The 287672-nt window shown below is 46.7% G+C and overlaps 2 protein-coding genes across 6 annotated transcripts; one reads left to right on the top strand and one right to left on the bottom strand.

Moving 5' to 3' along the window:
- Positions 1-55275: 55275 nt before the first annotated feature.
- Positions 55276-55566, bottom strand: LOC123940916 (protein S100-A10-like). The gene has a single exon (XM_046003906.1). The coding sequence runs from the start codon at positions 55564-55566 to the stop codon at positions 55276-55278; it is 291 nt and encodes a 96-aa protein (XP_045859862.1).
- Positions 55567-86846: 31280 nt separating this feature from the next.
- MYLK (myosin light chain kinase) lies at positions 86847-267157 on the top strand. Of its 5 annotated transcripts, none has more exons than XM_046003900.1 (32): positions 86847-87052; positions 91223-91390; positions 132953-133160; positions 146999-147047; positions 147953-148118; positions 149084-149249; positions 150958-150976; positions 152042-152577; positions 153106-153312; positions 157568-157702; positions 161177-161329; positions 173432-173569; positions 175631-175828; positions 176607-176856; positions 182914-182985; positions 183428-184737; positions 191862-191978; positions 201289-201372; positions 216185-216235; positions 217223-217350; positions 219243-219396; positions 224580-224882; positions 233315-233347; positions 233449-233542; positions 234798-235001; positions 240909-241126; positions 243307-243430; positions 252268-252420; positions 254946-255069; positions 260801-260930; positions 262576-262707; positions 265141-267157. In XM_046003900.1, exons 1-32 carry the CDS (start codon positions 87023-87025, stop codon positions 265383-265385), a joined length of 6099 nt encoding a protein of 2032 aa, XP_045859856.1. In that variant the 5' UTR covers positions 86847-87022; the 3' UTR covers positions 265386-267157. The 5 variants fall into 5 exon arrangements, with proteins under 5 accessions (XP_045859856.1, XP_045859857.1, XP_045859858.1 ...); XM_046003901.1 differs by having other exon boundaries at positions 86848-87052; positions 262579-262707; XM_046003902.1 differs by lacking the exon at positions 173432-173569 and having other exon boundaries at positions 86848-87052.
- The last annotated feature ends 20515 nt before the right edge of the window (positions 267158-287672 follow it).

Here is a 287672-nt window from a genome sequence, read left to right as displayed (position 1 = left end):
AAGAGCTTTACCTGCTGTATTTGTATTGAAGTCTCACATTCCTATGAGGCACTTACATTAACCCCATTTTAGAAGTAAGAAAACCAAGTAACAGATCACTTGCTTGAAGTGGTTGGGCAGCTAGAAAGTGTAGGGTTCACAGCTCCAGAATCTGCATTTTTAAAAAATCGTTTATCCTAGACAATGCAACTTTTTATTTTTTTTTCTTTCCTTCCTTCCTTCTCTTTCTTTTATTCCTTTCCTTTCCTTTTTCTGTTCTCTGTTTTTCTTTCTCTATTTTATCTATTTATTTGACAGAGAGAGAGAGACCAAGCACAAGCAGGGGGAGCCACAGAGGGAGAGGGAGAAGCAGGCTCCCCACTGAGCAGGGAGAACCATGCTGGGCCCAATCCCAGGACCCTGGGATCATGAACCAAGCCCAAGGCAGACACTTAACCACCTGAGCCACCTAGCCGCCCCTACAATTTTGTATTTCTTCAACTATTGAACAAAACTGCACATAACTTGTTCAATTAAAAAAGTGAACTAGTTGAGTTTTTCACGATACTTTATCCTAAAAACAAAACCGTATCCTTTTGAGGGATCTACTTGATTCATTGTTCTAGATAGCAACATCAGAGAGAAAGGGAATTAATTTTTAAGTCTACGCTGCGTTTTTCCAGTGAGTGGTCGTCTTTTGTCCTGTATCGGGTGGTCTTTCAGGCGAAAACACAAAACAAATCGAGACAACGCGTTAACCCGCAGCCCAGAAAGCTGGGGCGGCGCGGCGTCTGGAGCTGCATTGGCTCCGCGTTCTGGACTCCGGGCTCCGAGGAGCAGCGACGGTGGGCGTGGCGGGAAGGACCTCAGGTCCATTCCCGGAGCGCTATGCAAACGACATGCAAATCAGCGCGTGTGAGCCGCAGCCGGCAGTCCGAGTCCGACCCCAAGTGCCGCGCTCCCAGTGTCGGCACACTCGCGCTTTCGCTCCTCGGTGTCGCACTTGCTCTGTCGCCGGCCGCTCACCCCTGTCCCCTCCGGCCCGCCCGGGACGCGCCTCACCGGCTCCCCGAGCCGCTAGCTCTGCAGCCCGTGGCGGAGCGAGCCTGGGGCCCGCGCAGCGCGCCTGCGGCTGGGGCGCCCCGGCCGACCGCGGTGCCTTGGCTACCCGGCCGCCTTCGCCGCGCGGGTGAGTGAGCCCGCCCAGCGCTTTTGTCCCGGCGCGGCCCCTGGGAGTCACTCTCCGAGGGTGGGGGTCGGGGGTAGGGACCCTTGCTCGGAAGCCTGCCCCGGGCTCCCCAGTTAGAGAGGGGCTCCTACGTGCGGCAAGAAGGATTTTTTTTTCGGGGGGGGGGGGTAAGGGAAAGACCCCAGCGACTCCGGACAGTCAGTTTTCTTTTGGGGAGGTGAGGTGCTGGGAAATGGTGATGCAGTTGTTTCGATAGGAGTTATTCGAAAGGGGGTGCGTTCGATTTGAGGGGTGCTTATCGCGGAAGCCCTCAAGGAAGAAAGGTGGGCTCATCTCCCAGTTCCCTAGCTCTTTGCAGGAGGATTCAGGGTGCCACGTGAAGGTCCTCCCAGCCCAAAAGTGAGTCTGGGAGAGTAAGGCAGTGGAGGCGGCTGTGGGGTCCCAGGCAAAACCAGGGCGTCGGGCGTTGCAGTCTTGCTCTCACTTCCAGCTCCTTACTCAAGCCCCTCCCCTCCCTCTGCCTCCTTAGCTTCTACTGGGGTTCCGTGGCTGAGGGACCCTTGTTCACAGATCACTGTGGTTGGAGAATTTTGGATAATGAGTTAGCTGTCAGGGGTTGAGGCAGAACCCTTTCTTGGAACTTGTGGCTACTAACACTCTTAGAGACCCCAAAGGACTGAATGTTTAGCGGTGGTACTGCAGAGCGGAAGGTGGACTGATGGGGAGAGGTTTTCCAGGACTTTTTTGGTTAGGGGAAGCACCCTATATTTCATAACCTGAAGGAAAAAGACCCAGGTCTTTGGGGCCTAGAGAGGGTAAAAGTAGCCACTTGCAATTCAGGGAGCTGGGGTAGGGTGGGGTGGGATGGGGTGAGGGATATGCCCCCTCCACCAGCTTTTAGGTGCCTGCCCTAGAGCTTAATCCCACTTCTAAGTGGGGCTATGTGTTCTTCCCTGACTTAGTTGAATCCTTTATGTCAAAGTAAATAACTTGTCAATAAGTTGTCTCCAAATGGGGGGCTTGAGAGGACCCTCTGGGGAACCCCTGACACTTCAAAGCATCAGGTATCCACAATGCGAGAGTCCGGGGGAACTGTAGGTGCTTCTGGTAAACGTACTGGCTTCCTAAAGGGCATTTTGAGTTCTAGTAAAATAAAATATTTTGTTTTTATCCTTTTCTTTACATCTCTTTTCTTTTCCCTTACATTCTTGACCTTCTTCCCTTCTCTCTTCTGCCAGCCTGTCTTTGTCTCTTCCTCACACTGCAGGGACTATGGTGGGTGATGGTACAGTGCCCTAGACCAGCATGGATTGTTCCCTCCTGGTGTCCAGAGTGAGGTTCCCTCTTTGTCTCCCACCCTCAGTGGGCCAAGGGCCTTGAAGCAGAGCCACTGGGGGCCTGGGGAGTTGGTTCTAGGTGGGGAGTGACTGGACACTGGATGCTGGATTGGGTAGTGAAGACTCAGGGGACTCGCCCAAGAGCCTTTTCACTAAGGTGTGCATGTCTTTTCCTTCATTTATTGATGATACAAAGCAATGCTGGTCCTCACACACCACTGAGGCATGAGCCCGGAGAGCTACCCCACGGTGGTGGAGGGTTTGTGCTGGTCCATCCTTTCTCATTTTTTTTTTTTTTTTTGGTGGGTCTTTGTGTGTGTGTGTTTGTGCAAAAACAGCTAACTGAGGAGGGGGCTGGGGCCTTGTGGCAGTTTTTCTTTGTGTGAGGTTTGCAGACCCCTGCAGCAAGAGACGATTTTTCCAGGGGCCAGATCTCAGGGAGTATGTGCCAAGCAGCCTAGACCCTTGGGAAGTTTCTGGTCTAACTGGTAAGGTCAGGGTCAGGTGGGTGCACCTCCTGCCGGGAGCTTAGCAGACACACAGGTCCATTCACTGCAAGGCAGGGACCCCAAGCTGGCAGTTGTACGGGAGTCTGCTGGAAAGGCTTGTCAGAAAATGAGGCTGATGGCAGTGCTGAGAAGAGAGGGGCTCTTGCAGTGCCGGGAGATAAGGGAGGAGTCGAGATCCTTCCCCAGGGCTCTTTACCAGCCTCAGAGGACTAGAAAGTGAACACTCTGGAGTCTTCGTGTACTCAGGGTCTACAAGAATGACCCCTTGCTGTTTCCGCCCAAAATATGAGTCTGGAGTAAAACTAGTTGGTTTTTTTGGCTCTTTGCCTTTTAAGAGGCTCAGAATGCAGGTAAGGGTCCAGAGTACCCATGAACATGTGGAGTTTTATTTAGTATCTTTCTGGGAACAACACTTCTTGCACTTCTTGGTATTCTGGAAATACACACGAAGTCCACTTGGAAGCCTAGCTGCCCCTACCCCAGTTCAAACCAACACATGCAGGTTGGAAAGTTGTTCATTCCTAAAAGTTTCCTGTCTACCCTTTCTGTAAATGTAGTACAATTTAGAGAACAAGCCTTAGAAAGTAACTTCTCCCCGACCCCTGGAAGACATTGTCTTTGCCTATCGACTGCCGTGTCATTTTCCTCTGACTGGCAGAGGGTGCACCCAGAGAACCTTAGAAAGGACCATTGGCATGAGAAATGTACAAGAGGCCACTTGGGTGGCATGTGGGCTTGGAATCAAGGAACCATCCAGCACTAATAGCACTAATCCAGAATGAGGACATTGCACATGTCACTGGATGGTTTACCTGCCATGTGACTTCTGCCACTTTCCCTTCACTCCCCATTCTGTGTCCCACAGGCACAAGAAGGTGAATGTGCTGGGCTGGGGTCTGCTGGGCCAGCCACTCACCTCTCCCACTTGTGCCATTCTGCAGATGAGCTTTGGCTTCCTATTTTTTTTTTTTTAATTGAGTTTTGACTTCCTATTTTTCTGTTCATTTTAAGCCAGAATGTTGAGCAAATGTAATTCTCCCAGTCTCAACGTGGGCAGACCTTGGCATTTGTCACTACGCACCAGCAGGTGCGTCCTTCCTGCTGCATGTACCTGGTGTGCCAGGGTTTTGGCTCATGTGAAATGGACAGTGCCAGCCAGCCCAGTGGGGCTGGGGCAGCAAGAGGGCCAGTGAGCCTTGCTCCCTCTTTGCAGCTCATGGGAATAAGGCTGGATTTCCAGATGCTCACACCACCGTATTTTCATTGTCCTCGTTCTCACTGTCCCTTGATGTCTGAGGGTGAAGGCTTAGTGGGTACCCCACTAAGGAGCTGTGGGGATTTTTGTATAGATCCAGCTTCTCGGTTTTTCGCATCATTGTCCCCATCCCCCCAGTTTTGGTACTTCTGTCCCCTTCCTCTCCTCCCATCTTCTTCTCTTGGGTCCTTAGCCCTCTGGAGACAAAAGGAATGAGAAGAGATTTCCCTTTCTTTTTAGATCTGCCTCTTTACCCCTGCCTCTACTCTGGGACAACAGATCTGATGCTAATTTGTCAATCTAGGATCTTCTGAGTTATTGCTCATAATCTTTGGGGAACCAAAGTTTACGGGTTTTCATAGTTGAGGATGCTTTTTGTAATTTTTGCCATTTGTTTTTGGAGACAGATTTCTTTCTTTCTTTTTTTTTTTCCTTAAAGATTTATTTATTTGACAGACAGAGATCACAAGTAGGCAGAGAGGCAGGCAGGGAGAGAGAGGAGGAAGCAGGCTCCCTGCTGAGGACCCTGGGATCATGACCCCAGCTGAAGGCAGAGGCTTTAACCCACTGAGCCACCCAGGCGCCCTGAGAGACTGAGATTTCTATTCAGAGTAGCTCTCCTTCAGATTTCCTGCAGGAAGAAGCAGCATGAGGGTATTGTGTGATCTTTGGTGTCAAACGTGGGTTCAGAGCCATTCACTCACTGGCTCTGGTTCTTGGGCATGGTACTTAACCTGTGAGTGACTTTGGTTTTCTCATCTGACGACGGAGGTGGTTATGAAAATTAAATGAATATATGAACATAAGAGACATAGAAGAAGAAATAACTATTACCATGCATACCGAGTAGTGTTCTCTTTGTCTCTGGAATGGCCTGTACCTCAGCCAACAAACATTAATTACAGACCTGTCCTCCCTCTGGCCCTGTGGAGGTTTATGAAACAAAGGTGGTATGTCCAAGAGACTTTGGGTCCATGTGGGGGGAAAGCTAACATTTATGAAGAAGAAAACAGAGACAAGTTCCATGTACAGACTGAGGGGGATTTAAGGGTAGCCAAACTTTCAGGGCCCGGTGGTCAGGGAAGGCCTCAAAGATGAGGGGGCTGGAGGGTGGGCGTGAGCAGGACCCTGAAGGGAGGCTGGGTACTGAGCGGCAGAGAGGAGGGTGGGAACACTTGGCTCGAGTGTCCAAAAGCTCCAGCTCCTCTTCTGTTGGAACCTGGAACGATACCTTTGACCCTGTGGTGAGCTCTCAACCATGCAGGCCTGCTTGTTCTGAGATTTATTGGGGGAATGGTTTTCATACCAGGCTTGTTTTTCCCTCTGCTGCCCAGAATATTCTTGAAAAAAAAATTTGTTTTAATTTTATAATGGATCAAAAATAATGAGAAGCAAATCTACAGCCAACGTGAAAGCCCAGACCCATGGAAGACTTTTGGGTTCCCAGAGCTTTGTGTCCTTTTCTGGTGCTTCATTTATGGTAGCTTATTTCCCGGTTCTGGAATGGCAGGCTTTAGGGTGGAGGAGACCAGTCCAGCTGACACCTGCATCCCACTGAGGGGGAAACCCTGGTCTCAGAGGCCAAGCCATTGGGTGGCAGAACTGGAAGAAGCCAGAGTTTCAGTCACCCCACTCTGATGGAAGGGGGTGATGGGATGGGAGGGTCTGACCTAGGCAAGAGGTCAGACGCAATTTGGTTCCATCATCTGCACCTGGTTCTCCAGAGTCTGGAAGGCTGCCTTCTTTAGGACTTGCTAATGGGGTGAATTGAAATGCTCCATAAAAGATTTTAAAGGATTTCCAATCTGCCGCTCTGTAAGAAGGCACTTTCTACTCATCCACCATCTTTGCAGGGGTTATAACCATTCTAATTTCTCTCCTGAACTTTATGCATTTTTCTAGCTGAGTGCTAAGCCTAGCCCTAGAACGTGCCCACGGTGGACCTCTTCCTACCCTTCCCCTTTTTCCACCTTAAGTTCCCATTCCATGCTTTCATATTAGTGTCAGTGGACTGACCCTTTGCTTAGCCACTTGGTTGCTGAGCTTGTGGAAATGAATGTGTAAATGAGGAGGCAGCACGTGGTTTCAGAGTGCCTGGGGGGACACAGCCCTTACTCTGTGACTTGCCCTGGGCTGCTCCCAGAAGCTTGTCTTCACAGTGGGGCCCCCTGGTGGGCACCATGCAGTGAATGCACTTGTTATTGACTACCCCATGGCCTTTCAACCAACACTGTTTTAGGGAGTTCTTAGGCCTTTGCTTGTGAATGGTCAACCATCTAGGGCTCCTGCTGGTCATAGATGACCACAGCCCCTCAGCCCCTCCTTCTGGGGACCCTCTGGTTATCCCCCACAGAGAATTCCTTGGTTTTACTGTGGTATTGCTATTTTTTCTAACCAGACCTTGGAGTATTAACCAGAGCCTCTCTGTGGCATAGCTTTGTTAATCGTTTTTTCTTTTAAATATTTTATTTATTTATTTGAGAGAGAGAGAGAGAGCACAAGAACGAGCTGGGGACCTCGATCCCAGGACCCCAGGATCATAACCAGAGGCTTAACCGATTGAGCCACCCAGCTTTGTTTATCTTAAAACCCAGGCTGACTGCCTCACATCGCCTTCAGAAACCTTCAGTGGCTCCCTGCTTCTTATAGGCCAATCTTAACCCGAAGCTCAAGAGCCTCCATAATCTGACCTCCAAACCAAAGAGATTAGTTCATTTACTGTCCTTGAAACCAAAGTACACACTTTCCTCTCTGTATTTGACTATGAGTATATCCTCTCCTGGAATTTCTTCACTTGCCTCTTTCACTAACAAGCCCTTCTATCCTTAAATATTTGTTCAGGGAATTCATTAAATTCCCAATACCTGGTAGGCGCTGCCCCAGCACGGAGTCTGCCTCTAACCACTTCAGCTTCAATTTTTTATTCTTGTTTAGACTTCCGTAGCCATTAGTCCCTGCAAAACTCTTTCCGTGGTGATAAATCATTTATTATTATGGAATGTTTTTATCTTTTGTTTCATTTTTTTTTAATGGCAAAATTTTAAATCTACAACTACACTAAAAAAAACTTCAAAGAAAGGATGCGTCTCATGCCTCTATTTTCTCAGGCTGCAGGTTCCAGAACCAGCTGATAACAAAGTCCCTTTGGGAGCCTTGTTTGCAAAATAATGCATGCCTCCCCAGTGGCCAGCCCAGATTACCTGGGTGGAGTCAGGGAATCTCTGTTTTGCCAGAGCTCCCCAGGTGTTTCTTGTGTCAACCAGATTTGGGAATCAATTTTGGTGGCTTTTTCATTATGCAGTTGTTTCTGTGATTTGTATGTTAGGAAGGATTGTTAAAATTAATGAAACCAACTCAGGCTAGCTAATGAGGGAAAGGTAATTGTTGTGTGGTGAAAGGAGATGACTGCTATTTTCTTGATTCCAAGTCACCTTAGGCTGTAAGATTCGTATCACTGTATAGTTTCTCAGGAATAAAACACTTCTTTTAATATACTCAATTTTAGAACATTTTCTAAATGACAGTGTGCCTTTATCCATAAAATTGTATGCCATTTTCCTCATCATTATTACAGTCAAAATACAGAGATCCTTCTGAATTGTGTTTGTCTATTACAGTTAACACGTGATTTCAAGGTGAAAGGCTGTTTTTTTTTAAATATTTTATTTATTTGACAGAGAGAAATCACAACTAGGCAGAGAGGCAGGCAGAGAGAGAGGAGGAAGCAGGCTCCCCGAGGAGCAGAGAGCCCGATGTGGGGCTCGATCCCAGGACCCTGGGATCATGATCAGAGCCGAAGGCAGAGGCTTTAACCCACTGAGCTTTAACCCACCCTGGCGCCCCTGAAAGGCTGTTTTTCATAATCTGTGTTCATGAGTTTTCATTGATCGCTCCTCCTTGAGTTCCTGGGATAAGTTCTTGTGTAAATGCTTGGTCATGACGTATATGTATAGTTTTGTTTTTTTTAAATACCCTGTTGGCTTTGATTTTCTAATATTTTATTAGTTTTATTGCATTTATGGTCATAAGTAAGACCCATAACTATTGTCTTTGCTGTCCTTAGCCAGTTTTGTATGTGACCATGATTTTGACATCTTTAGCCTTTTGAGGGTTAACAGAATAATTCTCAGGAAAGTTAAATTATACCAGAGCTTTATCTACATTTCCTTTAGGTCAGACTTACAGTTCAGGTTTTTCTAGAAATAAATCATGTTGCTAAAAGTCAAATATCTTCCGAAAGTTAACTGGGAGCTTTGAAAAAAATTATTATTCAGTACCCAGCTGATCATAGGTGGCACATGAGTCAGCAATACCAAATTTTCTTAGCTTTGAAAAGTCTGTATCCTGGTAAATTGGGCAGTCCTTGGTGCTGTTTGATTGATTCCCTTGCTTGACAAGAGGCAGGTGTTGTTTTAGATGCGCAGTAACTTTTCAGTGCCGCCACATGATGGAATCTTTTTAGAGACATTTTTTTTCCTCAAGATTTTATTTATTTGAAAGAGAGAGAGAGCTCCGAGGGAGAGGGAGAAGCAGACTCCCTGCTGAGCAGGGAGTCGGATGTGGTACTGGATCCCAGGACCCAGGGATCATGACCTGAGCTGAAGGCAGATGCGTAACCGACTGAGCCATCCAGGTGCCCCTTTCTTTCTCATTTTTAAAAACTTGTGGTATAATTTACATGCAATAAAATCCACCCGTTTTAGGGTACTGTTCTGAGTTCTGCCAGCATATATAGTCTAATAAGCACCATCACAATGGAGATGCAGGATTGGTTTCCCGGAAGATTGCCTCCTGTGCTTTTGTAGTCAGCCCTTACCTCCTGGAAGAGGAGGGCCACTGACCTAGTTTCTGTCCCTTTGGTTCTGCCTTTTCTGGAATGCCATATAATTGGATTCCTATGGTATACAGCCTTCTTAGTCTGCCTTCTTCTACTTAGCACCCCGTGTTTGAGATTCATCCATTTTGTTGGGTGTTCGTTAGGTTGGCCCCTTTTTGCTGAGTTTTATTTCGTTGTGTGGAAGTACAACAAGGTTATTTATTCACAACTGAAGGACATTTGGGTTGTTTCCAGTTTGGGGTGATAATGAGTAATTCACTCATGTTGGCATACAGGTTTTTACGTGAACATAGATTTTCTTTTCCCTGGGGTGAATACCTAGGAGGGGGATACTGGTAGTAAAGTAAGTGTATTACAATAACATGTCAAACTGATTAAGTTTATTCCAAGTGACTGTCCCTTTATGCATTCCCATTAGCAACGCGTAAGGGTATAGTTTCCACATCCTTGTCAGCACTTAGTATTTGACAGATTTAAAAAATTTTAGATATTCTAATACAGATAGCTTTATCCTTGGGGTTTTAATTTGGATTTCCTTAATGACACATGATAATGATGTTGAGCATCTTTGTTATTTGGCTTGTTTGCTATCTCTGTATCTTTGGTGAAGTATCTGTTTAAATCTCTTGCCTGGGTTTTAGTGGATTATTTCCTTATGGTTGGGGTTGGAGATATATATAATTCTTTTATATTCTGAACTTGAGTCCTCTATCGGGTACCTGTTTGGCAAATATTTTCTGACTGTCTATGGCTCGTCTTTTCATTCTCTCAACCATGTTTATTATTGCAGAGCAGAAGATTTTAATTTTAATGAAGTGTGCTTTATCAATTTTTAAAAAATGTATTTTTTTGGTGTCGTATCTGAGAACTATTTGCCTAATACAAGGTCTCATTAAGATTTTCTCCGATATGTTTTTTGATTTTAAGTTTTTATTTTAACTCCAGTTAGTTAACATGCAGTGTTATATTAGTTTCAAGTGTACATTGTAGTGATTCGACAATTCTCTGCATCACTGGGTATTCGTGAGTACCCAGAAGGAGGTGCCCTCCTTCATCCCAGTCACCTGTTTCACCCATCCCCCCACCCACCTCCCCTCTGCTAACCATCAGTTTGTTCTCTTTAGTTACAAGCCTGTTTCTTAGTTTGTCTGTTTCTCCTTTCTCCTTTGCTTGTTTGTTTTGTTTTTTAAATTGACGTATGAGTGAAATCATATGGTACTTGTCTTTCTCTGACTGACGTACTTCCGTTAGTATTATATTCTCTAGCTCCATCTATGTTGTTGCAAATGGCAAGATTTCATTCTTTTTTATGGCTAATAATATTCCATTATATTTATGTACCACATCTTCTTTATCCATTCATCAATCGATTGGCATTTAGGCTGCTTCCATATCTTGGCTATTGTAAACAATACTGCTGTAAGCTTAGGGGTACATGTATCCCTTTAACTTAGTGTTTTTGTATTCTTTGGGTGAATACCTAATAGTACAGTTGCTGGATTGTGAGGTAGTTCTATTTTTTGAGGAACCTCCGTACTGTTTTCCATAGGATTGCACCAGTTTGCAGTCCCACCAGCTGTGCACAGGGGTTCCTTTTTCCTCACATCCTCACCACTCACTACCTGTTGTTTCTTGTGTTGGTTTTAGCCATTCTGACAGGTGTGAAGTATACCTCATTGTAGTTTTGGTTTGCATTTTCCTGAGGCCGAGTGATGTTGAGCATCTTTCCGTGTGTTGGCCATCTGTATGTCTTCTTTGGAGAAATGTCTGTTCATGTCTTCTGTCCATTTTTAATCAAATTATTTGTTTTCTGGATGTTGAGTTTGATAAATTCTTCACATATTTTGCATAATAACCCTTAGTAGATATGTCATTTGGAAATATCTTGTCCCATTCGGTAGGTTGCCTTTTTGTTTTGTTGATTGTTTCCTTTGCTGCGCGGAAGCTTTTTATTTTGATGTAGTTCCAATAGTTTATTTTTGCCTTTGTTTCCCTTGCCTCAGGAGACATGTCTAGTAAGAAGTTGCTATGATTGATATCAAAGAGGTTACTGCCTGTATTCTGTTCTAGGATTTTTATGGTTCAGGTCTAACATTTTGGTCTTTAATACATTTTGAACTTATTTTTGTGTATGGTGAGAGGAAATGGTTGTTTCTCTCTTTTGCTTGCTGCTGTCCAGTTGCCCTAATACCATTTGTTGTAGAGACTGTTGCTTTCCCTTTTGCTATTCTTTCCTGCTTTGTTGAAGATTGACCATATAATTGTGGCCTTATTTCTGGGTTTTCTGTTCTGTTCCATTGATATATGTGTCTGTTTTGGTGCCAGTAACATACTATTTTGATTACTACAGCTTTGTAATGTAACTTGAAGTTCAGAATTGTGATGCTTCCAGCTCTGTTTTTCTTTTTCAAGATTGCTTTGGCGATTCATGTGGTTCCATACAAATTTTAGGTTTGTTTTTCTAGTGTAATGCTGTTGTTTAACAGCATTTTTTAGCAAACTAGAAAAAAACAATCCTAAAATTTGTATTTTGTATAGGGATTGCATTCAATGTATAGATTGCTTTGGGTAGTATAGACATTTTTTTTTTGTAAGATTTTATTTATTTATTTGACAGAGAGAGAGATCACAAGTAGGCAGAGAGGCAGAGAGAGAGAGAGAGAGAGGGAAGCAGGCTCGCTGCTGAGCAGAGAGCCCGATGCAGGACTCGATCCCAGGACCCTGAGATCATGACCTGAGCCGAAGGCAGCGGCTTAACCCACTGAGCCACCCAGGTGCCCCGGGTAGTATAGACATTTTAACAATATTTGTTTTTCCAATTAATGAGCATGGAATGTGTTTCCATTACTTTGTGTCGTCTAAAATTTCTTTATCAGTTTTATAGTTTTCAGAGGACAAGTCATTCATCTCTTTGATTAGGTTTATTTCTAGATATTTTATTGCTTTTAGTGCAATTGTAAATAGGGTTGTTTTCTTAATTTCTTTCTGCTGCTTTAATATTGGTATATAGAAATGCAACAGATTTCTGTACATTGATTTTTGTATCCTGCGACTTTATTGAATTTATTAGTTCTAGAAATTTTTTGTTGGAGTCTTCAGGGTTTCCTTTTTATAGTATCCTGTCATCTGTGAATAGTGAAAGCATTACTTCTTCCTTATTGATTTGGCTGTCTTTTATTTTTTTGTGTTGTCTGATTGCTGTGGCCAGGTCTTCCAGTACTATGTTGAGTAAAAGTGGTGAGTGGACATCCTTGTCTTGTTCTTGACCTTAGGGGAAAAGCTCTGTTTTTCCCCATTAAGAATGATGTTGGCTGTGGATTTTTCATATATGGCCTTTATTATGTTGAGGTATGTTCCCTCTAAGTCTACTTATTGAGGGTTTTTACTGTGAATGGATGTTGTACTTTGTCAAAAACTTTTTCTGTGTCTATTGAAACGATTGTATGTTTCTTATCTTTCTTTTATTGATGTGATGTATCACATTGATTGATTTGTGAATATTGAACCACCCTTGCATCCCAGGAATAAATCCCACTTAATTGTGGTGAATGATTTTTTTAATGTATTGTTGAATTCAATTTGCTAGTATTTTGTTGAAAATTTTTGTGTCTATGTTCACAAGAGATATTGGCTTTTAGTTCCCTTTTTTGTGGTGTCTTTACCTGGTTTTGATATCAGACTAATGCAGGCCTCATAGAATGAATTTGAAAGTTTTCCTTCCTTTTCTATTTTTTGGAATAGTTTGAGAAGAATAGATATTATTTCTTCTTTAAATGTCTGGTAGAATTCCTCCGTGAAACCATCTGGTCCTAGACTTTTGTTTGTTGGGAATTTTTTGATAACTGATTCAGTTTCTTTGCTGGTTATCAGTCTGTTCAAATTTTCTATTTCTTCCTACTTCAGTTTTGGTAGTTTCTATGTTACTAGGGATTTTTCCATTTCTTATAGCTTGTCCAATTTGTTGACATATAGTTTTTCAAATATTCTCTTATAATTATTTGTATTTCTGTGGTGTTAGCTGTTATTTTTCTTCTCTCATGTGTTAGTTTATTTATTTGAGTCCTGTCTCTTTTTTTCTTGTTAAGTCTGGTTAGAGGTTTATCAATTTTATTGTTTTTTTTTCCCAAAGAACCATCTCCTGGTTTCACCGATCTGTTCTCTTGTTTTTGTGTCATTGATTTCTGCACTAATCTTTATTATTTCCTTCCTTCTGCTGATTTTAGGTTTTGTTTGTTGTTCTTTTTCTAGGTCCTTTAGGTGTTAGATTACATTGTTTATTTGAGATTTTTCTTGCTTTTTGAGGAAGGCCTGTATTGCTATATACTTTTCTTAGAACCATTTTTGCTATATCCTAAAAGTTTTGGACCATTGTTTTGGATCACTTCGTTTTCATGGTTTCTACATACTTTTGAATTTCTTCTTTTATTTCCTGGTTGTCTCATTCATTGTTTACTAGCTTGTTACTTAACTTCCATGTATTTGTGGTATTTCCAAATTTTCTCTTGTGATTGACTTCAAGTCTCACAGCATTGTGGCTGAAAAAGATTCATGGTATGACTTCAATCTTCTTGAATTTTTGAGGCTTGTTTTGTGCGCTACTATGGGAGCTCTTCTAGGTAATTTTCTGTGTGCCCTTGAATAGAATGTGTGTTCTGCTGTTTTAGGATGGAATGCTCTGAATATATCTGTTAAATCCTTGTGTTTCAATGTGTCATTAAATGCCATTGTTTCCTTGTTAATTTTCCCTTTATGTGATGTCCTTTGATGTAAATAGGTTGTTAAAGTTCCCGACTATTGCTGTGTTATTATTATCAATGAGTTATTTTTGTTTTTGTTTTGTATATTTGGGTGCTTCCAAATTGGGGGCATAAATATTTACAATTATTATATCTTCTTGTTGGATTGTTCCCTTTATGATTATACATTGTCCTTCTTTGTCTCTTATTACAGTCTTTGTTTTAAACTCTGTTTTGTCCCATGTAAGTATCTCTATTCAGCTTTCTTTTGACATCCATTTGCATGATAGATGTTTCTCCGCCCCCACTTTCAATCTGCAAGGGTCTTTAGGTCTGAAATCCATCTCTTGTAGGCAGCATATAAATGGGTCTTATTTTTTTTTTCTTGATTTATTTATTTGTTTTTTCAGCGTAACAGTATTCATTGTTTTTGCACAACACCCAGTGCTCCATGCAGTACGTGCCCTCCCTATTACCCACCACCTGGTTCCCCCAACCTCCCACCTCCGCCCCTTCAAAACCCTCAGGTTGTTTTTCAGAGTAAATGGGTCTTATTTTTAATCCATTCTGCCACCCTGTGTCTTTTGATTGAAGCATTTAGTTCATTTACATTCAAAGTAATTACTGTTTTATGTATATAGATTTATATATAAAATATATATACATATTCATGTTATTTTGTGATTGTTTCTGAAGATTTTCTTTGATCCTTTCTTGTCTTTCTGTCTTTCATGTCTTACTGATTTTCTTTACTGATATATTTGGATATCTTTCTCTTTAGTCTTTGTATATTTGTTAGTAGTTCTTGGTATAAAATTACCATTAGGTTTATATATAACATTTTCTGCATATACCAGTCTATATAAGTTGATGGTTGTTTAAGTTTGAACCCATCCTTAACCTCTTTCCTTCCTGTATTTTAGGTATATGTTGTTATATTTTATGTCCTTTTTATTTTGTGAGTCCCTTGACTGACTTTTTAAAGAAATAACCGTTTTTTTTTACTGGTTTTGTGTTTCCTACATTTACACTGTCAATTTTGGTTTCTCCTTTCTACTCAATGAGTGCCCTTTAATATTTCTTGCAGGCTGGTTTAATAGTTATAAACTCCTTTAGTTTTTGTTTGTTTGGAAAACCCTTTATCTCTCCTTCTATCCTGAATGATAGTCTTTCCGGGTGGAATATTTTTGGCTGCAGATTTTTCTTATTCATCACACCGAATATATCTTGCCACTCCCCTCTGGCTTGCAAAGTTTCTGCTGAAAAATCTCCTACTAGCCTCATGGGTTTTCCCTTGTAAGTTAATGTCTTTTGTGTTATTGCTTAATTTTTTTTTCTTTATTACTATATTTTGTCAATTTAATTACAATATGTCATGGTGTGGATCTGGTTTTGTTTATTTAGTGGGAGTTCTCTCTGCCCCCTGGATCTGAATATCTGTTTCCTTCCTGAAATTAGGGAAAATTCCAGCTTATTATTTTTTCAAATGAATTTACTGCCTCCTTTCCCCTCTCTTCTTCTGAGACTTCTATGATACGAATGTTACTATATTTGGTGGAGTAACTGAGTTCCCCAAGTCTACTCTTATTTTGCACAGTTTTTCTCTCTCTCTCTCTCTTTTTTTTTTTTTGACCTGATTACCTTCCAGTACTCTTTTAGGTCAGTAATTTGTTCCTCTGCTTTTTCCATCCCACTGTTCATTCCATCTAGTGTGTTTCTTATTTTATTTGTCAAGCCCTTTATCTCTGCTATGTTATTCTTTATCCCTGTGTTAAGTGTCTCATTCCTGTCTTGTACTCTTTTCTCAAGCACAGTGAGTATCTTTATGACCATTACTTTAAATTATCTATCAGACATATTATTTATATCTGTTTTCTTAGGTCTTGCCTATGGCCTTGTCCTAGAGATCAATTTCTCTGTCTTTTCATTTTGTCTAAGTCTCTGTGCCTGATTCTATAAATTGGGAAAATCAACTATGTCTCATGTTCCTGAGGGTAAGGCCTTATGAAGAAAAGGTCCTGCATATGGCATCCCCTGTTCCCCAGGGCCTGGCACTTTTGGGAATGTCTCTAATGTGTGTGGCATAGGCTGTGCTCTGTTGTCCTTGCTGCTTCATCCTTCAGGCCGGTCATCTACAGAGGCTCTCCTTGCCTGTTATGGACAGTATTTTAGTCCCTGGCTTGAATGTGTCACACTGAAGGTATGCTCTGGTCTGTTTGAAATGAGACATGTCTCCACTGCTGCTGGAACCAAGGTTCTATAAAATTCCTGCATCACAAGACAGGTGTGGCAGGTGTTTGGGCAGGTCTTTTGGGGGGAAGAGGCCCACTCTGCTGGTACTGAGGCAAGAGTGACTGGAGAGGGTGGTTCTGGAGTGTGGGGGGGGGGGGCGAGATAGGGTTTGGTGTAAGCAAGTTAGGTAGCGGGTGTCAGTGCTGTGCTGATTCCTGCAGGTGGCTCTGTGTTTTTGCTGAGGAGCAGGGCAGGGAGATGTTGCCAGCCAGTTGCTTTGTTCCCAGAAGGGTCCCTCTGTGAATGCTGCCTCTCTGGGACTGTGCTCTGAGATGACCAAATAACTACCCCATTTTGTGCCCAAGGCTTCTTCAGATCCCAGTTTCCATGTTGTGTGTCCTTGGGTTGTTTGCCTACCTTTTCTCCAAATGCAGAATGCGTTTGCCCTCTGGCTCTGTACTAGCCACACCTGATGACTTCTAAATTCCCAGATTTAAGCCCTGCTGGTTGCAAGAACTCACAGAATTTGGCCCCTCCCACTTTCCAAGCCAACTGCTATGGGGATTCATTTTCCTGTGTACCCCCCCTGTGCAGGTCTATCTCTCACCCTTTTCTGCGATCACAGCTTCCTCCTCACTGCAGTGGATAATCCATTTCTCTTTCACACCATGTCTCTGCAGGTCCCACCTTTTTCACTGTGGCCTCTTCTCTACCTTTGGTTGTGGATTTTGTTCTGCCAGTCTTCAAGTCAATTTTTGGAGTATTTAGGATGATCTGATAGCTGTCTAGTTGTATTTGTGGGATGAGGTGAGCCTAGGGTGCTCCTCCTCAGTGACCATCTTCCAACCTCTCCCTCCAATACTCTATTTGCAATGTTTTATAGTTTTAGGTTTTATGTTTAAGTCTGATCCATTTTGAGTTATTTTTTGTGCATGGTGTATAGGTATAGATAGAGTTTGTTTTTTGCATATAAATGTCCAATTATTCTAGCACTGTAGTGAAAAGACTATCTGTCCCCTATTCGGTTGCCTTTGTATTGTTGTTGAAAATCAGTTGAGCATGTAAGTATAGGTCTATTTCTGACAATTTGGTTGTATTGGTTTATGTGTTTATCCTTTCAGTAATACCACACTGCCTTGATTGCTATTGCTTTATTGTAAATTTTGAAATCAGGTAGTATAGGTCCTTTGATTTACTTCTTATTCAAAGTTGTTTTGGCTATTCTAGATCTTTGTCTTTCAAATATATTTTGGAATCATCTTACTGGCATCTATATAAAATCCAGTTGGCAGTTTGATTAGTATTGTATTGAATCTACAAATCAGTTTGGGGAGAATTGACATCTTAACAATATTAGGTCTTCCGATACATAAATAAACTATATCTCTCCCTTTATTTAGGTCTCTTCATCAATGTTTTATAGTTTCTCAGATATAAATATTGAACATATTTTGCTAGCCTTATAGCTGTATATATTTCATATTTTTGGTGTTCCCTCCTCTTCTGTTTTCTGGAAGAGTTTGTATAAGGTTGTTATTACCTATTCCTTAAACTTTTGGTATAATTTGCCAGTGAAGGTAGTTGAATTTGGAATTTCTTTGTGGGAGAGGTTTTTTTTTTTTTTTTAATTTTTAAAAAGTGGGGTGCCTGGGTGACTCAGTGGGTTAAAGCCTCTGCCTTCAGTTCAGGTCATGATCTCAGGGTCCTGGGATCGAACCCTGCATCAGGCTCTCTGCTCAGCAGGGAACCTGCTTCCACCTCCCTCTCTGCTTGCCTTTCTGCCTGCTTGTGATCTCTGCCTGTCAAATAAATAAATTAAAAAAAATCTTTTTAAAAAGGTATTTATTTATTTGAGAGACACAGGTAGAGAGAGAGGGAGCACAAGCAGGAAGGAGGGACAGAGGGAGAGGGAGAAGCAGGGAGAAGCAGACCCCCCCAGCTGAGCAGGGAGCCCGATGCAGGGTTTGATCCCAGGACACTGGGATCATGACTTGGGCTGAGGGCAGACCAACTGAGCCACCCAGGTGCCCCTGTGGGAGAGTTTTTAAACTACAAATTAAGTTCTTTAACAAATATAGGGCTATCCAAGTTATCTGTTTCTTCTTGAGTGATTTTTGATAGATTGTGATTTTGGGGTAATTTGTCTGTTTTATCTAAAATATAGAATTTATGTGCAGTTATTGTTCATAGTATTTAATTATTATCCTTTTAATGTCTTTACAGATTATAGTGTTGTCTCCTTTTTCATTCCAGATATTTAGTTTGTATCTTTTTGCTCTCTTTCTAGAGGTCTGTTCAACTTTATTGATTTTTTTTTTTTCAAAGAACTGGGTTTTGGTTTCACTGATTTTTTCCCCTATTTTTTCTGTTTTCAATTTCATTGACTCCTTACCTTATCTTTATTATTTCTTTTCTCCTTGCTTTGGTTTAGTTGCTCTTCATTACTAGTTTGCTAAGGTGGATGCTTAGATCATTGATTTGAGACCTTTCTTTCTTTCTCATAAGCCTCCAGCATTCTTCTTTTCTGGGGTGATTGGGTTGGGAAGGTGAACGTGGAGGTGTAGAACAAGTTTTTCCACCTCCAAGCATTTACTATGAGATCTTTAGTAAAAGTATGTGCCAGATTCTTGCCGAGTACCCTGAGGCTTCAGCTTGTGGGTGGGACCAGTGGGAAGGAGGAGCTGAAGTCAGGCCTTGGACTACTTCCCTCATGAAGGCAGTGGTCTGCTCTTCCGGCTCTGATAGTCTGGGATCCTAATGCTTACCTGCCTCTGGATCTGATGTGTAGAGCGAGGAGCAGAGGCAGTTGGAGTTGCTGCAGTTTTATGGGTGAGAGGGCTTTCTCCCAAGGACTTAGTCAAGGTTGGCAAACTTTCTCTGTAAAGAGCTGGTGATAACTATTTTGAACTCTGTAGGCCATCCCTCCTCCATCGCTAGTATTCAGTCATGCAGTTGCAGCAGGAAAGCAGCCATAGATAATATGTAAATGACTGGGCATGGCCGTGTTTCAATAAAACTGTTTACAAAAATAGACAACAAGCTGGATTTGGCCATAGTTTGCCTACCCCTGCCTCCTTTAGCTAATGGTGAATTACGTGGACTGCTTTTCAGATGTTGAACCAGCCTTGCAGCCTCTAGGTAAAGCCGCTTAGTGTAGTGCACCTGGTCTGTACCTGGTCCAGTCTTTGTTTCTTAGCTTGTGTTGTCACCGAGCTGGGAGCTTCCCAGGAAGAGGGCCTCAATAGTACCACCTCCCATGTCCCGTCAGGCACATACTGGAGGGCTCTAAACATTTAGGGCTGGATGGAAACAGCCATGCCTGTTCATGGTGCCTCTTCCAAATGCCCTTTATAGTGTCATCAGGGGCCCAGAGGAGATGGAGGTGTGGTGTGGAGGAGTTGCGCCCAAGCGCTGTCACTGCAGGCGACCCTCATCTCACCTTTTGGAGGCCACTTTGGAAACATGACTTCAGTTTGGCCTGTGGGGCGCTGCTTCCTAATTACTCTCCTTTTCCTGAGGGTTGTGGTTGGTAGAGTGGCTGCCAGGTCCAGGATGCAGACATCCGGATGCTGGCTCAGTGCTCGTGTTCCAAAAGGGCTTGACTGACCCCTTTCCCGGGCCATGGTCTCATACAGAGGGGTGTCTCTGTGTGTGTGAGAGGTGGAGCAGGAGGGCCTGGCTCATCTGGCTCCTGAAGGTGAACCCTTGGGACCTTAATGTGTGTCACGGGTCAGCTCTGTGTTGACCGCCTCATGCTGTGGTGGTGGGGTGCGGCAGACAGATTTCGGGCCAGCGTATTGCAGAGTCCATCTCGGCTGCATTTACTCCTTGATTAGGAGAGCTAGATGTACGCTGGATGGGAAGGGACTGGGATCTACAACTGACAGACACAGTTTTGAATCCCAGCTCAACAACTCATTAGATGGGTGACCCTGGGAAATTATTTAGCTACTCGGAACTTTCATTTCCTCATTTCTAACATGGAGATGCTCACAGTCTCCCAACAGTGTGAGGTTTACATGAAGCCTTTCACTCTCTCTCCTGGGCGGGGTAGGTGAGGAGGTCCTTTGAAGGATCCAAAGCTGGGAATGTGGGCAAGTCTATGGAGAAATGCCCAACAAATTGCAAACACACTGAGAAAGTCCACTAGAAGTCTAGTGTGTGGAGAGCGAGTGTCCATCACTTTCTCCCTCCTCAGTTGTTTCTGAACTGGAGGATGAGTAGGGCTGACTCTTGATTTTGCTCTGGAACAAAGAGGAGCTAACTGCCAGCTCTGGGTGATGCTTTGGATTGCTTGGTCCTCCTGTCTTTATTCAGGCTGACTCACTGGGATGGCAGCGGGGTTGTGGGCCTGTGTCAGACCCCTGTCAGTGGAACCGATGGCATGATTGCGTGGGATCTGATGGTGTCAGGCCCCTGAGACCTGGCGACAAAAACAACCTTCCTCTATACACATACAGGCTCTTACTTCTGGCAGAACATGTTCCCACCATCCTTCCAACCACCTAGTGAGCGAAGGGCCAGGAAAGTCCTCTCCAAAGGCCATCAGAACATTTTCCCTGCCCCCGCCTCTTTGGGTGCTCTGGGATCTTTGCCTTCTTCCTTTCTTGCAGAAAGACAGTGAGTTGAGGAGAATGCTGCTTCCAGGTCAAGTCTGCACACCCTCAGGAGAAACCAGACCAGGGCTGTTACTAGAGAGAACTCGTGAAACTTGTTTAGGGTCAGAATTCGATAAGGTTCCAGTTTTGTCACTCTGTGGTAACTTCATACCATCATACCTTAAAACGGCATTAAATCATAGCTCTGCTTATAACTCCTCTGGCTTAAAGCACAATGTTGATTCTCTTCTCTGTAAAAGATAAAACTTCATACTGTTCAGCTTGGCATGCAAAATAGGCTACAGTTTAGACTCCTGCCATGTAAGGTATTTGGAGTTATAATCGAGTGGCTCTAAGTCCCTTTCATTTGGATAAGGCTTTCAAGTTTATTTAGTGTTTTTGCCCATTTCACACTCAGTCTTTGTCAGTCATTTGGTGTTATTCCTATTCCCATTTTATAGCTGGTGGCCTGAAATTTAGGAAAATTAAAAAGAACTTGTCCAATTTCACATCACCAGCCATAGTCATGACTCTAAGAAGAGGACATAAGATAGCAGTCCCTTGCCACTTTCTAGCTGTGTGACCCTTGAACATGTTTCTTTATCTCTAAATTGGGGATAATACAGATATGTCATAGTGTTTTTGTGAGGGTTATACCAGATGATCCAAGGGAAGTGCTTGGCACAATGCCTGCCATATATTCAGGGTTTGGGAAATGTTAGGTATTATTATAGGTACTCTCTTTTAACTGTTCTGCAATAAACGTTTCCAGTTTTTATCCCACTATTGTGAGTAACATAGCTATAATTATCTTTGTGCAAATGGTTTATTTTTTTCCGTTGTGTCATTTCCTTGGACTGTATTCCGAGAAGAGTATTACTAGGTCGAAAGGTGTGATCCTCTTTTTTTTGTCTTTGGTCCATGTTGCCCAATAGCCTTTTAGTGGGATGATTCCCATTTAACAGGCCACAATGGGACCCATGAGAGTGACCCATCTCCCATGGGTGGTACTTCCCTGAGACCTTTCAGAGGGCCCATCAGTCAGTCTTTTTTTTTTTTTTTAAAGATTTTATTTATTTATTTGTCAGAGAGATAGAGAGAGTACAAGCAGGCAGAAGCAGAGGGAGAAGCAGGCTCCTTGTGGAGCAAGAAGCGCAATGTGGGACTTGATCCCAGGACGCTGGGATCATGACCTGAGCCGAAGGCAGCCGCTTAACTGACTGAGTCACCCAGGCGCCCCCATCAGTCAGTCTTCATGAGGGTTACAAACAGATTCTAGACTGGTTAGAGCCAAACCTTATAAACTAGATTGCACCTACAGCAAGACTGGTCGGTAAATTGTACCGAAAACACTGGGGATGGTGGGGCCCCTCACTGGCTTTCTCTTGGGCTCTGTGGGAGATCTTTGCATATGCACTGCAGGTGGGTCTAAAGGAGTGGGGGAGGCAGGAGCTGCTCCCTAGCTGTGGACCTGGACATGCAGGGAGAAAGACCGTGAGTCTGTGGCTCATGGGTGGCTCCAGACTTTTTATATAAGAAGGTGTACTAGTTTATTAGTGCTGCCAAAACAAAAGCACCCCAAACTGGGAGGCTTAAAACAACAGAAAATTATTCTGTCATAGCTATGGAGTCCAGAAGTCTGGAGCATGTTCCCTCTTAAAACTCTAGGGAAGAGCACTTCCTTGACTTTTTAGCTTCTGACGGTGGGCTAGCAATCCTTGGCATTTCCAGGTATGCTTTGGCTTCTACCTGCATCATCTAATCTCCACCACCATCTTCATGTGGCCTTCTCTCTGTGTCTATGTCCAAATTTCACCCTTCTTGGAAGATACCAGGCATTGGACTAGGACCCACCCTAATCCAGTATGACCTCATCTCAACTTGATTATATCTGCAAAGACCCTAATTCCAAATAAGATCTTTCACAGGTGGGTGGTAGAGTTGAGAGCTCAGTATGACTTTTTGGAGGCTACAGTTCAACCCATAACAGAGGAGTTAAGAAGAGAATACAAGATATTCATTTCCCACATCATAGACTGCACTGGGGAGGGGATGCTGCTGGAGACATTAAGGGCAATGGTAGTGCCACTAGTGGGAATGCTGGCAATTGTCCTGGAGCAGTGCTGCTTCTGATCTCGGATCCCCCCAGCCCCACCCACCCTGAGCACTGGTTCCAGACTCTGTCTAGAACTGCTGTGGAGAATCAGGTGTGTCTGGCAGAGTTGATGCAGCCAACAGACCAAGAACTTAGTTACCAAGGGAAAGTGGTTTTCCAGGAGCCAGTAGAGAGAAGGATGAAGAGCATGGAAATGGGCAGATATGCAGATCTCACATTAAGTCATAGACCAGCTGGAACACCATGGCTTCAGCGTCCCCACTGAAGGATGAAGTGGCTCTGAGGGACCTTCTCCCTTGGCATCACATCATTCTTATTTGAGAGTTGACGTTTTAGAGAAGCCCCACCTCCTTGACCCTAAAGATGATCGTGAGGTCTATCTAGGCACATGGTGTAAGCAGCTGATACAGGGAGGGGACAACAGAAGGGGCCTGGTAATTCCCAGCCCAGGCCTCCAACACGACTTCAGTCAAGTCACCTCCATGAGGTCTTTCCTGGACACTCTTTGTAAAATGTCACCCCCACCCCCAATATTTCATGTTCCCTCTCCTGGTTTTCATTTTTCTCCTTGTATTTAATCCCTGTCCAGCATGATTTCTAATTTACCTAATTGTCCCACTTATTGTCTCTTTTCTCTACCAGACGGTAAGCTCCTAGAGGGCAGGGATTTTTATGCAGTGCTAGTACAGTGACTGTCACATTCCAGGCATTGAGTACATACTTGTTGAATGTTGACTAAGTGGAGATATCGTCAAATTGATAAGTGGGATGACATTTTAAAAAGGATGTAATCTTGGAGGGGTGTCACTCTTTGTCACCCCCAAGCCCCCAGCCTAAACTGCCCAGGGCCCTGCCATGAGTAGCTCCTGCTTTGGAAAGTGTTGTTCCAGTCATCCAAAGCCAGTTACAGAACACCCCCAATCTTACAGCATAGAAGAGCATTTGTTTTATTATGCTCAGGAGCTCTGTGGGTCAGGAATTTGAACAGAATGTGGTGGGATGGCTTGGGAAGATGTGAATGGGTCAGGTGCCTCAAATGGGTGGGAGCTGGAATCCTCTGGAGGCATCTTCCCTTAAACCTGGATCCTGGCCTCAGTGGGGAGGCATGTAGCTAGAGCGCCCACATGTGGCCTCTCCTTGTGACTTGGACTTCCCGGCCCCCCAGTGACTGGGATCACGGACGGACTGTCCCCAGAAGGAGATTTGGAGAATGAGCATTCCACGAGAGCCAGGTGGAAGCTGTCTGGTCTTTTATGACCTGACCTCAGAAGTTAGAGTGTGTCCCTCTCACCATACTCTCTTGGTGAAAGCAGTCACAAGCCTGCCCACATTCACGGGGGAGGGAACATCGGCTCTCCCTGACTGAATGAGGGGAGTGTCAGAGATTCTGAGGCCAGGTTTTAGAACTGCTACAGAGACTAAACCACAGTCTCACCAGTCTCAGCCTGGAGAGAACCTGGGGTGAGATTTCTGGTGCTGCCACCTTCAGGCCAGGACCTACCCTGAGTTAGGACTCTTCCGTCTCACTCTTGGACTCCCTGGTTTTTTCAGGGTGGGAAGCTGTCATTTTACCTCTTTCACAGCCCACAGGAGATTATCTGGCATATCATAAGTACTTAGCAAGTGATTTAGAGAGTGAATGGATGAAGGGAACAAGGGAATAGGTGCTTTCTGTGCGACGTAGTCCCGTTGAGTGTCTACAGGAGCCTGGGATCTTGGATCTTCCAAGGCTGAAAACTTTTTGTTGTTGTTTTTTTTAAGTTTTTAGTTAAATTCCAGTTAGTGAACCTACAGTGTATTATTAGTTTCAGGTGTACAATTTAGTGATTCAACAACTCACATACAACACCTAGTGCTCACTATGACAAGTGCCTCCTTAATCCCCACCACCCATCTAGCCCACCCCTGACCTCTCCTCTGGTAATCCTCAGTTTGTTCTCTATAGTTAAGAGCCTGTTTCTTGGTTTGCCTCTCTTTTCTTTCCCCTGTGATCATTTGTTTTGTTTCTTAAATTCCACATATGAGTGAAATCATATGGTATTTGTCTTTCTCTGGCTGACTTCTTTCACTTAGCATACTACCTTCTAGTTCCATCTACCTCATTGCAAATGGCAAGATTTCATTTTTTTGATGGCTGAGTAATATTCCGTTGTATATGTGTATACCACTTCTCCTTTTCCATTCATCAGTCAATGGACATTTGGGCTCTTTCCATAATTGGCTATTGTAAATAATACTGCTACAAACATCAGGATGCATGTATCTCTTCAAATTAGTATTTATATATTCTTTGAGTAAATACCCAGTAATGCAATTGCTGGGTCATAGGGTAGCTATATTTTTAACTTTTAGAGGAATCTCCATACTGTTTTCCAGAGTGGCTGCCCCAGTTTGCAGTCCCACCAGTGGTGTAAGAGGGTTGCCCTTTCTTCAAAGCCTCAGCAGCCCCTGGTGTTTCTTGTATTGTTGATTTTAGCTATTCTGACAGGCATGAGGTGATAGCTCCTTGTGGTTTTGATTTTTATGTTCCTGATGATGAGTGACGTTGAACATCTTTTCATGTGTCTGTTGAGGCCAAAAGTTTTCTGACCAGCTTCTGGTCATATGCAGAATGGCTCAGACCTGTGGCTTGAGCTCTAGCCACCCAGGAGTCGACTCCTGGAGAGGAGAAGAGGGTGTGGAGATGAGAGGTCTCTGTTGTGTCATGGGTTAAGCAATACTCTGGTTTGATGGTAGCAAAGCATTTCCGTAGGGCCATAATAGAAGAAGGCTAGAAAGCCAGGGCCTTATGCAGGCTGAGGGTTTAGAAGTTACAGGTTTTTATTTCTCTTGGGTAAATACTTAGGAAAATATCCCTGGGCCATACAGTAGGTCTAGGTTTAGTCTTATAAGAAACTGATGAAATGGTAATACCATTTTTACACTTCCAAAAACAATGTATGAGAAGCTCGTTACCCCATATCCTTACCAATATTTGGTGTTGTCTTTCTAATTTTTCTGTTTGTTGGAATTCAGTGTCCCAAAATTACTGTAATTTACATTTCCCTAATGAGTAGTCATATTAATCACTTTTTCTTGTGTTCATTGACAGCCTGTAGATCTTTCTTTCTGAAGTATTATTCAAATATTTTGCCCACTTAAAAATCGTGTTGTCTTTTTATTATTGAATTGTAGGAATCTTTCTTTATTGTGAATACCAGCTCTTTGTCAGATACAAGATAAACAAATCTTTTTCCTACTTGTGGCTTCCTAGTTCCTATATCCTGTTCATTTTCTTAATGGTGCCTTTGATGAACAGAAGGCATACATTTTGGTGAAGTCTAATTTATCATTATTTTTGGTAAGGCTGTTTTTTACTGTGTCCTCAGAAAATTGGAAACCCCCTCTTTTTTTTTTTTTAAAGATTTTATTTACTTATTTGACAGATGGAGATCACGAGTAGGCAGAGAGGCAGGCAGAGAGAGAGAAGGAAGCAGGCTCCCTGCTGAGCAGAGAGCCCGATGCGGGGCTCCATCCCAGGACCCTAGGATCATGACCTGAGCTGAAGGCAGAGGCTTAACCCACTGAGCCACCCAGGTGCCCGGAAACCCCCTCATTTTAAAGGTCATCTTCTACAGGGTTTATAGCTTCAGTTTTTAATGCTTTAGACATTAATGCTTAATGTCTATCATCAATCTCCAGTTAGTCTTTGTGTGAGATGTGAGGTGGTGGCAGGGGGGTCAAGATTCTTTTCGTCTTAAGGATATTCAGTTGTTTCTGCCCCATATGTTGGAAAAATACTTTCCTTTTTGGTGGGTATTGTTTTTTCCTTCCTTTCTTTATTTTTTTTTAAGATTGATTTTATTTATTTGTCAGAGAGAGAGTATGTGTCACACAAGCAAAGCAGGGGGAGCAGCAGGCAGAGGGAGAAGCAGACTCCCCACTGAGCAGGGAACCTGATGTGGGACTCGATCCCAGAACCCTGGGATTATGAGCTGAACCGAAGGCAGACACTTAGTTGGCTGAGCCACCAAGGCACCCCTATTAGGTATTGTTTTTTATCCTCATTTTGCACATAAAGAAACCGAGGTAGAGGTAGATTAACTAACGTGTTCATAGATCCTACAGCGGATAGAGACAGACTCAGGATTCGAACCCAGAATTTTTCATCACTGTACTCTATGACCTTCCCTCTCCAAAAACTCTGAGGCTTTTGATCTGAGGCAGCCCACTGTAAAGCAAGACAGAGAACCGAGGAGAGGAGGTTCAGTTTGGGGCTGAGCTGGGGAGCCTGGGGGATACCTGACCAGGCACATGAGGGAGAAGGTAGAAGAAGAAGGGAGGCAGCAGCCAATCCAGAAAGGAGAGAGGCAGGTTGTGCTGAAAGGGGACATGATTAAGCCCAGCCTGAACTTCACTGTTCTTGTTAGACATCAGGGGTTGGTATCCTGTCACATCTACACTGGTCCAGAAGACTCTTTGAAACGGGCCAGATCCAGTTAGTCTAGATCTTTTGAATCTAGGTGGTAAGTGTGACATGAGCAAGAGCCATAAAGCTGGAGAAGAGACAGTAAGTGAGGCTAGGGGAGTCAGCAAGCATCTTGATTACAGTGTCTGCGCTGTGCCAGGCAAGGCTGGTCATAGGCCTGATCCCAGCCCTGCAGCTCCCTCACTGTGCGAGCTCAAGGCAGCCGCTGCATATCTGTGCCTCCTTCTTGGTACCAGCAGTACAGCAGGCCCTCAGGGAAGCCTGTTGACTGAACAGATGACCTCCAGAGGCACAGAATTCTCTCCAGCTTAAATTGCACAATTTGGTAGTTTTAGAACACATGGCCCTAAAGCCATAGTTAGAAGGAAAGTTTATGACCTGGAGCTGATCTCTCAGTCCTCCTGGTGGCACCAGAGGGAGTCCACATAATGGGCACTGAGCCAACATGGCCTCAAGACTGCACTGGGAAGGACACCAACAGAGGGCCCAGATTCTGCATGGGGTCCCTGGGCCTGGAGCTCTGGAGCAGGCAAAGGGATTGCCGCGGCTCAGGGCAAGCAGAGAGCTCCCCAGCAGTGAGTAAAGGAGCACCCCTGCCTGCAGGAGGGATGGCCCCTTCATGGTGGTGTTGCCCAGTGAATCACAGAAACCTGTATCTGTCTCTGTTTTTTTTTTTTTTAATTTTATTCATTTATTTGACAGACAGAGGTCACAAGTATGCAGAGAGGCAGACAGAGGCAGGCGGTGGGGGGGGGGAGCAGGCTCCCTGCTGAGCAGAAAGCCCGATGTGGGGCTCGATTCCAGGACCCTGAGATCATGACCTGAGCCGAAGGCAGAGGCTTAACCCGCTGAGCCACCCAGGCGCCCCTGTCTCTGGTTTTGATGAACATGCCCTGCAAGATCTAGATGCGCTTCTAGAAAATTCTGCCTGATCAATATTTGGAGTCCAGTCTGCTTTGCCTATGAACGGGAAGCAGGGTCCACCAAGTGTTCATGGAGTAGGTTGGAACACTGCCCCTGTCTCCAGGAAGGAGCTCATGATCTGCTTCAGGAGAAGACACGCTCACAGAGAGTTGCGGTGAACACCAGCTTTATAAATGGCCAAACACGTGGAATGGCCAGAAGACAGCTTGAGCAGAACAGATGAATGAATAAATGCCTCCTTGTGGGGCTGTCAAACAGCGACAGACACGCGGGCCCTTGTGCATTTCCAACTCCACCACCTCCTTCCTTCCGGTAGTGCTAACTAAAATTTGAGTGCCTGCTGGGAGGGCAGCATGTTAAATGGATGAGCTCATTTGTCCCTGACGATGACCCCATGGGGTGAGCTCTATCGGTAACTCTATTTCAGACGAGGAAACCGAGGGATGGACACAGCAGGAGACTTATACATGTTCTCATAGCTGGAAGCGATGGTGCCAGGCTATGGACCCGGCAGTCTTGCTCCAGAGCCTACCATGTGAGGCCTGCAGCCCAGCTGGCTAGTAGTTTTTAGCTTTCCTCTTGCAAATACGGAGCAAGAAGGAGGACACATCTTTCATGATCTTACCGTGTAATCACATCACATCCAGCCAGCTTTTAACTAAATATGGCCTCCTGTACATTTTGCCCTGGCCCTTGTTTAGCTAAAATATTCTTCATTTCAGAGGCGGAGGCAGCAAGACCGATCCACTGTGTTTACTGACCGCTTTAGACCGTGTCAGGGCACAGCTTTGAGGATCAGAGCATGCTGTGAGTGAATATTTTAACAATCTGTGGCAAGATTACAGCATCTTGGGCTCCGACACAAGAATTATTCTCAGACAGGGCTTTTTTCAGTGCCATAAATTTAACCAGCTGGAGTTCTTTTCCATCCTATTCAACCTCCTGAAGTCAAGAATTTTGCCTTTTATTGTGAAATCTGCATTTCATTGTATAGATAGAACATTATGTCCTTGGCTCAGTGGGTCTCCAAGAGAAGCTGTCTCTGTTTTATTGTAGGCACTGGGTGTCCTAAAGGCGCAAATACCAGTGAGTCCATTTCAAGCATGAGAAGTCAGAGACATAGCAGCGCTCTGGTCAAGGAATGTGAGAGGCCCACCATCTATCCCGGTGCAGACCAAGCCTTGCGCACGAGGGTGTGGGGAAAGGCCACAAGTTGAGGAGAGAGTGGGGCTGTTGCTCAGGGTAATGGCTTCCATCAAGCCTCTCTCTGGTCAGAAGCCCTGTGCTGGGCGTCCCAGGGGAAGAGTGCCCACCGAGAAGGTACTGTAGAGTTGGACGAGAGTATTTTGTCCCATATGCGGGAAGTCAGAGTCCAAATCACTCGTGTCCTTCAAAATCATCCTCTTTGAAGAGCATGTATCGTCACCTCTCACTCCAGTGACGTTGCCATTGCTCAAATGTCTTTGGAAATTTAGCTTTAGAATTGCATTTAAGGCCCAGTGTCCTTCCTTCTGAGGGGGAGTTTTGGTTTTTATTGAACTGCATCTGAAAATATTGGAAATCCCATCACTTAACTTATGTATGGCTATGAACTTATTGCTTCTCCTACCTACAGGAAGTGACTAGTAACAGTTTGATGCCTATACTTGTCCAAAGCCCGATGACACCCCCTCATTTAAACTTCTGTCAATCAAATGAGTAAGAAATGCTGTCTCATTGTTAATTTAACTTTTACTTACCTCTAGTGAAATTGGGCCTGTTTCTGTGATTTTTGGCTACTTGTGAATCGTCTGTTCTTGTCCTTAGCTCATTTTTCTCTCAAGCTATTTTTCTTCTAAGTTATGGAAGCTCTTTATATGATTAGTGATATTTGAATAGTCCTTTTTTTAAAATTATTTTTTTAAGATTTACTTATTTATTTGACAGAGAGAGAGAGAGAGAGAGCACAAGCAGGGGGAGCAGTACGCAGAGGGAGAAGGAGAAGCAGACTCCCTGCTGTGCAAGGAGCTCGATGTGGGGCTTGATCCTAGGACCCTGGGATCATGACCTGAGCTGAAGGCAGACGCTTAACTGACTAAGCCACCCAGGCTCCCCTGGACCATCCTTTTAATGTCTTGCATTATGGCACAGCTTTATCTTTTGAACGTGGGTTAGATTTTTGGAAATGGCTGACATGTGACGTGATTGATTCAGGCTGAATTGACTTCAGCGATGTTATTTTAGTAACCATATGTTTGGAAGAATTTAAGCCTGTCATGGATTTGGAGTCTGCAAAATAATCAGGAATAGACTGTGTTGGAGGCATGTTGAGGATAAGTAATTGATGGACTGTTTGAAACAGCTGACGAAAACTTGAAGCATACATGCTTTAAACATTTTAACTTCAAACATGGTATTAAACATGCAGTTGCCAAACTTTCACTGTGGGGCCAGTACCTTTTCTTTGCCAGTGAATCCCCTCAGTGGGAGTCTGTGTTATCTTTCTTGGATGCACCATGTCTATAACACATTTTCTATACTTTCCAGTCGTAATTTTTTTAATGTGGAATGGAACTTAGACCCCCCCTTTTTATTTTTTTTGGAACTTAGATACTTTTGAAGCAATTGGAATGCAGAACCTTCTAGATTTTTATAATATTTCTCTCAAATTTTTACAGTTGTTTCATCCAATTCAATAGTTTTGTTCTGTTTTGCTTTGTTTTAGAGAGAGAGTGAGTACATTTGTGCACACCCGTGTGAATGGGGGAGGGGAAGAGGGAGAGAGAGAATCTTAAGCAGGCATCACACCCAGTGCAGAGCCCAATATGAGGCTCATCTCATGACCCTGAGATCATGATCGGAGCTGAAATCAAGAATCGGACATTTAACTGACTGAACCACCCAGGTATCCCTCAACAGTAGTTTTTTAAGTGGTTCATCTCTATCATTTAATTTTCACAGAAACTTATATTTTATATTTGTATTTTAATTACTTTATATAATACTTAAATTATATATAAATTTGGTTATAACATTTTTGTAATAAGTACAATCAGCACGTAGGGTTTTGGGAACAAGCCAGCTCAATCTTGCAAACAGCTTATCTAGAGAGGGCAGAAATGTGCAGGTAGACTAGAGAATTAGGGAATAGTCTACCAGCCCTGAGCATTCAGCATCATGTGGCCTTGGTCGGTATCTTTCTTTTTTTTTTTTAAGATTATTTATTTATTTGATAGACAGAGATCACAAGTAGGTAGAGAGAGGAAGGGAAGCAGGCTCCCCGTTGAGTAGAGAGCCAGATGCAGGTGCTCGATCCCAGGACCTTGAGATCATGACCTGAGCTGAAGGCAGAGGTTTTAACCCACTGAGCCACCCAGGCGCCCCGGCCTTGGTCAGTATATTATAGAGAGGAATGAAGAGTGTTGGGGCGCCTGGGTGGCTCAGTGGATTAAGCCACTGCCTTCGGCTCAGGTCATGATCTCAGGGTCCTGGGAACGAGCCCCGCATTGGGCTCTCTGCTCCGCAGGGAGCCTGCTTCCTCCTCTCTCTCTGCCTGCCTCTATGCCTACTTGTGATCTCTCTGTCAAATAAATAAATAACATCTTAAAAAAAAAAAAAGAGTGTTGGCGATACAGGTGATTCTGGTAAGGGCAAGTTATTTAGAAGGGCTTCTACTCTCGCAACCATTTAGTGAGTGACTGCAATACCCAGTTTGCTAAGTGCTCTGAACGCGTTATTTCATTTAATCCTTACAGCTTCCTAGAGGGTGCAAATACTATTATCTCCATTTTATAGATGAAAAAAAACAACAACAAGGAAGCGAGGAGTTTTATAAGGTACACATAGTTACACAGCTAGCAAATGGAAGGGCTAGGATTTGAAACCAAGCAGAGGGTGTCCTCTAAACTACTATAGACATAGCCTCAGAGTAAAGACCGGGAAAGACAGATATAGAATCTCTGTGGACACACAAATAATTAGTTAGAGGGATTTCAGGGGATTGTTTTTTTTTTTTTAAAGATTTTATTTATTTATTTGACAGAGAGAGATCACAAGTAGATAGAGAGGCAGACAGAGAGAGAGAGAGAGGGAAGCAGGCTCCCTGATGAGCAGAGAGCCCGATGCGGGACTCGATCCCAGGACCCTGAGATCATGACCTGAGCCGAAGGCAGCAGCTTAACCCACTGAGCCACCCAGGCGCCCCCAGGGGATTGTTTTGACTGCTAAAAGGGCTGTGGTCTTTGACCTTCCCACACATTGTCTTCTAAGAGATGCCCGTTAAACTGGAGGGGACAGTAGGGTTCATGGCACACAGTGGGTGATCATCACATACTGATTTAATCTGGTTCTGGACTCTCCAGCCAGAGTTTCCAGTAAATAGGTTGGCAAACCTCTCAGAAAGAGCTGGATCAGAGGTTGTGTTGGCTTCATCTGAAGACCTGCATCAAACACCTAAAGGTTTGGGGGAACGCAAATCCAAAGCTTCATATTAAGGAAGGACACACAAAGGCCGAGGAGCCTAGGCCTCAGCTAGATGTCATTTATTAACCCACTACTGTGTAGTCCAGAGTTTCGTTTGCATTCTGGGGACCCAGATAAGGACAATATACAACCTTCAGGGAACTCTTAGAAGTGGATGAGATATGTAAGAAAGGTTCTATGAGCATTTCCTAAACAAGACAGGTGGAGGGCACTCTGGGAGAACTTACCGTAAGACAGATTCCACAGACAACAGGTAGGGATGTTTCTGGAGGTCAAGTGGGAAGAATCCAGTCCAAATTGATGGAGCAGCAGGTACAGAGGGGAGGGAATGTGTGAGGTTGTGTGGGTGGTGACTAGTGAAACCAAGTTGGGCTAAGGTCACATTACACCATTCTAGGGAATTTGGACTTCATCCTGCAAAACTGTAGAGAACCACAGAAAGTTCTTACCTGGGGAAGTTCTGTGACCAGATTTGCCTTTCACAAAGATCTCTTGGTTGAAGTGGAAAACGATGGATGGATCATGAAGATGGATGCTGGTGTGCTAGGATTAAGGTAGAGGCCCTAAGTAGGTATTTGGGGTAATCCAAGTGAAAAATGAGGCTCCAATTCAAGGCACTTGTAGAGGTAGGTGTTATGGAGGCTAAGATCAGATCAGAGGAAGGGCAATAAATAATGTCGCAGTTTGAGCAACAAAAAGCACTGGATTTAGGTCAAGAGAACAGAGTTTTTGTTCTGATTCTGCTGCTAATGAGCCAATATGTCAGCCTTTCTGAGTCTTATTATTTGGATGGGACTGATATCCCCTGTCCAGCCCACCTCCTAGGATCCAATGAGGTCATTGAGAGAAGATTTAAAGGTTGCTTTTGGAAGCCAGCTTGGCTGGACAAGAGATTTTGGTATGGGCTGAGGAGAGGCATTTTGGTGATTTGAGGGTTAGGGCTATCTCAGGCTGCCTGGGGAATTACATAAGAGGCTGAAGGAGTGAGGGACGCCTGGGTGGCTCAGTTGTTAAGCATCTGCCTTCAGCTCGGGTCATGATCCCATGGTCCTGCTCAGGGCTCCCTGCTCAGCAAGAAGCCTGCTTCTCCCTCTCCCACCCTCCCGGCTTGTGTTCCCTCTCTCGCTGTGTCTCTCTGTCAAATAAATAAAATCTTAAAAAAAAAAAAAAAAAAAGAGGCTGAAGGAGTGAGTGAAAAGTCAAAGCCCATCCACATTTCTGGGGAACCAGCTCCAGTTTTCTTTTCCTTAGTACTCTGAGGCCTCTCCTACTCTGGAGACCTCTTAGTTCTTCCAAGTTCCACTCTGCATTTTGCTATTATGCCATCTTCAGGGCCAAGGCCAATACCACAGGATCTGGGCACCATTGCAAGTGATAAAAATAAGCTTCACGAGCAGACAGAAGTCCAGAGCTCCAGCTGCAGCAATAAAACTACCAAGCATCAGGGCACTGACTGAGAAGGGCCCAGAATCCAATACTAGTAGGGACCCAGAAGTTCTCGGTGCCTCTGTCTGCATTCTGCCTATAGCTTAGAGTTGTCAGGCTAAGGTTCTCCCCACCCCCCGCCCCACCAAGGGGCACATGACAGACTTGATGTGGGAGGGGGAAACGAATATATACAGGCCAAGGTGGTGGTCCCAGCACAGGCTGTTTTAGCCTGGCCTTGCCTCAGTGTTGAGAACTTGGGGCCATAGCCCACAGCACACAGTTTCTATATACCGAAGAGTAGGTATCAGAGGGCAATAACAAAAACAGTATGGGTTTTGGAGTCCTATCCAAATTCAAGCTCCAGCCTGTGTGATCTTGAGAAATTATTGACCTTCTCTAAGCCTGTTTCTGTTACTGAAAAATGAGAATAACATGACCTACTTTGCATGATAAACTGCTGGGAAGATTAAATGGGTATTTAAAATGTATTGTCATGCATATAGAAGGTCCCCATTAAAGAGGACCTGTTATTACCACTTTGAACAGGTGCTATTTGAATGGGTAGTGTAGCTAAATGTAGCCAGGAAAACTGGCTGTGTTAGGGCAGACTAACAAAAGCAAAAGCAGAAACTTCTCACTCAGACAAAGTAAGCTTCTGGTGGTGGTTAGTACTGAGATTGAGTGCGTCTTCTCCTCCTACCTGGTGTTCTGGTGGGACTAGGACTGGGAAGATCCTAGTGGATACACAGGTGAGAGGGTCAAAGTGGTAGGTGACAGAGGAAAATGTTCCAAATAGAAGCTCAGTTTCTCCTTACGTTCTCACAGGCAAAGAAGAGTTCCTTTTTAGGTCAAAGGGAAGGAAAGCTACTTCAGTGCTGTGGGTTCTTCATTTATGAGTTCCAGACTAAGTTTCTTTATTTGTCTAATAACTGTATAAGAACAACATCACAGTTGCTGGAAACTCAGGTGTGCATGCCCCAAAGTACCGAGTTCTGTCCTGAAAAGATGGACTTGTAGTTTGGAGATAGGATACATCACAATAATTACTGTTTCCCCTTCCCATCTGATTTTTCTACCTGAAATTTTTTTACCCTGGAATGAATGGGAAAGATTATATTGGTCTTTTGAGTTCTTGCAAAAGTCCTCCGTTTTAGTTGATTTGATCTGTGAAAAGCTTGATGTCAAAGGAGGAGTTTCCAAATCTCCAGGGTGGGTGGTGGCAGAGAGCAGGGTTGGGTCTGTTTGCCTTCATCACCATGCTTACCTTTCGGACAGAGAGCCTTTAGTGAGGTGATGATGCTTCTGTAGGTCCAGAGAGAAACGATTGGCATTCATAAATGATCCCCTTCTCCCTTTTGAAAATTTCATTTTGGCGGGATGTGCAACTTTGGGAAGGAGGACCAGATTGGGAATTTACATTTGTTTACATTTTGAAAACATTTCTACTCTAAATTCCTATCTCCTATGGACAAAAGGAAAGCAAAAAAGAAAAGTGGATATACCCAGCCTCAGATAAGAAGTAATCATCTCTGTGGATCATAAAAATGAGAATTGCAGAAAAGGTGATCAGGGACTGATGCTTGCTATGCTCTGAGTTGGAGAGAGGCAGTAGCTTAGAGTTCGGCAACTATGAAATGGAGGGACCAAAAGTGCTCTGGACTTGACTGGAGTCAAGCTTGAAGCCACAGGCTGAAGGAAAGCTCACCACCTAATGAAAGAAGCCTGGGGATGGGAAGGAAGGATTGTCAGCCTGCTGGTTGAGACTACAACAGTCAGACGTTGGCACCTAGAAAAAAAAAGATGTTTTGGGCTGAGGAAAGCAAGGAACAAGTAAATGGCATTGCTACCAGGAACTGACCCAGCTGCTTGTTGGTTCTATGACCGTGGCTGCCATATTCCTGTGTAACCCCCAACCTGCTTCTACACTGGAGCCCTGCAGGGTCAAGAAGAAGTGGGTGAGGAGTGAGGGGGACAAAATAGCAAAAGGGGAAGAACAAACTCAAAAGAAGCTTGCAACTCCAAAGTTGCAAAGGACAAATCAAGCAATACAGGTAAGAGAATCAACTGTAAGAATAGGAAATTGTCCCAAATGAAATTCATTTTATGGAAGTCTGAAAACAACTTTGTGGTGAGTAGGTAGAGGATGTACCCCTTCAAGAAAAAGGGCATTGTTTTCTTTTTAAAAAATAAAGAATTATGAAAAAAGCATAAACAACACAAGACTGGGCATATTTAAAGAAAAATTAAAATGTAGAAATGAAAAATGTAGCTATTGAAATAAAGATGTAATAGGCAGTACTGATGCCTAGATACCACTGAAGCATGAGTTAACAAACTGGAAAACAGTACAGAGATATTTACCCTGGCCACTGAACAGAAATACAATTACGTAAAAAAAATTATGGGGGCACCTGTGTGGCTCCGTCTGTTGGGTGTCTGCCTTTGGCTGGGGTCATGATCCAAGGGTGCTGGGTCAAGACCTGCATTGCGGGGGAGGTCTCTACTCAGCAGGGAGTCTGCCTACCCCTTCCCTTCTGCCCCTGCCCCCGCTCATGCTCTCTCTCGCACTCTCTCTCAAATAAAATCTTTAAAAAATATATATAAAAGAACAGTTTGGAGATATGGAAGGTGAACTGATAGGCTTTAATATTCTTTAATAAAGTTTACACAGAGAACAGAGGGAATGAAAGAGAAACAACATTAAATGAATGGCTAATAATTTTCTGGAGTTGAGTGACAGTATGAGTTCTTAGATCAAAGAGGCCTCCTTAATCTCTGAATGTTAAATCCAAGTGAATCCACAACTAGACATATTATAGTGAGATTGTAGCATCAAGGAGGGAAAAGACCAGTGTGTAAGTGTGCTCAGGCTGCCATAACACAGCACCATAGACCGGGAGGCCCCAACGACAACACTTTATTTCGCATCCTTCTGGAGGCTGGAACACCCTAGCTCAAAATCGATTTGGTTTCTGGTGAGAGCTCTCCTGCAGGCGGTCTTCTTACTGTGTCGGCACACTAGAATGAACTCTCTCTGGTCTCTTCTTTTTTTTTTAATGATTTTTTTTTTTAAAGATTTTTTATTTATTTGTTTGACAGAGAGAGAGAGAGCAAGGTAGATAGGCAGGCAGAGGGGAGGGAGAAGCAGGCTCTCCATCGAGCAGGGAGCCGGATGTGGGACTTGATCCCAGGACCCTGGGATCACGACCCGAGCTGAAGGCAGCCGCTTAACCGACTGAGCTACCCAGGCGCCCCTGGTCTCTTTCTTTAAGGACACTAATCCTATCTGGCCAGGGCCGGACTCTCATGACCTCATTTATCTTAATTACCTCCACAAGATCCCTGTCTCCAAATATAGTCACTTTGAGGGTTTGGGCTTCAACATATATAAGTTTCAGAGGTATGTAAACATGCTATCCATAACAACCAATAATAAATCAGAGTTAAAGATGTAAGTTATCTGTAAATAGATGACACACTGCTACATGTTTCAGCAGCAGCAAGAAAGGTAAGAGTGAGAAAAAACAACTTTTATGTGTTGAACCTAGAATACTATATCTAGATAAACTATCCTAGGAGAATGAGAGCAAATCAAAGACCATGAGTAGAAACAAAAAGACTTTCACTAAAAGAATTATTAAGATATATTTTATTATTTAAAAAAATTTTCAATTCAAGTTTTTATTTTAATTCCAGTTAATATATACTGTTATATTAGTTTCAAGTATACAATATAGTGATTCCACAATTCCATACAACACCTGGTGCTCATCACACGTGCACTCCTTAATCCCCATCACCTATTTCATCTATCCCCCACCTCACTCCCCTCTGGTAGCCATCAGTTTGTTCTCTATATTAAAAATCCGTTTCTAGCTCTCTCTCTTTCTATTTTTTTCCTTTTGCTGGTTTGCTTTTTCTTAAATGCCACATATAAGTGAAATCATATGGTATTTGTCTTCCCTGGCTGACTTATTTACCCTTAGCATTATACTCTCTAGCTCCATTCATCTCATTGTAAATGCAAGATTTCATTCTTTTTTTCTGGCTGAATAATATTCCATTATCTTCTTTATCTGTTCATCTATCAATGGACACTTGGCCTGCTTCCATATCTTGGCTATTGTAAATAATGCTGCCACAAACATGGGGGTGAACTTATTCCAAATTAGTGTTTTTGTATTCTTTGGGTAAATACCCAGTAGTGTGATTGCTGGACCACAAGGTAGTTTTATTTTTAACTTTTTGAGGAACCACCATACTCTATCCACAGTGACTACACCAGTTTGCATTCCCACCAGTGGATGAGTGTTCCTTTCTCTCCACATCCTCACCAACACCTCTTGTTTCCTGTGTTGGTAATTTTAGCCATTCTGACAGGTGTGAGGTGATAATCTCATTGTAGTTTTGACTTGAATTTCCCTGTTGACAAGGAATGATGAACATCTTTTCATGTGTCTGTTGGCATATGTATGTATTTTTTTTTAAAGATTTTATTTATTTATTTGACCAGAGAGAAATCACAAGAGAGGCAGGCAGAGAGAGAGGAAGGGAAGCAGGCTCTCCGCTGAGCAGAGAGCCCAACGTGGGGCTCGATCCCAGGACCCTGAGATCATGACCCGAGCCGAAGGCAGCGGCTCAACCCACTGAGCCACCCAGGCGTTTTTTTGAGAAATGTCTGTTCATGTCTTCTGCCCATTTTTAAATGGACCATTTACTTTTTGGGTATTGAGTTTTAGAAATTCTTATATATTTTGGATGCTAACCCTTTATCAGGTATGTCATTAGCAAATATCTTCTCCCATTCAGTTGGTTGCCTTTTAGTTTCATTGATTGTTTCCTTTGCTGCGCAAAAGCTTTTTATTTTGATGTAGTTCCAATAGTTTATAAAAGATGTACTTTAGGGGCGCCTGGGTGGCTCAGTGGGTTAAAGCTTCTGCCTTCGGCTCAGGTCATGATTCCAGCGTCGTGGGATCAAGCCCCGCATCGGGCTATCTGCTCGGTGGGGAGCCTGCTTCCTCCTTCCTCTCTGCCTACTTGTGATCTCTCTCTCTGTCAAATAAGTAAATAAAATCTTTTTAAAAAATGTACTTTAGAAAGAAAAAAATCAACAATGGAAAAGATATACAATATAAGAAACAATGGTGAACACAGAAATTGATAAAATATATTTATATTTATTTAACAGTTAATGATGAAAAAATTTTCTAAGTGTGTGCATGGTTTAAAAATGACAATTAAAATGAAAACTAGACAATAGTAGCAATACAGGGTTGGCTATTCAGTGGGCAGAAAGAGGGGAAGGGAATATCAAAACCATATTCAGAGTTGGAAAGATGATAATTTGTAGATTTTATAAGAAAAAAATATGGTTGTATCGGTTGACTTTTGCTACAATAAGAAAACACTATAAAACTTAAAAGAAACACCATCGTATTTAGTTCCTGATTATTTGGGTTAGCTTGACAGTTTTTCAAATCTGCACCAGCTCAGCTGGATGCAATGGTACATCTGTGATCTGCAGGTAACTGGCTAGATTATCTAGGATAGTTTCACTCCAATTTCTGAAAGTTGACTGTCTCTTGGATGCCTTAGTTCTCTTTCAAATTGCCTTTCATCTGCTGTATTGTCTTCTGGGGCTATTCACACAGTAGTCTAGGTTTCCAAATGCAGCCAGAAAGCAAGACTCACTGTGCAAACACTTTTCAAGCTTCTGCTTGTGATGAATTTGCTAATGTCCTGTTAACCAAAGGGAGTCACCTGGCCAAGCCCAGATTCAAGGGGTGGAGAAATAGACTCCACCCCTCTGTAAGAGAAAAAGATTTGTGGCAGCTTTTCGAATCTGCTAGAGCCTGCTTTTTGGCCAGAAATTATTCACATTTCTCCCACATGCAAAATTTGCTAATCTTCATTCCAGGCTTTCTGTCTCATCGTACTTATAGCATCAGCCTGGAAGCTTTGACCTCAAGATTTTATCACATTAGGATGTGAATGAGGCTCCTCACCTGTAGTTCTTAGGGTAAGGGTAAGGGTCCTTTTTTTTTTTTTTTAAGATTTTATTTATGTATTTTACACAGAGAGATCACAAGTAGGCAGAGAAACAGGCAGAGAGAGAGGAGGAAGCAGGCTCCCTGCAGAGCAGAGAGCCGGATATGGGACTCCATCCCAGGACCCTGAGATCCTGACCTGAGCGGAAGACAGAGGCTTTAACAACTGAGACACCCAGGTGCCCCAGGGTAAGGCTCTTCTTGATCCAGAGATCTTTGAATTTAATATGATAAGTCACCTGCTTGCTCCCTACACACCCAACATGCAGTGGTGGAACAGGGACTGGTTAACTTAATAGATAATTCCCTTCAAAAAATGGAGTAACAGGAGATACCTAGCAATCACTGATCTAGAATTCCCCCGGGGCTAACTCTTCCTTAGGGCTCCATTCTGCTTCCTGGGAGAATCCTCCCAGGCCACTGTTCTCCAAAACTCTTTAAAAAAAAAAAAATATATATATATATATATATATTTTATATATATAAATATATATATATTTTATATATATAAATATATATATTTTATATATATATATATTTTTTAAAGATTCTATTTATTTATTTGACAGAGAGAGAGAGAGAGAAAGAGAGAGCGTGAGCATAGGTAGGCAAAGGGAGAGGGAGAAGCAGGCTCTCCATGGAGCTGGGAGCCCGATGTGGGATTTGATCCCAGGACCCTGGGATCATGACCTGAGCCGAAGGCAGTTGCTTAACCGACTGAGCCACCCAGGCGCCCCTGTTCTCCCAAATTCTTGACTCCATTCTCCCTCCCCTTTGTTTCTCCACCACTCCAGAAGTCTTTCCTTAATTTCTGTAAGAAACAGCCTTGTTAACTGTTCAGTTCAGTAGCTTTCTCACTTGACTTCTTGCCCATAGACAGCTGAGAGCCCAAGATCTCTTTGAAGTTCAGTCAACCTGAGTCCCTGTAGCCCAAGCTGATGGTACTTTCGCTAGTATAGTTTTTTAAAACATTTGGGCTTTCTATATAACAGTTTGTAGTCAGCTTCATTCAACAAAAGCCACACCACAGTTGTTTTTCTCTCTTGGTTTATTCACTGCAATTTGACATTAGGCTTTTGTCATGCTCTTTAGATTCCTTTTTTGCTAAGAAAGTATACTAGACATTTCCTTAAATCCGTCAGAGATCTTAACAAATGACCATGTCCTCAATTTGCTTTTTGTCCTAAGGTCACCTGTTACTTTGAGAACCTTTTACTTGAAGGCTATTTAAATATGAGGAGACTGGAGATAGGAGAGAATTTTATTTTCCAACACTGCAGGTCTTGGGCCTTCTGTATCCATCTAAATTCTGGCTGCAAACTGAACATTTCCTTCTTTAGCTCATCTCTGTCTTGCTATAATTTATCATACGCCGTTAAGAACACCTAACACTTTCCAAATTCTATCTGGAGATACAGTTAGCTGTAACTGAAAGTCCAGTGGATTCATTTTTTCCCCCTCTCAAGTTACTGTAGGCTTCAGTTTTACCAATTGTTCTGTCCCTATGTAACATGAGTCATCATTTCCAACCCTGCTCTCTTTTCTTTCCATTTTTTTTTTTCAGCCTTTGCACATGATTTCCTTACTGCTTTTCTAGCTACTGTCCTAGACACATCTTTTAGGTTTTGTTATGGCAGCTCCCCACTCTTCATTTCTGTATTAGTTAGCTTTTGCTGCATAACAAACCACTCCAAAACTTAGAGACTTAAACCATGACCATTTTTATTTATATCACTATTCTCTAGGTTGGCTAGATGGTCTTTCCGGCCTGGGTCAGCGCAGTTGAGCTCTTAGTTTAGTCCATAAAGCTATTCTTTAATGAAAACTTATGACCTTAAATGAATTTATTCAAAATTTGAAATATGAAAAATAAATCAAGTACTGTATAATTTAAAGCTGTATTGGGCTGTGTATCAAAGAGAACAAGAAGTAACAAGAAGTTTGGTGTTGGACTGTCCAAGGCAGATGTGGGGGTTCCATGATGCTTCAGGGCCTCCGGGATCTTCTAACTTCCCATTTTACAGATGAGGTAAGGCTTAGAAAGGGTATAGGCTTAAAACAGTTAAATGACTCTCCCAAGGTGACCAAACTAGTAAGAGGTAGGCCCATTGTGATACTATGTTGTAATAAATTTGTCCATGGTTCCTGGAAGTAACTTCTAAAAACTTTGTAATTTCTTAACTGATAAGAGCTATAAGGGCATCTTTTGTTCTCAGCTCCTGAAATAGCTCTAGGCCATAAAGATGAAATGGGTGTTGTTCTTGTTATTCACAATAAGCCCCTTTTAATCACACCTGAGACTGTTAATGAAGTGATTTTTGGAAAGCCCCTAGATAACCAGAGGAAGGGGGCTAGTTGCCAAAGGAACCAGCCAGGTGGTTAAGGGGTTAGAAATTGCAGTTCAACCTCCTGATCTCTGGGAACAAGAAGGACTGGAGATAGGCTTAAATCACCAATAGCCTATGATGTAAATCCCCAATCACCGATCATACTTATGTAATGAAAACCCATAAGAGCTTTTATGAAAATTCAAGAACCCCAAAAGGATGGGATTTGGGGAGCTTCCAGGATGGTGAACATCCACATGCCAGGAGGTTGATGCATTCCAAACTTCATGGGTACAGAAGCTTCTGGGCTTGGAACCCTTCCAGACTTCACTACTTATCTCTTCATCTGGCTATTCAATCCTGTCTTTTAGTATCCCTTGTAATAAACCATCAATCCAGTAAGTAAACTGTTTTCTTGAGTTCTATGAGCTTTCCTAGGAGATGTTCAAACCCAAGGAGGGAGTTGTGGGGACTTCTGATTTATAGCCAGTCAGCCAGAAGTATGCGTAACAACAACCAGAACTTGCACTTGGCATCTGAAATGGTGGCAGTCTCTGCAACCTGATGCTATCTCCAGGTAGATAGTGTCAGAATTGAGTTAAATTGTAGGACACCCAGCTAGTACCTGAGAATTGCTTGGTGAGGGAAAAACCTACACACATTTGGTGACCAGCAGTGAAATAGTGTTGTCATAGAGTAGAGGAAAACAAAAGAGAATTCTCTCTTTACACTTCCAGGAAGTCACGAATGGCTCCAAGAACTCAAAATTAAGGAAGACCCCTCTGAAGTCAGGATAAATTCCCCAGAGCTGACTGCCGCTCTTGGAACAGCTGGGGCTAGGAATGATGTAGAACATGAGCCAAGGCATTACAGCAGCCCGGAACAGACTGAGAAGAGCTTGGGGGGTGGTTGGTGAGAAAAGGAGGTGAGCATCAGGCCTGCTGGGGCTGCAAGCCACTGTGAACTCTTCCCTCTGGAAAAGAAGAAGTCACAAGGGTCGGCTCACTCCTCCCACCCCTAATTCCTCCATCCCATCCCAGCTGTGGGGTCCATGTCTGCTGACCTGCCTGGGGAGGCCTCTCTAAAACCAAGGGCCTCATTCTGTCTCTGTTTGGTTGCTGTAAAGAGGCTTGAGTGACTGAAGAGGACGCCTCAGGGCTTGATTGAGATGATGTGAGTGACAGTAAACTATAAATCACTACATGAATGTGGTTGTAGGCTGAACAGAGTGTAAACCTGGGAGGTTTGTGGAGGCAAGGGAGGAAAAGTGCCTCTTGAGAGAGGTCTCTCAGAAGAATATGAGATTAGTTGAGGTTCAGTGAATTCCTTTGTTGCTAACTCAAGAAGCATATTTGAAGGGATAAGCTCCCTCACTTAGAGCAGAGCATCCCAGACTTGTCGCCATAGTGACAGTGCTCAAACAGAGGTAACAAATCCCAGAAAACACCAGGTCATAAGGATTCCTTTGGAGCCATGATTCTCCAGGAGAGGACTGAGCTATTGTGTACTATGGAGGCAAGGGGCAGAGAGTTTGAATAGCTTCCCTTCCTTCCTGTTTCTTGCTGTGGGGCCTTTGTTTTGGTCATTCTCTCTGGATTGATGTGGCCTTTGGAAAGGGGGGTATCCCTGCAGATGGAACTGGTCTTCATTAAAACCTATGTCAGAAGCTAGAGGCACTAACAATGAACTATGCAAAAAAGAAATTAAAATCCCATCTACAATAGCATCAAAAAAGAATAAAATACTTAGGAATACATTTAACCAAAGAGGTAAGACTTGTACAATTCTAAGATATTGATGAAAGAAATGGAAGAGGACACAAATAAATGGAAAGATAGCCCGTGTTCATGGATTGGAAGAATTAGTTGTTAAAATGTCAGTACTACCCAAAGCAATCTATAGATTCAGTGCACTCCCTGTCAAAATTCCAATGGCATTTTTTTTCACAGAAACAGAAAAAAGAAAACAATTCTAAAATTTGTATGAAACCACAAAAGACCTCAACTAGCCAAAGCAATCTTGAGAAAGAAAACCAGAGCTGGAAGCATCCCATTTCCTGATCTCAAACTGTGTTACAAAGGTATAGTGATCATAACGGTGTTGTTCTGACATAGAAACAGACACATAGACCAATAGAATAGGGGGTCCAGAAATATACCACGCATATATGGACAAGGTGTCCAGCAATAGTCTTTGACAAGGTGTGCAGGAATATACAATGAGAAGAGAGTCTTTTCAATAAATGGTGTTGGGAAAACTGGATATCTACATGCAAAAGAATGAAATTGGACCTTATCTTACATTATACACAAAAATCAAATCAAAACTCAAATCAAAAATCAAAAATAAAAAAAAATGGATTAAACACTTAAACTTAAGACCTTAAATGATAAAATTCCTAGAAGAAAACAGGAAAAAATCTCCTTGACTTTGGTCTTGGCAATGATTTTTGGATATGACACCCAAAACTCAGGGGAAAAAGTAAAAATAAACAAGTGGAACTATATCAAACTAAAAAATTTTGTGCTGTAAAGCAAGCCATCAACAAAATGTAAAGGCAACCTACAGAATGGGAGAAAATATTTGCAAACCATATATCTAATTCAGGATTAATAATCCAAAATGTATTAAGGAACTCATACAACTCAATAGCAATACCCCTCTAAATAATCCAGTTAAAAAATGAGCAAAGAACCTGAGTAGATATTTTTCCCAAGAAGACATCCAAATGGCCAACAGGTATATGAAGTGGTGCTCAGCATCACTTTAATCATCAGAGAAGTGCAAATCAAAATGGCAGTAAGATAACGCCTCATACATGTCAGGATAGCGATTATTAAAAAGACAAATAACAGATGCTGGTGAGAACATGGAGGAAAAGGGACCCATGTGCACTGTTGGAAGGAATGTAATTTGGTACAGCCATTATGGAAAACAGTATGGCGGTGCCTCAAAAGGTTAAACATAGAACGACCAGGGGATCCAGCAATCCCACTTCTGGATATAGATCCAAAGAAAATGGAATCAGCATCTGTAAGGGATACCCTTACAGATGTAATAAACAGAATGCTGTTTATTACAACAGCATTCACAGCAGCTAAGATATGGGAACCACCGAAGTGTTGGCTGATGGATGAATGGTTAGAGCAAGTGGGACGCACATACACATACATACACCCTGAATATTACTCCGCCATTAAAAATAAGGAAATCCTGCTATTTGACAACATGGGTGAAACTGGAGGTTATTATTCTAGGTGAAATAAGCCAGACAGAAAAAGACACGTGCTGTATGATCTCACTTTAATGTGGAATCTTAAAAAATGAAACTTGTAGAGTCAGAGAGTAGAATGGTGGGTGCCAGTGGCTAGAGGTAGGGCCTAGGTAGGAAATTGGTCAAAGGGTACAAACTTTCAGTTTTGAGAGGAATAAGTTCTGGAGACCTAAAATACCACCTAATAGATACCGTATTGTATACTTGATATTTGTTAAGAGGGTACATCTAAAGTGTTCTCACCATATATGCACACACACACACACAGACGCACACACGTTAAGTAATAGATGTGTTGATTATGTCAATCCTTTCACAATGTATACATATAGCAAACCATCACATTATACACTCTAAGAAGGAGGAGGAGGAGGAAGTGAAGTTGGAGGAAGAGAAGGATGAGGAAGAAAAGAAGCAGCAGTAGCTAGAGGTGTCTCTCTTTTTCAGGCCCTTTTCCTTCTTGGGAGTACTGTGAACTTACCATTCTGGAATGGAACAGAGTTCTCTATAGAGCCAGTCTTCTTCCCCTTTGCCTCTTAGAACATGGATCTATTTGCAGTAAGCCATACATACTCTCCTTTTTGTCCTGCTAGCTCATCAAGTCCAGCTGTCCTACCTCACAGGAGAAGGATAACAGAGCCTTACAACCAGACTAACCTGTAGGGTATGGTCATGTGCCACTAGTCAGTGGACTTGTCTGGCCTCTTTAAGCTACACCCCAATTTGCAAGGATTTATTAAGAGATATGATGTTATTTTTTTCTAATCTGTCTGGTTTCATCTGTCTGGCTGATCGTCCCTTCTAAACTTCATGGCTTCCCCCAACTTTGACATTCATCTGGCCTTCTGCAGCTCTGCTTTGATGATCTGGTTCCTAGACTTGGGTCTGCTTTGACCATGGAACACTGAGACTTAAGTTATTAGCAATGCCAATATTGGGGTGGTGAAGGGTGTCCAGATTCTGCCACTCATCCTGATCCCAGCTCTCTCCCCGATAAGCCATGTTCCACTCCCACTGCAGTAGCCCAAGACCATACAGTAAGCCCCCCAAGCTCTTTGTCTTCAATTGTCAGAGTCTGTACATCCTACCCTGACAGGATCAGCATAGTGTCTGGCCCGACAGCACCCTGGAGCCAGCCAAATCTATACTAGACATGGTCCTACCTCAGGGCACCTGTGGTCTGGTGACTGAGTGACTCTAGACTAAGCTCCTCAAAGGGGGTGGGGGATATTTGGCTGTTTTGCTTTTGTCCATTAGTGTATTCCCTATGCTAAGAACTATGAAGGGTATTTAAGTGTTTAATAAAGATGTGTCATATAACTGAATGAGTAGATAAAACTTCCACATACGATGTCAAAGGACTTTGTACAACAATGAATGGGGGAGTTTCAGAGGGATGAGATATTGATAGTGAAAGCCGATAGACAAGTTGATCTTTTCTGTAAATATTGACTTTATGATCCTTAGTGAGACATGTCTTATGGTCTCTTGCAGGTTAATTTATGAAAATATTTCCCATATGTTTGCAGAGAATAGGCATACCTCCAAGCTATTTCAGGTTTGGTTCCAGACCACTGCAATAAAGCAAGTCAAATGAATTTTTTGTTTTCCCAGTGCATAAAAACATTGTTTACACTATATTGTAGCCCATTAAGTGTGCAATAGCATTATGTCTAAAAAAAGCAACATACATACCTTAACTAAAAAACACTCTATTGCTAAAAAATGCTAAACATTATCTGAGCTTTCAGTGAGTTGTTTTTCTTTTGCTAGTAGAGGATCTTGCCCCAAAGATGGGTGCTAAGCAGTCAGGGTGGTGGTTGCTGAAGATTGGGGTGGCTGTGGCCATTTCTTAATATAAGACAACAGTGAAGTTTGCTGCTTTGACTCTTCCTCTCACAAATGATTTCCCTGTGGCATGTGATGCTGTTTGACAGCATTTTACCCACTATAGAACTTCTTTCGAAATTGGGGTCAGTCTTCTCAAACCCTGCTGCTGCTTTTCAACTGAATATTCTTTTTTGTTTTTTAAAGATTTTATTTATTTATTTGACAGACAGAGATTACAAGTAGGCAGAGAGGCAGGCAGAGAGAGAGGAAGGGAAGCAGGCTCCCTGCTGAGCAGAGAGCCTGATGTGGGGCTCAATCCAGGACCCTGGTAATCATGACCCAAGCCAAAGGCAGAGGCTTTAACCCACTGAGCCACCCAGGCGCCCCTTCAACTAAATATTCTAATTCCTTTGTTGTCATTTCAACAAGAGTAGATTTCATCTCAAGAAACCACTTTCTTTGCTCAACCATAAGAAGCAATTCCTCATCTGTTAAAGTCTTACCACAAGATCGCAGCCATTCAGCCTCATCTTCAGGCTCCACTTGTAATTCTAGTTCTCTTGCTGTTTCCCCCACATCTGTACTTACTTCCTCCACTGAAGTCTTGAGCCTCTCAAAGTCATCCATGAGGGTTGGAGTCAGTCTCCTGTTAATGTTGCTATTTTGACTTCTTCTTATGACTCACAAGTGTTCTTAATGGCACTTAGAATGATGAAGGCTTTCCAGAAAGTTTTTAATTTACTTTGTCCAGATCCATCAGAGGAATCATTGTTTATGGCACCAATAGCCTTATGAAATGTATTTCTTAAATAATAAGACTTGAAAGTTGAAATTACTTCTTTTTTTTAAAAAAATTTGAAGATTGTCAACCAGTCTTTTATTTTTAAGTTTTAAAATTTTTTCCATATGCTTTTTACTCACACCATGATAGCTCATAATAGGGCTTGATCTAAAGTTTGGGGTGGGTTTTTTTTTTCCATCATGGTAAGTGTACTCTTTAATTCCCATCACCTATTTCACCCACCCTCCCCTCACCTCCCTCTGGTAACCATCAGTTTGTTCTCTATAGTTAAGAGTCTGTTTCTTGGTTTGTCTCTCTTTTTTTTTTTTGTCTTTGCTCCTTTGTTTTGTTTCTTAAATTCCACATATGAGTGAGATCATATGGTATTTATATTTCTATGACTGATTTATTTCACTTAGCATTGTACTCTCTAGCTCTATTTATATCATTGCAAATGGCAAGATTTTAATAATTTTTTGACTGAATTATATTCCATCATGTGTGATACATTATATATATATATAGAAAGAGAGAGTATATATACACCACATCTTCTTTACTCACTTATCAGTGGACACTTGGGTTGCATCCATTGTTTGACTATTATGAATAATGCTACAATAAACATAGGGGTACATTTATCCATTTAGTTTAGTGTTTTTTGTATTTTTTTTGGCAAATACCCAGTAGTGTCATTACTGGATTGTAGGGTAGTTCTATTTTTAATTTTTTGAGGAAACTCCGTACTGTTTTCCACAGTGGCTACATCAGTTTGCATTCTTACTGACAGTGCAAAAATTTTCCTTGTTCTCTACATCTTTGCCAACACCTATTTCTTATATTTTTTATTTTAGCCATTCTGACAGGTGTGAGGTGATATCTCATTCTAGTTTTGATTTACCTTTTCTTGGTAATGAGTGATGATGATGAGCATCTTTTCATGTGTCTGTTGGCCATCTAGATGTCTTCTCTGGCAAAATGTCTGTTCATGTCTTCTGCCCATTTTTTAATTGTATTATTATTTTTGGGTGCTGAGATTTATAAGTTCTTTATGTATTTTGGATGCTAAGCCTTTATTAGATATGTCATTTGCAAATATCTTCTTCCATTCCATAGGTTGCCTTTTAGTTTTGTTTGTTTTCTTCATTGTGGAGAAACTTTTTATTTTGATATAGTTCCAAAAGTTTGTTTTTGCTTTTATGTCCCTGTCTCAGGAGACATATCTAGAAAAATGTTGTTATAGCTGATGTCAGAGAAATTACTGCCTGTGCTCTCTTCAAGGATTTTTATGGTTTCAGTCTCACATTTAGGTCTTTAATCCACTTTGAGTTTATTTTTGTGTATGGTGAAAGAAAGATGTCTGGTTTCACTCTTTTGCATGTAGCTGTCCAGTTGTCCCAACACCATTTGTTGAACTATCTTTTTCCCATTGTGTATTCATTTTTCCTTTGTCAAAGATTAATTGACCATATAATTATGAGTTTATTTTTGGGTTTTCTATTCTATTCCATTGATCTCTGTGTATTTTTATGCCAGTACCATACTGTTTTAATTATAGTCACTTCTTAATATAACTTTAAGTCTGGAATTGTGACTAATTAAATTCCACATATGAGTCACAATTCCAGACTTAAAGTTGTATTAAAAAGTGACTTTATTAAATGGTTTTCCTGCATCTTTTGAAGTAATCATATGGTTTTTATTCTTTTTCTTATTGATGGGACATATGACATTGATTGATTTGTGAATATTGAGCCACCCTTGCATCCCAGGAATAAATCCCTCCTGATTGTGGGGTGTGGTTTTTTTTTTAATATATTGTTGAATTGCTAGTATTTTGTTGAGCATGTATATGTTCATGAGAGATATTGGCCTATACCTCTCTTTTTTTGTGGTGTCCTTATTTGGTTTTGGTATCAGGGTGACTGACTTCACAGAATGAATTTGAAAGCTTTCCTTTCTCTTCTGTTTTTTGGAATAGTTTGAGAAGAATACATATTAATTCTTCTTTAAATGTTGGGTAGAATTTGCCCCATCTGGTCCTGGACTTTGTTCGGAGTTTTTTTTGTTTGTTTGTTTGTTTTAAAGTTTTTTTTAAATTTTATTTATTTATTTGACAGACAGAGATCACAGATAGGCAGAGAGGCAGCCAGAGAGAGGGGAAGGGAAGCAGACTCCCTGCTGAGCAGAGAGCCCGCTCGATCCCAGGACCCTGAGATCATGACCTGAGCTGAAGCCAGAGGCTTTAACCCACTGAGCCACCCAGGTGCCCCTGTTTGTTTGTTTTTTTAAAGATTTTTATTTATTTATTTGGCAGACAGAGATCACAAATAGGCAGAGAGGCAGGCAGAGAGAGAAGAAAGGAAGCAGGCTTCCGAGAGCCCGATGTGGGGCTCGATCCCAGGACTCTGGGATCATGACCTGAGCTGAAGGCAGAAGCTTTAACCCACTGAGCCACCCAGGTGCCGCTGTTGGGAGTTTTTTAACTACTGATTCAATTTCATTGCCTGTAATTGGTCTATTCAAATTTTCCATTTCTTCCTGCTTTAGTTTTGGTAGGATATACGTTTCTAGAAATTTATCCATTTCTTCTAAGTTGTGCAGTTTGTTGGCATATAGGTTTCATAACATTCTGTTATAATTGTATTTCTGTGGAATTTGTTGTTTGAAAATAACTTCTCGCACCATGGACTACAGAGTGGATGTTGTGTTGGCAGCCATGAAAACAACTTCAACCTCATTGTACCTCTTCCATCAGATCTTTTTTTCTGAGCAGTAGGTCTGAACAGTGTGCTTAAAATATTCAACAAACCATGTAGTAAACAGATGTGCTGTCATACAGGCTTTGTTGTTCCATTTTTTGAGCACAGGCAGAGTAGATTTAGCATAATTTTTGAAGGCCCTAGAATTTTCAGAATGGTAAATGAACATTGGCTTCAACTTCAAGTCACTCACTGCATTAGTCCCTAACAACAGAGCAATTCCTTTGAGGTTTTGAAGCTGGCATTGACTTTTCCTTTCTAGCTATGACAGTCACAGATGGCATCTTCTTCCGCTAGAAGGTTGTTTTGTTTATTTGAAAATCTATTGTTTAGTGTGGCCACTGTCATGGATTATGTGAGTTAGATATTCTGGAGAACTCGCTGCAGCTTCTCCAGCAGCGCCTGCTGCATCCCCTTGCACTTTCATGTTACGGAGATGGCTTCCTTTCTTAACCCTCATGAACCCACCTCTGCTAGCTTCCAACATTTCTTCTGCAGGTTCCTCACCTCTCTCAGCCTTCCTAGAAGTGAAGAGAGTTAGGGCACTCCTCTGGATTAGGCTTTGGCTTAAGGAAATACTATGGTTGTTTTCATTTTTCCATACCAATGATACTTTCTTCTCATTGGCAATAAGGTTGTTTTACTTTCTTATCATTTGAGTATTCACTGGAATGGCACTTTAAATTTTCCTCAAGAAGTTTTCCTTCACATTCATAATTTGGCTAACTGCTTGATGTAAGAGGCCTAGCTTTTGGCCTGTCTCAGCTTTTGACATGCCTTCCTCATGAAGCTTAATCATTTCTACCTTTTGATTTAAAGTGAGAGACATTGTGACTCTTCCTTTCACTTGGACACTTAGAGGCCATAGTAGGATTATCTGCTGACCTCATTTCAAGGTTGTGACTCAGGGAATAGGGAGACCTGAAGAGAAGGAAAAAAACAAGTGAATCGCTGGTCAATGGAGCAGTCAGAATATGCACAACATTTATCAATTAAGTTTGCTATCTTACATGGGTGTGGTTTGTGGCAGTTTTAAACAATTACAATAGTGACATCAAAGATCACTGGCCACAGATCACTGTAACAAATATAGTAAGTTTGAAATATTGTGAGTTACCAAATATGACAGAGATGAGCAAATGCTGTTGAGAAGACAGTGTCCTCATATTTGCTCAATGCAGAGTGGCTACAAACCTTCAGTTTGTAAAAAAAGGCAATATGTGTGAAAGGGCAGTAAAATGAGGTATGCTTGCAATGCATATTTTATAACTATTGGGTATAAAGTTCTACATATGTCTGTTAGATCAAGATTGTTGCTCATGGTAACAAATTTGAGAGCTTTTATGCAAATAATTGGGCAATTGAATTAAATTTTATAGAATTCTGATTCTGAGCTGTTGTATTTACTGGACCCTTTTCCTAAAGCCAATGGTGGGAATATCTTCTATATTTTTATCTCATTCTTCTTATCATTTTATAGTGATTCTCTTGTCTAATTACATGAAAGTCAATTTTGTCTGACATTAATTTTACTATTCCAGTTCTCTTACGGTTAGTTTTTGCCTGACGTATTTTCTTATTTTTTCCATTCATTTCTTTCAACTTCTTTGTGTGTTAGATTCATCTTGTAAAAGCATATAACTGTTACATCAGTGAGTGTATGTATCTTTTAACTAGTGAATTTGTTCCAGTTACATTTATTGTTATTTCTGATACAGTTGGAGTTGGAGTGAAATGAGTGCGCAGGAAAAGAGAAATTATTGATGGCCATTATGGGACACAATCTGACACCACAGTGTACTGAAGATACCTAATAAATGTCAGCTCTCTTTTCCAACTCCTTCCTCTAATCTCTGCCTAATGGATATTTGGAGCATTATTTTGATTTTTTCTGGGTAGCTATTTGAGTGCAAATGCTTTGTCTTTCTGATGATACTTTTAGTCCCCCCCTCAGCCCCAGCATTTTGACCATGCATGTGGTGCATTTAAGAACTGGGGGATTGCAGAGGGTTAAAGATAGAGTGGGTGGAAAGGAAATTGTGGCAGGAGGTGTTGATGACTCACTGAAAACATTTAAATGGAAAGGAAGTCTAGAAATAGGGTGGTAGCTGGAAAGAGCAGTAGGTCTAATTGTGGGTCTTTTTCAAGAAAGGATGTCTGGAGGCAGAGAGAAGGGAACTGACAGAATGTCAGTGGTTGAAGATATTCATGGGCTCAAGACTAATCTATCACTTATCCTTTTTAGAGCAAGTACCGGGGAGAGAGAAATGTATGAAAAGAAATGTTTTTATGTGGTGTACTATAGAAATATATATCTCTACTAAATTACTAATGTATAAGCAGAATGATTTTTAAAATGTAGATTAATCTCATACTACTTTACCTGACTCTTAATGAACAGTAGTTAAGACAACTGGATTTTTCCCCCTACTCTGTCTTAGCACTAGAAAGAAGTTTCTGTGTCACTGAGTCCATTTTACCATCTAAGGTAGACTTTACAGCATTCCTGACAGAAAGCTGTCTAGGACATTTGGAACACTTGTGGTTTTAGAATCTCACCACCTCAAATGGGAAGCATCTGCCATTGCCTAGAGGTCTGATGATAATGAAGCTCTTCCTTTATTCAGTAGGTATTTGCCTAAATGTAACCAGCTCTCTCTGGAAAAATTATAAGCTAAATGTGATTCCATTACATGTTAAAGACTCTACATATATCTGTCCCTTCACACTCACCTTTTTTTTTTTTTTAAAGATTTTATTTTATTTATTTGACAGAGAGAGAGATCACAAGTAGGCAGAGAGGCAGGCAGAGAGAGAGGAGGAAGCAGGCTCCCTGCGGAGCAGAGGGCCCGATGCGGGGCTCGATCCCAGGACCCTGAGATCATGACCTGAGCCGAAGGCAGTGGCTTAATCCACTGAGCCACCCAGGCGCCCCACCTTTTTTTTTTTTTTTTAAGATTTTATTTATTTATTTGACAGAGAGATCACAAGTAGGCAGAGAGGCAGGCAAAGGGAGAGGGGGAAGCAGGCCACCCAGGTGCCCCTCACACTCACTGAACAGCTCCTGAGACCTTTCCCATGAGAGCTCTTCTGGATCCCTCAAGTAGCTTGTACCTTTTTAAGCAGGGCATCCCAGTTTTTACATTCTTAGTAAAACATATGCTCAGGGCACCTGGGTGGCTCAGTTGGTTAAGCGTCTGCCTTTGGCTCTGGTCATGATCCCAGGATCCTGGGATGGAGCCCTGCATGCAGCTCTCTGTTCTTCAAGGAGTCTGCTTCTCCCTCTGCTCCTCCTCCCACTCATTCTCTCAATCTCTCTCTCTCTCTCAGATAATTAAATAAAATCTTTAAAAAAAAGCAGAAAACACACACACACACACGAAAAAAAATAAAGGAGTTGCTCAGAACTGTTAGTGGAAACTGAATTTTGTCAGGTGCTTTTGTTTTTATCATTTAATGACTGTATGGTTTTTCCTCTTCAATCAGTTGATATGATGAATTACCTTTATTGGTCTACACTCAACCAGCTGTACATTTGCAGGATAAACCCCACATTATAATGATGTATTATTTCATACTACTGGGTTTGATTTGCTAGTATTTTGTTGAGGATTCTTGTGTTTATGTTCATGAGGAATATTGGCCTGTAGTTTTCTTTTCTTGTAATGTCTTTGTTTAATTTTCATATCAAGTGATGTTGGCTTTATAAAATTTCTTTAATTCAGGTTATTTATTTCTTCTTGGTTGAGTTTTAGTATCTGTGCCTTTCAAGGAATTTGTCTTTTTAATCTCCCATCCAAGTACTAACCAGGCCCGACCCTGCTTAGCTTCCGAGATCAGACGAGATCGGGCGCGTTCAGGGTGGTATGGCCGTAGACTGTCTTTTTAATCTAAGTTGTTGAATTTATGGACATAGAATCATGCATAATTTTTACTTTTTTTTTTTTTTAGTAACTAAAAAGGGAATTTGTTTATTGAGGGCAAGACGATGCAAGCAAATAAAAATCAAAAGCTTATCTGACTTTTCTTTCTCTGCTTCTCATATGGGGTTTGGATTTTATTTGTATATTTTCTGAGGGTCCAATCTTCTCCTGGAATCCTTTATACGGGGGAAGCTGTGGGACAGATTCCTTAAGAGACCCTTCAGGAGAACTCTCATTGGGTGGGAGTGTTGCTTAATGTTGCCTACTTCTTTCCCTTATGCTTCATGTGTATTATAAAATCGTCATTGCATGTGATGGTGAGCCCCACCATTAGCAAGAAACAACTCTGGAAGCCCACTTTGCCATCTTGGCACTGGTCAAGGTCATTCATTACTTTGTCCACAGCCAGAGGGTCTTGATTTTCCAAAAATCCAGGGAACTCCTTTTCCATGAGTACTCTCAGGTCCCCCTTTGTTAAGTAGCCTTTATCCCCAGCAAACTTGTGAAAGATGAACATTATAGTTTCCATGGCAAGTTCCATTTGAGACAGCATTTTGATGAGGGCTGTTGAAACCTTGACCAGAGGCCTGGTAGTGACAATTGGCTGGTTGGGACCAATGGCCAGTAGGTGGAGCATGGCCAATATTTACTAATTTTTTTTTTTTAATGTCTGTAGGATCTGTAGTAATATCACCTCTTTCATTTCTATTATAATTTGTTCTTTCTTTCTTTCTTTTTCTTTCTTTCCTTCTCCCTCTCTTTCTTTCCCCCTTCCTCCCTCCCTCCCTCTCTCTCTCTCCCTTTCTTTCTCTCTCTCTTCTTTCTTTCTTTTTCTTTTCTCTCTTTCTTTCTCAGCCTGGCTAAAGGCTCATAAATTTTATTGGTATTTTTGGAAACAACTTCTGGGTTTATTACTCTTTTCTCTTTTTAATTTCAATGATTTGTACTTTTATATTTATTTTTTTCTTCCTTCTGATGCATCTGAATTTAATTTGCTCTTCTTTTACTAGTTTTCTAAAGGGAAAGCTTAGATAATTGATTTGAGATTTTTCCCTTTTTTCTGGTATAAGTGTTTAATGCTGGAGCACCTGAGTGGCTCAATTGGTTGAGTGTCCAGCTCTTGATTTCAGTTCAGGTCATGGTCTTAGGGTTGTGAGATTGACCCCCACATCAGGCTCCATGCTGAGCATGGAGACTGCTTAAGATTCTCTTTTTCCTCTCCCTCTGCCCCTCCCCCCACTCATTCTTTCTCTTTCTCTCTCTCTCTCTCAAAAAAAAAAATTGCTTAATGCTGTCAGTTTCCTTCTATACTTTAGCTGCTTTTGCTGCAGCCCCCCCCCCCCCCATTTTGGGGCATTGTGTTTTCATATTTCAATGTGAAATATTTTCTTTCTTTTTTAAGATTTGTTTGGGGTGAGGGGCAGGCAGAAGGAGAAGCAGGCTCCCCACTGAGCAGGGAGCCTGATGTGGGAACATGATCCCAGGACCCTGAGATCATGTCTTGAGCCAAAGGAAGACATTTAACTGACTGAGCCACCCAGAGGCCCCAAATGTGAAATATTTTCTAATATCCTATGACTTCCTCTTTGATCTATGGGCTGTTTCAAAGTGTGTTGTTTGGTCTCCAAGTGTTTAAGGAATTTATTGTTATTATTTTTTTAGATTTTATTTATTTATTAGAGAGAGTACAGGCAGGAGAGAGGCAGAGGGAGAAGCAGACTCCCTGCTGAGCCGGGAGCCAGATGTGGGGCTGGAAGCCAGGACTGTGGGATCATGACTGAGCTGAAGGTAGATGCTGGACTAACTGAGCCACACAGGCACCCCTTATTTAAGGAATTTTTCAGATGTCTTTCTGTTATTAACTTCTAATTTAGTTTCATTATGATTGTAGAACATCTCTCTATGATTTCACTTTTTAAAGATTGATACAGGTTTGTTTGGTGGCCCAAAATATGGTCTGTCTTGGTGAATGTTTCATGTGTGCTTGAAAAGAATGCATGTTTTGCCTTTTTGGGTGTACTTCAATTTGGTCAAGTTAGTTGATAGTGGTGTTTAGCTCCTCTACATCCTTACTTATTACTATATACTTGTTTTATTAATTACTGAGAGAGGAATGTTGAAGTCTCCAGCTACAATTATGGATTTTTACCTAGTAGTTCATCTTTCAGGCCTAAGAGTTTTGAAAAAGTATTTTGGAGTCCTGTTGTTAGGTGCATACATATTTGGGAACGTTATATTTAGTGAATTGATTTTTTTCATTGTTATGAAATTACTCTCTCTGTCCCTGATAGTATTCCCTGTTCTGAAACCTACTTTGTCTGATAGTAATATAACCATTTTAGTTTTCTTTTCATCACTACTTGCATTTATGCCTTTTTGAAAACCCTTTTATTTTAAACCAATCTTTATATTTATTAATTTTTTTTTAAGTAGGCTCCATGCCCAACATGGAGTTCAGTGCAGGGTTGAAATTACCATCCTGAGATTGAGATCTGAGCTGAGATCAAGAGCCGGACACTTGACTGACTGAGCCATCCCGGCAGCCCCCCCCCCCCCCAATTTCTATATTTAAAGTGGACTTTTCTGTAGACAGCATATAATTGGGTTTTGCTTTTTTATCCAATTTCACAATCTTTAATTGGTATGTTTAATTTATTTACATTTAATGTCATATCAATGTGGATGGACTAAAATCTATGATCTATATGTTTTGTTTCATCTCCTTTTTTCCTTTTATCTTTTTCTGTCTGCTTCTGTATTAATTGAGAGTTTTTGTTATTTCTTTTTATTGCCACCGTTGGCTTACTTATTCCTAATACTTATTTTTAAAAATTTAATGTTGTCTCTAGTGTTTACAACATACATCCTTTAATCACAGCTTACCTTCAAATAATATGATACCATTTCATGTCTGTTATAAAAACTTTAGAACATTATATTCCAAGTTCATCCCTCCCAACTTTTGTATTGTTGTACATTTTCCTTTTATGTATCCTATAAACCCATGGGATGTTACCACTATTTTTTTTTTTAAGATTTTATTTATTTATTTGACAGAGAGAGATCACAAGTAGGCAGAGAGGCAGGCAGAGAGGGGGTGGGGGAGGCATGCTCCCTGCTGAGCAGAGAGCCCAATGTGGGGCTTGATCCCAGGACCCTGAGACCATGACGTGAGCCAAAGGCAGAGGCTTAACCCACTGAGCCACCCAGGCGCCCCTGTTACCACTCTTTTTAAACAATTATCTTTTTTGAGCAATTTAGAAACATTTTAAATGTCTTTTATTTTTACCCTTATTTTGTTTTTTAAAAATAAAATTTTATTTTGCTTATGCTTACTAAAAGTCAAATAAGTTCATGATATTTGTGTTCCAAAATTTGTTAGGAAAAAGAAGGAGAATAATGGTTGACTTTGTCTGATACCTCATGAAGTTTTGGGGGGTAGCCTAAGCATAATGGTTAAGAACAAGTAAATTGAATAGATGTAAATAATATAGGGTTGTAGGTAAACTTTTTTAAAAGTTTTTATTTAAATTTCAGTTAGTTAACATACAGTGTAATTTTAGTGTAGGTGTACAATATAGTGATTCAACACTTCCATACAACACCCAGGGCTTATCACAACAAGTGCACTCCTTAACACCTACCACCTATTTCACTTATTCCCCCACCTGCCTCCCCTCTGGTAACCATTAGTTTGTTCTCTATAGTTAAGAGTCTGTTTTTTGAAATATCTTTTATATTTACCTTTTTAAAAATCATTTCTAGAGATCTTAGTTTATCTAGATCCTAGTTCTGTTCAATGTATTCATTCTGCTTTAAGAGCTTCTTTTAATAGTTTTTTGTTGTTGTTGTTTTGTAGTGCAAGTCTGCTAGTAATGAATTCTCTCAAGTTCATGTATTTTTAAACATTGCAATTTCTCCTTCATCTTTGAGAGATAGTTTCATGGATGTAACATTCTGGGTTGACAGTTTTCTTCTTTCAGTACTTTTCTTTTTAAGAATTTATTTATTTATTTGACTGAGAGACACAGAGAGAGCATAAGCAGGGGGAGGGGCAGAGGGCAACGGAGAAGCAGACCCCATGCTGAGCAGGGAGTCTGATGTGGGGCTCCATCCCAGGACCCTGGGATCATGACCTGAGCCGAAGGCAGATGCTTAACCAACTGAGCCATCCAGGCGTCCCTCTTTCAGTACCTTTAAGATGCTATTTTATTATTTTCTGGTTGCATCATTTCAGATGAGAAATGATGCTTTAATACTAGTCTTTCTTACCCTGCATGTAGTGTTTCCCCTCTCCATCTGACTACATTTGAGATTTTCTTTTTGTCTTTGATTTTCAATAATTTGAATATGATATGTCTAGGTGTATTTGATTGTTTTTGTTTGTTTTGTATTTATACTGCTTGGAATCTCTGAGCTTATTGGATCTGTGATATGATATATTTTATTATTTGGGGGTAATTATTGACCATTGTCTATTTCTTGTCTTTCTGGGATACCAATTACACATATGTTAGACCATTTCATAGTATCCTATGGCTTTTAGATGGTTTGTCTCTCCTCCCCCACCCCAACCCCAACACACACTCTTTTCTTTGTGTACCATTTTGGATCATTTCTGTTGACCTATCTTCAGGACCACTGGTTTTGTTTCTTCAGTTGTGTTAAGTCTGCCAATGAGCCTATTGAGTTGTTCTTCATCCACAGGAACAGAAAGGAGATTGGTCACTGCCTAGGGCTTAGGGGATTATGGTTTGATGAAAATGTTCTAAAGTGCACTGAGGTGTGGCTGCACAACTCTGTGACCATACTAAGAAGCCATTGAATCATACACTTTATTTAAAGATCTTATTATTTATTTGATGGAGAGAGAGTGAGAGAACATAAACACGGGGAGAGCAGAGGGAGAGGGAGAAGCAGGCTCCCCACTGAGCAGGGAGGCTGATGTGGGGCTCGATCCCAGGTCCCTGGGATCATGACCTGAGCCGAAGGCAGACGCTTAACAGCGGAGCCACCCAGGCACCCCAGTATGTGGATTTTTAATAAAAATACACCTAGTATGGGGCACCTGGGTGGCTCAGTGGGTTAAAGCCTCTGCTTTCAGCTCAGGTCATGGTCTCAGGGTCCTGGGATCGAGCCCCACATCGGGCTCTCTGTTCAGCAGGAAGCCTGCTATCCCCTCTCTGCCTGCCTCTCTGCCTACTTGTGATCTCTGTCTGTCAAATAAATAAATAAATCTTTAAAAAAAATACACCTAGCATATTTGGAAAAGAATTTGAACATTATGCATCCTCTCAGGTAAGAGAAGAATTAGGTCCCTATTTGTTTGCTAAACAGTTTAAGTTAGATCTAACCCAGATGCCCCTGAATCTTAGACTTTAAATGGACAAATTATATGGTATGTGAATTATATCTCAGTAAAGCTGTTCTTAAAAAGAAACCTTCATGTTTAGGTTTAAAGGCTACATTGATAAAAATCAGAAGGGAATCAGGAGGAACAAGACATCTTACTGATGGTGAAAGAACAAAAAGTAATTCTGAAGGAAATGTTACCGTAACTCAAACTGGTAGAAGGATAGAGATTGTATTATTTTATTCTGTGTTCTAGATCTGATCCTAAGTGTTAAGAACTGACTCTATTGAATGTTCTTGCCTAGTTCCTATCTTTATCCTTTTACGCATTTTGTTGACTCCCATAGATACAATGTGATTTATGGTTATTAGTCTTATAGATAAAAATGTTCCAAGTCCTCTCATTACTTTGAGTTCTCTCCAGGGCTCAATTTCCCCTCCGCTGTGTACTCCAGGATGCCTAATCCACTAGGTGTTGCTGTTATCTGGCAGTGTCACTCTTGGACTTTAGTGACCTAAGAGTTTGCACATCACCTCCTTCTGTTATAAAACTTGGGGCAAGTTCTCCAAGCTGAGAATTTCAGGGGGGCTCACCAAGAAATCCACAAGAATCCCATGATGTCCTAGCAGATGGTCCTTCTCTGCAGTGAACACATGTGTGCCCAGGGGCATTGTATGTTTCCAGGAGCTCAGAAGTCTTCTCAGTGGTTCTTATTTATCCAAAAAATATTAAATAAAAAAAGCGAAGTCTAGAATAGTGTGATAATATGCTGTTACTTGTATTTAAGAAAAAGTGGAGATAAAAATGTGTGTGTATTGGGGCACCTGGTGGCTCAGGTAGTTGAGCATCTGACTCTTGGTTTGGGCTCAGGTCATGATGTCAAGGCTGTGAGATCCAGCCCAGGATTGTCAGAGCCTACTTAAGAGTCTCTCTTTCCTCCTCCCTCTGCCCCTTCCCCTGACTCTTTCTCTCTCTCTCTCTTCCTCCCTCCCTCCCTCTCAAAAAAAAAAAATGAGTTTTCATAACATACCCCTAGAAGATATTGATGGCATGGCTGACTCTGAGCTTGGTACCTAGGAGAAGGGGCAGGTATAAGATTGTTCACTCCGTACCTTTTTGTATCTTTTGAGTTTTGAACCATATAATTACATTGGCTCTTCAAGGAGGAATACAAGTTAGAGTAAAAACAGAATCCTCCTGGGGTGGTTAATCAAACTGGATACTTGGATTGGCCCTGCATAATTCATTTCTCCTCACTTAGATCTTCCCTCTTCGTGCCTTCCATGTCTGGTCATTTGCCGGTAACAGACATGTTCCAACATGCCCCTCCTTCTCAGAGTGTCATAGAAATGCTACACAGGGATGAAGTAGCATTTCTAACCTGTCTCTCATGACTGATTGGCATTTTTAGTCCCGAACTTTCTAGACCAGAGGTTCTCAGACTTGAACCTGCATCAGATTCATCTGGAGGGCTTACTAAAACATGGGTTCTGGGTCCCACCCTCAGAGTTTTGGACTCACAAGTCTGGGGTGTTTCTAACAAGTTCCCAGGTGAGGTGAGTTGGGGACACATTTCGAGAACCAGTGCTCTGGACTAAAATAGTTTCTCCTGTGCCGTGTAGTCCAGTTTTGGTGTCTCTGCTGTGTCCTCATTTAGACATAGGAAAAAATAAAAAAACAGGAGAGGTTTGGTCTTTTCCACAAGCGTGCCTCTTGCTCACCAGTGTCCAGCTGTCTGTCTAGCCAATAGTGCCTGTCAGGCTCTAGCCCCTTTGTAGGATGATATGCGTGTCACCCCCAGGAGGGCTGATGTATCATAAGCCTGCACCCCCTTCGTCTGGACTCACCAGAGCAGACATCCCTGCTGCCATTGCTGTCAGCCCCCTGTGAAGCCTTAATCCGTGTTTAAGAGCGGGTTTTACAAGAGTCATGCTAATTTCTGATTCACCTCCCAGGGCTTCTCAACAGAGACATTATTAGCATTTTAGATGAGACCGTTCTTTATAATGAGAACTGTTTCATGTGGGATACTCGGCATCCTTTCCCCCTTTCCCTGTCCTTGGTCATTGTGGCAATCAGTAATCCCACCACACATCCCAGTGCCCCCCTCCTGCAGCCTTCCCCTTTCCAGTTTCCCTGCAGAATGGGATGAGAGCAGCTTTCCCCTGAAAAACACCATGTCATGTGTTGTTATCAGACCCCTTACCAAGCCACATTGCTTAAGCAACCTGCGAAAATCCTCAGTCATGTTTTTTTTTTTAAGAACTTATTTATTTATTTGTCAGAGAGAGAGAGAGAGAGAGCACACAAGCAGGCAGAGAGGCAGGCAGAGGCGGAGAGGGAAGCAGGCTCCCTGCCAAGCAAGGAGCACGATGCGGGACTCGATCCCAGGACCCTGGGATCATGACCTGAGCCGAAGGCAGCAGCTTAACCCACTGAGCCACCCAGGCGTCCCTTTTTTATTTTTTATTTTTAAAGAATTTATTTATTTATTTATACCTCAGTCATGTTTTAATATTTTCCTTGCTTATATTAAATGTTGATATTAAAAAGTGATTGAATCATGAATATTTCTTTCTGAAAACCGTATGCCCATCATGATGTTCAGTCCCTTCTCTGTAGAGAAACACACCAGAGGGCCCCTGTTTCCTGATGAAGTGGCTTTGCCTCCTTGTCTGCCAAGGAGAATTCCGTGACCCATTCTGTTTCCTTCTTCTTCTCCTTTTTTTTTTGGTCATGAGGGTCAGGGATAGATATGATGCTTGATAGGATTGAAAAATTAGCACAGAAAACCATTTTACATATATTATCAGCTTTTATACAGTTTTAACTTTTAAATAATCAGCAGCTTAATTTTGCATTTTCTGGTGAGTGACTTCAGTTCCCTTTAGAAGCCGTGCTTGGTACAGGTTGAGCAGTGAAGGATCATAGGCATGAGTGGCCCAGTCAGCCCAGTGAGCGTCGTATGGTGGAGCAGCTGGACTCATGGGGACATGGGGTGGGTCGTGGGCCAGAGTCACAGGAGGAGCAGCAGGCGAGGGGGGCTCTCATGCTGGCAGCAACTGAGAAGATCACTGGGGAGAATGAGGTGCCTGGTGTGCTCAAGCTGGAAGGGGAGTAAGGGTCAGGGAACAAAGAGCCACAGGTATCCCTGAGTGCTCACCCAGGTGGAAGAGTCATTGCAGCAGAGGGACAGAGCTTGCTGGGTCTAGAAAAGATCTGCCTGGACTGACTGGCTTAGCCCACAAGAGGAGCAGAAACCATTACTTACAGGAACTGTCCTGATTTGGCACCCCCTTGGTTCTGTGGCCAAAGAGAGCAACTGGGTGCAGACAGGGCTCTACCCCTTCCCACCACTCCTCTGAGGGCCCAGTTACTCCCATTTCCTCTTCGGAGTATGCGTCCACGTGTCTGGGGACCACCATGCTGGACTGACGGTGCCTGCCCTCTAGATCTCCTGTGTAAGGAAGGGATGTGTCGGGATTTTTCAGTCTAGAAGTCTCTCTATTGACATTCCATGGTGAGAGGTTGATTCCCTTTGGGTTTACAAAGTATCCTTTACAAATCAGTACACCTTCTGGGAAGGTAGCAAATAATTGGAGAGAATGGATTTACCAGTTGAGGTATTTGAGGGGTGCTGGAGGGAAATGGAAGCTTCTGAAGGGAGGAGATGGGGTGAAGTTTAGGAACCTTTGCAGCTTGAGGGGTGGGCCCTGTGGGCTGCCTGAGTGTGGGTTCTGGGGGAGCAGGGTGAGCCCTGGGCGGTATGGGGGAGTCATTTCTGAGAACAGTCCTTTCCCAGCTTTGGGTACTTTCTCCCTGTTCTGTTAGCTCCTCCTTACCCTGGCTCTGTCCCCAGAGCCCAGCCCTTGATTGCCCAGGTGCCAGCTCCCTCCAGAGGGCCCAACAGCCACTACCTGCTCTGTGGCCTTGGCCTTCCTCCTTCACCCCTGCCAGGGCCTCTCCCTTGACCCTGTGACCTCACCACAGTCCCACTCTCAGATGTTCAGCATCTGCCCTGTGTGGAGGAAGGAAGCAGCTAGTTCTTGTTCTCCTGGTAACTATTATTCCTGAACCCTAAACCCACAACCCCCCACACGTAGTAATAAAATCACCTGTGGTCCTTGGGACGTTTCCATCTTCCCACACAGCCTCTCTGAGTGATGTGCTCCCGCCAGCTGCTCCTGCTCCCTTGTGCATGTCTGCCCCTGACTTGGCTTTCCTTTTCTCCTTCCCACCAGTCACTGGCCAAGAGGCTCCCAGGCGGCCACCCCTGCTGCAGTCCCGAGCAACCTCAGGAGCTTCCTGCTCAGGGGCTCCCCAAGCCCACAGGGAGGCGCACCTCCAGGACATCCTGCCTTGTGCTCCCAGCCCAGTTGCCACAACAAATAGCAGAGGAGACTTTGGTGAGTAAGCAGGATTAAAACTGTGCTGTTGACCGTTCCTCCTCAGCCCACCTTGAGGAGATGGCGGGAGGGGAACTGGGTGACCAGGAGAGACCAGTGCCCACAAGGTGAGACGACATCTGGCCAGGTGCCCAAACAGGTGGGAGTGAGATCAGCATGCTTTAGCATTATCTGTTGACCTTGGCTTCGCTGGTCAGAATTCTAGAACTGGCGAAGGTGGTGGGAACTGTCATTGAGCCAGCCAGGAAACAAGATAAAGTGTCTTGCTGGGTGCCTGGCCTCTGCCAGAAACTTTTTGCCAAACCGGTCCTCCATCCTTCCAGACTGTCCCAGAACTTCTTTCTCCTGCTGCCCTAGGAGGCTGCTCTGGTTAACTACATTTGGTTTTGGTTTTCCTTTTGAGTCTGCGGTTCCATGCAAGCAGCCATCGCTGGGGTGGGAACACAGGTCAAATTCTGTGTTAACTGCGAGACCGAGTTATGCCAGGTCCTGGTCAAGAGCCCCCACTGGCCTTCCACATATGTGATCATCAGCACTCTGTTGAGTGAGAAATCTCACTGAGAGTAGGCATAGAGTGAGTCTGCGTCACAATGCCTTCTGTGTGTGGCTATACAGAGGTCAATATTCTCAATAATATTTCAAAAGTCTGGCCGGTCCTTTGGGATTTCCTGAGTGAAATTTGGGGCTGGGGGTCCATTGTTTTCTGTACCTTTCGCTAGTGAGCACCATGGGTTTCCTTCTGCCGCTCTTCACCCTCCCCTTAGGGCCTCGTGATTACAGCACTGTGGGGTCCTTGGCCCCCATCAGCCTAGGAGCAGTCTGTCTACTCTCACTGTGAAGGAGGTTGATGGGGCCCCAACCAATTCAGTGAAGCTGAGAAAGTGAGAAGGAGGAAGGCGAACGAAGAGGTCGTGCAAAGAAGCATAGCTTATGATCTTACAACACTGATTGTTTCCCCCATGGTTTTAGGCTGCTTTGAAGCATGGCGCCATCACTAAAGTAGGAGAATACCTTCTTAGCTACTTAGGCAACAAAACTAAGTATGTGGGTTCTGTCCTTCTGTGAAAAAAAAAATCCTGTAATTTTAAAGGAATTTGTAAAAAGTGACTATCAGTTTGGACTCTAAAGTGGCAGATAAAGGGGAAGGCAGTGTCCCACTACCACTGCCTGAAAGAAGATACAGAACGTGTGGCTGGGGTGGGGGGTATTATGTTAGGATTCAGGGGAGGCTGGATCAAAGTGAACCCTGTGTATGCATGAGCCTGGCTCCCTCGAGAGGCAAAGCCTTAAGGCACTCTGACATGGCGCAGCGGCAGAAGTGGGAGATCAAAGGATGTAAAAATTAATTCAAGTCCCTTTATTTTCAAGGCAGTGTTGCCTTGGCTAAAATCAGGATGAAGGCCAAGCGGCTGGTGCTGAGGAGTGGGCTATGCAAGGAGCCCTTTCAGTGGAGTTTCCAATTTTATGCACATGAGAGAGAAATTTGCAAGGAGAGAAAGAAGACAGTTCAAGTTGCATTGTAAAACCTAGAGCAAACAGGACTGCAGAAATCAGCCAGCACGTCCTTCCCTGTGCTGATGTGGAAAGGGGGCCTCGAGAGCAGAGCTGCGGAGACACACCTGGTCAGTGCAGTCAGGCTGGGGTTCTGCTGTCCCCGAAAGTCTAGGCTCATGGGCAGCTCATTCTGGCCTCTTTAGCAAGATACAAACGTTACTTGATAGGTTCTCAAAAGGTCAAGTAATCATTAGTTATGTCCATACATTTTTTTCAGAGATGCCAGTGGAAATATCTCTGTTCTGAATTCCATGCCCTTAATGAAGGTGCTCTTTCTGCTTTTGGCAAAATTACTTTGAACCCTGATGCTGTATCACATCATATTACATGTATAGAGGCTGCATTGTGACTCTTCTAACGAAAGCACATGTATTTTAGCAAGCTTTATGGTGCTTGATATATAACTTGTAATTAAGTATTGGATTTGATCATATTTCTTTAAAAGTTGGGCATCATGGAATTGATTCATATTGTAACCATCCCTTATACCATTGTTTCTATGAGAAATTCAGTCCCCTTCCCAAGAAAAGTACATAATCCATGTCAGTGTGGTGAACACTGATGTGATTAATGTACCAGACATGACATTTGTTCATTTATCAGATAGTCCTTGAGTGATAAGGGAGGCAAAGTCCTTGCTCTGGGGTAGTTTTCCTTCTAGTGAGAAAGGGAAGACAATAATGTCTGGCATTGATTTTTATTTTTCTTATTTTTTTAAAAGATTTTATTTATTTATTTGAGAGAGAGAGCGGCGGGCGGGGGAGCGGTTGTGCAGAAGGCGAGGGAGAAGTAGGCTCATTGTGGAGCAGGGAGCCCCATGCGGGACTCCATCTCAGGACTCTGGGATCATGACCTGAGCTGAAGGCAGACACCGAACCAGCTGAGCCACCCAGGCGCCCCTGTCTGGAATTGATTTTGAAGTGCAATGAAGAAAAGTAATGCAGGTTAAGGGGATGGAGGGATTAGGGCAGAGGTTATTTTACATAGGATCACCAAGTAGTCAGGAGGGCCTCTTTGTGGAGGTGAGATAGGAGCAGAGGACAGAATGAAGTAAGAGACTGGATTTCCAGATTTGGAGGAAGAACTCTATTCAAGGCAGAGAAACTGGCCATTGCTAAGGCTTCACTGCAGGTGTGTACTTGATGTGGTTGGAGGAACAGCAGGCAGTCCAGCCAGATCTGGAGAGGAGGGTGAGACACAGCATGACAGCAGTTTGGAGCAATAGGCAGGCCTGGGTCAGGTAGGGCCTTATAGGCTGTGGTAGGGAGTTTGGATTTTAGTCCATGGGTAATGGGTGGTCACTGGAGAGCACTGTGTGGGGGAGTGTCATGATCTAGCTGCTGAATGGAGAACTGACTGTAGGGAAGCAGTGTGGCAATGGGCACGTAGATGGTCTGCTGCAGGGGTCGAAGGACGTGGTGCTGGTGGCTTAGATGGCTGGTGGCACAGGGGTGATGAGCCATGATTAGAATGAAGGTAGAACTGGTGGGAGTTGCTGAAGGATTGGATGGAGGGAGAGGGAGGGTGTGAGATGGCTCTTGGGCCTGGGGATTCAGGTGGCTGATGAAGCCTTTGGTCTGGGGTTGGGGGGCATGCTGCAGGAGGAGCACATTTGGCTAGAGAACGTTGAGAGATCTTGTTACATCTTCTAAACCAGTGAGATGTGGAGTAGGCATTTGGATATAAAATTCTGAAGGTTGGCAGGGAGGTTAGGACAGGAGATATGTTTGGGAATCTCTGGCCTCTCAAGGCATATAAAACCATGGAACTTGAGTTGAACCCTGAGGAATGAGCAGGCCCATCATTTAGAGACCAGGAAGAGGGGGTAGGAGGAAAGAGAAGAGAGCACACCCCCCCTCCCCATCCGGAGAGAAGAGAGTCTCTCCAGATGGAGAGGTGACTGACTGTGCTGGTACAGCTGACAGCATTAAATGCATTATCAAGCTGGGAGTAGTGTCCTCTGGATGACTGCCTGGGTTCTTATGTGCCTGTGAGCCTTGTCTTCCCCCCGTTAGACTGGGAACTCACCAAAGCCAGGGGTTAGTTCAATGTTCTCCTGCTTGCACTTGGAGCCACTTAAAGCTGTGGCTGAACCGTCTAGTGAGGGACACTTCCTTGTAGAAGCTGCTTGTGAAGTTGTCCATCCCTGGGGCAGGCACATGAGCTTTCTGGCTATCGGGAGTCTGAGATATAGCAAAACCAGAGGACCCATAGGATCATAAGATAGCATAGGAATAGTTTGTGGTTTGGGGCACAGAGCTTTGAAGAGATGGGAGGCCATCTTGAGGAGATGGGCCAGAAGTTGAGAGCCCTCAACAACATAAAGGAGACCCTGCTTGTGAGTTGAGGGGAGATCCTTGGGCCTGCAGAATTTAAACTGGTAATAAGCCTGGGAGTCAAGGGTCTATCCCCTGGAACTATCCTGGAAACCTAATTACTCAGTTTTTCCAGGCGATCCTGATCATGGGGCCTGATAAAGTTCAAGTGGGCTGCTAAAATTATGTTAAGATAAAAGCTCTTTTTATTCATTCAATAGTCATTAAAACCATCACAGATTAATTATTTTTCAAAAGAAAGAAAACTATGCCACAGTTCTGCAACTAACATATGACCAGATGTGGACATCTTGGGACACCCTGTCATGCTTAAAAATACTGTAAGGAATCTTTAGACAGTAATTTAAAAAGAAGAATAAGGGAAAAGCATTATAGTTTGAGATTTTTTGGTTTATTTTAGAAAAGAATACTCAGTTATAACTTAATATCAGATTCTGAGACCTATGTATACCCAGTTTTGTAGTGGAGAGGGATGATAATTACGAAATGCAAGAAAGTACCCAAGGGAGAAACCCATAAAAATCACCAGCAGCTTATGGGGCACCTAGGTGACGCAGTCCGTTAAGAACCTGACTCCTGGTTTTGGCTCAAGTCATGATCTCAGGGTTGTGAGATCGACCCCACCTTGGGCTCCACACTCAGTACGGAGTCTGCTTGAGATTCTCTCTCCCTCTCCCCCTCCCCCTACTCTCAAGTAAATAAATCTTAAAAAAAAAAAAAAATCACTGGTTGCTTAGCTGAATAGCCAAAAGCTGTCTACAAGCTAGAAAGCACATGAATCTTTGATGTGAACAAGTGGTGTGGGGAGCAGGGTATAGAGATCACATCCCATGGTGTGTGAGGAAGCTTTGGAACCACTGACAGCTTCCATATCTACCAGCCTCCCACTAAGTCGCCTGGGGTGAGTTGAAATGGTATTTCATAATGTTATCCCCAACTGTGTTCTTTTTTGAGTGCCTGAGGTGAGTCCGGAACACACTGACGGTAGTATCTCCACTTCCTTGCCCCATTCATCCAGCTGCCTGCCTAGACCTCAGCTTGCTCTCCTGGCAGCTGCAGCAGCTCTAGGCCAGATTTCCCAGGATGACGTCAGTGGTGTTCTCAGCTCTTCTTCTGAACTACGCCAGCTGGCATCCCGCTGACCTTCAGCCATGCCATGGCCCTCGGGCCAAGCATCCCCATCTTTTGTGGGGTGAGGTGGTTACTATGAGAGGCCCACCGAGTGTTCTCAGTGGAGGGTGAGGCAAGAGTGTCAAGCATCCAGGATGCTTTCTTCAGTCCTTGGGGTCACGCTGGGGGAGTCCTGGTGAAACTAGCATGAGGATATTAGAAGGGTTTGGAAACCATGCCTGGTTGGAAGGGTGGAAGGACCATGTGTGTCCTTCTGTGGAAGGATAAAGGATAAATGGTGACTGTCTTCAAATATTTGTAGACATGTCTTATAGTAGACTCCAGGTTACTCTATGTGACCCTCAGGGGCAGAATAGGGTCCAGTTGGGGGAAGCATATCACAGCTCAACCCACGATGGAATGGGCTGCTTGTGAGTGTGGGAAATTCTTCTTGCAGGATTTTCTGAAAGATTGCCTTTTGGGATGCCCTGGCTAGGATCTGTCAGTGGCCCCTGGTAGACACCTCCGTTTCTATTCTCGACAGGAGCCAGGTGGTAGAGGAGGTTAATGAGGTGCTCCAGACCTTTCCTAAGAGAGCAGACCCTCCTGAACACAGTGACCCAAACTCCTTCCCTTGCCATCCCTTCCTGTCCCCTTTCTGAGAATTCTCCACTGTCAGACATGCCCAGAGGGGATTTGTGCATGGAAATAGCGTGTCCTAACTGGGGAATCTGGTCCACCCTCAGGGACTGGAGGAGTCTGGCTTGGCTGCAAGCCTGCTCTGTCTCATGGAGGGACCCGCCAGGATCTTGGCTCAGTCCTGCCTCTAACTCTGCTGGGTTTGATTCCATCCATCTCCCAGCCTGTAATCGTCAGCCTCCTGGTGTGGCTAGGCCCTAGCAAGTGTCCACACCAGGCCCGCTGTTGCCCAATTTGGGACAGAACAGGATTCCTATACTGGGTAGGAGGTTGAGTTAGAAGATCTCTGTGGTCTCTTAACTGCATCTGTGGCCCTGTGATTCACTGTTCCCTTGTCAATAGCCCGTGCTTTAAAAAGCAAGTGGGAACAAGTGTTTGGATCCAGTGCTGCTCCGTAAGGAGCTGGGCTGTGACCCCATGGTCACTCCCTCGTCTTGGGCAGCTCCAATCCTAAGTGGAACAGGTCTGGTCCAGATGGAGGTCTGGGGAGGAATTTGGGAAGATGGGGAGGAGTGAGTGGTGGCAAGTGGTTTAATGGCATCTGTTCCACTCAGCCAGAACGTCTTCATTTGGAAGATGAAGACTTCCTCAGTATGGTCTCAATTAGCCTGTGTATGTCTTTGAAATAATTACACTTTCATCAAAGTGTTTTAGAGAGTGATGTTTAGCCCCGTGTAAAGGGCACGATCCGGTCCGGTCCTGAAATAATGCCTCTGCTACCCCAGATGTCAGGAGGAACTAAAAATATACTCATAAATTGGAGGAATTCTTGGTTTATTGGACCCATCTCCTGTCTCTCTTATCCTCCCTCCAGAAAGTGAGAGGGCGAAGGAGTGAGCCAGAAATCTTTAATTATCCAGTCTGCTGACATTATTTTATCTGCAGCACTGATATTAAATCTCTACAGCATTCCATCTCAGTCCCAGAGTGAAGAGTAACCTCGGCAAACACGGGCCTTTGACTTTCTGCTAGTTGTGGCCAACGCTCTGTTTTCTCCCCTACTCCGCCCTCCCTCAGACTTCTTAAATTCCAGAGCTTTCTGTGGCACCGGAAATGATCTGTCTGTGGAATGTCCATACTTTAGGAAAGTCCCTGAACTGTGTATCCGAGCTCTACTTCCCCCAACTCATCTCGGCCACTCGTGGTTAGGTTTTGGCGTGCGTCCACCATTGGCGAGACTTGGGTTTGGCAGGAGCCTTTTCTCATGTTTCTATTATTGACATAAATGAAATTTTATCAGTTCCTATCATTCCTCCATGGGGGAGGAAGAGCAAGTCTGGCTAGTTCTCCCCCCACCCTCCATTCTTCGTATATAAATTTAATTTCTTTGTTATATCCTTAACTTTTCTGCCAGTGAGGTGCATCTTGGATTTCCGTTTGTTTCTTTGGGCTGTGGCCCTTTCACCTGACTTAACGTCCAGACGATCAGGTGGTTGACTTAGTCCCCAAAGGAGGCCACTGTTTCTGCCACAAGTAGGTCGTGTTTCTGCAGGGCTTCTGGTGTGCCCAGTGCTGGCTGGGGCCTTGAGTCCTCATAGCCTCTTGAGGCAAGTACCATCACCATCCTCTCCATTTCACAAGTGAGGACCCAAAGATGAAAGAATTTGCTGAAGGTCCAGCAGCAGAGCCGGGGTTAGAAGGCAGGCAGCTGGCTGGCTTCACACCTGCTCTGTCCTGCCTGTGGGCCCCCTGCTCTGCATTTGGCCAGGATCCCCACTCACCCTCCAGAAAGTGTTCCTATCTTTCTAAAGCCCTGTCCTCCACAATTTTTTTGCAAGAACTTACTGTGCAGGAAGGACACTCTATCACGGAGATATAGAGATACAAATGGGGTCACTCACCTGGGCCCATACTGCTTGTAGTGAGCCCCCACAGAGTTTCCCTGATTAGAGCCAATGTTATAGCCGGACCAGCCCTCAGCAACAACCATCCAAGAACTTAAAAGAGACAAGGTTTGTTACTTATATCTTAGAGGGTACATGGCATGCCTGGGGCCACATAGCAAGGTCATGGGGGGAGAGAGAGAGAGAGAGCTGGCTTGTGGCTTCTGCTTTTCTTGGGGCCAAAGGTGAGGGCTTAAGGCGTTACAGGTTCACTCTTTATTGGTGACTTTAAAACATAAGAGCAGGAATTCAAGTGTAGGAAGGGAGAAGCAAGCAGTCAAAGGGCCAGTTGTGTAAGTCAACCACAGCTCTCTAAAAAGGGAACCTCGTGGGTGGGGCTACTTGGCTCTTCATCTCATCCTGTAGCTGGCCATGCAACTGTCCAAGATGGATGTCTTTGAGGTGGATGCCTGGGCAATCAGAAGCTTAATGTCAGGCACTTACATTAGAGTCAGAAAAGCTGACTGTCCAAGTGTTTTCGAAAAGGGTGCCTTCGTTGCATTCACTGCCCTCTCCAGGGTTAGGACGCACACCAGGCAGGTAGTGAGCCCTCAGTAAAGTATATGGTGAATGAACGGAACTGCCGACAAAACAAAGCCATGGACATTTTTACAAAGAAGTGAGGGAATATGTTTGTGACCACAAAGTATGAAGGGCATGACCTGAGGATTGAAGGACCGTCTCTTAAACTACACACACTGAGTATGTGAGAAACCACACGCCCTCTTTGGTTTTGTATTTTGTCACAGATTTGTGGGGATGTGGTCCTGGGTGGGTGCTCGTGAGCCAGTGTCCTAGGCCCTGCTGGCAAGGCCCCTGAGCAGTGGCCTAATCTAATCTAACTCTGAGATTAGAGCAGGATGCAGCTGCCTGGAAAAGACTCCCCATGGCGTTCCACGGCTGCCCCACTGGCAACATCATATAGGGGAGGGCAGAAGGCCTGGATGGTTTGCTCGATCACAACAGTTTTGAACTTCATGACTCCTTGGACTTGGATCCTCTCCTGCCTTGCTCAACACTTGCCTTACTTCCCAAGCCTTGCCTAACTTGGTTGGGTGTCTAAGTGCTCATCCCTCCAAACTGTGGAGGAATCCCTGGGCCCAGCTCCTGCCCGAGCTCTGGCACCAGATCAAGGAGCTCAAGCTCAAACTGGAGCTGAGGAAGAAGAGAAGAATATTTGGGGGGCCATGAGTCAGCCCAGGGAGCAGGCTGACATGAATCAGGAGGATCCAGATTCAAGAGCCATAAAAATCTCATGAACTTTGACTCAGTAATTGAAATTCTTGAAGTCTATCTTGGGGAAATAATCTCAAATGAAGGAAAAGTTAGGTTCATGAAACTGTGACTTGTGATGTCATCTGTTTTAGTGAAATTGGAAGCAACCTAAATGGTAAACAACAGGGGCGTGATTGGGTAAATTATGGTTCATCCACTTGGCAGAGTACTGCACAGTCATTAAAAATGAGACTTATAAAGAGTGTTCCATAACCAGGAAAAAGTGTGTGGCTTGGCCTGAAGAGAAGCACTAAAATGAAGGCAGTAATAATGCATAAATACGATTGTGTTTTGAAAGGCACCTACATAGGGAGCCCCTGGGTGGCTCAGTTGGTTAAGCATCTGCCTTCAGCTCAGGTCGTGATACCAGGATCCTGGGATTGAGCCCCGTGTCGGGCTCTCTGCTTCTCCCTCTGCTCCTCCCCACTGCTCATGCTCTCTCTCATTCTCTTGCTCATGCGTCTGTGTTCTCTCTCAAATAAATAAATAAAATCTTTTTTAAAAAGGTACCTACATAGAAATAGATTGGAAAGATGTTATTTGTGTCAGGAAAAAAGTCATCTGTAACCCTTTGCACAACCAGATTTTCAGCAGATGCTGCTTATGAACAAAGAAGAACCTGGAATACGGGGCCCAGAGTGAGTTCAAAGTTCATGCAGAGAGTCAGCAGTCAAGACCCTGTCTGGGAAGGAGGAAGGAGACCTATGAGAACATGTCCAAACATGACCCAGCGTGTGACTAATGTAACAATTTCCTGGACTGAGGCTGGTGAAGCAAGGATAGGGTGAACATGGTCAGGGAAGACATCTGTGAAGTCTTGTCTCACGTGTAGACTGGGAGGTCGTGGAAATACAAGACCCATCCATCCATCCTGGTTCTTCTGGACCATCCCAGCGTATTAATAACATCCCTTGTCATCATCAAAAGAGTCCTGATTTGGCTAATGTGTCACGTGATCACCTTAGGTGTTGAAAAGGAAGGAGAAGTCTGTTCTAGGTTGATGATAATTGCTCAGCTAGTCCCCTCGAGCACTGAAGAGGGAATTAAGATCCCCTGAGGCCTAGATAGGCCCAGCCTGATGGACATCATGGGATGGGGACAGAAGCTTCTTTAGGCAGCATCTCACCTCATCAAAGAGGGGCTCAGCCCAGAGGCATTCCTGACAGCGGAGGAGCCAGATGGATGTAGCTCATTTTGTACATGAACAAACAGATAAATGCCTTAGGAATTGCCTCAGTGAGGAGGTGTCTAGACCTTGGTCCTGCTGTTTGGTGGAGGGATACAAGTGGTGAGTGTGGGGACAAGCTCTTTAACTTTTCTTGGACTTCAGCAAGAAGTTACGGTTTAGCACCTGGATACTTTTAACTTTTCAGGTAAGACATAGGGGAAATGAAAAGAGTGGCCTCCCTTAAGAGAGACTGGCTGTCCGTGCTTGACAGGAACTTTCAGAGGTCTGCCGAGAGAGGATGCCTGAGCAAGCCGGTGCTCATCTCAAAGCCCAACTTCCCAGAGTGGTCTGGTAGCCTTCTCATGGGGGAGAAAGTATAGTACCACTGTGAAGGCTTAAATAGAAACCAGTATAAACAGGACAGTTCTGGTCTTTACCATGCCATTGTGTTTTACTTGTGCCCCAGGGAGCAGGCGCCATCAATAGAGAAGTTCTGCTTTTCACTTGAGCCCAAAAGCCAAGAGGGACAAGGCCACTAGACACCCAGCCTGGACTCATAGGCATGAGGCGGAGCAGAGTTGATGGCAAGCATTCTTCAGCGTCAGGTCCCGTATCTCTCCGCATCAGACCTGGGGCTCAGGGAAGTCCTAGGATCTGCTTTCTCCAAGAAAAGTATCATCTTGGGTAATGTTAAAACCCCAAACTAAGAGCCAAAACTGATTCTCTGCATTAAGCATTAGTGGTAAAAGCTCCAGATGACAGCATTTCGTTAAATGTTATAAAACTGTTAGGAATGCAGCTTAGTAATCAGAAGTACATTGTTAACTTAATAGCTGTACTTGGTATGGATAAGCACATGGGGAGCTCTGCTTTGGGCCTAACCAGCCCTATCTAGCTGGTTGGCTGCTGTGCCCACTGGATAGAAGCTTACCTAAATTGCTCAGAAGAAAATGTTGCCACAACTACAATGGCCATTTGCAGTGATGGCAGACAGCTATTTCTCATCAGAGTCCTGTGCTGATCTTATTCCTGGGGAGGAGAGAATGTTTAACACCCAGTAGATACTGGGTCTGTGTTCCCCTCTACCCTGATGCTGGGAACAAAGTGGTGCTTCTGTGTTGGCTGAGTGTCCCATACGGGGTGGAGAATTGTTGGGTTCGGGAGTCAAAACCATGGAGGGATTTAGGGCCTGTGAACAGGCCAGTGTCCACTAGCTGTTTTGTTTCCAACCCCCTGTTCCTGGCCCCTGTGGTTCTAGCGTTTTTTGCTAATCTGGCCTCTCCAAGAGGACCCCGAGGTCCTGGTCCTCAAGCTCTGTGCTCCCGCAGCTAGTCCTTGGCGGTGGCCCACTGATCTTCCTGTTACTTGCACTTCCTCCTCTGGCAGCTGATGGGGCCTCCTGTGGGGAAGGGCTTTTCCCTCTGCATGTGAGTGTCTCCATTTCTGAGACAGGTTTGGGAGGGGCACATGCTCTCTCCCCCCTACAGAGAGCCTGTTGAATTGACACCTCTGAGCAGAGGTTCCTCTCTCCAGAAGGGCAGTCACAGCACTGCCAGTCCAAACCTGGGACTGAGGTTCAGAGAGGCCAAGGCTCAGCCAACACCAGCTCCAGACCCACAGGACGCCCTATCCACCTGCAGTGCTCAGGGACTGCAGACTGAGCCCTTCACCCAGAGAGTGGCCGCTTCAGTGGGAAAGGAGAGGCAGGGCAGGGGTGGGGAGGGCACTCAGGGGTGAGGGAGGGAGATTGTGGGAGCAAATGGAGGCCCCTAGCAGAGTGAGGGCAGAAGGAAGGGTGTCTCCTCACTCTTCCTGCAGCATTTCTGTCATCATACGGGGAGGACATAATGTCTAGCACGCTCTGTTTAACCTCTCACCTTATTTATGCTTGTAGTGGCCATCATAGAAACGCATAGTGGTGGGTATGGACAGACTGTGCATTTTGATCCTGTGCCGGGGTTCTTCTCTGCTGGGAGCGCAAACTTGATGAACCTGGCTTGATTGGCCCAGATGATCAGCATGCGGCCCATTAATGTCAAGGTTCTAAGGAGTCAAGAGGGCATTGCATCATGTCCACGTGCTCTCATCCAGCTGTGGAATAGATTCTGCAGGCAAACTTCCGGGGCCCGAGAAGTTGGGATCTGGATTCTTATAGATGTGAACCACAGGAATGAATGAACTTCTGGAATTTCCTTACTTGAGAGAGGTGTGCATGCTTGTGGCTGTGGCTTTTGGCTACTGGGTATACGTTCTGCTGCCTTGTGTACAAGACTTACCTAATGACTAGCAGACTAGCTCATTGCTTCAGAACCCGAAATGACTGGTGATTGCCACACAAGTTCCTTTCACACATGCATCCAGGTCCCTGAGAAGAGAGGTTAAGGGTAGCTGGCCTGAGCTGCTCTCTGCAGACCAAAGTGGGGGAGGGCCCCGCAGATGCGTGGGCTCACAGAGGGAGATGGGATGTACACATCAGATTAGAAATTATGGACATCTGTATAGACAGATAACATACAGCCAGGAGGGATGCTAGAGGTCTTCTAACTCCTGAGAGGTTAGGCTACTTTCCCAGGGGCCACTGTTAGCAGATCCTGTCCCTGAAATCTGGTGGCTCTAGTCTGAAGCCAACCCTTCTCTCAGGGCCTTGGTTTTCTTATCTATAGACTGCAAACGTCAGCAAACGTCCCCTCGTCCCCTCGTGTCTGTAGCTGTGAGTAATCTAGTGGCAGAGCCAGGACAAGACACCAGGACCTTCGACTCCAACCTCCTCCCAGATCCTCCCTGTGGCATCTCTAACATCCTGACACTGTTACCAAGGGTCTGAACCTTAGAGCCAGAGACCTGGGTTTAAAGCCAGCTGATAAGAAGTAGCTGTTATTGTTAGTTCTGTGACCTTGAATGTACTGTTTAACTTCTGAGTCTTCTCTTCAAAATGAAAAGAATGCCTATCTTTAGAGTTGCCTTGGAAATGGAAGTAGGTAAACTCCTCACTACAGTAGCTGGCCCCCGGCAAGCAGTCAATGGATGAGTGATTTCCGTTTGGAACAATAGGTATTGTACATCACAGTCACCTCATGTGTCTGGACCTGAGGCTCCGTTTCGGTGAAACAGGAGGGTCAGTTTGGACCCGTGCTTCTCCCACCTTTGCCCTCTGTAAGGGAAGCGGAGACAGAACATGTGCTCAGGGGTAGGGGCTTGGGGGCGTAGCCTGAAGCAGCTTGTGGAAAGCATCACATTTCTTTGAAGCCCTACATTTATTTGTAAGTGTCCTTTCATACCATAATGTGAATACATTTTTTTAAAGATTTTATTTATTTGACAGAGAGAGATACAGTGAGAGAAGGAACATAAGCAGGGGGAGTGGGAAAGGGAGAAGGAGGCTTCCAGCCGAACAGGACCCTGGGATCATGACCTGAGCCAAAGGCAGATGCCTAACGACTGAGCCCCATTTATTTATTTATTATATATTTGAGAGAGAGAGGGCGCATATCACGTGAGGAAGAGCATGACAGCAGGGAGAGGAGGGCAGACAGGGAGGGAGAGGGAGAGAATCCCAAGCAAACTCCCCAGTGAATAAGGACCCCCAGCTGTGGGGCTCGATCCTACGATGCTGAGATCATGACCTGAGTCGAAACCTAGAGTCGGACGTTTTACTAATTGAGCTACCCAGGTGCTCCAGAATGCATTGGTTTTAATATAAACCCCCTCACCCCAAATCTTTGAGTATAGTTGATGCTCTGGGGTAAGATGGCCTCAAGTGTCCCCAAAGGGCACACAGAGGCGCTCCTATGAGGATGGAGGTGGGATTGCATCGTTTCTAAGATCCCTCCCAACTCCACCTGGTGTAAGTGGTACCCAAGAACTGTGAAGGACCCTTGGAGGGCAGTCTCCCCTGGGCCCCAGCCCCTAGTTGGAAGGGGGTATGTTAGGTAGAGGTGGAAGCAGCAGAAGGGAGGGAGAAGATGTAGCCCCTGCAAATGAGGACAAAGAAGGCTGGAGGAGCAGGGCTGTGTCTGAGCCTGACTTTTGGCCTGTGGGCTGATAGACCTGGCTGGTTTGGGTTGGCAGCCCTCCATCACCCCAGGTAAGTTCCAGGAAACACTAAGCCATTGTTTCTCCTCTGCACCTGGAAGCTGCAGGAGGGGATGGGCCCTCCTATCACAGGAGGGTGGGTGAGGGCAAGGGGTGAATTGCATGTGGAGACATGGGACTTGTCACACTGCCAAGGCATCCTCCTAGCAGTTCTGAGGCAGCACCCAAGGCCCAGATCTGGGGTTGAGCCCAGCCAATGGGAGGAAAGAGGTGGAGATCCTGGAAAAGAGCAGCAGGTTTTGGGGGGAGAACACAGATTTCTGGCCTGTGAATGGGAAGAGAGAGCATCTGTGTGTGGAAGGGGTGGTGGGGGGCGGAGGGGGGAGGCAGGTCTGCGGGTGCTGGTCCAGGCCCTGCATAGATTTGCTAGAGATTAGCCAGTATGCCTGGACCCTCTCTCAGGCATGAGGGATTGAAATGAAGTCACCCATTTGTTTAGGACAAATATAAAGGGCTTTCCCTGGCCAAGGGATTGACTACATTAGTCATATTTGTACCCATCTGATAGCATTCCAATAAATCTCAGAGAACATCACCAAAGTTGTTACACTGGCAATTTCCTGCTGGGCGTGGTATTCATTATGATAATAAGATTTAACCTATCTTGACAATTCCTCCCAAGCATGTTCCCACATAGAGCTAGGATTTGGAGTTAAGAAGGATTGGATTCTACTCCTTTTTTATTAGCTATTTGACCTCAGACACATCACTTGGTCTTAGTCCCAGCAATAAATGGGGTTAGAACATACCTCAGCGTGTGGCAAAGTAGAGGTGGGTCAGGATTGGAAAAGCATTTTGTAAGTCGTCAGTAGCTTAATGTTAATTCTCAACAAAAACCCTTTTGGCAGCATCAGCGAAAAGCATTGCTATCCTCTACACGCCCTCGCAACCGAGTCTCCATCAGTTTAAAGACTGTAACTCTCTAAACTTCTCTTAACTCAAACCATCCTTTGTAACTCAAAAACCGCCCTTTTTCAGATGCATTTTATTGCTTTCAGGCATGCATGATTATCTCCCTACTTCTGGCACATCTCTCTACTGCGGGGCACACCTGCCCGGAAGGCCCTGGGCCTGGCCATGCAAACCTCGGAGATCCCCACACCCGTCTGTGCGGATACCTGTGTGGGTTCCCTCTGGGCCCCAGTTTCATCATCTGTAAAATAAGAGGAAAGGGTGTTGGACTAGATGATTTAGGTCCCTTTCCAGCCCTTGCGTTCGGCGATCCAGAATTTGGGAGGGTGAGAGCAATGCAATTGTCTACAAGTAACTGAAACACACAACTCAACACTCAGAATCGTGAATTAGTAATCCGCTGTTTGCAGCAGGGCAGTACTTACAGCAATATCTAACATTGAAGTGAAATGTGATATCTCTTATTCTTCATAATAATTGACTTTGACTATCCATTGATAAAGAATGGTCAACTATTTAATAATCATTACCGAGGGAGGTATTGTGTGCCCAGCATCGTTAGAAGTTTCTTTGTGTGTTACAGTTACCATGTATTGGGTATTACAAGTATTTACTCTGGGTTAGATAGTAGAAGTGGCTTGTAATCCCCACGATCCCCACAAAATAGATTTACGGACAGAGAAATTGAGGTTTAGAGAGTTTAAGTAAATCACCCAAGGTCATTCAGCTGCTAAGTACCAGAGGCAGGTTCAAGTGCAGCCATTTTGGTCTGACTACAGAGCCTGCGATGGGCCCCCTCGCCGATGTCCATTGGCTGGCTGTCACCCCCTAGCTTGCTCTTAAATTGCCAATTTGTTGTTACTCTCGTCCTGGGACTGGCAGTTACCCCTGCTGTGTTTTTGATACAGTACTGGGCCTGACCCCAGAGAAGGAATTGGTCCTTTCTCTCTAGCTGCATTGGCCAGCCTGAAATCTTCAGGGGGAAAACCCAGCAGGCTTTAGTACCCTCCCGCATCTGGCGTGTTGGAGACACCCAGCCTTGGCTCCCTCCTCGTTCTGCCTCTCTCGCACCTGCTCTCTCGTCTCGGTGCTAGTCAAGGGTGGAAGGAGCCCTAGAAATCCGTAACAGTTTGCCAGGCCTTTGGCTTCAGCCAGAGGAGACAGATTGTGTTGGTGGGAGTAATTAGAAACCAGCTGCAAACTTGGATTTCACATCGGGGCCCATGGGAACTGACACATCAGGTTGGCCGGTGCCTCATTTTCCTGTGCTGTGTCACAAGGGAGAGGATTTGCAAGAGGAGCGTCCCCAGGCCTCTCAGTCAGGGAAGCCTGAGCCAAGCATGCACATGCCAGAGGCAGATGGGTGATGGCCTTGCCCCGGGCCCCAGGAGGTCCTGCAGGGGCTGTGGACAGCTCAAGGCTGGAGACAGTCTTCAGACTCTGCCTTGGTTCTCATCAGCGCTCAGCATCTCCACAGCCCCTCCTGTCGGCCGGCCTTCCTGCTGCCCCGCTCCTTGGAAGACACTGTTCCAGCCCGGTGCCTGAGGCTCGAGCGTGGAAAGGCAGGACTCCCACAAAGGGGTCCTCATTCTGTCTCCTCACATCAGTCTCTCCTCCGCTCAGCCTGAAGTTGATACAACCACAGAGCTATTTTCCCAGGGGGAATGGGCCAGGGGATGCTGGCATCTCCCGGAAACTGTGTGCAGAGTATAGGGGCCACGTTCAGCAGCCAGGCCTGGGTGAGCTCTGTTCATCCTTTGTGTGCATCCGTGTTCTTAGAACCTAAGTCCTTAGGTCTGTCCCTTCAGCTCATTGCCACACTCCAGCTCCCTGCAGAAAGCAGAGTGGGTAGCATGTGCTTTAGGCAGACGCAGAAAGAAGGGACGGGACATGCCAGTCTGGGGCTAGAGAAACTGTTCAGAGCCCTCTCTGGGGCTGGGAGTGGTCAGCAGTGTCATGAGACTCACTTCCTTCCTGGGCCTTCTTTTCCAGAGCTTTCCTAGGCTTCTCTGAAGAGCAGAAGAGGAGGGGCAGGCAGACTCACGGTACAGAGTGGTGACCTTTCCTTTACTCCTTGCCCTCTCCTTTCTAGATCTTCCCTCTTCCCTATGTCATGAAGTTACTAAATGTCAGCTGGACTGAGGTGGGGGCGGGGGAAGAATAAAGTAGTAGAAAGAAAAGGAATATGTTCCATTTACTTTATGAATGATACTCCCCCACACTCTGCCCATTAATTTTGCTGTTAATATTTGCTCTTCTAAGGCGTTCAGTGAGCTAAGTCACCTTAAGTACGCCAGGAATACTGCTGACGCCTAGTGCATGCTCACTAAAGAGTAGCTATTATTGGTTTCTTCTTTGTCCTCCTTTTTCCCCCTCTCAGTGTTTTCAGCCCCAGTTTCTCTCTAGACGGACTTCATGGAATCAGAGGCTCAGCTTGGGAGTCGGCCAGAGGCTGCAAACCTGGAATAATCACTTAGTGCCCATGGTTAGCATTGGCTCCGTCTCTGTCCTCATGGCAGGTGCTGGCGGCTTGCAGGTGTGCCTTGGAGGCAGGTGTGCCTGTCTGATTCGGCCGCCCAGCCTATGAAGCCCTGCATGGTGGGCTGGGAACAGAAGTTTCTTTCCTCCTCCCCTGGTGTCCTGCATCGTGTTCCTGCTTGGATCCCTCTGCTGAACCTTTCCTACCTGCCCAGGTGTCCTATGGAGGCTAGAGACACAGGTGTCCCTGGGCAGGAAGTGTCCAGAGAGACCCATCAGGCCACACAGAAAGAGGACCGTAGAGAGAGAAGGGCAGTGACTTTCTTAAGATAGCATGGCTGGCCAGGACGCAGCCACAGTGAGTACCAGGGTTGCTGACTGTCTCTCTGATGCCATTTTACCCTCCGGTGGCCCCCACTGGGGCCAAGGCTGCCTCTATTCTCTAAACTTCTGAGAGAGATCTTAAAACAACGGTGATGTTAACCACAGCAGCTGCTGCGGATTGAGCACTTACTCTTGCCAGAGAATGGGCTGGGCTGCCTTTCATACACATTGCCGACCCCCGTGGCAGCCTGGTAGGTAGTGGGGTATTAGCAGGAGCCCCGTTTTACACCTACGTAAACTAAGACTTTCAGAGGTTTTTACGTGGCTCAGGCCACACAGTTTAGTGGGGGAGAATGTAACATCTGACTGTCGAGCGCTCTGTTCCTCTCTGCGAAGCATCCTGGGGATGGGAACCCTGAGCATGGTTTCTGTTCCCTGAGGTGATTTTCGGCGCCCCCACAGACTGAAGGTGGTGGGGGCCACCCCTACAGGAGTATCCCAGTGATCACTCCTGGGGTTTAAAAAACTCAGCTCAGTTGGTGTGACTTAACAGAATGGAGAGAGGAGCCATGGTGTTTGAGATGGGGATGGTTGGATTAACAGACTGGGGATCCCAGATTTACTTCTGTAGCAATAATTCCTAGTAACAAAATGAATGAACATTAGGATTATTGCTAATTGTGATGGAAATGTGCTTTTTGCTAATTTAATTATAATCAGGGTTTCGAGTTCTGGCTTGGATTTTTTTTTTTGCATGTGACTTTTATTGCAAAAAGCTTCTCTCAGCCTGTACTCATTAAATCCCAAATTAAGCAAGAATCCCAACAGGAAGAGAGCAGCTCCAGGAGACCAGGCCTCTCTCATTCACACTGTGTGTGCGGTTGGGTGTGTTGATTTGATTTGATCTGTGTGTGTGTGTGTGTGTATATATGTCAGTGTCCTCTTTTAAGAAAATTTAAAAATAACTTTCTGCCAAAGCTGTGGGCACTTGGAGTAGGATTGCTGAGCCAGCATCCTCCTCCTGCCCATGGTCTGCTGTTCTGCTGATGTGGCTGGGCTGATGTGGGCAGCTCATCTGCCTGCAGAAAACCCAGCCCCTCCTTTAATGTGCTTTTCTAAAGGAAAGGCCCAGGAAGCCCAGGGAACAGCCACCTGCCTTGGGAATCAGGGCAGAAATCAGCTGGAGGGGACAGAGGGGGCTGTCTTCAAGTGCTTTCACTTGGGAAGTCAGGGACCTGGACCCGAGTCACCTGGAAATGCCAGCAGGAAACTCAGTCCATCCAGGGCACCAAGACTGAAACATCATCGCGCCTATTTCATACACTGGAAGACTGAGAAGCAGCGTTCAAAGGATGCATGAATCACATGCTTGGTTTATTTTTACTTTTATTTTTATTTTTTTAAAGTGACATTTTATTCTTTTTTTTTTTTTTAAGATTTTATTTATTATTTGACAGAGAGAGACACAGCGAGAGAGGGAACACAAGCAGGGGGAGTGGGAGAGGGAGAAGCAGGGTTCCCGCTGAGCAGGGAACCCAATGTGGGGCTCCATCCCAGGACTCTGGGATCATGACCTGAGCCGAAGGCAGACACTTAATGACTGAGCCACCCAGGTGCCTCTATTTTTATTCTGGTTTAAAGCCAGACTGGCACCATGTGTCTGGAGCCAAATTCCTATAGGCTTCAGGGGGTGGATTTTTTTTTTTTTTTTTGGGGGGGCGGGACCTGTTCACCTGCTTCTTGCCTTACATCCTCTCTCTAATGTTCTCAGGATTCCTGATATGATAAAGTTAAGTGGTGTCCTCATTCGGAAGAGATTTTTTTTTCAACACCTTTTTAGCCCAACTTTCTATTCATTCATGTATCCCCACAAGTATTTGTTGAGAATTTATCATGTGTTCATTAGTATTGTCGGCACTGGGGATACAGCAGTTAGTGAAACACGCGGGAGTTTGTGTTCCAGTGGGGGAGACGGATGTTAATTATAGAACCACACAACTCCATGACTTTTCAACTGTGAGCTGTGGGATAAAGAGGGATAGGGGATTTGGTGTGCGCTGCTAACATGGGACTAGCCTTATCTCTGTGGGACCAGAGATCTGTGTGCAGCATTTGCAATCAGCCGTTTTGGACTTGGGTAGTTGTGTTGTTTTGTTTTGTTTTAGATTTATTTATTTATTTGAGAGAGAGAGAGGGCGGGGAGGGAGGGACAGAGGGAGAGTGTCTCAAGCTGGCTCAGAGCGGAGCGCAGAGCCTGATGCAAGGCTCCATCTCACAACCCTGAGATCCTGACCTGAGCTGGAACCAAGAGCCCAATGCTTAACTGACTGAGCCACCCAGGCACCCCTGTTTTTGCTCCTGAGCCCAAGTATTCAGTTTAAAAATTGTTCTTTTAAGTTTCCTCTCAAGCTCTGGTCCATTTTGCTGATCTTTCAGGACTGTATTTTAACACGCTAGCTGTGTTTAGCATGTTAGCTGTTCCTACTTGCTTGGTGTAACCCACAGGTTTGATGGACATGCCTCCCATGTTTTTGACCATATGGTTGTCCTTAGTTCTATCCAATTCAGAAGGACTCTCCAGTCCTGTTCCACCACCAGAGACCTCCATCCAAGAAGACTTAGATCCGAATTTAACTCCATTCCTCAGTGGTGAACAGAGTTGTTTTTTGGATTTATTTCTTCCTTTCTTAGCCATAAGATTTTCAAGTATCTACCATGTCTTCCAGAGGTCTGGGTTTATATTCTGTCTTGGCCAAGGACTTAATTGACTTAAAGTCGTTCTCTTCATCAGTATCTGTTTCAGCTTCGTATCTCTCAGGTACACGTTTGTTTAACCATTCTCTTTGGAAGAAAAGGTAGAACCAAATTAGATACCGATTCACCCTCCTTCTCACCCGTTCCTCAAAGCCACACTCCATTACTCTTATAAAACCGCTTTTCGCTTTCTAGTTGTGGATTGTTAGGAGGACAGACATGAGAGCAGATGGTGAAGGGATGAGAGGGGATGGGTTAAAGCAACAGTTCTCAAAGTGTGTCCCCAGGGGATCCCTGGGGTCCCTGAGATTTTTTTAAGAGCCCAGAGGTCCAAATCATCTTTGTATAAGATGGCATTCACCTTTTTCAATCTCTCAGCACAGTAGATTGAATGTGGAAGCAGATATGAAGATCTAGCTGTCTTCTATTAGCCAGACATTAAAGAAATTTATAAAAGTGTACAATTCTTACTAAGCTTTCTTTTTTGTTTTGGAAAATACATTTTTTTCTTTTAAAAGTGTTATTTATGTTAACATACAATGGCTTATTATTGATGTTTTTGAATGAATTATTGGGTTTAATTTTGAATACAGTTAATATTGTTAGTAATAACTCAAAACCAAAAACTTTTTGATATCCTCACTAATTTAGAGGAGCATAAAGGGGCTCTGTGACCAAAAATTTGAGAACTCCTAAGCTAGAGACTAAAGGGTTCCCCAGGTCTTAGAAGAATGAATACCAGTTTCTTAAGGATCAGACAGAGCCCCGTGGAAAACCTTAAAGCCAAGTCATTCCTGATTCAGACATGTACAGTTTGTCCTGTGGTGTTAGTTGCCACAACAAGAGAGATCCCTTTGGAACTACAGAAATCCTTTTCTCCCCCAGAGGAGAAGGACTGGGCTGGGCATCACCGTGCTACCATACTTTAGAGGTATGCACCAAGGACCCTTCCTGAAGCTTCCCAGGCATCAGAAGGAGCCCTGCTGGGTCCTGTGCACAACAAGAATGCTTGGAGCCTGGTTCAAATTGTAGCCCAGATTCCTTAAGACAATTGCAGCACGGGAGTTCCCCATCCATCTGTTCTCTGGGCTTCCCTCCCACTGCAGGGATCATAAGTTGGGCTTCTTTAGCTGAAGGAGAAAAGGGCTGGGTCTCAGGAGGCACATATCCCATGAGCCCTGTGTGGTAATCCCATGCCAGATGTGCCAAGGGGTGAGTGACGTTCCAGGCCAGTTGTGGAGCTGGGGCTGTGCCTAGCCCCTCCAGGGGTTCAGCTCTCTGCTTGACAGCGTCCTCCCTTTGCTCCGCACTGAGATTGGCCTCGGCAGCCCTGAACGAAGAAAAACCTGTGAGCTTCCACTCCTGGTCTCGGCGGGACTCCATGGAGAGCCTCTACAGCTGGCAGCCAGGGGTTTCAAAGGTCGCCCCAGCTGGGCGGATTAGAACAACAGAGCTCCTGACTGAGTGAAATTGGCTGCCCGGCAGAAGGCAAGTTGCAACATCTGCGAGCAGAGTCAGGCAGACGCCCCTTAACTTTGCAGTCTAGCCCTGGGCTCCGCCACCTCCCTGGCTCTCCTTCATGGTCTTCCTCCTCTGACGGACGGACGTTGGACAGGATTCTCTGCAGTCCAGTGGTAAAGCGTGGCTGCCCGTGTGTCCCGACTCATGAGAGAGCTGCCCGGGGAAGAGGCCACGGTAAGGCACATCGGTTCTCAGGCGTATGGCTCTGCCCCACGGCTTGCCCCTGTGGGTCACAGCAAGGCCACCTGGCACAGCCCACAGCCAAGGAGCTGCTCACTCGGGCAGTAGGCACTATCAGGGAATGGGTCAAGATCTGAGCGCACCGCAGAGAGAAGATGAAGGTGGGAGAGCAGAGCTGTCATTGCCTGGGGCCCTTGCGCCTGGGTGGTTTGCTGCGCCGGCTGCCTGCAGGGAGGTGGGAGGTGGGTTCATGGCTGGCTGCCAGTGCAGAGCCTGCTGGGAGCCCAGCCCTAGAGGGAAGGCGTGCGATTTCCAGGATGCCTTGCTTGCAGGGTCAGGTGCTTAAAGACTACGATCATTTTAAATGTGTGCACTTTGGGTAGGGAAGAGGACAGCTGGTTTCTCTAAACTTGTTCTGCCATATAACTTCATCCCTAATTTTTAACGTTTCTTTTGAGTCTTTTTGCCTCAGAGTTCACTGTCTTTTGGCCACAGTTGAAAGTGTTCTTTTCTGGGTTCAAGAAACAATTTAAAATGCTTTTGATCAAATTAAGGTCAAGTTAACTTAGGGCTGCTTTGGATGATTAACAAATTATGTTACTTGCGAAAACCTTATTTGGAGGTGAGCTTTGGCCCGAACATTGTGTGTAGGGGGCTGCCTCCAGTTCTCCTGGACCTCTGTCTTCCATTTTTCTCTCCTTTTAATTCTCTGTCATTTGATCTGCATTTAACTGGTATTGATTGAATGAACCGCCAAGCTGGGTGTGTTTCCAGTCACTGAGCCCGGCTCTGCCAGTAGAGAAATTATAGCGAAAGATACCCAGCCCCTCTAGTGTTCTTGACTGGAATGTGGTCATCAGGCTGGACAAGAGATTAGAAGGGAATAAGAATGGTTTGGTTTCATTTATTGTTACTATTATTATTTTACAGATTTTATTTTTTAGTAATCTCTACATCCAATATGGGGGTTTGAACTTGTAACCCCAAGATCAAGAGTCACATGCTCCACTTACTGGCACCCCTAATTTATTATTATTTTTTGACAAACATCTCAGTTATGTCAGTAACCATTACTTGCCAATGTGGATGGATTCTGTTTCTGCGCTGATGGCAGTGGGCGGGGCGATGGGCTGAGCGAAGCTGTTTGCTGTCTCTGGCCAGCCTGGGCCTGGGCTCTGGTCCTGTTCGCCTGATAGTTAACTTACTACCCCCAAAACTACCTTATGGGGGACTGGATGTCTCCTGGCTGTACTGACTTCCCTGTTCCTTTTCTACCGGTGAAGCCAGACCTTCCCTGAGGGTAGATGACTTCTGTCTTTTGTGTTCTTGAAGCCAAGTACTTTCCCTTTGATGCTAGCATCCAGGACCTTTGGGAGATTTAGACAGACCTCAGATGATCTTGGATCAGGGTGGTATGCAGAGAAGGTCCTGAGGCTGATGTCACTACTTCTAGTATTTGGTTCCCCAGAAAGCAGAGGGGGAAGAGTCTTGTTTCTTTCAAACCCAAGTCTAAGAGCAGAAGCGGAGGCCCATTGCCTGTCCCCCATCCTCTGTGAAACTCCCAAGCCTCCGTCCGTTTTATCTCCCTTGACTGGGGACGGTAGGAAATGCCTCGTCTGGGTCATGGGGGTGCTCTAGGAGGCCTACAGGGTAGGACAGAGGTCAGACTTGGTTTTGGTTTCTACTTCTTAGCTCTGTGACCTTGGGCAGGTGTTATCTCTGAGCTTCGGTGTTGTCATTTGTGAGAGGAGTGTAGTCAGAAATGCCTTGCAGGACTGTGGGGACTGCCCTCAGTCAGTGGTGCTGCTGGAACAGACACGACAGTGCTGAGGGAGGCTGCTGTGGGCCTCAGGCCTGTCTTCCCTGCCTCCTCGTGGAGTTTGGCCATCTGCTTCCCACTGCTGGTCACAGTAATCCCACTCAGATCCCCTTGCTCTGAAGGTGATGGGGCTGAGGTTATCACCCCCATTTTACAGAAAAGGAAACTGAGGCCAAGAGACTGGAAGTACCTTGCGGCTCATGGCTGGATCTGTGGCAGGGTCTGAGCCTCATGTTTCCTGCCCTCACTCTGAGCCCACCCCGTGCTGAGTGTCTCTGGCACTGGAGGAGGCCAAAGGGAGCAGAGTTCCCTCGAGGGTATGGTCCTAGGGGTTCTGCAGGATTTGAGAACCCCATTCCTTCCCTACTACCAGGCTACCACACTTGCCACACACACACACACACACACATGATTATTCACTACTGTATCTCAAACACCTAGCTTGGCATATGATCAGTGTTCAAGAAATCTATTTTAATTGAGTGAATGAGTGTATCCTGATTTTTTCCGTTAAAATATCATAACTTTAAAATGATTGTGCAAATATACACAAGCACAGTGATCGAAATATGGCAAGATGGTAATTGTTGGAGTTGGGCAATGGATACTTAAGGAGCTCGTTTTATCATTCTTTCTGTTTTTCTGTATGTTTGAAATTTTCCATAATAAAATTTATTTTGAATTTAGAATTTCTATATCAATTCCTATCATTATTCTCCTTGTGAACATACACTTGGATAGCTCCACTGTGTTCCACCAGTTCTCACTGTTAGACACTTGGCTGGGCCTTTCTTTCTACTTCCCAGGATTATTTTTCTATGTCTTCTGCTATAAATAATGTGATTAGCCTCCTTAGATATAAATTTTGTGCTGCATCTCTGATTTCTTCCCTAATAATACATTGCTAGGGGCGCCTGGGTGGCTCAGTCAGTTGAGTGTCTGCCTTTGGCTCAGGTCATGATCCCAGGGTCCTGGAATGGAGTCCTGCATCAGGCTCCTTGCTCAGCAGGGAGCCTACTTCTCCCTCTCCCTCCACTGCTCCCTCTGCTCATTCTCTTTCTCTTCCCCAAATTAAAAAAAAAAAAAAAAATTGCTAAATGTAGGATTTCTGGGAGGAGAGATGGATTTTTTTCCCAGAATCTCTTTGCCAAATTGCTTTCCAGAGAGATCACACCAACTGATATGCACCCACCCCCCAGGCAAGCGTGCAGCTTTTATGTTATCTTTTTAAATGTCGGTGTGGTCAGTTTTTTAGAAAAGATAATGGCTTGTTCTGACTTTGTGCTCTTGGATTCTCACCAAGGCCAGGCCATGTCCCTTTGTTTAGAGGCCATTTGTCAGTCTTCGGTGAACTGCTCTAGTCATAGCCTCTGCCCATCTATCTGCGGGGCTGTTTCCTTCTTAGCTGTGAAGTATTCCCGTCCTTTGTTTTTGCTGCAAACACTTTATCCCATCCATCTTTCAGTGCTGTTGATGGTATGTTTTGACCTGCGGAAAACCTCGGTTTTACATGTAAATGTGCAGGCTCCCTCGCTGGCTCCTCTGCCCTCAGAGCCCCTTGCCACCAGCCAGCTCTGACTGTTCACAGGGGGCAGGAGGGCCCCTGGTTAGGAATAGGAGCTCTGGCACCGGACGCCTGGGTTCAAGTGCCAGTTCTGGCCCCTGCTAAATGCCGTGACCTTGAGCAAATTTCTTAATCTTGCCATGCCTCTGTTTCTGATCCATAAAATGGGGATGATGAGATTAACTGTCTCCTAGTGTTTATATGAGGAGCAAATAAGCTGTTGTTTACACGTGCTTAGAATAGTTCCTTGGGAATAGGAAGTGCTACAGAAGTTTTGCTTATATTGTTATCTACTGCTGTGAACCTGTGAGTCTTACCATTTGGAAAAGATTTTGCTTGCATGGCTAATACCTTACCAGCCAAAGAGAAATCTGGGTTTGTCGGACAGGGGTGTGCCCTGTTACAAAACAAACTAATTGCATGCCCCTGACACCACTGTTCCACTGTGAGTAAGACGTGGTCCCCGGTCTTGAGCTGGTCCAGCTTGGTGAGGCTCTCTCCTAGACCTGCAACTTGGGGCAGAGAGACTTAGGATGCACTCCAAGTGGTGACTGTGGGTGTCCACTGACTGCCTGGGATCTGACCACCCAGCTTCTCTCATCTCTGCCTCTGTTCCCAGCCTTGACCTCCCTATGAGACTCTGGCTCTCATTAGCAGAGAAGGGATTTGTTGGAAAGATGGGGAAGGAGGAGCTTCCCAAATGCACCAGGAATGCTGGCCATGCACAGGGATGAGGGCAGCACTTTGTCTCATCTGACCTGGTCTTCCTTCCTGTTCGCAGACCATGGGGGATGTGAAGCTGGCTGCCTCAACACAGGTTTCTAAAGCCTCCATCAGTGTGGATCACTCGAGAGCCGGTTCCATGCCCCTGACCGAGGCCCCTGCTTTCATTGTGCCCCCTCGGAACCTCTGCATCAGAGAAGGAGCCACCGCCAAGTTCGAAGGGAGGGTAAGAAGCCTGGCCGGAGGGGAGGCTGGAGAGGAGATGGGGCAGGGTCATCCCTACTTTGGCACCCCTTTCCCTGGCAGGCTGGATCTTGTGGAAGCCTGGTTTTCTTCGGACCTACACATAGAGGGACTATCAGTTTCCCTGACTTGCTTGGTTTATGGTGACTTTGGTCAGTGTTGGAGAATTTGGGGGTGGAACGGGGCTGTTAACATAGGTCATGTTCTGGGTAAGTGCTGTCTAATTGTAGAAGATGACACGGTTTGGTGGCAGCTTGGGTCGGCGTATGTGCCCTCCAATCTGGACAGCTGAGAACACACTGTCATTTTTCTTTCACTTCCTCCCTCCAAGGAGCGTTTCATTAACTAGCCCTCTCGTGTATCCCCCTTGGCGTATCCAGAGTAGTGCAGTGGGAGGTGGGACCCCTTGTCCATTTGGTCACTTTCGTTAACTAATACTGGTCTCTTGCTCTTACCGGGCCTCCATTTCTTCTTCTGCAAATTGGGCCTGATAATCCCTTGTCTACCTCGTGCTAGAAAGGAGGAGAGGAAGACGGGGACATGGAAGGACAGCTGTAAGAATACTGAGGTTAGGCCCACGTGGAGAGGCTTGTGGCGAGCTGCTGTTCAGGCTACCGGGAAGTCACGTCATCAGCTTGACATGGAGAGGCACTTGGACGTCAAGGACATTTGCGAGTATTATTTGTCCGGGGGTATACATGGGGGACCTACCCCAAGAAACACTGTAGAGGCTAGGTGGTGTTATGAATCTACAGTTGAAGAGCAGGCCCCTGCACGTGTACAGAAGCAAGGGCTCAGGCACACCTCTCATCCAAGATGGCGCTGGGCCTTGCCTTTGTTGAAGCACCCGGTTTGGCCTTGTGTGAGATGGCCCTCGCCATAGGGAGAGTGCAGGGCCACACTGTGGTGCATGCTCCATGTGGTCCTGTAGTGAGGGCTGTTGGCCAGCGGAGCTGACGTAACAGTCCTTGTCACACCTTCGGGAAGAAGATGGTGGGGAATGTTGGTGATGCTGCTGAGGGGTCTCTGTCCTCTTTCCGGGCCCTGCCAGAATGAGGGCTCCTTTCTTTTGCCCTATGGTCCCACATTCCTGCAGCTGGCAGGAAAGAAGCAGCAGAAGAATCCCTGAGGACTTAGAAATGGCTTACACCATGGGAAGCAGGGCCTAGTGATACAGGCTGTGGTTTGGATGAACACTGAGAAGACTGCTGAGGGAGAGAAGCCAGCCCATAAGGTCACACACTGAATGCCTCCGTGGGTATGAGATGTCCAGAGCAGGCAAAGCTATCGTAGATTTGTGGTTGCGGGGCCAGGGAGGAGGCATGGGGCCTGACCGCTAATGGCTGGAAGCTTCCCCCTGGGGATGATGGAGATGTTCTGGAATGAGATGGCGACAGTGGCTGAACCACTCTGTGAAGGTGAACACCGACTTTATACTTAAAAGATAAAATATAAAAAAATGAACTTGAAAAAAATGGCTTAGCAAAACTGATCTCATCTCCAGTACCTTCCCTCCTGCCCTACTGTCTTGGGGAGATGAATTCCATCTCGAATTCTGGCAGACACGGGGAGGAAGAGAGGACTTAGCTTCCTCTGTAGCATGGTGCTGCTTCTGTTTCCTTTGCTGCCTTTGGAGATCACGAAGGGACCATGCCCTCGAGTTATTTGCTCTGGAATCTTGGAGAATGAGCATTGGCCCAGGCATCAGCACACTGAGCTCTCTGTAGCTCGGCCACCCTCCCAGTGGCTTCACACCTTCCATGGACCTGGGTTTCCTTCTCTGAGAAGACACAACTCATGGTTTCTGTATTTCTGGCCTCCGGGAATGTGAAAAGAAAGTGAGGTGAGGAAGAAAATGGTAAAACCACTTCCCAAAGTTAAAAAGTATAGTAACATTGTAATTTTTGAGTGAGGTAAAATTCACATAACATAAATTAAACCATCATAAACAACCCAGTGGACTGAATGCATTCACAATGTTGACTGCAGTGTTCTGAAAGTACGGCATTCTGTGGGAATTTTATTTTGCTTATATTGATGAAAGTTGACTTCCTCTGTTGTGTGTGGATTATATGTTGAAATGAATGCCTTCCTTGAAAGTCAGCCTGCAGAGCTCCCTTACCCTTTCCAGCCTGCCCGAATTCATGCAGAACAACACCTAGGCAGCATGCTGGCAGAAGACAGTTCCAGAGAGATCTTAGATGGCAGGTCTGGCTCCATCCAAGAGCTTGCAAATGGAAACACAGAGGGAGAGGCTGTCCTCGAAAGTGCTTTTAAATGAGCATGCCGCAAGTATGTGTGATCACCATAGCAAAGGGCACAGAGGGATGTTTTGCATTAGGGAAGAGCCATCTCAGAAGATTCCAGAATGAGGATGCTGGTTGTTTGGCTACCAGAGATGCAGTTGAAGAGGGAGTGTTCCTGACCTGATGCCCTCAGAGGAGAGAGAAGTAAGGTGGTGTTCACCTGGAGGGCTTTGAGTGGGAGTTGCTAGTTATAAAAGACTGAGCTCCATGGGGCACCTGGGTGGCTCAGTGGGTTAAAGCCTCTGCCTTCGGCTCAAGTCATGGTCCCAGGGTCCTGGGATCGAGCCCCGCATCGGGCTCTCTGCTTGGCGGGGAGCCTGCTTCCCCCTCTCTCTCTGCCTGCCTCTCTGCCTACTTGTGATCTCTTCTGTCAAATAAATAAATAAATCTTAAAAAAAAAAAGACTGAGCTCCGAACAGGGTTACCCACTGACCGTAGCCAGCCGTTCTCTGCCTCCGGTGCCTGGTACCCTTCACTGCTGCAGCACTTTACCCTGCCTGCAGGAGACCCGTCCCTCCAGGTGCTGTCCTGTTCAGATGCTCGTTCTGCACCAAACCAGCCCTGGTTTTCTGTCACAGCCACCTCATGCCCTCAGCTCTTCTTTAACTGGGCTCATGTAGAATCTTTTTTGAATGAGTAACTTTTTAAAATGAAGCCTTCAAACTACTGCTTAGGCCCAGGCCACTGCAGCAGGTATAGCCCTCTCTTCTTTGTGGTGGCCACAGGGGCTCGCTCCGTCTACTCCTCTCTATAAAGTTACCACCACCAGCCCAAGTGCTAACGCCTGGTATAGAGGGTCCTGGAGTGTCCCAGCGTCTTCTGAACAGGGCACAAGGACCTGCCCATCACTGCAGAGAAACACAGTGGCTACCAGGATGTGAGAAAGTTAGAAAAGTTTGCTCCCTCCTGCCTTCTGAAGCTGGTAATCAGAAGTTGGTTCAAATTTATGCTTTTTGTTTTTATTCCTAAAAGACATAAAATGGTTGTGCCCTGCTCTCATTTCCTTATTTTACCTATATTTATAGGGTAAGGACTTACTGAACCCTTTCCTCCAATAAAGACCCTCTTTCTATCAGGAAGACTTGGGGGACATTAAGGTGGGACCACAGGTCACCCTTGTGGCTCATGTCTTGTTCTGAGAAGCTCCAAACTGTGAGATGTTCAGTCTCAGTACCTCACATCCATCAGGGCTTTTCCACTTTATGGCAGACCTTTTGGACAGCCAACACATAACCCGTTACCACTTTCCTTTGCCCTTGATCTGTTCTTCTCTAGAAGCCATTGTAGAGGCTTCCCTTCCAGCTAGAGGTGGCTCAGTAACACATTCTGGCTGATTTTCAGGAAAGCTCTTGCTTTTCTGATTAAAAAAAAAAAAAAAAAATCACTGGTGCTCTCAGGTTCCACCCCTCCTCTGCTTCTCGCTTTGAATGCAGGCATGATGTCTGGTGCTCAGCCGCCGTATTAAAACCATGAGGCAACAAACCAAAACATTGAGGATTGGCTGGGGTGGGCATGGGTTGTGTGTACAGCAGTAGAGGGAACATAATCACTAGCAACTAAGAGACAAAAAACCCTAGGACTTAAATACTTTTCTAGATAGGATCTTTGGCTGTGGTTATTCATACAGGATATTTTACAAAAACTATTCCTAATTGATAAACTCCCAATGAGATGCCTGTGGAGTTATTGTCTCTTTAATTGATGGAAATAAATAGGGAAGAAAACATAGCACAGAAAAGAATGAAAAAACTTTCAGATCAGACAGAGAAAGATAAATGCTGTATGATCTCTCTTATATGTGGAATCTAAAAGAAAGAAAAAGAAAAAGAAACAGCCAAACTCATAGATGTAGGGGATCAGATTGGTTGTTGCCAGAGGTAGGGGTGGGTGTGGGCAAAATGGAGAAAGGCAGAAAGGTACAAACTTCCAGTTATAAAATAAATAAGTCATGGAGATGTCATGTACAACACGGGTACTATAGTTAACAATACACTGTTGTATATTTAAAAGTTGCTAAAAGAGGGGCACCTGGGTGGCTCAGTGGGTTAAGGCCTCTGCCTTCAGCTCAGGTCATGATCCCAGGGTCCTGGGATCGAGCCCGCATCGGGCTCTCTGCTCAGCGGGGAGCCTGCTTCCTCCTCTCTCTGCCTGCCTCTCTGCCTGCCTCTCTGCCTACTTGTGATCTCTGTCTGTCAAATAAATAAATAAAATCTTTTAAAAAAAAAGTTGCTAAAAGAGTAGATCTTAAAAGTTCTTATTACAAGAAAAAAAATTTATCACTGTGTTTTGATGGATGTTAGATTCAATGTGGTGATCATCTCACAATATATACATAAATAGAATCATTTTATTATATACCCAAACCTAACATAATGTCATAGGTCAGTTATATTGCAATAAAAAAAGAAAAAGAAAAAAAAAACTTCTTTCAGACCCTTACCAAATCCACCAATAGTGATGAGAGTATCTTACTCTGAGTTGAAGGTGGCCCAGCCCTTAAAGCATTCTAGAAGAATTCATTCCTCCCTGGCTCTGGCCATCTGGCCTGAACTGACTGAGTCTAGGATCTATGAGAGGAAGTCAACCATATGGGGTTAGGAGGTGAGTTAATATCATGTAACTGTCAGTGACATTTTCTATAATGTCATTATAGAAAACCACTATTCAATCAGGGTCTATTGATGTAGCCAAAGCTGCCTACCTTTTAAAATTTTTTCTTGGGTCTGTCAACTGGAGATTATATTTTTAAGAACTCATAAAACTTTGGATCTGTTTCTCATCAGTACCACCTCTAGACCCAGGCAACCTGAGCCCACATTCTAGAAACCCCTGTTCCTTCATCTGGCTGTATCTTCACCTCACAGCAGGGGATTTATCTGCCTAAAGGTTGTGCCCGCTGGAGGCACACTATCCCCGACATTCTGAGCACTTGGGATCCCAGAGTTGTCTACCAAATGGCCCTGAACCCACTCCAATGCCTGTGTGGGCCTCTTTGCATGAGAAGGCCTGCTAGGCCTGAGTAGGGTGGTCTGGGGACAGCCGTTTTCTTGGGGGAGCAAGACAGTAGATGTAACTCAGATATGGGGCCCTGTTGTCTGCCCACATGCATAAGGGGACCCCCACAGTGCAGGACGCCATGAGGATGAGGAGAATAGTACGCCGGACTGTGCCACCACAAGTCAGCATTGCTGGGCCCCGGTTCTGGGGCCTCCTTGCGTGATAGCTGGGGCCACACCAATGCCAGGGGCTGACGGAAACTGTTTCACCTCTTTTGCCTGTAGGGGCGGCTAAAGCATCCATAGGCCGCTTCTCCCGACACCGAGTCAAATAGGGAAGGAGCAAGATGGTGGGGAAATAAATTGACATGACTGGAGATTTCTTCCCCTCCGCACTATCACATTCATTAATGAATTCAATAAGAATTCATTCTTATCAGAAAAAGCAAACATAGTGATAGGCCCTGGCTGTGCTGTAAGTCAAATGAGCTGATACTTCAGAGTCTCTTGAGAAGTCCGGCCCAAATGGGGCTTCCCCTCCAGACCGAGGGGCTTGGTGCTTACTAAAGTGAGCTTCACGACGAAGGGCCAGCCCCACCTCCTCAGAGGGTCCCTGTTGAAGCCGTAGAGGGTGGAGAAGGGAACGGAGAAGACCTGACCCACAAGAGCATGAGCACTTCCTCAGTTTCCACTTAGTCAACAGTAGTATCCCTCCCACACTGACTTCTTCCCAACTCGCTTCTAACCCGGAAGTGCTCAGCCACTGTGAGAAATTCGAGGGCCGTATCTGCTAACTTCAGTGCTTGCTTTCTGTCCTCAGGAGTCTTGGTGTAGTTCTGGAGGAAAATGCGTGTATGTAAAACAGTAGGATATGACAGTGTATAATTAGAAGCTTGAAATAGTTGAACAAATTGCTTGTACTATAGGAATTTAGAGGAGATAAAGACAGGGTTTGTGGTGGCTTGGAAACCTGTTCCCTGCTCCCTGACTTCTGTCCTTGCAGTTTGTCCTTCCTGTGTGCAGGTCTGACTGGGCCGCCCCCTGCTTCATGTCCCCGAGCCTTGCACGGGAGTTCTTCAGCGCTGCCTACGAGGTCTTTGCAGTCAGCTCCTAGCTGTCCAGCCCTGTCCTGCTCTCCTGTCTTCCTCCCCCTAACACAGCCAGCTCTAACCCTGCTCACCCATCCCGCAGTCCACAACATGGGGACTTTGTTCTGCTTTCACTTTTGAGGAGAAAGGGAAATAAGAAAAGTATTTTATCTTTCCTCTCCAGCTGGGGTTAGGAATGGGGGCAGAGTGTGATAGGAAGTAGCATTTATTGGTATCCTGTGGGGTCAGACATGTAATTGTAGTCATTGGATCCTCATGGTAAGGTGGCCTTCTCTCCATTTTTGTTTTTAATAGAGGAAGAACTGAGGGGCTCAAAATGATTACAGAACATGTTAAGGTTATGTCAGTAAGTGATAAAGGCAGTACTTTGGGGTCCAGATCTTGTATTTCTTACACTATATGATGCCATCCCTGTCTCATGTCTCATCTGGTTTCTGGAACTCTGTTTCTTACTCATCATCATGCCTTGGGAGTAGCCTGATGCCAGCCGCCTGATGTGTGCTCAGTACATGTTGGTGCCCCCCAAGAACCAGGTTGGTAGGGTCTAAAGCTCCAGACCTCTTGCCAGTCAAGTTCTAGGGACTTGGCCTTATGCTTCTTATAGGGTCTTAGCTCCCCTTATGCCATCCAGTCTCTGTCTGGCCCTTCCAGAGCCCTCATTGCTTACCCACACGCCTGCATCCCTGCCCCCTTCCCTTCCTCAGGCTGTGCCTTTATCAAGAATGCCCTTTCTCCTCCTCTCCACCTCATCCAGCGTAGGCGTCCAAATTCAATTCTGCCTCCTTCAGGCTACTCATCCTTAAGGATGCTTTCTTTTTAAAGCACCTTATTAGAGTACGGAAGAGCCATGGTCATAGGATGTGGAATATTCCCAATAATCATATAAGATCACTTGTGAGTAATAGCTACAGGAAAGAGTTGTCTACTTTGGCCTTTTAAAAATATATTATTTGTTAATTATCTAAAATAATTTTGTTATAGAGGAAAAATGATTTAAATGTTAAACTATTTGTAAAACAAAAATTCAAACAACGTAAACAAGTTCCTTGCTTTGACCCATACTTCGCTCTCCAGAGGTAACCATTGTCTACACTTGGGGTATCCTTCCAGAAATGTTCAATGCACACAGAAGCATGTATCTGCATTTGCTTATATATATACACACACACACACAAACGGGCCCATGTACGTATACTGGTCTGCAACTTGTCCTTTTTGCTTTACATCTTTTGGCATTTATTTTTCATATTGGCACATACATCTATGTCATAGATCTAAACACGAACTTTGTAACACTCTGTGCTTCCCTTCTCTGGATTCCTTTAATACTTACATGTATGACTCATTTTTACTTTGGTCAGATTACAGTTGTATCAGTTGTTGTTGATTGTCGTTTGCTTCTCCGTGAGAATGAGTTACCCAAGGTCAGGAGCTGTGTTCTCCAGTAGGAAGGCTGGTAGCCACCCATGCTATTTCAATTTAGGTTAAGATTAATTACAATTAAATAAAATTTAAGATTCAGTTCTTCAGCCATGCCGTCCCATTTTAAGTGTTCCTTATCCACATGGAGCTAATAACTACCAGGTTGAGCCACACAGATTATTGAACATTTCTGTCATCGCAGAAAGTGCTGTTGGACAGGGATGATCAGGACTGCTCTTCCATTTAACTCAGTTTCCATAAATCAGAGACCCACAGCCAGAAGATATATTGAAAGTAGCATTCCATTTGCAATAGAAATAAGACATTAAATTCTTTTTTTAATATAAAAATACTTTTAATTCAAATGAAGTTTTATAAATTTATTTAATCCATCTTATAAACAAACACATAACACTTACAAATAAACATGTAATCTTTCAGAGATATTTTTGTTGCATTAGTTACAAAGACATATTCAATGTCTCTTTTTCTTTTTTTACAGCTGACTGATTTTCTTTTGCTTTTTTTAATTGCAATCCAATTAATTAATATAAAGTGTATTATCAGTTTCAGAGGTAGAGATCAGTGATTCATCAGTCTTTTTTTTTTTAACTTTGATTCATCAGTCTTATATATGATGTGTGCTCATCACATCAAGTGCCCTCCTTAATGCCCATAACCCAGTTACCCCATCCCCCCACCCGCCTCCCCTCCAGCAACCCTCAGTTTGTTTCCTATGATTAAGAGTCTCTTATGGTTTGTCTCCCTCTCTGATTTCATCTTGTTTTATTTTTCCCTTCCTTCCCCTATGATCCTCTGTTATGTTTCTTAAATTCCACATATGAGTGAAATCATATGGTATTTGTGTTTTCCTGGCTGACTTATTTTGCTTAGTATAATACACTCTATTGTAATGACACATCCATGTCACTGCAAATGACAAGATTTCATTTTTTTTAAAGATTTTATTTATTTATTTGACAGAGAGAGATCACAAGTAGGCAGAGAGGCGAGCAGCGAGAGTGAGAGGGAAGCAGGCTCCCCGCCGAGCAGAGAGCCCGACGCGGGACTCGATCCCAGGACCCTGAGACCATGACCCGAGCCGAAGGCAGCGGCCCAAACCACTGAGCCACCCAGGCGCCCCAAGATTTCATTTTTTTTAAAGATTTTATTTATTTATTTGACAGACAGAGATCACAAGTAGGCAGAGAGGCAGGCAGAGAGAGAGGAGGAAGCAGGCTCCCTGCTGAGCAGAGAGCCTGATGCGGGACTCGATCTCAGGACCCTGGGATCGTGACCTGAGCCGAAGGCAGAGGCTTTAACCCACTGAGCCACCCAGGTGCCCCAAGATTTCATTTTTGGATGGCTGAGTATTATTCCAGTGTGTGTGTGTGTGTGTGTGTGTGTGTGTGTGTGTGTGTGTACATATACCATATCTTCTTTATCCATTCATCAAAACATTAAATTCTTGAGCATTTACTTAGGGCATAAGATCCAATTCAAAGAAAAATGTAATCTCTTGATCAAAGTATCTTTGTCTTCCATTTTTGTTGAAGAATGGTGATCTTGGTATCTGGGCCAAATTGAAGGGCTCCCAAATTTTCCCTAGCTGTCCATTCCAGGTAGTTCAGAAATTTGGATGGCAAAGAGCCTGGTGGTGGGCTGTGGGGTGTTACAGAGTTCTGCAGTACTCACCAGGAAAGCAGCAGAATGGAGAATGACAGGATAAGCCTACTACAATTGTTAGCAGGTGGCCACTTCTGGCTCAGGACGTCAGACTCAATAGACTTGCTGACTTCTCCTCCTTCCAAGTATGCCACTGATATGCACATATAAGGTTACAAAGAGAATTGATTTAGAGCTGTACTGAGAACAGGGGAGGGGATGGGAATGGGTGAGTGATTTTCTCCTGGCCCTGCCTGCCATTGCATCTGAGGGGTGAGGCTTCAGCAGAAGCGAGAGCCCCATTTGTGAGGTGAAAGCTTGTGGAGACAAAGAGTGGCCTGTAGGACAGAGGTCAGGGTGGTTAAAGGATATATACTTACTATCCATATGGAGAAAACTAAAGCTCCTGGTATTTCAGAAGAACGTCTTTTTACTTGGCCATCAGGTGAAATGGTTGGCTGTGCTATCTGCCCAGACATTTTGAGTGAAGCCTGCCAATAGGCGTGTCCCACTCAGGTCCCCTGAGCTTGCATTCAGGTCCCTCATTTGGGGAGACAGGGCTATAACCATGGAATGGCAAACTCTCACCAGCTTCCTACATTTGGAAATGAGTTCTTCAGTTACAGATTGTGAACAGTGCACTCATGGCCACCAAAGTTTGAAGAAAATATTTATACAATGTAATATGGCTATCTAGAAAATTGTCCTGTTTTTAAAATCATAGACAAAGCTCAAAAGTGTTAGTCATGGTTACAGAACAGGAAGCTAACTCTGTAAGCTCTGGAAAACCCAAAGTAAAAGAATGGTGACTGGTAAGGTAGAGGTGGGAAGAGAGAGGAAGAGAAAACTCTAAGGACGCTAATGTCCTCATCTTACAGGGTATGAGGTGAGGAGAAGGCATCTAAAAGAGATGGATCCAGTAATAAGTCTGAGTCCATGACTTAAAACCATAATGACAGAGGCCAAAAATGGTCAGCCAGATGGCCATATTCAGCACAGAGATCTTTTGTTGTTTGGCCAGCCGTGTTCTCCAAAAATTTGAGCGAAGATGTACAAATGAAAAGCCTACACACAAACACTTCGTTTCTGAATGGCTTTGCTCACAAAGAAAGACTTGGTAGTGCTTCCATGTTGGGGACCACCGCCTGCGTCTAAGGGAGTCTCTGCCCGCTTGCTATGATCCTCCCCATTCCTAGTCCTCTCCCAACACACCGCCAAGACTCTGTTGCCAGTTGTGACTTTGTCTTTTCCCTAGCTATGTTGGTATTAATAGTGGGAGAGTGAAAGGTGGGCAGAGAGGACCTTGTGACACTTCTTGTCCCCACCCATTTCCTGTACTTGTGTGTCCTGCCCAGACTCCATAGGCATGTGAAGTTGTGATCTGGCCATCAACGTCCATTGGAAGATTTAACAATCAACATTGGACTGGCAGAGGGGTAGGGGGAGGCAGTGTAAGCAAAATTCCTCATCCTTCATAGTGGGAATCTGCTAAATGCTATCTCAAATCCTAAATCAAGAAATAGACACAGTGTTCTATCTAGAATTACAGATAAGAATGATAAGAATAGAAAGATGACTTCAGCAGTTCTATCTGGAGAGTGATACTGTTGCAGGGAGGGGAAAGAGCAAGGGGAAAGAAACTTTTTGCCCTCAACTTTCACCTTCTACTTTAGACACATTTTTTGCTTGAATTTTTAAACAATAGATGGAAATTACTTCTGCAGTTTGTAAAAAGCACAATAAAATTGGCTTGTTATATATTTTTTGAAAGGTTTTATTTGTCAGAGAGGGGGAGAGAGAGAGAGAGGGCACGAGCAGGGGAGGGGTAAGGGTGTGGGAGAGGGAGAAGCAGGCTCCCCACGGAACAGGGATCCCAACTCAGGACCTGATCCCAGGACCCGAGGATCATGACCTGAGCTGAAAGCAGACATTTAACCGAATGAACCACCCAGGTGTCCCTGGCTTGGTGTATCTGTCTGAGCTCATGTCCAGATTCCATCTGATAAGTGGTCAAAGGTGAATACACAGTTTACATGAAAAGAAACATAGGCAAAGTCTGGGTGTCAAAGAGTATATAGCTCTGCATCAAAATACATTGCATGGCAGTGCGAGCAATTAAACAAATGGAAGTTAAAGTATGTGTGTGCCTGAAAACCAGCAATGTAAACGACACGGAGAGCTGACTATTGGCCTATGAGGAAACAAGTGAAGGTTTCCTTTGTTGGGAGCACCGTTTGGCTCAGGCTGTCTGGGGCTCAGACTGGCAGAATGTTATAGGGACAACCAAACCATTGATGTTTTGCCAAGAATTCTGCTTTTGACACCATATTCTACCCGTAAAGGAGAAGGAAAATTAATTGGTGCAAAGATGTTCAGAGCACTGTTTAAACAAAAAACGGGTTTTTGCTCAAAAGGAGATGATTAAATAAACATGTCAATATGGCAGATATTGCATAATCATATACTTGTCATTTTGGGGAGCGATATCCATCAGTGGGAATGTGTATGAATGATGCAAAGTGGAAAGAGAAGTGGAGCAAAGACACTGCACGGTCTGATCCTACCACATAAAAGCATCGATGTGATCACTGCCTAAAGCTGGGAGAGTGTTGGGAACCATGTAAATAGGCATCTTTTTGTCCTAAGTTCTTTCAGTGTCTGTAGTTTTTATTTAAAAAATTTTTTTATTGACTTATTTTTGAAGATTTATTTATTTGAGGGAGAGAGAGCATGCGTGTGAGCAAGCATGAGCAAGAGAAGCAGAAGGAGAGGGAGAGAGAATCTCAAGTCAATTATGCACGGAACATGGAGCCCCATGGGGGACTCAATCTCATGACCCTGAGATCACCATTCTGAGCTGAAACCAACAGTTGGACACTCGCTGGACTGTGCCACCTAGGCTCCCCTACGTGTCTATATTTTTTAAATTTTACAGTGATAGTTTACCTGTCAGGGAGCAAGAGAAATGGCTGGTGGATGAGAAAAGGCTAATGGATGCATATGTCTCCTTCCTAAGAGGCTTTTAGGCACCTATCATTTTAACATGTTTCCGATTATCTCGACTGTCTGCTTGAAATGGAAACAAAGATCTGTGGCAAAATGAGCAATGAGAGATGGAGGGACCAGATCAGGCTCTTCTTACCCTGTGTGCCTATGGTGGCCCGATGGAGGAGGTGTGAAGTGCCAGGCTTGGCATTCATCAGACCCAAGTCATGGGAAACATCAGTATGGCCAGGCAGAGACAGTTTCTGCAGGACCTGAGATGTTCACATTCCTTATAATACGCAACCTCCTTCTGACTTTAATAATGAAGATGCTGCCTTCTTAAAAATTGGCTCACATGACTTGAGTTCTCTCCGTGTAGCCCAGACACTGGGACAACACAGAAGAATAAAATGGGATCCTCACCAGCAGCAATCTTGCAGCAAATGGATTATCGATTTTGGTTACAGAAAATTGGGCTTTTTCTCTTCTCTGAAGCTTCTTCCAACTCCCTGTGTTCTTTTCCATTGCCACGTTCTAGAAGGGTTGTATTCTGCACTCTACAATTTAGTATTTAATTAGATGATTAACATAACATGTTTGGAAAGAACACTGGACTTGGGTTCTCATTTCTCTGAAGTTGCCTTAAAACTTTCAGCAAACCACTCAGCCTCCCCAAGTCTCAGATTCCTTTGTATCAGATCACAAGTTAGATGTCCATGAAGGCCCTTTGCAGTCTGAAATTCTGACTCATATACTGTTGGGTGTGTTCCTTACTTTATATGTCAGTGTGTTAAAAACACACTGAAGTCCCAGCTTCTGGTGGGTGCCTAGGAAAGGAAGATTATTTGCTCAGCTTATGAATTTTCTCAATTATAATCTCTTACCTCATTAATGTTCTGCTTTTATTTATGGTAGACTTCAAGTGTTTGAATTTGATTCATTTAACTCATTTCTCCCCTTTAACTCATGTTTATGGAGCACTTTACTCTGAGCCGGACACTGTATCAGTTTAGAACAGGAAGTGTTCAAGGAGGCTGGACTCTCATTTGTGAGGTCTGTAGTATTTGCGATCTACAAATCAGGTTAGGAGTTGGACCAAATCATCTTGACAGTTGTTCCCATCTTTTGTTATTTTTATAAAGATTTTATTTATTTATTTGACAGATCACAAGTAGGCAGAGAGGCAGGCAGAGAGAGAGAGAGAGGGAAGCAGGCTCCCTGCTGAGCAGAGAGCCCAGATGTGGGGCTCGATCCCAGGACCCTGAGATCACGACCGACCCGAGCTGAAGGCAGAGGCTTAATCCACTGAGCCACCCAGGCGCCCCACGTTTTGTTATTTTATCCAGTTCCAACATCTTGGTGTTGAAGTTTTCTTTGTAATTTGGTTGATCATGTCTTATTTTTTTAAAGATTTATTTTTTTTAGAGAGTGGGGTGGGGGCAGAAAGAGAGGGAGAGAGAGTCTTAAGTGGACTCCGTGCTGAGCACCGAACGCAACATGGAGCTCAGTCTCATGACCCTGAGATCAAGACCTGAGCCGAAACTAAGAGTCAGACTCTTAACCTATTGAGCCACCCAGGCGGCCCATAATGATGTTTTACTTTTTAAGTTGCTATAGAAAAACATACCACGTTATAGTAGTTACACATAATGATTCAACATTTAGATATACTGTAAAATGATCACTACAATAAGATTAGTTAACATCCATGACCATATGTAGTTACAAGATTATTTTTCTTGTGATGAGAACTTTTAAGACCTCCTCTCTTAACTTTCAAATAAACGGTGGTATTATTATTATTATTATTACTATTATATCTTAAGTAGGCTCCTTGCCCAGTGTGGAGCCCAGTGCGGGGCTTGAACTCATGACCCTGAGATCAAGACCTGAGCTGTGATTTGTAACTGGAAGTTTGCACGTTTTGAATGCCTTTACCCACTTCACCCATCTACCACCCCCCGCCTCCGACAACCACCAGTCTGTTTTCTGTACCTATGAGCTTGTTTTTAGATTCTACATATAAATGAGATCCTATGGTATGTGTCTTTCTCTGTCTGACTTACTTCACTTAGCATAATGCCCTCACGGTCCACCTGTGTTTTCACAAATGACTGGATTTCCTTCTTTTTTGTAGGTGAATAATATTTTCTGATATATTTGTGCCACATTTTCCATATCCACTCAACCCATCAGTGGAACTTCTTAGCTTTCATAATATGTTATACATTTCTATAGCATGTTAGAGTGCACACAGCCCTTCTGGGTTTCTTAGAGGGTAGAAAGTGCTAGTTACTTCAGCTCTCATTTCTAAGCAACTGGGCAAAGGTAGGCAGAATTAAATGGAATAAAAAGTATGAATGGAGGCCCAGTGAATCCTAGAGCAGAACGCTCTCAGGGAGACCTAAACGGAAGATTTGGCCAAGTTTCTAACCACCTCACCTGGGTTAAATCAGCGCGTGCACTAGTGGGCAGTAGAACTGAAGAACGCTCCTGCCCTCGGGGCTGGGGTCACCTGCCAGGGTTCCCAGGCCCTCCCCACCCAGCTCCTGCTAGGCTTCATCGGCTGGGAGGTTCTTCTCTGAGCACTTCTCAGCCCAGAAGCCTCCCATGGTTTTGAGTCTGGACTCCCTTCCTGACATTCATTGTTCTCCACAGTGCGGGGTCGGTCCAGTGCTCTTCCTGACTTCCCTAGGACCTGGGCCCCACCATCCCTGAGCAGGTCCTGGGCGTTCGTTGCCTCTCTGACTTGTCATCTTTCTACTGTAGTCTGGACCCCGAATCTATAAGAGAGCTCTCCAGACTCTACTCCACTTCTTTTAAAAAAATTATTTTAAAGATATTATTTATTTATTTGAGAGAGAATGAGAAAGAGGAGAGTGGGAAAGGGAGGGGCACACTCCCCACTGAGCAGAGTCCAACTTGGGGCTTGATCCCGGGATTCAGAGATCATGACCTGAGCTGAAGGCAGATGCTTAACTGATTGAGCCGCCCAGGTGCCCCGACTCTGCTTCTTCCAGGGAACCCCCCTGCTTCTCCTTGCCACTTATGGTCTTCCTTCTGAGTCACCTGAGCCTTTCTTATACTGTATATCTCTGGCTTTATGTGCTGGTTATTTCTGTGCTTGTCACTAGAAAGAGAGAGCCCCTTGAGAGTGATTGCTTACTCATGTTTGCCTTCTTCCCAGCATCTGGGATGGTGCCCTGCCCATGGTAGGTTTTCAGGAACGCTTAGTTAGAGTATAGCTAATAAGGGTGGATTTAAATACACCGGGCCACTGCAGTCAGCCTGGTGATGCTCAGATTTCATCCTTTGCAAATGTCTTCTCTTGGCAATTTGCTGGTTGTCACAGGGAACTGGCTTCTCTTAGGACCAGTGTGACAGTAGGAGGGCTGGGCTGGCAGGCAAGTGCCTGGGTCTTTGCTTTTAAATCTCTCTGGCCCTGGGCTTTCATTTTCTCATCTATGAACAAGGAGGTTAGACCAGAAGATTCTGAAGCCTCTTTCTGCTGTAAAAATAAAATTTAAATGAGGTTTTAGGATATGATTCATGGTTTCATGAGTGTGCGCCGTGCTCCGCGAAGCTGTGACACTTAGGAAGTCCCACTCCACTGGCTGGTTAATTCAGTTGAGGAAACATGAGTTACAGGTAGGCTGTCTGGTACACCTGGGATGAAAATATGACAGAGAGGACCAAGAGACTGTTCCTACATTCAAGGGATTCACATTCTCAAACAACCAAGGCTGCGCACGCACCCCTTCAAACCCTGCCCCCACGCGCCCTTGAACACTGGCGTACTGTCTGGGAAGGTAGGAAGTGAGTTCTCCCGTTGCTCATCACACCTGAGGGCTCCTTCACATTGGATCTCCGTCTCCTGCCGCTGCTAGAGCACTATGAATGGAAAAAGAAGCAGGGGCACAATGACAGGGAATGGACACCTGTGTCCCGACAGAGCTGTCTGAGTGATGGTAAGGAGGAAACTGGCCCCTTGTGTTCTCTCATCTGCTGGTGCTGAGTCCCTGAGCAACTCCAGAGAGATGTGGGTCCCCCTCTCAGAAGACTCCAGCAGGGTGTAGGGCAGGCCAGAGGCAGCGGGAGCAGGGTGGGGCAGAGGGGCAGTGCGGGGAGGGGGTGACTATTGAGGTCTGGTGTTTGAGATGGCAGGCACAGGCTTGGGAGGCAGGGTTGCCTGCGTAGTGTGACGGACTTGGCTCACCCAGCCCCAAACCCTGGCACGCCTGACAGGGGAGTCAAAAAATGAGGCTGGAAGGGTTGGAGCCAGGAAGGCAAGGAAAAGCAAATCAAATCTGGATCCTGATTTAAAAGGCATTAGGCTGAGAGGAGCCAAGCACCTGAACATACTTTCCACAGCCTGTCATGCAGGGCTTGTGTCATCTGTGAGCAGCGAGGGGAAGTTGAGGCCATGAGGACCGTATCCCTTGGTTGCGGCCCCCACAGCCCAGCTACTCGGGGACAGATGACGCCGCACAGAATGCCAGAGGGTGGGGTGACCTGCCAAGGTTATGTCCAGGAAGGAGAGTGGGGACATCGGTTTCTGGGAGGAGTGAGCTTAATGACCTCGTGCCGGTCAGCCCCACACACGTCTGAGGAGCTCTGGCACTGGACTGGTGACTCACCTGGGGCAAAGCTCTTTTATAATAAAATCAAACGAGCTGCTGCCCCACTTTGACCTCTTCAGTTTCAGCAGTTAGGGTGTGGCTTTTTCAAGTTCGGGATGAAATCTGAACACCCAGGTGCCGGGGTCAGTGGAGACGCCGTGTAGAATTGTTTCTTACAAGGAGTCCTTCTGAACCCACTGGGCTAAGACCAAGAAGTCTGCATCTGACTGCACCCACGTCCTCTACAGGTTATTCTTTAAGCCACCAAGGGAGACCACTGCAATCAAAGGTTATGGCTGCAGGCTTCGTGGCACGTTGGGGACCATGTGGGAATGTCCAGAGCCGTGGACAAGGAGGTAGAATCTTCTGGGAAGATGTATCTGATTGATGATCAGGAAGGTGTTCTCTTCACTGATGGGCTGCTCGAGCACATGGTTGACTCATATAGGTTAGTGGATCTCAGAGATCTGCTCTGTGTTTGCCAAGGTGCCTATGTGTACATTTAGTGCATAAGCAGATACAGAGCATATAAGCATAGGGTTGGTACATAAAAAGATTTTTGCCTCACTTCCCCCCTCAACCCCAAATTCACCCGCCTGGAGTGATATTACCCCACACTAGATTAAGTTTTATGATCGTTAAAATCCTCTACTGGGACGGGGGTGAGGGATCAGAAAAGAGCAAAGGGGAAATACGGGCTAAGAATTACACACAGAAATGAGTGTCGTACTTTCTGTATAGTTGCTAAATATGGGCTGTCAGTTTGACTATAACCTTCCCAAAAATCGTGATCAGGTGCAAGGACCATTATGTCCTTAAAAAGGAAAGCAGTTGCTCAGGAGATGGCATGACAGGACATAAATAGTAGGAACTCTCCAGGTGGTGTGGACCAATGGATATGTACACATTCATCTGTGTGTGAAACGGGGAGCGATCTAGATTTTAAAGGTGGTGAAAGATGCTATTGGGACAGAAGAGCAGAAGGTCCTGCCTCTGTCATGGTCCTCTGCCCTGTGATCCTCTCCACCCTAGAACTCAAACTGGCTTTTCCCAAACTGGCTCAGGCCCTCACCTGTTTTTCTTCACCTCTTCTCCTCTGTGGCCCTGAGATCTCTAGTTGATACTCGCTGATGGTCCCTGGACCTCTCAGAGCTCCCAGCCAGGTGAGAGGCATGACCTGTCTCAGGTTTTAAGGGTAGAAGTCGGATAAGTAGACAGGACTCCAGCTGTGGCCAAAGATGCCTTGGTGCCTCTGGGAGGCCCAGTTCACCTTGACTTCTTCAGGGAGTGATGGATAGCCCTGTGCTTATAAACATGAGCTTGCTAGGGCTCCAATGGTCATAAGACGTCAAGGCCTGTTACCAAAAACCTGTGTACAGACCTCTGTGCAGTGGGGCTGTGGAAGGAGTAGAAAGAACACAGGTTTTGCAGCCAGGAGAGCTGGCTTTGAATTGCTTCTACTAACTTCTCGAAGCTTCATAGATGAGCTGGGAATAGTAAGTCCTAAATCACAGCATGATTGGGAGGGAGGCCTAGCCCCATAGCAGAAGTGTGCCAGCACATAGAAGCTGCCTGATAAAATGATAGGAATTATACTAGTCATATGATCGGTGTCACTGGTCTGCCATAACACTAAAAGGCTTGCTCGAAGAGTGTTTTCAAGAAAAAAAAATACAATATGCTATTTAAGAAAACTTAGAAAAACAAAAGTAGAAAAAAGGTTCAGACTGCATATGGTTCTCCCTTGCTCCACAGTCACTATGGTGATTTTGTCTGAGAGTTCTTGTGGGTTTTTTGATAAGCTGGGGATTTCTTTTGTTGTCAATGTAGGAATAACTGTAGGATTTATAGGGGCAGAGGTCAGACCTGAATCCAGGCCCCTCCTGTACTAGCTGTGACCTTGGGTAATTTACCTAGTTACTTCCAAAGTCCCTGTCCTATCTATAAGATAGGGATACTACTACCCATATTGTGGCATTGTTTAAAGAAAGCATATTTGGGGCACCTGGGTGGCTCAGTGGGTTAAAGCCTCTGCCTTCGGCTCAGGTCATGATCCCAGGGTCCTGGGATCGAGTCCCGCATCGGGCTCTCTGCTTGGCAGGGAGCCTACTTCCCTTCCTCTCTCTCTGCCTGCCTCTCTGCCTACTTGTGATCTCTGTCTGTCAAATAAATAAATAAAATCTTTAAAAAAAAATAAAGAAAGCGTATTTGCTTCATTGTCATATAAATAAGTGCTTAATAACTTGTAGTCATAATTAAAATCTTTCATACTGTTTTGTATCCTGCCTTTTTCACCCAACATACCATTTTTCAAATCACTGTTAACATAATTTTAATGGTTAATATTCCATTAAATTTGATATACTACCGTGTACTGAGTCATTCCAGCACTGGTGGTCATTTAGATGATTTGTAATATTTCCTTTTATAAAGTAAATAAATTTTAAATATGAAGCCTTCAGTCCCCTATTTAATATTATTTTCTTGGGTTTGCTTAGTTTATAGTAGGGGGATTACTAGAATAAATAAAGGCTTTGGGTGTTTTTAAGTTCAAGTACTTTCCAAAAGGCTAGTCTTCGGCTCACCCTGCCGATGAAGGATGAGACAGAGGCCCCCAGTTTCATGGTCTACGTACTTCTGGGTCTGTGACACGCGTACCCAGTCTGTCCACACAGCATGCCCTCCCACAGCATCTTCCCACCTCAGCTCACTGTCTGGTTCTCCTGAGATCAGCCCAACTGCTCTCGGAGCCAGACTCCATCCCTGGGCTCCGGTATGCCGCAGTCCTCTGGGGTAACCTCCTGGTGCTGGCCTCCTGGTCCTGGGGTCAGACTCTGACTAGAGAGGGATGGCTTAGCTGCTGTAGTTTCAGCTCAGGGATTCCTCTAGCCACCCAGGGTCAAGTCTTGAATTACAATTTGTTCTTCTTTTTCTCTTTTCTTCTTCGCACATCAAATCCCGACCTATGTATTCATTAATTTTAATCTTTTCATTTGAATCACCTCCTTATTCAGAGTATCTGTCACTGTGTCTTCACTGGATCTCAGACAAGGAGCCCTTAGCCGTGGACACTGCCCCCCGCCCATGAGACAGAGCACTTCCTAAGGGAGGGGCTGCGTCTACTGACACGGTGTGCGGCAGGCATGGGCTAGGGCCTGTAGGGCAGGAAACACTGAAGACTGGACTCCTGGCCTTCGCTTTGAGGCAGCCGGACTGAGGTGATGCTGTGTGCGCACATGTAACTTTCATGTAATTTTCATTTCTGTGTAAGACTTGCTATGTTGACTCTGTCTTCTCTATTCCTCCCATAAATGTAGGCACTCTCTGAGTGGTGACTAGTCCTTATTGTCTCTCTGTCTCCTACAAGTGTGGCACAGTACCTGGGAAGGCTGCTCCATAAGCCTTTGTCAAGTGAGTGAATGAGCAAATATCAGTTAGTGAGCAAAACCCTAAGCTCTCTGGTCAGAATATAAAATCCTAGAGGCAAGAAGTATTCCCCAGACCTCACAGAGAAGGTGGGCTCCATCTTAGGCTGTTCTGGAGGTTATTAATTTATTCAATCACAAAATAAGATGTGGTGTTTAATTATGCTCTCAAGAGTATTCTCTGGGAGTGAGGGGGCAAAGGTGAAAAATCTCGTCAAAAGACTAGGTGGTATTGGAGTAGCTTTTTGATATCAGGAACTTTCTTGCCTGTGATCCTATTACTCTAGTGGGAAAAGGCATGGGTTTGGAGGACCCTGTACTAATGAATTGTTAACGTGGCTTTGACTGATTTTTCTTACTTGTAAACTTAGCATAGTGATGCTGACTTTCCAGGGCTACTGGGGAGATCGAACATAGTGATGTGCACAAATGAGGCTGAGTGTCCATCTCCTTTGTCCCGTGTAGCCAGAACAGGAGTGGTTCACTGCCTCTGAAGGCCCCTCCTGTGGTCTCCAGCAACCCCGCAGAAGTATTATAACCCCAGGGTGACGTGCTCTTAGGTTGCTTAGGAGAGGAGCTGAGAAGTGACAGGAAAAAGGTTTTGTGTACAGTTCATGAGTTAAGAGAATATCACTTCATTGTGGGCTTGATGGAAAACATTATGTGAGGTTGGTTCAGATCTTTCCAGAGGTCTGCCAGCAACCTCAGAAGTGGAGCCTTATTGAAAACAGCTGGGAGGAGGCTGGCGCCTAGCCTCCCATTGCTTTTCCATGCCCCAGAGCTGTCTCGCTCTGTGGACAGAGCTCAGCCCCAGGACTCTGCCAAGGGCCCTGGCAGCCTCAGCAGGGGACGGGAGGTGGCTCTGCCCAGCTGCAGACTCCAGCTCCAAGGTTGAAACCAGTTAAACCGGGAGGGTTTGGCCGGGACTGCCTGTCAGTATTTCTTCCAGGGCTTGGAGGTAGCCGCAGACTCGAGTCCTCGCAGGATGAGTTAACTGTTATGAGGTTCTCTGGGCAGAGGCGCGGGCTGCCGGCCAACCAAGTGGCAGATGGACTCCGTTGTCCTTTGAAGTCCTCTCAGCCATCTCACTGGGCTCCATCTAGGGCTCGAGGACATGGTTCGAAGCACCCACATGGAAGGCTCTCCTGCTCTCTGGGAAGGGCCTTCCGTTTAGCCTGCTGCCTGCTGTCCTACAGCCACAGCCCATTTGGTCTCACTCCAGCTGGTCAGCAGCCATGCGAACTTCAGCCGAATTTTCTTCAAGGATGGTGTGCCATTCCCTTAGCCTTCTTTTCTGAGGGGACTTCGAGGCACAGCGAGTTTTTTTTTACTTGTTTTCATGAAAATGTGTGCCTAGCAAATTTGCATAATTCAAACCTCACTAAGTTTTTCGACTGTTTTGGTGCTTTTCAAGAAAGTAAAATATATTTGTTGTAAAAATAAAAATTGGAAATACAGAAAACATGGAAATGCAAACAATCCCACCACTAGAGATAACAGCTTTTACATTTTTGTAGATTTCCTTCTGATTTTTTCTTTTTTTAAAACAACTTTTTTTTTTAAGATTTTATTTATTTATTTGAGAGAGAGTTTGAACAGGGGGAGGGACAGAGGGAGAAGGAGAGGTAGAAACAGACTCCCCACTGAGCAGGGAGCTGGACTCGGGGCTCGATCCCAGGATTTGAGACCATGCCCTGAGCTGAAGGCAGCCACTTAACCAACTGAGCCCCCCAGACTTTCCTCTAGAAAGTATATATCTATTAAATATCATATAATACATACTAAAACACTATGGTTTATAAGCTCCCTTTTTACTTATTATTTAATCAACATTTTCTTAACCTGTCTCAAGATTATAATTTTTAATAATGTTTAGTATTTTATCTTACTATTGTAGTGTATTTTAAATAGACTGTATTTGGCTTTTGATTTCTAATTTTTAGTCTTTTAAATAACTTAAACTTATATCCATGATCATGGACATCTTTGATAATTCCTAAGACAGATATTTGACTTTGAGAATCTTTTTAAGTCTTTTGATAGCTATTTCCAAATTGTTAAGATAGCCATATAAGATCACCATTACTATGCTAATTTTTATAGGTAAGAAAAATGAAGCTCAGATTGTTACCCTCAAGTCAGCAACATTTAAGAATTTAATTTTCTGGGGCTGCCCAGTGACTCAGTTGGTTAAGTGTCCACCTTCAGCTCAGGTCATGATCCCAGGGTCCTGATACTAAACCCGAGAGTCAGTCTCTCTGCTCAGCAGGGGTTTGCTTCTTCCTCCCTGTGCCCTTCCTCCCTGCTTGTGTTTTCTTTCTCTCTCTCTCAAATAAATAAATAAAATCTAAAAAAAAAAATTATTTTCCCCTACACTCATAAGTGCCAGTAATCACTTTAACTATTAACATACTTTAATGAAAGATATCACATCTTATTTTGCATTTGCTTGTCACTTTTAAACATTTTTAATATATGTGTCTGCCTCATGACTTCTTGTTTATATCCTTTGCTTATTCATTTATGTGTTCTTTTTATTTAGTCATATAAACATTTTACATATTAAGAATCTCCATCTTTATATTCTGTATATAATTTAGATATTTTTAGTGTGATTACCTTTTAATTTTGATCATAATTTTACTTTTGCACAAAGTTCTACATTTATGAGTTTACATATCTTTATGGCTTCTGCCATTGGTGTCGAGCTTGGAATCTCTAAGATTATATCTGTTTTTCTTTTAGCTTTTTTTTTAACTTTTAATATTTAATCAAAATGGATGTTTCTGTGTATAGTGTGAAGTAGGGATCCTAAATATGATTTTTTCCCACATGATTCGTACTTAATAATACGTTTTCCCCCATTCATCTGAAGTCACTTTTATCACATACTGAAGTCTCATGTATATAATTTATTTTAGGATATTCTGGACTGTTTTATTAACATATATATATATATACATACATGTATATATATATACTTGTAGCAGACCCAAAATGGTTTTAATTATTGTAGCTTTTTAACATATCTATATCTAATAGTATAATACCACTGATCACTTTTAATCCAGGGGCAGAGTACTTCTCATTATTTTTTCAAAACTTCTCATATGTGGTTTAGAAAGTTTTTAAACTTTCATTACATGGGAACTTTGCACTTTTAAGTTTATTCCTGGATGAAGTGTGTATACTTTTTCTACCTGGTAATAGCTACTGGATATGAAAACAGTCTTACCTTTTGAGTGGTTAGTTTATAACAGGCTAAAGCCAATATTAGGGATACATGTGTAGCCTTTAATGCTTTTATTATTGAACAAAAAATACTAGAAATTAATGAACCAACTTTTCGATTCACAAAATCAAAGGATAAAACAAACCAAAGGAAAGCTGAAGCAAGATATTTATGTAAGAGGGCGCCTGGGTGGCTCAGTGGGTTAAGCTGCTGCCTTAGGCTCAGGTCATGATCTCAGGGTCCTGGGATCGAGTCCCACATCCGGCTCTCTGCTCGGCAGGGAGCCTGCTTCCCTCTCACTCTCTCAGCCTGCCTCTCTGCCTTCTTATGATCTCTCTCTGTCAAATGAATAAATAAAATCTTTAAAAAAAAAGGATATTTATGTAAGAGCAGAAATAAGTTCATTACAAAGTAGAAAAATGATCTTAATTAATACATTTAAGGAATAGTTTTGGAAATAGGCAAACCCAACCTGGCCAGGCAAAGAAAAACATAAAATTTAGAAGTGAGACTCTAACCACTGATATGGAGTTGACAAAAAATGAGATTTTCATGTTCAACTTTGAGAATACATTTGAAAATCTGGAAAGAAAAAGATTTTTTTCTAAGAAAATAGGCGCTGCCAAAATTGAAAAACACAAAAAGACTAAAGAAGAAATTGGGAATGTGAAAAATTTAGTAGAAGAAACTAGAAAGGTTGAGGAAGTATCTCCTGAAAACACGGTAGATCCAGACAGTTTTGTGAGTAAATTTATAAAACCCTCCAAGAAACACATCATTCCAAGCTCAGTATTTGTAGCATGAAGGTTATTTATAGTGTAAATTGAATATTTCTTTCATGTTCTCTCTCACCTTAATGTGTTCAGTTCTGTTAAATTCTTAGAAAACTGGGATTGGGATTAGAAGGTACCCCTTGATGAACACCCCAGCCAGATGATTCTTTAGCCTCCTTATGGACATTTCCATGGATGGGGATTTGCGCTTGGTCCCTTTCCTGATTATTCAGGCACTGTGATCCTTCCTTGTATGAGCCTAAATCTGCCTCCTTAGATGTTGGAACCATACATCCCTGTTCTGACTTCTGAAGCTACACAACACAGAGTCTTCTATACAAGAACTCTCCTTGTGCTAAAGACAGATAAGCCGTTTCTCTGGTGTGTTTTACGTCAGGCTAAGCATACCTACTTCCATCCACTAATCTTTATGTTCCTTCAGTAACTATCTGCTGAGTACCCGTAAGGTGTCAGCTGGGCAGTGATCACCTCACAGATCCGTGAGCCCCTTCCTCAGTGTCCTGTTCACGCGTGGCACATGTACCTGGAAGCATTCTATCAGTGGTGGTGAGGCCGAACGGGATGGCCTTCTCCTCATCTGGACACTGTACTGTGATAATATGGCTTGGGAGTGAATAATGTTTCTGTAGGAGATTCTTGCCCAGCTCCCTTTATATGTGAGCTGCCCGCACCTCAGACTTTGTCCCATTGAGAATTTAGAACCTTCACATGACTTATCCTCTTTCCGTGTCTTTTTAGTTGGGCTTTTGTTCCTTCAGAATGTTGATTTTGTGAGCTAACGCCTCATGCCCCGCGGCATTGATGCCAACTCCAGTTCTCTTGAGCAGACTTGCCATCTTCATTCAAGTCATAAGTAAGAATGTCGAAGCGAAGGAGAACCATGGGGTCCTCGGCCCTCCCAGAGAGACTGTGTCATTAATTTAAAAATACCTGTTGCACATCTACTGTGTACCATGCAGGGTGCCAAGCTGGTGATTCACTGGTGAGCCAACCCATTATAGTTCTTTCCATAGGCAGACGCCGGCTGGTGCTGAGACAGACAAGAGCAACCACGCATAGAATGAATTCCAAACTGTGAGGAGACTGTGAAGGAAGAAGACAGAGTGCCAGGAGAGCGTAACTCCATGACCTTGTTTGGGAAACCAAGGAAGGTGTCTCTGAATGACCCTTGGGCCAGCCGTCCACTCCATAGTGGACTTAGTGGCCATGCTGGGCATGGAGGCGTGATGTCTAGTTCCCCCTCTTGAGTAACTCCAGGTCTCACAGGGAGTTGTGCCAAACGTGCCTGGAATGGCCAGAAGTGTAACCCGTGCTAGCGGTGTAGGTGCTGTCATCCCAGATTGTTGTGAGCCGTTCTGACTGAAAATAGTCTCATTTTTTCCAGTAGAGTCATCCAAATATCCTTGGAGTTCTAATATTTTGATGTTGAAACTTTCAGAACACCAACTCCTTCTTGCACCTGGAGGCTGCCCATAAGTCTCCTGTCAGATAATGTGTCCTGGTTTTATGGAAAATATTGTCCCTGTGCTTGCTATAGGGCTGAAGGAAATCTGAAAGGTGAGGTAATGGTGATGAGTTGCCCCAGATTTTCTGAGGCAGGCCTGATTTTAAACAGTCTGTATTGTGATCGGTTAAGTGCCTGCTGGTTTTAAAAATGTAGTCACTTTGGATAATGGTGTAAGTACAGGATATTGGGAGGTGGGGGAGATGAGAGGGGGCTGGGTCGTTGGAGAGGCTCTCTCCAGAGGGACTGAGCAGTCCTGGGGAGTGGCAGAGAGGGGGAAAGGATGGAGCGTCTTGGATTTGCTTCTCATTTGGTTCCCCTAGCCAGCTCATTTCTAGGGCGTATATCCTGTTCACCTAACTGTGTCTGGTGAGCGTTTTTGAAAGGACAAAACTAGGACAATAAGGCAGTTGTATGACAAATAGAAATAGACAAATACAGGTCTGTCTATTTGTCTCTAGGCAAATAGAGATAAAACTACAATCATCTCCTTTGGCAAGAGGAAGATGACTGAGAATTGGTAGTATTGATACTTTCTGGGCTCCTGCTTAGACCTGGAGCTCTGTCCCCAGTATCCAATCTGCAACTATGTTTAGAGAACTAGGCCCTCTGGTGGCCAGGGGTCAGGAGCGGCAGTGCCTGAGCCCTGAGCCCTGAGGGCTATCAGGGGTCTTCACCTAAGGACAGGCCTTGGTGAGTCATGCCAGGGCAGGGTTCCCTTTGTTCCATGGGTCTTTGCCTCAGATGACCTGAGAATTCTCTCTGCCACAGGCTGTGTTTGTGGCTTGCACCCCAGTGGCAAACCCTGCCAGGGGCAGCAAAATCAGTTAGAAAGGAGCTGAGGGCCAAAGAATATGGGTTTTTTCCACTTCTCCTTGTCCAGCAAGAGGAAGGAAAAAATACCAACCTTGGAAATGGGACCCTGGCCCTGGACCCAGCTGTGAGGCTCTTGAAACAGAAAGCAGCTTTGGAATAAACACTGTTCTTGCGCTTGCATCCTGCCGCTTGCCGGGGGCCAGGAGCACTTGGGCCCCAGGCATGCCCGTTCCCTCTGGGCTGCAGCCTGACTTGGCTCCCCTCCTCCGCCTTTGAGGCAAGAAGCCCGGACTCATTCAGGCTGTGGTGGGCACCAGCGTCGGCAGAGGGGTCAGGCGTGTTACAGGAATTCCCAGGGTCGGGGACCTCCCTGAGAAGGTGAGTGGTGGCAGCAGAAAGAGCTAAGCTTTTCTAGGCTAAAGTGGACTTTCTAGGGACATGACAAGTTTATGGATCCTTCCCAGGCCCAACCTGAAGATGACCTTTTAAGGCAAACAACGGAAAGTATGAACCAGACCATTGCTCAGGAGCCCCCAGGACCGCCCCGCAAGAGTCTGCTTCCCCCAAAAGGATCCCATGGGCACATCCTTCCCTAGAAATTGCTTCTCTTGCCACTTCCCGCCACTCTCCATGGGACCGACACCACCCATTCTTCCCTCTTCCCCTTAGGCCCGGAGGTGCCTAGAGCTGACGTGCTTCATTCGGTCAAGGCCTTATGTAGGGCAGCGCTGGTGCCTGCCAGCACACCCACCCATTTTTAACAGCTGCTGGAGCTGCACCTGGGTTCTCTGAGCTGGGCAGCCTCAGCAGTTACCCACACTGAGGTGGGGGCAAGCGCTGCTTGGGGTCAAGACGCCTTGACTCAGATTAGTAACAAGAACTTTTATCTAATGGCGGCCCCTTCTTCATTCCTTCCAGCTCTCTATGACAAGAAAAGAAGAGCAGATGCCCAGGCTTTCTGTGGATGGTCTGTTCACCATCCTCCTTCAATTAGGGACATTCCAAGGTTGGGGCGGGGAGAAGGCCTATTTGGGCTGTAGAGCTACCAGCACAGGAAACCCTTGAGCTTCTCTTATAATAGTTTGGGAGATGGACTGGCTTTGAAACCCCCTGCACCTGCCAAGGGATGGTCAAGCCAAAGCAGGCTCCCCTGACTTGTTCACAGGCGCAGGGGGAGTCGGAGACATGCTAGCCTTCCAGTGGGTGACTGTAGCTGCCATTTGTGGGGTGGGCCTCCCCTGGGGATGAACATGCTCGGCACCAGCTCAGCTGGGCCCCAGTTCCCAATGGGTCCCTGAGGATCACATAGTTGAAAGGGACATTGGCTGGCGGGGTAAGAGGGGGTGGGGAGGAAAGTTTGAGTTTTGTTTTTACTAAATAATTGGGCAGCTTTTCCCTCCATTTTTTCCAGATGCTTCTTCAGAAAAGAAATTTCAATGGCTTGCACTGAGAAGTCTAAATGTGCTTTAAATGTGTATTTTAAACCAGGACTCAAACCCCTTTGGTATTCCCCTGCCCCCCCACAAGCCACCAGCAAACACCCAGAGAAGCACCACATGCATGGGCTTGCTCACAAGAGAACCTCATTTGAGGGCCTTGGCAATTCTTTCTCCTCTCTTTCCTGTGTCCCTTCGAGCCCTGCCGTAAAATCCCTGAACAATGGCTAAGGCAAGAACATCACTGCAGAATAGATCAAGCAGAAGTGGCTAAGGAGGGGTGCCCTGGTTACACTGGCATTGTCTGTGGGGAGAGATTCAGAGAATAGAGTGGGTCCAGGGCTCTGGCAGCCTGCACTTGCACTGCCCTGCCTGCGTCCTCCTGGGCTTGGGAGTCACCTCTCCTGGCCCATCCCAGCGTGGGGTCCCTGCAGGGCTACCAAAAGGTGGCAGCCATCTTCTTTCTAAGCCTGAATGGCTGCTTCTCAGGAACCCAGCCCTCTTAGTCCCTGGGCCTAGATCCTTTGGGTCCCAGTGCTGTCCTGGGAGGTGGCCCAGGATTCCCACTCAGCTGGCAGCAACACAGCCACAGAGCTCCTCCCTCCCCACCACCTTCCCACAGTCCTCCACGCAAACCTCATTTGTGGTGCTGATCATGTGCTCTGGCAGATTGTGTACCCCTGTCATCCAGACGGCCGGGAGCCACTCCTGGGTGGAGAGCCTGCTATGTTCATCTTACTTTCTGGCCAAGAGAGAAAGCCGATGTGGCAGGAGCGCTGTGTGCAGACATAGGCAGGGATCAGGTCTCGCATGGCCTTGTGAGCCATGGTCATTGGATTGTATTCTTAGTGCAATGAAAAGCCACTGGAAATTTTTTAAATAGAGAAGTGACTTTGTCTGAATTATAGTTTTTCAAACTTTTATTTCTTGATTTTAATACTTAACATAAAGCCATCATGTGATAAGCAATGTAGTGTTTGGCAAAGAGAAAAGTGTACAGGTATTTGAAACAAAATAGAATTCAGAGATTAATCAGGAAAAAATGCATTGATTTCTTTTTAATGTGTAAAATAAACATAGCATAAATTTGACCACTCTTCAGTGTCCAGTTCAAGGGCATCAAGTGCCTTCACACCACTGTGCAACCACAACCACCACCCGTTTTCCCAGACTTTTTTCACCTTGTGAAACCGAAACTCTTTACCACTGATAGTGATTCCGCACTTTCCCCCACCAAAAGACGACCATTCTATTTTCTGTCTCCATGAATTTGACTAATCTGGGTACCTCCTAAAAAGTGAAATCAAACTGTATTTGTTCTTTTGTGCCTGACTTCCTCCATCCAGCGTCATGTCTCCAGGGCTCATTCACTGTGTCATAGGTCGGGATTTCCTTCCCTTTTAAGGCTGACTCCTATTCCATTCGACATACGTACCACACCTCGTTTTCTGCGTTCATCTGCATGGACACTTGACTCGCTTCCCGCCTTTCTCCTGTTCTGAATAATGCTGCTGTGAATGTGGGTGTCCAAATACCTGTTCCAGGCCTTGTTTTCAGTTCTTTGGGTTTAGAGCTAGATGTGGAATTGCTGGATTATAGGCGAGTTCTATTTTTCATTTTTTGAGGACCCTCCATACTGTTTTCTACAATAGCTGCACCAGTTTGCATTCCCGCCAGCAGCGCACGGGGATTCCAGTTTCTCTTTGCCAAGACTTGTTATTTTCTATTTTTTTTTTCTTTCTAAATAATGACCATCCTTAAAATGTCTTTTTATAAAAAGAAGATGAAAATTATGAAATTATGACAACAAAAATAGCAGTAAATGAGAGATGTCAGGTGAGTGGCCACTGGAAAGTGAAATAGATGACTGGCGGGCTTGGGTTTCAGCATCTTATGTTGTGCTGGGTCTGTGGTTTGGGGAGTGGACAGCAAGAAAAAAAGAAGTCAGCTTGTGCCAGAGAGTTCCTAAATGGCTGACCAAGAGGAGGCATCAAATACTTTCAAAGGCCTGGGTTGCAGAGTGGAGCTGAAAGCTGGAGAGTTGATTAAAAGTCTAATAAGGAGCTGTTAGGCCCTGGGCCCCCTTCTTTGCCCCATAGTGCCAGGCCGCTGCTCCTCCCCAACACCCTGAAAGACTGTATGTTTCTGTGGAGAAACTGAACCTGACCAGCTCTCAACTCCTGGACACAACGTACAATGAAGGCAGAGGTGAGTATTTGTAATCAAGAGGGAGGGCTAAGGGCAAGTCGGCATAAGAGCCTCATGGCCTCCCCTCACTCTGAATCCTAAATGCTCGTTGACAGATGTAATTACGGTGTCCCCATCACCACCACGAAAAGCAGCAAGAGTCTTCTTTGTGGAAATGGATCATCTCAAGAGAAAACATCCACGGATACTGGTCGCTGAGGGTTTTTACCCAGTCCCTTCGCTGGGAGATCCCACAAGTTGACAAGGCCCCACCTGTGTGCATCGAGCTTTTTTGGTTCTTCACATATGAAGAATCAGTGAAGGGTCATCACATGCTCACGGGACGCCTCTGTTGTGAGAGAGACAAAAAGAATCAGAAAAGGAACCAAGTAGAAATAGAGACCACAGAAAACAGAAAACTTTGAAGAAATTTGATCTCACTTTAGAGATAAAATGTTACTTCCATTAAACAAGAAGAGGATGTTATTCAAAACAGCTTTGAAAAGCCAAAAAAGAAAGAGGTTTTTGAGTTAACGAGAGCCAAAATAATAGCTTTGGTAAACTGGAAGATAAGATGAGAGAAACTCCTGGAAAGAACAAAAATAAGGGAGGGAAGAATAAGTGAGAAAACAAATGCAGAAGCTCATCTACTTGGGCTAATAGCCAATTCACAGGAGTTCTGTAAAAAGAACACTAAACAACAACAACACCCAGTGGAGAGAAAATTGTCAAAACACACAAATTCCAAGACTTGAAAGACTTGTTACCAATAATGAGAAGACCTATAACCAGAGAGCAATAAGATAAGGGAACAAAGAGGACACTTACATGAATGCAAATCATCATAACATTTTAGACTGTCAGAGAAAAAAGGAAGAGTCTGGAAGTTTAAAACACACACACATACACACACACACACACACACTCAGCATGTGAGATGTGAGGGATCAGTCTGACATTATATCTCTCAGTAGCAACATGGACCAGCAGGATTGCCTTCAAATGCCATGAAACAATGCCCTCGAAATGCCAAAGGAAAACAGGATTTGTTTAGAATTCCATTCCTAGAAGAACTGTATGTTGAGTATAAAGTTAGAATATTGACACTCAGAAATGCCAGATTTAAAAATTATAATCTTCTATGCGTTCATTCTTGAGAAACCACTAGAAGAGGCTGTGTTTATCCAAAATGGTGATAGACACTAGGAAATGCCCCAGAGATGGTGAAGGACCACTGTGCATCTAGCTGGGAAAGCGTCCAGTGTAGACTGGAGGAGGAGGACAGAGTATCCCAGGAAGGATATCTCCAAAGGAGGAAAAAATAAAAGCAAGTGGTGAATTAGTTATGGAATGTGTTTGACCATTGCTGAGAAGGAGTTTATAGTTCTCCTAAGAAGTTGGGGTTCTTAAAGAACAAAGAAAAACCAAAGTGTGGTAGTTATTAACTCCAGAAAAAAGGAAAAGTTCAAGAAATTGAATTGTAACATATTCTGCAGCTTGGCAGTGAGCAAAGTTAAAATGAAAAAACACTATACATTGACATAAAAATTGTAATGTAATGATTATGGCTTGGGAAGGGCTTATGGAGGGAGAGGGATTGGAGAGCTAAAAGCTCAGGTTCCACACAGAGAAGTTAGGAAATGATGTCTAAAATTAAAAAGAATAAAGTGTCATCGTGTAAGGGCTATTGTTTAGAAACACGGAAGAAAAGAAACACTTTCAGAAATGGCGACAAGAGTTGAAGATGACATTCTCAAGGACGTGGAATTTGGGGTGGGAGGAGTAGAGCAGAGGCTTTTTGTTGTTGTTGTTGTTGTTATGACTTATGGTACCAGTGGACGTTTGACCATGTGCATGTATTGTCTTGGTGAGAATAAAAACGGTTTTTAAAAAGCATGTTAGATTGTGTTTCTTGGCCTGGCGGGCAGTCAGATGCTGACATTGCGCGAGAAGCAGCTGTTGACTCTGCATCTGGCATGATTCTCTCTGCAGATCAGGATGCTTTGGGACAGCTGGAGCCTGGAGACGACATCGTGCATAAAGCAGCACACTCATATGGCTGCTCTCTGCCTCTTGCGCTAGGCATCGTCTGACAGCATCCCAGAGACACTCTCCTGGCCCTATTGATGCAGGCGGCAAGAAAGATCCCCACTTTCCAAACCCCACGTGCTGCGCCCCACCCCCTCGCAGCTGGCCAGCTGGGAGAATCCAGGCGGAATGCACACCTTGTGTGGTAGTGTGTGTGGGGAGCAGGTGTTGGGTCAGAGGATCAGCCTCGAGAGACCAAAACTCAGAAATCAAGCCAAAGGGACCAAGTCAAGAGGCTTTTGGGGTTCAAGACCCTGGGTTCATTGTTGCCCACCTCTGCTCTTAAACAGAACTACCTCCCTTTCTCAGAAAGTCCTTATCATAGAGGACCTTTCCAGTGTGATCTGTGGCCAGTTTCAGAGTCTCACGGGATCCAGGGTCTGCTGTTTAAGGGGTAAGGAGGCACTGCCAAATAGCATGTGTGTTCCTTGGGGAGCCGTCCTCTGCTGTTCTCGTTCTGCCTGTGAAGTATGTCTGTCTGTCTCTCTCCAGGTCCAACCATGACCGGCGAGAGACTCCATATGTGTTACCCCAGATTTATTTCCTTTCTGATACTCACCATGCCCTTGAAATTCCAGGGCTGCATTATTCAGTGAGGCAGAAAGCAGGGGATCGTCTCGGCCTCAAAGGTGCACGTGGTATTACAGGAGGGGATGAATGGGGCAGTCAAAACCACATGCTGCATATTTGTTTCAAAATGTGCTTTGTGATGTTACATGATTCAGGGGTGCCTAGGTGGCTCAGTCATTAGTCGTCTGCCTTCGGCTCAGGTCATGATCCCGGGGTCGTGGGATGGAGCCCTGCATTGGGCTGCCTGCTCAGCGGGAAGCCTGCTTCTCCCTCTCCCACTGCCCCTGCTTGTGTTCCCTCTCTCGTTGTGTCTCTCTCTGTCAAATGAATAAATAAAATCTTATAAAAAAACAAACAAACAGTGATCTCTTTTCAAGCAGGGTTCACCTCTCCAGTAAACATAATGAGCCAATTCGGTTAAAGCAGAGGTGTTCTCAGTTAAAGCGTCAGGTTTTTATCCAGTGGAGAGTGTAATACCTTGAGGTTGTCTCTAAGGATGTGAATCCTATAGGATGGGGACGGGCAAGGCCAGAAGTTTAAAGGCTAATAGTTCTTAGGTCATTTTGGCACTGTTAATAAAGCTGGGAGCTGAGTGGGTTCTGGGGTACCTTATTATGAAGAATTACTTTGAGGAGGAGAGAGAAGCTCTGACCTTTAGTCATTATTAATGGCTGTCATACCTGCGCTTATTTTATTTGGTCATAAACTTTCCGTGCAAGTGGTGACTGGTATCATCCCTTCCTTCAGCTGTGTAAACTGAGGGCCGAAGAAGTTAAATCACTCGCGCACAGTCAGGCAGCTGGTAACTGGGGCAGACACTATCCATACATAGGTATGTCTGATTCCAGAGGCCAGATTCATCAAGACTCTGGTCTGCAAGTTACCTCCAGCTGGGGTAAGCAAAAGAAATGTGCTCTCTTGTAAAAGTGATCCTGGGTCCAGCACGGTTCTGGCAGGCAAAGTCTCCATCTCTTTTCTTCACTGTGTCTGTGACGTCTGATTCATCACATGGCCTCCTCCTCTTGGGAGGGGGCAAGAAGATGGGGGGCAGGGATGGAAGAGAATGGCTCTAGACAGCTTCAGGCTTTCATCTGCCCAGCGTGGGATCTCTGTGAAAAGAGACAGCTTTGGTCTCCCTTTATTCTAACTGAAAACTGCAGGAAAGAGCTCTGATCGGCTGGCTCAGATTACACGTCCATTTTGGGGGCCCACGCATGTCATCCAGGAAGCAGCTGACGGCATTCCCACCTGACTCACGTGTGGTGGGTAGAGGGGGATGGGTGTGTGGCAGGAGACCTTGAGCAAGTCAAAACCAAACCAGAGCACTCACTTGGTAAGCCTCTATGATGCCGCAGGACTCCTATTAATATTTGAATATACCTGAGAGCAGGTCTCAACTCAGTAGCAAAAAGGGTGAGCTCCCGGGCCAGCCTCACCACTGGTGAGGCCATGTCCTTGAAAGCCATCATGAGAGCTAGTAAAGCCAGAACCCCAGGGCTTTGTGTAGAGAGGCTTCTGGTAAGGCTCAAATAATCCCCAGCCGCCCCAGAGCAACTGCGAGTGCAAATAGGAGGACGCTTGTGTTATATGGAAACTATGAATTTGGAGGAACTAGGAAATCATCAGTGTGACAGGTGTCTGATGACACTTGGGATTCTGTTTCTTTGCTGGACAGCTTTTGAGGTTTTTAGGTGTTTGTATCATTAGAAGGGAATCAAATCAAAAAGGTGTGTGCATTGATAAGCTTGATCTTGATAAAAGGAAATAGAATTTGGGGGGCAAAGATACAGGAGAGCATGGTGTAATCCAAGACTGCCAAGACATCACCTGCCTTGTGCTCTCAATGGAAGAAACATGGCGCTCTCAAACTTGCAGATATAGGAGGTGCCTGTGTCTTGGGCCACAGAAAAGAAAGCTTGCTGTAGAAAGTGATCAGAGAGGGAGACTTTCAGCCTCAGCCCCTGAGGACATGTGTGGTGTTACTGAGCCAGTTTGAGGAATGGTTTTTGACATTCTGATTTCATTTCTCATGGCACCTCTTTTGTCCTCCTCATTTCACCACTTGGACTAGGGGCAGGCTGCATCCAGCAGCCTCAGCCTCTCGCTAATTGCTGGTTTTGGCCAGGCTGATCTCTTCCTGATGGATTCTGTGTGTTCAGTTAAGGCCTTTGACTTTTGGCAACAGGATAATTCAAAGTGCCTGCCTGTCTGCAGGGCCATGTGCCAGTTGCTGACACAGACTCAGGACCCTAAGTGTGGTCATGCCATGCCCACGGCTCACCCTTCAGTCTTCACCCTCATAATATACCCATGACGTCAGTTTTATAGACATTTTTTGCGGTCTGATTTGTTTGGGGTATTGGTGTTTTCATTCTCCTTTCTGGGCACCATATCCATTTATTATCTGAGTGATCTTGGACTTACAGATGGGGCAGAGACTTCTTCTTCAGCTACCTCCACAGCACCATTGGTCTGTTGCCTATTCTTTTTTCAGTTTTCAAATCACCAGCCCTGATCTAGTCATCATTGATCATAAGGGAATTTATTTATTTTATAGGAAGCTGCCACAAAATGGGGTAAGGAGTTCAGAGTCATGTGCTATAGGCAGTCAGAGAATTATTAGCAGGTAGACAGTCCGTGTGGCAGCATCGGTGTTTCCAGCTCAGGGGAGACATCCACCTAACAGGTTTCTGTAATGTCCATCTGCTGGGCTCAGCCTTTCCCGCCATCAATTCAGTGACTTAACAAGATTCAAACAGATATCCTTTGGCAATACCTCAAGTCTGCTGTTTTCCCCCCTTGAGGTTTTTTTTTGTTCATGGCTCACAGCTTCTCTGTGAGAAGCTCTCCAGCATCCTGCCGGGTTGCCTGTTTTCACCCTGGTCCCAGTGCTGTCCTGGTTTCTCTCCTCCTGGTCTCCCTCCATCTCCTAGGGGCACAGAGCCTTAGGACCATCTTGTGCCCCATCTGGCTGATACATTGGCATTGAGGGATGCATACTGGGACACTCCTATCCGGGAACAAAGGACTTGTAGGAGATCATCAAAAACAGCAACATCCGGGCGCCTGGGTGGCTCAGTGGGTTAAGCCTCTGCCTTCGGCTCAGGTCATGATCTCAGGGTCCTGGGATCGAGCCCTGCATCGGGCTCTCTGCTCAGCAGGGAGCCTGCTTCCCCCTGTCTCTCTGCCTACTTATGATCTCTCTCTCTCTCTCTGTAGCAAATGAATAAAATCTTAAAAAAAAAAAGAAGTCTCACTTTCAGTCAGTTAGTAAATCTCAAAACCGCGCCAGCTTCTGAAGAAAATGTCTCTCAAATATGACAGGTGGGTGTCATTGCAGCTGAGTCGGCTGCCCACTTTCTCCTCATTATTCAGCACGTGCACAATGAGCCCTCGTTCCCTTTAAAGGCCTTTTGAGGACGTAAAGGTTTTTGAGGACATTTTATGGAGCCGGAGCACAGTTTTACTATTTTAAATTATTATAGGGGTTATGGTTACTGTATCTTTATTTTTATGACAAGTTATTGGTTATGCTCTTGATTTATTCGATCCAGGCTTTTATTCAAGGACACAACCTCCAATTAAGTGTGGTTACTGTGGCAAAAATATGATTCTCCTTAGAATGACCCTCTGTGGAGCTGCTTCCAAAAACTCATTATGGTGAGAAGTCAGGGCTGCCTGTTCGTGTCCATGAGCATGTCTCCTTGTGGTCACTTGGTTTTCCTGTATGGAGGATTAGAGGGTACGAAGGCTGTGGGCTGGACCCAGAGGAGACTGGAGGGAAAAAGGGGAAGCTAAGTGGGTCACCATTCAGAGGCATGTTACCTCAGTATACTACCCAAGGCCTCCTTAGCTATCGGGAAGCTGTTTTCTCTTCAGTGAAACAAGGAACTACAACCTAAAGGGGCTAGGAAGCCAAGCCAGTCCTAGGACTCAGGCCCAGCCCTCAAGCTTCCCTCCCTTATCACACTGAACATCCCAGGAGTGTCTTGGGCACACGTATGGCACTAATCGTCTCATCTTAGACTGTTCAGGTTGCCATAACGGAAATACCGTGAACTGGGGACTTAAACAACAGAAATTTATTTCTCATAGTTCTAGTGGCTAGGAGTCCAAGATCAAGGCACCGCTAGATTGAGTATCTGGTGAAGGCTTGCTTTTGGGTTCATAGACGGCTGTCTCCTGCTGTGTCCTCACATGGCGGAAGAGGTGAGGGAGCTCTTTAGCATAGCTCTTGTAAGACCACTAATCCCATTCATGCAGGCCCCAATTTCACAACCTAATCACCTCCCAAAGGCCCTATCCTAATACCTCCCAATACCATCACATGGGGAGTTAAGTTGCAATTTAGGAATTTTGGAAGGACCCAAATATTTAGTCTATAGCACTGCCCTATTGTTAATCTGGGGGAACAACCCAAGCCTTGAGTATGGCATGGCTGTATCTTCTATGAACCATTTGGCCTTTTCTCAAAGTGGGGAACAGATATCGCTTTAACCTAGAAGAGATTTAGTGTCACTTAGGGAATAAGAGTTATCACTGCTTTAGGTTCTCCAGTATTTGCCTCACCAAAAACATGAATTTACAATGAGGAGCAGACAATCATGTCACCTTAGAAACCAAAACTGTGGTCCCAGATCTCCACTTAATCTGCCATTTACTGGCTAATCATCGACTTCTTTGGGCCTCTTTCCTCAGCTCTCTGGGTTCAATACTATGATTGACTTCATGTGCCATCACTGACACTGTTAGAGCCCCACCTAGACCCCCTTCATCAGGCCAGTAAACCATTCCCAGCAACTATGTTGGCTGAGGATTTGCAGATGGGGTTCTCCGAACCCCTGTTTCAGGTCCTGCATCAGAATACCCCAACCCAAGACATTTCCCTCATAGAGTTGTAAGAATCAAATAAGATTCTATATGTGAAGGTCCTCTAAAAACTAAATATCAGTGGGATTTTCCATGTGGCCTTGGACTAGACTGTAAAAATGCTCGCTATGACTTCTTGGCTGAAGGCCTGTGATGAAGGCAGATAATGCTCCCAGGAAACGCAGGGCTGTTGTCTTGCAAGCCAGGGGTGTGAGCCCAGGCTTCTTTCTCTTCCCCACCCAGGAGCCCAGGATGGTGGGCAGACAGTAAAAATGGGTTTCTGTGAAGCTGATTGTCTTTAGGTAATATTATGTAGTGGTTGAACAAGTTTTTCTCCTATTGGGAAGAGAAGAACTGGAGTTGTAGATCATTTCAGACCTGGGAACCCAAGCAAGGTCACAGAAATCCTTGCCTGTGCTTCAGCTACAAGGTGGTACAAAAGTCCCGCTAGGAACTGCAACTTTCTAAGAAGTGCCAGTTTCAGGATCTTTAAAAATCTAAAATTTATTTTAATAGGGCATCTCAGAGGTAAATTGGTGGGAGCAAGGGGTGGTGTAGAAAGCAAGAGGAAAATTCAAAGGAAGGAGGGAGTCCAGTTCCTGAGGACAGAAACACTTGCCCTGTCCCCAGTTAATCATTTATGCCCCTGGCCTGTGGGCCACCAGAGTCCACCCTGCTGCAGGGGGCCAGAGTACTTGCTAATGGAATGCTAACCATGCCTTTGGTGAAGTTAATGATTTCTCTCCTCCCATTACAATGCTCTACACTCCCTTTCTCCAAAGCTCACAGAAGGCTGTGTAATCATCTTCTGGAGGTTAGGCTGGTTATTCCTAACGTGGTGGAGGAGATCACTGTGATTTGCAAACTCAGGATAGCACCAGACTTCCCAGGGCTTCCTTTTGTAGGAAAGTGTATCTTTCCTTAGTTGTTTTCTAAAAACATGCTTTAATGAAGTAGTTGTTGTCTGATGTTCCTCTATATGAACATTTGCCAAGATAGCATCACAGGATGACATGATTTTATATGGGTACACAACGTTTGTCAACATCAAAGATGCTCAGTGTTTATTTGTAGAGTGCTTCTATTTCCATTGTATGGAATGGAAGCCCTTGGGGACCTCAACAAATTAATGAATGTGCTGTACATTCATTATACATGCTAATATAAAAGAAATGTGATGCCTGGGTGGCTCAGCTGGTCGGGTGTCTGACTCGGTTTAGGCTCAGGTCATGATCTCATGGGTTGTGGGGTGGAGCCCCATCTCCAGCTCCACGCTCAGGTGGAGTCTGCCTGAGAGTCTCTCTCCCTCTTCCCCTCCCCCACCTCTTTCTCTCTCTCTCAAATAAATAAATCTTAAAAAAAAAAAAAAGGAAACATATTTTCATTTACTTTTTTTTAATTTCACAAAGGCCAGGTATGTTATTTGCAGAAATGCCAGAAAATAATTGCTCAGTAAAGAAAAAGAGTAGAGACCCAGAGACAACCACCAGTAACCCTTTGTTTCATATTATAACAGATGTCAGACCTTATCTGTCCAAGTGACGGGGGATGCCTCACCACCACCCACCTCAGAGAGGGTGTGAGTGCTTTGGTCACAAACACCGTTGACTGCTTCCAGGGGATAGATTTCAGAATCTCAGCATTCCCTCATAGATACTCAATCTCTGTCATGAATATGGCTTAGATTTTAATAGGAAAGGGATTTTTTTGTTTCCAGAATTTATAAACAAGATGGGCAATATTGATTTGAAGTTTTGAATTTTGTTTTTTGGGGTTTTTTGTTGTTGTTGTTCTTTTTTTTAAATTGAAGCCAGACTACTAACTAGTGAGGATGGGGAGGCAGGCCTTGTGAGATTTATAATGTTGTGCTGACGGGTGACTATGGAATAACCAAAGAGGGGATTGTTCACTTTGGGGATTTTCCCTGTGTTTCCGGGCTTCCTTCCCAAGGAAGACATCTGCATCCTGGCTACTGAGAAATGGGTTTGAGGATGAACTGGAGGCGGGATGCCTGGGAAGGGAGGTGAGCACAGTTCAACAATGACCCCTGAAATTGTTAGCGCAGTTGTTTCTGCACGGGCGTGCTCAGGGAGCTCACTGTGTTTGGATGCCAAGTTTGGATGCTCTCCCCTGTGCTAATATAGCATCTTTGCTGACCTTACTGGGGTGTGAGGGGGTCATTGAAGGCTTTCTTTGTGAATTCCGCTTGGGGTCATCCAGCAAATTTTGGTTTTGTTCCATCCATATTTGCCGGCTCTTGTATTGCAGTGGATACACAGGTAAAAGCTATTGCTACCGTCATTTTATAACGCAAACAGCTTCTTTCTCAGGAGACTTCTGTGTTGTCTACTGTGCATTGTCCAGTGCTAAAATCTCTTCATTCTGGGTCCCAGGCCGCACGTTGATGGGCCAGTCTGAAACCCACTCCTCTGAAGACCTGCCCATTCTCATGGGCCTATTGCATTTCAGGGCTTAAAGGAAACTTCTTTGTCTGAAACTCAAGGTGATGTCTTTTCTTGGAATTTATCTCTCTTAATTTTTCCTCGTTGGGGAAATATCTTCTCTCCAAACAAGTCACTGTAAGGCTCCCACGTGTCAGGTACTTACAAGAGTGCTTAATACTTAGCACTCAACAGATGTTAGCTGCTGACTAGTATTGGAGACAGAGTGGTCTAAAGCCGCATTGCTCCCCAAAAACATTAAGCAAACACACGGTGTTGTTGTAACTTTTCTAGTACCCCATTGAAAAAGTAAAAAAAACAGGTGAAATTAATTTTAACAACATATTCCACTTAACCCAGCATATCAAAAATACGATCTTTCAACAGGTAGTCCATATTTTCAAATTATCAAGAGAATTTTACATTCTTTTTTTCATCAAGTCTTCAAACCCCAGTGTGTCATTTATACTTACCATACAGCTCAGTTATGACCAGCCACATTAGGAGGGCTCCACAGCCATGTGTGGCTAGTGTGGCTTCCATCCTGGGCAACTCAAGGGTGCGTTCTGGAGACCAGAAGCATTGGCATCGCCTGAGACCTTGTCTGAACTGAAGAATCTCGGGCCCCACGCCAGACCTAGAGAAGCAGAATCTGCATTTTAATAAGTGATTTATTGGCATGTCCGAATGGGAAGCACTGGTCTGGTGAATGCTCACTGAATGCTCACGCTCAGTCCTCACCTTCTGGGATTCTGATTTAATTGGTCCAAGGTAGGAGCTAGGCAATGGCATTTTTTTTTAAGCTTCCTCTGGGAATTCCAATATGCAACCAGGCTTGAATCCCCTGTGTAGTGGGCTCCAGGATGCCTGGCTCTGCCACTCTCTACCTTGGAGACCTCGGGAATTTACCACAGACGCTCTGTGCCTCTGTTTCTTTATGTGGTGGAAGTCCTATCTGCTTCAAGGAATGTTATGAGTTAATGAGGAGTTAAGACGTGTAAAGCACTCAGAACCACACCTGGCACTCAGGAACCACTCCTGAAGTGTAAGCTCTTCTTACCCTTTCTTCTTCTCCTTGAAGGTCCGGGGTTACCCAGAGCCCCACGTGACGTGGCACCGAAATGGGCAACCCATCACCAGTGGGGGTCGCTTCCTGCTGGACTGCGGTATCCGGGGAGCTTTCAGCCTTGTGATTCGTGCTGTCCGGGAGGAGGACAAAGGAAAGTATACCTGTGAAGCCACCAATGATAGTGGTGCCCGCCAGGTGACTGTGGAATTGACGGTGGAAGGTAAGTTTTAAGAAGCGAGAGCCGTGGGGCACCTGGGTGGCTCAGTGGGTTAAAGCCTCTGCCTTCGGCTCAGGTCATGATCCCAGGGTCCTGGGATCGAGCCCCGCATCGGGCTCTCTGCTCAACAGGGAGCCTGCTTCCTCCTCTCTCTCTCTGCCTGCCTCTCTGCCTACTTGTGATCTCTATCTGTCAAATAAATAAATAAAAATCTTAAAAAAAAAAAAAAAAGAAGCAAGAGCCGTGATGGGAGATGAGCTATCCACTTGCCCAAGGCCTGCAGCTCCTGCTCCTGCCTTCTGTTGGGCAGAAGAGAAACACAAGAGAAAGCATGCCCATCCTTGAACTCAGGACCATTTAATCTAAATGGGAGAAACATTCCGGGGAACAAGGGAGACACCGTAGGAGTCATGTCAAACTCACGTCACCTCACTTTGCTGTTCCAGCCTTCCCATGGCTTCCCCTCACACTGAAGCTGAGACCAGACTGCCCTGCCTGCCTCTCGAGACGCATCCACCACTCCCCGCCAGACCCCCTGCCCTTCCTTGAGCTAGCCTCAGAGCCTTCCCCTGCTATTCCCTGTCAAAGCAAGAGCTCCATCCACAGCCCTCACCTCCTTCACGTCTCTGCTCACATGTCCCCTCCTTAGCTGACCCTTTCTGACCTCCTCAACCCTAGGACTCTCCATCCTCTCACTCTCCCTCAATAGTTTCTTCTAGCTCTCTTCCTGCTTCTCATTTCTTTATTCTCTCCTCCAGCCTCACCTCTAACTAGAAACTAGGAGGCGAGGCTCTTGATATTGTTTATGCTGTATCTCTAGCATCTAGAAAACTTCCCGACACAGAATAGATCCTGAGATATTTGGAGAATGAACGAACAGTGTTTCTTATCCTCCTTATAAAGTAATACTCGCCTATCTATACAAATGTTGTAAAACTCAGAAAAATATATAGGATATAAATATACCAATGTGGGGCGCCTGGGTGGCTCAGTGGGTTAAGCCGCTGCCTTCGGCTCAGGTCATGATCTCAGGGTCCTGGGATCGAGTCCCGCATCAGGCTCTCTGCTCAGCAGGGAGCCTGCTTCCCTCTCTCTCTCTCCTCCTGCCTGTCTACTTGTGATCTCTCTCTGTCAGATAAATAAATAAAATCTAATATATATATATATATATATATATATATATATATATATACCAATGTGTTAACACTAATTATTTTGTCTTTTTTTCCCCCTGTGTACTGAAGAGATTCTATCAACTTTATTAACTTTAAAACTTCCAGGAAAAATACTTGACCACTGGTAAAACTGTTTCTTTTGCTGCTAGTATAACCCCCACATACTGAAGACCACCCCCCCGACTGGGGGGACCATTTCCAGTTCGGGCCACTGGCTGCTGCTTAAAGGCCTGATGTCCAAAAGGACATGGGGGTTTGTCAGACCCTCAGAGGTATGACAAGGTTCCCTCAACCCTTTCAGGCCTTTCTAAGAGCTAATAAGCCAGAAGTCCCATCTCACTTTCTTCCCTCTCAGGGGACAGTGTCCCAGCCTGGTTTTGAGGGACACTGTATGTGAGGATTAAGGTAGCCAGGAAAGGTTCCAGAAGGGGTGAGGCACACCTGGGCCAATGTTTTCCTTGCTTCTGTACATCATGGAAAGACAGACAGGCTGTTTCACGGAACAGAATGTACATAGTTTGGATGCTTTCCTCAAATTCTTTAACCGAGTGACTCATTCCTTTCAATGACCTTCAACTGCCTGTGGGCTAGAGCATTTCAGATGGAAAGTGGCCCCTGAGCAGAGTCTCTGAATGGCCCTCACCTAGGACAGTTCCAGTACTGTGCTTTCCCCTGTACTTTTCAATATCCAAACTTTGAGTTGAGGCTCACAAAGCAAAATTACTTTCCCCCCTGTATTAGTCAACTCAAGCTGTCATAACAAAATACTGTACACTACATGGCTTCAGTAACAGAAACTTATGTTCTCATAGTTCTAGAGGCTGGAAGTCTGAAGTCAAGGTGCAGCTGGGGTCTGGTTTCTGGTGCGAGCTCCCTTCCTGGCTTGCAGGTGGCCCCTGTGTCCTCACAACGACAGAGAGAGAGACTCCAGCATCTCTTCCTCTTTTTACAAGGGCAACAGCTCTGCTAGAGGAGGACCCCACTGTTATGACCTCGCTGAACATTTATCACCTTCTCCCAGGCCCTATCTCCAAATACAGTCACACTGAGGGGTAGGAATTTGGATGCTGACACAAAAATTCAGTCTATAATACCCCTTTTCTGGCTTTCTGTTTATTGCTGGGGGAATGGGGAATTATGAGTCAGGGGCCCAAGGGGCTGGTCCCAACTTTTGCCAATCATATGTGTAACTTTAAACCTCTGGACCTCTGTTTCTGCAGATCAAGGGTTTAAATTCAGTGGCATCTGTACTGTGCTAGCCTTTGTTTTCTGTGATCCGTTTTAAAGGAATGGAATGGGTTAGGCATACAAAGGAGGTATATAAACCCCAAGTAATATGAAATCTTTCTTTCAGTTGCCATTATTGAGGCAGTTAGGGCTGATGACCTACCAAAATTTCTCCTGCTTAGCTGAGACGTGGGCAACAGGGAGGAAGGCAGGAAGGAAAGCTCTCAAGAAGGCTCCCAACCCTATGCCCTCTCCTTTGGTTTTCATGTGGGGAGACTCAGGCCCAGACCACTGAAGATGTTTCATGTCTTCTAATCCTAGGACACAGAGAATGGCCTAAAGACTGCGGCATCTTTAAATGTGAGTGGGCTTGTATGCATTCTGCTTCCACACCAAAGGCCAGTTTCAGCTGGTGTGTGGCTTAAGACCCCCGCATAGACCACAGGTCTGGAAGGAATCCTGAATTCTTATAAAGGGGCTCTAGCAGCCACCTGCCTTCTCACCAACTCTGTGCTATGCTCCTTGTTCAGAAAGAGAGGAGGTCCTAGAATGAAGAGTATAATTCACATGTGAAAACTTTCGATGCCCTAGTGGTTCAGACCGGAAGGCACTATTGTTAAATGGTCTTGGGTTTTAGCTCCACTGATTTCTAACTCTGGGGAACTTTCCCCTTTTGGAGGCTTATTTCCTTTTCTGTAAACAGGAACCCATAGCTGCCCCATGGGTTGGGTAAGGATCGGTGCAGCACTGGCAGATCGTAGGTACCTGGTAAATGAGGCCTTGTAGTATTTGAACCTGCTGTTGATATCCTGAGAACTACGTCCAGAGAGAAATCTTTGCATGGCGAATAGAGGAATATATTCCCTTGTCTGATTTCCTGTTTGGTATCTGAGGCCAGGAAACATGTAACATCCTTCATGAGCATGAGTGCCTCAATGATAGGACTGTTCATCGCCTTAGATGCTGGGGTGCAGCCCTACAGTGAGCCCTGGAAGGGTTCTCTGTGGCCAGTCCCAACACTCACCCGCCTTCAGGAGGCTGCTCACGGAGACTGGGTACAGACCAAAAAAGACATGGCATCTGCCCTCCGGGAGCTTTCCTCTCTAATAGAGGGTCCACAGGCCTGTTCTCCAGCAGAGCTGTCCATAGAAACACAATGTGAGCCACATACATAATCTTAAATTTAGCCACATAGTAGCCACATTCAAAAAAACAGGGGAAGTCAGTTTTTATAAAATATCTTACTTAACCCAGTATATCCAAGATAGAATCAACATAAAATTATTAAGGTAATATTTTACGTTTTTTAGGCTTTGGGAAATATTTTGCACTTACAGCAACATCTCGATTCAGGCTAGTCCTATCTTAAGAGCTCAGTGACTACATATGGCTAATGCCTATCGTGTTGGACAGCATAGCTCTAGAAGGTCCCACTGGAATAGGGATAAACAAGACTTACACAGAGAAAAAAGAAAATCCATGTATATGAAGAAGGTGGTGAGTCCCGGGCAGTCACTTCCACAGAGTGAGCCTAGAACTTCGGGTGCAGTGAGGGACAGGGCTGAAGTGACAGGTGTGCCCCAGACTTGATGGTCTGAGTCTCAGAAGGCCCTTTGTGTTCCAGGGACCGGGGAGTCATGTAAGTCGTTTTAAGTAATAGAGGGCAAATTTTAAGACTTGAGCTCAGGAGCCCAGGGTAAGCCAAATTGCCAGGCCCAGAAAAGGTCCAGGCCTCAGGATGGCTCATACTCACCTTACAGGATTGCTGAGTGCAAACCCAGGGACCCACAGATCCCCCTGGGAATCTTGTTGAAAATGCAGATTCTGATTCCATGAGTCTGGAGTAGGGCCTGAGGGTCTGCGGTTCTAACCAGTAGCAGGTGATGCCCATGCTGCTGGCCCCTGCATCACACTTTGAGAACAAGGAAGGATTCAATGACCGATGTGATATATTTAGCCCAATACAGTGATTCTCAAATGTAAGCATATATTGAATTACCTGAGGGGCTTCCGGAACCACACACGCTATGCCTTGCCCCAGAGTTTCTGATTTAGTAGGTTGGGACGGGCTCAAGAATTTTCATTTCTAACAAGTTTCTTGGTGATGCTGCTGCTGCTGCCTATGGGTACCAGTGCTTCAAGAACCAGTGGGCTAGTGCTTATACTGACTGTCAGGGGACTCCAGGAAACAGAGTAGATCATATGTAGAAAGAAATTCATTACAAGAAATTGGCTCGCACGATCATGGAGGCTAACAGGTCCCAAGATCTGTAGTCCAGAAGCTGGAGACCCAAGGGAGTCAATGGTGTAGTTCTAATACAAGTCCGAAGGCCCAAGAGCCAAGAGAATTGATGCAAAGACCAGCAGACTCCAAAACCAGAAGAGCTGATGTTTCAGTCTAAGTCAACCGCAGAGGAAAAACCCATGTCCCAGCTTAGAGGCAGTCACATGGGAGGAATTCCTCACCTCTTCCTTCTATTTGGGTCTTCAACTGATTGGATGAGACCCACCAACATTAGTGATGTCAATCTGTTTTACTCAATCTACTGATTTCAATGTTAATCTCATCCAAAAACACCCTCATGCAGGGGCTCCTGGGTGGCTCATTTGGTTAAGAATCTGACTCCCGCTTTCACCTTGCTTTCAGTGATGATCTCAGGGTCGTGGGATCAAGCCCCAGGTCAGTCTCCACATTCAGCATGGAGTCTGCTTGTCCCTCTCATTCCACCCCTCACGCAAGAGTGCTTGCGTAGGCACTCTCTCTCTCTCTCTCTCTCTCTCTCAAATAAATAAAACCTTTTAAAAAAAAAAACCAAACTAAAGCACCCTTACACCAACATCCAGAATAACGTTTGACCAAATATCTAGGCACCCCACAGCTCAGTTAAATTGATGCATAAAATTAACCAGTGCTAAATACTTTACTAGAATATCCCTGAAGTATTTCATGCAATCTGACTGACATATTTCTCCTTTTGTAACTATCCATTTGGAATATCACCTGAGTAACACAGAGCAGCTATAAAAGTTAGCAGTGGTATGTGATATGGGCTGGAAAGGCAGAATGGGAACATGTGCACACAAGTTGCAAGAAAGCAGCCACAAAACCAGGAGAAGATGTGTAGAGAACGGGTATAACACAACCAGAGCTAGCTTGTATCCAGTCCTTCCTCCATGTCACTGGCAAGATTGGGATTGATCATCCTGAGGACGGGTACAAACATGTTCCCATCTGCACCTGTAAGGGGCATGGCAATGAGCATAAAACGTGATTGCCAGGCGCTTGCCCCGTTTGCAGGCCTGTGGTCATGGCGGGTATCATTAGGGTGACGGTTTATCTGGTTTGTGCCTACTCTGCCAATGTCATGATAAACTGAGCCTCCTTTGACTTTCAGAAGGATCCCAGTTTAGATAATAACTTACATGGTTATCCTGGCCATGCTTGACGCGTCCAGTGCCTTGAGCAGTGAGGAAGCTATAGGGGTGACATTGTATTCTAGGGGGAGAGGAGTAGCAAAAGCAATCCTTTCAGAGGATGTGGATCAAGGTTATTGAAAAATAAATTCCAAGCCATTAACCACTCTGCATTAGAATGCAATGAACAATTTTTTTAAGTAAATTTTAAAATAATGAATATGTATTCACTGGGGAGTAGATTTGGACAGGAGGTCCCTCCTCTTAGGGAGTTTTCTTTGAAATAAATAGGAGGGACAAAAACCTAGCCCCCCCCCCCCACACTCCTTTCTGGACCTGGCCTTGGCCATCATCACTCTTTCTTCTCTCTCTGTTACGTACTTCAGCCTTCAAGCAGAATCCTCCTTGTCCCCCACTATGGACTTCTTTCCCCAGTTTCCCCCCACCACCGGAGGTGAAGGGTTCTGAGGCTGCCCACTTTTGTCTCTGCCACAAACCAAAGATATGCCCCCTCATCGTAGAATGTCTCCAATGAGTGAAGAGCAGATTCCTGTATCCATCGCCCTATTCATGGCTCTGTTCCTCTCTGGGTCAGGCCCTGGCGACAGAGCAGAGTGGCTCACACAGGGTCCCTGCCCCTTGAGATCTACTTCGTGCTGAGAAAGAGAGACTATAACCAAGGAACAAGTATAACTTTCGTAGTAGAATTAAGAGCTCCTTGACTATGCATGAAAAAGACAGCTGGTAACCAACCGACTGCCTGGAGTGTGATAGCAAGAGGAAGGAGGATCTCACATCATGGGATTTAAGGGAGAAGAGTAGCCCTAGGAACTCGGATTTAACTGAAAGAGAGGAGTGTTTACCACTTCACCGTCCCAATCTCCGTCTGTCCTCACTTGAGGGCTCCTTCCTGAGACATGAGCTCTCCGTCACCCTGACTTGCCCTCTGTGTGAACTTAGTCTGCTCCTGAGACCAGAAATAAAGGCCCAGACAAAGAGTTATAGGTCTTTGTGCAGACATCATTTAGAGTGAGAAATAGTGAGACAGTTAGTGGGGTCAGCAGAGTAAGAATAGGTCTGGAGAAGCAGGCAAGGGATAGACGCTGGTGATGGAAAGTCATTGGAGGGGATCAAGGAAGAAAATGAGATGATTTGACTTAGGCAGAATATCTCACTAAAGTGTGTGGGAGGAGGAGACTGCCATTGGTCTCCTGTCTTTAAGCATCAATATCCTGGAAATCGAGCGATGGTTGTTTCCGTCTCCTTGTAGAAGCATGTCCCAGATCCAAACCAGAGGGATCAATGTGTTGTATCTTTTAACAACAGCACATTGGCCAGTGAAACAATAGAAAGCAACTCACCTCCGCCCCCTCACCTCTGCTTCCCTTGTTTTGCTTTTGTTCCTTTATCCCAGAAAGAGAGATTTTCCTCTGTTCCTCCTTTATCCACCACTGGATGGCAAGAGCTATAGGTTTTATGCTTTGCCTTTTAGTTGCCCCTGTTCCAAACAAGACCTGCATCCCCTCTAGGTCGGCCTGGTGTTCCTCTTCCGGAAGGTCGGCTTCCTACACATTGTCCACCCAAGCACACGTCCCCCGGGTCCCAGGCATCCCTGTCCTGCAGCATCTACTCTCTATACCCCCATGAAACCCCTGTCCTACAAGCCAGGGCTCCCTGACTGTGTGGGAGAAAAAGTGTCAGCCAGCGAGCCTGGGGAGAGTGACCCCATGTCGTGGAACATAAGGGCTAAGAGTGGCCTTAGGGACGGCTTTCCCAGCTATACTGGTGCCACAGGTGACACCAGCGTTCTTGGGGGATTTGGGATTTGTAGGAAACTCTCCTATGCCACCTTTTTTGCTGCTCCCTTTTCCCGGGGACAGATTTCTCAGATCCTTTTTATTTTCACATTGGATTCGATCAATGAGATTCTGGATTTTGAGCCCACGTCTGTTTATAGTGGCTGAGTCTTCAATTATTGTCTACCTCGGGAATGTCTGTTGTGATGCTCCATGTACTAGTGTGTGTGCTCTTATTTCTCTTGTACTGTCTTTTTTTAATCTACATTCTCCACCTTCCTACAGACCTGTAATTCTATTACCCATTGATATTTGTATAAATTCTTCTCAGTTTCTAGCACTCTCTGATGCCCCTTCCTTTGGTAGGGGCCTGCGCCCTATTAAACAATCCAGTCAGAATTGTAAAATGCTCTGAGTCATTGTCCTTTTCTGTCTCGTCAAAGTTAATAGTAAAAATGTGTTAGAAATAAACATCGTTCTTTGTGCCCCATGGGTCTCTTGCCCATGAAATATTTGCGTGTCAAGACCATCTCGGCAAAAGTCTCATGTCTTCCTTGCTCTACACAAGAGCCAGCTGTGGGTCCTTTGCTCCTATTCGGCTCCTGGAGGGTGACTCCCAAAGTCACCATACTCCACTGCATCTTCCAGTGCCCCTGGCCAGGCCCACTCTGGTCGTCACTTTGGGTGCTATGGCCTTTCACCCCCACTCTCCCTGGTCTCATTCCTCAGCCCCTCCCCAACCCTTAACCAGTGGCTCCCAGTTCCAGCCTCTCCATTCATCAGAGGGTAGTGACTGTGCTGTTTGCTGGGCTTGAAGGGCAGCAAGTGTTGGTTCTTGCCCTCAAGAGACTGACTCTTCTCACCTCACATTTCATTATTATATTGCTGTTAAGATTCAACATCCGGATGTATTTATGAGGTGGTAACTGTGTGGGGTGTTGTGTGGGGGACACAGTACTTGGTCGAATCCTTTCTGCAGGAACCTGGTTGTTCAGATAGGACATCAGCGCGTGAAAAGCTAAGAGAAAGCACAACTCCAGCCAAGGGAGCGTGGGCTTCTTGGCCAAACAATCCACACGTGAGCTTGTAAACTCAGAGGAGAAGGAGACCTCTGGAGGCTGAGATGGTCTGTGATGTCTTCTTGGAGGAAGAACTTGGGCTAGTCCTGGAAGAACGAGTCAGATCTACACGCGGATCAGGATTTAGAAGATGGAAATCGGAGGAAAGGGGAGAGAGTTAGTGACACCCTCCCCCTCAACACACACACTCCACACCGTCTTCTGTTTTTCATTTTCTGTATCCCAGTGCTCTATAACCTGTCTTGCTATATTATCTTACTTTAAGGTTATTTTGCACTTTTTTCAAAAAGATTTTATTTATTTATTTGAGAGAGGAGAGCACAAGCAGGAGGAGGGAGAGGCGAAGGGAGAGGGAGAAGCAGACTCCCTGCTGAGCAGGGAGCCTGACTCGTAGTTCGATCCCAGGACTCTGAGATCAGGACCTGAGCAGAAGGCAGACACCTAACCTAGTAAGCCACCTAGGTGCCCCTTGTACATTCTTTTTTATATCATATGTCCACTTTGCCATTGATCTTAACACTACCCTTTTTTAGGCTATCTTAATATTTTTCTTCTTTTTAATTTCTTTCTCTCTTTATTGAGAAATAGTTCTTTTTTTCAACTCTTTTTATTTTTAAGTGTTCACGTGAATACCTATCTCCTTTCATTTTCCTGGACTTCTGGTACCTTGCATGGCTTGATCACTTGCTTTTAAATCCAGATAATGACCATGAGTCAGGGCAAGTGTCTTCATATCTTCTCGCTCACCTGAGCATTTACATCCTGAAACAGTCTTGTGCTTGAACACTTACAGACTGAAATAAGTATTATTATAGTTTACTTTCCTTTTATTTTTTGTTAATATTTTAGTTAGGGCTTTACATTTATTTTCTTTTTGAGATCATACATGGGTGGTTAGCGGTAAACTCCGTGGATGGCACGGGGACATTACTATCTGTTATTAAAAATGGGCATTTTTTCTGATTAAAACCACTGTTTTAAGAAATCCTTAAAATTCACTTTGAAGTTGGCTGCAAGCAGGGCGACTGCTTCCTGATTTGCCTGGAACAGCCCTGATTTACTCCTGTTGTCCCGGGAGAATGATTATGTCCTTTCCAGTGTCAAGAGTCCCTATTTGGATGATAAGTTATATCATCATGTATTTTGGAAGCATTCAGTCTCCTACCATCTTGATCCCATTATTCCCCTTGTCAGTAGCATTCTCTGTCCCAACCCAGTGTCTCTGTATGCTTTAACAAAAAGTGCTAGTTTCCCCCGCCGTTGAACTTTTCACTCCTAAAACCTGCCAGCACTCTCTGTTACCCGTCCTTGAAAAACCTAAGAGAACTGTTTAAATACTTTCAGTGCCTTGGCCTTTTTTTCCCCCCTCACTAACTCGATCCTGTCTTCACCAATTCTCTTAACTTACTCTTCTATTTTTGGCATTTCCATCCTAATCCCCTTTCCACTTATTTTTCTCCATAGACTTACTGTTCTGCCAGATTTTCATAGTTTCACAAAATTAATTTTGCCTTATCTGACAACTTGCAACTTCAAATTTTTGCCTATAAATAGACCTTGTTAGTTATCTTAGCCCAAATTCTCTTTCCGTTTTGATGTCACCTCGCTGGTGTTAACTCACGTTAAAATAAGCACCCCATTTCATTGCTAGCTGACTGCTTGCTGAGTTACCTTCGGGTCAGTCATAAACTGCTCTCACCCTGATACAGAAGTACCTTCAAGCAGTGTTCTTTTGCTCTTCTTTTAGGCAATGCCATGTTTTCGCTTTTTTTTTTTTTTTTTTTTAAGGAATAAAAGAATTTTAGCGTTTGGATTAAGATGTCCGGCTCCCAAGAATCTTAAAAATGCTTAGTCTGTTTTTTATTGTAGTTCAAGCACACATAAATTTACCACTGCAGCCATTTTAAAGTATACAGTTCAGTGCCATTAAGGACAATTCACCAAGTCATGTGGCCATCACCACCATCTAGTTCCAGAACTTTTCATCATCCTGAACAGAAGCCCATCCCCACTGAGCAGTCTTCCCCATCTGCCTCCTCCCCTAGGCCCTGGCAACTGCTGATGTACTTTGTCTCTCTCCACTTGCCTCTTCTGAACATTTCGTCAAAATGGAATCAGACGTTTTTCTGAGTCTGGCTTTCTTCACTTCGCAGATTTTCTCAGGGTTCTTGCATGTCGATACATGTGTCAGAATGTTATTCTTCTGTGTGGCTGAATAATATTTCATTGTATATATAGACCACATTTTGTTCATCCCTTCATCAGATGATCAGTCTAATTTTTATCAAATCTTTGCTCCGATGTGAAGTGAGTGATAAGGTAGAATGATAAGGGGCGCCTGGGTGGCTCAGTGGGTTAAAGCCTCTGCCTTCAGCTCAGGTCATGATCCCAGGGTCCTGGGATTGAGCCCCGCATTGGGCTCTCTGCTCGGCGGGGGGCCTGCTCCCCCCCTCCCACCGCCGTCTCTCTCTGCCTGGCTCTCTGCCTATTTGTGATCTCTGTCTGTCAAATAAATGGATAAAATCTTTAAAAAAAAAAAAAAGGTAGCATGATAAATGCCATGAACGGAACATAGAGATTTTTCAGAGGGAGTCTCAGTGATTGGGTGTGCGGCTGATGCTTTGGTGTTAGCAGGTGCAAGAGGCCCTCCCCTCCTTTTTTTCCTTTATTTTTGGTAACTAGACCTCCTCTTGTTTTTGTCTTTACTGTCATATTTATAGGTTTTTAAAAATACAGCTGAACCCATTCCTTATAGGTCCACCACCTCAAAACAATCACTACTAATAAATTTCGATGCATTTTCTTCTGGTTGCTTTCCTGTGTTTGGATACTTTATTTTAAGTATTTTATTTAAGTATTTTAAGTATAAGTATATTTTAAGTTAAGATCACACTGAATAGATAATGTTGTAACCTGCTCTTCTTTTCATAAAAATCCCTTTATTTCACAAGGATTTGAATCCTGTAAGGATTTGGGCACTCTTCTGGATGCTTCCGTTGAATGAACAGGAAGTTCTGGTGGGAACATGGTTTGGGAGTCATGAGCTTATAGGTGATACTTAAAGTGATTGGATGATGTAAGACCTCCTGGGGTTGGGAGGGGGGCAGGAACCCGGAGTGCAAAGCAGTCTCAGCCCCCGGGCACTCCCAAATGCAAAGGTGGAACAGAGAAGGTGGTTGAAGAAGAATCGGCACCTGGTGAGAGCAGGAGAGTCTGGAGAAGGCACTTGGGAGTGGAATGGTCCCACGGCAAATGCTGTTGAGCTCCTGATTGCGGGGGGACAGGATTGCCCACTGGGTCCGGCAAGATGGCGGTCAGGACATGCTCAGGGGAGTACAGAGGCTCACTGGCCAAGTTTTGCTGAAGAGCAAACACTGTCATATGGTAACCTATTTCAGCCCGTCTTGTGGACTCTTCAACATGATTTGATGGCAGAATAAGATGTTTAATGGTATGCTGTCCCTATTATTCTGCTACTGTGTAACGTTTGCACTGTGTTTAATTTTTACTGTTACCAGCAAGACTAAAATGAACAGCTTTGTAAACTTTCTTTTCTACTTTTAGCATCATTCCCTTTATTTTTGAGGCCCAGAAAGGAAAGTGCTGGTCTAAGACCAGAGCCTCTTCAGAGCTTAGGATTCTCGTTCGCTCCAATACTTTCATTTTTTTTTTTAAGATTTTATTTATTTATTTGACAGACAGAGATCACAAGTAGGCAGAGAGGCAGGCAGAGAGACAGGAGGAAGCAGGCTCTAGGAGGAGCAGAGAGCCCAATGCGGGGCTCCATCCCAGGACCCTGGGACCATGACCCGAGCCGAAGGCAGAGGCTTTAACCCACTGAGCCACCCAGGCTTCCCAGCTCCAATACTTTCAAAAAGGACTGACTGGCTGGTCCTTCCTCCAGCATCTGGAGGGTGATCGTCTGAGGGGCCCCAGCATCCTGCTGGTGATGGTCAGTTGGGTCCTCCCGGCACAAGTTTCTCCTTTTATCTGCTTAGAATTCCTTTTAACCTTGAATACACTATTGAGTGACAAGAACCAAACCCACATTATGGAATGAAAACCATACACAACTCGTGACAGAGTGGTGTTAAATAGAGATACATGTATAATCATTGTCAGCGGCCTGGAGCCCTAGCTTACATGTAATGTTGGTGTTTGCTATTAATCCTTTCTCACTAAGGTTCTTTAATCCTTGAGCCAGATACGCCAAAGGAAACACGCAGCCCCCATTCCCATCTTCCTACGCATTCGTACAGATGCGATGGGTGCTGGAATTTAAGGAAGTTTACCCTTTTCCAGTAAACACTCTGCAAATTTCCCATTGCAGTTGCCTGCTGATATTCAGGGAAAGACTTCCATGCTTTCTGTGTGTGCCTTGGGTGGGGTTTTATAAACATTCCCAGCTTGTGGCAAAAAAAGAACAACTCCCAGGCTGATCACTATCTCAGAAATGTCCTCCTTTCCCCCTGCACATTATGGTCACTTCCTGTTCCTGGTCACATTAGGAATGGTCCCTCTCCATGCCCTCCTCTGACTGGGTTTGCTGTTTAACCACATCCTGTCCGGCATGACAGCACCTTACCCAGGACCCGCAGTGTCCACAGAACTGCTGGTGTGGGTTCTGGTGAGCCCAGCACCAGGGGTCTGCTCCACGCCAGCAGGACAGATCTTGCTGTTTGCTGGGCCACATGTGGGAGGATGGAATGGTGATTGTATCCAGCGTGAATAGATCCGGTGAGAGAGATGTATGTGCGTCTCCCTCCCTCGCTCCGCCAGGGTCCTCATCTAGAGAGGTTCTGGATCACTACCGATAATCCCCAGAATAGAAGGTCCATTGGCTCAGCAGAATGGTTGAATGATCTAGAACAGGTGTGCATGGATACGTTTCTGCACTAATACTGGCTCTATGACTCCTTTTTCTCATCTGTTTAAGAACTAGAAGGACAACTTAGTACCAGCCTTAAGTGATGCATGTCAGGTGTCCACCCTGGTGTCCTGCCTGGCCCAGGACAGGCTCAGTCAAGGTGAACTGTTTCCCGGCATTATCCCACTCTACCTCTGTGGTTGACTCTTCTTGACCTTCGTTGCTCCAAATTGGTGGCTTAGACTGGACTCTTCAAGCCTCTCTCTCTGTTTCCTCCTCACAGGAGGATTTATGAAGAAGCATGGTCAGCCTGCTGTTTCCAAAACCTTGGGGTAAGTTGTGGGATGTTCAGACCAGGGTAAGGGGGGCATTAGCTTTTTCTACTGACCTGACAGAACAGGTCTGCGGCATAAGTCTTCCTGGGCATCCTGGGCTGTAATAGCAAAAGCCCCCTGGGATATGATGTGGCTGTCGCACAGTGCCTCCTGACCCGCTAGCCTATGGGATTGCCCCTTTGGGCGGTCTAGCTGCTACACACTGAGGGAGTGTACTGTGCGTCCGTAGTCTGCAGGGATCGCTGACAGTCAAGGCAATAGTCAGATTTAAGTAAGCAGACCTGGAAGAGGCCATCCATATGGGGGGCACTTCTTAGGGAAAGGAAACCTTTGTTGGTAAAGATAAGTAACAGTAGCAGTTAAAACACACCAGCCCCCAAATGGCAACAGTTTAACACAGGGAAAGTTTATTTCTTGCTCAAGCAGTCAACTTAGGTATTCTAAAACAGAGAACCTTACCATCATCGTTCAGGGACCCGGGCTCCTTCCCTTTTGCAGTTCCATCATCTCTTGGCCTTGGAGCCTCTCTTGGATCTTCTGTATCCAGCCAGAAGGATGGACAAGAGAGAGCGTGGAGAATCTCACAGGGGCTTTTTATGGGTTTAGCCCGGAGGTGGCACACATCACTTCCGCTTATGGCCTGTTGGCCCAAACCCAGGCTTTGGGCCAGAGCTCAGTAGACTGCAGGTGTACCTTACCACAAAGGAGGCTAGTACATGAAGTCTCACTGCATGATCGGGGGTAGAAGAAATAGGTTTTGGTCCCACCGACCTTTCCAGAAGGTACATGAGACACAGGATTGGGAAGGCTGCCTTTTGCTGGTATCTGACCCAGCTCAAGTGACATTGGTGGGGGCAGAGAGATCTGAATTGCAGCTGGACTCTCTGCTCATTTCTTTCTAGGGACAGATTCGCAGCCCCTGCCGTGGAGCCCCGTCCTAGCATCTGGGGAGAGTGCCCACCAAAGTTTGCTACCAAGTTGGGCCGAGCCATAGTCCGAGAAGGACAGATGGGACGGTTTTCGTGCAAGATCACTGGCCGGCCCCAACCACAGGTCACCTGGCTCAAGGTGAGATTTGATTTGCCCCAACTCTGGCCCCGGCCCGGGGACCCTGAATGTAGAGGGTTAGGCCCTTGGACCAGCGGGTGTCTGTCTATCTGATCAGTCCCTTCTGCTCAACTGTAGATGGTTCTCCAGGGTCCTCTGTATGCCCGATAGCCATGCTTGTCCCTGCCGCTGTTTGCACACTCTGCCTCTGTAACTCAGCCCGCCATGTCCTAGAAGCCACACACTCCCCAAACAGCATAACGTTTCTGCGTCAGAACAGACCTAACCATCTCCAGAGAGTGGAATTTGAAGTCATGAGACTAAGTTTCAAGCCACAGCTCCCTCGTTTGTAAAACATGTGATGCTGGGCAAATCATTTGGTCTCTTGGAACATTTGTGTCCTTATGTGAGAGACCAGAGATGATGCCACCTCCCTCAAAATACCGTTGGGAGTATTTCATTCGGGGCTGGGTGGTGTAAAGGCATAGCAGAAGGGCTGGAGGAGGGGAGTGGCAGCAGCAGGGGGCATGAGGGGAGGGGTGGGTGTTCAGCAGGGCAGGGAGGAACCTTGGGGAAAGCTTGGTGTCAAGGCCTGTGAGAGTAGCTTTCTCACAGACAGGAGCCCCTGACCAAAATGAATGAGGGGACACCTTTTCCCTATTTCCTAATTCTGCTGGACTGAGCCTGGAAAGAGTAAAGGAGAGGGCGGCCAAGCAGAGCTAACATGAGGAATGTAGGGCACTCTGAACGAGGGCATCTCTGAAACGAGCTCACACACCTGCTCTGAGCTGGACCTGACGCCACACCACATACATGGGCCTCGAGTCAGGACCTATGGATTGTCCAAAACTGCTCTCTGAGCACACTGACAGAGCCCAGAGCAGAGGATTGTGCTGCCCAGGCCCGCTGTCCATCCCAGCCAGGCTTGGAGGGTGCCACAAAGTAAGCAGGTTTCTCTGACCTAGCCGTCCTCTTGCCATCCACAGGGAGAGGTTCCCCTGCAGCCAAGTGCCCGTGTGTCTATGTCTGAGAAGAATGGGGTACAAGTTCTGGAAATCCACGAGGTCAGCTGCGATGATGTGGGCGTGTACACATGCCTGGTGGTGAATGGGTCAGGGAAGGCCTCCATGTCGGCCGAGCTTTCTATCCAAGGTATCAAGTGGTGGGGGGCTCGTACAGGATGCCCCCCTGCCTGGTGTCTATACCCTGCTGTTCGTTACAGATCTTTGTTCCACTGACCCACCCCCCTCCCCGAGCGGTCCCCCGGGGCCAGGATCTCAAAGTCATGTCCCGGCATGGTGCCCCACACCTGTGTCTTCAGTGTCTTTTTTCTCACTCACATTCCTTTTTATACCTCTGATTGCCACCAGAAGAGTGGACATTCCAAATACCTTGCCATCACCCCAAATTTAACCTGCCTAAAATTTAACTTATCATCCTCTCTGTCCTTCCCATCGGGCATTCCCTCAACTTTAAACTCTTTCTACCCCAGGATTCTGCTTCTCCTCCGCGTCTGGACCAGGCTTCTCCTTTGACCCTTCAGCATCTCCTTTGACCCTTGCCTCCTCCTTGCTGTAGGCATCCGGCCCGGTCAGTTCTTCCCTGGAAATCTCTTTGAATCTGTCTCCTCTTTACATTCCCCTTGGTTCTGCCAAGTCCAGCCTGTGGAAGCAGGAGTGTGGGTGGGAAAGGGGGTTGACATCACTCTACTGAGCGGGAACCTTGAGCAAGGTGGGGTTTGGGGAATCAGGGAATCTTTCTTACCTTTCTCTCTCCTATGATTTTTTTCTTCCACATTCCCTTCTCTTTTCAGAAACTATTCCTCCTTGCTCTCTTTACCACTGTGCCTGGAGTCTTTTTCACAACCCAAAGAGTTTTGTTCTGTGTTGTGACACAGGCCATATATTTGGATGTAAACATATTGTTTCCATTAAAATAGTCCTGAGTTGTACCACACACAGTACACTGGTATTCTCTGTTTCATTCTATACCACCGAAAGTCCTGGTCTGACCCAAGAATGAGACTTCACAGCTCACCATGGGATCGGACCTGCTGTTAGGCATTGAGAAGAATGATCAAGCCACACCCCTGACTTGTCCTAGCTCTGAATTAAAGAACTGCTCCCTTCCCAAGTACTTAATGACAAAATGATATGCTGCCTGGGATGTGTTTTAAAATAACTCCCAGAAGAAACTGCTCTGAAATCCAAAACAAAAAGAAATAAAAAAGACAGGCAAAATGGTGCTATTTCCTTAATCTGAGTGATGGCTTTCAGAGTTAGTTATATCCTCTCTACTACTGTACATTTTGAAATTTTCCGTAATAAAATCTTTAAAAAATGATGCATCGTGAAAAAAAAAATATGCAGTATGTTTTTTTTCCTTGAAGAACTGAATCCAATTATACTTTCCCCGTACATTTTTAAAGCAGGTATTTGTCAAAACTGATCATTTGGGAAGGTTTGTTTTTGAGGGCCACAAGTAACTTAAACTGTTTGGGTTTGAAATTTTCAGATGTTTATTTTGGTTTGTCCCTCAATTGGTTTCCTTCTGTGGCCAGTGAATGGGACATGGCACAGGGTATGGTCACCGAGACTTCCAGAGAAGGCCCAGGGCAGCCATGGAGGCCTCGACGGTATCTCAGAGTTGGGGATCTGACCAGCTCCCAGCTCGTCCCGTTAACCCAAGCGGTTCAGCACCAGGGATGCAGAGGGAAAGAGGGAGGAGCATAGATGGGGGCCAGGCAGAAGCTGGGGAGGTGAGTATTCCCTAAGAAATGAAAACCAGTGCTGTCTTATCATTGTCTCCTCTTGGTACATAAGATAGTCCACTAACAGTCTCCCCTTCTCCCTTCTTCCAGGTTTGGACAATGCCAATAGGTATGTCTAGGCTTTGTCATCACTGTTTCCATCTTGACATGCCCTGCAAGAAAAGAGAGGTTGTAACAGAGAAATGCCCTGCGTTTCTGAGTCCCCGCATAGGAGGGAGGGCTGACAGTCGGGTCCTTGTTAGGCTTGGTTTTGTTCTCCTGCCATGGTAGGCCACAGAGGCTTTGGCGCAGGCTGGCCAGCACAGTGAGACTCGAAGACACAGTGCTGTCATCTTTCTCAGCGTCTGGCCAGTCCTGGTTAGCTGTCACTAGGAAGGGTGCTGGCTAGACGCCAGGTCCGTGGGGTGGGCAGATGTCTGGTGGAGGGAAAGGGCTTTCAGCAGAGCTGCCCGAAGCCAGAGTTACAAGCTGCAGCAGGTCCGAGGCAGAGGAAGGAGGTTAGAGGGTCAGAGAAACCCTTCCTGGATGCTTGATGTTTGAGTTCAGGCCCTTGCAGGGGAATATTAGCCAGGCGAGGAAAAGCACGGGGAGAGTGTTCCCAGCAGGGCAGTAGCATGTATGAAAGTGGGGAGATGAGAGCCAGGTGGGCCCCCCAGGGGCCGCAGAAGAACACTGGTGTGGCAGCAGCCTGGCAGGCCACGGAGACAGTCTGGCAAGATCCAAGAGGCAGCGGACACCGGCTCACTCAGGGCATCCTTGCGGGCTCCGCTGAGAAGCTCGGTCTTATTCTCGCTGCAGCAAAGGTTGGCTGTGCTGCCTTGCAGGCCGTGGATCGGAGAGGGTAGCCAGGACCTGGGGCGAGGCGGCTGCATGGTGGCAACTGGGGTGGTGCTCAGGGGTCGGGGGGAGAATAAAGGCAGACTGGATAAATGCAGATATAACAGGCTCTGGATTGGGCCGAGGGGCAAGGAAATGGCAGGAATGGTGGCTTGCCCTGTGCCTTGGGAAGCTGAGAAAGCTGCAGAGAGAGACTTTGGCTCCCACTGTCTTCATTCATGGGCTTTTGTGATCCCTGGAATCCGTGCTTGTGATGAGTAATGCTTGTGAGTTACCAGATAACCATTCTCTTTCCCCTTACTCTTTCCCGTTGCCCTTCCCAACCACCATCAAACAGGTCACTGGTGAGAGGAACAAAGGTGCCCAGTTCAGATAACAGGAAGGAAGTGACCAATGGAACCACACAGGGGCCGAAAGTGGACAGCCTGGAGTCTGTCACTGAAAGAAGGAACTGCTCCAGCGCCCAGAGAGGGAGCTCCCTGACCTGGGCCCCAAGTAGCCAGCCTCAGCCCCTGCAGGAGTCCCAGCCAGAGCCATCCGAGGACTCATCCAGGAAGGCCCTGAGGAGCCCCATCCTACAGAAGACTTCCAGTACCATCACCCTGCAGGCTGCAAAAGTCCAGCCAGAACCCAGAGCACTGATCTCGAGCACCCTCTCGTCTTCTGGAGAAGAGAGGGAGTGGCCAGCTGCGTCCTCACCAGCCACTCACCCTGCCAGGCAGACTGGTCTGGGAAGCCAGGAGGTGGTGAGCAAGGTTGCTACCAGGAAAATCCCCATAGAGAGCCAGAGGGACTCCACCTTCCCCAAATTTGACAGCAAGCCCCAAAGCCAGGAAGTCAGTGAAGATCAGACAGTCAAGTTCAGATGCGAGGGTGAGTAGAGCTAAGGAAAGTCAAGGTCCCACCCCGCCCCACCAGTGTAGCCCCTGGGAGGCCACTCCCTCCATCAGCGCACAGTGGTTATCTGTGGAAGCCAACTTATAGGAAGGACTCAGTCTAGTAACATACCTTGTTCTGCAGGAACAGCCAACAGTGGCCCACCGTTCATTGTTGGATATGGCATCGGCCCTGTGTCCTAATCCTTACCACCCTAGAGGGGAAAACCCATCATCACCATCACCATCAAAAAACAAACCACAGGCGCTCCTGCTCTTTCCTCCCTTCTGCCGGCTTTGGCTGATCTAGAGACCTGACTTGTCACCCTACATCCCTCCTCCCCATGGACGCTGCCTCCTTCTTGAGATGTTTACTCATGCACAGTGCAGGGGGAGGGGTAAGAGCCTATTCAGGGGGAGGGCAGCTCACACCAGAACGAGTTTCTCCCTTGGGTCCAGCATCCCACCTGCCCCACAAGCACAGTGCACTCTCAGAGAGCCTCATGTGCTTCACCTCGCCCTGTAGTTTCAGGGACCCCAAAGCCTGAAGTGACCTGGTTCCTGGAAGGTGCCCCCATGAGGAGACGAGAAGGCATGGTTGAGATTTATGAAGAAGGCGGACGCCATTACCTCTGCCTGCTGAGAGCGCGGCCCGGGGACAGTGGGAGCTACAGCTGCATGGCCTCCAATGTCCGAGGCCAGGTGTCCTGTGGTTGGACCCTCCTGGTGAAACGTGAGTACAAGTCTCCAGTCACCCTGGGTTCTCTCTGGGGGGGGGGGGGGGCATCCATGCAGGAATGTCGCCTCTTTCCGCCCCCACACAGGGTGTACAAGCCCATAAAAGCATCATCCCCACCCACATGCCAAGCCCAAAGTCATTGCTCCAGGACAGGTGACTCCTGACAGGGAGTTCACATCAGAGTCACCTCAGAATAAGCATGCCCAGCCCTGGCGACAGCTTCCTTTTCTGGGCCCTTCAGCTGTCCACGGAGAGCCATGACTCACTTTTCTAACCACAGAGAATCAAACATTCACTAAATATACGCATTGAGAGTCATATGAGATGATGTGGGATCCCGCATCTTTTATGTTTATTGTAATATCTGTTTATGAAAGTTGTGCCTGTTCCTTGTGGGGATTTAAACACAATACAGTTTTATGACTCAGAAATAAATGACTCAGAAATTTAATGTTTTTAAAACAAAATCGACATTGTGCTGTTTGTATACTGCTTTCTGTTCTACCTTGCTCATGTTACATGAGCATTGTTCTATAGATTTCTTTCTAGATCACTTAATATTATTCAAAAACGTGATTTTCATGGCCATATAATGTTTCATAGAATAGTGTATCTGATTACACTTGCTCTTACTATTAAATATTTTGATTGTTTCCATTTTTTCACTATTGTAACAAAACTGTGATAAATATCTTTGTACCCATCTATCTCTCTACAAAATTTCCTTCTTATTTAAATGCTATTCAGGGACCATTGACCCATCAAGGAACATATTAAACTACAAGGAGACAGTCAGCAAATTTCAGACTTTTAGAAGTTCAATGGATAAATAACCTTTGCCTGTTTTTTTCAACAAATGAATTGCAAGAAGGAGAGAAAAGGAGGGACAACCAATAGGAAACTTAGGTGAAAAGATATGTAAGAGATATCAGTAATCACAATCCATGGATTTTTTTGTGTGGCTCCTGATAGAGACACTTTTAAAAACTTTGTTTAATGAGAGCAGGAAAATTTGAGTATTCACAAGGTATTTGATAGAATGGAATTAATGCCATTTTTAAGATAGAATGGCGGTCTTTTGTTTTTGTTTTATGCCTGTGTATTTTAGAGATATAAAATGAGTTATTTACTGGTGGAAATGATAGGTGATATTTGCTTCCGAAATAATCTGTGTGTAGTGGGAGCTGGTGGGGGTACAAATGAAATGAGAGGGGCCATGAGTCGATAATCATTAAATTTGAGAAACAAGTATATGGTAATCCACAGTACTGCTGTCTTTCCTAGTGTATATATTTGAAATTTGCCATAATAGACGTTTCCGAAAAAAGAAAGGAGAAGAACTCAGTGGTTCATCCCTACAGTGGGATTCCACGCAGCCAGTAAAACGAGTATGGCTGACCTACGGACTCTGATGGTGAAACGTGTCCAAGATGCTAGAAAGGGAGAAGAGCCAAGGGCAGAGCTGTAGGTGTCATATGTATTTGCATAAAAGGAAGAGAATCTGTGTAGATTATGTGCAAAGAGATGCTTATGCGTACATTAAACATTTCTGGAAGGGTCCACACATTGCCTCAAGGAAAGAAAACTGGGGATGCTTAGGAAGAGGTGGGGAGTAGTCTGACTTCTCACCACATGCATATTGTTGTTCTACTTCTTTTTTTTTTTTAAGATTTTATTTATTTATTTGACAGCCAGAGATCACAAGTAGGCAGAGAGGCAGGCAGAGAGAGAGGAGGAAGCAGGCTCCCTGCTGAGCAGAGAGCCCGATGTGGGGCTCGATCCCAAGACCCTGGGATCATGACCTGAACCAAAGGCAGAGGTTTTAACCTGCTGAGCCATCCAGGCGCCCCATTGGTTTACTTCTTAATTGGCATTTTCACTCTGTCCATGAATTTCTTCTTAAGAAAGAGTCTCCATTCCATTTGGAGGTGGGAGTGCCTGTAGAGTTCACAAGTCCAAGAGTCCGAGCCTCCTCATCCGAGGCTCCGTGCAGGGGATGGACCCGCGGCATCTTGTCCAGCAAAGGCTAAAACCCCACAGGCTTTTGTTGGAGTGGCCGCTGTTATTACGAAATGGGAGCCGTGCACTGAAACTATACTTGCAGCAAGTTTGGGGTGAAAGAGAAGAGTGGTCTTCAAAGCTCCCACAGAACCCGGGACAAACAGGGCGGGAATTAAGCATGCCGCCAAGCCGGCTCCTCTTACCAACGGTCAGCTGTTGGTTTTTGAACACATGCCCTTCAGAATGTTGTAAGCCTTTGGTTAATTTCCGGAGTTCTGAAAAAGTGGATTTTGACTGTTTTGGCCAGTGTTCTTGTTGCCTGTGTGGAGGAGCAGATTTTCGGGAGGCCTTACTCTGCCCTTACAAAAAAGTGCTTCTGGGCTCCCTCTCCCCTTGGAGACACTGAGTATTCTAAAACCTTTCTGGACGACTTCACCAAGAAGTCCCCTAATGTGTGTTCTTTCCGCTTCTTTGGCATCACCTTCTTTCTCTGTTTTCTCCTGTTACCACGTAAAACTCTGTCTCCCTTACCAGGACTTCTCTGTCCATCCCTTCCCCGCTCCCCAGAGATCTTGTCAATGATGATTCACTCTCCCACCATTTCTTCCGTCTGTCCCCCTGTCCGCATGCAGAGGCCTCTCCCTTCTCCCTGCACGCATGCTCTGGTGAAAAAGGAAAGAACATCTGCCTTTTGCTCAGTGACTCCTTAAGCTCCGACTCCATCTCTCCACTGTCTTCCATCCCCAGACTCGCTGCAGGTCTCATCTCGATGTGTAGCTTCTCCTAGATGGTAATAGCCAACACTCCACAAAAGCCTGCTCAGTGTGGCAGGCTTTGTGCTAAACGTGTTACCTCTGTTGTCCATTTAGTTATTATCCTGGCGGTCCGAGGAGCTAATTGTAGTCACACCCATTTTCCAGATGAGAATACTGAGCCATGCTGAAGTTAAATGACTTGTTCAAGGTCACAGGCCTTGTAAAAGATAGCCTGTTTCTAATCCATGTTGGCTTGATATGAAGTCCATGTTTTTTTCAACAGCTCCCCAAAGCCATTCCCTGTGAGGGAATGTGACGCCGGCTGAGGAAAGGGATAGAGGTGCCCACACCTCTCCAGGTAGTCAGTCCATCCCTTCCCTTGGCGCCAGACCCAGTCAGATGCACCATTGTTCTGACTTAGCTACTCTCCCACGGCCTGCTCACCCCATAGGGGAGCTCTGGTGTGGAGGAGGGAGTCCAGAGGCAGAGGTAGAGAGCCGGGTGTAAAGCCTGCCTTTGCCGGCCGGACTATGACCAACTACTAACCAGGTCTATAAAATGAGCCGAAGAAAACAATCTCATGGCACTGTCACGGTCTCATGTGGGAAGGTGCCTGGCACGTGGCAAGCCCTCATGTACCAGCTTTCGTCTTTACACCCCTACAATACAATATAGCTTACCTCTCTCCGCTGCATGGAATAGCTTCTCTTGAGAGGCACGGGGGAGCCCTCTTCTAATCACCAAATCCCTTCCCCCTTCTCGGCTCCCAGCCACTTTGACATTTCTGTAGTATGTTCTGCTTGTGGAAGAGACCATCTATCCCTACTCCTCTTAGTTAAGCACCCCCCCCCACCAGTCTACAAAATACTTCCCCAGTCCACCTGTTGAGGGCTTCTGGAAAGTTCAGCTCAGTGGTTCTCAATGAAAATATGCCTCAGAGTCCTGAGGGAACTTAGGAATGCATAGTCCCAGGCCCCCAGCAGTCCTGAGCCATTGGCTCAGGTTGGAAAACTAGGACACGTGTGAGTCTTTGTTGTTTGATCCAGTCCTGGGATTGGAAAAAAAAACACTTTAAAATTGAAATGTCCTCCCCAGTGGGCATGTTTGTCGCTACAGATTCAAAGAGATTCTCAAGATTATGCAGGTCCAGTGGGATGTGGTAAAGGAGAGAAGGGACGCTTGGGAGTAATGGGGGACCAGGAAAGCAGGGAAGAAGGAGCTCTGTGGGTGCTCCAGGACAGGCGAGGAGGAGCTTGAGTCCTAGAGGAGGCGGCAGGCCCATGTCCTGAGCGCTTGTGGACCTGAGCTGCTCTGTGACCATGAATAAGCCACTGCTGGTTTCTCTGTCTCTGGCCTCAGGTCTCTACACATGTGGTATAGCCTGCCTCCAAGCATGCAGAGAGGTTATGGGCAAACCAGGATCCTGAGAAAGCCCGGTGCCTGTGGCCCCCGGCTGTGGTCTGAGATGGCTTGTGTGTTCTCTGCCCTTGCAGGCCTGGCCGCGCCAGAGGTGGCGCCCTCGTTCTCCAGGGTCCTGAAGGACTGCACTGTCATTGAGGGCCAGGACTTTGTACTGCGGTGCTCAGTGCAGGGGACCCCAGTCCCCAAAATCACTTGGCTGCTCAATGGTGAGTTCCCCCTGCTCCAGCCCCATGGGCCCTTTGGCCCTGCCTGCCTTCTCACTTGGCTTGGCATGAACCTGTAGGGTACGGGGAGCTCAGGGAACCGTGGAGTCTGCTATTGGCTGGCAGGGGACGCCGGGCAAGTTGCTATTCCTATCTGAGCCTTGAGCTCCTGCAGCATGGGAATAACGTCAACTGCCTCCCAGGGTGGGGGCTGTGAAGTGAATTAGATCCTTTATATAAAATAGTTAATGTACGTTGGTGCACAACCAACTTGGCCAGGCTCACAGTAGGTCCTCAATAAATATTTGTTGAGTCAATAAGTAAACAAATTAACAAATAAATGAACCACACTAGAAGTTACTCGTGGAACCTCACCTTTTATTTATTTATTATTTATTTATTTTTATAAACTTTTATTTATTTCTTTGTCAGAGAGAGCACAAGCAGGGGCAGCTGCAGGCAGGGGAGAAGCAGGCTCCCTGCTGAGCAAGGAACCAGATATGGGACTCGATCCCAGGACCCTGGGATCATGACCTGAGCTGAAGGCAGCCACTCAACTGACTGAGCCACTCAGACATCCCTGAACCTCAACTTCTATTTAGTGGCAGTTGATTTTGGGATTTGTAGACCAGCAATTCTTTTTAATGTTATAGTCCTATAGAGACATTCCAACTTTTTTTTTTTTTTTTTTTTTTTTGCCAAGTAGGGTCTTTTGAAAAAATTTGCTGTCCTATATTATCACTCTTCTCTTGGTAAAAAAAGCCTTTTGATTCCAAAAGTATAGGAGAACTCTAATTTTAGAACTGAGAACAGGGACATCTGGGTGGCTCAGTCCATTGGGTGTCTGCCTTTAGCTCAGGTCATGATCCTGGATTCCTGGGATCAAGCGCCGCATTGGGCTCCCTGCTTAGTGGGGAGCCTGCTTCTTCCTCTCCCTCTGCCTCTACTGCTCCCTCTGCTTGTGCTCTCTCACTCTCTCTGTCAAATAAATAAATAAAATCTTAAAAACAAAACAAAACAAAAAAGAACTGAGAACAGTCCATCAAGTTGTTGACATTGAATGGGGTCTGCTTTGGGAACCCCTGCTTTGGGGATCCATGGGGAGGACGAAGGAAGAGCTGCCAGTCAGGAGACAAGAGCACTTAGCCTTCTCTGCCATCTAGGGGTTGGGGGACCTTGGACACCCCTCTTTACCTCTCCAGGCTTCAGCCACTTTATGGGTGAGGAGATGGGCTGAAACAGAAGGTTTGGGACCCAGACCTCTCAGGGCTGATAGAACAGGCTCCTTTCGGACAGCAGCACCTGTCAGCTATGCACCAAATCGCCCCTAACTGTTTTCTACACTATTGACGTGTGACTTGTGAACCTCCTTAGTTGGTATAGTTTGCTTAGGCTTTGCTAGAGATTATCTCTAGTCAGTGAGAAAGGTGAATATAGTTTTCCTATGTGTCATCTTCTTGGGCAAATAAATGACAACTGAGGTCACCCTTCCCTCCGCCCCTCGCTATGGACAGATCTTCTGTCGGATCCTGGAACTGACTACAAAGAGGCAGCCTCTTTACAACTGGAACAGAACACGGACTTTAAAGACTAGTAATGGATCTGAGTAAGAGAGTTTCACTTCCCTCTGGCTCAGAATCCAGACCACGGGTCAAGAAACATTTTCCATAAAGCCAGATAGTAAATATTTTCAGCTTTGCTGGCCATATTGTCTCTGTCACAACTACTCACCTCTGCTGTTGTGGCAGCAGAAAAGCAGCCAGAGACAATATGTAGATGAATAAGTGTGACAGTGTTGCAATAAAACTTTATTTATGGACACTGAAATGTGAATTTCATACACTATTCACAGATCACGAAATATTTTCCTGTTGATTTTTTTTTCAACGATTTAAACTCTGTAACAACTATTCTTTGCTTTCAGGCTATACAAAAACAGGCTGCAGGTCGGATTTGACCCATGAGCAGTAGTTTGCGGACGCCTGGCCTGTACCCCTCAGGACCTGGAAAAGCCACCCTACCTTTTTATTTCTGGTCAATATTGGCATTTCCACACCATTACCACTAGAGGGAGATCGTGCTCAAGTTCTCTGGGCTGCTAACCAGCTGGTCTTCCCAGTCTCCTGGTGGGGAGAGTTCCGTGTCTCCCGATTCTGAGTGCCCGGAGCCCGCAACTCCTTTCTGGAGCCACCATTCTATCCCATGTGTGTAGAGCCAAAGTGAGTTAGCTCCAGTAACAAAAGAGATCTCAAACACTTTGTTGGCACATTTCGACAGCAGAGGCGCTTTGATAGATGTCATGGAATGTACTGGTATTGTACTGGTATTCTCAAGGAAGAGAGGTTGTAGAGTGTCATTTCTTTTCACAAAAAGTCAAGAGCAGTGTTCAGTCCTCTTGGTCACCCAATCCTGGCCCCTGCCTTTCCCCAGCTCCCAGCCTTTATGAAGGGCAAACTCTATTCCTTCCCGCCCTATGGCATGCTTGCTTGGCAGTCTCTGCAGACTGTCATGGAGACACGAGGTGTTGCTATGTGCAGAAGAAAACATTGGACTGCAGGGAGAGGACTTCTTTCTGCACTTTCTCCTTCCCCCCAACTGCCCATCCCCAGTTTTATGAAGTGCAAACCAGGACCCTGGGGCCTGACAAGGGAAGCAACTGACAGTTGCTTCCTATATGGTGAGCAGACACATTCCTGTTCTGAGGCCAGAATCTTCAGTGATGAGATATTTTTTTCCCCTGGAAATGAAAGCTCACATCCTGGAATGATAAAGTCCCAGGGACGTATAGCATTAAGGAAACCACTGACGTTCATAGCATGCATTCTCTCTCCATGCAGGGCTTTATGTGTCCTGAATAAGGGGCCTCTCGTGGCAGGACTCTGGAAAGAAGGGGCCAGAGTCATTTTTAGTTTCCCATATTTATCTTTTCCATGAACCCTGAAATGCACCAAAATGCACCGAATTGCAGCATCAGACTGAGGTCACACACTTGCTTTCTGATGAATATCTGTAGTGGGAAATGGACTCATTATTTCTGGAGATGTCTAAAAGGAGCCAGGAGCCTCCTGTTGCTGGGTGAGGCCTGTTGTGCCTGAGGCTGGGCTCTGGGCCAGATGACCCTGTAAGATTCTTTCCAGGCTCAGACTTCTGTGAAGTCCAGGCTATGGATGTTGGGGCTGTTCCTTTGAACAAAATGCACAGAACTATGCCCTCTTCCCTCCTGCATTTGCAATGCCTCCAGAATCTCTCCCCACAGTCCTTCTAGCCCCAGCCTTGCTCCTGCACCCCAGCAATCACTGTCTCTCCTTCATTTCCCTCCCTAACACCTGGCTTCCCCTGTCCAGCTGGCTAGGGGACGGCCAAACACGTCATCAGCCCGCAGTGGATCTGAGCAAGCATGGTGATGTGACAGCTGCAGCCCCACACTGGGGAGCCCCCCCACCCCCAGCCTGAGCCTTCCTGTGTTTCCCTCCACAGAGCAACCCATCCAGTATGCTCACTCCTCCTGTGAGGCCGGCGTGGCCGAGCTCCACGTCCAGGACGCCCTGCCGGAAGATGATGGCATCTACACCTGTCTGGCCAAGAACACCGTGGGGCAGGTGTCCTGCAGCGCCCGGGTCACTGTCCATGGTAGGAGCCTCTGGGCGCCTCTCTAGAAGCAACTTTGCTGCAGACACCTGCTTTGGAGAAAGAGCACACTGCACCTGAAGGCAGGCAGGTGGAGGAAATGGCCTCTAGAGGTCCACAGTCACAAGGCAAAGGCCCCCTCTCACCCCCTTACCCCAATGGGGCTGAGGGAGGATGCAGTGGAAAGAGGCAAGGCTCCCTCGGCTCAAGAAGCTTCCAGTGTGGTAAGAAGAAGTCCCCACACAGGAAAGGTACCCCAGGAGTAGTACTCGCATACCCCCTTAGGACTCAGGGGGTCTCACAAGTGCTACCTCCCTCACTGGGGGCTTCGAGAGGGTCCCAGGATGTTCCCCTTTTCCTTGACCCTGCTCCTCCCCACCAGCCTAGGCTGGTTTTCATACATCAGCAGCCTGGTGTCCAGTAATCTGATTACCACGCTCATCCATTGATCCGCACCCAGCCCTTAGTCCCAGGGAGTTCCAACAGCACTTGAGACAGAACTGTCTGGGCTGTGGTCGGCAGGCATGGTGACGGTGCCAGGGGAATGCTCCCCGGGGCCGGGGTGTCCAGGTAAGCCTGCTTCCCCATCCTCTCCCTCTCCCAGGGCCTGGGCCCCTGTTCCCCGGCATACTGGCAGGAGACCATGTCTCTTCCCTCTGCCCCCCAGGGTTCAGGTCTTGGGGGGTGTGGGGTGGCGCTCCCTATAACGTGGGCAGCTGCCTTCTGGGAGGACACACGACCTGGTTCCACCGAAAAGGGCAAGGGGGAAATTACATGCTGGTTACTGCATTAAATACTTTCTCATTTAGACCTCAGCAGCCTTGGGGAGGCCCACGCTCTCCCTTTTTTTAGACGAAAGGGTCTGGAGGTCTCAAAAAGCTTACGCAACTCGCCCAAGCACACAAGCTGGTAAAATCAGACTGGGCTTCCAGACCCAGATCCTCATGACTCCAAGCCTGTGCTCAGTCCTATGCCCTTTTCCAGGGTGTGCATTCACTGGCCCAAGGGGACAGCCTGGGCCCTGTAGGCCGGGCAGTGTCACCCCATAAGGATTAGGGGTTGGTGCTCTGTGGGGCTCTTTGCCAAGAAGGGGCCCATTCCCAGGACTCCCCAATTTCTCTGAAGGGCGCTAGCATGGAGTCATCACCTGGCCTCTGCTTCCTTCCAGGAAGCCGTTCACACCCAGGAGGGAGCCTGACTCTGGCCACCTCCACCCCTGGAATCTGTCAGCTGGAATTCTGGCTTTGTCCTTACAGATCTCCTTTCATGGCTCATTGAAGGGCCTCAGGAAATTGTGATAATGAAACAAGAAGAGATCTGAGCTTCATCTCTTTGGGCCAGAGGAGTGACCCTCCCCTTCCCAACAGGGGGGCTCTTTGCAAGTCCACGTGGCCTGCTCCAAAGCCTAGTAAGGGGCAAGAGGGCCAGAGTGACATCTGATGGGTCTATTGCCCAAGACTCTCACCACTGGCTTCAGCCAGTGGCCTTGCTAATCCTGTGCCTGTCCCCACTTGCCTGGGTTTAGTTTGGATTAAAGAGACCCAGCTGAGCTAATAGTCCTTCTGGAGGTGGGGGGTCCTCAGATGAAGGATCAAGGAGTCTTTGGGGCTGTCCTCCTTGTCCCCAGGTCTATGGGAGGAGTGGGGTCTGGGTGACTGCCCATGCACACATGTTTTAAAGCAGAAACAGGTCCCCAGCAAGAGCTCTGCCAAGAGCCTTTGGGGTTTGCTCTGAGAACAGCCCCGCGTGAGTGAGAACTCCCTCCCGGTGTGGGGATTTGCTGGCCTGTGAAGGCCAAACAGAGGCTCAGATACCATAAATGGTGAAGCAGGCTGAGAGACGCGGCCACGTGCGGGCCGCAGGGCTGGGCTGTCGGCACAGGAGCCAGGCGGGCTGAGCCTGGCACAGGGACACCCCTGGCTCCCTGCCCTGGGCGGTCAGGCAGCTCAAGGCCATGTCCTACCCCACCCTCAGCTGTGGAGTTTTTTCTTACTTTATTGGCAGTTCCTGGAGCTCTAGGTCTCTGGGGGCGTCTGAAGGGTTGGGGGACCTCAGGAGAGACATTTGTTCCCACTGCACAGAGCGTGGTTCCGGCCTCTCCTTAGCTGCCCACGGCCTGGCCTTTCTGTTAACCCTCAGTGTGGCTCGAGCCACAGTCCCATCCTGGCCGGGGAGCTGAGTGGCCTGGAGTGAATCCTGCTGCACCACTAGCTTGCCTGGCTACGGGGGCGCCATTCGACCCTCAGGGCCTCGCTTTCCTCTTCCATGCAATGGGGACACTGATAGTCACAGTCCGCAGTACCGAGGACTGAGTTAAGGAATACACGCGATGTCCTCAGAACAGAGGAAGGTCTCGATGTGTGCTGTTGCAATTTTGACCAACAGACCGCCCCCAACCTTTACACACGGTAAAATCATTCAAAATGCCAGGTCTATGCGGTTTTACAAAAGGACCAACTTTGCCACCGTGGGTGGGCGGCGGTTGTCTGTCCAGCCGTGTGCCTGTACGTTTGTTTTTAGGAAGGAGCGAGAATCCCGGAATTCTAGAGGAAGGGAGGCACCTGGCAGACACTAGAGCCTGAGAAAGACCCCATTCTAGGGGCTCTGGCCACGAGAGGGCGCCCTTGCGATCCGCTTTCCGGGGAGGAGGCGGTTTCCAGGGCGGCTGTGCTGCAGGCACCCTCGGCCCAGAATCCCACATATGCTCCGCGGAACGCCAGGTGTGGGTGTTCTTTCTCACCTCATTAGCCTTTTGCCAAGGTTTTGCAGTCATCCAGAAATCGCTGGCCCAGCACTCTGATGTGATTTCTGCGGCCACTTTACCCAGCTTTCTCTGCCTCTTCTCTGCAACCCCTTTCTCCAAAATCTGCCTCTCTCCCAGCAATTGTCCCTTCCTTTAGGAAGCCCTTCCCGGAAACCCCAGAGTGAGTCCTCTCCCTAGCTGAACCTCCCCTATCGTTGTGCTTATTTGCCAATAAATCTGTCCCGAGCCCCTGCTTTGGGCCAGACATCATTCTGGGGAGGCCCCAGTGAGCAGGGCAGACACACTCTGCTTTCCAGGTGCATGCGTTCTGATGGGGAGACACGCCATAATCAGCACCTAGTTTAATCATGTACTGATGGAGAAAGGTGGAAGGGATCCTTCTGGGGGATGGGTGAGGAGGGCATTGGGCAGTGAAGGAAGGCTCTAGGTGGAGGGGACTTTTGAGCAGAAACTTAAGTGAGCTGGAGAAACGGGGCTCCAGGCAGGCGGAACAGCAGGTGCAAAGGCCCTAAAATTGGGAACAAGGTCAGCCTATTCAAGGAACAGGCAGATAAGCCAGGGTGGCTGGAGCAAGTGAGAAGGAGTTCAGAAAGAGAGGCAGGGGCACCTCATGCAGGGCCTCTAGGGGGGAGCCCACATTTTATTCTAACTGTGGGATTTCACTCTAATTGCTGGTTTAATTGTCTTCCCTGCTAGACTGTAAGCTCCCTGCAGGCAGGGACCCTTTCTTAGTCATTATTGCCTGTGGATGGGGGCCTCCTCTGTGAGCTGGTGTTCAGGGAATGCTTGAAAGCACACAGTGGTAGGTGGTCTCTCTAGAAGTATGTCACTTTACCTCTTGACTTCCCTGGGGGCTCAGTGCTCATTGGAGTGTGCCAGAAACCCACCTGCTAGCTCTCAAGAGTCCCTCTACCAATATTCCTTCTCTCTTCCCCCCAGCCCAGGATTAAAAAAAAAAAATTTCCCCAATAGTTAACCAGGCAATGAAAGCCTTTCCCCACCAACCCAACCCAAGATACACTGAAGGATGATTAATCCAAATTCCTGCAGCGCCTAGGAAGATCCGAGAGGGGAGTAAATATTTCAGTGTATTTGGACAGAGTCATTGGAGTCAGGGGGAGACTTCCTCAGGCTAGAATATTTTAATTTATCTCCCCCTGGAGTATCTTTGTCAAGGCTAAAATTCTTAAGTGAATAGATTTACTGACTTGCTAACTGTGCCCATTTTGACTTTAGTGTCTCAGCTTAATGGTGTTTATTTAACTGAAGGCTTGCTGGGTCTCTTAAAGGCACCTAAGGACATAAAATGTTGAGAAGTTTTTTAAGAAACTGCTATCTAGAGTAAAAAGGTGAAACTTAGAGCATCAGTAGAAACCGAGTTCACTCTCAGGTTAGTGACAGGTGCTCAGCGGGGCAGCGCGGAGCCCTGACAGCCTTCCACCCCCACCTCTCTCCCAAATTAAGCTCCGGAATTTCGGATACTGTATAATCTGTTCAGTGGTGTCTCCCCTTGATAAACTCTCAAGCACTGAAAACATTTCTAATACTTACGTTAGCTAAAGAGAAAGGTACTAAAGAAGGATAAACTTTGGTTTTAATTTTTTTGGGTCTGTCTTTGAAGACCCTTAGCCCATCCACACATCTGTTCCAGAAATCTTTTAAATTCTAGGAAGGCAAGCAGATAAGTGTTAAATTATTTTATAACCAACGTTCCAGTTTCATGTAGTTTGAATACGGCAGAAACAGGTCGTGCGCCGCAGGAAGATTTCTGAGTGTGTGCGTGTGCATATCACAGAACTGGAGCCTCAGTTTACCAACTGGACAGTAAGAGATACAGAACTGTCTAGTTGTCCAGCCCACTGTTGGCCGAATCTGTCCATTGCTTGCTTGGAGGCCTTGGTCAAGAACGCCATCCAGAATTACAGCTTTGTGTCCCTAACAGCAAAATGTGATTCATGCTATGACTGTATGATGGCGACGGTGGTTTCCAGGCCTTCCTTAGGAAGGGGCGCTGGGGGCTTTGGCTGCTGTACCTTTATGTTGAGCATTTGATTGTAACTTCTGAGTCCGTCAGAAGGCTGTGGTGTCAGTGATTCCTGCTTCCCATCCAGCACCCCTGCCATTACTGGTTAGCAATCTTTTGGGGACTGTCCTACGTCATTGTTTCTTTTTGTTCTCTCTTTGCACACTTCTATTCCCGTTTGCTTCTCAGGTTCTAGAGAAGTCAGTGGGAGGGAAGAAAAGCCAACAGACCAAAGCTCTTTTTATGACACAGAAGTAGAAGTTTTGCCAAATCACCAAGTAGGTTTATTTGGTTAGGAGAGACTTTTGTTGGAAGAGAAGTTGAGTACTAGGGATTTACACCTTGCATAAATGCCCCGCTAATAGGAAGGGGCTGGGTGAAGGTAAGCTTCCTTTGACGAGTCCTCTAGAGTCAATGGTCACGTCACTGCATGAAGGGAAAAGAGGCTAGTCTCTGATCCCTGGACCGTGCGGGATTTTGAGCACCAAATAAAGAAAGAAGGGAGGACCGTGCTTCCAGAGCTCCCCTTCAGATGGTGATTTACTGAATTTCCATACCCTAACAGGGCTTGGAGTGAACCAGATTGCCTGTTGGAATGGTATTTTGCATTGTAATGACTAAGCAAAAAAGCTTAGCAGCCAGCTGTGCCTTTGCAAGAGGTCTCTGTCTATCCATAAGAGGTTTAAGGAGGGAGGGTGTTAGGAAGTAGGGGAGAGCCGTTCCACAACCATTTTCATTTGGCGAATCCAGGGATGCAGGCAAGCTGCTGAAGGACAGGGTCTGAGGCTTTAAGAGTGGGACTTAGTAAATGGCTCTGAGGACAGTAGGCAGGGGTCCCTCTATAGGGGAGAGTCCTGGGAGCAGGGGGGCTCCTGGATGGTAGGATGTTTCCCACCAACACCCTCTGTTTATGTGTCTATGTCATCTGTTTAAGCTCTTTCCCACAATTTCTTGTTCTAATCTGAAATAAGTTTTGAATGAGCAGGAAGCCTGCAGAGGGCCTTTTTCAAGGCAAGCTACTCAAAATGTAAACATGTGTATTTAATGAAAGCTTGGATCCGATCAGGGTGGCTGATAAAAGGAGACAGGTGGAGAGAGTGCTTCTAAGGAGAAACCCCCAAGTGTTTTTCCTGCTAAACCCGTGGAAAGGGAAGGAAGGACCCACAGAGAGGAACAGGAGGGTCACTGTAGTGTCGAAGGAGGGCTGAGATCACAGCCAGCCCCTGGGGCAGAGACTAGCTGCCTGTTAATTTCAAGCCCAAGAGAAGCTGAAGCCTTCGTTCATATCTCCAGCTTTGAGAAATGGCTTATAAAGGTTATTGCATAGGAGCCAATGAGAATGGTAACAAAGTGCACCTGTTGGGTGGGTATTTAACTCGTTCTCTAATAGCTTTTCAGAAATGAAATACTGAGTTAATACCAGTTCATGTGACTGTTTTAAACCATCAGTGGTTTTTTTAATGTTTTAATTAATTTATTTTTTTTTCAGCGTAACAGTATTCATTGTTTTTGCACCACACCCAGTGCTCCATGCAATACGTGCCCTCCCTATTACCCACCACCTGGTTCCCCCAACCTCCCACCCCCGACCCTTCAAAACCCTCAGGTTGTTTTTCAGAGTCCATAGTCTCTTATGGTTCGCCTCCCCTTCCAATTTTTTTTTATAAACATATAATGTATTTTTATCCCCAGGGGTACAGGTCTGTGAATCGCCAGGTTTACACACTTCACAGCACTCACGATAGCACATACCCTCCCCAATGTCCATAACCCCCTCCCCCCAGCAACCCCCAGTTTGTTTTGTGAGATTAAGAGTCATACCATCAGTGTTTTTAATGAGGAACGTTGTTTTGACAGAAAACAACTAATGGATTAGAAAAGCTGACTTGTCACTTATTTCATTCCCGTCCCAAGTCCCTTGTGAATGACCTCCACTTCACAGGTGGAGAGCAGCCATGCTCAGAGGTAAGGGGCTGCCCACCGCATTAGGCCTACAGCTACTGCGGCCCCCGTTGGCTCTCGGGGACGCCGACAGGTTCTCCGTTTGCTGCTTCTGCTTCCCCAGAGCAAGAAGTTAATGTGGGGGTCTTCAGAAAGAGTTTCTGATGATTTAAAACAGAGCAAAAGTGGCCAAGGAGAAAGACATCAGAGGGTCAGTGGGGGCTGGGGAGGGTCCTTCCTTTCCTTCCATCCATCCCCTCTCTGCCCCATCCTCTCTGCTGCTCCTTCCCCTTCTCCAGTCCCGTCACCAGCTTTACAGGATATGGCATCATTCTTGTTGTCGGCAAACTGCTTCTAAGCATTCTTGATCTCAGGTCTTACCTTTTCCATGGAGGGCAGGCTTGGTCTGTTCCCTTTCTCTCCAGGTGGAACAGGGCACCCAGTAGCTAGCTACTCAGTTAAATGACAGAGTGAATCTGTGAGTGACTACAGAGTCACTGGCCAGGGGACCACATATCAGCGCCCCAGGTGAGTTTACATTCCATCTTTAATTCTGGGCCAGTACATCAAGGGAGCTTGGTCCTTCCTGGATCCTAGACAGCAGGTTCTCTCCAAGCTTGGTCTCGGCAGAGTGGCAGGAAGCACAGCTGTGGGGAAACCTGGGGTATATTTAGTCTGGCCCCATTTAAGCAGAGACATCTGTCTCTGGGTCCTGGGGACAACCCCCCCCCCCCCGCCACCTGTGTGCCACGGCCAGTGCCTGCCTTCCTCAGATGAAGGCGGCTCCCAGTGGCGGTTCTCTGGGCCACTGGGGACCTCTTGCCTCAGACTCTGCCCCCCACCCCGCTTCAGACCAGGACTATGCCAGACAACCTCCAAAGCTGAAGCCCAGAGGTGTAGCTCTCTAGGGGCACTGGCGAGTCTGGGCATGGAAAAACAGTGAGTGAGAGCTTTCACAGGAATCTGGGTGGCTGCCCTTTGTTCTCAGGACAGCAGAGGAGTGTGCCCAGACCAAGCCCCTGGGGGTCCTATCAGCCCTGGGATCTTAGCACAGGCCAGCTCCCTTCTCTGAACCTCAGAGAAGTGGGGACACAACCTGCCTTACCTCTGGGGATGCTGAGGATAACGCTGAATAGGCTGCGAGCGTCCTTCAGAATCTTAAAGTGCCAGACCCTGCAAGGCATTGTTGTGACGAATGTCCTCTCGGTGGCGGCTGACAACAGCAATGTCCTGGTTTGGAGGACGGCTCTCAGTGTATGTACGGCCACATTGAGTGCACCCAGCCAAAAAAGGTCAGTTGGGTCAGGAAAGGCAAAAAAAAAACATGAATTTTTTTTTTCCATTTTATTGATTTTTTCAGCATAACAGTATTCATTCTTTTTGCACAACACCCAGTGCTCCATGCAAAACGTGCCCTCCCCATTACCCACCACCTGCTCCCCCAACCTCCCACCCCTGACCCTTCAAAACCCTCAGGTTCTTTTTCAGAGTCCATAGTCTCTTATGGTTCGCCTCCCCTCCCCAATGTCCATAGCCCGCTCCCCCTCTCCCAATCCCACCTCCCCCCAGCAACCCCCAGTTTGTTTTGTGAGATTAAGAGTCATTTATGGTTTGTCTCCCTCCCAATTTAAACCATGAATTTTTATACTTCTTATGTGTCAGACATTGTTCTAGCTGCCTTACATAGGTTGCTGCTTTGAATCAACTAACAACCCTATGGTATTTGTCATGCATTATAGTGATGGTGTAGACGTTACACTTATCAACATGGTAGCATCCAGACCCAATAGACTGTGGGTTGGGGAGCTTGCGTCATGTCAGACAGCCAGAGCTCCAAATTCAGAGCACCACCTTTCATCTGCCTTCTGGTTTCCTCCAAGTCTGTACAAGAGTGAGCATGAGTGGACACCATAGTGCGTAGGCCACAGATGAGACACAGTGATTTGTTTGGCTTTGAAATTCAGTGCAGTCCACACATCTTGCCCTTTCCACTGGCTGGGCCTTGCTCTGTGTTAGCTGTCCTCCCCTGGCAAGAGTCTAGGTTGTGGGTCAGCAGATAAGACCTCTGCTCTTGTCGGGAGTTTGCCACCTGAGAAGCATGGTTCCCGTGCAAGAGATGGTCTCCAGGACATCTGGGCCTTCCTGTCAGAAGGCCTGGATACGAGCTCTAGGTCTGCCTATGATACCCTGTGACCTTGCGCAGGTCACTTCACCTGAGCACACTATGACCTCTCAGGAGAGTGGGTGGTGGGTGTGGGACTAGGGCCTCGGGATGCTGGTGAGGGCTGCTTTTCTCAGGCCCCTTCCAGAAAACTGCTTTTCTCATGGCTCATGGCTCCGTAATCCCAGTGCAAAGTGTGTTTGTGGGAGGGCTGGTTGGTTTTTCACCCAGTGAAGAATTTGGGGTGGTTGAATGCTAGGCATGACTCAGCCATTCCCTAGCCAGGACTCAGTCACGCTGATCCTACGTGACCCAGTCTGTAGGTCTGAGGTCAAATTCATTCTGCCCACTTGCTCCCAGTCATTTCCCTTTACCCTCCTTCCAGGCCTGGGGCGTGGGGAACACAGGGCAGGTCTGGGACCATGGTGCCATGGGACTCCATGTCTCCCAGGCTGGGCGCTTATGGAGCAGTCCTCCCATTCATCTGTCTCCTAGAGGGGTTGCCACCGGTTTTTCTCAAATTATTTTACATATATCCCAGGAGAGTTTTAAGCTATGCATTTGTATTCCTAACAGTATTTACCTCGGGTCATGTAGAAACAAAAACACGTCTGCAGTCCTCGGGTGAGGACCTCACCTCTGTTTGCAGCTGATAACCCACAATAATGCCGCCTAGGCGCGTAGGACTGAGTGCCTGGCCAGCTTCACACAGAAGGTCTCGGTGGTGTTGAGTAGACCTACAAAGTGTGTTCACATGTTCTCTCTTTAAAACTCCCAAAGCCCGGGGATTATGTTGTTACTACCCTAAACACAGGTGATGCCGTTGAGTTTAAGACAGAGGCAGTGACTTATCTGAGAGGCCAGATCTGAGAGATGGTAGGGGCCACGGAGGGGCGCCGGCAGCTCAAAGGAGTGTTTGATGTTCCTGCAACACGTGGGAACATAGAAATGCCCGTCTATGCGGCCTCTGAAACTGGGGACTGGCTGAGGTAACAGAGGAGCAGGAACGGGGCGGGGGAGGGGGTGGATCTAGACAAGCAGAAACATTTTGTCCTCAAGTCTTAGTCCGTGCAGGACAGGAAATTTCTCAACTCTCCTGAGGCATCCTGCTTTACTGGCCGCTGCAGCCCAGGCAGAGAAAGGAGATGTCTGCACTTCCGGTTCTGGGCCTCCCCGAGCCCACTCCCAGGGCCTTGGGTCAAGGGCAAGTTTGCCTAGCTGCCCTCTGACAGAGGCAGGGATGCTGGGGGCTGGGGTGGAGGCAGCACCAGGACCTGAGTTCACATCCTTGGTCTCGGACTCTAGGTTGACCCTGTCTCCGTGCCCTTCACAATGCACCTGCCTCTGGGGACAGTTCCCTCCAGCATCCTGAGCCTTCTCAATATCTCCCATCCTCACTCCCGGAGGCTGCACCCGGAGAGCTCTGCAGTGGGCCCTGTTTTGTTTTTCAGTTCCAAAAGATAGAAACTCAGTGGCAAATGTGGAGTTTGATTTTTCTCAGGTGTATAAAGCACAGTGGAGTTGTATCCCCATGGCTGCTGGCTTTCTGGAAATTTGGTCTATGTGGCCCTTGCTAATAAGAACCCAAAATACCAGAGTCCCTTTCCCCCAAATCTTAGAGTTTAAGTTAGAGATATCGTTAGAGGAGATTAGAGGAGAACTCTCTCCCTCCCTATCCCTATCCCAAAACCAAAAAAGCTCCAGAATGATTAAAGGTCAAAGCTACCCAGCTTGCAGGGCAAAGGGCAAGATCAGAGACTGGATAGCCAAGAGCTCGTCCTGCACCAGGGCCATCCTGCGTGGGTGACGCTAGCTCAGCCATTCTGCTGCCCCTTCCCCTCTGGCTCACACAAGACCGGTCCAAGCCCAGCCTGAGGGGCATTCCAAGAACAACAGAAAGCCTATTTGTGACCCCATCTCCCTGGAGAACTGAAACAGGTGAGTGGGCCAACACTGAACCCAGAGTATTGTTCTAGCTCTTGTCTTGGACTAGCTGGTATACTTCCACCTTCCCTCCGAGATTTTCTTTCCCCAGTTTTTACTAAGATCATGTTAATGTACAACAAACTGCATATATATTCATGGTGTTTAATTTGAAAGCTTCACCCATGAAAACTTCACCCAATTTTAAGAAATGAACTTCTCCATCAACCTCAAATTCTTCCTGGTGCCCCTTTACAGTACTTCCCCATAAGCTCCAGGTAACCACAGATCTGCTTGCCTGCTTGCCCTCCCAAGGTTTTGCATTTTGTAGAATTTTATATAAATGGAATCCTCCAGTATGTGCTCTTCCTTTGGCTTCTTTTGTTCGGGGTCATTTTTGTGAGATTTGTCTGTTGTAGTGTCTCTTGTTAGTCTGTTTCTTTTTATTGCTGAGTCCTATCCCACTGCATAAATATGGCTCAGTCTCTACTCACTCGTCAATGGCCACTTGAGTTGTTTCCAGTTTGGGGCCGTCAGAAATAAGGCTGCTATGAATGTTTGTGTACAAATCTTTGTCTGGATACATGCTTTCATTTCTTCTGTGCAAATACCCAGGGGTAGAAGGACTGGATCATAATGCATGTTTAACTTTTTAAGAAAGTGCCATGCTGATTTCAGACAGGTGTGTCCTGTGCGTGGGAGGGCAGCGTGTGATAAGACGACCGTCAGTGCACAGAGTGCGCTATCATTTCTATAAGAGAAGAAAACGGAAGAGTATGCCTATTTGCTCATGTGTATTATATCCGTAGACCATCTCTGGCAAGATGAACCAGAAACTGAAAATAGGTTACCTCTGGGGAGAGGAGCCTGATGGCCACAGGTCAGGGGTGGGTGGAAGGGAGACTACACACGCTCTCTACTATTAAAATTTGGTGCCACGGGAGCGTAGCATGTATTTTAAAAAGGGAGTGAAATTTAAAAAAAAAAATCTCCTAAGATGGCAGATATTGAAACTCTCCAGAGGAAGCAGAGCCTCAGCCAGGCTTGGCCCTGCAGAGGCCCCTCCTCTCCCTGTTCCCAGGCACGGGAACCGGCACACCAAGCAGAGAAACAGGCTTGCTGCCTTCCTATGATCTCCATCCCCTCTCCACGTGCTCCACCTGTTAGCACCTTCTGCCTCTGGTGGAAGTCCGAGCCTCGACATAGTTGGTTGCCCGGCAGTCATCAAGTCTGTGTTTGTCGAATGAATAAATGACTATTCACCCCCTCCCCATTCTGTTGTCTGCTGCACAGAAAAGAAGAGTGACAGGAAGAGCGGGTCCCTCCTGCCCGCAGCTCCCAGCAAGCCCATTGCACCGGTCTTCCTACAGGGCCTCTCCGACCTCAAAGTCATGGATGGAAGCCAGGTCACCATGACAGTCCAGGTGTCAGGTCTGTCTCTGCATCTCTCTCCTCGGGGTTGATGTGAAAACGGGCATGGTTGCCGTGTACACATTGCTCTCCCACATCCTGCTCAGATCATCCCCCGACCAGAAAGTCGGCACAGGACTCTCAGTGGACCCAAAGAAGTGGAGCCTGCTGGTCCCTTTTTGCTGCTTCCTCTGGGCAGTATTTTCTGGATTCAAGGTTAATTCAAGGTGGTCCGGAGGAAGAAGATGACCATAGCTAGCGGGGTAGTGATTAGTGTGTAAACATAATGGGGTCACCGTAGCTGGAAGATTTCGAACACTGGCCCAAAACCAGCTGATGTGAGAACTTCCCAGACCTTGGAAGATACCCTGTTGCTCTGTTCAAGTTTAAGGTGAGAAGATAGAGCAGAGGTCCTTCTAAAACCAGCAGGTGACAAGAGCATGTGACCAGCAGCTCAGTGTGAGCTGTCTCAGTTCCCGCTAGAGGCCAGCAAGAGAAGCCTGGGGACTCTGCTGACACAGACTTACTAAACCAGCTTGTGCCCGAGCATATCCAGAGTGTCCTGTTCATTGCTGACCACTGATCAGTCTGGAGGCTGCTCTCCTGGGCTTTAGTTCGTCCTGAGCTGCAGAAATAATAAAGATGAGCGGTGGGGAAACCAATGGGCTCCCCCTTTCAGGATCCGCATGCACCCCCCACACCTGCAGGCCTGAGGCATCCCCATGACAGTCCCAGGCTGAGGCCTGGCTACCTCCCCTGTCCATACTCCTCGAACTGACAGAAATCAGAGGCGCTCTGCTCCTGGGCTCCATACCCATGCTGGCTAACCCATCAGAGGTGACCCCACTTTCTCTCTCCTCTAGAGAGAGCCTGACACCACACAGCCTCCATCCTCCTCAGGAAGCAGAGCACAATGCTACCGCAGGGGCAGCTCTCTCAGGTGGCCATTGTTTTATGTACCCCCCAAACTGCTAGAATCTACCCAGGAGAGCAGACGGATCAAACCTGAAAACGCTCTCCACCCTGAGCTGTGTTTGCAAACTTGGGTAAGCTGGCGCCCATGACCACCCTCAGACGCAACCTTTGTATGGTGGCAAAATTAGATGCTAAGTGACTTTTCCTCCTGGTGACAATTGACAGAGAAGGGACAACGAGGTTGCCGTGGCATTGCCTGGATGCGTGTGTGTGCTGTGTGAGGCGGGGCAGAGCAGGGAATGTTTGCACTTCACACCCAGAGAGCCAGTTACTGTCTTCCCGAGCAGCTTGAGTTCTGATATTTTTTCACTTCCTATCCTTTCTGGTTTCCGCAAATCTGCTGTTAAATAATTATCATGAATATGTATTGAGCACTTTCCTTGTGCCAGATGCTCTTCTGATCTGCTAAAAGTTTTATTTATTTATTTATTTAGGCGGTGGAGCAGAGGGAGAGAGGGAATTTCAAGCAGACTCACACTTAGCATAGAGGCTGATGTAGGGCTTGATCCCATGACCCTGAGATCCTGACCTGAGCCAAAAATCAAGAGTCGGACATTTTTTTTCTTTTAATTAATTAATTTATGTTTTCAGCGTAACAGTATTCATTGTTTTTGCACCACACCCAGTGCTCCATGCAATACGTGCCCTCCCTATTACCCACCACCTGGTTCCCCCAACCTCCCACCCCCACCCCTTCAAAACCCTCAGGTTGTCTTTCAGAGTCCATAGTCTCTTATCGTTCATCTCCCCTTCCAGTTTCCCTCAACTTCCTTCTCCTCTCCATCTCCCCATGTCCTCCATGTCATTAGTTATGCTCCACAAATAAGTGAGACCATATGATACTTGAAGAGTCGGACATTTAATCAACTGAGCCACCCAGGCATCCCTCTAATCTAGTGGGCCATTCTGGGGGACTGTATTCTTTTATTCAATCCTCCCAACAAACCTATGAAGAAGATAGGGTTAGACTGTTTTGCTAACAGATGGGGAAACTGAGGCATAGAGAGGTTTGTATTTAGTACAGCGTCACACTACTAAAGGCAAAGTTGCCCCGTGTCCCAGGGAACCCACCTCCTGCCGGGTCTGCCCGCCCTGTCTCCCCTCCAGGGAACCCGCCCCCTGAGGTCATCTGGCTTCACGATGGGAATGAGATCCAGGAGTCAGAGGATTTCCACTTTGAGCAGAGAGGCACTCAGCACAGCCTCTGTATCCAGGAAGTGTTCCCAGAGGACACGGGCATGTACACCTGTGAAGCCTGGAACAGCGCCGGAGAGGTCCGCACCCAGGCAGTGCTCATGGTGCAAGGTGAGGCTGCGGGGCTGTTGGGGTGGGGGCAGGCAGGGGCGGGAAAGCCGTGGTGCCACCCTAGCAGGCCAGGCCGACCTATAGCACCTTGGAGGTGAGGAAACCACATGAGCTTACTTGGTTTCCCCCACGGCCCTTGTGCTCTTCTGGTCCCATCCCAGCCCCTAAGGCCAGCTCCCCAGCTCCATCTCAGGCTCTGGCTGAGTAGCACCGCTGTGCCCTGGAGCCTTCTGAAGTTCTTGCCCTCTCTGGGTCATTGGTGACAAGCTGCATAGAGTGCTAGGAGAGAAATCTTATGATATACTTAACAATTAGGGAGTGAGAGCTTTTTTCCCTGCTTTATCGAAATATCATTAACATACAATGTTACATTAGCACAGAGATAGCTTTTGAGGCGAGCTGTGGCCCCATGGGGTCCTTGCCTTTAGAGAACCTGTATTTAAGAAGAGAGACCAGGAAAGGATACATAAAGCAAACCTCAACTAAAAATTATGCACGTCTCATTGTAGATCATTTGCCCCTAGTCGGTGAGCTAGGCTACCTCCCCTGGCTTCAGATATGCAATACCGTCTTGTCAGCGTTATCCTCAGAGAACATAAGCAAGATAGATTTGCCATGAGAACGATGTGCTGTAACTCTATATCCAATAAAAGCGATTTCTGGACCAGCTGTTATTTGGGTAATGTGCAGTCTTTGACCCTTACCGGCTGGGAGAGCCCAGCGGACCCTGTCTACTGAAAGGCCTTCCTCTCTAATTCAACCCTTTGCCAACTTCCAGAGCCTCAGGATGGTACCCAGCCCTGGTTCATCAGCAGGCCTCGCTCAGTGACGGCCTCCCTGGGCCAGAGTGTCCTCATCTCCTGTGCCATCGCTGGGGACCCCTTCCCCACTGTGCACTGGCTACGAGATGGCAAAGCCCTCTCCAAAGACACTGGCCACTTCGAGGTGCTACAGAATGAGGGCGTGTTCACGCTGGTTCTAAAGAACGTGCAGCCTTGGCATGCCGGCCAGTACGAGATCCTGCTCAAGTGAGTCCGCGTGTCTGTCCAGCCTCTCCACTGCGCGTCTGTCCAGCCTCCCCACTACACACCCCCGCCCCACATTCCTCCCTCCTGTCAAAGTTCCCACCCAGGATTAGGAAGCCCATGGAAACCCAAAAGTAATGTGGGGCTGGGCTTCAAGGGAAAGAAAGGGCAAGCCCGGTGCTGCCAACAAGCTTTCATTTCTCCTGCTTCAACATGAAGGTGTTGACTGAGCTCCTGAGCTCACTTCCCCAGAGTCCCCTGTCTTACTCCATCCTGGCTTTTGTTACCCTATATGGACAGTCTTCCTGCCGGCAGGTAGACTGTCTATATAGAGCCCAGCTGGGGACAGTCATAAAACATGAAACTCCAACTGGTGTGTGGAGAATATGAAAGAGGGAAGAATGGATTAAAATCAGGAAAGCAGTAGGATTGAGGGAGTGTATTAGTTACCTATTATTGTGTAACAAATTACCCCAAAACCAAGCAGCTTAAAATGACAGTTATCGTCTCGCAGTTTCAATGGATTGGAACTTGAACGTAGCTTTGGTGAACAATTTTTACAGGGAAGTTGTTGGTAGGGACTCTAGCCTCTGAACACTTGACCGAGGCTGGAGGGTCCTCTTCTAAGATGGCTCCCTCACAGGACTGTTGGCTTGAGGCCGGAGCTCCTTGCCATGTGGACTTCTCCCTAGAGTTGCTTGAATGACTGCATGGCATGGCAACTGGCTTCCACAGAGCTTCGTGATCGTGGGAGGGAATAAGCTGCAATCTGCAATGTCTTTTGTGATTTCCCCTTGGAGGTCACACATTATTACTTCTGTGAACTCTGTTTGCTAGAAGTAAGTCACTAAGCCATGTTAGGTGCCATCTCTTGGAGAGGGGAGTATCAAAGAATTTGTAGACTTTTTTTAAAGATTTTATTTATTCATTTGACAGACAGAGATCACAAGTAGGCAGAGAGGCAGGCAGAGAGAGAGGAAGGGAAGCAGGCTCCCTGCTGAGCAGAGAGCCCGACGCGGGGCTCGATCCCAGGACCCCGGGATCATGACCTGAGTCGAAGGCAGAGGCTTTAACCCACTGAGCCACCCAGGCGCCCCGAATTTGTAGACATTTAAAACCACTATAAGGAGGTTAACTATGCCCAACCCCCCCCACTTCCTGTTTAAGGTTTTCTAGATTATATGGGAAGGTAAGCTCCATGAAGATACACTGCTTTGTTCCCAGTGCCTAGGACAGTGCCTGCCCAGAATCAACCTTCACTGTTTGTTAAATGAAAGTGATCCAGAAATGTTCTTCTACCTTGAAAATGCTCTAACTCTTAAAATCCCATGCCAGCCCTGGGTTGACGGAGACAGGGCACCAGCCCTTCGGGTTGCTGTAAGCACTGAAGAGTGCTCATTTGACCTTGACCCTGCAGACAGGATGTGGTGCCCCGTGACAAAGCTGTTTGGAGCTGCCCTGGCTCAGGTGCCTGGCCCCTTTGCAAGGGGCTTGCTCCCCTGGATAAATCATTTCCCTGTACTCAGCACATAGTGTTCGAGGCTCTGAGCTACATGCCATGTAAAAGCTACTGCCATGATTGAACCCTATTCCTATAATCATGACAAACCCAGGGTGTGGCCTACCACATGGGTCCTTTCTGGGTATGCGCTTTGTGCTTGTATCAGTTAGCTTTCACTTCATAACAAAATACTCAAATATTTAGTGGCTTTATAAAAAAAAAAAAGTTGTCATTTATCATTTCTTTTTTTTTTTCTTTAAAGATTTTATTTATTTATTTGACAGAGAGAGAGATCACAAGTAGACAGACAGGCAGGCAGAGAGAGAGGAGGAAGCAGGCTCCCTGCGGAGCAGAGAGCCCAATGTGGGGCTCGATCCCAGGACCCTGAGATCATGACCCGAGCCGAAGGCAGCGGCTTAATCCACTGAGCCACCCAGGCGCCCCTGTCATTTATCATTTCTTTAGATGTACCGGGAAATTCTGCCTAGCTGGGTAAGGCTTGGCAAATCTCAGCTGAGCTAATGCTGTGTATGTAGTCTGCTGTGGAGATGGTTTGTGGACTGGCTGGTCATCCTGCTACCATCAGCGTGTGCCCAGAACACACCAGCAGCCTTTGCCTTACACCCAAACCAGTTAGTATCGGGAAGGCACATCTGCCTTCAGAATAGAGAAGAGACACACTCTTCCTCCCCTAGGCCAGTACAAATGGTAGAAACAGAGGACACATGAGTCTGGAGCTTGTCTGCATGGAAGGAGTCATGCTGGGACAATATCCACATTACTTAAGCCAAACATCCTAGAAGAGAGAAGCTCCTTGTGGGATTTTGAGGACAATAGACAGAGGTTCAGCAAATGAGTAAAGGCTTGGCTGTTGAGGGCACATTGAAGCTCTGAGCCAGAAAGGGTAGGGAAGAGCAAAGCAAGGGCTGTGGGAAGTCTGCCAGGCCAGAGTGGAGGGTTGCACTGGGAGGTCGGCAGGCAGACTGTCTGGGCCCAGCTGGGGACAGTCATAAAACTTATGCTGTCCCAGCTGGAAGGGACTTCAGAAGTTATCTAGCCGACTCATCGTTTAATGATGGGGGGAACCAAGGTCTCGGGGTCATGGATTTGCTCATGGCCGCCCAAAAGCAAGTCACAGAGCCCAGACTGGAACCCTCATCTGTTTTAATCAGATTCTCTCCCTTTTTTCTCCGAAGTGCATGGGAACTTGGGGAACCCAGGAGGTGGCCCTGGAATCCCCATTCACTCAGCCCTTGCCCCTCTCCTCTCCCCAGCGTCCAGCCTCTTTGCTCCTTGGGGTTGCTGTTGCCATGGCCTTGGCTCTGTCCTCAGCTGAGGAGCAAGTCAGGGGAAAGTTCTCCTGGGGAATATGTGCCAGGTCTGCCAGGGGCCCCATTCCCCTCCAGCTTTTCTTATCCTGACAGATCAGCCCTAGACCCAGGACAGAATGCCTTTCAAGGAGGGAGACCAGATAGCTGGGAGGGAAGGGGCTGGGGGGTCCTATCTGTCCCTGCTACAGTTGTGGCTAGATGGTTTCTGCCTCCCCTGCCTTAATGCTTGTCTCCTGAACTAAAAGAGGAAATGTCAAAAAGTCAGTTCCAAATTCCAGCTGAAATATTTGAAGATTGAGACTTGCCAGGAAATTAGTTCTTTAATTTTACATGTAAAACCCATTCCAGGGGAGGGTGATTCAGAGTGGGACAGGGTCCAAGGCTTTGTAACAAAAGAGTGGGCTTCTCATTCAGGATTTGGGAGGCAGGAGTGGAAAGGGTTTCATTACTTTGTAAAAGGTGCAGCCTCTGGAGTCTTGGCCCCATATATCCTCTTTGGCAACACCTGGGCTAGGCATGGGGCCTCATCCTCAGCCTGGGGCCTGACTTGGTAACTGAGTATGTTGATACAGATCCCAAAGATGGTCTCAAGAGGCTTTTTGGCTGGCTAGATTATCTGGTATGCAGGTCCCAGGTCAAAGGCCTTTCTGACCTGGGTAGACCCTGTTTGAACCCATGATTTGTTTGAAGGCCCAACAGAGATTTAAGTTTATGGCTGAAGAAATGGTGACCCTACCTTAGTGGGCCAGCTATGGTATCCCAAGTTCTCCACCTCTGTCTGCCTCTCAGACTTCCCCAGGTGCCACAGGCTGAGGCCTGGAGATAGGTCAAACAGCAAGCCACCTGTGCTCCCTCCTTAAGGGCGGGCGATGGACAGCAACAGAAGCCCTCTCCTGCTTCCCCGTGGGGAGCTAGAATTCACTCCAGCTCAGGGGGACGGGCTGCCCCACCATTTAAAGCCTCTGGAGGGTTCGGCTGGGGTAAAGTGTGGCCATCTGGTTGGCGTCTGCTCTTGATTTTTGCATCCGGCTGTCATACCTGTGGCAGGAGGAAACTCAGCTGGGGCAATGTTGGAGAGCACAAGCGGGGAAAATGTGGCCGTTGGCCTCCTAGCCTTCTGCTTCTCACCAATCGTGGGCCCCACACCCTGTGTTTGAAAGAAAAGCAGGGAATGAATGGCCTCATACTGGTCAGCAGCCTGGCAGAATTGGTGTGCCAGGGAGCTGGGCCTCACCCACAAATGACCTCCTGTGTTTATTCTACAAGTTGACCCAAAGCCCCGTGAGCCTTCTGTGCCAGGTGCTCAGGATGTCCTGAGGGCCTCTTAACCTTCCCAGGGCCTAGAACCAAGGAGGCACCTGACTGCTGTTTGCTAAGCAAAGGAACAGCCGCGGGCCCCTTTCAACTGTCCAGACCTTGAGGCTCCCTGAACCTTGAATTGATGCCCCCTGAGAGCCTGAGCTTTGACAAAGGTGGCCAGGAGGGGACCCCAACGGATGAGAGGAGGGTTGGAGGACAGCACAGATCAACCTCTCCTTGTTTCAAATGGGTCTCCCTGCCTGGGAATGAGCAGCAACCCCACCCCCACCCCAGATCCCCTGCAAGTCATCTGTGCCATGGGCTGCCAGTGGGTGATCTGGACCTCGCCCTCCACAGGGAGGGAGGCCAGGCCAGGCAAGGTAGAGAGCCACATACATCGGCCAGGGCTGTGTGAACACATGCTTGGGGGGCTGTCCGTGGAGGGATGACAGTGCCTGTGCACGTGTTCCCAGACCTGTCCCTGCAGGTGCAGTTGGCCAGCAGGTAAGGCCCTGCATCTGTACGTGTCCATGTGTGCGGTTGATGGCTGCGTCCACACAGAGGCATGCACATGCGCACACACACATGCACACACATTACACATCCCACAGCAGACTGGTACTGACGAGCCCTGCAGCGGAGTGGGGAGGGTTACAGCTCCGGGATTCAGGGAGACCTGAGTGTCAACCCCTTTTCCTGCTGGTTGGCTCTGTGAGCTGAGGCCAATGACTTAACCTTTAGAAGCCTTGTTTTCCTTATAAAACCAGTGCTGGCTTCCCAGAGATGTCATGAGATGCAATGAGACAGATTATGTAAGGCACCTGTTACAGAGCTTGGCTCGTCTGTGGTAGGATCTGAGGCACGTGCTGGGCCCCGCAGTGCCAGTAAGATGGTTACACAGTGGGGAATGAGTGGGAGAGCCTGGGAGCCCCAACACTGCCTCAGAGAAACTCCTGAGTCTCCTTCCTGAACCTTTAAAATGGACAGAATGGTGCTTCATACCTCACTGGTGCATTGTAGGCACAAAAACTGAAAGGTGGAGGGTCCTGTCTCTAATGGGAGGTTATCACCATGAAGAGTCACCTCTGGCTCTCTGTCATCCCCCCCTCCCCCCCCCCGCCACTTTCCCTCTGCCTGGACAACCTTGGCTGGTCAGAGCTCAGAACCGCCGGCAGATGGCAGCCATGCGGGGTCGGAGGGCTCTAAGTCCCGGCAGCGTGCAAGCGGGCCGTAGTACTCCCTGAGCCGGAGCAGAGGGGCTTCAGTTAGCCACACACCACAGGGACACTAACGTTTCAACAATGGGTTGAAGACCCCAGAGCCCTCCCCACCTGAAGGAAGAAGAGAAAGGGTCACCCCTGCAGGAAGACACCTGTTTGGTTTTTAGCTGATGGGGAGGGATGAAAGAGTGTTTTCATTTCTCGATCGGGGGAAGGAGCAGTTGGTGGGGGAGACCCTGTGCAGAGAGGACAGAACCACCTCTGTATTGAGGGAGTGTGGAGTCAGACTCAGGTCACCACCCAGGGCTGCAGGGACCAGACCAGCAGCCCCATCACACCCTGGCAGGTTTAGACTTCAGTATTGAGTGATTGTATTTAAATTGAGTGATTGGATTATTTTTGTAATATACTTAGAGAAAAGTATTCCTTACTTCTGCATGTCGGTCTAAGCTGTTGTTCAGAAGGCTTTTTTTTATACAAGAGATGGGGTGGGAAGGAGGGTGACCAAAGTGGGACAGGGCCTGCCCTAGATCGAGGTCTTGTGTGAGTATTTGGGGTCACAGCTAAGCCCATGGCCCCCTCTTTCCTGGAGCAAGCCGGCCAGCCTCTGGCCAAGTTCCTGCCTGCCCCACCCTCCTCGCAACCCTGGGCTGAGCAGGCCCTTGGCCCCAGAGCCTCTTGATGTATATCGATCTCTCAAATCCTTCAGGAACCGGGTTGGCGAATGCAGTTGCCAGGTGTCACTGATGTTACAGAGCAACCCCACCAGAGCCCCCCTGCGGTGAGTGCCCCCAGGAGGTGCCTGGCCAGGCCCCCGGGCCATCCACCTCCTCCTTTCCTCTTGGCCCCTGCAGGCCCAGCCCAGCAGCCCCAGATTATTTGTATCCTCCAGCAGAGGCTGCTGAGCCAAGAGGGAGAGATTGGAAGGGGAATGAGGGAGGGAGAGCAGGGGAGGAGAGGGGGGTGAATTATTATTTTATTTTATTTTTTTTGCACACACCCTTATAAGGCTACTGAAGTCATTACCCATGTAACAAACCAAGTAAGCAAGCAAGAGCCTCTCACCAATGTTCCCTTCTATAAACACAGCCTGGTCAGCCCCAACCTCCCTTTCCCCCTCCCCTCTACCCTCCCTCCCTCAGGGATTTGCTCTCCCCTGACGTTCTTTCTTACCCGGCCCCTTTTCCTCTTGCTACTTTCCTATTTCCCTTCACTGGTTGCAGGGGGAGGGAGCCTGCCAGCTGTGAGGGCCTCTGCAGCCGGGGAGCCGGTGCTGATGGTGGTGGCGGTGACTGCTATGGGACCCTGAGGCCCGGCTGGCCTGCGAGAGGGCAGGGTTGGCCGGAGGAGGAGGACGGCGAGGACGTGCGGGGGGTGCTGAAGAGGCGCGTGGAGACTCGGCAGCACACAGAGGAGGCCATCCGCCAGCAGGAGGTGGAACAGCTGGACTTCCGTGACCTCCTGGGGAAGAAGGTGAGTACCAAGGCCGTGTCAGAAGAAGACCTCAAGGAGATCCCAGCTGAGCAGATGGATTTCCGCGCCAACCTGCAGCGGCAGGTGAAGCCGAAGACCGTGTCAGAGGAGGAGAGGAAGGTGCACAGCCCTCAGCAGGTCGACTTCCGCTCGGTCCTAGCCAAAAAGGGGACTCCTAAGACCCCGGTGCCTGAGAAGGCACCACTTCCCAAACCTGCCACCCCAGATTTCCGCTCGGTGTTAGGCAGCAAGAAGAAATTACCAGCAGAGAATGGTAGCAACAATGCTGAGGCCTTGAATGCCAAGGCAGCAGAAAGTCCCAAGGCCGTGAGCAATGCCCAGCCTTTAGGGTCCCTGAAACCCTTGGGCAATGCCAAGCCTGCTGAAACCCTAAAACCTGTGGGCAATGCCAAGCCTGCTGAAACCCTAAAACCTGTGGGCAATGCCAAACCTGCCGAGCCCATGAAAACTGTGGGCAATGCCAAGCCTGCTGAGACCCTGAAACCCGTGGGCAATGCCAAGCCTGCTGAGACCCCAAAACCCGTGGGCAATGCCAAGCCTGCTGAGACCCCAAAACCCGTGGGCAATGCCAAGCCTGCTGAGACCCTGAAACCCGTGGGCAATGCCAAGCCTGCTGAGACCCCAAAACCCGTGGGCAATGCCAAGCCTGCTGAGATGCTGAAACCCATAGGCAATACCAAGCCTGCTGAGACCCTGAAACCCATGGGCAATGCCAAGCCTGCTGAGACCCCAAAACCCATGGGCAACGCCAAGCCTGCTGAGACTCCAAAACCAGCTGGGAAGGAAGAACTCAAGAAGGAGGTTAAGAATGATGTGAACTGCAGGAGGGGGCAAGCAGGAGGCACAGATAATGAAAACAGGTCAGAGAACCAAGGGACAGCCCCAACCTTCAAGGAGAAGCTTCAAGATGCCCGTGTGACAGAAGGCGAGAAGCTGCTACTCCAGTGTCAGGTGTCCTCTGACCCCCCAGCCACCATCACCTGGACGCTGAATGGAAAGACACTCAAGACCACCAGGTTCATCATCGTCTCCCAAGAAGGTAACAAGGGCGAGGGCTGGGGAGAAGTGAGCTCTGTACCAGGTCCGCTGTAGGCTCTTGGAGCTTTGGGCTTGTGGACTGCCGCTCACAGCCCAGAGTCTGGGCTGGAATGCCAGCCTCTGTGCCCCCTCCCTGACAGGCTCCATCACTGGGCAGTGAGAGGTGGGCATCTGGTCCTATTGCACATGCCCGGGCCTCGGCATCTCTCTGGCGAGATGCTTCATGGCAGCCCCAGCCGTGGCTCCTCAGAGAAGCCCTGGGCCTGAGCTAGAGCCCCACGACTCTGACATGGAGGGGGCTCTGTTTGCAGGCACGAGGGGGCTGGGGGGCCGGAGCCCACCCAGGGCTCGGAGCTGAGAGCTGCTTTCGCAGCAGGATTTTAGGTTTGGAGAGGGTGTACAGTGACAGGATGGCACAGGATTGTGATTTGGGGTCAACAACAACTTAAGTCTTGATAACATTGTGGGTTTGAAAGGATCTGTGGGGAAAAGCCAAAACCCCAAACAGCCCCTACGGCACACTCTCCTGGGCGGACAGAGCCGCTCGCTTCCTAATTTGGATGAGACTTTTGTTTGCTGGTATTTCACATTCTTGGGTTGTGGGGAGAAGGGGGGCCACTAAATGCTGACATCTGGGGCCTTTTGGGGTCTGGAGTTCTCAGATGGGCCAGTTTATATCTAGAGAAGAGATGGGGGTAAGAGGGGCATTTTCCCTGGACCTTCAGTTTGGTTTGAAATGTTTCAACCAAGCATCCCAAGCCTGTATGGGAGCTCCCTGTCCGGCAGACTTCCCACACCCCACTCTGGTGGCCAGCACTGGAACAGAGCCTGGCCTGAGCTAGGGGCTGATACTAGTGGCTCTGGACAGGGCAGGGTACAAAGTTCCCAGGAGGTGGCATTTTACCCTTAAGGGGTGGAGGGCGGCAGGCAAGAAGAGGCCCAAGTGGACAGATCCTTTGCAATCGGGATCAGCTGAGCTGCCAGAAACTCCCCACACCATGCTGCTCCCCTTTCTGTCTGCTGACTGTACCTCCCTCCTCCCCTCCTTCATCAGGCTTCCTTCCTTCCTCCTGAAACCCGAAGGAAGCATTTGGAGAGAGCACTGTCCCTCTCAGCCCACGATGAAATTTCTGTCTTCATTATGCAACTCAGACAGCAAATCAGGAAGAGCTGAGCATTTGAATCAGTGCTAGAAGATTCAGGGGAAATTGCCCAGGAGAAAGAAGATGCTTCATTTTCTGCTATTGTGCTTATAGGAGAACTTTTCTCGTGTGGCTGTTATCTCCAGATTGGTAGGGTCCTTCAGAAGGCATGCCATGCTCCCCCCGCCTCTGTTAGCTCAGCCTCCCTGTGGTCCACACATAGGTGGGCATGGGGGTTTGCTACAGTGGGGTGAGCTGTCCGGGCCCGTGGATGGCACACCTTCCCTGTCACCCCTGTGGGCTCCTCCCAGTTGGAAAGCCTTTGGTAGAACCAGTCTGAGACTTTGACTGGGAGCATCTCCCAGGTTACCCCATGGTGCTCTCCAGGTAGGATGAATGGTGGGCAGGTGCCCGTCCCTGGGACGTATGCACAGTGGGAGGTAGGACTGTGCTTACACGCTCTTCAGGGAAACTGATGTTGGGACAGCTGAGGATGGTGCCCAGAGCCACGCAGCTGCCATGAGACCTGTGTGGGGCCTGTAGATGCACTCGTAGCTGCTTATACACCATCCTCTCAGCTGAGCAACGGGAGCAGACCTCAGCCCTGGTCTCAAACACACGCCTGAGCCATGGCCTTGAGTCTGTGGCATCTGCTGTCACTGAGCGTTCAAGGGCTATTCCAGTATTGCCTCCCACAGAAACCAGCTCAAAGGGTAGTTTAGGTCCAAACCAGAGGAAGAAGACATGATTAAAAGAAGGCCAGCACAAGGAGAGGATAGGGGAAGGGCTAGGAGCAGAGAGACAGCCCCGAATTCTGTTCCTAAAAAATATTCTAATTATTTGTAATTCTCCTTTGAAAACCAAGAATAGCTGACATGAATTGAACACCGTGCGCCAGACACCATCGGAGACTCTGACACTTCTCACTCATCTCATCCCACCCGTTTCACAGAGAAGTGCACTGTCTTCCCTGAGGCTGCTCAGCTGGGTGTCACAGAGCTGGGATCTGAACATAGGCAGTTGAGTTCTGACCACTTAGTTCAGACCACTAAGCTATATTACCTCTTAGCTCCTTTTTGTCAGATGTCCGCACACTGGTGCGGCTGAAAGAGCTTTCAGGACCCGCTCACCGGCAGCGTTGTCCAGCTGGGGAAACTACTCACGGCTGTCAACTCCTCAACCCTGCCAGTCGTTGTGCAGAGGCTGGGAGACCAGTGGGGCCCTCTGGGCCTGCCAAGTTTCTGGTATTTTCACTGTAGTGGAGGATGCAGGCCTTGACAGGGACCGGTCCACCTTGCCACAGTAGGGAGAGTACCTTGTCTGAAAATACCAGCCCCGTTTTCTGTCCGTCCCTTCTCCGGAGTCTCACCTTCCAAGTCTTCAAGAGCCTGGGTTAGACCCGGACCCCAGGGAGAAAGCCCATCTGGAAGCCTTATCAGTGACCCCTTCTGCAGGCCCCCTGCAGGGAGCTGGGCACACGGAGAGGTGTGAGTAGATGTGCTCTCCGCAGATCTGGAAAGAGGGGACACACAGTCCCAGTGATAAACCTATTCCAGCCAAGTGCCAAAGGTGAGCTGGGAGGCATAGGAGAAGAGGGAGCTGAGTGCTGGGGCCGCAGGAAATGCTGGTGCTGAATGAGCTGGGCCAGGGCTCCTGGCAGGCAAAGCAGGAGACCTGTGGGCTTCCCAGGCAGGGGCTCCAGCAGCAGCAGAGGTGGGCCTGCTCATGGCACGAGAGGGCTGGAGAGGAAGGCAGGGCCCACAACCTCCTAGGTTGCGCTAAGGAGCTTGATTCTGGAGACAGTAGGCAGCCACATAAAAGCTTGGAATGAGGAGCAGTGCACCTAAAGCTGGGGGGTTAGGAGTTTGATTGACCCCGTGCCCAAAGACAAGTAAAGAGCCTGTTGAAGAGGTGGGGGAGTACAGGGGACTGGACTAAGAAGGTAGCCATGGCTAGGAGAACCTGTTGCCTGGCTTGGGAGCAGGGGACAGATAAAGAAGAGGAAGGAACGGAAGACCCCTGAGTGCCGGTGTCTGGGTGACTGGGGTCATGCTTCTAGGGGTATCAGTGGCAGTCAGCTGGTGGTTTGAGGTGGTCGGGAGGGGAAGGTGGAGGGGATAGCTAAGGGGGTCTCCCCGTCCTCACACTGCCCTTAGCACCCTCTCCACCAGCCCCCACCCCTCGGCTGGGAATCCTTCTTGCTTCAGTGCACTGCCCTGTGCTGTTAGCTCGTCTAAGAACAAACTTGACTTCTTCTGGTCTCCTTGCCAGACTGTTGTCACCAGCCTGTGGCCATGAGAGACTCCTGCGCTCTCCTCCCCAACCCATCAGCATGTACAGCCACATACTTCCTGCTGGTGGACGCTGTTTACCGGTTCTCCAGGCTTCTCAGAACTCTGTAGCTTGGATAGGGCTCATAGCCTGCAGGCCCCCCAAAACATGGTCATGTCCACCCCATTTAGCATCAAGGAGAGCAGAAGAGGTGTGACAGGAGTCGGCTGGAGTGGACTGCTAATTTGCAGTGGGGGGGGGGGGCACGTGGAGATACCCTTCCCCTCTCTGCATTCCCAGAGCTGTAGGGTAGATGGTGTCCACTTACAGTGGCTGGGCCTGCCCTCTGGGTCTGCGTGGGGACTGTACCAGGCCCTTCTGGGCCCTGCATCTGAGCTCCTCAGGCTTTGGCCTTGGCCTTGACTGAAGAGTAGGAGGGACAGCCAGTGAGCCAAGGGGAGCTCTGTGCTGCTCCTGAGAAGCAGTTTCATCTTTATGCCCTATTTCCTGTCCCCAGGCCAGGCTTCTCTGGCTGGCAAACATCTCTCCCACTCTAATGAGTGTTCACTTTTGTTGCTGTTGTCAACAGATGATTCATTTTTAATCACCTTTAGTGTGGGATCTGGCAAAGACGTTTTAAAAACCTATGGAAGTTCATTCTGCAGAACACTAGGATCTATGCAACCCCTACTGTGTGCAAGGCATTATTGTGTATGCATAATCCGCTTGAAGAACTCTGAGGTCGGAATTGTTTCCTTTCAGAAACTCTACAGTCAGGGCTCCTGGGGGCTCAGTTGGTTAAACCTTTGGCTCAGGTCATGATCTCAGTGTCCTGGGATCAGGTTCCCTGCTCACTGGGGAGTCTGCTTCTCCCTCTCCCTCTGCTCCTCTCCTAGCTTGTCCTCACACGCTCTCTCTCTCTCTCTCTCTCAAAAGAAAAAAAAAAAACCTATATGGTCTTTTTCAATGGTAGGCTATATGTGACTAAATGTTCCTGACTTTCTCTTGCATAGATCCTCCCAGATCACCTGCTATAAAAAAATGTGCCCTGGTTGTTCTCAGAATGGCAGATTTTTTTTCTTTCTTTCTTTTTTTTTTTTTTTTACTGTGACTGCATTCCAGGCTCAGGAAAAACATTCATAATAGACACAGTCACTGCCCTCTGAGAACTAGTGGGGGAGACAGACATGCATTTCAGCAATGGCCTTGGGAGACATGTTTGGATAAAGGGAAACTCAGGGCACCGAAGAGGGCCGTCTGTGGCTGGGGATGTTTATGGGTGACAGGGAAGGCACCATCCCTGAGGAAGTGACCTGGAGCTGAGTTGTGTTGTCCAGACCTCCCAGGGGACCAGGTTGGGGAGGCACTGCTCACTGAGGGCCTCCTCAGAGCATAGCCTTCAGGACTTTGAGCCACCTTTGCCCCCCTGCCCCCTCCCACCCACCCCTCTTCCCACACACTTGGAGCAAGATGGGAGATCTTCAGATCCTATGCCCCCACAAGGCTCTCCCAGGGACAGTTCAAGCTGAGCCACTTATTGGATCTCTGATTCTCTGCTGCCTGCTCCCATCCCCCTCACCTCCCTCTGAAAATTCCCCACCAGGCTGAGGCTTCTCTAAAAAGAAAAAGAAAAAAAAAAAAAAAAAAAACCAACTCTGGGAAAGGGTTTTTTTCCTGGAGGTCAGGAATAAGCTGTCCCACAGGAAATACCAGATTTTTCAATCTGGGCTAGCCTTCCCGGGGGTCCCTCCCCCAGCCCACGCACGTGGCCAGGGGTCCCGGCTTTGGGCAGCGGGAAGAGCTCCCTGCTCTGCTGCGTTCCTGGCTGAGGGGCTGAGGGCTGTGGTCTAAATGCCCCACTTCTGGCGGGCTCACCATCATCTCTGCGGTTGGTGCCATTTGGGCTTAAGGCTGAAGCTAGGGCCAGGGCGGGTGGTGGTGGGGGCTGAAACTGAAGGACCAGCAGGGATTCAAGCAGAATGTTCACCAGGAGTGGAGTGTCTGCTCATAGAGCCTTAGCCTCAGACTGAAGGGCGGTGACAAGAGGGGGTAGGTTTCCTCTAAGCTTCAAATTCGGGGACCAGAGGTCATCTTAGCATCCTCCTGCCCTCCCAGATGAGTAGAAGCTTCTCTCTAGAGAGAACAGTTCCCCACCAACCCAGATTCCTGTGCTTCACAGTCTTAGTCCCATGATGGATTTCCTAAAAATCCAGCCTGAGTCCTTTCTGGTTCAGCCTCGGCAAAGTCCGTCTCCTAAGGGCAGTGAGCAGAGATCGAGACTCGATGCCCCTCTGGGTGGGAGAATATAGGGAGGCCTTTCCTGAGAAATGGGCTCTGTGTAAGTAGGAGGGAGGTGGTTGGTAGGACAACGTTTCCCTACTGAGGTTACTACCCTCAGTATGCCTCTGAGAACTAGTATGCCTCTGCTTTCCCTTCTGGCCTTAGTGAGGTTCTCTGAGTTTCCTTGTATCTATGGTCAAGTCTGGGGATCTGTCTAATGGAGGTGAGGGTAGCTTTTGAGATCAGTGCCTTTTGGCCTCCCTTCTGGCCATGCTGCCCCACATACACACCTGGGATTCACACCACTTGGCCCAGCCAAGGCCTAGAGTTTGTGCCAAGCTCTTGGCTGGGGGAGTAGAAGATGGGGGAATGAGGTGGCCAAAGCCAGTAGCTCCAGGCAGCAGGCTGCACATGGCCCTGGCTCTGTCCTCTTCCTTGTGTGATGACTGCTGCCCTGACAACAGGGGCAGCTTTGGGCAGGGCGCCATGCTGTTGGCTTGTTTGTGTGTCTGAAGGCAGGAGCTAGGGTGCCACTGCCCTCCTGGCTGGCCCAGCAGTTCTGACCCTCAGCTGGACTTTTCTGCACCCTGAGGGAAATCCCCCCAGAGGGTATCCCACAGAAGTAGCCAGACCCCCGCTTCCTGTGCCTGCCAAGCCTGACTCGTCCTTCCCCCAACCAGGGCAGAAGACAAGTGTTTTGGGCGTGGGGAGACCCGTGAGGGAAGAAAGGCTTCGCTACCACTCTCTGAGACAACCAAAAGATCGTGTCCTGAAGGGAGGCCACCCCAGAGTGCCCCTCTCTCAGACCAGTGCCCCTGGTTGGCCGTGCTTCTCAGCTCACATACCATTCCTGAGAAGCCAGCCCCAGGATGCCAGAATATAGATACCCTCCCCTTCCTTCAGACCACCCCCCCAGGTCAGTGCCCCTGCTGGACAGGGACTCCTGCCTTCCGTCACCCACCTCTTTGTTCAGAATTCCCGTCTCTAAGATTCATTCCCAGAATAATTGCTGTAACTGGGTGTCACCTTTGTGCCTGCCACTTTCTGACACAGGTCGATAAACTTGTGTCTGGCGACCACTCGTCTAGCACCACGGTCTGAGGCTCGTGGTCCATCTGCTCCTTCCACTGTGTGGGAGGCTCTCCCAAGGCAGACACAATCCCACCCTCTTCTTCGGCACCTTTCCATGATGTCTCCCTAAGAGAGCTCTCTGGAAGGCAGGAAGAGGGTCCTGGGAAGGCATATATTGGACCTGGGTTATCAGCAAAAAGTACCCTACCTTTGGGAGGGAGAGAGGGTTGGTTCCCACAGGATCCCTGACTTCTGGGCTTCCAGAGGCTGTCCGTGTGAATAGCCCTCCCCCACCACATTCTAGGTGCCAGTATCAGACTTGTACCTGCTCCCATCAACCATTCTCCCTCTTCCTTCCTAGGCTCACTGTGCTCTGTCTCCATCGAGAAGGCACTGCCCGAGGACAGAGGCTTATACAAGTGCATAGCCAAGAATGGCGCCGGCCAGGCTGAGTGCTCCTGCCAAGTCACCGTGGACGGTAGGTCATGCCCACCCCTCACTGCCACACACAGAGTCCCACTCCTCAGTCCTTCCCTTGACAGCCATGCCTTGACAGAACTGCCTCCAAGAAGGCAATCCCTCCCGGAGGCATTTGCTTTGTGGGGTCAAGCCATCATTTGCAAACAGTGAGACAGAAAGGAGAATGGGCAGCACCACTTGATGGCCCTGTGTGACCTTGCAGTCTGCCCTTGGCCTACAGGAGGGGCTGCTTGCCTGTTTGTCCCCCCCACCCTGTCCCCAGTCCTGACCCCCACACGTAGAGCCTTGCTGAGCAGGGAAGCCAGGCACAGGGCAGGAGAAAAGACACACCCACAGGAAAATGACTACATAGTATTTCACAAGCGGCAACAAGCCAGTGTCCCTGCCGGCAGGTCAGCCCTACGGTGAGGACGGAGTGGCGGGAGGTCCATGTGGGGACACTTCCTCGAGGAGGTGAGTTGAGGCCACGACTCTGGGGTAGAGGGGGCAGGCCTACCTCTGTGAGGAGAAAAAGTCACCGTAATTCAGCGGAGGGAGAGGAGCAGACACGTGGGGGCCAAGGGCTCCCAGGTCTGAGTGGAGTTTCTCAGTGAGGAAAGGTTGAGGCCAGACTGTGTTCGTGACTCTTCTTTCTCTCCTGGGTCTGGAGTTGAACAGTTGAACCTCAGAAGTGGAACCAGCCTTGGGATGACCGAGGCTACCACCCTCATTTTAAAGGGTAGGAGACCAAGGCCATGGAGAAGGAAAGCATCCTGCTCCAAGTTCCCTGGTCCAGCAGGGGCCAAGCCAGGGCCAGAGCCCCATCTTGGGCCTTCTGATCCAGAGCCCTTCCTCATTATCTCCTTACTTGCCTGGAACTGTCGAAAAAGATAGCGTGGGGGAAATAATTTCTTGCCCTTGAAATGCCTGGTTAGTAACTATGAGTGACACGTGAAAAACGAGCGTCCAAATAAGGCAACTCAAAGGCTTTGTTGTTCTTCTGACTCCGGAATTTAATCACTTGGGTTATGAAGTCCCATCCTGTTTCCCTGCCATTCCCTAAGATGCGGACCCTGAGTCCCCGTTCTCAGCTTTAGAATCAGATTTCCTGGCCATGAAAATCAAGATTTGTGATCAATTAGGAATGGGAGAAAAGAAAAAGAATCTGTGTTGTTGTTGTTTTTGTTGTTGTTGTTGTTGTTGTTTAAACAGAGCCTTGAAAAGAGAAATTAAAAAAAAAAAATACAGTGGTAAAACAAATCCAGTAGTCAGTAGCCAGCAGCAAAGCTGAGATGGTAGAGGGTTGTGTGGGTCTCCCTGGAGTTCCGTGCTGGGTTTGTCACCAGGGCTCTGAGTCTCTGGAGCGGATTTGGTAAATCCATGTATGGTCTGGTCAGAGTGGGGCTCGAAACCCGTGTTTTGTGGCTTTAGGTAGGGGCTGCTGCTGTCCAGTACTCCTGTGTGTGCCCTGGCTGTCACCCTCCCAGGTCAGAATCCTGCTTCTTTTAAGACAGGTGCCACAGTTTAAAAACAAGTGTTTCTGGGAACGTGACCCCAAAAGCCTGTTTCTACCAGCCCACACTTGGGACCCTGGCTGGATCCGGCCAATCGAGAAGGAAGCCCAGCCTGCTCCTGAGGGTATCTGCTTTTGGAATCCCTGGACTCTTCGGGTCCTATTTACATGGCTAGCTAAAGGCAGGATAGTAATTCATTCTCCTGATCTGCGACATGTCAGCACCTTTTTGAGAAACAGCAAACGTTTTATTTTTAAAAGCAAACTTTGTTTTCAAAATAAAATTTTCTTTTTCCCTATAGAATACATCTGGGGATTTTTTTTTTTTTTTTAAGGTTTGGGGAATTCATTCTGCAACTTATGGGACTTTTCTTGCCCCTAAGCTGGTCTCCTTCTACCAGATTCCCTTGTGCTCTCCCTAATCTTGATCACCATTATTTATCTCTAGTTTGGCCTAGGGCCGCGGACTAGGGGCTGGATCTTAAGGGAAGAGCCAGCAAAGGGATTGGAGGGAGACCAGCTGAGATAATAGGACTGACTCTCAGTTAATTGGGTTTTGTTTTTCAAGGAGAAAAAGGGCAGCCCCCTTCACACCCATTCTTTTCCCTATTGTTGGACTAGGAGATGTACTAGTGCCCCACATGTGGGTGGCCTTCTTACCCCGTCCATCTTTAGTTCCCCCTCACAAGCCACCTCTAGACAAAGGACTGTAGTTTTCCTGTTACCTTGCAGCACATTTTTCCCTCCTGGGCTCACCTCAGCCAGGCTGAGGAGTCCTGCTTCCATCCCCTGATCCTTCCAGCTCTCCCTGCTCCCCAAGGCCATTGTATCTCACTTAAAGATCCTGGCTGGGGAGGGGGGTGTCCATGCACCCTTTGAAATGATATGCAGAATTTTGTGCATTTGTGGATTAGAGCATTTTTCTGAAGAGAGAGCCCATAGTTTTAAATCAAATTCTCGAAAGAAGTCATACCTTAAAGTACATGGAAGAACTCTTTGCCCTAGGGAGTAATTGAATTTGCAAGTTCGTTCATGCTGTGGGGTCTCCCTGTCTCTCTCCAACTCCAGCTGTCTGCTCAGCCTCTGGATAGGACTGCATCCCTCTCAAGGGGCAGTGGGGGCCCTCTCAACTGGAGGAGGGGGCTGTAGCTCATGCTGACGTCATGCCGGCCCTGCCCCTCTGATGATCACGAGCTATCACTCACACAGCCGGCGCCAACACCATTAAGACTATCCACCTGCGGCCAATGCAATGATACATTTCAGGGCCTCATAAAGAGGACTTTGGTTCATTAGCCCAAGTATTAGCTGTACTCCTGTTTTTCCCGATGATAGTAAAGACAGAGGGTGGTAGCTTCTATAATTCATCATGTCTGGCTTTCTTAATCGTGCTGTGGGGGTCTTTTACCCAAGGGAAAGGGGGTTCTTTTGCACTATCTGAATTCTGGTCCAACCCATGCTCCTTCCAAGTGTAGCAGGAGGCAAGTGTCAACATACACCCAAAAATCACCTGAGCCCGGAGTGGGGAAGGACTTGCCAGAAAACTCACCCAAGAGCTGACCTTCCAAGTGTGCTGTGGCCAGAGACCCTCATGCGTTTGGAGTTTATACAGCAGTTGGGCAGGGTATCCCTCAGTGGGAAAACTGAGGCTCGGTAAGGGTTGGCAACTTTCCCAGGTCGCACTGACATTCACAGGGCGGGAGGTGGGGGGATAACTCTGGGTGTCTCTGATCCCAGAGCCTGTGTGCTTGGAGCCATTGTGTGCAGGGAATTAGAACATAAGTTACCTTGCAGGACTCACACCTGGCTGTGTCTGGGTCTGGAGCCTACCCTTTCCACCGCCTGGCATGGCCTCGCTGTCTAGTGAACAACATGTCAGTGTAGCGCTCTGAGACATCTGGGTCTCCCTTAGTCACAGCCCTTCCCACTGGGAAGTCCCTCCATCCTTCTTTGCAGCCTGCCCTTGGCCGACAGGTGGGGCTGCTTGCCTGGTTGTCTCCCTGTCCCCAGTCCTGTCCCCACACTCAGAACCTGGTCTGAGGGGCCCATTCCCTCTCAGACCCAGGTGAGAGGTGGGGAAACAAAACACTTCATAGGCCAAAATCACAGGACAGGGCAGCTTAGGCTGTCCTTCCCCAACCACCCTGGCTGAGGGCATCTGACCTCGGCTACCGTTGAGACTGAGGGCTTTGTGACCAGGGAGGGCCGTGCCTATGTGTGTGTGGGAAGAGGTGGCGTGCCAGTGGGCCATCATTCATCTCGGTGCCAGGCACTGCTTTAGGGGCTAGGTTAAAACCAGAGAACAAAAAAGAGATTCCTATTTTCAGGGACTTTACATTCAGTAAGGGGGAGACAGTAATACAGATGAACAGGTCTATCGTCTAATCTCAGGCAGTAGCAAGTGCTACGAAGGAAGCTAGGCAGGGTGTGGGGACGGGAATGTTACTGTGGGAGAGGGTGGTTGGGAGGCCTCTCTGAAGAAGTGATGGTGGAACAGGTCTGAAGAAGCCAGAAGGAGTCTGGAAGGAAGAGGGAAGGGTGAGAGCGAAGCTCTGAGCGGAGACTATGCCTGACGCATTCCCAGAAGCAGGAAGGCCTGGGGGGCTGAGTCCTGAGCAGTGGCTGAGAGGTGGGAAGTGAGGTGAGGGGGAGCAGCAGTGAGATCTGCAAGGCCGTGGGCTGTGACAGGAGACCAGACGTTATTCTAAGTGTGGTGGGCCAGCTCTGGACATTGTGACCGGAGGTGACCACGGTGACCAGACCCAGGATGGGTAAGAGGGAGAGCAGGGAGACCAACTGGGTGGTTGCTGGGATGGCCCAGGAAGGAGGTGATATCTACTTAGACTCCATGCAGGAGGTGGGAAGTGATCAGATTCACAATCTATTCTCAAGGTAAGAACTGATAGGATTTGCTCATGAATTGGAAGTGGAGAGAGAAAAGGGAAGTGAGAGGCGACCTGGTTTTCATGGGGGAACGCAGATAACACTTTCTGGATGGGTGCATGAGGGGCAGGGCAATGAGAATTTTGCCCCTGTGAAGTTTAAGATGTCCCTCAGATGTCCAGTGGGCATGTCACATAGGCAGGCATTTAGATGAACCTGGAGTTGGGTGAGGAGGTCGGGGTTGGAGGCAGGATATGGGGAGCCGTCCACACAAGAGGCCACTGAGTGTCCTGGGATTGAACAAGGTTCCTCAGGTGGATGTGGATGGAGGGGGCAGGAAGAGAAGGAGGGCAGGCCAGAGGTCCACCGAGGAGACTGAGAAGGAATGGGCATGGTGGGATAGGAAGAAATCCTGGAGAAAGCAGTGTCCCGGAAGCCAAACTGTGGCCACTTAAATAAGAAAGGAATGATGGGATCAGTGTATCAGATGTGGCTGCCAAGGAGAGTAAGGTGAGCCTGAGCACTGGCCATTGGGTTTGGCAACCCAGAGGTGATTCATAACTGTGACAAGAGGGCTTGTGGGGTGACAGTACAAAAGCCTGAATCAAGGCGTGAGGGACTGAGTGGCCTGCTGAAGTCCACGCAACTCATGACTAGCTGGATGGGCATTTAAATGCGAGCCCTGGAGCCTCACTAACACGCCACCTGTGGCCATGACCGTCAGGCACCTCTGATCTTGACTGAGCAGATTTCGATGCACTCTTCTTTTGTTGGCCTGAGTCCTTGCCATAGTAACAAGTTTGCTCCCACTTTCACACCTGTCCTTCCGGTCGTCACTGGCAGCTAACATGCATTAGACTGAGCTAAATAAAATTGCTGTTCCGGTGGGCCAAAGACACTTGAGTATTGCCAAAGCTGTGGTTCAACCTGAAGTAAGCAGTTAAAGCACGTAGCATCATGCCAGGTACAACTAAGTAACCCAGCCCATTCACTCTGTTAGGGTGTGATTCCTGTGCTCCTGGTGAAGGTCAGGCTCAGAAAAGGTCAGGGAGCTTGCCCAAGGGCTCACAGGCCCCAAACGGCAGAGCCAGAGAAGAGCTTGTCTCCCACCTGGAGCACCCTGTTTTCTGTTGATGCCAGCTTGCTGCCTGCCCTTGGGCAGAGGAGGAGGCCAGCCCCTCTGGCCTGCCCCCTCGTGGAGCTCCTGCAAGCTGGGACCCCTTTCTAGAAGCCCCCTTCCTTGGGCTTGTATCTCAGGGAACCGGCCTGTTGGGGAAGACAGAAGGAGGGCTGGGCCTGGAGCTAGCCCAGGAGTGGAAGGGGTGAGCCGTTGCCCATATAAGGACACATTTTCCACTCCATGTCAAGGCCCCCACCTCTCCATACTGCCATCTTCCTCCCCCATCCGTCTTTGGGGGCACAACTAGGCCAGCCATGGACTCCAGCCCTGGGGCCTCGATCTAGAAATGGAGTCCGGTTTCATGACCAACTGATTAAAATAGAAAATACAAGCTGCTCTTAGACTTGTGTGACTATTATTTTTATCCCCTGGGCAGCCGTGCAATCATAAAGCTGGTTCTGATTAAGCACACGGTCCCTCCAGCCTACCCCTCGCTGCTGTTCTCACGGAGGGCTAGTGGCTTGTGGTGTTCACACAGCCCCCGTGGGGCGGGATGACTGCCAAGGGAAGAGGGGTCCAGGCCCACCCCTGGTTGGGGGGGGGTGCTCCAAGTCTGGGGATGTGCCTGGCTTGAAAGGGAAACTTGAGCCCCTTTCCTCATGGTCAGATGGAAAGATAGAGTGCACAGAACTTCTAAAAACAAAGCTCAGTGCACAGACAGGGTAGTGTACTCACACGTCAGTGTCAAGCCAGCACCCAGAAGCTGAGGACAGACGCAGAGGCGGAAAATGGGCAACATGCGGGTGGGGGCTGGTCAGCCAGGGCGTTTGGAAGGTGGAGAATTTTAAAGCAGACTCGGAGGGAGGTGAGGAAACGTGGTAAGCAGGAGGAATGAGTTAGTAGGTAAATGATCACTTTTCCCCTTTCCCGAGCACTACTGAATACGTTCTGTCCTTTGAGTCTCTTAGCACTGTGTGGTAGAGAAATAGGTGTTACTTCCTTTGTGCAGATGTAGGAATAGAGACCCAGAGTGGCTGAAATGATTTGCTTGTGATCCCAAGATTGCTGGTGACAGAACCCAAACTAGAACCCTCCTCTCTGGGTCTGTGCTCTAAGGATGCTTGGAGGCAAAGGCCGACACAACCCTGTGAGGGGAGAAGGAATCTCAGTCTCTCATCCCTTCTTTAGGGACCCAGGAGCACTAGGCCTCTCATCCTTTTCTGGCCTCTGCCTCCAGTTATGCATCAGTTAAAACAACAGCAACCCTGATCCTTCTTTATCTCCCTCCTGTGAGGTCCCAGAACTCACCAGAAGAAAGAGGGGCAAAGGGAGTAGTCAGGCCGAGGAATGTAGAACTCTGTGCACGCTTGGCTCTCTCCTCCTCTTCCTTGAAAAAGGGGAAACAAACACATTTTGGGGTGCAGCTCTCTGTAAATTGTCCTTGGTGCCTGTCAGGTCTTGAAGGGAGGGCCCTAAACAAGGGAATCCTAGACCCACCCCATGCCCTGGAGTATGGCATGATCTGCAGACATCAGGGGAAGCTCTGGTCGGCATTCCTGTGTCTCAGACTAGTCCCCGAGACCCTCCCTGGGCCCCACCCCCCACCTCTTGACATGCAGGCACGTATACACACGTACACACACATAGACACATGTGCACACACATGGCCTGAAGAGAGAGATGAGTGCCCTATTAAAATCATCTGTGGAGATTCTGGATCTTATTGACACCCAGGCCCCTAACTAGAACAATGAAACCAGGATCTGGGAAGTGAGAGACCTGGGCACAGGTGCTGCTAATACGCAGCCCACGCTGAGGACCACAGAGGTTGACAAACGTGTACTGAGGATTTTTCTGTAGCTGGGAATGACCATTAGGCCTGGGGAAAACACCCAGTGTGAGGAAGTGAAATCATCCCATCCCCTCCCCGTGGGACTTTCTGCTCCTCCATCCATTATGCACACGGAACCAGGCATACGGGCCACCTGCTGAGGAGACCGGACACAGGCAGCGTCAGTGGTGGAAGGTAGGACCCCTGACTCACCGTCTGGGGTTCCTCTTGCTCTAACAGAGGCAGCAGGAGGATAACAGTGAGGAACGGAGGGAGGGAAGGAGGCCAGGTTATCAAGTGCTCTTGAAAGGACTTCTTGCAGCTGTGTCCCCTCAGGACCATTTCCTGTCATACACTGGCTGCTAGGAAGTTCTTCTTAAGGCCTACACTTCATCATTCCTGTAGCGACATGTGTGCAGCTTTTGGCTGACTTCTGTAGGAGATGGTCTCCCCAGCCCCGGAGGCCCGTGTGCCTCGGAGCTGCCGGCGAGCTTGGACGGGGCCTGCACCAGCCCTCTGTCCCTGGATTACCCAGCTGTCGCCGGGAGTGGGCAGGCTTTCGGTTAGGAAGGAAGTTCGACTCTGTCGGGGGATTTACTTGGGCAGAAAAGAGACACGAATACCGTCTAGAAGGAGTAATGCATCCAGATGGGAGTGTCAGGAGTCCATGTGCTGGGAAAGGGTTCGTCCCCAGGCCCTAGTTCCGTGCAACCTGTGTCTACCCCGCAAACCCCCAGGAGCCAGACTGGGAGAGGGCACGTGTCAGCAGCTAGGACTGCCCCATGTAGGAGGCAGGACAGCAAGATGGCCCTTCCTCCCCAGACAAGCCACAGGAATGTGGCCCAAGCATGGCTGGAAAGTCCCACCCCCTCCTTCCTCCCTCTGAGCTTCCTCTGTCAGGAGCAGGAAAGGGAATGGCAGGAAGGGGCTCTGAGGGGGAGGTTCGCTCCCAGCCATCCCTGAAGACCGTTCCCTTTGGTGAAAATGCTCCTGGGGAAAATGCTGGAACACAGTGATAGCTCTTTAACCAGCTGCTTCTTATCCAAGTTCCTGGGTGGTTTCCCAAAAACTTCCTGAAGCCCAGTCTGCTCGGGCCCGGTAAGGCCTTTTATGCCCAGTCCAGCGCCGTGTTTTACTGCTGCCCCGACAAGGGAGAGTTTCCCCTGGCCTTGTCCACACTTGGCATGAATGTGGACGGGGAAGGCGAAGGAGAAGCTTAAAGAATTGTGCACCCACGCATATCCCATTTCAGGTCTACCCTGACGGCTCCACGGGGTTTCGTGGGGTCTACTTTGACGAGGGGTATAGAAGCTCCTATAATGGGTCCAAGACTCCACACAGGGGCCGGGGAGGCGTGCAGGCTGCCTGCTGCGAGGCCTCCGTCTGGTCTGGGGATCTGTCAGTGACCACATGTAGAAGGCAGTCTGAGGAATCAGAAGGTGCAGGTGCCTCTCAGACTGTGAGCCAAGGGCATGGGTCCCGTCCCCTCCACCTCCTGTGTGAGAGACCTCTCTGGCCAGAGCAGGTTTTGGGAAATGCAGAGCGGTGTGCCCGAGTGAGTGAAGGCTCAGTGAAGGGAAGAGAGGGGAGAGAGGTAAGCAGAGGGTGCCGACTCTGCTCCAGCCCTGCCAGGGCGTGATTCGTGGCAGCATGTGCCTGCCACGGAGGGGAATGTGTGAACCAGCTCCCAGGAGAGCCTGTCCATCCGTCTTGCCTGGGCGACTGTGCTCTCTCCACCTGATTTATAAGGCGCAGTGGAGTGGACGCTCCTTCTTTGGTGCTCCTGTGGAGGAAGGTGCCCCATGGCAGGCGCCGTCTGTCTGGTGGGCACTGAGGGCCCCCAGAGTGGAATGGGGAGCGGGACGCAGTTGGGAGGGGCTCTAATTTTGATCAGGGTGGGATTTATTTTATTGAGATGCCTCCTCAGCTCATTTCCGTGGGCAGCAGCCAACTAACATTTGTGGTTACCTGTTCTGTTCCAGATGCTCCCACCAAGAATGTCAAAGCCCCGGAGATGAAAGCCCGGAGGCCCAAGAGCTCTCTTCCCCCTGTGCTAGGAACAGAGAGTAAGTATTTGTTCAGCTCCTCAGTGGCCAGCACTGAGGGCCAGCGTCAAAGCCCCGGCCTCCTTGCCTGCACCCCGGCGAGCCCATTAAGTCCCGGTGCCCAGACCAGGGGCCACTTGGCACGGCTCACCTCTCCCAGCCTCTGCACGTCCATATCCACTTGCCACCTCCCTCAGGCCTTCAGTACTTCTCACCAAGACTCCTTCTCCCAGTTCCTCCCAGGTGAGTTTTTCCTGCCGGGTAGACCTTTCCAAGCTATAGCCGGACCTTACCACTCATGGCCGCTGTCCCTACAAGTGAGCCTCACACTCATCACCACTCAGTCACACCTGCCGCCTCCCCCATACACTCTGTGTTTAAAAAAAAAAAAAAAGAAGGCAGTCTCTTAATTACCCATACTAATAGGGCAAAGTGATTGAGCTTGATTAATTCAAAGGCTGAGTCTCATTTTCTGTGACAAGGCCAAGTTCTGTGACATCATTTTATTCTCTTCCTTTCTGAGCTACATATTTATGTTCCTCCTGATGAGCTTGGGTTCCCCGTACACATACCAGCCAGCTGTCAGGGTGAGGGGGAAGCTCAGCCTTCTGCACATAGCTGAACTGGAACTGTAATGTCCAATGGATTTTTAACCAAAATGAGGAGCTCAGATGATCAGGAGCGGACATTTAATGAGTTGCTGGAAATGCACGCCTAATTGTAAGAAAAACCTCGTAAGAATGGGTTGGTGATTCTGTTTTCCAAGAGGATGACTGGGGCCTGTGCCCTATGAGTTACAAGAAAATGGGATCTTAGAAGAGCATGGGGTGCTTGTGACATAGGGGCCCACGTCAATCCTTCACCCCTCCTGGGGGCAGAAGCAGGAGCTCGGGAAGCTTGAGCAGCGGGGTCACCAGCGGCCTCCTCTCCTCAGCCCCGGGACACCCGTTCCAGGCGGATCCTGGGGGAAGTGAGGTATGGGTTAAGGGGAGAGTCGTGCAGGAGAATACAGGCTGGAGACGGGGAGCAGCTGGGCCCCAAGACCTGGGCCTTTGTGCTGGAGGAGGGAAGGCTGCCGGAAAGGCCGATCAAGTTGTCATCGTCCAGTTCTGGGATGGGGGCGCTCGACCCCGGCTGTATATTAGATTCACCTGGGTAGCTTTTGAAACCTCTGCTGCTGGGGAACCCCAGCTCAGTTAAATCAGGATCTCTGGGGGTAGGATCCAGGCTTCAGTATTTGTTCAAGCTCCTCGGCCGTTCCGGTGTGAGGTTGGTCACGCTGGAAGCACGGCGTGCCTGCACTGTTGGGCTTGCGAAGCAGGGGGGTTCTCCTTTCCTGCCTCTGTTAAGTGTGGCACTGCCTTGGCACCTGTTATGCCCAGGTCCTTAGACCATCTCTGATACCAGCCCCCAGTCTCCACTCTTCAGGGAGGGAGCAAGATGCTGGAAGCAGAGCTGGAAGCCAAGGTTCTTACCCCCCTCGAGGGAGTGGGGAGTGGGGTTCAGTCAGTGGTACTGCTTAGGGGGAGAGGCAGGGCTGGCAGAAACTTCTTGTCCTCCGTCCATAGCAAATAACACGTTCATGACTGGACAAACTCCAGCAGACACTGCTTGTGTGTGGAAGAGGAATTTTACTCTAGCCTTTGTGTCACGGTCATGGACAGGACAGATGTCTTACCCCACAAAGGACTGGAAAATGTGTCTCCATGCACAGTAATGACCACTTTGAATGGTCCATCCTCCCAGCCTCTCACCACCCCCACCCATCATCCCCTCGGCGTTGAAAGCTTTAGCAGAGTAGTTCTGGTTACCTCTATCCGCTTACACACCTGTGCTCAGAAACCTGCTGAGTTCTCTGGATGCTTCTAGAACACCATGGAGCTTCCTTCCCACAGCCTCCTGAGAAGGCAGCTGCTCAGAGATAGGAAATGGAGAATATGTCTTTTAGACCTTCACCTGCAATTATATTCTCACTTTTTGGGATAATTTATAGTATTTATTTAATTACATATGTTAAATATGCATGCATTCTTCCTTAAACATGCTAAAAAGTATAGAAATGTTCCAGGGACAACATGAAAGCCCTCTTTTGTCTATCCCCGGTTCTACTCACCTCCTCAATGATATTCACAATTGTTTTTTTCTGAGCATTTACATATAAGATGTAAATACATCATGCATTCTGGACACCTCTGCAGCTTGCCTTTTTCTCTTAGCATAGCCATCCCTCATCCCAGATGTCTCTGATCCCATGAAAAAGCCCAGATTCTCCTGTCCCTGAGAGCTCTGGCTGTATATGTGTGTTCATTTTTTTCAAGCACTGAGAAGTACCTAATCTAACTAGGAAATCCATCTCTGCTGCCTGTAACCAAGGGAAGGCCAAGTGTTTTTCTTGTCAAACAGATCATAGCCAGATCCCTCCCCACATGACCGCCCCGCCCTCAGCCGTGTTGTTCAGTCCTGTGCGCGAGCTGTCAGGTATGAGGGTAGATGGCCTGTGTCCACGCAGTGGCCTGGGGGCCGCTAGGAGTCCTGCTGAGGACCGTGAGGGGAAAACCAACTCCATTGGCCAACCCAGGCGGCGGGATGGGAGGAAATGGACAGAAGTACAATTAACGTGCCAGACACCAAGTCCCAAGTCCAGGAGCAAGGGGTGGCAGTTTGTGGTGATTTGGGACGAGGGGAACTCCTGGCCAGGTTAGGAAGGAGGGAGGAATGTGGTGTGGTTGAAGTGCAATGGTAACGTTGTTGGAACGCTGGAGGGAGGAAATGCACAGATGCCAGAAGGAATGTTATGGGCATTCACCCACCCCCGCCCCCCAACAGACTCAGGTGCTCACTTAGCGCCTGCGCAGCACCCCACCCCCACCTTCCGTGTGACAGGTGTCAGGTCAGGTGCCTGGGCTCTGTCACTTCAGGCCGGGCTCACTCAGCTGAGCTACGAGTAGTTGTTCCCATTTTACGGAGGAGAAAAACAGAGCCCTAGAGCACTAAATTGTCCCACCTGGGATCTGACGGCTGATGATAAGATCTGGAACCTTGAGGCCAACCCTGATCCACATTCCTGCTGCAGAGCCTTGTGCTTGCCGATCTCAGGGGCATACTTTGTGCTGTCCACACACACCTGGGCCGTGTTCCCCCCAGCCCACGATGGCAGGGGTCTGCTGCATTGGAGCTGAGGGGATGAGGAGGGGGACCCCTGCCATGCTCGCTGGGACCCCCAGACCTGTCAGGGTGTTTGTCCCAAGCCTCCCAAGAGGAATTTTTTTATGACTTTATTTTGGTATAATTTCAGATTTATTGAAAAGTTGCAAGAATAGTACAAGGAAATCTTGTATACCTGTTACTTAGTTCCACCAATTATTTGTTTTGTTTCGTTGTCCCTATGTATGTATTCATATGAATTTATTCACTATTCATCAGATTTTCACGCAGATATAGATATGCTGTGTTTATATTCACATATTCGCCATGCATCATATAGATTAGATGTACATACACCATGTATGGATAAAGTAGAGGCATCATGCCTTTGATCTCCACACGTCATTGTGTATCTCCTAAGAGCATAAGCACAATGCAGTTATTAAAATCAGGGCTTTTTTTTTTCCCCTCTTTTATTTTTTAATTTTTTTTATTTGTTTATTTTCAGCATAACAGTGTTCATTGTTTTTGCACCACACCCAGTGCTCCATGCAGTACGTGCCCTCCCTATTACCCACCACCTGGTTCCTCAACCTCCCACCCCCCCACCCCTTCAAAACCCTCTGGTTGTTTTTCAGAGTCCATAGTCTCTCATGGTTCATCTCCCCTTCCAGTTTCCCTCAACTCCCTCTCCTCTCCATCTCCCCATGTCCTCCATGTTATTTGTTATGCTCCACAAATGAGTGAGACCATATGATACTTGACTCTCTCTGCTTGACTTATTTCGCTCAGCATAATCTCTTCCAGTCCCGTCCATGTTGCTACAAAAGTTGGGTATTCATCCTTTCTGATGGAGGCATAATACTCCATTGTGTATATGGACCACATCTTCCTTATCCATTCATCCGTTGAAGGGCATCTTGGTTCTTTCCACAGTTTGGCGACCGTGGCCATTGCTGCAATAAACATTGGGGTACAGATGGCCCTTCTTTTCACTACATCTGTATCTTTGGGGTAAATACCCAGCAGTGCAATTGCAGGGTCACAGGGAAGCTCTATTCTTAATTTCTTGAGGAATCTCCACACTGTTCTCCAAAGTGGCTGCACTAACTTGCATTCCCACCAACAGTGTAAGAGGGTTCCCCTTTCTCCACATCCTCTCCAACACATGTTGTTTCCTGTCTTGCTAATTTTGGCCATTCTAACTGGTGTCAGGTCATATCTCAATGTTGTTTTAATTTGAATCTCCCTGATGGCTAGTGATGATGAACATGTTTTCATGTGTCTGATAGCCATTTGTATGTCTTCGTTGGAGAAGTGTCTGTTCATATCTTCTGCCCATTTTTTGATATGATTATCTGCTTTGTGTGTGTTGAGTTTGAGGAGTTCTTTATAGATCCTGGATATCAACCTTTTGTCTGTACTGTCGTTTGCAAATATCTTCTCCCATTCCGTGGGTTGCCTTTTTGTTTTGTTAACTGTTTCCTTTGCTGTGCAGAAGCTTTTGATCTTGATGAAGTCCCAAAAGTTCATTTTCGCTTTTGTTTCCTTGGCCTTTGGAGACATATCTTGAAAGAAGTTGCTGTGGCTGATATCGAAGAGGTTACTGCCTATGTTCTCCTCTAGGTAAAATCAGGACTTTTAACATTAAACCCATACTACTACTTAATGCATGGTCTATATTCAGTTTTTGTCAGTTGTCATGATTTCCTTTTAATGCTACTTTTCACCCCTCGATGGGAACTTACTGTCACACTTCTGGAACACTCCCATCCACTCTTCCAGTCCAGAGTGATTACCTCCTACCTTTGGAGAAAGAACAAGAAGTGCATGGGCCGAGGGGCGATGCATCCAAGACTGCTTGAGTTGAGTAGGCATGGGGAGATGGAAGCATCCTCGTTGGACCTCCAGATGCCCCTTTACTATGCCCGGTTCTGGGGCAGTGCTCGGACACCAGACATAGCCAGAGAAGCCACTAGGCTAGAAAGCAAGGGACAAATGTCTTGGCTCTGCCTCTGATTGAACATGTGTTCTTGGTCAAAGCCATTTGTCTCTGGGCCTATCAGATGGGGACTGTCTCCAACTGAGCCCAGGCTTTTCCAGCTCTGACATCAGTCCATTCAATGAAATGCCTTTGTTGTTGTTGTTTTTGTCGTGTGCCGCAGTTCAGATGGGGTCCGCTGACCCCCTTTCATATCATCTGCTGTGGGATAGGTTGAAGCTTCAGCGAGTATGGCTCGTGTTACATGGTAGCAGAAACTTCCCGATGGGGAGAAGGCTTGAAGCAGAAGGTCCAGGCCTCAGGTAGCCCAGCTGCGTAGTGTTTTGTGTGAGGGAGGCATTGATGGGACTTCGGAGCTGGTTCTGGAGAATACGGACTTGGCAGTGCCTGCTGGTAACTCAGGGATTCCTCTTTGGCAGTGCCTGCTGGTAACTCAGGGATTCCTCCTATCAGTCTGTAGAGCTGATGGTCTTTTAGAAAAGAGATAAATGAGCATAGGATACTTTGATAACTTAAGGACAGGAACTAGGGCTTGTTCATTTCTGAAATGCCCATGCCTAGCCTGTGGTAGAGAGATAATAAGCATTTGATTTTTCAGATAAACTCATGAGTTCCCAGGCTTTAAGGGTCCCTGCCTCTCTTGTACTTCTGGGATCTGGGGATGATGCAAACGGGACACCCCTTTGTATTCCCTCCCTGGCATTGGCCTGACATTCGTCACTTTGGCTTCAGTACCGTGAGGGGCCATCCCAGATTATGCTTTTAGATACCTCTGCCTTGGCCTCCCATATGTTTGTCTCTCAAAACCAAAAGTCAAGTCAACTTGGGGTGCCTGGGTGGCTCAGATGTTAAGCATCTGCCTTCGGCTCGGGTCATGATTTCAGGGTCCTGGTATCGAGTCCCACATTGGGCTCCCTGCTTGGCGGGAAGCCTGCTTTCTTTCTCTCCTACTCCCCCTGCTTGTGTTCCCTCTCTTGCTATGTCTCTCTCAGTCAAATAAATAAATAAAATCTTAAAAAAAAAAAGTCTAGTCAACTTGAAAGCATCTTTGGATGTCCAGACTAGTGACCAGTTTTCCTGAAAGATTCCCTCAGTATCCCATCTTTCTTATAAATATTGTCCCAAAGTCTTGGGGAGTGTTAAGCCACAATAGGATTCAAAGAGCTAGAAGGAAGTACTGGACAGGTTGAGATCTGGCATCAAGATTTGCTTGACACTGGGCCTCCTGGAAGAAAACCTGGGGTATTTCCACACATGCCTTTGAAAGCTGGTACCAACTCCTTGTGTCTCCCTACCAAAGTATTGCTCAGTGAGGAGGGATAGTGCCTGATATCACCCCCCACCCTGCCATACATGGACCCTGTGACTCCCCTCCCCCCACCCCAGGCCGCTGCTTCCAGCCCCTCCCCTTCCCCAGTGTTCCCCTGTCTCCTGTGATCCCATGAAGTGGGAGGACTTTGGCGCTGCTGTCCTGGCCATGCTGGGTGCCTCTTGCACAACCATCCTGGCATTCTGTGTCCTGGGGGATGAGTGTTTGCCATAACAAGAAGAGCAGTGTTCCTCTAAAATTTCTTGTGTGACAGCCTTTGCTACAAGGGGATGTGTTTAGGAAATTTGCCCAGAGATGTTAATTCTGGGGAAGTGACCCATAATCCTCCATAGGTCTGTCTATAAGGATGTCCTGGAAGGGGCCCCGTGTGTGCCATTGGTGAGGAAGTTGGGGGTTGTCCCAGAGCCTGCGTCTGCCCAAGTGCAGGGTAGTGGGATTCGGCTTTCCCTGCTTGGGTCCCCATAGCCGCCCTCCTTCCCTGACACAGCCCTGTGCCTGAGTGCTCCCTCCGTCCTTCACCCAGCCTGCGTCACCTTCAGGAGCCTGTGGTTGAAAAGTTAACCCTGATTTTGGGAACTGCAAAGGGTTTGATGTCTATTTTTAGTTAGCTACCTAAAAAGGGAAATGTCCCCAGAGAAGCAGACACCCAGGGACCTCCATGTATCCGAGGCTGTTGCTGCTACCTCCCTCATTCCCCTTTGCTTCCTATTGTCTCAGACCCTTTGACACAGAGAGACCCACACTTCGGGCCCTGTAAATATCTCCTAAGTTGTTTTTTTTTTTATTAAATTGTGTTTTTTATTTATTTTTTTATTTTTTAAAGATTATTTATTTATTTATTTGACAGAGAGAGATCACAAGTAGATAGAGAGGCAGGCAGAGAGAGAGAGAGAGAGAGGGAAGCAGGCTCCCTGCTGAGCAGAGAGCCCAACGCGGGACTCGATCCCAGGACCCCGGGATCATGACCTGAGCCGAAGGCAGCGGCTTAACCCACTGAGCCACCCAGGTGCCCTCTCCTAAGTTTTTGCTCAGGGCTTCTGCCCCGCTGATTCATGGGAGAGGCCCTCCTGTACCTTCAGACAGAGCAGTCTGGAAACTTCTGTGGACGCCGACTTCTCCCCCATGCCGGTGCGAAAGGAAGGCTCAGCAGGCCAGGAGTTGGCCAGGGCTTGGGCAGGCTGGGGCAGAAGCAGTCTGTGGGTTGCTCAGTCAGGAGGCCGGCCTCCCCAGCGCTGCCCCTGGTTTCCCATCAGGCTTCCAAGTTCGGGCTTTGATTCACAATGCTTTCACTGGGCTGCTTCACGTCTTCCAGTCTCAGTCTCCTCTTTAGAGTGGAAGGCTCAGCACCCAACAGCTTTGATCTGTTGGTGACAGGGCAAAGAGGCAGCTCCTTCTCGTGGAAAGTTGCACAGGGACTTGAACTCCACGGCTTTCTCTCCCAGGATCAGAGTTGCAGGGCTGGGGTAGAGCGTTCTTGGGAACTTCCGGGTTAACAGAGATCTGCAGGAGCTGTGCTCATTCCTTTAATAACTTTCCAAGCATGTGCCAGGTACCGTGCTAGGCACTGGGGGTATGAATGATGAACAAAATGGGCTCTGTTCCTGTCCCTGGGAAGCTTGCTGTGGGGTCTGCGTGTTGCAGTCGTGATGCCTCTGATGACTGCTGACACACGACCGCCTCAAAGGGGCATGGAGCCCAGCATGCACCTAGTGATGCGTGAGCTGAGGGCTTCCGGAAGAAGGTACCAGAGTCTGCAGTCAAGAGCTGAAGCCAGAGGCTGGTGCTACAGAAATGGAAAGGCATTGGGTGTGGGGGATAGAACAGCCCCCTCCAAAGGGTGAGGCAGGGCCCCTGAGCATCAGCATGCCCCAGACAGCCAGGAGCTGTGTTTCTAGCCAATTTCCCAAGTTCTCACAGTGCACACTCGATTTGGAAAACCACCAACATTGAGCATCGAGGACCTGAGTGACCGAGATCCCCAAGAGGGAAGAGTAAGAAAAAAGATGGGATGAGAGCTGGGGACGGATCTCGAAGGCCCTTGTGAGATGAGCTGGACTCGATCCTCAGTGGCAGTGGCTGGCATTGGAGAGGTTTAAACAGTGAACTGATGGCCTCAGAATGATGGCTGTATTAGGGCGGGGACAGGGACCCAGAGGCCGGAGAGGTGGTACTGTCGGGACTAGAATAGTGACAGTGGGGATATGGAAAGTGGCAGACCAAGGAGGTATTTAGGGGATGGAATCGATAGATGTTAGTGATAGGAGACGGTAGGGAGGGGCCCTTGGGAGGGGCAAGCAGCAGGTTTGGGGAAAAGATCCTGGATTCGCTTTTGGGTGCTGGGTTTACTCTATGTGTCGGAGGAGGGGAGAGTCAGGTAGTGGGACGTAGAGGTGAGCTGAGGAGAGAGGCCTGGGCTCCAGGTAAAATGAAGCCAGCAGAGAGAGAGGGATAGAAAGAGGCATTCTGAAAGCAACAGTGAACAAAGTACCCCACGGCATCAGAATTCGGGGAGCAGAGCTAGGCCAGGAGGGGTTGCTGCCTGGGGCTGACCGTCTGGGAGAGGGAACTGAGCTCCTTCCTCCTCAGAAGGGCGGACCAGGGGGCAGGCAGCTGGAGGATGTTAGCTGCTAACCTGACCATGTGGCCAATAGCTGCCGCAGGATTTGCAAAGATTGTTGGATTTTATTTTCCTTCTAGGATATTCGTCTCTGACAATGGCTATGCAAAAGTATAAGGTGTTGGAGAAGGGAATGAGACACGGGGCTGACATTAATAATAAGATAATAAGATGGGTGATCGCAGAGGAGAGGAAGCTAGTTAGTAACCCAAGGAGAGCTGCGAGTGTAAGCATCTGGACCAGCAAGAGTGTTACCTCCACTGAGGACCCTGGGAGAAGGAGCTCTGGGAGCAGTGTGAGCGATTCCGTGTCGGTACAGAGCCTCTGTGCACTGCCTTGCTGCAGGGGGACAGAGAAGTGTCTCGAGGGCCTGGATTTGGGGATGGAGCAGAGAGTGAGCTGGAATGGAAGCAACAGGAAGAAGGTAGCCACACACTGGGCAGCAGGGGGCTCAGGTCCTGCTTCTGGTTTTTATGAGCCTGACGAATCACCTGGAATCTTCCTCTTTTCCCATGACCTGGAAACCGTGTGAGGGGCCCTGCTGGTGTTTGGTTGGGGAAAGAACCCAATGGGAGAAAGGACAGTGAGATCCTGTGTTAACGCTGCAAGCGCTGAGCCCCGCTCTCTGTGAGAAACCAGGTTTTCAAATCAGGGATTCCGCTTTCCAACCCAGGAAGTATGTCCTTCTGAGCCCTGTGCCCAATTAATGGATTTCAGCAGATGCTTGTATAAAATATGTATGGTAGAGGATATAGAACTTCATTAACATTTAAAACCATCTTTACTAATAGGTACCAAACCAGCTTCAAATGCTAACTAATGCAAACAGCGGAGGATCCAAATGAGTAGAACAAACAAAATTTTGGCCTTCGATCCATTTACTGGTCACACAGGCAGGTGGAGACTAGTTCAGGCTCTACTTCTAGCCACGAGGTTTGCCAGGGCTGCCAAGAATAGTGTGGAGCGGGACTTCGGAGTCACGTGATCTCATGGTGTGCCACCGTCATCGTCGTCATGGTCGTCCTTGTTCGCTCTTGGCTGCCATGCCAGGGCCGGTGGCGCTCCCTCGCAGCCTCCAGAGCCTCTCCACAGCTGTTTTCATCCCTACGGCTGCCACATCAAAGTTCCACACACCGGAGGCTTGCACAACCCCAGTGTATTGTCTGTCGGTTCTGGGGGCTGAAGTCCAAGTGCAGGGTGTTGGCAGATCTGGGTTCTTCTGAGGCCTGTCTGCTTGCCTTGCAGATGGGCTCTTTCTCACTGTGTCCTCACATGGCCTTTTCTCTGTGCGCATACCCCTGGTGTCTCTGTGTGTCCAAATTTTCTCTTCTTAAAGGACACCACTCTGTTTGGATTAGGACCCCCGCTCCATGGCTTCACCATAGCTGAATTACCTCTTTAAACCCCGTATCTCCAAATAGGGTCATGTTCTGAGGTACTGGGAGGCTCGAGTTTCAACATAGAATTTGGGGGGATGCAGCTCAGCCCGTACCAGCAGCTCCACACAGCTCCTCTGAACAGATGTCTTTTGCTCTCCACAGGAGGTCAGATTCTGGCTGTGGTAGCAGCCTTTCGTCTTCCCTGGAGGGCCTCTCCCTTCCTAGCCGCCCTAGGTGAAGGGAAGGGCTGCTTGGCTCAGCCTGTCGTGGCTATTGCAACGCCCATCTAGCCATCTAGTACCCGCTTCCAAGGGGTTTCCCATGCAGTTCCATCTTGGGGTTCTCCCTCCCCCCCGACCCCCAGCCTTCTGCTTTCAAACCTGTGCTACTCTCTCACCTGGAAAGAAACGTTGCTTGACATTTCCCCTTTCATCATCCCGTTTCTCCTTGTCCTCTCAGCTCTAGAACTCGTGTCAGATTAGGTGACTCCTTGCCTGTTTCCATGAGAATCTCCTCTGGAGTGACTTCTGACTCTACCGTCTCATGCCACCTGCCCTCTCACACCTTACCCATCACTCAGGGCTGGTCACACCTGAAGCCCATTTCCTGGTGCCCGTTCTCGTCCACCCTGGCTTGCAGGGACAGTCCTCCTCCCATCTGCTGAGGTCCACAGCCCTATCCTTCCTCTCAGCTCCTCACCGTGGGCACCACATAGGTTCAGACCCTGGTCCCTTCCCATCTTTCACTGCATTCTTTCCCCCAAAGAACTGACCCATCCTCGCAGTTTCCATTAGGACTGCATGTTTGATTCTGGAGTCTTTCACTTCCAGTCTCCACCACCCTCCCTCTAGAATTCTGATCCTGGACTTCTAGCCTACAAGTGCATTAAATTCTTTCATCTACTACATTCACTTGGACCAAACCAAATGCCTCAGCTTTCACTCCCAAAGTCTATATTCTGTCACCACCATTTCCCCCATTTATCCAAGCCAGAAATCTCTAAGGAATCTTTGTACCTCCCTCTTGTTCAGCCCCTAAACTGTCTTAACTTTTCTTCTGCCTCATTTGTATTTTCTTTTCTGCTGCCTTTACCAAGCCTGGACCTTCATCACTTCCTCCCTGAAGGATGGCAATAGCCTCTGAATTGGATAGCCTTGTCCCCCAGGGGATAGGGAGACCTCCAAGGGGTCCTCAAGCCCAGCTAGACTGCAGCTTGTGTGAGGATGCCCCCGTTCACTCACAACAAAGATCTAGCCCTCAAACCTGGGATTTTAGACCAGCCCTGTGAGGACAGCAATGTTCCGTGTCTGTGCAGCATGGTGGCCACGAGCCATGTGTGGCTATCGTCAAGCACTTGAAACCAGACTACTGTGACCAAGGGACTGAATTCTTTATTTTTTTTAATTTGAATTGTCCCACTGCCTTCACACCAGAGTTCTCTAACCCTAGCCCTGCACTCTGGATAGCTTCCACCGGACATCACCCTGATCCTCAACTTGAGCCACTCTCTGTTCCTGAACCATGGGGCCCTTCTCCTGTCTCCAGTTCAGATATTTCATAGCCTTCAGGTCTGTCCTGTGTGCACACAGCCCACAGTGCACGCTCTTTGTCCTTCATTTGAACAACTGCATTGTGTTGGCTGGATAAAAGTTTTGTTGTTGTTTTTTTTTCTTTAAAGTAGGATCTATGCCCAGTGTAGGGCTTGAACTCACCACCCTGAGATCAAGACTCTCATGCTTTATGGCCTGAGCCAGTTAGGTGCCCCCTGAATAAAACCTTTCGAAAAAAAAACTTTCTACCAACATTAATTTTGAAATAATCTCAGACTCAAAGTTGCAAAAACAGTACAAATAATACTCGTATCCCTTTGCTCTGATTCCTTAAATATCAGCATTTTACTGTGTTTGCTTTATCATATGTTTTTCCCTTTCTCCTTCCTTCTACCTCTCCACACATGTATGCCCGTGTGTACACATTCATACATATAATTTTTATGAGAAGTTGAAAGTAAGTTGTACACATGATAACCTCAACACCCAAATACTTTTTTTAATTTTTAAAAAATATTTTATTTATTTATTTGATAGCGATCACAAGTGGTCAGGGAGGCAGGCAGAGAGAGGAGGGGAGGCAGGCTCCCCACTGGGCAGAGAGCCCAATGCGGGGCTCGATCCCAGGACTGCAGGACCATGACCTGAGCTGAAGGCAGAGGCTTTAACTCATTGAGCATCCCGGGTGCTCCCAACACCCAAACATTTGAATGTATATTTCCTAAAAACAAAGAGAGTTTCTTATAAAAACAAATTTGGTGATCAAAACATGAAATTAACACTGATACAATAATATCATCTAATTTATTGACCTTTTGCAAATTTTGCCAGTTGTCCCATCAATATCCTTTATGACAAAAGGAAAAAAAAAAATAAGAAGCCTTTCCTCCGGGCCACACACCTTGACATTTAAGCCCTTGAAGACAAGCTCTGATTTCTCACGTTTGTGTGGTTTTCCTCTCAGCTCCCAGGTCAGGAGTGTATGCTGACTGGCATTTGCCTGGTAAGTTTCTGTGAGATGGACAGATGGGTCGATAACAATGACAAGCCAGGGTGCATTTGGTGGAAGCAGGCCTCACCCTGGACTTCAGCATATATCTGTTTGTGGTCAGCTCTGTGATCTCAGAGATCACCTCCTTACACAGTCCTTGTGTGGCTCTCAGGTGGGTAGCCGTACTACTCTCTGTTTCCCACATGCACAGCTGATAATCTACAAAGTCAGCTGACCGGCCTGTGGGCACACAGCAGTGTCCAGGCCAGGACACGGGACTGCTTTTCCATAATCTGCAGGGGTGAGGCTTTGGGAGTGACTAATTGCTAAAGTCACCACCACTCATTCCTTCAGTAAATAGTTACCAAGTGCCTCCTCTGTTCCAAGCACACTGAGTATACAGCAGTTAGCAAAAAAAGAAAGTCTCTGCCCTCGAAAGCCTTTTACTTTAGAGATAGGGGAAGGGCGGGCAGTAAATCTACAAGGAAGTATATAGTTTGTTATATGGTGCTAGGTGCCATGGAGGGAGTGATAAAGTGAGGTGAGAGAGAGGAGAAGTGCTGAGGGCAGGGGGTTGCGGTAGGACATGGAGTGCTTAGGGAAGATCTCATTGGTTAAGTGACTCTTTCCCATTTTTTTGTATTAAGGTCTAATTTACATACAGTAAAGTTCACCCTTTCTCAGGCACAGTTCTATGAATCTTGACAACTGCATATGGTCATATAATTATTGCCATAATCAAAGTATGGTTCCCCCACCCTAAGACATGTCTTTGTGCCCCTTAACGGTCGACCCCTCTCCCCACGCCCTGCTAGTCTGTTCTCTGCCCCTATAGCTTTGCCTTATCTAGAATGAGACATATCAATTGAATTATACTGTTCATAGCCTTTTGAGTCTGGCCTTTCTTAGAGATAGATGCATCGTTGAGATTCATCTATTTTCTGTGTATCAGTAGTTTGTTCCTTTTTCTTGATAAGTAGTATTTCATCATAGAGCTATACCACAGGTCACCCATTCTCCAGTTGTAGGATAATTGGGTAAATTCTAGCTTTTGGCAATCACAAATACAACCACCATAACCATTCATGTATAGATATTTGCGTGTGCGTAGATTCTCATTCCACTTGGATAAATAGGTTTTGATTAAAGACCTTCAAGAAAGATGAAGACAAGCCATGAAGATCGCTGAGGCTATTTCTGGCATTCATCATACTGTTATTTAGCCAAATGAGTAGGTTTGTGCAGTGAAATTGGTCTGTTTGGGTCATTTTTCTTATTTGAGTTACTTGGAGAGAGTGAAAACAATGGAGTAGGAAGGGAAGAAACCATTTGGTGGGTTCATTCATTTTTTCATTCATTCATTGATCCATTCAGCCAACACTAAAAAATGAAAGCCACTAGTCCACAGTCTGTGACCCTAAGGAAGCCTGAGACCCTTGGATCTACACCAAAGGCTAATTTTAGATGGTTTATCTGACATAATTTCCTTTCTGAGTTTCCTGAAGTTTGGGTGAGAGAATAGTTAGCGAGTGTGGAGTCATCATCGTTGAAATGGACAACGGAGACTCAAGCGTTTTTGAGTTCTTATTCCAATGGTGACTCTGGAGGCCCTTCCAGAGGCCCCCCGAGACCTGATATTCATTCAGTCATGAGGTTGTCTCTACGGGAGTGCAAGATCTCCTGAAAAACATATTTAAGTGAGACATATTTAAATGAGGGCTCTACCTGGGGCAGGGGCAGTGGACAAGTCTCCTAGGATTCAAAAACTTTATGAAAAGCCAGGATTTACAGATAATAACTTGTGAACATCTTTGTTTCAGGTGATGCAACTGTGAAAAAGAAACCTGCCCCCAAGACGCCTCCGAAGGCAGGTAATTGGTCACAAGCAACATTTGGGGGCAAGGGTCATCTGCCATGAGGTGTTTTTCCTTTGCCCTGCTAGACTGAATGCTGGCATAAGGTCCCAGGAGACCACTGCTGCCCCTCCCTGATTCAAGCCCTGTATTACTCAGGCCAGATTTTCCCCAAGAGCCTCTGCACAGCCTGGTCTCCTACCCTCTGTCACTACTTGTCTTTTCTCCTTCCCCTGTAGAGTCCCTAGCTATAGGGACATCATATGGTATCATACAGTATTATGACTTTCCCACCCCTGCTATGAAATTCTGTCTAACTCTCTGCCCTCCACGCTGCCATTTAAGGAGGTGATCCACTGTATGCTATCTTAATGCTCTGGTCTGTATGCCTTTGTCATGTAGAGCCTTGTCTGTTTCCCAGTGAAAGACATTTGAGGAGGTAGACCCTATTGAACCTGTCTGCTTGAAGGCAAGGTGCTGCTTAGTTAATAGAGTTAGCAGAGAGCCCCTGGGTGGCTCAGTCAGTGAAGCATCTGTCTTCACCTCAGGTGGTGATCTCAGGGTCCTGGGATCAAGTCCCACGTCCGGCTCCTTGTTCAGTGGGGAGCCTGCTTCTCCTGTGCCCTCTGCCGTTTCCTCCCGCTTGTGCTCTCTCTTTCTCTCACTCTCTGTCAAATAAATACATAAAATCCTTTAAAAAAAATTAAAGGAATGAGCAGGTAGATTAAGAAATTTAGGGTAAGATGCAAATTCCAGAGCAATTGACAATTGGAAAATTCTGCCATGTAGATTGTATGGGCCATTTCTGAAGAATAAATACAAGAACAAACCGAGCAGGCCCATCAGTTGGACATTCTGGAGCAAAGACTGCTGTTCTCAGTTCTTCTCAAAGAAGGCTCTAGAAGGCGAGAGAGGAACAGACCAGTGTGGACAGCAGCACTGAATGAGATCAGTCTCTCCGAGGCTCCCTCCTCATTGCTCACCTTGTCCCTTGTCCTCTCCCAGCCATGCCTCCTCAGATCATCCAGTTTCCCGAGGACCAGAAGGTGCGCGCAGGAGAGTCTGTGGAGCTGTTTGGGAAAGTGGCAGGCACCCAGCCCATCACCTGTACTTGGATGAAGTTCCGAAAGCAGGTTAGTGAGGGAGGGGAGTGGCCGAAGAATGACCTCCCCAACCCCTGCGCCAAAAGGGACCAGAAACGCCATCATGGCGGCAGCAGCATTTTGATCAGTGGGTTCTTGGAAATGGGAGGGCCTCTCTCCCACCTATCCCCACCCACCACATCTGAGTTCTTAATAACCTTTTCTTCTGAATCTACCATTAATACCTGCTTTACAGACCCTTTGGGTGACAGAGAATAGTATGAAGGAAAAAAAAGGAAACCATCCATGTTCCCTGCAACCTGATTTTGATATTTTAGTCTAGAATTCTACTCAGAGTCAGGAGAATCGAACTACTGACTGAAAGGACCTCTCAGACTCTGTGAACCTTCTTTGATTCTGGGCTAGCCCACTGAACCCTATCTGTAGTAACCACTTCAGCTTACCAATGCTGAAAGGATAAAAGGGAATCCAACTATTTGGATAGATAAATTGTACATTAACTAGAACCTTGGCTTCCTGGCCCGGAAATATACCGTTCCTCATAAGGATCCTATGAAAGAAGGGTCTGAATTTCTGAACAACCAGTTTAAAAGGACATAGGGAGCCCACCGGTTCCACTGGGCCCATGTGGGTAGTGTGTGCCTCTTACATGTGACCAACAAAGGTCCCAGGCAGTGGCTGGCACTGAATCAGGAAATTTGCAGAGGATTTCTTCTGAGTTCTCTGCTGCTCTATTCCAAACCATTCAAACTGCCCTGAGGCCCAGAGATGGGAGGCTAGTACCAGGGAGGCATGGAGGACTGGCCTCAAAAGATGAAGCTGAGAAGCCTGCCTTATCGTCCCAATAAATGCTCTGTGCTCTCTCTGGCCTGGTGGTGTCTGAAGGAAGATAGACTCTCTCCTTTTTCAGAGACATTTGGCCAGGTCCCCGCCGGGGACAAAAGAACTTTCTCTGGTGATGGATATGTTCTGTATCCATTATCCAGTATGGTAGCCACCACCGTATGTAGCTACTGAGCATTTAAAGTGTGACTAGTGCAACTGAGGAACAGACTTTGAAATTGTAATTAATTTAAAATCCTTATAACAGCTTTGTTATATACACCATAACATTCAGACACCATAAAATTTGACCTTTTCAAGTGTACCATTCAGTGGTTTTCAACCATTTCAGTTGTGCAACCATAACAATGATCTAATGCTGGAACATTTCCATCATCTCAATAAGAAACCCTCGACCGATTAACAGCCATTCCTCCCTTTCCTCCAAGCCCTGGCAGCCACTAACTTACTTTCTGTCTCTATGGATTTGCCTACTGGGGGCATTTCGTATAAATATATTCTTCGTGTCTGGCTTGTTTTACTTAACATAACGTTTTTAGGGCCTATCCATGTTGTAGCATAAATCAGTACTTCATTCCTTTTTCTGGCCAAATAATATTCTGTTGTCTGGATAGGCCACAGTTTGTTTATACGTTCATCAGTTGATGGACCTTTGGGCTATTTCTACTTAATTAAAACTTAAGTAGCCACATGTGGCCGGTGGCTCCAGTGTTAGCATAGGAGAGTTCAGAACACACTGGGGTTAGGTGACTGCTCAGACAGCTTCTCCTGCCCTCCCTCCCAAAGCCCTGAAACTATGGGACCCTCCCCAGCTCTGGGTTGGGCAGCAAGGGCAGACACAGTTTATCCATCGGGCGGTGCTCAGCACGCTTCCCGCTCACCCCAGAGCTGGAACCCCTCAGGGAGGCTTGGCTTTGGATGCAGGAGAGGAGGGGCCTAAAGGGGAAGCCCGGGGTCTAGACAAGACGGAGCCCCATACAGCCTGTCCACAGCCTTCCCTAAGGGTGGGGAGTGGAGGTCAGAGTCCTCTTCCCTTCCTGGCCCAAGTCTCTAGCGCCTGTCCCACTCTCTGCTCCCAGATCCAGGAAAGCGAGCACATCAAGGTGGAGAACAGCGAGAATGGCAGCAGGCTCACCATCGTGGCCGCACGCCAGGAACACTGCGGCTGCTACACTCTGCTGGTGGAGAACAAGCTGGGCAGCAGGCAGGCCCAGGTCAACCTCACTGTCGTGGGTGAGTCTGGGGACGGGGTGGCCTGGGGGTCAGAGGACAGTAGGATGATGGGCCTCTGGGCTTCTTCTCCCTGGGGCCCACTCCTTCGGCGCCCTGCCCACAGCCTCACACGCTCCCGTGTTCCCTCTCCCTGCCCCCTCTCTCTGGCTGGGCGTCATGCTTCTGGAGAAGCCCAGACCTTACCGCACACCTGCAGCATTTTCCTGTTCCTGTGAACCTCCTCCTGGCTTCTTTCTCTCTAGTCTTTGGAAACCCTGAGCTGCACTACCCCAGACCCGTTGCTCCAGCACCTTGCTCCCTGTCGCTGTGGTCCACCCCTTTCCCTCTCCCTGGCCACTCAGTCCCTTTGCCAATCCTCGCCTTCAGGCCGTGCTACCTTCCACGTCCTCCTGTGCCTGGTTCTGGGGCCACTGCAGGAAGAGGATCACGAGCCGCAGACTCAGTGCTGCCCTCACCGGGGTCAGCCGGCTCAGTGTCCTCCCTGCTTCTCTGGCTTCCCTGAGGAATTGGAGGTGGCAGGCATGAGCTTTCACCACCTCGTGGCCCGCACCTACAGGTGTCTGTGTATCTGGGCCCCTTCCTTCGTCTTCACCTTCTCTGCTTCTCCCGGAAACATTGCCAGGGCTCTCCCATCCCAGCCAAACACACAGGCGCATGTACACCTGCAGGATCCTGTCTCTCTCTGGCCGCCCTGCCACGAATCTGCCGCCTGCACAGCCACGCCCCCTCAGCGGGGCCATTCCCCACTTTGATCCTGCTTCTTCACCCCCCGCCACACCGAGGCCTCCCTCCCACCCCCGTGAGTCTGCTGGGACCACCCTTCCGAGATCACGGTGACCTCCCAATCCTACCTCCACTCCTTTTTCACCTCCTCCTGTATGGAGTTGAGTCTCTCCAGACTGATTTTTAAGTTCACTTTTTCCTCTCCATCCCAGTCACTGTCTTTCATGCCCGGGGGTACTGTCTCCTGAAATGTCCAAATACCTTGCTAACTGGTCCCACACTGTGGGTTGTGCTTGGGCCCTTGAGCCCTGACGTGGCGGGCGCCAAGGAACGAACAGAAGATGAAGGACTGGGCAGGTGGACAGCAGGCCGTGTGCCTGTGCACTTGTGGCCATCAGAGGCTGTGTGCGTAAAGGCCTTTGGCCTCGTGGTGGCTGATCTGATCCCCTTTTTCTGCTGCCATAGATCAGGAGTTTTAACTCTGGGAAGGTCAGTGTGCTAAGGGGTCAGGGAATAGGTTTCTCATCTATAAAGACAGAAGACACATTTTTCTCACTCTTTCTCTCTTTGGTGACTCCAGATATTCATTTCGATGATTGTCCCCCAGGAGTTAAGACTATTTGGGGGCTTGGGAAATTGGCCTTAGTGACCCAGATTGCCTACACATTGAGACATGTACCTGAAGTATTGACTTGGCTCCCCTCTCCCCACATCAGCAAGCATTGGTTTCCCGTCTTCCTTGGTGTTCTCTTATCTGCTCCAGCTTGGGGAACCTGGGGGATCACCTCCTTTGAACTGCTCTCCCGTGACCAGCACCCCTGCCCCCACTCTGATTGGCTCTGCGGTGCCACACGCGCCCCTCCCCCAGGCCCACCGCGGGGCTATGCTTCTGGCCTTTTATGGTTTCGTTTCTCATTCTCCGCGGCCAGTGCTGACAGGGCCGTTGGCGTGGCTGTCCGCCAGCTGGCAAGAGCAGCATGTTAAATGCCGTCCTGGGAGGGGAATGGAATGGAGGGGAACGGGCTTTCTGTCTGCCTCCCCCTCGGAGAGCTAAGAATAGAACGGCTCAATAAACGGAGAACTTGCATTGATGGACCCAGCAAAGCCGCATTCATTCAGAGCCCGTGGATTTCCTTAGTCCGCAGTAAACCTGGCTTAGGGCCAGATTTTCCTGCGTGGCTCTTGGGGCATCTGGGCATTATCTGATCAGGGCTTATTAAGTAGATGTCAGATAGAAATGGGACGACGAAACAGGAATTGTTTGGGCAACTCCAGACCCCTTTCGAGCACTCTGGAAGCATCCGTCAGCAGGCCGGCTGACTGAGGCTAACTTAACTTTGACTGGTTAGCAGGAAAACTTCTCTTCTTGTCTGTCCTTTAAAAATACCATTTTCTTTTCATCGAGGCTATGACTCCTGTTTTTTTTTTTAATGGTAATGAAAAGTAGCCTTTCCCTGGGTTCCTTTGAATGAGTGATGTTTAGCTATTTTAAAAGGCAGCACAGGAGTTGGTGACGTTCTGAGAGCCTCTGCCACAATGGCCCTTCCAGCTCTGCCACGGGGCAAGGGAGGGAGGGGCCCCAGAGAGCCGCTGGCCCAGATGCATTCCTTCCAGTAACTTGTCCAGCTAGGGGAAAAACAGGTCACTTTGCATATCTTTAAAGGAGAAAAACCAAGTCCAGAGAATCTCCAAATACCCAGTAATCCCCAACTGCTCTGAGCTTGGAACTTGCATGAATTTTAAGGGCAGGAGATTTCCCCTTGTGATGCTTGGCGTGGGTTTAAGCAAGATGCTTCTTGATCTTATTCTGCCTGATAGCTTGTAAAAAAGCAGGCCCCTGGAACGAGGCTCTGGAGATATCCTGGAGTCTCCTTTTGGCTCTGCCACTCGCTAGCTGGGTATTCTTAGCAAGCAAAGTGCCTTAGCTATCAAGGGCCAGGATCGTCCAGGTAGATGACCCTGGTGATAGGGTGGTCTCAACCCCTCCCCACCAAGCTGCAGGTGGCTGCTGAGGCACAGTGAAGAGAGATCCAGATGCGATGAGCCATGACCCAGATCACCTTCAGACACACAGGCCCATGAGACCCTGCCCGGGCAGTTACTTGAGTGAGAGGTAGTAGAGAGGAAAGCCTCCAGTTTTCCGGGGCTGAATAGAAAACCCTGGGGTTGACGCCACTGGAGACTCTTAGACTCACTGTTTCCCATTCTGTTAGTCAGGTCTTCAGGGAGCCATAGGAGAATTCCAAGGAAGCATGGAGCTTAGGGTTCTAGACACTGAGCCCACTTTGCTTTCACCGGGCCATGCCCAGGGTCCCTGTCCCAGGCTCCTAGACTCCAGAGTTGAGCCTTCTCTGAACTCCTTAATTCAGAATCAAATTCCTTGAAAGCACTGAAGCTTCACCAGGAATGAAAGCCCCCCTCCCTAAATTTTTCATCTTCTCTTGTGAGACAGGGGGCAACGCATATCATATGTCAGTCTTTCTGACCCTTTCCGCCAAGAGACATCTGGAACAGGGTAGAGTACAAGTAGTACCCCTTTTGCAATACCCATTTCTCAACATTGGCTTCACCAACACAGAGAGGAGAAAAATCAGTCAGTGGAGTGTATGTGCATTTGTCTTATAAACCTACACGACTCTAAACGTGTCCAACAAGACACTTCCCAGGCAGTTTTCTTTGGGGGAAGCAGTGAGTCTGTCTTTCATCCCTCTTTGGGCTTTTTTAACTTCCTTAGCTGGGTCTTGAGAGGACTTGAAGCACTTGCCTCTACAAGAGTTTAGAGCAATAAACATCTTAGCCAACACCAGAAATATTTTTAAAAAGACCAATACATCTTTCAGAACAAATAGTTTTTCTAAGAGAACACTTTAAACAACCAGCGAAAGTGGTTCCATCCCAGGAGGCCTCCAGAGTGACTGCCAATGGTGGGAGGTAGTTCTACCACAATCCCAGAAACACTCCATGCAAGGGGGCTGTGCGGGATGGGCGGTCTCTGGGCAAGGCAGCCACAGGAAGGACAGAGAAGCCACGGGACCTGGGGAACCAGGGAGGATGAATACAGATATGTGTATGTATGTGTGTGTCACACACGCACACACACACACACACACACACGATGGAATGTTTGTTTTTTCCCCTGTCTGCACAAAGTCATCTATAAGAGTTCTCTTCAGCTTTCCGGCCTTGCTGAAGGGAGGGTGAGTAGGAGTCAAGGTCTTTACCTGGCTTTGCTTCCTTGGATGTTTACAAAACCCCGACCAGGTAGATACACATTAGTGCCATTGTCCAAATGAAAAAGAGGAACTAGAAGTCTGGAACCTTGGAAGTCAAGGAATTTGCTTGAGGTCACATAGCTTATAAGAATGACATAGCATGAAAAGCATGGTTTTAATTGCTGGTTTGGGAAACCCTACACCTCAGACTGCCTTGGGGGGATGGTGGTTGGGGGGAAGATAGAGGTTACTGAATATTGGTATCTATAGCTGAATCAGCCACCTATGAAAACAAAATCTGAAAAACAGGAGAATTTTGTTCAGAGGAGAAGCAGACAGAATCAGCAAAACTCCGAGGCCTGACCAAAGTCTAGGCTGGCATGATCTCTCTGGAAGTGGGCGGCGTCACTGGTGTGAGTGGGAAGGCAGCCTGCTCCTGTTCCAGGCCTAGTCTGGGACCATTGTGATTCACTACTGTGGTTTGCTTTTGAAAGTCTTTCTCATTTTATCCTGGTCCTATGAGGATAAAAGAAGTGGGGTAGAAGTAATGTTTTGCATATTACAAAGTAAGAAATAAACTCCCCCCAAAATGAGAGTGATGATGGTACACTCCAGCCCCTTGTCCAGGAACTTCTCACAGCTGCCTTGTGATCCAATCACTGTTATTTTCCACATCACTTACAGACCAGGAAACAGGCACAGAGAGGTTAACAAATAGTGAGTGGAGACAGAGCCGTGATCAGACCTGGATCTCTCCGACCTCAGAGCTCACTGTGCTATTCCGCCTCTCCATGGGACAGGCGTTTCCCAAGTCCCGGAGAAAGTGGAGACTGACCCTCATTATGTCACAGGCCACTGGCCTAGGGCCTGACAGACACACACGCACACATTAAATTCTCTCTCAAAACACATTTGTGATGGGAAGCAGTCCACGCCTTCTGGGCAGCTTCCTAGATCTGTTTGCTCAGAGAAATATGTTTAGGACTGAGGCAAAGTACAGGAAATCATGACTTGTAGGCTGGAAAACTAGCCAAAAAAAGAGGGGGTTTTCGAGCAAATAGGTATTTGCGGGGCTTTGTGTGTTTGCGTGTTTGTACACAGGTGTGACCGTGTAGGTGAGGAGAGGAGATCCAGGACCAGGGCTGTCGGCTCAGGTTCTCTGGGCTTCTCCTCCAAGACAACGTTAATCCAGAAACATTCTTTCCCTGCAATTCTGAAGACGTGGGTGATGTGCTTCTCTGTCCCCAGACAAGCCAGACCCCCCAGCTGGCACGCCCTGCGCCTCTGATATCCGGAGTTCCTCGTTGACCCTGTCCTGGTATGGCTCCTCATACGACGGGGGCAGTGCCGTGCAGTCCTACAGTGTTGAGATCTGGGACTCGGTGGACAAAACGTGGAAGGAGCTAGCCACATGCCGCAGCACCTCTTTTAACGTCCAGGACCTCCTGCCTGACCGAGAGTATAAATTCCGTGTGCGCGCCATCAACGTGTATGGAACCAGCGAGCCGAGCCAGGAGTCTGAACTCACAGCAGTGGGAGAGAAACCAGAGGGTAGGCTGCCTTTATTTTATCGCTGGCTTGAAATATGTGTGCATGGCTTTCCTTGTGTATGTAGGAACCTGTACTGAGAGGGGTACCGAGAACCGAGGAAATGTCAGTGATGGCTGTCAGAGTCTTTGGGGATCTTGGTTTCCAGGGTGGTGATGCTGATCCCTGCTTTAAAAGAGGTACCTGTAAAAAAAAAAAAAAAAAAAAAAAAAAAAAAAGGTACCTGTGTGGCTCTTCCAGACATTGGACCAGCAATTTTGGTACTCTGCCACCAGGGGGGCGATGGTGTGTTAATCAGGAGTGCTGTCCTGGAAGGCAGGCGCTCGTAGGGACCTCAGTTTTTAACTTTCCCCTGCATCCACCTCCCTCCTTCTCTTGCTCTCCTATCACACTGTCTACTCGGTGTTGAGTTCTTGGAACACAAAGACAGATTAGACAACGGGCTTAAATCTTAACTAGGAAGACAGCTGCGTAGACAGTCACTATGATGAGATGGGATACATGCAATTATAGTGGTGTAAACAAAAAGAGGAGGAGTCACAGCAGAAAGCATGAATACGTTTGCCATGAAGGTAGAGGAAGGCTTCCTAGAGGAGGTGACACTTAGGTGGAGTCTTGGGGAAAGAAACGGACTTCCAAGAGGCAGGGAAGATAAGGAGAGGCATTCCCCATGGAGGAAACAGCATGAGCAAAAGTGTAAAATGATGGGAAAGCATGGCATTCTGAGAAGCTTGTGCCGGAGTATATGGTGTGTGAGTCAGAACAGGAGGAAGCAACCCGAAGGGCAGTTTAGGTTACATTGTGAAGTTCATCCAAGGTTCCAGGCAGGGGACTGATATGATCACGTGAGGTTTTTTTTTTTTAAGAAAGAGAATTAGAGGAAGAGTGGAGCTTTGCTACCTAAACTGTGGTCTGGACCAGCAGTCTTAGGATCTCAGCACTTGGTGAAAATGCAAACTCCTGGCCCCTCCGCACCCCTGGTCCCTTCTGAACCCTCACTTCAACATGATCTACCCCATGGATTCGGGTGCATGCAGCAGGTGGGGAAGCGCCCAGGGAGGGAAGGGATGACACTGCAGTTGGCAAGATACCAGCGGGGCCTCTGTGGTGTGGTTCAGGCAGCGAATGGTCCGGCCATCAATGAAGGCCTCAGCCGATAGAGCCGACCATCTCAGTGACTTTTTGGGTAGAGGTGGAGGAAAAATTAGAAGAGTACAAGATGACTCCTAGCTCCTGGCTTAAGTAACTGAACACAAATTTTCTATTTTGTTGTTGTTGTTGTTTGTTTAAAAATCCACTGCTTTTTTTTTAAAGATTTAAAAAATCTATTTATTTGAGAGAAAGAGAGCAAGAGGGAGAGATCATGAGCAGGGAGAGGGATAGAGAGAGAGGGAGAAGCAGGCTCACCACTGAGCATGGAGCCCAATGTGGGGCTGGATCCCAGGACTCCAGGATCATGACCTGAGCAGAAGGCAGACGCTTAACTGACTGAGCCATCCAGGTGCCCTGAACACAAATTTAAGAGCCTTTTATTATTACAGTTCTTGGTGGCTAACATATATCAAGCACTTGCTATAGGCTAACAGCATGGTCAGCCCTCTACATGCATCATTTCCTGCATCTATCTCAGTGAAGTAGCTGCCATTATTACCCCCATTTTACAGATAGGGAAATGAGGTTTACAGGGGTGAACCTACATGTCCAAGATCACAGAGCCTGTAATGTAAACGGAGAGCTTTCTGACCTGAAGCCTGTACTCCTTTGGGAGTAGTCAGGCTGCCTCCCAGGGACTGGAGGTTAGGCAGTGGGGAGTCGCAGAGAAGACACAAGTTCTGGTGTCAGTCCTGTGTGACTGAGATGACTGAGGGAAATCCAAGTGTCCTCAGACTATTGACTTGAATCTAGAGCTCAGAAGGCGGCTTAGGTCAGAGCTAAGGATTTGAGAGTCTCACTGTTTAACTGATAATCGAAGCCACGAGCATCAGTGAGTTCACCAGAGGGTGGTAGGAAAGTCACCACAGATATAAGGAGATGAAGGAGCCTGCAAGGCCAGAAGGAAGGGCAAGAGAGAGAGCACTAGGAGAAGCTGGAGCCGAGCTGAAGAAACACAAGTTGTGAGTCACTGAGAGGGCTCGGGGAACAGCCACCAACCCTAAAAACAGAAGGAGATGAGGACTCCTGGATTTTGCCCTTCGAGACGCAGCCATCTTTGAGAGCGAAGAGCAGAGCGTTTCCACAGGGTGGAAAATGGTGACCCCGGGATAAGAAATAAGTGGGAGAAGGAAAGGCCAAGAGTGTGGAATATTTTCTCAGGAAGTTTGGTGTGAAGAGAAGCAAAAGGCTGCCATGAATTCAAGGTGGAGAAGAGGCTGGGGGTGGGGAAGAGGGACACCAAAGGAAAGGGCACTGGGAGAGGGAGAGCTTCAGTTTGTGAGGCAGAGAGGAGAAGGGAGAGTAAAGGACAGGGCCTGTCTGAAGTCACCATGGGACCAGAGGCCTCATGAGTATGGCCATTACAGTTTGATGTCCTTCTTTGGTGAGAAAATCAGATATAAAATAGATATTCAAACCTTACTTTCATATTAAATGAGGGCTCCAGAAAGAAATTGGAGGATGCCAGTGGAAAACACACCAGATTTTTAATGTTGCAGGTACAGCCCTGTCTTGGGGGCCTTTATCTGGCAAGCCAGGGAATGTGGAGGCTGTGGAGGCATGGATCCCAGCCCCTGGGACAGGCCCACTGGGCCTCCCTGCAGCCGTCCTGGGCTCCTGGGCTCCTGCCCACTAGCTGCTTGCAAATGTCTGCTGGGGGAGCCGGGTAACAGAACGGCTATCTGCCGCCCTTTGACGCCCCCCTTCAAAATGAGCTGGCATAGGCAGGTTAGCTTGGGGGCAGTGGGGGCTCCAGATCAGGCACTCAGTTTTTTGTTTTTAGCATATTGCTTTGTTCAAGAAGAGTACTCCCCACTCTGGAAAAGTGAGAAGGAAAGAGATGACAGGGCAGTGAGATGTTCCTTAGCTGGAAAGGAGCTCTTCTAGGTCATCTCTGAAGGAAACCCAGAGAAACTGTAGAGTTCCCAATAAACCCCAAAAGATGAAGGCCATGAGTGCTGTAAGGTGCGATTCCCAGGAGGCCAGGACAGCAGTGCCCAGGGCTAGAAGGAGAGTCTGTGGGGACCAGGGGCTAGGACTGCTGGGCTCTGAGCAGGTTGCCCTCCCCGTCCTCCCTGCAGCCAAGCCAAACCCCTGCTGTGGTCCTCAGACTCTCTTCCTAGGGCCCCTCCTGGCTGGGAGCAAATGAAAGGAAATGCAAAAATAGCCTGCAAGCCCAAGGAGGGGTCCAGGCCACCCAGAGCTTCCAGACTGGCAGCTGTTCCCACCTCCAGGCCCAGCTGGATTACCGGGGAGGAGGGCAGGGCAGAAGAGTTGTGGGGCATTAGGACTGAGGGGCAGAGGATGGAGGGATTGGAAGGTGGGCTGGAGGGAGGTGGGGGTTCCAAGTGAAGCCCCCATGGATAGGTCAGATGCTTGTTAGTTATAACCCGGGTAGGTCATCTGTCTACTTTAAAAGGGAAATGGCTCACAGAGAAGTAGGGTGTGTTTGCACACGCGTATGAACTGCATGTGTGCATGGGCGCATGTGTAGGTAGAGGAGGGATGAGAGGGGCGTTTTGGTGGCTCCTCTCCATGGAGCCAGTGGTCTGTGGTGGTCATCGAAACAGCAGTACCAACTCACCCTCCCTCCACTAAGCCCAGCTAACATCGGCTGTCCCCTTCCCCACTGCCACCAGGATCCCTCCCGCCTGTGCCTTAGCAGCTTGGGTTTTCCTCTTCATCCCAATCTCCCTGTTCTAACCCTGCTAAGCACCCAACCCCCCCCTACATTCACTCCCCCAATGTATCCTGCACCCCTCCTGTGTTCAGGCACTGTTTGGCTGGCACAGGACAAAGCACGGTGTCCTTCCCCCCACCCCAGCTTTAGCGGCCTCCTTATGCGACAGCCGCCCCTCACACTAGAATCCCTAATGGTTAGCTCCCCTCCCTGTCTTCCCAAACCTGGGTAAACAGAGCCACTGGCCCAGTACACCCATCTCTCCTGTCCCAGCCAGGCCTTCATCTCCACCCCACCCTACCCCTGCTCTGACTCTTCAATCCACTCTATCCTTGCCCCCATCCTAATTTGTTCTAGAACATATAGTTGTTAGTGAAACAGCAGGGAGGAAGGCTTCTCGAGGAGTTAGGGCTTCCTTGCAAGCCTGAGGGCAGTTAGAGATGCAGAGCCCCTGAGGGCTACAGATCAGCATCCCTGGGCGGCTGGCCAGGTCTGGGGCTGCAGAGGCCTCTCTGGGGCTGGGGTGCCCTCTAGTGCCCATTGGGCATGGAACAGCCCTCGGCCCTGGAGAGCTCCGTCCAGGGGGCTGCCTAAGGCATGTCACGTGAGAGTCCTCAGGGCACATCTGGTCCTGTCCCAAACCCTACTCCAGGGTCATGAGACTTATCTGCTTGCCGAAAGAGCTCAGAACCATCTTCCAAATAGTTCTTGTGCTTAGCTTGTGGATGTCCTAGCTCTTTCTGAATAGAAGGTTTTTGACACCTCTTGTTGAAATCCCTCCTGCTGTGTAGTTCAGCTCCTTCTGTGGCAGAAAGATGGAAACTGAGTAGTCACCCCTTCCATTACTACAGCCCTTTATTCTTAAAGGCCTAATCCAACTGTGGCCTTTCCCCAACTCCTACCCTGCTCCTCTCCTTAGGGCCACATTCCCCTCCAAGCAGAGTGGAGGCAGAACGAGAAGGAAAGGGAAAAAGGGAAACCTCTCAGCCTGGAGGCTTGGTCTGTCTCAAACAGAGGAAAAGTGGTGGAACAGGGAGCCCGAAAGAGGGGCATGTCTTCCCTGAGAAGGATCTGGGTCTCCATAACCGTAGCATCAGGAGAGCTGTCTGTGTTTCAGTTGCCAAGGGAGAAAGGCAGAGGTGAAGGGCGGATGTGGTGTTTGCAGTGAGGGCCAGAAGGTCGGCCCTGTCATTTCTAACACTGGGAAGAGGCCAGTTCTAGAACGGCATGCCTTTTCCAGGACTCCCCGCAGGGTGCCCCAGGTGCCAGGCCATTGGAAAGCCCCACGCACAGCTGCTGCCCCCTCACTAGGGAAGCACAGACAGTTCTTACTAAAGATGCTGGGCCTACATGGCCCGCCTTCCCTTTATCTCTTGTCCCACTGCTCATTCCACACCAGGACGAGTAGCATGGGAATGAAAAGAAAAGGGGATGCCTCATTGGGTGAACACTCTCTCAGAGGGAGTACTGTGAGCCAGGACGCTAGGCCTCCCCGACAGTAAAGGTCGCTATTATTGTTAGTATTTTGTCTCCAGGGCCCAGCCAGTGACTGCAGCTGTTGTGAAGGACTTGAACCCCTTGGTTCCCTTAAAGCCCCATCCGAAGTGCCCTAAACTCCTGCTGACCCTATTTATCATTCTCATGGTGCATCTGGAGATGTGAGTTCTTATGTGTGAGTTCTTCCTCCTGTGTGAGGAATCACATGAGATCATTCTCTCAAGTTACGGCATTGATTAGCTGATAAAAATCGGTAACTTTGGGGCGCTTGGGTGGCTCAGTGGGTAAAGCCTCTGCCTTCGGCTCAGGTCATGATCCCAGGGTCCTGGGATTGGGCCCTGTATCGGGCTCTCTGCTCAGCAGGAATCCTGCCTCCCCCCCCACCGCCTGCTTTCCTGCATACTTGTGATCTCTCTCTCTGTCAAATCAATCAATCAATCAATCAATCTTTAAAAGAAAATCAGTAACCCTAATCTCACCCTTGGCCATTGGAATTGTTAAAAAGTAAGTGTGTCTCATTCAGTTGGGTGTCTGACTCTTGATTTCGGCTCAGGTCATGATCTCAGGGTCCTGGGATCGAGCCCCACATGGGGCTCTGCGCTGAACGTGGATCCTGCTTGAGATTCTCTCTCTCCCTCTCCCTTGCCTCTCTCCACTAAAAAAAAAAAAAAAAAAAAAAATCTCCACTTTGGACTTTTTCCCCAACCAGGGAGGCCTAACCATGTCTGCTCATCTCCCCATGGCAGCTCTTCCTTTCAGTGGCTTTCCATGCCTCCCCAGCTCTGCTATGACTCTTTAAGTGCCTATGGCCCCAGTTCCAGCAGCGGACGACCCCAGGCTCTGCTGGGGGCAGAGTAAAATACCTGTTTGTGGCCAGCGCACATTTCCCCTCTACCTGCCTTGATGGCGTTCCGTTGGCCAGACCAATAAGCAGGCTGAGAAACTGCGCTTGGGTTTTTTTTTTTTTTTTTTTTTTTTTTTTTGACAGAGAGAAATCACAACTAGGCAGAGAGGCAGGCAGAGAGAGAGGAGGAAGCAGGCTCCCTGTGCAGCAGGGAGCCCAATGCAGGGCTCGATCCCAGGACCCTGGGATCATGACCTGAGCCGAAGGCAGAGGCTTTAACACACTGAGCCACCCAGGTGCCCTGCGCTTGGGTTTTAACTAGCCACCTTAGGGCTCGTCACCCCTGAAGGTTGAATAATTAAATTCTCCCTGAAATGTGACTCCGTTGCTGCCTTCCAGGTGTTGCTCCCAGGCATTCTAATGGGCTATGAACTGACTAGGTCACTCTCCACTCTCAAGTGCAAGTGTGTGATTTAGAAGACTTGCTCGGTTAGGCTGCTGTCCTGGAGCTCTCTGTGAAACCCCCACCACAAACCGGGGAGTTCCCATCTCTCCTACTCTTTTTATGGTTCCAGAGCATTTGTCTTCCTGTGACAGAATATTCTTCCCTGTCCCAGTTATGTGTAGTTTTTCATTTCCTCAGCAGCACTTTAAGGACTCTAAACAAGGGGCGCCTGGGTGGCTTGGTCCGTTAAGCTCAGGTCATGATCTCGGGGTCTGGGGATGGAACCCCAAGTCAGGCTCCCCACTCAGCACGGAGTCTGCTTCTCCCTCTCCCACTACCCCTCTACACTGCTCATGCTCTCTCTCCCTCTCTCAAATAAATAAAATCTTTAAAAAAAAAAAAAAAAGACTCTAAACAAATTGCAGCCTTTCTTGCTCCTGGAAGACTTATCCAGAGGATGAGTGCTGTCCCTTATCACACCCTTTCCCCCAAGTCTGATTCACACACACACACACACACACACACACACACACACACACGCTCTTGTAAAATCTCTGTCCTCCCTCGCTGACTTCTCTCAGGTCTTTGTTCTGTCTCCTCAGGAAACCTGCCTTGTCTCCATCTGTCTGTGAAATATAGCCCGCATCATGACTAAGGAGCACCGAGCACATCACAAAATATGGCACCTAGAGCTAGCCAGTGACACTAGAAATCACCTTTTACTAAAGAGGAAACAGGGACCCAGAAAGGGAAAGGCTCTCAACCAAGGTCAAAAAACATAGTGGCTCCATAGGGACAAAGCTATGCCTAGGGAAGGGAAAGCCTGGAGGGGCGCCTGGGTGGCTCAGTCCATTAACCGTCTGCCTTCGGCTTGGGTCATGGTCCCAGGGTCCTGGGATCGAACCCCACTTTGGACTCCCTGCTCTGCAGGAAGCCTGCTTCTCCCTCTCCCACTCCCCCTGCTGTGTTCCCTCTCTCTCACTCTCTCTCTCTTTCTGTCAAATAAATAAATAAAATCTTTAAAAATAAATAAGTAAGTAAAAATAAAAGGAAAGCCTGGAGCTCTGATGTGTATTTGTTCTGATGGACACTGACTGTCCCCTCATGCCTCCCCCCACTCACTTCTGACACATCCGTGTGAGCAGCCAGCGTGGGCTGCTTATGTCCCTTCTCGCCACACCTCTCAAACACCTGCTGGCTTCACTGTGTGCCCTCACGCACCTTCCCGTGGTTTTCCAGCATTTCCTTTCAGACCGAACTCAAGGGCTTCTTCTTCCCAGAGTAATTCCTCTGACTACAGTTGCCCTATTTTGTATCAACATCCTGCCCTGTACGTTCAGTTTGTGCTGTGATGTCACATGCTGGGATTTCAGGGGGATGTAGTTCTCCCTCCCCAACTCCAGGTACTGTTATCTAATTAAATGGATAAATAGATTTGATTCTCAGAGCAATTTGAGTCGCTGACTTTCAAGCCGAGCAGAAAGGGGCTGTTATAGTTGTGTTGGTTCTGAAAGTCGGAGAGCCTGGGAGCACTGTGAAGAAGGGTATGTCTAGGGGATCCTAAGGTTACAGAGCAAGGAATGGAGGTGAGCGCTTGTGAAGAAGCTGCTGGGTAGGCTGTGGAGAGCCTGTGGTGTGTCCATGGCCCTGGTGCAATGGGGACTGACCCATCCCCATGGCCATTCCCAGTGCTCTGGGCTTCGTGGTCTTGGGCCTGGGAAGCCTGAGGTCTGACGAGGCCCCCAGCATGTTTCATTCTTGATGGTCCTTCACTAATGATCACTGTGTCCTCTGTGTTCCTCCCTGTCTCCCCCCAGAGCCAAAGGACGAAGTGGAGGCATCAGATGATGGTGAGTGCAGGCCACCTGTCCTCAGGTAGACTCAAGGGATGGGTGGAGGGGGGCGAGAGAGGAATCTGATGGCTCACACTCACCCCACCCCCACCCCACAGATGAGAAGGAACCTGAGATCGACTACCGGAATGTGACCATCAACACTGAACAAAAAGTGTCTGACTTCTATGACATTGAAGAGAGACTAGGCTCGTAAGTAGAACGGGAAGTGTCTTTCGGGCCCCCAGGGTTGGGGTGGCGCAGATCCCGTCATTATGTTCCATGCCCCGTGTCCCCGTCTTTTCCTGAGTTTTGCCAACCTCCCATGCCGAGACCCCTGCAGAAAGAGGAGGCGCAGACCCAGTCAGCAACCCACAAGGGCATCCCCACCCAGGCCCTCTCAGCTACTGCTGGTGCAGCTGGCTCGGCTCCAGGAGAGCCTTGAGCAATGCCTTCCTCTCCTGTGCCTTCTCCCCCCATCCCCCACACGGGCTAACAGGGCGCCACCGGGGTCTGGTCGGACTCTCTGAGGCTGCTGTCCGTGTCATCAGCAGGAGTCAGGCAAGTCTGAGCCATCTCACTGTTCAGCAGTCATAGCTTTTGTGCATCTGTAAAGCCCACAGCCTTGAAAGGCACAGCTGCTCACCACTGCTCACTTTAGAAACCTGGTCTGTGCTGTTTGCTCTGGCTGTCCCCTGGAGTGCAGACACCCCAGCCCTGAGCCCTCATACCGTCCCCTCCAGCAGCCACCACAGCTGCCTGTCTCCCACTAACTATCCCTGGAGAAGCCCGGTGGAGGCCAAGGGGGTGGGGTTCAGGTTTGATTTCTTGGAGGTTTCTGGGAAATAAAAAGGTGACACCAGCCTCACCAGAGTTGCCTACAAGGAGCCTGCCCTGCCCATGGGAGCTGGGTTGAGGAACACCGCACTCCTCTCTCCCACCGTGGACAGCAGGGACCTTCCTGGGCTGTCTCCAGGGCCCCGTGCTGGACACTGGAGCAGAAGGAAGTAGCCACTAAGAAATCCTCTGTAGCTGGGGAGGACTTCCTCCACCTGAAGTCACGGGTCCATCTTTGGAGGAGAGAGAAGTCCATCAGCCGAGATGAAGGCTTCAGGCCAGACAGAGGAGCGGGCCTGGGTGGGGATTGGGTGGGGATGCAGACTGGGCCTGGCCACGAGGTTGCGGGTGAGGGAGAGGGGGGTTGTCTGAGCTAGAGGGGCACCCCATGATCAAGGGCAGGCACTGGCAGACTTTTCTATAAAGGGCCAGATAATGGCTAGGTGAGATTTTGGTGAAGCAGAAAAGTGGCCATGGGCGAGATTGCACATGCACGAGCATGGCTGTGCACCAATAATATTTTGAAAAAGAGGTGGGCTAGATTTCCCCCACAGACCATCACTTGTCAGCCCCAGTGTAGTGGAAAGCTTGGCTCAATTTGCCTTTTCTCTCCTCCTCCTTTCATTCGCAGGGGGAAATTTGGACAGGTCTTTCGACTTGTAGAGAAGAAAACTGGAAAAATCTGGGCAGGGAAATTCTTCAAGGCATATTCCGCAAAAGAGAAAGAGAATATCCGGCAGGAGATCAGCATCATGAACTGCCTCCACCACCCCAAGCTGGTGCAGTGTGTGGACGCCTTCGAAGAAAAGGCCAACATCGTCATGGTCCTGGAGATGTGAGTGGTGGGCTGCGGGCCCAGGAGCCCCTCGCGCATCTCCCCCACTGTCCACACCCAGGCCCCTCTGCCCCAAGGTGGGAAGCACCGCAGGTAGAGCTGAAAGAGCCTCCCCATCCCCAGTGGCCGGGGGGCACCCCCAGAACAGCACATCTGTACCCAGGAGTGGCCCTCACCCACTGACCTCCAGCCATGGCAACCCTCGCTCATTTCCATAACAGATTGGCAGATCTTTGAGGACCCCTGCCCCCTTTTGCCCTCACCTCCCTGTGAACGTGCCAAGGTTATCCCTAGGCTCCACAGCTGCATTCAGGGGCTTTGACTTGGAGGTGGCTTTGGAGGAGAAAGGGAGGGACAGAGCAATTTCCTGACTGGCCTTCAAAAGTAGAGGGATCCAGGGTGTGGGGCTTGGGATGTGGGGGTGCAACCCTGTGCTCTGCAGTTCCCCATCGTGTGCTCATTTGTGCTTTGACTTCTCACCAGAGGGTAGGTAGTGCTTTCTGGGCTGGGCTGTCCACACACACGGGACGGATCAGATGCCCTCCAGCCAAGGTCTTCCTGGAATCCGCCATTTCTTCCACTTGCCTCAGCCCCCAAGCCTCTGGCAGGCACACACCTGCACGCATGTGCAGGTTCACACCCACCCACCCACACACACACATAAGCACATGCGAACACACTGCCCTCAGCCGGACGTCCTCTGCAGAGGGATCTGTGTCTTTCAGTTTTCTTTCCTATTTTTCATGAGAAGTTTTTTTCAGTGTGATACTATCAGATCAGAAATTGTGACTGTAAGAGCATTCACAATAATCAGTTCCCATTCTGACCCCCGTTCCTCATCCACCCTGTTTCTACCACTACCACCCACACCGGTAACTATTTCTACTGGTTTTGTTTGTATCCTTCCAAACTTTCTTTATGAAAATACAAGCATATATGATTTTTTTTAAAAATATTTCCCACCTTTTAGCACCAAGGTACCTCCTAGCCACTATTCTATATTGTTGCTTCCTTTCGTTCAGCAGTTCATCTTGGTGCGAAGGGCTCTGAACGTTTCCGTGGCTGGTGAGCTGCCCATCCACCCTGCTCCGTAGGATTAGCTTGCATGCAGAAACCACAGTCTCCTGGAGTGGTCTTCTTTGGATAAGACATTGTGGGGTTTCCAGGCCTTTGCCCTTCCAAACAAACAGTGTTTGTAACCTTGTCCATACATCTCTTCACTCACACCTGTGCACATCTGTAGGAGATATTCCCAGAAGTGTGGTTATACAAGATCAAAGTGCATGTGCTTTTGAAATTTTTAGAAATCTCATGAAACTGCCTTCATCTTCCTTGCTTGCTTGTCCTGAGCTTCAGGAATCTTAGTCCTTTCAAGAGGATCCTTTCAACACCTTTGTTCCCAGGAAAGGTGAGGCCTCCCCAGGCTTAAGGTGTGATTTTCTCCCCTCACTCTGTGATCGCTTTAGGGTGTTTCCTTCTGGCTTATGCACATCTGGAAATGCTAGAGGGGCTTAAAAGCACAGTCTTAGAATACAAAGTGAGTCTGATAAGTCTCACATCAATCCCAGCTGTGCCTCTTGTTGTGTGGCATTGAATAAGTTACTCAGCTTTGCTAATTTCTTAGTGTTATTATCGGTAAAAGGAGGATATAAGCTGCCCCATGAATAATGTGAGGATTAAATGGAGTCACATAGTCAGGCCTAGGGCTCTCTAATTGGGACTTATTCTTAGTCGTATGATACATTGACTTTCTCCGTGTTGGGGTCTCTTTCCCACTTAAAAGTCTTCCGTGCGCATTTTAACACACACCGAGGTGTTGTGGAACAAAAACCTTCCCATTCAGGAAACCTGGAGTCAGGTCCTATTATTGCTGAGCTGTGATTTTGTCATTATTAAATCCTTCCAGTGAGGAGGCATATTGGGATTAGACTCCCTTTTTGGTTCTAAAATTCAGCAATTCCGTGGAACTGTAAACTACTCCAAGAAAGTCTGTATTCATGTCTTAGAATCTCTTTTCGGCCCCAATTCGAGCTTACCTGCCCACTTCTGGGAAAGGCCGGCCCATGTCTGTGGCCTCACTGATCACTCCCTCACATTAGCCCTTGGGCACCATGCTTCACGGTTATTCCAGAACAAGTTGCTTGGTGCAGCCAGTGCGGGCGTGTGGGGACATGGGAAGAAATGTCTTGTGTTTAGAAGTTAAGCCTTGGGCAAGTTGGGAGAGGGTGCAGGGAGGGGGTAAGAGGCAGCCAAGCCTGGGTAAGGCCGGGCAGCAGCACCAGTGGCAGAACACCATACTTAGCGTGGAATTGGGAGTTGGCAAGCTGGATGGAAAATGTTGAGAGAAAACATAAGAAGGCTTCAGTTGGCCTGGCTTTTGTCCCTCCTCCCCGCACCTCCCCTGTGTCCAGGAGCAAGTCTGGCAGTCCCAGATGCCAGTCTTCTGCAATTGGGGTAAGGAGCTTGCCCCTTGATAGGAGCTCAACCAAAGAAGTGGGAGCACATTCACACTCCATCTGTACTTCCCTTCTAGCTTAAACAGACTTGGCCTCGAGAAGGTAAAGCCTGGCATTCAGCGGTACAATTTGCCATTGCCCTTGTTTGATGGAGATACTAAGAGTAAGAGAAGGACAAGGTCTAGTGATGTAGAGAAGTGAAAATGTCTTCCAGGGTCCCCTCCTTCGGTTCAACCGCCTCTGACACAGTGAGAAATCAGAAGCAATGTGTCTTCAGCCTTTCTGACCTCTGATGATAGGACAAGCCACAAGCCCCCATCTTTATTGGGGGTTGTTGCCCAGACACAGGAGTTCCCTCGGGCTCCTGGCCTCAAATCTCAGCTTGTCCTTAGGGAACGATCAGGCACTTCCAAGTGGTGGTGAGACCCTCAGCACTGAAGCAGTACGATTCAGGCTGGGTCTTTCACTGCCCATCTCACTTCTGTGTTGCCATTGGCTAAATTTATCAAAGACCATTCGGTTGGCTGCCAGGAGACAAGGAGTAGAGGGTCTGGGTCTGGAGATCGCTGAAACACCATGCCTACTGGCTGCCAGTGAGGGCTGGCCAAGGTCTACACTGGGGGGGGGGGGGGGGGGGAAATGAATTTGATCCCTTGGGATTAAGTAGCCTTGCTAGATGGTATTCACTCACTCACTCACTCACTCACTCACTGTTCATTTATTAAGCATACATTTCCTCTGGCCCAGTCTTGGCCCTTGGCTTGATCCCATCTCTGTGGGTGGCAGCTCCTTTCCACCCATAGTCTTGAGTATTTTCAAGAGAAACCTAGGTAGAACCATTAATCCTGTTTCTGTAACCTCTTCCATCCTAGGAAATGGGCCACAGGAACAGCTTTCAAAATACATTAACTATTTTTTAATAGATTAAGCCTATTTCAGCTTACACTGAGTAGGTTACTTCTAGAAAGGCAGTAGTAATTACCTCTACGGCTCAGATTTCTACTACTCGTTGCCTCAGACATTCCCAAGGGCACTGCAAATAATGGTTGCTTACTTTTCCAGAATATTTTGCATTTAGAAGCACACATTTTGGGACACCTTGTCAGTGCCACTTGCCAGGTATAAATAAAGTTCTAGAGATGAGCCAGACCTTTTCCACACATTTCATAAACAACTTTGAGCCAAGGCAGATCTGATACAAAAAAGTACAGACAAGACTGTGGAAACCCAGGACTGGAAAGATCATTTCCTCTGGGGAAATCAGGAGTGATTTCTCAGAGAAGTTTCTCAGTTAAATTTCCCAAGCTTGTCCCAATCCTAAGAATGACCTGGGGGGCTTATGTAACATATGGATTCTCAGAGCCTCCCAAGAATTTCTAAATCATAATCTGCAGAGGAGAAGACCTTGAGAGTTTGTACTTTCAACAAGAGCCCCAATAGGCTCTTTAAAAAAACAACAACAACAACAACAACAAAAAACAAGCTCTTTAAAAAAAAAAAAAAACAAGCTTTAAAAAAAATTAATTTATTTAATTTTTAAAAAGGTAATTATTGAGCACTTACTATGTCACAGGCACTCTTCTAAGCACTTTACCTGTATTTATTCTCTCAGTCTTCGCAGCAGCCCTGTGAGGTGGTGCTGTTTTTAACTGCACTTTCCAGGTGAGGACATTGAGGCCCAGTGGGTAAAAGTGGGTAAGGGTCGAGGGAGACCTGAGAAGGGTAATTCAAGTTTGTTTGACTTGGCGCAGAGCTGTGGAAACGGAGAGCTTGAGGACGCAGGCGCCACCTGCTGGCCGCCCACGGAAATCCCCGTCTCCCCCGCTCCGTTGGTAGGAGAGCGTCCGTTCTAGCGCCTCCAGCGGCCACTGGTGCAGACTGACCTTTCCCGCTCAGCCCTCCTGGAAAGTGTTGGTGATGGAGGCCCACACAGGCTGTGGTGTCCTGAGCCCCATGCTGCGCCCCTGTCTGTCCTTCCCTCAGGGTCACTCACTGTCAAGATCCACCCGACTCACCACAGGTTGTGAAATGGTAATTAATATGTGGTGAGCACCTACTGTGTGTCGGGCACGATGCTTTATAAAAGTTCCTTCGATCCTAACGACTCTATGAAGGAAGGACAGATATGGAAAGCAGGGCTCAGAAAGGTTAAGTACTGTGCCCAAGGTCACACAGCTTGTAAAAGGCAGAGACAGGATCCACATTCAGCTCTTCCCATCTTCATGATGGCTCCCATTAGAAGAGAGAAGGCCCTTGGAAGAGGATGGGCCCAGAACAAAGCCTACCCAGCCTTGCTCAGCTGGTGGGCATACAGGCTATTGCAGAACAGAGCTTACTGACGTCTGCACGCTGTAAAAGTCACCGGGGAAATGCTTTAAATTATCTGAGCAGCAAGGAAGGAAGATGGGTCAGAGGACTGGGACAGGGGAACGGAAGGGACCCATGTCACTCAGGTGACAAGGCCACGTGTTTGCACTAAAGGGCAGTATGCTGCTGTCTGTAGCCTCTGGGCCAGTTCTTAGTAGAAGATGCCTGCTGTGGGCCCCAGAAACACCTGGGTCAGGATCCAGAGCCGATGCAGTCAGAGCAAGGGAGCAGGCAAGACGAGTTAGTTGTGGCTGGAAGGAGTAACTGATGCCATAGGCCTGGCTAGCGGAAGCAAATGTAATGGGTTGCAGCCGATGAATGTCAGAAAATGTGCTGGGGCTCCTTATTATTGCAGCTATTTTTCTTTTTTCTTTTTTAAAGATTTTATTTATTTATTTGACAGAGATCACAAGTAGGCAGAGAGGCAGGCAGAGAGAGGGAAGGAAGCAGGCTTGCTGCTGAGCAGAGAGCCTGATGCGGGGCTCGATCACAGGACCCTGGGATCACGACCTGAGCCGAAGGCAGAGGCTTAACCCACTGAGCCACCCAGGTGCCCCTGAAGCTATTTTTCTGTTTCTGGATATGTGGAACAAATGCTATGGGTGCTGTGAGTCTTTCAAACGTCAATTCTCCCTGACTAAAAGACATGGTTGGGGTACAAGAATGAGCCCTTACACATCTGTGATCATTTGGGGAAGGAGGCCGCCTGGTGGTTACCCTTTTTGTCAAGCTGAGGAGATTATATCTGACTCACTCAGCTCATGATCACCCCTGAAACTGCCCAGACCGGATGCTTCCTTGAGTCCCCCAGCTGCTTAGTGGGCACAAATAGTGCCTGCCAACCCCAGCAGGAAATCAGGAGGCCCGGGACCTCCTCATACAGGGGAAACCAGGATCGGCATAACAGAGCAGGGGCCTAGAACTCAGGAAGCCACAGAAGTGCCCGGCCCCCCTCCTACCCTGGGCTTTGCTGCCTGTCTCCCCCTCCCCATCGCTGCCCCTTCCCCAGCCTGCCCTGGGCCAGACTCCCTGCCAGCCTGCTCTCCATGCTCCTGGGATCTAACTGTTGTTCCCGTCCCTGCAGCGTGTCAGGGGGTGAGCTGTTCGAGCGCATCATTGACGAGGACTTCGAGCTGACGGAGCGGGAGTGCATTCAGTATATGAGGCAAATATCAGAAGGGGTGGAGTACATCCACAAGCAGGGCATCGTCCACCTGGACCTCAAGCCCGAGAACATCATGTGTGTCAATAAGACCGGCACCAGAATCAAGCTCATCGACTTCGGTCTGGCCAGAAAGCTGGGTAAAGCCACCCACCTGTCCTGTGCCCTCCCATAGACAGTGACTGTGTTACATGCACTGGGCATTGGAGGGAATGCACTGGGTTGGAACTAAAGTCAGAGGTCGTGGGGGCTGCTGAGGCTCCCGTCCTGCCCTGGCCACCCACTAGGCTTGGCTTCGAGTCTCTGTCCCTTATCTGTAAAATGGGTTAATGGTAGTCCCCACCTGCTCGAGCGGTGGGGGAGGGGAGGGTCAGGTGCGTTCATACAGGAGCAGTGATGAAAGTGGTGCCTGGCACACAGTGAGCCTTCTGTAGGTATTCGGTGTTGACTTTTGTTGTTGTCACTCTCCCCTCTTGCGCTTTCACTCTGGGGCCTGCAGCAGCCACTCATTTTGGTGATGGTACCTGCTCCCATTTGTATCTTTCGCAATGATTTCTGGAGCACTTTCACATACTTGCACTGGGTTCTCACAGCAGCCCTGTAAGAGCAGCAGGGCAGGTTTTCGGAGCCCTGGTTTATAGACCAGGAAGCGGTAGCTTTGCCCAGCAGGTCCCACCACGAGCCAGAAGAGGTGCTGGGGCTGGAACAAGGACCCCGGACCTGGCCCGGGTTCCCTGAAGCCCCTCTGCTATTCCTGCCTCAGAGGCCTTCATGTCCAACCCTGTAGCCATCTCGGTCTGTGATGTCTGCCTCACGCCCTGCCCATGTGCCCCCTGCCTGCTTCACTCTTTGATGTCTCAGTGAGTGACAAAATAGCCTCACCCTCTATCCCCTGACCCCTGTCCTCTCACCAAAGAGCCAAGGGCTGGCACAGACTGGCCTTTCACCACCCCGGGGGCACTTGGTGCCAGGGCACCCCATTAAAAAGAGGACACTGAAGCAGCAAGGTTCTGCTAAGCTCTGACTTGCTGTGCTCCGCCCGCAGCAGACGTGGTGTGGGGGCAGCAGCTGGTGCACAGGGCCTGCCTTCAGGCAGGAACCACTCACAGTTTGAGCAGATAGGGTGCTTCTGGCCCCAGGACCTGGTAGCATTAGAGCCTCAGTGACACAACGTGCAGGTTCCTGCGGTGAGAGATATGTGGAGATAGTGTGTCTCCCATGGCCTGGAGAGCTGGGAAGGACTAGCGTGTAGCTGGAAGGGTTCAGGTTAGAGTGGAACAGAGCTGTTGCATCTGAAAGCTCTTCAGTGGTCTGTCTTTGAGCATTTGCTGCGGGCTCTGTAGTGACACAGAGCAGATGTGGTCCACAGGCCAGACGTCTGCCACCCCCCACTGTGGACGAGATCCTCCAGGAGATGATACCGCGCAATGGACATCCTACTGGGCATCTCTGGTCCTTTCTGGCTGAGTGACAGCAGCTTGGGTTTAAGGTCTTTCCTGGCTATCCCCCTGGTAGCTCCTGGGAGGAGAGACAGGTGGGGGCAAGGGGGTATAGCTTAGGAGTGGGACTACCTGGGCTTAGGTCCTGACCCCCACTGTTAAATGTGGGTAAACTGCTCGACTGCTCTGAGCCTCCCTTTCTTCCTCAGGAACAAGGATGTCATGCCGCCTTCAGGATCGTTGAGAATATTGAACAGGAAAGTCCTTATGAAACAGGCAGCAGGGTACAAAGGGAGTAGAGAATGTTAGAGATTATTGCTAAGCACAAGTCACAGTCCCTTCTGGGAATGTGTGGGAGAGACAGACATGTGAAAACCATGTTGGAGGGGGGAGGTGGCTGAGCCTGGGTGGCTCAGTTGGTTAAGCCACTGCCTTTGGCTTGGGTCAGGGTCCCGGAGTCCTGGGATCAAGTACCACATTGGGCTTCCCCTACTCTGCAGGGAGCCTGCTTCTCCTTCTCCTTCTGCCTGCCACTCCCTCTGCTTGCTCACTTTCTCTCTCTCTCTGTGTCAAGTAAATAAATAAAATCTTTAAAAAAAGAAAAAAGAAAAACCATGTGGGGTGCAGGGGCTTCCACGGCCTCCTCTCCCTGTCCCACCCCGCCCCCGACACTGACGGGGAGTGCATGGTCTGTCAGTTTCACCAGGGCATTGTCGCACCAATTCCCAAGGAGGCCAGGTGTCTCTGTGCCATTCTCAAGGGGAGAGCATCCAAGAGCCAGGCGTTGTCTGTGTCCCTCCCGTGCACACGGATGGCATTCACTTAACATGGGTTGGCTCCTGAATGTTCTGGTGATTGATCCCTCTCCATCCTGGTTACAGAGAATGCGGGGTCTCTGAAGGTCCTCTTTGGCACTCCGGAGTTTGTGGCTCCTGAAGTCATCAACTACGAGCCCATCGGCTATGCCACAGACATGTGGAGCATCGGAGTCATCTGCTACATCCTGTGAGTCTCGGGCAAGTGAGGGAGGGGCAGAGAGCCCCACAGGAGGGTCCTGGGCTACCCTGCTACTGAAGGGGCTAGTGTGGGTATTGGCGGAGAGCCCACCTCAGAGTCAGGAGGGCAGCAGCTCCTATCCCGCTCCCACCAGCCTGCCCCACTCCGGTTTGCCCAGTGGAGTCAGCAGCCCCTGTTGCACTCCTGTCGGGGTGGCTAGTGCTGACCCTGACACCTCATTCTGGGCCCGTCACTGTCCCTCATGCTGACCAGGCTGGGGTCTTCAGTCAGGAGGGTGGCGTGGGGCTGATGCCACGTAATTTACCCTCGCTTGTGTAGGTGGGTCCATGGAGAAGGAGGCAGAGAACGCAGGTGCACCTCTGTGGGCATCATCATTGTCTTCAGAAGACAGCACCCCATCCTCATAGCAGGGGGACCCCAGCAACCAGCCTCATCCCTGAGCCCAGTATATGAGCCCGTTATAAGCACTTCTGATGAGAGAGCCCTCAGCAGACAACAGAAGGCCACACAGGAATTGGAATTGGGGAATCAAGTGGACAATATGAAGCCACTTTGGTTAACAATGGCAGGAACGCCCACCAGAGCTTTGGGACCAGTCCTAGACACGAATCACCTAGGCCTCTCCATAGACTGCAGATTCCGCTTCGGGAGGTCTGGGACAGCCTAGAATCCACCTTTCTAACAGCTTCCAGGCTGCCGGTAGTGCTGGTCCAAGGACCACACTTTTCTGAGTAGCAGGCTTTAGAACACACACCTTGGGGGGTTCTCACTGATTTAGTCTCTGAAACCCCTGCTGCAGACAGTCCTTAGCCTCAGAGGCAGCCCCTGGGTTTACGGGGCAACACACAGTGATGGGATGGTTTCCTGAAGATGCAGATAGGCGCGCGTTCATTTTGAAAAGTGAACATATTTCTGTTGTTAAAGCAAAAGGAAAAGTTTAATGTCCTCATAGAAAACTTGGAGGACCAAGGAAGCTTTCTTTGCCCCCTGGGGTCTTCCAAGCCAACTGGCAAATGGCTCTAGGAGATTGTGCTGCACAGCCAGCTGCAGGAACCGCTGGTGCAAAAGCTTGAGCAGAGATGGAGTGATTTTGTGTGTGTGCAGAGTGAACTGACCAAGATTACTCCTCATGTAATACGTGTCCCCCTTTCACACGCCCCCTCCCCAGGGCCAGGAGTTTTCATTCTTTTCTACCTGCTCAGGAGTTTGATTCTCACTGTGGCCTGTCAGGACAGCCTCCCTCAGTAACAGCCGGGTCATGGGCTCTGTAGCCCAGAGAGTCTTCTTCTTCCCTGCACGGGGTCCCCCCACTTCCCCCAAAGCAGCAGACAAGAAGCTCCCTAGCCAGGAGTGCATGTGCCTGTTTCCCCCTCCCCTACCCCAGGAGAAAGGGAGCTGACGGCTAGTGGAAGCTGCAGTGACCCTGTCCTCCTGGCTCCCTTGGTAGATAGGGAATTAGAGCAGAGCTGTGGGCCCAGCCACCCCTCTGGGGGCTCCCCCAGTCTGCATGGTGCTCATGTGCTCCCACGGCAGCTCTGGCCCTGGGGGAGACAGCTGGCACTTGAGAGACAGGCTGGCTCAGTTTGTTCTGTTCAGACCCCTCTGTGGCTCGGCTCTATCCCTGGGTCCCTCACAGATTTTCACAGGGGCTCCCATTTGATCCTCACTGCAAGCCTGGGAGGGAGTTGTGGCAGGGATCTGACCTTCATGTGGCTTGGAGGTGATCTGGGCTGCAGGGGCCCTAGCTGTGTGGGCATTCTGCATCTGGGGACAGGTTACATGGGCATGTTCACTGTGAAAATTTAAGGGCAGTCCCTAACTGGTAGGGAGACCAGCTGTCCTAGTTTCCCAGTCTATCCTCACTTTATTTTTTTTAAGAGTTTACTTATTTATATGTCAGAGAGAGAGAGAGAATGCATAAGTAGGGGGAGTGGCAGGCAGAGGGAGAAGCAGGCTCAATATCAGGACCCCAGGATCATGACCTGAGCTGAAGGCAGGAGCTTAACCAACTGAGCCACCCAGGTGCCCTTAGCCTCTCCCCAGTGTAGCACTGAGAGTCCCGTATCCTGGGCAGCCCATCAGGCCTGGGTGAACCGGGAAGACTGGTCACCCTCCAGGACTGTGGGGATTGGGCAGCCACGTGGACTTCCTTGGTCCTGATCATCTCCAAACCAAACGAAGATCAGATCAACTGTCCCTCAGAGGTAACCATCATCCTCAGGTCTAACACCCTGTAGCAGTTTTGCCTGTCCCTGAAATTTGTATAAATGAAATCCTACGGGAAGATGTGTCCGGCTTCCTTTGCTCAGCACTGTTGGTGAGACCCATGATGTCACTGTGTGTGGGGCTAGATTGTTGGTGCTCGGTGCTGTGTAGCGTTCTGCTGTGTCACCCTCATCCGGTCTGTCCCGTCTGCACTGCTGGGTTTTTTAATAGATGCCCGTGGTGGGTATTCCAAGTATTCTGGTGCATGTTGGGTGTACATTCTAGAACTAGAATCATTGAGCCGTAAGAGCACTTTATTTTAAAATGCCGATTCTTTTATTTTTTTTATTTATTTTTTTTAAAAGATTTTATTTATTTATTTGACAGAGAGAGACCACAAGTAGATAGAGAGGCAGGCAGAGAGAGAGAGAGAGAGGGAAGCAGGCTTGCCGCTGAGCAGAGAGCCCAATGTGGGACTCGATCCCAGGACCCTGAGATCATGACCTGAGCCGAAGGCAGTGCTTTAACCCACTGAGCCACCCAGGTGCCCCTAAAATGCCAATTCTTTTATGTGGAGAAACATAATGATCTGGATAATATGTTCTATTGCTTTACCAGCTTACTTTTAAGGCTAAGACCAAGAAATAGGGAAGACCTTTTGAAATGGGGAGAAAATAATTCCATCATGCAGAAGGTGTTTGGCCCGCAGGGTGTATGAAGAGGGGAGAGCTGTGTGTGTGCCAGGGAGGCCATTGCGGGCCAGGCACGATGGACGCAGGTGAGCTCCATCCCCCCAGTGTCTAGGCTCCTGCACACACCACAGCGGGCTGCTCTGCCCTCTGGGGCTTTTCCTGTTGGCTCTCGCAAGGGGGGGAGGACTGGGAGCTCCCCTCCTGAGTGAGGGCTCTCAGCAGAGCCCGTGGGACCCAAAACAAAAGTGGGAGCCAGCCAGGCCCTTCCTTTCAGACCCTGCTGTGCAAAATTCTAGAGCAGCAGCTGCTGGAAGTTCCTGGAAGAGGTGCTGTGGCAGTCTTCATGTACCCTCTGTCCCTCTCGTTGGAGCTTCGTTGTCTGTCTGATAATCCTTGTCAAGACCACCTTCCACATTTGTACCAGAGGAACCCCCATCTCCTTTCTGGGGCCGGTGAGAGAAGGGGAGGCCAGGGAGTTGGGAAATACGTAATAACTCATTTACTATTTAACACATAGTTGGTGAGTACCTCCTAAGCGACAAGCTCTGTCCCTGTAGGTGGTTATGTACTTCTTGGAGGAACTCTTCAAACCCCTCAGGGAGATCAGGGCTGATATTGTCCTGGCCTGGAGACCTGGCCTCGCCTCCAGGTGGGAGAAGATGCAGTGGTGGGATTATGGACCCTCTACCTTCTCATCCCTGCTTCTGGAAGGAAATGGTAGATTTCATGAATTTCCTGGAGATTCTTCTGGTGTTAGCAATGTCTGGTTTTGGGCAGGAGGACAGAGGACAGGAGTGATCTAGGCCACACATTAATGATGTCCTAAGCCTTACCTCCTTTTCTAAGACCTCCTTTCCTTTCCTGCTTTCCTCTCCTGTTTTCTGAGGACTTAGTGTTGCCTTACTGCCTGTGGGGACACCAGAACCCTTCTCTGCCTTTCTCTCACCCCTACTCCAGAATTCCTTGTCTCACTTCCCTGCTCCAAGGCAAGGTAAAGGGCAGTTACTGCTCTGCCTTCTCTCTACCATCTTCCTACTGGGCTCAGCAATGGTAGGAAGATGAGTTCATCATTTCAGCTCATTTGTCTTTTTTTTTTTCTCAAGATTTTACTTATTTATTTGAGAGAGAGAATACGAGCATGAGTGGGGGGAGGGGCAAAGGGAGAGGAGAAGGGAGCCTTGATGTGGGGCTTGATCCCAGGACCAGAGATCATGGCCCAAGCTGAAGTCAGATGCTTAACTGACTCAACTTAACTTAAGCTCATTTCTTGAGCATCTACTACAGTCTAGAACACCACAGCCATCCCCATCCAGAGCCTAACTTCTAGAGACATCAGCCCAGTGAGCTAGGGGGAGAGCCCAGTGCCCAAATGTCAAGTGCCTACTCAGACTTGGGTTTTAGTACAGGGTTATTCAGAGGGATCCAACGACCCCACTAAAGGCTGCCCTCGCCCTCCCCACTGCTGAGCCCAGACATGCTGATTCCAGCTCCTGCAGCCTCCAGGAGCCCTGAGCCCAGACCCAGACCCAGCCACTACCTGTAGGTTTCACTCTTCAGAGACTTGGGCTGCAGCTAAGAGTGACTAACCCAGGGAGTCCACTTTCTCGGTCACTGCACAAAACGATACCCAGTTCTTCCTCTGGGACCTAACCAGCCCTCTCAGATCTTTCCACCACCCTGAGGAATATGTGTCTGAAGGCACAAATGGGATAAAAAACTAACGTCTTCCTAAGCATTCAGTAGCTCTGCTGGCCGATGTATGGTCTCTTTCACCGGCCATTCCTGCAGGAGGGTCATCTGCTGCTCAAAAAACACCAGGAGGAGGGTACAGTGCAAGAGGCATTTCTATATCTTTCTCTTTTCTGACATTCTACCCTGCATGCAGAATGGTATTCTGCATAAGATTCCCTGCCTGAAGTTTTGCTTCAGTGAGAGATTAAGAATTAAGAGGGGCGCCTGGGTGGCTCAGTGGGTTATGCCGCTGCTTTCGGCTCAGGTCATGATCTCGGGGTCCTGGGATCGAGTCCCGCATCGGGCTCTCTGCTCAGCAGGGAGCCTGCTTCCCTCTCTCTCTCTCTGCCTGCCTCTCTATCTACTTGTGATCTCTCTCTGTCAAATAAATAAATAAAATCTTTAAAAAAAAAAAAAGAATTAAGAACAGGGGCACCTGTGTGGCTCAGTGGGTTAAGCCTCTACCTTTGGCTCAGGTCATGATCTCAGAGTCCTGGGATCGAGCCTCCCATCAGGCTCTCTGCTCAGTGGAGAGCCTGCTTCCCCTGACGCCTCTCTGCCTACTTGTGATCTCTGTCAAATAAATAAATAAAATCTTAAAAAAAAAAGAATTAAGAACTGCCTGCAGTCATGATTTCTGTGACTCCCCAGCGACCATTAAAATTAAATGTGAAGACTTTGTATACACTTGTGAGAGACAATGTCAAGTGACAAAAAAGTGGAACATCCAAAAGTTTGCCCATAGTGATTACAGTTTTGTAAAAAACATAAATAAATTTTTAAAAAACACAGATTTGTTTATGTTGGGGAGGAAGAAAAACCTTTTCTTCACTCTCTTAGGTTCTTTTCTTGGAGGCCTGCAAATCAAACTGACAAGAAGGCAGCTTAACAAGAGAAAAAACCAGATTTAATTATATATATGCATAGGAGTTCACAAAGAAATGATTCAAGAAGGTGTTTAGAATTGCGGGCTTACATACTACTTTAAAGAGAGCAAGCAAGTAATTGTAGAGAAATAACTAGACCAAGGAAAAGAGGTTTGGGGCTTCTGGAGGAGGAAAGTTGTGAGCAGGTGACTAGGAAATGTGTAGTAAGTAAGGGTTGTTTAGATGAGTCTCATCTTTCTGGGAAGGGAGAGAACATATTTACAAATGGAAATTTATGTTACCTTAATAAAGAGAAATGTATGTCCTGCTTTTAGATTGAAAGGGAGGGCAAAGAGCTAATTGCCTTCACCTCAAAACATGCTTTATACCAAAGTGGCATATTTCAGAGTGACATACTCTGATCCCCTTCAATTAAAAAAAATGAGATAAAATTAGGAAGAGGGGTAGGTAGTTCTGTTTTTAATGCTAATGTTATTATGTTTATTGATTGGGTTGATCAACCCAACCGTATGTGATCCTTATGCAAATTTTAGCAATAAAAAGCCCAAATAAGAAAATTTTTAAAAAAAAATCCTGCCAAATCCCACCACCAGGAAACATCACTGAAATTCCGACTCTCTTTGTCATCATGCTCTGCATATATGGCAAGTTTTATTTTAGAGACATACTCTTTAACAGGAATTCTGTGGGAGCTCGGCAGGCAAGGAGCCAGCCAGGGCTAGGGGTATTTCAGATGGATGGGCTGCCAGAAAGGAGGAGTGCCAGAGGCGAGCACACTCTCCCCAGCTGTGAACTTTACGGAGATTAAGCCCTATCTTTGCAGGATTACAGTCCCTAATTAGGAAAAGAGGTTTACAGAAGGGGCCGGTGCAGCATTCCACAGCAGGGTTGTCTGCTCTTCTGGCAGTCTTTGGAATGCTGCAGGACTTTCCCCCTCTTTGTTTCAAATGGAAAATGTAAAGATGGAAGGAGGCACCTAGCCAACAAGCAAGAATCAGGCTGCTTAGAGATGGGGAAAGCTGGAAGCCCCTAGGAATTCTAACCCAGCACCCTTGGTGGAAAAAGGGAAAACTGAGGCCCAAAGAGTGTGTGTTTGTGGAGGCAGGGCAGAATGGCCTATAGGCGTGCAGACTTGGGAGTGATTTGCTACCACACTACCTTCGTTGTCATGTATAATGAGCCCCATGCCTTCTTCAAACAGAATGGAAATCGGTGTTTTGCTTTAAGACATCGTAATGCCATCTGCAAAACTCTGTTATTCTAAAATACAAATATATTGACTAGGGTGAGATAACTAACATTGCAAAAGCTTTCTTCTTTTTATAAAAGGTACTGTCCAAGGGTTCCTTCCGTGGCAAGCTTGCCCCACAATATTTCAGTGGGTTTTGTTTTACAAAACTGAGTTTGCAGGTGCTGTTGTATTTCATAAGCTCAGTCCATTTGGACATAGAGACACCTCCAGAAGGATTTGCGTTACTGTTTATGATAATGGGTTCTTAAGGATTTGGGTGAAAGGGACATTAGTGAAGGCTTCATCTGGAAGGTTGATGGCAAGAAAGCCCTATATCCATCTCGTGGGACTCAAGTGAGGTCAGGGCAGGACCAGCTACATAATTTGTGGGGCCCCATGCAAAATGAAATGGTGGAGTGACTTGTTAAAACATTACTCTTTCAGTATGACAGCAGCAGATCATTAAACCAAGAGTAAGACCTTCTAAGGGTGGGGCCCTGTGTACTTGCGTAGGCCTGACCTACCCATGAGGTCATCCTAGGTCAGGGTGAATGGCGGGGGAGGGTTGGTATGAAGATGAGGTACAGGGAAGTGAGAGATTAGGCCGGTAAACTGTCAACCTGTCCTACTTGACTTTGAGATACTTGGCCTGACATATTTCGTTACTGGTAAATGTGTCATTCCCGAGGTCACAGATTGATGAGGCAGTGGGGAAGAACTGTGTAATATCTGCAGTCATGAACAGAGCTCCTTCCTACGGACCAGGCCTCATGCCAGAGCTGTACGCCAGGATTGCTTCATCGGCATAGAAATACTGATTAAAGGAGCAGTTAAGATCTAGGCTCTAGAGACAGATGCCTGGGTTCAGATCTCACTGATCGAATCCTTGGGTGAGTTATTTAACCCCACTCTGTGCCCATTTCCTCATCTGTTATAGCAGTGAGTTACCTGGGATGGGGTGGTATTAGGATTGAGTGAGTTCATCTACTTTAAGCTGTTCGCCCAGTGCCTGGCGCATAGCAAATGTTTGCTGCCATGGTGCTGCTGATGGAGGAGAAGGAGGAAGAGGAGAAGGAGGAAAAGTAAAAGTGGTGACCACTGTAGAGTTAAGTGGTAGGTTCTCCATCATATAGAGGAGGAGAACATGGCACGGAGAGATGAGGAAATTGTCCCAGATCACCCAGGAAATGAACAGACTGCTATTTCCTCAGCCTCAGTATCTCTTAGGGAAGCTTTTTGGTTTGGCCTGAGTGCCTCAGGCTCACTGGTATAGGCAGATCACCAAACCCATGTTGCTGGTTCAAAGTCTGCTGTTCGTCCCTGCTTGCTAAGCACCCCGGCTGTGCTGGGCCCTGTCACTGCTGCTGACTGGAGGAAGATGAGAGGTAGAAGGGAGCAGGGGCAGCCCGGTGCGTGATGAGTGCTGTACCATGTGCCTTGTCCCTGGTGAGGGTGGCACCAGCACAGAGAGCAAGGGACTCTTCTACCCAGGAACCTTGGCGAAGGTTCTGGGCTTTGGGCAAGAATAGAGGACAGTGGGGCGCCTGGGTGGCTCAGTGGATTAAGCCGCTGCCTTCAGCTTAGGTCATGATCTCAGGGTCCTGGGATCGAGCCCCGCGTCGGACTCTCTGCTCCGCAAGGAGCCTGCTTCCTCCTCTCTCTCTGCCTGCCTCTCTGCCTATTTGCGATCTCTCTCTGTCAAATAAAAAAAAAATAAAAATAAAAAAAAGAACAGAGGACAGAGAGGAGGTGCCCTGCTGTGTCCTGACAAATCCGTAAACTGAAGTAAATTCCTTCCCCTCAGCCTCGCTTGCAGATGGTGACAAGAGGCATTGACACCCCAGAAGTGCAGTGAGCCCTGAGGAGAGTCAGGGCCACAAAAGCCTGGGGAGCCACACTCTCTCTCCTTTTAGAGAAAAGGAGAGGCAGGCACAAGGGTATTATGGGTATTATGGGCGCACAGGTTTGCGAGCCCTCACTCTCGACCTCAGTGACACTCGCTTGGGGGGGATCGTCCCACCCTGCCCTCCTTGCCAACACCCACACCCATTCACCTACTGTCTCACTCTTCTCTTCCAGGGTTAGTGGACTTTCCCCCTTCATGGGTGACAACGATAATGAAACCCTAGCCAACGTTACCTCAGCCACCTGGGACTTCGATGATGAAGCGTTCGATGAGATCTCTGATGATGCCAAGGATTTTATCAGCAATTTGCTGAAGAAAGATATGAAGTAATGAGTTGACATTTCCATCTTTTCCACTTCTCCACTCCCTGGACTGCGGTCCAGAAGCAGGGACTTCCTTTACCCTCTCCTCTGAGGAGGGAGGGAGGGCAGGCACTGCAAGTAGTGGGGAGGGGAAGGGGTCTTCCTAGGCCCCCCCCCTAGTTCCAGACACCCCACTGGCCTTTAGAAGCACAGAAACCTCACTCGAAAAGCAGCCCTTGACGGATGTTGCAGGGAGAGGAATAGCTTGCTATGTGTGAATAATGACAGCCCTTTTCATTTTCTGTGTGCGAGTGTGGCTGTAGCCTGGCTGTAACCTCAGCCCCTCTTTGGGGGTTACTCAGGAAGTATCCTGTTTGAGGCCCCTGATCATACTCCTGGGTTAATCTGGCCTGGTGTTTTTTCCATATCTCAATGACTTAAGAACCATAGGCCTGAACAAGGAAACTTCTCCCACCAGCCCAAGTGAGGCTGTGATTTCAGACCGCTGGCTCAGCCTTGTTCCCGCATGGCCTCTGGTCCCCCCTCACCATGCAGACTGTGCAGTTCCTCACCTCTGCCATGGGGGCTGCCAGGAGCTGCCCATGTGGTCGGTGGAGAGACACATAAAACCGTAGTGACCACTGGAAGGTCAGTGTGTTCGGTCACGTGGATGGCCTGAGGCCATGAGAGCAAGTCAGACACACCAGGTGCTCTGTAGGTGTTCCCACGGGAGAAGAGTGGAACTGGGGAGACTAGGGCAGAGGCCTCGGGTGTGGTTAGCAGAATTCGTGGGTGAGGACTCTCCAGGTGAGGGAACTGGTGAGATGACAGCAGGGAGGTGGGGAGGCGGTGCGTGTGTAGGGAAAGCTGGCCTACCCCAGGGAAGGGAGCAGCGGCTGGCAGGTGAGAAGAACTGGCCCATTGGGTGCCTCGCCCACTCTGTAACAGGTGGCCAGATGAGGCAGGGCCTGGCTCCAGGAGTGCCCCCCAACCACCACTAGCATCTGGCTTTGCCCTAGAAGGGTGGTGTTGAATAGGTAGGGTACCAGAGGATGAGAAGGGGAAGGGTGACCTGACTCCACAGGCAGGTGACTGTGGGGTGTAGGTTCCGCCCTGTCTGCAGACCCCCTGAGCCTACCAGTTATCTTTTGTGTCCCCCCCCCCCCCCGGAACAAATCCTGTTTGGAGCCAAGATCACCGTTGCTAAAAGAGCAGAGTTGAGGGTCTCTCAGATGGCTCTGATTTTCTGGTTCTGTGTCCACCTCTCAGTCCTTTTGAGCTATCTCAGGCCAAACTCCTCCAGAAGCTACATCCACTCCTTCCGTGAGATCATCATGGCATTTTATTTCACAGCCTTTGTAGCAGAAGTAGGCATGACCCAGGTAGAATCTGGATGTCGTGGGGCCCTAGATTCCCTTTCAGTGGAAGTGATCCTCACTCTCAGGGTGCTTCATGGAGAGGCACACCTCCTTCCTAATAACACTAGTCCAGGATGGCCTTTGTCCATCAAGCTTCATTCACTGAAGATTTGGTAAATGAGGAGATATATATATATATATATATATATATATATATATATATATATTCCGTTTTCCCAACTGACCTCAAACTGATTCAGTAATGAGCTGTGCAGCCCCTTGGTGCTCATAAAATGGATTCGCCAAAGAACTGATTCAAATTATCAAGATACTTGAGTCCCATAAACTCTTAAATGTAGCATCTCTTTAACCAGAAATCTCCACCTATCCACACTTTTAAAAGATATTTTTATATTATAAAATCAGTACATGTGAATTGTAGAAAATTTGAATATAGGAAAATTAAAATAATCCATAATCCCTTTATCTAAAGATCACTGCATTTTGTTGTAATTAGCAAATTTAATTATACTCATTTTTCTATGTATGTTAACATTGGGTTTTGGGGCTTTATTAGTCCTATTACAATTAAGGTGATGGCCCTGAATTATTTCTAGAATCCCAGAGCTTTCAGAAAGATTAAATGAATTTGAGTGCAGTTTCTAAGGTTGTCGTAAGTCATAGGTTGTATATAGGACATACTTCTGAGTTTTAACAAGAAAAACCTGACACTCACCCACACCATAAGACATGACAGCTCAGTGATTCTCAGAGATTTTGGTCTAACGTTTCACTCTTCCCTCCACCAGACAAGGAGACAGAAAGATTAGCGTCCACAGCCCCCTGACCCCCTGTGACCAGTAGAATGACCCCACCCTAGAATATCATTCTCAGATGTGTCTGCCCTTACCCTTCCTAGACCCCAAGGGCAGGTCATGAGACTCCAGTTGCTTACTTGGTGGTTAGGCCTTAACACTTACCTATTCTGGGTCTAGTCAGTGTAGCCCAGACCAAGAGAGGAAAAAGGCCAGGAGCACAGTGACCCTGATTGTGGTAGATGAACTGGGAACAGAGACAGCCCCAGGCTCTGCCCAGTGCGACCAAGGACAGGTGACTTCCCATTTCTGATCTGACCAGCAGTCTCTGAGGTCCCCTCCTGCTCAGAAATCCTCTGATCTCTGCCTCCATCAGAAACCGCCTGGACTGCACCCAGTGCCTTCAGCATCCATGGCTAATGAAAGACACCAAGAACATGGAGGCCAAGAAACTCTCCAAGGACCGGATGAAGAAGTACATGGCAAGAAGGAAATGGCAGGTAATGAGGGTGTTGCTTTGGACTCAAATGTTGCCCCTCACATTTGCTTTACTGGAGCTACCCTCAATCCAAAAATATTTACATCTGTTTGTGAAATAGTCTGGGACCAAGACTGACATTTCATGTCTTTGTGGCTAGGGTTGAGCAACTTCACCTTGAAGACTATTTGGCAAGCCTGGAGAATGTGACCTCCTTAAAGACAGTATGATGGCCTTACATTTCTTTATAGTGAAGGAGGAGGGCACAGGATCTACAAAGAGAGATAAGGTCCCCACCACCTAGGGAGATTGTGTGTTACTATGTGTCCTTGGGTGAGTGACAACCTTCCCATGCCTTTGTATTCTCACCTGTAGAATGGGGGATAATAGTAGTAGCAACATCACAGCATTGTTGGGAGAATTACATGAAGTAATCTTCATCTGGCCTTGAGAACATTGCATGGCACGTAGTTAAGTGTTCAAAAATGATACCAGTAGCTCATATGAAGGGCTGGCCGTGTCAGGAAACATTCAGAACACTTTCCATACAGTCTTTTAATCCTGGGAGTCAGGTACTATTATTTTCCCAACTTTACAGACAAGCTGAGGCAGAGAAAGGTTAGGAAAGTCACCAAGGATCACGTGGCTAGTAAATGGGAGAGGATTCAAACACAAAACCTGGCTCCAAAGTACTATCTTAGCAATGGCACAAAATTGCCTCTGATTAATAGCAGCTGGATGAAATTGTTATCCGAACCACAGAGAACTTGTCATCAGCTATGTTATTTTTATTATCACTATTAGTATTACAAAATTTCTGGGCTATGGTTTCTATACTCCGGTACATGGCTTCTATACTCAATGAATGTTAGTGTAATAGGGCACTAAAGCAAATGGACATAAAAGGACGTAATGCACACCAAGAATCATAAACTATCAGTATAGCCTTCCATGGCCATATATGTGAGTGTAGATGGGAGAAGGGAGCCATTGGCATTGGATGTGGTTGTGAGGAAATGCTGCCAGGGGCAGGACTTTGAAAGTGGTCATGGAACTTGGGCTTGAACAAGAGAAGGAGATACAACATAGACGGGAGAGAAGGTGCGGAGGTCCTCACCCTGATAGGTACAGTGTCCTTTAGCTGGGCAGACGGGGGAATTGAGGCATTTAAAACTGGTCTGCGTGGCAGAGAAGGAAATCTGTTTTAGGGACAACTCGGAGATTGGTAATTTGCTATACAGCATGATTAAACCGTGGTCACTAAACCCTCAAAAAGCACAACTTCACACACAGGTGGAGAGGAGCAGAGGCAAAGGGGGTGGCGCTTAGGGTATGTGGGTTTAAGGGACCACTGCCCCCCCGAGTGGCTCAGCCAGGACTCCCCCCACAATGAGAGTCAGTTCCTGGTTAGCCCCCGGTGAAGGTTTAGGGGGACCTCTTGGCTCCCTCAAGTGCCAGGTGACTTGGAACACCTGTGTTGCTTAACTTACCTTCCGGTATCATTAGGATCTAGTGAAATCAGAGTAACTAATGTTCTTAAAACAAAAAGGCGTCCACAAAATCAGAGTTGGCTTTATTAACGATCCTATGGCTGGTGTGAGAGTGGGGTGGTCCTATGTGCAGGGATTCCCATTGGGTTTCACTTGGACAACAGTGTGGGGTTAAGAGGGAGCCTTATCGAACCATAAGAGACTATGGACTCTGAAAAACAACCTGAGGGTTTTGAAGGGGCGGGGGTGGGAGGTTGGGGGAAGCAGGTGGTGGGTAATAGGGAGGGCACGTATTGCATGGAGCACTGGGTGTTGTGCAAAAACAATGAATACTGTTACGTTGAAAAAATAATTAAAATTTAAAAAAAAAAAGGGAGCCTTATCACTTCAGGCTCTCTGGGAGCATCGACACCTCTGTTGATGAACCAAAGCCAGGAAGGATCTGAACCCAGGGGACAGGGGCAGAGAAAAGGAAATGGGAGAGGAAATAAATGGAATTTTTTAGTCCGATGGGTCAGGGAACAGTTACAGTGTAACTAGCCATAAGGTTTTCCGGAAGTGAGAAGGGAGAGAAAAGGATAGAATTCAGAGGAGGAATCTTAATTTCATATCTTCATATAGGTAGCAGCGTTTGGAAATGGATTTTCCACAAAAATAGCGGTTGGGTCTCACAAACATACACACGAAAGTAGTCTAGAAAATCCCTTGCCGTTCAATATGTCCCTGAAGCATAAACTCTCTGACAATGGCTCAGCTGCATCTACCCATGCACATTTTTTACTCCAGATACAAGGACCTTAGCACACCCCAAACAGGGCCTTCCCTCTCAGGGCAGCTGAGGTTGTATTTGGGGGGGCAAAGTGCAGTGGAATAAAATGGGGTGGACTGTGGTGGAAAGGAAGGGCCAGGGCAGACATGGATGGCTCAGAAATCTCTATGGCTGCACAAGAGAAGGTTCCTTGCTATAGTTCTGGTGTGGTTTCCATAAAGGGCCCAGGAAGAAGGAAGTAACATAAGAGCAAATCCCTATAAGTAAGGCAACCTGTAGATGACTACTCATGTCATTGATCTTAGAAGGAAGTTATTCTGAAAGAAGGTAAGTTTTTTTATTTAAATGAAAAAGAATCTTAAAAAGACATGGTGAGCAGTAGCACTGAGGGTGAGTTGAACAGGGTAATGGGGCTGCTGCTTATAAAACTGGAAGTGAAGGACAGGAATTAGAGGCCTGTGGGCAGCCATCTTTATTTTCTAAGACCCACAAAGACTCCATCGGTGTGGTCCATAGGCCCATAGAGAAGAAAGTTTTGACTCTGGATAGCAGAGAGTGCTCTTGGCCATCACATTTGGATATTATGTACTTTCAGGGAACACTGGAGTCTCAGAGCTGTTGGTATATATGTATGGTCTGTGATGACTGCCTGGCTCTAGGGTGACCAACTTGCCCCAGTGTGCCAGGGGCCTCCCAGCTTTAGCCCCCTGAAAGACTCTCATCCTGGGAAAGCCCTCAGTTCTAGGGAAACCCAGGAGGGTCAGTCACCCTCGCTGGCTCTCCCAAGAAGGGAGTCTGTGCAGCATTAGGGAGACCAGTACAAACAGTGCCTGCCTGGAGCACAGGAACCCAGCCTTGGCAATTGCCCTCAGACAAGAAAAAGACTTCCTCAAAGCAAGGATGGAACTTAGGAAATTGAAACTTTCTTTCTTGATGTTCCAAAAATTTCTAAAAGTCTTAGTAAAACAGCAACCAATTTTTAGCTCAAAGGCATGAAACCGGAAGACTCAAATGTAGAGATATATTTCTTTTTCAGATGTGACAGTTTCTCTGCTGATTTTTTTTCATAAATCAGTTCCCAAAGATTGAATCTGACATAGATTATTTTTGAGATTTTCCCTATCAAGCACTTCTTTTTGCCCTGTTTTTAGAAATTATATGCCATAATACTCTATCTGATGGAAAATTTCCCCCTATGGGTAGCCTATATGTTTGTTAATGTGTATTGGCTCCCTTCTCTAAAATACTCTTTTTTATCTGCCTTGTTCTGGCAACTTCATATTAGTCATTTTGTTAATAGAAGAGGAAAGACTTCCTTATTTGACACCACACAAGGGAAAATAGTCGTGATCAGTCACAATCCAGGCATTTGGAATTAGGGAGCCCATGGGCTCACAGGGAGTGTTTCCTGCTACACAGTCACATGTATGAATCAGAGTCTCTGCAGAAGACTGGAGCTATAGGGAGGTTCGAATCTTCTGGTTCAAGAACATGAGGTCCACAGAGGGGAACTGATTTACATAGTAACGTCCCTTTGTTGAGAACGAACTCTCTTGAGTCCAGTGATTCCTGGCCCAGGCAAAACGATCTGTGTTGGATAAAGGGAATCGAGAGCCAGAAGGACTGGGTCTGAGAGTTTGGCGGTCCATAGTCTGGTCTGACATTGACTCCATAGGGAGGGCTGCTGTGGCTGATGCCTCCTCTTCCTGCCCATTCCTGAGGTCAGGATGACCTCCCATGGGATGAGCTGGGTTTCCCCAGCTAGCACAAAAAATAGATCAATGACGTCACTAGGAATAGCCTTTCCCAGCAGAGCATGCAAGACTGCCACATGGGCTCAGTCTGCAGGTACATTGGAGCCTGCAGGGCCACGGGGCCTCTGCACGCAGCTAAGTTGGTCCACTGTCCTCTCTCCCCTTCTTCTTCCACCCCCACTTCATCTTGACCTGGGGCTTCCAGAACTCTGTTCAGAGGGACGCAGCTTCACCGTGGTGACAGAGGGCCAGAAACATAACCACACCACAGTGATGTATGCAAGAGGGCCGATGGCCAGGGGACAGAGCAGGATGGAATGTCTGTCCAAAGTGCATGAAGAGAGCCACAAGGATGGCATGTGACAAACAGAAAAGTGGCGGTGGTCATAGCAGATCTCAGCTTAAACCACACACACACACACACCCTTATGAGTCCTTGGTGACTGTGATTCTTTACTTTCCAAAATGATCTTTTTATGGAAATATCTTGGCTTTCCAGAAAGTCCAAAATCGTGAGGCTTTACTGAAATGCTTGAGCGTGTGAAGTTAGTTCAGGAGGAAATGGCTTTGCAGGTGCAGTTTATGGCCCAGAGGGTGAGTGCTAGCCACTGGCCTATGTGCAGATTGTTTCTTTCCTCTCTCAGGAGCCAGTCTGCAGTGGCATCTGCCCTCTGAGCACACAGCATCTGGATGCCTGAAAAGATGCTTTGGGTACAGAATGGGAAGAGTTGCTTATGCCTTCATTTCTTACTTTGTCATTCCACTGACCTTAGGAAAAGGGCAAGAAACCTCACCTGAAGGTGAAACCTTCAAGGACCCATGGAATAGGCAGGTGAAGAAGAGGCATAGACACTATTGTATATTATCGGGGATTTCCTGACTTAAATCCTTATGCTTGGTAGAATTTTCACAATGCAAAGGAAGTTTTCATCTCAAGTTCTGACATCCTTTTCAACAGAAATTCTGTCCTCTCCCAAAGTCTCTCATCTCAGAAAAGCAAAGTGCGTCTGCCTTTCATTTCTTTGGGTCCTTCTTTTTGATGCCTGGGAGTACATCAGGGAGGAACAGCCCTCTAGAACCTCACTGTGCATTCACAGACTCACAGGCCAGTCAGAGTGTTTCTCAAAATCTCTTAAGTATCTGAATCATAAACAGAACTAAAGAGACCTTGGAGATCATCTTGTCCAACCCCCTCCTTATACAGACAAGGAAACTGAAGATCAGAGAGGTTAAGGAACTTGCCCAAGGTCAATAGAAGGCTTTTTTCTTTTCTTTTCTTTTTTCCCCTTTACATCAGGACCTGTGGGATCTGTAGTAACTTTCTCTTGACCAATTAAATTCCTATCACTAGTATTGTTTTACGAGAAACAGTCCACTGGGCCCCATCAGCAATAAGTCTTTGGAGCTGTCTCAGCCTGCAGTTGCTTTATATAAACTATCCCTTTTATGGGAGTTGAAGCACAGTATGAAAAGGGTTTTTGTCTCATGTTGACCTTGTTTAGTCACATTAACGCACACATTGGTTCCAGGCCCCATTCCATTCTCTGAACATCTTCTGACACGCTGATAGTGCTGAGCAGAGCAAGGTTGGGCTCACTCCTCCAGCAGATCCTCGGCACTTGGGAGGCCCTCGTTTCAGGAACAGCTGCCTCTTCTGGGCTAGGCTCTTCTCCCCGAACCCCGCTGCTCAGCTGGAACCGGGGACGCCGCCTGAGTCCAACCCCGGTGTCTGTTTTCCAGAAAACGGGCAATGCTGTGAGAGCCATTGGAAGACTGTCCTCTATGGCAATGATCTCAGGGCTCAGTGGCAGGAAATCCTCAACAGGGTCACCAACCAGCCCCCTCAATGCAGAAAAATTAGAATCTGAAGGTAAGGAGCTCCAGGAAGATTTTCCTCCAGTCAGCTGGTGAGAAAGGAAGGGTTGGGGAACGGAGGGACATTTTGAGGTTTTGGTGGGGTGGTGGGGGGGGGGGTCGGTTTGTTGTTTTTTTAATAATATAAACTACAAGGATTAAAGTCTGAACTAATTTTAGGTTGCCCTGACAACAATTACTAAGTATACTAGTTATTCTTTAATTGTTCAACCTTAAGTTTAACTGTTTTCAGAGGGAAAGTTATTTGTCTAATAGAACGAGATGACCTCCGCTATTCTCCTCCCTATATTTTATGTAAGAATTAGTGACGACTTCATTAAAAGCTTTCTTTTTTCTCATTACAAAAGTGATATTTGTATATTGATAGGTAAACATAAAAAAACACATATAGTATCTTTTTAAAAAATATTCTTCCATATTCTTACTTTGGGTTTTTCTTTTAACAAATGAACTGTAGTCCACATTCCTTTGGCATTTTTCAGGATGCTGAAACATGTCATTTGAACAGGGTAGACTGTGCATGACGGGGCTCCTCCTGGAGACCAATAGGGTTAGTTATTTGCACACTATCTTCAAGACATTGTCCTGACCATCTCCTCAGTGAAGGGCTCAGCCTCTTCCTGCTCCAGAAGCATGTAGGGTCTGGCCCTCATCTTCTTGAGGTGCCTCATTTCGCCAAAGACACCCCCTACCTCCTGCTGCCTCGTGTTTTTGGTATGCAAAGTATAGAAGCTGAGTCTAGATCCCTCCTGTGTGTAAAAGCAGGGTAACTGGTGAGGCTGCTTGCTGGGCTGCTCTGAGGGAGTCAGGGATATAGTGTGCAACACACGGGCCTGGTTCCTCCTGACCCATGCTCCCCAGATGATCCAGAAATAGCCTGAAGGGAGGAGAGAGGATACAGGAGTCCCCCCAAGTACAGCTTTTTCCTGGACCAATCCTAAGTCCCTGGTCCATGGTCATACAATAGGAAGGCAGTGTAAGTGTGGAGGACAGAAATCTGGGAGGGTTGAAGATGCATCCAGGACCCAGCTCCTCCTTCCCAAGGAGCAGGCCTGCTGCTGTAGGAGGAGGGCAAAGGGGTGACAGTGAACGGGAAGGCTGGTGTGGTTTGTCCTTCTTAGATACCCTCCACTGAATCCTGAAACAGCATGGAATGCAGCCAAAAATCCTTTTTAAAGATTATTTCCTTTTTCAATGTGTCAGCATAAGGGAAGGGGGGAGTTCAAACATTTCCGCAGTTTGGTCGCAGTTCTCTATGCTGCCAAAAGCTTTTGGCAGCAGGCCAACCTGTCCCCAGGAGAAAGGTGTGTTTGATTCAGTCCCCTAAACTGCATTATTTGCTGAATTTTAGCAACTTTAAAAAAAAAGCTTATTTATCTTATTTTTTTAATTTATTTGACAGAGAGAGAGATTACAAGTAGACAGAGAGGCAGGCAGAGGGGGAGAGGGAAGCAAGCTCCCTGATGAGCAGAGAGCCTGACCCGGGGCTGGATCCAGGACCCTGAGATCATGATCTGAGCCAAAGGCAGAGGCTTAACCCACTAGGCCACCCAGGCTCCCCCCCAAAAGCCTTTATAAACAAGGGAAGAGGAAAGAACGGGGAATGGAGAACTGATCGCATTTCCTTCCCTGTCTCCTAGAAGATGTGTCTCAAGCTTTCCTTGAGGCTGTTGCTGAGGAGAAGCCCCATGTAAAACCCTATTTCTCTAAGACCATCCGTGATTTAGAAGTTGTGGAGGGAAGCGCTGCTAGATTTGACTGCAAGATTGAAGGTAAGTTGTAGCTTTTTCTTCCCTTGACTACGAAAGGGGTGCGGTGGACTGGTGAGCCCTGCTGCGTGCCCCAGGCAAAATGTCCATTCTGGGCAGCCAGGCTATGAGGACAACTGGGTGAGGAGTTGGCCTACTGCTCCCACTTCCCCTCCTGAAGGTTGGTGCCATTCAGTGACTCACCTAGGACACCTCTGCCATTCACATCCTTACATCACCACTAGACTCAAGTTAAAAGTGGTTTATCATGGGTCTATTTGGCTGTGGAACACACTTAACACAATGAGCCTTGCAAGCTTCTGGGAAGTGTGTGAAATGTCCACAAGAGTCTTCAAAGAAGAGTATGGGATGGGGAGCCAGTGGCCCTGTTGCTCATCCTCGAGCTGTGTGACCTTGGGTGGTGATCTAACTCTTCTGAGCCTTAGGCCTTTAACCTTAAGATGACATCTAATGCCTGCGTAGCTCTGGGGATGCAGTGAGAGGACGTATGTGAAAAGGGGGAACCTTTAAATCCGTTCAAGATGTCATGAAGTCAAGGGAAAAGCTGTGGGACTGGTAAGTGCAGAGAGTGAGAATGCCATGTTACTCCAGATGGAGGGAAGCTGGGCTCCAGGTGCCTATGCCACCTTCCCCATGTTTCTCTGCCTGCCAAGAATAATGTGGTTGTAGAATTGTGAGTTGTTAGTGCTCAAGGGAACTCAACGGATCTTAGCATAGCGCCTGAGAAGTGAGCAATGTTGGTGACACAAAGCAGAAAGATAAGGACAAGAAAAAGCAGGGTTATTTGTCTCAAGTCTGTGACTATTGTGTGCCAACCCAAGTGGAGGGTTAGCTCCCATTTCAGTCTGACCAAATAAAGCACAAGAGTTCATTAAGCAACTTTCTCGAGGCTGCATAGCACAGGACAGCAGTCAGAACAAATCACGCCTCCCACATTCTACGATTCTCCAGCAGTGTGACTAGATAATGCCTTTGAGGTAAAGTAACCCAAAGTGAGGAATGAAAAAAGGTTTTCTCCCACCTCATTATATCTCGAATTGCCTTGTAAATGCAGTGCCTATAATCATCTTTCCCTTTTTCTATTCAGTTAAAGAAAGGTAGATGTGTTGCCTTTGCTAGTGTGAAAGTGCACCGCTTGGGGACACTGCTGAAATCTCTGGGGTCAGTGCTCAGAATTGTCACCATCACCACTGTCTTTGGGTCTTCTGAAGTTCTTTTTCCTTTTTAAAAATTATTACAGCATACTGTTTATCATTTTTGTACTTTTCTCTTTGGGGTTATTTCCTTCATTATTTGCATAACTGACTAAAGCACTAAGGAGGAATTAAGGTATATGGCTGCAGTTTTGATAAAAACAAAATCTACTTGAAAAGAATGTTCGAATTCTTAAAATTTTATGTGTAATTTTTATTCTGGATGGGGCTGTAACTTTTTTGCCTATAAAAATATATCCTGTACATAATACATATGATGCATATATATATACATAAAATATATTTTTACATGTTGAACTTTCCAAAAACATGACTAATAACATAAAATGACACTGACCAATGTGGTCAATTTCCAGTTACTTACAGTTGGCAGATTATCTATCTTTGGATCAGACTAAGATAAATACTGCCTTTTTTTTTTTAGCAATATTTTCAGCTCCTCTAACTTACGTATTATAGAGCTTATCATCAGCTTTGAGTTATAATTTACATAAAATTTATCCATTTTAAGTGTATAATTAAGTGATCTTCAGTAAATTTACAGAATTGTACAATCAATCACCACCATCCAATTTAGAACATTCCCATCACCCCCAAAAGATCTCTTGTGCCCAGGGGTTCCTGGGTGGCTCAGTGCGTTAAGCCTCTGCCTTCAGCCCAGGTCATGATCTCAGGGTTCTGGGATTGAGCCCCACATCAGGCTCTCTGCTCAGCAGGGAGCCTGTTTCCTCCTGCCCCCGCCTGCCTCTCTGCCTACTTGTGATCTCTGTGTCAAATAAATAAAATCTTTAAAAAAAAAAAAATCTCTTGGGCCCATTTGTTCTCTTATTTTTTACTTAAACTTATTTAAGTTCAGCTTTTATACAAGATAAATTTTCTGTTCATCCAAGGAGAGGTTTAGCTGTAGGCATGTGGCTGGAGTCATCGCTGTGTTGCAGGTCGTACTCTAGATCAGTGTAAATGTGGGACACAGTATAGCCCCCACATGGATGGCAAATGGCATGCCTGTAAAGTACCTTTTGTCGGGGTTTCGGATATTACTATTTACAATATATGCCCATATCCAAATGTGAATCTCAAAAAGAGATGCCAAAAGCCAACATCATGACTTTTTTCCTGTCCCCCTTTAATCAATAGAGGCTGCTTAGGAGCTGCTTGCATGAATTGATATGAAACTTTGAGTAACAGTTTCTGCAATTTGTGTCCTCCCCCTGTGCTGCAGGATACCCAGACCCTGAAGTTGTCTGGTTCAAAGATGACCAGTCAATCCGGGAGTCCCGCCACTTCCAGATAGACTACGACGAGGATGGGAACTGCTCTTTAATCATTAGCGATGTTTGTGGGGACGACGATGCCAAGTACACCTGCAAGGCCGTCAACAGTCTGGGAGAAGCCACCTGCACAGCGGAGCTCATTGTGGAGACCATGGAGGAAGGAGAAGGGGAAGGGGAAGAAGAGGAAGAGTGAAACAAAGCCAGAGAGTAGCAGCTTCTAAGTCGTTTTACAAAGACTATTTCTCTAAAGCTCAAAAAATCCAAGATAGTAAAAGCACCTAGTGTGATAGATTCTCTAGTTAGGTCATTTGAGGGTTGACTGTTCAGCAACAGCAGTTGGTACCTAGCAGCAGCTAATGATGGGCATTAATGTGAATTAGCTGGCCCCTTAAGATACTAGCACAGCCAGATTTCATTTTGGGAAATTACCAGAAACTTGCCTGATCAGTTGATGTTAGACAGTACCCAAAAGAAATCTTTATCTGGGCAAAGTCATAAATTCCCCAGCTGAAAGCGCTTGTGAAAAATAAGGCCCTGCGCTCACAGCTCAGCCCAGAAGGTCCCTGGAGATGGAGAAGTGTCTGTCCCAGCTCCTCACTCCAGAGCACGGCGTCTCCTCCGGTCCTGCAGCACTTCATCCTGAAAGCAGTTGAGCCATTCTAATTTACGAGGCCCATTTGATTCCAAAGTATACTGTAGACATGCAGACTTTTCGTTTCTCTCCCTGTTCCACCTGCCAGTTTTGCTGGCTCTGAACTTGCCAGGAGTTTAAGCCCTAAGGACGTGATGCTTCTTAGGTGCTGAAAGACCGGTCCCCTGCTCCTGGATGGCTGGCTTCCTTAAGCAAATAGAATCTCTTTTCTTCCAAAATCAGTAGGAAATCTAAACTTATCCCCTCTTTGCAGATGTCTAGCAGCTTCAGACATTTTTGTAAGAACCCGTGGAAAAAAAAAATCCTTGCTAATGTGCTTTTCTTCTGAAACCAGGATTCGTATTTGTGCGGTTACAAAATATCAGCTCTGCATGTTGTGGTAAGATTCCTGTGTTTGAATGTATGAAAAACCAGTTTGCTGAAAAGTTGGTCTGAATTATTTATTGGCCACTATGAAACAGATTTCAACTGATGGAGGGCTGTAGAACTGCACGTACGTTGGAATCTCCTTCAGGGTAGTCTGAGTTTAACACACCTTCCATGCTACACAATCGCCAGAGAACTCCACCTACCTTATGGGTTCCACGATGTTTTCTTCTTGAATGTGCCTTGCCCCCAACCTTCAAATGTATCCTTAGACCTGATAAATGCACTCAGACTTGCATCTTTAGGAATTTTTCTTTCACTACATTGGCACTTAAATTTTTCTTTACAAACTTTTTGAAGGTCATAAACAAAGACTATAAACCGATATGCCTAGTACATTTCTCTGTGTGTGTGTGTAACATTCCAAATACTTTTTTCTTTTCCACTGTTTGTAAAGTGCAGCAATTTCATGTTTCAAGGGACTTTTTAATAGTTCCTCAAGAACCAATCCGAAATGACTTCAGTGCAGCCCTACACAGTATCAACTTTAGAACTTTGATATTAGTCTTATGTTACCTTCCATTCTATTTTTATCTGCTTTTTGCTGCTAGTTTCAAATTTGCCAGTATTTTTCTTTTTGCTTTTTAAGCAGTTAAACAACTTTTTTCATAATAGCCACAGTATTGCCACAGTTTATAATAAAGGGTTTTAAAATTTGATTTAGAGCATTTGAAGCTTTTCTTCACTTAGCTGTGTTTAGACTATAATCTTTGTGTGCATGTGTGTTGTCATGTGTGCGCATGTGTGGTGTGTGTGTTTGCTACAGGTTTTTAATGTCTTGAAATTGTGTTAATGTTCTCCCAGTTTATTATGCCATCAGAATGGTAAATGAGAACACTACGACTGTAGTTAGCTCACAGTTTTTAAATAAAGGATACCACAGTGCATGCTGTTTGTTCAGTCTCTGCAGCCTTCTCTTTCTTTCCATGCCACCAGCTGGAGACTACCCAGAGCGCTCCTGGCTACGACAAACAAAAGCTGTGCTGTATGAATGGCTGAGATGGTTGTGTTTCACTATGGAACAGAACAACTTACAGAGATCTTGTTCACACTGGGTAGCCTAATTTGCAAATTTTGTGCAAAATCTCTCTTGAGCATCAGTTTGGTTCAATTCTAGAGATAACTTCCATACATTCAATATCTAACAAATCTTCATAATGCTAAGATCTATATGACATTTATGGCATGTGACAAAATCATCATCATCATTAATATTATTAACTAGGGCTTGGTTTGCATTTGTAATTTTGCTGCGGTTTGTTATTGGCAATCAATAACAAATTTCTGTGTCTTGATATTGAAACATTTGTTAGGAGGAAATTCCTGATAACCCTCCTGCTCTTTTGGAAATCTGTTATTAGGTGGTGAGCCCCGTATGTCTTGAGTGTTCAAACGATATTATAGATACTCTAGAAAGAATCGAGGCATACTAATAAATGTTGGTTAGATGATTCTATGATTCTACAATGTAGTCTGGAGGGAAATAATCCATTGTCCAATTAATAAATATTTAATTTTTTTCATTTTTTTTAAGGCAACCACAATCTATAAGTGTTCCTAGTAAGGAAATTGCTATTTTTAAAGAAAAGGACTTTTTATTACTTGCTAGGGAAAAACTGACTACACATATTCTGCACCAGGAAAAAAAAGACATTTTCTCCCATTCCATTTTCATCCCAAACACATAAAAATTCACTGGTTGCTGTTTACATTGCAGAACTTCATATTAAGCGGTATTTTTATGTATAATTAAAAAGACATGATGACTATTGTCAGCTCCAACTTTATATAGTCTCTTTTACTTTTTAATCAAATTGTCTTGAGTTTTACTTTTCACATCTTACTGGTTATTAATAAATCAATGCTAAAAGTATCAAGGAGATGAAGGATAATTGAAATCTAAAGAAACTCAATTCTCCAATTTTCAAGAAAATACAAGTAATAATGCTGTCTTTACCCTGTAGAAAGTGCTTCACTATATTTTGAAAGGGAGGCTAACATCCTTGCTAGTCATTAAGGAGGCTCTTTCCCCCTGGCACAGCGTTGTGGGTCCTTGGCTTGATGGGGCTGTGACTTGTGCTGGTCAGTGAGCTGTGAGTAGAAGTGATGGGTGTCCCCTCTGGGGCAGAGCACTTAAGTGCTAGTGTAAGGCCCTCCCCTATGACTGGCAACATGTAAGATGGTGACTGCTTTATTGGCCTGGTACCCCCAATGGGTACATAACACAAGGGAGAAATAAACCTTGGTTCTTATAAATCACCAAGATTTTAGGTTTCTCTGTGGTTGCAATGTAACAGACTATCCTGTTACGTTGGTCATCATCAAATTTTACGTCCATTCTGACTAATATGGTAGCCACGGTCACAAGTGACTATTAAAGCTTAAATTAATTAAAATAAATAAAATTTCAAATTCAATTCCTCAGTTGTGCTAGTCACATTTCAAGCATTCAGTAGTCACATGTGACTAGTGGCTACCTGATCAGACAGCACAGGTTAAAACTTTCTATAAAGTTCTATCAGCGCTATTCCAGATAGACTAGGGAAAAATGAGAACTCCAAATTTTACCTGAACCATGCATATTACTTTTCAAATTACAGTGAAATTAAAACTTAAATGTTTGTGTGAAATCAGTCTGGAGGGCATGGTCCATAGTTTCACCAATTACATTGATAATATAGACTCAATACCTAACGTTATAGTTTGTGATTAGCCATTTATATTCACACATATTTTCCACTTTTTAAGACATTTTAAAAGTACTAGTTCTATGTTCCTCACCACCAAATCTAAGTAGACCTGTAATTCAGAAGCAATTACCAGATTACTTGTAATACAAAAAAACCAGCCAGGACAACAATCTCGGGTGTTTTTGGAACCTGGAGCTACCTGAGTTAGGAGAGAATCCAATGGGGCCATCTGAGATAGGTGCAGAGGAGAGACAGGGTCACTAGGGTGGGATTTCCTTGACAGTGACTCAAAAGGGAAGTGAGGGGGCCATTCTGACAGCTACAATCTTTTACCTTCAGTGGCTTTGATCACTGGAACTGGAGACAGCCAGGAGACCTAAAACTGTTTGGAGACAACCTTAAAATTTCTAACTGCTGCTTATTTGAAATCTTAGCCCGCAGGTCTTGGCTGTGTTCCAAATGCTGACATTCTGCAGGGAGGGCTTCATGTCAGAGACTGTTGTTGCCCCAATGGTGACCATGTGGAAGTGTGTAATAAATCCTCACATTATTAGACTCTGGGACTAGAGTTCCTCTTGTTGGAGATAACTAAGGAAGAAGAAAATTATAAAGTAACCTGATCATTCGCACTTACTAGCTTCTTTTGGGCAGACGTTAGTAGCCTCCAGTAGTTAAGAAAGATGGAGTTACAGGGCTCCACCACAACCTTATTCCAGGAGCTATGTTAAAGTGAAAGAGAGCCTCAGGCCAGGTTCGTCAAGTACTTATTAGCAAGTAGACATACAACCTATTCTGTAAGGTCCATGAAGTCCCAGATCTCTCTCCAGAAAGCACCTGACCTGTTCACTGAAAACTAACGCTACAGGAAACTAGGGTAGAGGTTAGCAAACCTGCTTAATCAGCCAAGGGGAGTCGGTTCCAGCTGCACCTCCTACTGGAGCTGTGTAGTTTGTGCTTCAGTTTTCTCATCTATAAAATTAGAATAATTTTAATTTCTAAATATTAGAATAATAAAATTAGAATAATAGCCCCTCCCCCATGGCTGTTATAAAAATTAAATGAGCTCAGGGTGCTTGGGCAGCTCAGTCCATTAAGCACGTGACTCTTGATTTCAGCTCAGGTCGTGATCTCAGGGTCATGAGATCAAGCCCCGTGTTGGGCATGCTTAGAATTCTCTCTCTGCCTCTCCCCACCCCACTGCTCCTGCTAGCATGTGCACACATGCTTGCTCACTCTCAAAAATAAAAGAAGATGGATTTTTTTTTTTTTAAATTGGGCTCCACATTAGGCGTGGAGTGGAGGCATGTGCACACATGCTTGCTCACTCTCAAAAATAAAAGAAGATGGATTTTTTTTTTTTTTAAATTGGGCTCCACATTAGGCGTCGTTGAACTCAACGACCCCAATGTCAAGACCTGAGCTGAAATCAAGAGTCAAGACCTGAGCCAAAATCAAGAGATGTTTAACTGACTGAGCCACACAGGCACCCCTAAAAAATAAAAATAAAGATAAATGAGCTCATGCACATTACCTGCTCCTGAAAGTAAGCCCCTATTCTTCTGGTAGTCAGAGATGCTAAGATGTGTCAGAAATACCCTCTCTCAAGGAAATGATTATACTCCTGCAGAAACAAAATACACATGTGAAAAAGTTATATACTAATGAAAGATGAAAAGAACTATTTAAGTTCACCCACATCCCAGAAAAGGATCTTTGAATCTGAAAGTGCCCATGCAATTTTACAAAAAATAATTGCTATGAGTTTAGGAAATGCTACAACTGCCCACTTGTTCTAAGGCAAAGTTTTCACTCCCAATACTACTCTCCTCTTCCTAGTCACAAGAGAAAAGCTCATCTGACCTTATGAGACTTATTTTGCAATTAAGAGGAAATTTCTCAGACTTAGCTTGACTTTAATTGCACTATACCTTTATTCCAAAGAGTTCCCCATTTAAAAAAAAAAAGATTTTATTTATTTATCTTGGCAGAGGGAGAGATCACAAGTAGGCAGAGAGGCAGGCAGAGAGAGAGAGGGAAGCAGGCTTCCCCCTGAGCAGAGAACCCGATGCGGGGCTCGATCCCAGGACCCTGAAATTATGACCCGGGCCGAAGGCAGAGGCGCCACCCAGGCGCCTTAGTTCCCCATTTTCTTTATCTTCAATCTATTTGCCATTTAAGTAACATTAACTCCTATGAAAAAAACATTGTGAAGATCAATAGTTCTATACACAGGTACAGGTTGGGGGGGGTAACGTGGCAAAATAACTAAAATCTAATTTATTAAATGAGGAGTATGTTATGGATATATACACAGATTCATAATTACCACAAAAATCTTAACTTCATTTTCTTTTTTTCATGTAATAATAATTTTTATTTTTGGTGGTAACTTTCAGTTTATAAAGCATTCCTACAACTATAGCTCATTTGACTTTTTTTCATCATGGTAAGCGTACTCTAATCTCCATCCCCTGTGTCCCTTATCCCTCCATCCACCTCCCCTCTGGTTACCATCAGTTTGTTCTCTTATGGTTAATGGTCTGTTTCTTGGTTGTTTCTTTTTTTTTCTTTGTTCCTTTGTTTTGTTTCTTAAACTACATATGAGTGACATTGTATGGTATTTGACTTTCTCTTTTTTCGTTTACTGTTATACTCTCTAGCTCTCTCCATGTTGTTGCAAATGGCAAGATTTCATTCTTTTTATGGCTGAGTAATATTCCATTGTGTGTGTGTCTATAAAATATCTTCTTTATCCATTCATCTGTCGATAAACTCTTGGGTTGCTTCAATAGTTTGGCCATTGGAAATAATGCCGTAATATACATAGGTGCATGTATCCCTTTGAATTAGTGTTTTTGTATTTTGGGTGTAAATATCCAGTAGTGCAATTCCTGGATTGTAGGGTAGTTCTATTTTTAATTCTTTGAGGAACCTCTGTACTATTTTTCACAGTGGCTGTACCAATTTACATTCTCACCACCAGTGCAGGAGGAGGATTCCTTTTTCTCCACATTCTTGCCAATGCTTCCTTCTAGGAAGGATAATACATAATAATAAAGGGGACAATCCAACAACAGGATATAATATTTATAAGTATTTATGCACCCAAGATAGGAGCACCCAAATACACAAAACAGTTAATAACAAACACAAGAGAAATAATCATTATTAATATAATAATGGGGGACTTTAACATCCCACTTACATTGATGGATAGATAATCCAAACAGAAAATCAACAAGAAAATAGTGTCTTTGAATAACACACTAGACCAGATGGATTTAACAGACATATTCAGAACATTCCATCCTAAAACAGCAGAATACACATTCTTTTCAAGTGCACAGAGAACATTCTCCAGAACAGATCATATATTAGGCCAGAAAACAAGTCTCAGCAAATTCAAAAAAACTGAAGTCATTCCATGCATCTTTTCTGACCACACACTATGAAACTAGAAATCAACCACAAGAAAAAAATCTCTAAAGAGCATAAATACAAGGAGGTCAAATAACATGTTATTAAACAATGAATGGGTCAATCAAAAAATTTAAAAAGAAATTTAAAAATTACATGAAAACAAATGGAAATGAAAACACAATGTTCCAAAATCTTTGGGATGTGCAAAAGTGGTTCTTAGAGGTAAGTTTGTAGCAAAGCTTTGTACCTCAAGAAGAAAAATATCAAATAAACAACCTAACTTTACATCTAAAGGAGCTAGAAAACAAACAAACAAAATCCAAACACAGCAGAAGGAAGGAAATAAAGCTTAGAGCAGTAATAAATGATATAGAAAAAAAATGACATAGAAACTAAAAAAAAAACAAAAAACCAAAAACCAACATAACAGATCAATGAAACCAGGAGCTGGTTCTTTGAAAAGATCAATGAAATTGATAAAACTCTAGCAAGATTCCTTTCTTAAAAAAGAGTGAGAGAGCGAGAAACCAAATAAATTACTAATGAAAGAGGAGAAATAACAACCAATACCAGGGGGGTGTCTGGGTGACTCAGTCGTTAAGCGGCTGCCTTTGGCTCAGGTCATGATCCCAGGGTCCTGGAATCCAGCCCCAGGTCAGGCTCCCTGCTCAGTGGGAAGTCTGCTTCTCCCTCTCTCACTCCTCCTGCTTGTGTTCCCTCTCTTGCTATCTCTCTGTCAAATAAATAAATAAAATCTTTAAAAAAAACAACACCAGAAATAAACAATTGTAACTGAATATTATGAAGATCTATATGCCAACAAATTGGATAACTCAAAAGAGATGGATAAATTCCCAATTCTTAACTGATACTTCCAAAAGCTAATTCCCATTGACTTATACCTGACTACATATTAGCTACAGAACAAAGAGTGCTTTGTTAAGCAGTCTCAGGAAATGGCTGGGTAGGTATCTTTTTAGAAATTGTCTGGAGAGCTCAAAGCGGAGGGGCCTATTTTCTGGAGAAGCAGAATACCAAGGACTTAGAAAATGAGAAGCTATTATGGCAGGAGTGGAGGCCAAAGAGGACCTACTGAAAATAGGCGGTCACTCTGCTCTCTTTGGAACCCATGCTAAACTGAGAGTAAAGGAATAATAATTTTTTAAAAGCCATAAACCCTTCAAAGACAAATATGGGAGAAGACAAATGAAAAATACCAGATTTTTGGAAGACAGAAAGCAAATGAATGAGTGGGTAACTGACTTAGAGCACAGAAGCTGAAACCTGACATCCTGCAGAGAAGGAAGCTATAGGAGGCAGGTCAGCTTTGCCCTGAAGAATCCCTAAAAGGCTAGAAACTGGTAGAACCAGGTACGTATGAAGGGGATTCTTTTTTTTTTTTTTTTTTAAATACTTTTTATTTATTTGACAGAGAGAAATCACAACTAGGCAGAGAGGCAGGCAGAGAGAGAGGAAGGGAAGCAGGCTCCCTGCAGAGCAGAGAGCCCGATGTGGGGCTCGATCCCAGGACTCTGGGATCATGACCTGAGCTGAAGGCAGAGGCTTTAACCCACTGAGCCACCCAGGCGCCCCTGAAGGGGATTCTTAAAGGGAATATAAGGTATCAACTCACAGATGCCAACCAAGGTCATTTAGGTCAAAGCAGGTCAAAAGTCCAACTAGAAGATCAAGATGGAGGTAGATGGAATATCTAGGAATTAGAACAGACCAAGGTCCAGAGTCCAGGAAGTCAGTCTGAACATATTCATAATACCCATAAAGTGCAGAAAACAGCCTGGTCCTAGAAAGGCATTTGCTTGCTCAAGGAGTTTTAAGATTTTTTTTTTCCTTTTAATTTGACAGAGAGATAGAGAGAGAGAGCACACAAGCAAGCAGAGTGGCAGGCAGAGGGAGAGGGAGAAGCAGGCAGAGGGAGAGGGAGAAGCAGGCTCCACTGAGCAGGGAGCCTGACATGGGGCTCAACATGGGGCTTGATCCCAGGATCCTAGGGTCATGACCTGAGCCAAAGACAGCCGCTTAACTGACTGAACCACACCGGTGACCCGCTCAAGCAGTTTTAAAGACAGATAAGCTCCTTCACACTGGTTGTCCAAGAAGCCAAATTGTTTAGACTTTCAATAATGAACCTTCTTAATGGATGTCTTACATTTTTATTTAAAATAGCTCAGTTAACTAACTTTTATTTAATCCAACTTGCCCAATTTAACCACAATTTTCACTCCTTTGTAAAATAAATTAACTGATGCCCACATACTTCTGAGTGTAGTCAACTGAGTTTGTTCTTAAACTTATTTATTCCAGTTGTAACTGTAATAACATAATTTAATTATTATATAAGCCAACAAAAATTGGTTGATAAAGGGAAAAACAGTTATTTCTACGGAAACTGAATGAAGACTAGTGGCTAATGGCAGATTGAACACTTGGCATTTATTTCCTGTCTCCCAAACCTCACTGAAATGAAAATAAAAGGACAATGGCATGAACCTACATGGACAAAAAATGAGAGAGGTGATATGGTAGATTTGAGTGTTGACAAAATTGGGGGATAGACTAACTGGTAATTAATTTTGTTCTTTTTCCACTCTGCAAGTGGATGCAGGAAAGAAAGCCTCAAAGAGCAAGCTGAGTCCTACCACAGAACTAGGCAAAAGTAGAGGGATTAGATCAAATCTCTTCTATCTCCTCTAGCCTGTATGGCCTTCTGACAGTCCCTTTCCCAACTCTGGCAGGAAAGGGGATCTTCTGAACTTAGACTAGAGAGGCCATGGAATGGTGGACAACAGGTCCAACTGAGATGGGAGTGAAGCAACTCGGAAAACACAAGGCTCAGGGAAAAGCTACACACTAAACCCCAGAACTCCAGCCTTCTCCCCTGTGTGGCTGCCAGGCAGGACCAGCTATGTAATCTGCAGGGCCCAGTGCAAAATGAAAATGCGGGGCCTTTGTTTGGTGGGGGGAGTATTAAGAATTTCAAGACAGTGACAGCAGGGCATTAAAACAAGCACGAGGGGGCGCCTGGGTGGCTCAGTGGGTTAAAGCCTCTGCCTTCGGCTCAGGTCATGATCCAGGGTCCTGGGATCGAGCCCCACATCGGGCTCTCTGCTTGGCGGGGAGCCTGCTTCCTCCTCTCTCTCTCTCTGCCTGCCTCTCTCCCTACTTGTGATCTCTATCTGTCAAATAAATAAATAAAATCTTAAAAAAAAAAAAAAAAAAAAACAAGCACGAGGTCCTCTTAGTGCGGGGCCCTGTGTGATTATACAAGTGTGCACCTATGAAGTCAGCCCTGCTGTGTGGTACACCTGCACAGGCGAGAGGTTGGAGCATTTTTCTTGAAAAGTTGGATAGCCTGGGGAAATGACCCACACGTGCTGTCATGCAGGAATTTCTCAATAAAACAGCTCAATTTTCATCAGATTATCAGTGTTGGTATTTAATGATTCAGGGTGATTTTGTGCATAAAAAAGATTACTTGGAAACCATTCTGGGTTTTTTGTTTTTGTTTCTTAAGTAAGCTCTATGACCAGTGTGGGGCCTGAACTCTCGGACCCAAGATCAAGAGTTGCATGCTCCACCCACTGAACCAATCAGGCACTCCATTCTGGGTTTTGTTTTTTTTTTTTTTAATTAATATTTGACCTATTCATGTGTTAAATTTTAAAAACATAGTTCTTCCTTAAACTATTAAATTCAGTTTCCAGATCTGATTTGGTAGATTTATAAATTTACCAAGATGTAATACTCACTTTTTTTTAACCTTTGACCTCCTTCACCCACTTCCCCCATTCCCCACCCTTACCTCTGGCAACGACCAATCTGTTCTCCCTATCTATGAGGTTTTTTTTCTTCTTCAAGATTCCACATATAAGAGAAATAACACAGTATTTGCCTTTCTCCATCTGACTTATTTCACTTAGCATAATGCCCTTGTGGTCCATCCATTTGTTGCAAATAGCAAGAATTCATGCATTTTTATGACTGAATAATATTCTGTTATTTAACTATAAGATAATTTCTTCATCCATTCATCCATCAATGGACACTTAGGTTGTTTTCACAGCTTTTCTATCATAAACAGTGTTGCAATGAACATAGAGTGCATAGATCTTTTCGAGTTAGTTTTTTTATTTTCTTCAGATAAATACCCAGAATTGGAATTGCTAGATCATATAATTAAAATTTTTTGAGGAATCTCAAAAAACCCTTCCATACTGGCTATACCAATTTCCATTCCACCAATAGTACACAAGGGTTCCCTTTTCTCCACATCCTTCCCAACATATACTTCTTGTCTTTTTGATAACAGTGATTCTAACAGTTATGAAGTGAAATCTCACCATGGTTTTGCTTTGCCTTTACCCGGTGATTCATGATGTTGAGCATCTTTTCATGTACTTATTGGCTATCTGTACATCTTTTTTGGAAAAATGTCTATTTAGATTTTCTGCCCATTTTCTAATCAGATTATGTGGGTTTTTGCTATTGAGTTATATGAGTTCTTTATATTTTTTGGATATTAACCCCCTACCAGATATATGATTGGCAAATATTTTCTCTCATTTAGTAGATTGCCTTTTTATTTAATTGATGCTTTCCTTGGTTGTGCAGAAGCTCTTTAGTTTAACGTAAACCCATTTATGTATTTTTTGCTTTTGTTTTGGTGTCAGATTCAAAATTATTGTTTTGGTAATACCTATGTCAAGGAGCTTACAGCCTATGTTTTCTTCTAGTTTTATGGTTTCAGGATTTAACAGTCCTCAGTCCATTTTGAGTTAATTTTTTGTGTGTTATTTAAGACAGTGGTCTAATTTCATTCTTTGTCTGTGGCTGTCCAATTTTCCCAACACCATTTATTGACTTTTATTTCTTTTTCATGCCTAATTGCTCTGACAAGAACTTTCAAAACTATGATGAATACAAATGGAGAGAGTGGGCATCCTTGTCTTGTTCTCAATCTTACAGAAAAAGCTTTCAGCTTTTCACTGTTGAGAATGATTTTAGCTGTGGCTTGTCATCTTTGGCTTTATTATATTGATGTAACTTCTCCTATACCCACTTCTTTGAGTTATCATAAAGGGATGTTGAAGTTCATTAAATGCTTTTTCTGCATCCATTGAAATGATCATGAATTTTACCCTGCATTTTATTGATATGGTGTATTTCATTGACTGATTTGTGGATATTGAACCAGGCTCACAGCCCTGAACAAAGCCGAGTTGAGGGGAACACTACCTTCTCAGTTGACTGAGTGAGCTTTTTTTTAAAAATTCACAATATGCTACTTTCATTTTTTTTAATTAATTATTTTTATTAACATATAATGTATTATTTGCCTCGGGAACAGGTCTGTGAATCGTTAGGCTTACACATTTCATAGCACTCACCATATCACATACCTTCCCGAATATCCATAACCCAACCACCCTATCCCTATCTCGCCACCCCCCAGCAACCCTCAGTTTGTTTCGTGAGATTAAGAGTCTCTTATGGTTTGTCTCCCTCCCGATCCCATCTTGTTTCATTTTTTCCTTCCTTACTCCCCAAACCCCCTGCCCTGCCTCTCGACTGAGTGCACTTTTTTTTTTTTTAAGATTTTTTAATTTATTTATTTGACACACAGAGAGAGATCACAAGTAGGCAGAGAGGCAGGCAGAGAGAGAGAGGAGGAAGCAGGCTTCCTGCCGAGCAGAGAGCCCGATGCGGGGCTCGATCCCAGGACCCTGAGATCATGACCTGAGCCGAAGGCAGCAGCTTAACCCACTGAGCCACCCAGGAGCCCCCTGAGTGCCCTTTTTAACTAGACTTCAATGGGGATAAGACCTGGAACTCTAAGACACCCTGGTGATATTTCTTGTGACTCTGATAATCAAGTTAAATCCCTTTCTATAGTCACTATGTTTCCAACTCTAAAATCCAGTTTTTGGGCTTAAGTCCTAAATGTTCCTTTATTCCTGAAAGTCTATACCACCTAAAAGATTGTATTTTACTTCTTTCATGACTTCACTGGTTTACATTCTTTACTTTTCCTTTGATATATAAATCTTTCCCATCTACCTATATGGATACTCAAAGTTAGTTTTTTTTAATCCTTAGGAGACTTCAGGGTATTGAAACCTTTCTTGATTTGGTAGAATCCCAAAATGCTTTCTTTCTGGTAGGACCACATTGCTATAGATATTAAAACTATATCCTACTGAATTCTGCATATCATGGACTTGTCTGATCATCTCAGGTCATTTTAGTGACTAAGCACTTTACAGGAAGGCCCACATTAAACAGGCTCCACTGAGACACAAACTTGGTTTTAGTACCTCACTCTTAAATACAGACAAACAACTAAATACCAGCAACCATTTGAGGCAAGTCTCTAACACAAAAGACAGAGGACAACAAGCATTAAAAAGGACTTTAAAAAAAGACTATACAGGGGGCGCCTGGGTGGCTCAGTGGGTTAAAGCCTCTGCCTTTGGTTCAGGTCATGATCCCAGGGTCCTGGGATTGAGCTCCGCCTCGGGCTCTCTGCTCAGTAGGGAGCCTGCTTCCTCCTCTCTCTCTGCTTGCCTCTCTGCCTACTTGTGATCTCTCTCTGTCAAATAAATAAATAAAATCTTTAAAAAAAAAAAGACTATACAGGAAGAGAAAAAAGCATTAATTAATATCATCAAAGAAATAGAAGAAAACATTATATCCAAGGCACAAAGACAGGATGCTATTAATATTTTTAAAAAATTAAGATATCTAGGTAAGATGACGGAGTAGGAAAATCCTGGCTCACCTTGTCCCATGGATACAACTAGGTAACACCAAGGTCAGTGTAAATAACCCAGAAAATTACCCAAAGACTGACAGAACTGACTCTCTACAATGTAGAGAAAAGGTCACACTGAAGAGGGTAGGAAGGATGAAGAGATGTTCAGGAGCTAAATAACCCTGGGTAGTATCTGTGGAAGGGAGGTATGCAGCCAACTGGAGAGGGGAAAGAAACAGATCCTCACACCAAGAACCCCAGGCATGGAGACACTGCACAGGGAAGACAACTCCCCATAACATTTGGCTTTGAAAATCAGAGGGGCCTAATTTTGCAAGTTCTTACAATCAGCTTAATACTTAGAACTATAAAAATCAGCAGGCTGGGCTTTGGGAAACCCTGGAGGGCTATAGGAAACTGAGTCCTCATTCTTAAAGAGATAGCATAACAAACAGCCCCAAGGAGACAGAGGGAGAAAGAGCAGTTTGAAAAATGCCTGGGGTGTATGGGGAGGAGACTTATTTAATAATCTCAGAGCACATGGTAGAAGGGCAGGGATCCTTAGGAGACTTCTCCAGGAACAAAATAGCTGGTGGGTGCCATCCCCCCCAACCATCAACTCCCAGCCTAGACACAGAAACCTGCAGGAACCAATGCTCTCCACCTAACTGGCTCTCCACCAAACTGGCTAACAGTGCCCCTTCCCACATATTTTCCGTGGACAGGTCCCCTTATAGCCAGGCCTCAGCTCCAGGATCCTCCCATAAGAGACCCAACAAACCTTGCTAACACTGCACAGACACACAGCCCTGGCATTCTCCTGCAGACCTGCCCCTTCCAATATGCCCTTAGCTGGAGTCCATCAAAAACAGTGCCACAAGCCCAGCATTATGCAAGCAGCTCTGATAGGGGCTAGCACCACTCCAAAGTGACTCCTACCCCAGGGACAGGGGCAGATAAACACACAGAAAAGTCTGACTGTAGCCCCAGCAGTGAGTTGAAGGAAGACATCTGGTCTGATTACAGGCCCTGCCCACCAAAGAAAGCTTCTCAAGGAACAACAAAGAGAAGGCACCCTGCAGTTTGTGGCTGCCACATCTCTGGCAAACAAATGATCTGATTCAACTCAAGTCCAAGGCAGCCCTGTATTGGCCCACTAACAACACAGGGACCAAATCCTGCCTACAACAGGCAAAGAGAGACATCACTGAGGATGGGACTGAAGGCCAAAGTAGCTCAGCCACAACAGCAGGGTGCACATAACATACATAGGAGACACCCCTGAAGCTCCAGGTTCTGTTGAATATAGGACCTAGCACTGCAGGGTACTATAAGACCTCTTCTCCACAAGGCCACTACTTTCAAGTGCAGGAAACATAGCTGACTTTCCTAACACATAGAAACAAAGTTGGAAAAAAAGAGGATACAGAGGAATATGTTCCAAATGAAAGAAGAGAACAAAATCATGGCAAAAGAGCTAAACAAAATGGAGATAAGTAATACGTGTGATAGAGATATTAAAGTAATGATCATAAAGATATTCACTGGACTTAAGAAAAGAGTGGAGGATCTCAGTGAGAACCTCAACAAAGAGAGAATGTAAAGACCCAATCAGAGATGAAATTTAATTTAATTGAAATTAAAAAACACTAGATGTAATAAATAGCAGACTAGAGGAAGCAGGACAGATTAGCAATCTGGAGGACAGAGTAATGGAAAGCAATCAAGCTGAACAGGAGAGAGAAAAAATAATAATAAAAAATGAAATAGACTTAGGGAACTAAGTGACACCACTAGGTATAATAACATTCGCATTATAGGGAGGGGGAAGAAAGTTTATTTTTTTAATTTTTTTATTTTTTACTAACATAGAATGTATTATTAGCCCCAAGGGTACAGGTCTGTGAATCGCCAGGTTTACACACTTCACAGCACTCACCATAACACATACCTTCCCCAATGTCCATAACCCAACCTCCCTCTCCCTACCTGCCTCCCCCTGGTAACCCTCAGTTTGTTTTGTGAGATTAAGAGTCTCTTATGGTTTGTCTCCCTCCTGATCCCATCTTGTTTCATTTTTTTCCTTCCCTACCCCCCAAGCCCCCCACGTTGCCTATCAACTTCCTCATATCAGGGAGATCATATGATAATTGTCTTTCTCTGACTGACTTATTTCGCTCAGCATAATACCCTCTAGTTCCATCCATGTCGTCGCAAATGGCAAGATTTCATTTCTTTTGGTGGCTGCATAGTATTCCATTGCACATATATACCATTCTTCTTTATCCACTCATCTGTTGATGGACATCTATGTTCTTTCCATAGTTTGGCTATTGTGGACATCACTGCTATAAACATTCGGGTGCACGTGCCCCTTCAGATCACTATCTTTGTATCTTTAGGATAAATACCCAGTAGAGTGATTGCTGGGTCATAGGATAGCTCTCTTTTCAACTTTCTGAGGAACCTCTGTGCTGTTTTCCAGAGTGGCTGCACCAGCCTGCATTCCCACCAAGGGAAGAAAGTTTATATGAAGAAATAATAGCTGAAAACTTCCTGAATCTGGGGGAAGGAAACAGAAATCCAGATCCAGGAGATATAGAGAGCCCCCAACAAAATCAACCCAAGGAGGTCCACACCAAAACACACAGTAATTAAAGTAGCAAAACAGTAGTAATAAAGAGAGAATTTTAAAAGCAAAACAAAACAGTTACATACAAGGGAAACCCCACAAGATTATCAGCTAATTTTTTAGCAGAAACCTCAAGTCCAAAAGGGAGTCACATGATATATTCAAAGAGCTGAAAGAAAAAAAAACCCACATCCAAGAATACTCTACCCAGCAAGGCTATCACTCAGAATAGAAGGCAAGATAAAGAGTTTCCCAGACAAACAAAAGACCACTAAACCAGCCTTATACGCAATGTAAAATGGGATTTACTGAGTGGAAAGGAAAGACAATAAGAGTAAAAAAAAAAAAAAAAAGTAGGAAGCACAAAAGAAGTAAAATTAAGTATACCTATAAAACCAGTCAAGGGATTCACAAAATAAAAGGGGGTAAAATATGACAGAATACACCTAAAACAGGGAAGGGAGAGGAGTAAAAATTTAGTGCTTTTAGCATGGGTTCAAACTTAAATGACCATCAACTTAATAGAGACTGCTATACACATGAGAAGTTACATATCAATCTAATGGTAATCACTAAACAAAGACTAGCAATATGCAAACAGATAAAACAAAACAAAAGAGAGAAAGGAATCCAATAGAATATCACTAAAGAAATATCATTTATAATATCACATAAAGAAATTAGTGATATTTAGAATATCACTAAAGAAAGCCAGCAAGCCATGAGAGAAGAGAGCAAGAGAAGAAAAATACAGAGGAAAACACAAAAACAACCAAAGACCAAATAACAAATGACAATTAAGTACATACCTATCAATAATTACTTTGAATATAAATGGACTAAAAGTTCCAATCAAAAGACACAGGGTGACAAAATGGATTAAAAAAGGAAGACCCATTTATATTCTGCTTTCAAGAGTCTCATTTGAGACCTAAAGACACACGAGGATTGAAAGTGAAGGGATGAAGAAGCATTTATTATGCAAATGGAATGAAAAGAAAACTGGGAATAGCAATGCTTATATCAGACAAAATACACTTTAATACAAAGACTGTAACAAGAGACAAAAAAAGACATTATATAATCACAAAGGGAAAAATCCAACAAGAAAATATAACAATTTTAACTATTTAGGCACCCAACATAAGAGCATCCAAATACATAAAGCAGCTAATAACAAAAAGGAAGTAATTCAGTAATATAATAGGAAGGAGTTTAACACCCCCACTTAACATCAATGGATAGATCACCCAAACAGAAAATCAGCAAGAAAACAGTGTCTTTGAATGACACACTGGACCAGATGGACTTAACAGATATATTCAGAACATTCCATCCTAAAAGAGCAGAAAAATTCTTTGCAAGTGCACATGGAACATTTTCCAGAATAGATCACATATTAACCCACAGAACAAGTTTTAACAAAATCAAAAAGACTGCAGTCATATCATGCATCCTTTCTGATCATAAAGCTATGACACTGGAAATCAAACTTAAGAAAAAAAAATCTGGAAAGCCTACAAATACATGCAGATTAAATTCATGCTACTAAACAATGAATGGGTCAACCAAGAAATAAAAGAGGAAATAAAAAATATACATGGAGACAAATTAAATGAAAACACAATAGTTTAAAATCTTTGGGAATCAGCAAAAGTGGTTCTAAGAGGTAAGTTTATAGCAATACAGGCCTACCTCAAGAAGCAAGAAAAATCTCAGATAAAAACCTAACCTTATACTTAAAGGAACTAGAAAAAGAACAAACAAAACCCAAATCCAGCAGAAGTAAGGAAATAATAAAGATTAGAGCAGAAATAAACAAAATAGAAACTACAGAACAGATCAATGAAACCAGGAGCTGATTCTTTGAAAAGATAACAAAATTGGTAAACCTTTAACCAGACTCATCCAAAAAAAAACAAAAAAGGCAAAAATTCCTAGAAACATAGAAGCCTCCAAAAACTGAATTACCAGCAATGAAATTCAATCAATAATCAAAAAACTCCCAACAAATGAAAGTCCAGGACCAGATGGCTTCACAGGTGAATTGCACAAAATATTTTAAAATTCTTCTCAAACCATCCCAAAAAATGGGAGAGGAAGGAAAGCATCCAAATTCATTCTATGAGGCCAGCTTTGCCCTGATAAGAAAAGCAGATTAAGATGCTTTCAAAAAAGAGACTACAGGCCAGTATCTCTGATAAACATAGATGCAAAAATCCTCAACAATTTTACTCAACATATACCAAAAGTCTTAGTTACATCAATCGGACAACAAAAAGAAATTAAAGGCCCCTAAATTGGTAGGGAAGAAGTAAAACTTCCACTATTTGCAGTTGATATACTATATATAGAAATCTTTAAAGATTCCACCAAAAAAACTGCTAGAATTGATAAATGAATTCAGTAAGGTTGCAGGATACAAAACCAAAGTACAGAAGCTGTTGTATTTCTATACACTAATAAAGAAGCTATAAAAAGCAAAATTAAGAAATCAACCCCATTTACAATTGCACCAAAAATAAGAAAATACCTAGAAACAAACATAGCCAAGGAGGTGAAAGTCCTGTACTCTGAAAATTATAAAACACTACTGAAAGAAATTTAAGATGACACAAAGAAATGGAAAGAACATTCCATGCTCATAGATTAGTAGAACAAATGTTATTAAAATGGCCACACTTCCCAAAACAATCTACAGATTTAATGCAATCCCCATCAAAGTACCAACAGCATTTTTCAAAGAACTTGAGAAAACATCCTAAAATTTGTATAACACCACAAAATAACCTGAAGAGCCAAAGCATCTCAAACCGCCCACCCCGCCCTGCCAGGGGCACCTGGGTGGCTCAGTGGGTTAAAGCCTCTGCTTTTGGCTCGGGTCATGATCCCAGGATCCTGGGATCGAGCCTCGCATCGGGTTCTCTGCTCAGCGGGGAGCCTGCTTCCCTCTCCCTCTCTGCCTGCCTCTCCGCCTACTTGTGATCTCTGTCAAATAAATAAATAAAATCTTAAAAAAAAAAAACAACAACAACAACAACCAAAGCCCCCCAAAACAAAGCTAGAAGTATCACAATTCCAGATTTCAAGTTATGTTACAAATGTGTCGTAATAAAAACAGTATGGTACTGGCATAAAAATAGACACATAGATCAATGAAACAGAATAGAAACCCCAGAAATAAACCCTCAGTGTTATGGTCTCTTGCTCTTTGACAAAGGGGGTAAGAATATACAATGTGAAAAAATCTCTTCAACAAATGGTGGTAGGGAAACTGGACAGCTTCTAGCAAAATGAAACTGGACCACTTTCTTACACCAAACACAAAAACACATTCGAAATGAATTAAGTACCTGAAACCATAAAAACCTTATAAGAGGTTAAGAGGCACAGGCAGTAATTTTTCTATCAGCCCTAGCAACATTTTTCTAGATATGTCTCCTGAGGCAGGGCAAACAAAAGCAATAATAACTACTGGGACTACATCAAAATTAAAAGCTTCTGTACTGCAAAGGAAATAATCAACTAAAAGATGACTTACTCAATGGGAAAAGATATTTGTAAATGACATATCTGATAAGGGGTTAGTATGTAAAATATAAGAAAAACTTCTACAGCTCTACACACATAGAGAGAAATCTAAAAAAATGGGTAGAGGACATGTAGAGACATTTTCCCAAAGAAGACATACATATGGCCAACAGACACAAGAAAAGATGCTCAACAGCACTAACATCAGGGAAATGCAAATCAAAACCACAATGAGATAACACCTCACATCTGTCAGAATGGCCAAAATCAATAACACAAGAAACAAATGTTGGCAAGGATGTGAAACGAACCCTTGTGCACTGTTGGTGGGAATACAAACTGGTACAACCGCTGTGGAAAACAGAATGGAGGTTCCTCAAAAAAATAAAAAATAGAAATACTATATGATTCAGTAATTCCACTGCTGGCTATTTACCCAAGAATATGAAAACACTAATTCAAAAAATATATGCAGCCCAATGTGTACTGCAGCATTATTATGGAAAAAGAAGACAGGGGGCTGGGGGTGGGTAATGGAATATTACGCATCCATAAAAAAGAACAAAATATTGCCACTTGCAAGAACATGGGTGAAGCTAACTAAAATAAATCAGTCAGAGAAAAATGCCACGAGATTTCACTCCTATGAGGAATTTAAGAACCAAAATAAAGGAGCTAAGTAGGGGAAAAAAGTGATAAACCAAAAAATAGACTCTTAACTATAGAGAACAAACTCATGGTTCCCAAAGAGGAGGGGGGCAGGTGAAATAAGTAATGGGTATTAAGACTATACTTACCATAATGAGCACTGAGTAATGCACAGAATTGTTGAATTACTATTTTGTACACCTGAAACTAATATAACACTCTATGTTAAATACACTGGAATTAAAATTTTTAAAAAGAGAGAGAGAGAATGGTACACTACAAGCCAGAAGGAAGAAAAAGCCTGGCTGCCTTTCAATTCAATGACTATGCACAATGTCTTGTCCCCCAGTAAAAACATGGCCCAGTGAATTTCACAAATCTTAATTACTCATATATCTTTTCCCTCCTTCCCGTGGGGACCATATGTGTTTACTTCTCATATTCCTTTTGATAGATATCTTTCATTTCTGACCATGCAGTTCTAAACACACTATTTGGAGGGAATTTCAAGAAAGAAGCTCAAGTGTAGGCTAATAGCCCCTAACCCAACAACAAAGTCTCTAGAATTTGGGTATGTGATCTTCTAATCCGATGCTCCTAAGACCCTGACCCCATAGTAACACAGAGAAGCAAATGGCAGTTTTGAATCTTTGAGGAGTAGTAGAAGAACCAGTAATGGAAGCATTCAATGTCCAGAGGTAGCCAGGCCAATGACAGAAGCTGCTGGATAATCAGATTCTTCCTGAGTATAGATCTGGTCTCTTTTTTGGTTGCCTAATTTCCAATGGCTTCCTGTCCATGTTCCAAACCTCATTCATTAACATTTCCATTAATTTTGTGAGCTACCCACTGACCTTACAATGCATTCCTTTTCTCTCTAATTAACCTAAGTTGGTCTCCATTGCATAGGAACCTGGAAATGATTAGTATATTCCCCTTTGGTGTAGAAGTCACCTTTTCTATGAAGATAAAAACATGAGGGAGATGGTTGCCTCATAATCAATTGCTCCCATGTCAGGTGGCCAGTTCTAATCCAGAAGAATCCATTACTGTGACTTTGGTGGTGATCACTTCTTTGCTTTTCTTTATAGTTTTTCCAACTACCTATGTATACATACCCCCAAAATGTAGTTTCATTTGGCCTGATTTTGAACTTTAGATGAATCAGACTACGTACATTCCTTTGTGCCTTACTTCTTTCACTCATGTTTATGGGATTCATCAAAGTTGTCAAGTAAAGCATGGCTGTAAGGTAACCCAGTGTAACATTTCATGACTTATTTATTCCACTATATATAAGATGTTGTGCGGTATTCAGTGTGGGGCTGTAATAAACAAAACTTCTTTGAATATTCTGATATATGTATTGTAGGGGCATTCAAGGGCATCTACTTGGTAGTAGAATATCAATCATGGGTTATGTGTATCTTTGACTTTCCTAGATAATACCAAACCATTTTCTGAAGTGAATGCATCAACACCACCAGCAGGCCTCAGGAGTTTCTGCTGCACGATGTTCTCACCAAAAACTGGTATTTTCAAACTGTTTCATTTTAGCCACCATGGAGGATGGCTAAAATGTATCTCACTATAAAGTACCTCACTATAGTTATAATTTTCATTTCCCTGATTACCAGTGAAGTTGAGGATATTTGCATATGTTTATTGGTCATATTTTTTCTTTGATAAAGTCCCTATTCAAGTCTTTTGCT

This window comes from Meles meles, chromosome 4, assembly GCF_922984935.1.
Source record: "Meles meles chromosome 4, mMelMel3.1 paternal haplotype, whole genome shotgun sequence".
Lineage (NCBI taxonomy): Eukaryota > Metazoa > Chordata > Mammalia > Carnivora > Mustelidae > Meles > Meles meles.
Note: the sequence above shows the minus strand (reverse complement) of the source record. Positions and strands in the feature narration are given on the sequence as shown.

Coding starts and splice junctions, on each gene's coding strand:
- LOC123940916 (XM_046003906.1), bottom strand. CDS start 55,566: ATGCTGTCTCAAATGGAACTTGCCATGGAAACTATAATGTTCATCTTT.
- MYLK (XM_046003900.1), top strand. CDS start 87,023: ATGAGAGAGCTGCCCGGGGAAGAGGCCACG. Junction 173,570..175,630: donor CATGACAGTCCAGGTGTCAG/GTCTGTCTCTGC, acceptor TCTCCCCTCCAG/GGAACCCGCCCCCTGAGGTC. Junction 217,351..219,242: donor GGATGAAGTTCCGAAAGCAG/GTTAGTGAGGGA, acceptor CTCTGCTCCCAG/ATCCAGGAAAGCGAGCACAT.